This window comes from Cavia porcellus, unplaced genomic scaffold, assembly GCF_034190915.1.
Source record: "Cavia porcellus strain 051 isolate PalLab524CR breed Dunkin Hartley unplaced genomic scaffold, mCavPor4.1 scaffold_16, whole genome shotgun sequence".
Classification (NCBI taxonomy): Eukaryota; Metazoa; Chordata; class Mammalia; order Rodentia; family Caviidae; genus Cavia; species Cavia porcellus.
Genome location: NW_026947499.1, coordinates 18,966,775 through 19,225,353, shown reverse-complemented (window position 1 = coordinate 19,225,353; position 258,579 = coordinate 18,966,775). Strand labels below are relative to the sequence as shown.

General features: G+C 48.2%; 5 protein-coding genes and 1 pseudogene across 18 annotated transcripts; 2 read left to right on the top strand and 4 right to left on the bottom strand.

The window, feature by feature from the left end:
* Window positions 1-66,881: 66,881 nt before the first annotated feature.
* Mvk (mevalonate kinase) lies at window positions 66,882-86,331 on the bottom strand. 2 transcript variants are annotated; one of them, XM_023560813.2, is made up of 11 exons: window positions 86,189-86,331; window positions 85,204-85,294; window positions 84,221-84,368; window positions 81,141-81,285; window positions 79,342-79,497; window positions 76,010-76,113; window positions 75,330-75,375; window positions 72,117-72,207; window positions 71,548-71,664; window positions 68,398-68,551; window positions 66,882-67,663 (listed from the first exon to the last, which is right to left on the bottom strand). In XM_023560813.2, the coding sequence occupies exons 2-11, from the start codon at window positions 85,279-85,281 to the stop codon at window positions 67,512-67,514; spliced, it is 1,191 nt and encodes a 396-aa protein (XP_023416581.2). In that variant the 5' UTR covers window positions 85,282-85,294; window positions 86,189-86,331; the 3' UTR covers window positions 66,882-67,511. The 2 variants fall into 2 exon arrangements, with proteins under 2 accessions (XP_023416581.2, XP_063081889.1); XM_063225819.1 differs by lacking the exon at window positions 79,342-79,497.
* A 169-nt stretch (window positions 86,332-86,500) lies between these two features.
* Window positions 86,501-106,256, top strand: Mmab (metabolism of cobalamin associated B). 5 transcript variants are annotated; one of them, XM_013142185.3, is made up of 10 exons: window positions 86,569-86,702; window positions 87,021-87,078; window positions 87,869-87,930; window positions 89,848-89,941; window positions 92,526-92,583; window positions 93,475-93,547; window positions 93,787-93,884; window positions 94,190-94,254; window positions 95,734-95,793; window positions 97,384-97,789. In XM_013142185.3, exons 3-10 carry the CDS (start codon window positions 87,870-87,872, stop codon window positions 97,493-97,495), a joined length of 621 nt encoding a protein of 206 aa, XP_012997639.1. In that variant the 5' UTR covers window positions 86,569-86,702; window positions 87,021-87,078; window position 87,869; the 3' UTR covers window positions 97,496-97,789. The 5 variants fall into 5 exon arrangements, with proteins under 5 accessions (XP_063081890.1, XP_023416582.1, XP_003477995.1 ...); XM_063225820.1 differs by lacking the exons at window positions 87,021-87,078; window positions 97,384-97,789 and adding an exon at window positions 106,054-106,256 and having other exon boundaries at window positions 86,501-86,702; XM_023560814.2 differs by lacking the exon at window positions 87,021-87,078 and having other exon boundaries at window positions 86,506-86,702.
* Window positions 106,257-112,437: 6,181 nt separating this feature from the next.
* Ube3b (ubiquitin protein ligase E3B) lies at window positions 112,438-164,496 on the bottom strand. Of its 6 annotated transcripts, none has more exons than XM_063225814.1 (27): window positions 164,337-164,496; window positions 159,910-160,091; window positions 159,652-159,772; window positions 157,780-157,839; window positions 157,334-157,438; window positions 155,351-155,447; window positions 153,574-153,659; window positions 152,200-152,282; window positions 146,933-147,038; window positions 146,569-146,689; window positions 145,563-145,740; window positions 143,531-143,694; window positions 142,020-142,187; window positions 138,023-138,194; window positions 136,133-136,251; window positions 135,357-135,471; window positions 134,386-134,485; window positions 130,021-130,140; window positions 125,450-125,626; window positions 125,235-125,345; window positions 122,941-123,078; window positions 122,576-122,641; window positions 121,371-121,429; window positions 118,824-119,006; window positions 118,272-118,383; window positions 115,271-115,363; window positions 112,438-114,378 (listed from the first exon to the last, which is right to left on the bottom strand). In XM_063225814.1, the coding sequence occupies exons 2-27, from the start codon at window positions 160,068-160,070 to the stop codon at window positions 114,187-114,189; spliced, it is 3,207 nt and encodes a 1,068-aa protein (XP_063081884.1). In that variant the 5' UTR covers window positions 160,071-160,091; window positions 164,337-164,496; the 3' UTR covers window positions 112,438-114,186. The 6 variants fall into 6 exon arrangements, with proteins under 6 accessions (XP_063081884.1, XP_012997163.1, XP_063081883.1 ...); XM_013141709.3 differs by lacking the exon at window positions 164,337-164,496 and adding an exon at window positions 164,153-164,257; XM_063225813.1 differs by lacking the exon at window positions 164,337-164,496 and adding an exon at window positions 164,091-164,111.
* Kctd10 (potassium channel tetramerization domain containing 10) lies at window positions 164,263-191,937 on the top strand. Of its 2 annotated transcripts, none has more exons than XM_003477894.5 (7): window positions 164,263-164,383; window positions 171,922-172,135; window positions 179,914-180,083; window positions 182,542-182,631; window positions 182,869-182,921; window positions 184,167-184,362; window positions 189,072-191,937. In XM_003477894.5, the coding sequence occupies exons 1-7, from the start codon at window positions 164,381-164,383 to the stop codon at window positions 189,294-189,296; spliced, it is 951 nt and encodes a 316-aa protein (XP_003477942.2). In that variant the 5' UTR covers window positions 164,263-164,380; the 3' UTR covers window positions 189,297-191,937. The 2 variants fall into 2 exon arrangements, with proteins under 2 accessions (XP_003477942.2, XP_005007289.1); XM_005007232.4 differs by having other exon boundaries at window positions 164,265-164,383; window positions 182,545-182,631.
* LOC111753948 (platelet-activating factor acetylhydrolase IB subunit alpha-like) lies at window positions 169,470-170,549 on the bottom strand (annotated as a pseudogene).
* Window positions 191,938-192,234: 297 nt separating the features above from the next.
* Window positions 192,235-238,740, bottom strand: Myo1h (myosin IH). 3 transcript variants are annotated; one of them, XM_013141525.2, is made up of 31 exons: window positions 238,585-238,740; window positions 237,087-237,202; window positions 235,510-235,708; window positions 234,521-234,601; window positions 231,864-232,043; window positions 228,988-229,086; window positions 228,016-228,129; window positions 227,660-227,731; window positions 227,195-227,314; window positions 224,916-224,983; window positions 223,877-223,982; window positions 223,530-223,610; window positions 221,000-221,091; window positions 215,093-215,187; window positions 211,303-211,349; window positions 207,931-208,011; window positions 207,216-207,321; window positions 206,403-206,520; window positions 203,447-203,560; window positions 201,885-201,961; window positions 200,690-200,758; window positions 199,199-199,283; window positions 198,082-198,241; window positions 197,557-197,640; window positions 196,755-196,848; window positions 196,510-196,565; window positions 195,566-195,701; window positions 195,109-195,179; window positions 194,869-194,966; window positions 193,703-193,802; window positions 192,235-192,713 (listed from the first exon to the last, which is right to left on the bottom strand). In XM_013141525.2, the coding sequence occupies exons 1-31, from the start codon at window positions 238,708-238,710 to the stop codon at window positions 192,690-192,692; spliced, it is 3,069 nt and encodes a 1,022-aa protein (XP_012996979.1). In that variant the 5' UTR covers window positions 238,711-238,740; the 3' UTR covers window positions 192,235-192,689. The 3 variants fall into 3 exon arrangements, with proteins under 3 accessions (XP_012996979.1, XP_063081886.1, XP_063081887.1); XM_063225816.1 differs by lacking the exons at window positions 207,931-208,011; window positions 211,303-211,349; window positions 215,093-215,187; ... (11 more) ...; window positions 237,087-237,202; window positions 238,585-238,740 and adding an exon at window positions 208,077-208,231; XM_063225817.1 differs by lacking the exons at window positions 203,447-203,560; window positions 211,303-211,349; window positions 215,093-215,187; ... (11 more) ...; window positions 237,087-237,202; window positions 238,585-238,740 and having other exon boundaries at window positions 207,931-208,236.
* Window positions 238,741-258,579: the final 19,839 nt, after the last annotated feature.

Here is a 258,579-nt window from a genome sequence, read left to right as displayed (position 1 = left end):
GGACCTTGTGATTTCTCCTTAACAGTGGCCACAGCCAGCCCAGGAGGGATGCTCCTGGGAGATGCCAGTGGCAGGGAGGACACACCCTGGGCACTGAGAGGGTCTCTAGGCCTTTCCTTAGAAAGACTGCACCAGTGTGTAGATCGCAATGGCTCAGGAAAGGACTACGAGCCTGAGTCCCCACAGAGGGGCCACAGGGGTGGAAGATGGGGCCAGGTGGTGCAGAAGGGGACACCTTAGGGACAGCCAATCAGAGCAGACGGCATCCCAGCCCTGTCCCTGCTGGTGGCCTCGGAGCTGCCAGGGACAACCGTATCTTGCAGGCCAGTTCCTGTCTTCAGATCCCCAAAGAAGTGCCAGGTCTTGTGTGACACCATGCAAAGCATGGGCTGGAATCACCTGGCATCGTGTCCCCATCCCAGCATGGTCTCTGGCTTGAATGTGCCTTCCATGTACCTCTTGGCCTCAGTTTCCCTTCCTCCAGAATAAAGATGTGACAACTTTCCCCTCCCAGAGCTCAGGGACAGTGATAGAAGGTCATGGGCACACCCACAGGCAGCCCGCATGTATGTTCAGTACACGCTGGGTACTGAACTCCTGACACCAGCCTAGATCCTAAGGACCAGATCTGATCATTTTCTTCCCTGGGCAAAGCGGGGAACCCAGGTAGGGACCCAATGACTAGTAAATATGGCAGGTGACCTGAGGATGGGGCCTGGAGTCTGGGGTGGGGCAGCAGGGGGCAGGAGGTCAAAGCCAGCCTCCGAGCTGTGCCCTTGGGCCTTGAGTAGAACTGCAGATTCTGTCCAGCACCTGGGTCCTGCACCCCGAGTTCTGCATGTTACTTCCGGGTTCACAGACACAGTGACCTCAATGGACTCCAAAGAGCTCCTCCTCTAGAAGTGCTTGTGCTGTTCTTCAGGGCACTGGATCCTTCCACAAGGAGAAGGAAAGACCAAAGAAAGGAGGAAGGGAAAGAAGGAAGGAAGGAAGGAGGGAAGGAAGGAAGGAAGGAAGGAAGGAAGGAAGGAAGGAAGGAAGGAAGGAAGGACGGGGAAAAGGAAGCAGGTCCCAGGGCTGCTGGACTCTTATTCACCACTGTTGTCAGTGACATTCATCCTCTGTCCTCTGGACTGGTCAGGCCTGGTCCCTGGATCAGGTCAGATCAAATTCCTCTTTCCCCAGCCCTGCCACACACCCACGGTCCCCTTAGCGGGCACTAAGATTGATAGAAGAATTATAGATGCCCTGGGCTCCATCACACGCGGAATGCAACTCTGCAGTCAAGAAGCCGAGCCAAATGCTGTCCAAGGTCCTTCTGAGTCATATAGAATCTACAAAGGCCCAGGGTACACATCCCGCTGGGAATTCAGCACCTGAATCTTTCTTTCTTAAAAACAAAGCAAACCAAATCAAACCATAGTTTTCCTTCCCTTGAAGTTTATTATTAACAGCACAAAAACTAATCTCCTTGTCTTTTTGCTATGACTGTTAAGAAACTCAGTATTGGCCGGGGGTTTAGCTCAGTGGTGTAAGTGCCTGCTTGGCAAACCTGAGTTCGATCCCCAGCACCAAAAAACAAAAACAAAAACAAAAAAACAACTCAGTATCAAGTTTTGGGAAGGGGAGGGTACTGGGGGTTGGAGCCAGAGCCTTCTCACCAAGCTATGTCCCTAGTCCTTTGATTTATTTATTGTATTTTGCGACAAGGTTTTGCTAAGTTGCTCAGGACGGGCTCCAACTTGCCATCCTCCTGACTCAGCCTCCAGGGTGCTGGGATTACAGGTGTGCACTGCTGAGCTCGGCCAGAATCAAGTTATCATGTACCTTAACTTGAGCTTTCTGATATAATTTATCTTCTCACATACTGCCAGAAAGAAAGATACATTTTTCTTAAAAAGGTGCCTTTTAAGTAATTTTTTAAAAGGCAGTACATGACCTTGTAAGATTAGGAGAGGCAGAGAGAAATAGTCTGAGACCAGAAACTTTTTTGCAAGGGCTCGTATGCCTCACCCCTATCAAATAGCACGGGCCTTTCCCCCAGCTCACTCCTGATGTGAGCGCCCAATACCTCTCTGCTCCTCACCCCCGTTACACTTAGATCTGGTATTCTATTTCTAATTTTAATGGCATAATTTTAACTAAGCAGGGTTTTTTTTTTTAATGTCAACTACTTCAAATCATTTTTTGGAAGCAACCCAGGCAGCTATATAAAACCCTATCTATCTTTAAACGCACACACACTCTTACAAACACACACACACACACACACACACACACACACACGCACGCACGTTCATATGCACATCTGGTCTGAAGACTCTCTGACTTTTTGCTTCCTCGGATTCTAGCTCCTCCACATCCTGCCCTCACTCAGCTGGGAGCACGGGTCCCGTGCAAGATGAAAACATATTGTATAATGTAACCTCTCTCTTTCCCGAGTCCCTGAAGATCTGTCATTTTCCCACTGACTTGGAGGGAAGGGCGACAGAGAGAATTATAAATGGCCAGTAGCTGCAGGCCCAGGGCCGTTGTGGGAGGGCTAGGAAGTCCAGAGACTTAGATTTCAGTGCCAGTTCCAGAGCCATCACTGTTTCCTGCCAGGGTTCTAGACTTGTCTGAGCCTTAGTTTCCTTCTTCAAATAATAGAAAGAAATACAATCTGACCTAACTCACAGGCTGTGCGAACGGGAAGAGCGTGTAAGCGCCTGGACAGTCAGGGTATTAAGTGGTCTCCACCTTACTGCTTCCAGCCTACACTCTGAGAGGCCGTGAGTGACTAGAGGAGGGATGTCCTTAGTCCCAGCCAAAGGACTGTCAAAACAGGAAGCGGATGTGTACCCAGCCATTCAACTCCGACCTGTTCACCCACCTGCTTCTTGGTGCGCTCACCAGCAGCCCGTGCATTTCCTCCTCCCTCTGCAGATTCATCCATCCACCAACCCACCCACCCATTAGATCCATCTGCCCCGATGTCCACCTACCAACCCACCATCCATCCAGCCACTTACCAGCTCACCATCCATCTATCCATCTGTCATCCCACTCATTTATTCATCCATCTATAGATCACAGATTCTTCCCTCTGTTCATCTATCTATGTATGTGTCTGCTCACCTATTTAGCTATCTACTTATCCATCCATCCATCCATCCATCCATCCATCCACCCATCCATCCATCCATCCATCCATCCATCCATCAATGCATCCCTCACTCACCCTGCCATCCACCTTTGCACCTACCCAACTCCTTTTCACCTTCTTTAATTGGTAGAAAGAAAGGAAAAGCACAAAAACAATCTCTGCTTTTTTGTTTTTGATTTTTTGCAGTACCAGGGATTGAACCCAGGACCCAGGCTCACCATACTCAGTCTCCATCACTGAGCTGCGTTGCTGGCCCATAATCTTTGCTTTTAAGAACTCCTGATTCCTAGGGGAAGGGGAGATAAGCTTAGATGACTTTCTCGTGTGTGTCCACCATCCCCTCACCAAGCCAGGGTACCAAAGGAAATGTGGGAAATGCTGCCAGGAATGAATGACTCACTCCACACACGGTTAGCACATTAAAAGACCTGACAAGTCCTGCAGTCAGGCTCTCTTCACCACTGTGACCCCAAATGCTTCTCCTCGGAAACTCTTTTAAGAGGATTGCCTGTTAAAACCCCATGGAATGAGATTGCCTCCAAACAGATTTTTGGGAAGGGCTGATAAACCAAGGGAGAATCAAGCGTCATTTTAAAAAGCCCACAGAGTGGTGCTGGATTATGTCTCAAAGTCTAAAACAAAAATCCACGAGTCTATCCTAATACAAAGAAGTGAAGGAATCAGTGAACAAAGAAGAGAACCTTCTCCTGTGCAGAATAATTCTGTATAATTTATGTAGATCCTCGGTGCTCAGGGAGGGGGAGTGCATTCCCATCCTGTGAGCTGGAGGTGCGCAGGGACTTCCTCCTAAAGAGGAAGCGTGAGGGAGGGAGGCAGAGTCACCTTAGCGTGGAGGAGCCTGACAGACTCTGGCTGCTGCTCGGCAATGGTAAACAGAAGCAGGAGGTGACACAGACCTTGTGGACTTTGGTGTCATGTAATGAGGATGATGACAGTTCTTCACCTCTGGACTCCTCTCCCCAAACAGATCCGCTACCCCGTGCAATTCCAGAAATGCATCAGACCAACCCCAGGCATGTACGCGCTGCAGACTGCCTGACTGCTCCGCAGAACCAAGGGCATCCAAACAAGGCCAGTTAACACCACTCCTGGCAAAGGGGAGGTGAGGATGAAATCCGATGTGGTGCCTGGGTGGGACCTGGGAATAGAAACAGGACGTGAGGTCAGAACTAAGGCTATCTGAGTATGGTTTTGACTTTAGTCCATAAGAATGTATCGCCAGTTGTAGCACATCTGTAATCCTAGCACTTGGGAGGCTGAAGCAGGAGGGTCACAAGTGCAAGCCCAACCTGGACAGTTTGGTGACCTAGCAAGATCTTGTCTCAAAACAAGAAAGAAAGGGCTGGGAATATAGTTCAGGATGGAGACCCTGGGTTCCTACTACCCTGCACACACACAAAGTATTAATATGGGTTAATTCATTGTGATAGAATGTGTTAATAATAGGGGACTGACTACAGAGTTGTCGCTTGAGAGCTGTCTTACTATCTGGATAATTTTTCTGTCTGGGTGTGGTGGCGCACGCCTGCAATCCCAGCACTCAGGAGGCTGAGGGAGGAGGATCACTGTGAGTTCAAGCCTAGCCTGAGCTACACAGTGAGTTCAAAGCCAGCCTGAAGGATAAGGTGAGACCCTGACTCAAATAAATAAAATAAATTTTCTGTGAATTTGAAATTAAAAATTAGTTTGAAAATAAATCAAGTGGACAAACAAGCAAATAAAATTTTGCAAAAGCAGAGGATGTGGGTGGAGTAGAGCCAGAGGCAGGGGAAGCAGTGTGTGCTGCCTCGGAGGAAAGATGTGAAACCAGAGGCCTGGGGTCCACGGCTTACCTACCGCCTGACCTCGGGTGGGTAGCTGCACAATCCTGAGTACCAGTTCCCATGTATGTAAAATGGGGATTTTTTTTCCCCTTACCATACTTGAGATTGAACTCAGGGCCTTGCACATACTAGACAAGTACTCCACCTCTGAGCTATAGCCCTAAGCCTTTTGATTTTTCATTTTGAGACAGTCTCGCTAAGTAGCCCAAGTTTACTTTGAACTTGAGATCCTCCTGCCTCAGCCTCCCAAGTAGCTGGAATTACAGGCCCTGCCATCACCCCCTGCTAAAAGGAGAATTTTAAAATGTTGCTATTGGTTGGTTTGGATTAAATGAGGCAACATATATAAATTACTAGGCACTAGAATGCTCTGGGACTGTTTGATTTGCTATATCACCATTCTTGGCAGAGTACATTGAAGATCTCAGAAGCCTGAGTAGGGATCTTGGCATCGAACTTTGGAGAATGAATGAGAAGAATATAGATGGGGCTAGGGACAGGGGCTCAGTTCCCCCAAGGCAGGATGTCCCTCTTTCTCTCCTGGACTCTCACCCTCTGAGTAAGGAGCTTGGGAGGCGGTGCAGAGCTCAGAGACAGGCTCCTGGCTTCCCACCCAGGCTGTGGCTCTGGCTTGATCTGTCTGCCTAGGTCTCCGGGCTAAGTAATCGCTAATTTCTCCCTGATGAAGCACCTGTACTGTAAGCAAATAAGCTGGCAGGTGGTGGCCCCGGATAAAATATGACCTGCTCAGCAGGGGATTTGCTTAGCAGGAGGCAGCCCATCCTGTTGCCTGCAGCCGAGGTCTCTTGGATACAGCATAAATCACGATGCCCACAGGGTAGGTGGGAAGGCAGGAAGCACCAGAAGAGTGAATTCTCTCCCACTGTCTCAGGTTGCAAGCCTAAGGCCACCTTTCTCAGTAGCTTGAGGAAAATAACCAGGGGTGGGAATCATGAGACAGACGGAGATTTCATCCCGGGCTCTGCCAGATTTGCTGGGAAGCCCTGGGCTGGTTCTTTTCCCTCTCTGGGCCTTAGTTATCAACTGTCTCACAAAGGAGTGATTTATTACTTCCCTTTCCTCTTGTGGTTTATTACAATGAATCCTGAGAAAAACTGCATGGAAGCACACAATATTTGTTATAATTTCTATTATTACTATGTTGTTACCCTGTGGTTTCCTTGTAAGGCTCAATTAGCAGAGCTCAGGGCCTGATAAACTTCCAAGGGGTTGGGAGCTTTAGGGAAATACCTTCAAGTCTACTGTATCTATTGGCAGAAAATGGATCAAAAGAATTTTCCAACCAGACAATACTATGTATGGAAAAGGCCAGGTTCTGGAAAGCTCAGATCCTGAATCTCACAGCTGTCCCTCAATGGCTAAAGCGACTTGGCCAAGTCACCTTCTCCCTCTGAGCCCCAGAAAGTGGAAGAATGCCCTTTTGGAGGACTGCTTTGGAGGTTTAAGCAGGATGACATTCTTTTTTTTTTTTTTTTTTTTTTTTTTGTCTTTTTCCTTTTTATCGGTACCGGGGATTGAACTCACAACTGCCTGCTTGCAAGGCAGGTGCTTATGCCACTGAGCTAAACCTCCAGCCCCCAGGATGACATTCTGCTACACCTGCACATAAATCGCAGCCTGATAAAAGGTTCACTCTTCCCTGATGCAAAGTTTGGGCTGAAGCAGGCTTACAAACCAGATTTTCTAACTCTCTACTCAGCTTTTTGCAGGGACCTGAGTAAGCTTTAGGGGAATCTCCAGGCCTCTGTGAGTTGAATCACATCACGGTCCCTGCCCCACCCCTCCGAGAGATTTCTGCCACCTAGAACCTGGAAGAAGACCCCTTGGGAAGTGCTCCAGCCTGGGGGCTGTGGGAACCACATGATGAAGACAGAGCCGTTTGCTAATACCATGTGGCTGCTGTGACAGTCTGTTAATGCCATTTACAACGTGCTGTAATTATGTCTCACACATGCTGGCGGCCCAGCCAGCAGAAACATTCCCTGGGAGGGGCCTAGGAAAGATTCTTCTTAGCAGGGTGGGAGTTGGGTTTCCTTAGGAGCTGGGGACTGGGAGGCTGGATGGAGAGAAAGATGCCTCCCTTCATCTAGCAGGACCTGGGTTTGGGAGGCTATCATCTACATCATTGTCCTTAAGAATGTCCTCTGGAGTTAAGCATTGAGCAGCCTGTCCACCCTACTTGACTGTGCTGGGCACCCCTGGAAGAATTTGTCCGTGTTGAACCTGTGGTTCTCACTCTGAATTGCTATAGAACTTTGGGCAAATGATGGTGCTTCTCTAGGCCTCAGTTTCCCCTTCTGTAAAATAGGGATGTGGGAGAAGATGAGGAAAATGTACTAGAGCAGTTCACATCCAACCAAAATGCTTTCTCCATTTTCGAGGGACTCTCAAGCCACTGAGTCCACCAAGAAGCTTCGAGGACCCTAAGTTAAGAGTCTCCATCTAGATCATTAGGGACCTTCCTCCTGCAGATTCCAGCCTGTTACCCCATCTGGGCTTCAGAGTTGCTCTCTGCCAGATGTTGATGCCATGTCGTTTGGCACATAAGTGTTCAAACAGCTAGCTGCTCACATGGGTTGGGATTCTTATCATGCAGTGCCCAGGTTGGGCTTTTACTGCTTGCTGCCCTGGACCTAATGGGCCAGCTAATTCCTGTAACACTGCCCAAACACTGGCACCCAAAGTCGTTGCCATTTGGTGATGCTCAATGTTCTCCAGGTCTCATAGAAACAGACCAGCTCTGCAGCCAGACAGGTCAAATAAGCCTCTCCCTACTTCCTTACCGGTGAATCACATGGTTCCTCTGAGCCTCAATTTCCCTTTCCAGGAAGTGGGTTGTTGTCAGAGTCAAATAAATCTATGTCCTGCAGGTGCTCAGAACAGAGTAGATCTTCGATACACGGTGACTTTACTACCACCATAACCCCATCACAGAAAACAAGGGACAGAAAACAAGTCCTGGGGAAAAGCTCTCAGGACCAGGGAAGCGTATTTCCAAGTCATTAGCCCCCAGTGTTGGGCTGCAGGATGGGTTTTGATCAAGAGCAGGGTGACATTTGGCAAAAGTTGCTGATGAGGGATTGAATGATTAATCGTCATGACAACCAGGCTGGAGTAATGACAGGGATGCGATGGTGCCCGAGTTAAACACAAAGCGGCCCCGTGAGCCTGGGCAGTAAATTACTAGGCATGTCACTGCTGTGCTTTTGGAGAAAGCGGCCGTGCGTTCCTAATGAGAGGTTAACTGTGTCCCCAAAGTAATTACAGCCGATTGAAGAGGTGGCTGGTAATTAGAGGATTAGCAGCGATGAGGCTCACCTGCATGGTTGCCATAGTGATGGAGGTGGGTGGGGCAGGAAGGCAGGAGGGTCCCGGATTTTTCCCCAAAGAAGGTGGAGAGGCTGCCCTGATTCTATCAGCCTGGTGTCTACCACCGCTGGGACAGACCCCGGGGAATGGTGGGACGTTCCATGTCTCAGTCTTCCCATCTGTAAAACGGAAGACTTGAACCCATTCAAGAACATGGACTATCAAAGCTGAAATTCTGGAACTGGCTAGCAGAACCCACATAATCATTATTTTGCCATCCTCCCTCCAAGGCTGACACTGCTGGAGCTCAGGGAATCCCATACAAATTCTACTTCTTAAAAAAAAAAAAATTCTACTTCTTGGCTGAATGACATAGGGCAAATCATGAACCTGTTTCCTCATCTTTAAAATGGGAGGAATAATTATGATGCATTCTTCCAAGGATTTCTGGGAGAATAAAATGAAATCCTAACTGCTGAGAACCCAGGGTGGAGGCAGGCAAGAGGAGCTCTGTAGATGTCCACAGTGACACTCATCTCTACCGTGACTGCTCCTCTTCACTGACCCAGGGTAGTTGGGGCCAGAGTGGGTGCAGGGGCCTCAGCCTTCTTTTGGGGAATGAGCCAAGCTGTCTCCTAAGTAACAGAAGACAGGGAACTCTGAGGGACAGGAGGAGACAGCACTTCCTGTGCATCCTTGCTCGGGTCCCACAGTCTCTCCGAGTCCTCCAAGCTTGCCTGCCTGACTGTTCTGTCTGGGAGAAGCTGGATTTATGGAGCTCTTACCACGGACCACAACCTCACTAGATACTTTAGAGCTATTATTTAATTTGATCCCATGAAACATTGCCCATTTTTGAGAGAAGAAAAAAACCAGGACTCAGAAAAGTGAAAAGTGTAGTCCAGAAACACACATCTGGAGCATGGGAGAATTAAAACTCGAATCCAGGTTGGACCAAATCCCTCACACTGTCTTGTTTTGTCCCAAGAAGCCAGGCCCATCAACACCATCAAAGAAGTGGCCACGCCCTCCAGCTGGGCGGAGCTTCAGGAGGTGTCTCCTGGGATTGGCCAAGGCTTTTATGACATTATAAGGGCGGGGTAGTTTTATTGACCCGCATAGGCAGCTGCCCTGGCTGCTGGTGGAATCTCCCCACCCCAGGGGCAGGTGTGAGATGCTGGGGTTGGGAGGTGACAGTGAAGGTCCCAGATCTGTCCCCAGCCTAGCTGTTGGCAGCGCAGGCCTTTGTGAACCTGCCGAGAGCAGTGGTTTAATTATTCCATCCATAAATGATAAGCCCCGTTCATTTCCAGGGCTTCATGACAAATTTATGGTTTTATTTAATGTGCTCGCTGCCCGACCTTCCCAGGAATCGTGGGGAAACCCAGGCCTTTTCTTGAGGCCGGAAGTTCTTGCTCTGATACTCACTGGCCATGTGCCTCTTCCCAAAGGTCCCAAGAGCCATGGGGGTTTCTGATCCCAGGTGGCCTGGCCCTGTGCCCTTGCAAACCCATTTTTTTCTGCTTTGCTTTACTGTGGAGGCACTGGAGTTTAAATGCTAAGGACAGAAGATGTAGCCAGGCCCGGTGGCCCATGCCTGTAATCTCAGCATTCAGGAGGTTGAGACAGGAGGATCAGCAGGAGTTCAAGGTCAGCCTGAGCTGCATAGTGAGACACTTAACAACAAAACAAAAAGCTAGTATTAAGAGAGCTTGCGTCGGAAAGACCCAGGTTCAATCCTGACTTCTGCACATGCGACCTTCAGCCCAAATTTTGTCTCAGCTTCCTGCTTAGGGCGATGAAATAAGATAAAAACAGACAGGAAACGCTCACCATGTACTCAAGGCAGGCAAGTGCCTGCTCCTACCTGAGGTTTTCACATACAATTTCATTTGATTTAATTTTCCGGGAAGAGGGCACTGCTTAGGGGCCTAGTGTCCCTGGGATGGGTCACATCAAGAAGTAGAAGGACAGCTAACCTGGGCCACTGTGCTGTGCGTCTGCTCTGAGCAGAGAAGCCCATGGACAGTGCTGGCTGCAGGGGCTCAGCCTGGAGTCACCAGGGGTCTGGTTTCCACCCTCAGCCTGCTCCTGCTCGGGGCTGGTCAGAGTGATTCATGTCTTACCCTGGGCCTTGCTTTTCTCATCTGTCCTTGGGCCTGTATTCATAGTTGCCACAGGCCAGAAAGTCCAGGGATGACAGAATCATCACTTGGGGGCTGATTTCTGAAACCTAAAAAAGGTCCCCCAGTCCACGTGACTGTGTCTCTGAGGCCCTTGGAGGAAAATCATACAGCCGCAGGATGTTGGAGCAACAGGGATCACAGAGTGCTTCTTCCAGGCTTGATTTGCACCACTGAAGAAGCTCATGACACAGTTACCACGTCCTGAGTGCTTGTGTACACGAGGCACAAGGTCGGGGCTTGACATCCACCACCTGGTTCACTTCCACTTCAACCCAATGTGGGCCAGGCGTGGCTCACTGAATTTTGAAAAGGAAGAAAATAGGCTCAGAGAGGTAGAGACACAGGCCACACAACACTGTCCCTCCGAGTTCAGTTTTTCCCATGTGACTGCACTAGGAGAGTCTGCATATTCATGCATGCATTCCCATGTTTGCATGAGTGTGGGTGCCCATGAATGTGCTGGTGTGCATGCCATAGCTGAACACGTCATCCGAGTACCTGTCTGGTGCTGCTTTGCCTGGACACCTTTAAACAAATAGCTAATTGGAGGGGAAAACCTTTCAGCCTTGATAGTCTCTGATTTCCCAGATCTTAAGAAATTAACTTAATTTGCATATTCATTTGCATGACAGGGCAGTGCTTCCCTCTACAAGCAGCCTCCAGCCTGGTCATGAAACAGATATCCTGACCCTTCCACTGCCTACAGCTCTTTCAGCAGTTGCATCCTGCCTGAAGCCTCCAGGTGGACATAAGGCATGGACAGACAGGGTGGGGGTCAGGGGGGAGAACTGCAGAGCTTGCCTGCTGGCTCAGGAGGTGGCCAAAGCAGACCAGGAGGAAGGAGAGGCAGGAGGGTCTGTGTGTTTGTGTGTGCGTGTATTTTGTGTGTCGCAACTACATGAGTGTGGAAGAGTATGTTTAATGACCCTTTCAGCAATATGACTAAGAGCCCACTCTGCTTCAAGCACATAAACAATAATAATAACAAGTACATAACAATACATATCTTGCCGGGCGTGGTAGCTCACGCCTGTAATCCCAGCACTCAGGAGGCTGAGGTGGGAGGATCGTTGTGAATTTGAGACCAGCCTGGGCTACAAAGTGAGCTCAAGGCCAGCCTAAACTGCATAGCGAGAACTTATCTCAAAAAAGACAACAAACAAACAAACAAAAAACCCCAATACATATCTTATCCTTGCAGTGCACAGGCAAGTGGGTTCCATGAACCCTAATCCTCAAAACAATCCTGTGAGATGGGTTAGGTTACCATCCCCTCCTTACCTATGGGGAGATGGCACAGAAAGATACAGTAACCTGCAAGATGCCATCTGGTCCCATGGTTCATAGACCCAACCATCACCATTCAGGAGACCTTGGGAAGCTGCTGTGCTGCTCCCCAGCATGGCAGAAATATTTGATGGTATGCACACATGCTACACATGTGTATACACGTACATATATGAATGTCCGTGTATGTGTATTTGCCCACACATGCATAGGCATTTCAGTATGTGCATATTCATACAAAGATGCCTATGGGTACATAAGGAATGTGGCTGTGTATATATATATGTGTGAATGCGTGTGTGTGTGTGTGCAGTTGCTGTGCCTGAGTATATGTGTACAGGTGTACAAGAGCTGGAAAACCTCATCCCAGGTCAGCCTCCTTGCCCTGAGAACCTTGGGAGGGTCAGGGTCACACAAGGAGGGATCAGGGTGGGGCTTTGGGTGGTCAGGGCCTAAGAGCTCCTGTTGCCTGCTTGGGAAGAAGGGGTCTTTCCAGCTGCACAAACCCGACATCCTGGCCTCCAGGAGACGTTAATAATAGATCAACAAATTCGAAATGTAAATAGGGCAATCAGGCCCGAAAACACAGACATTCATCACCCAGATACAAATTATGCTGCAGGCCTTGATGTAATTACTGGAGTTTAGCTCGAAGCATTGAGCCACCCCTGCATATTGCTCTGTGCTGGTGTTCTCCCATGAGGAGGCCCTACCACCTGACCCTGCAGGGCCTCTCTGGCCATGGCCAAGGGTCTTAGCTTTTTTATGTAACCAGCAAATGCCAGCACTTCAAGAGTCATGGGTTTGCACCAGCCAATGCCTGGCAATGCCTGTTTTGGTTTCTTTGTACTGGGAATAGAATTCAGGATCTCACACTTGCCAGGCAGGCACTGTGCCACCTGATCCATATCCCCAGCCCAGATACCTGGTTCCTGTTTCAACTTAAAGTGACTTGCTGTGTGGTGCTGACTCATGCCAATTCTTAGTTTTCTCTTTCGTCCAGAGGAAATAACAATACAGTATAAGTATTGGAGTCTTTGGGCTTTGTGGTGAGAAGTGCTTGGATTTGAATCCCAGCCCTACCACTCTAGAGGTCATACATCTTGGGCATGTGTGTTCCCCATTCTAAGACTCAATTTCTCCAGCTTTAAAATGGGTAAAGTAATGCCTGTCTCATGGAGTTATTACAAGAAATGAATGAAAAAAAGTTTTTGGTGAATTTAACTCATTTACATTTATTGTGATTATGTTATTGTTATATATATATAATATCCTCAATATAGCAAATAAATATCTCCATCTGCGTCACTTTATATATATATATAATAAATTGTTACTATGTGGCTGGGTGCTTTCTTGCCACATTTGTTTGGGTTTCCTATTTATCTGATATTTCCTTCTTTCCTGTGGAGGTTTGTTTGTTATGTATTACCCTAACCTTAATGACTTGACACCATCTACATTTAGTAGGGCCAGGGGCCTGGGAATGGCTTACCTGGGTGGCTCTGGCTTGGTTGCTGCATGAGGATGCAGTCAAGAGGTTGGACAGGGCTGCCGCCATCTGCAAGCTCCTCTGGGAATGGAGGTTGTATCCCCAGGTGACTCTCCTCCATGTTTTTCCCCAAGAGGATTGCTCCTTTGCGTGCTATGAAAGCTGACATTTCCTGGAGAAAACAATCTTCAACAGCAAGACAGAGATTGCAACGTCTTCAGTGACTGAACCTTGGCAGTCACAGTATACCACTTCTGCACTGGGAGCCCCAGCGACCTGATCTCGCTTTTGTTAGATCAAGCCATCATGTGTGCACATCACTTAGCCTGGGCACCTGCAGAAATCCATTCATCTCTATGGCCTGCATGCCCAGCACTACGCCCGGCACAGAAAAGTGACAGCAATAATGTAATGGCAAGATGAAGCATGGGTCAGAGCAAAACCTGGTCTCCCTTCTCAAAGCCATTTCCTAGAAGCCAGAGGTCCACTAGAAGCCTCTGTAGTCTGTCCTTGTCACTGGCCTGGCGTTGGCTTCTGGTGGGCTGACATTGTAAGGCCAGTAGTCTTTGCTGTCTTGGATGCAGAGAGAAAAGTCTAGACCAGAGGCATTTTCTGGGCCTGTCTCGTCCTAACTTTACATTGATCAGTAATTAAACACAGCCTCCAATTACTATAACGTTTGGCGAGGCACCAAGCTCGTGTAAAACCTCGCAGTAAACATCTGCTTTATAAATTGCCTCTTGGAGCAATATACCAACAGGGTTCTTGGGGGTGGGGAGATGAGGAAGCAGAGAGCTGCAGGGAGAGGAAAGACTCAGGAGAGAGACACAAAAGGAGAAAGAGGAGAGGAGGAAGAGAGGTAGGGGAGAGTGTCCCTCCACGAGCAGTGGGACATGAAACGGGCCCGTTGATTCTTCCTTGGGACCTCACTGCCTTGCAACACGGAGGCCTGGAATTGAACTGGGGGATCCTCAGCTCTTCTGGGATTATTGTCAAGAGCTACACATAGATTAATGCAAATGACTTTTGTGTTGCTTTTTATTTTTCCAGAATGCATAACATCTCACTCACCTGCCATTTGCATTTAAAGGGAGAAACGCACAGATTTATTTGCTAGCCTTGCAGCCCTTTTGGGGAGCAGTGAGATATTCTTCAGGGCTTCTGGTGCCAGGGTCCTCCTAAGAGCTCAGTAAAGATTTGATGGATGAAAGAAAGAGTGGATGAACCCTCCTCTTTCCTTCCTCCGCCCTGTCTCCCCTCCCTCCCTTCCTGCCATCTGCTGGCATCCTGCGATGCCACTCAGGCCAGAAAGCAGCCTAGGCCAGCTCTGCAGACCCCCATAAGGAACTTACTCTGTTTTCTCCAAACCTCTCAAGGGCTGCTCTGCCTGTCTGAGGCCGCACCCACAGAAGCCCGTGTCACATACAAGCGGTTGCATTGCCCTATCATTTGTCGATGAGCTCACAAAGTGTATGAAGTTTCGTCCTGGCAAGGCTGTCAGCCTGAGGTGCAGGCAGGGGCTGGGGAGCAGGAAGGTGACGCAGTAACAAGAGCTCACCCGACCAGGTGTCAGGCACCACCTTGGATTTCACTGTGCTTCACCTGAGCTACGCCTCCCAGCCTGCCAACAAGGTGGTGTGAGGAAGCTGAGACTCAGAGGAGTCAAACAACCAGCCCCAGGTCCCACAGCTGCTCAGTATTTGAATCAGACTGTCTTGTGCTGGACTCTGAATGTTTAAGACCAACACTAAACACTTAACTATGAATCAGGATTTTTTTTCCCTTCTCTTTTCTTTTGCAACATTGAGGATTGAACCCAGAGTCTTTGCAATGAGCTACCTTCACAATCCTTTTCAATTTTTTATTTTTGAGACAGGGTCATGCCAAGTTGCTAAATTGCCCAGACTAAGCTTATGATCCTCCTGCCTCGGCCTCCCAGAGTGCTGGGATTATAGGTGTGCACCATCATACCCATCTCAGAATTTCCTTGATACTGGATAATCAAAACCAAACAGAATAAATTGGATGCAGAGCTGATACCAGACAATGGCTGTCAACCCTAACTTTTGATTTCAAATGTTTATATCTGTCAAAGCACCTTCCCTGTGCTTCCTAACTGGCTTTATGAATAAATATATCATTTAGCTTTCTTCTAGGTTTCCTTTGGTTGACAGAAAATCAAAACAACGGAAGCATAATGACTCCCACAACAAAGAACTCCAGAGTGGCACTGGCTTCAGGCATAGTGTGATTCAGGGGCTTCACCGAGGCTGGAGTTCTCTCGGGCTCTCGGGGCCATGTTTCAGGATTCGCCATCATTCTTGGGCACAAGGTGGCCTCTGGGAGCTCTAGTCTTTCCTACTCCCATGCCAGGCTCAGATCCAAGGCAAAAAGGGCCTGTTGTCTCTGCAGAGCTTGCATGGGAGTTAAAGAAGGTGGACTGGCCCCTACTGGTCACAGTGTGGCCTCTGAACCTCTCCGGGTGACCAGAAGACTCGTTAGGCATCAATCCACACCATCTCTGGTGGGGAGGAGGAGACTGAGTATTATACATACTGGGTTCATTTCTAACTGAAGTACGTTTCTAAAACCCGGACCACTGGTCTAAAAGATTTAAGTAGCGTCAGTAAGTCTGTCACTAGTGTGGGCGTTAACTCACCAACTGGAGTGACATAGGAGGGTTTGCCCTTTCCCTGGAGGTGATAACAATAATTATCAGGATAAAGCTACTGTTCCTTGCATGCTTACACAGTATACATCCTTAGTAGCCAGTTTTGCTGCAGAGGAAATTGGTACTCAGAAAAGTTTATGATTTGCTTAACGTCCACTAGCTAGTGAAGAGGAGACCAGGAAGGATCAGCTCTGCCTGACAGCAAAGTCAGTATTTTTCGGTTTAAAACAAGTCTCTGTTACATTTGTATTTATACTTACAGTTGTACTTTTATTTATAGGCGTAAGAGTTGTTGGCTGTAAAATCTTTAAGCAATTGTGAAGGAGCTAAAGGAAAACATTAAAATGTTCCTCTTTAAGTTGATGTTTAAAAATATTTAAACTTTAAAATTATAAAAGTAATAATGCAAACAGTGAGACATAAATTAAACTAGCACAAAATGAATGAAGTGAAGCCACCCTCCCCCCATTCCAAGCCCTGCTCCCCAGGTGCACCACCACTAACAGATCATCCTGTAACTTGAGCCACGTTGTCTTACTTAGTACACATCGGGCACAGGTACTGTCCCCTCCCCCATAATGGCAGCGCACTGTGTGCTCAGGGGGTCCATAATTTACCTCTTACAGTTGTGTCTCACCTATATTCTTCTCCATGGGTTCACACAGACTATTTTATTCTTTTCTTTTTTACTACTCCACTTAATAGGCATATTACAATTTACCTTTAATCAAGTCCTACTGTGGTCGGAAACCATGAGCCAAAACCCTTCCCTGGAAGTTGATTATGCCAGGAATCTGTTAGAGCAACAGAACACTGACAAGCACAAGTCCCTGACTGGTGTGTATTTAGTTTGTTTCTGGTCTTATACTCTGTGTGTGTGTGTGTGTGTGTGTGTGTGTGTGTGTGTGTGTACTGGTTACTGAACCCAGGGCCCTCTCACTGAAACTTTTTTATCTTTATTTTTATTTTGTATTTTTGAGACAGGGTCTCACTATGCAGTTCAGTGCATAGTGACCTTAGGCTCACTTTGTAGTACAGATTGGTCTCAAACTTGCAATGATCCTCCTGCCTCAGCCTCCTGAGTGCTGGGATTATAGGCATGTGCCACTGTGCCTGGCTTATTTTGATTTTTAAGACACAGTTTTGTTAAATCACTATATTGCTTAGACTCGCGATCTTTCTGCCTCAGCCTCCCAGAGTGCTGGGATTACTAGCATGTGCCACCACCCTGGTGCCTTACATGCTTTCCGAAGGTTGCCATAAGCACTCTGGTCTCTTTCTCTTTGCCAGTTTGGATGGACAGAACCAGCTTCTGGGCCGTGACCACCTGCTGCCCCACCCCACCAGACTGGGCTTTCCTACCCACCTTGTCTTTGGGAAGGGCTCCGGCCACCCTTGACCCCCGCAGGCCCAAATATCTCCTTCCTTATTGTCCAGCCGGCCTCTACTCTCTCTTCTGAAGGCTGGGCTCTGAGCTCTCAGCAGCTCACCGTGATGAGATAATTTACATTTTCTGTTATTTTTCTTCCTTTTTCAGCAGGAAGGGAGCACTTAAAGTGAAATATCTCTTGCCGCTCTGTTAACAAGGATTCATAAAAGTGAACTGTTCACCTTGTCTGTCGGCGGGCGCTTATGAAAAATCAATTGTACACGGAGGAGCCCAGCTCCTGGCATCTGACGCTGTCCGTGTGGTGGGCATGCAGGGCGGCAGCTGCAGGCTCCTTGGCCATGCCCCTGGAGCTGGGAGTCTGCAAACATGGGCTCTTAGCTCTGAGAGTAGCCACGGTCAAAGTCAGGGCAGACGATCTGTCATTTGGAGCAGACAAAGGTACTAACAGGAATAATCGTAGCGGTAGCAATAGTAACAATAGTGGCAGTTTTAATAGTAGCAATAGAAGCGGTCACAGCGGTCCTGCAGCAGTAATCATGGTGATAGTAACACGGTGGTAGCAATAGAAACAACCGCGGTGGTAGTAATCATAGTGCTAGCAGCGTTAAGGGTGGTGGTAACAGCATCCACAGTGTCAGTAATGGTGGCAGCCATAGAGACAGGATCAGCAGTAACAGTGGAGGTGGCCGCAGTGGTCAGAGGGGCTGGGAGAGAGCTCAGCAGCACAGTGCCTGCCCGGCAAGTGCAAGGTCCTGAGTTCAGTTCCCAGTACAAAACAGCGCAAAACAAGACAAAGATGACCAAATAGTGGTAATAACAGAGGTAGTAACAGTAATAATTTTGGTAGTAACGGTGACGGTGGTAACAGTGACAATCGTCGTAATAACAGTGGTAGGTATTTCTAGCCTTATTGGAGAAGTCGTGATAGTAATAACTGTAATCGTAATAACCGTGGCTGTGACGGGGATGTCAGAGCAGGCATAACAGTGTTAGTGATAGGGACGGCAGTAATAGCAGGGACAGTGATGGAGTGACAGTATTAGCAGCATTAATAGCAGTAAATATGGTGGAAATAGCAATAGCTGTAATAATGGTGGTGACAGTCATGGTGGTAACGGTGATAATGATATTGGTAGCAGTAATGACGATGGTGCTGGGCACTGTGGCGATGGTCCTGGTCGTGATAGTAAAAGCAATGAACGCGGTCATAGTGTGAACCCCACCTCGGGGGTGGAGGGCGTCATGAATGGCACGGAGAGTGAGAATCTAGGGAGAGTCAGGCATAGGGGAGCAGTGTGGAGGCCTGGGTAAGAGCAGCCTGTCTGAACCCGCTGGAGTGCTAGGCTCCAGTTCGGGACCCTCTTAAAGAACTCATCTGATGGAGATGATCGGTTTGCAGGATCCACCAGCATCCTCCTGGGAGCTGGTCAGCTTTGGCTGTGGCCGTTGCGCATTGGAGAGAAGGCCTAAGAAGGGTGGGCTCTTCCCAGTCTTTCAACATCCACAGAACTGTAATGACCCCTTCCCCTAACTTGGAGAATCTTTAACAGTCCAAGTTTTTCATCCATTTATCCACACATCTGTCCATCCATCCATCCGTCCATCCATCTGTCCATCCATCCATCCATCCATCTCTCCTACACTGACATTTTGTCATAGCTTTTTTTTTTTTTTTTCCGCAATGCTGGGGTTGGAACCTGTGGTGTCACGCATGCTAGGTAAATTCTTTACTACTGAGCTACACCCCTCCCCCAATATTCTTGATATTCTTGACTGAGGTTCATGCAATGTTAAGTTTTGGCTGGAATTTTGACTGATTAATTTTTTAACTCTTGTTTTTGTACTTCCCATATTGCTTGAATTTTTACATCACACACCGAACCATTTACGTTTGCATAAAAATAATGTGTGCTTAAAAACAAACAAACATACCAAAATAGAAAACACACCCAAGGTTTGGGAGTATTCACTCTGGCTGAACTCTGCCGCCATGGAAGAAGTCTGATGCCTTTGAGACCCATGTGAGGGAGCCAAGGCAAATGAAGGACGGAGCTGTGTGGGAGGAGGGACACGTCCAGCTCCAGCTGTCCGCCCCCGAGCCCAGGTGTCAGTGAAAGAGCCACCCTGGGCCGTTCAGCCCCAGCCCGGCAACTTGGGTAAGAACCAAGGTACGACCAGGCTTGGTGGTGCATGTCTGCATCCAGCACTCTGGGAGGCTGAGGCACGAGCATTGTAAGTCAAGCCCAGCATGGACAACTTAGTGCCTTGGCCCGACACACAATTTTTTAAAAAAGGCTGAGGACACTACCCCCGCGCCTGACACACACACACACACACACAACACCGAGGAGCTCATGGGATAGCCAGGCTGGTCCTCTGGTCGTGTTTCTACAAGCCACTCCCTAGTAGGACCAGTCATTGGGGAGCAATAATGCTACACTCCCTGCATACATTCTTAACCCACAAAATGATAAACGAAATAATAGAGTTTTTGTTTAAACACACGTGCACACACACACACACACACACACACACAGAGTTAAGACGCAGATGAGAATTCCAGCTCTTCATGGTTTTGTTCTGGAATGCAGGCGAGTCCCCTCCCTTCTGGTGCCTCAGTTTCTCTATCAGAGCACCAGGAGCTGGAGAGCAGAGCTCACTCAAACGGACTCTTTCTCCTGATTTCTTTCTCACTGTACTGGAAGGCAGTGGATGAGGAAGTCAGAGTCCCAAGTTCCAGTCTTGTCTCTGACATGAATCAGCGTACGGCTTTAGTTCTCAGTGTGCTGCTTGGCTTTATTTCTCCCCAATTCTGCTTTCCTATCATGGTGAAAAATGACGTTTGATGTCACCACAAACACAACTGCGGCAACACTGAGCCACGTGCACTGTTTTTCAATCTCTTTGATGGTCCCGACTTACTGTGACAATATTAAAAGCGCTCTCGCCTCTGCTACATTGTCGGCATAACAAACGCTCCCTTCCCCAACCTTGAGCCTGGATTCCCAAACTACCCTTTAAGGCACCTCCTGAGGAACCCCTCAAGACCCAGAGCCTCAGGTAGTCAGTCTGTGCCTTAACCGCTAGCCAGGACCAGGGGCAGGCGCACCCGCCTGCAGCCTGTGTACACACACAGGCATGCACACACCCACACCCACACACAGCCACGCACAGACCCTGCCTGATTAGAGTCAAAAGGGGAGTAAAAGCCGGATGAAATATGTGTTGATTATGCCAGCTTGTGCTCTTGTTTATTTCTCATAAATAAGACATGAGCCCTGGTTTCCCACCCCGCTCCTAACCCATGCACATGCAAACTTCCTGGGGGTGATATTTATTATACGCCAGTCAGAAACTGAGCTGGGAGGGGAGAGGTGGTCACCTGTTATCAGATGGCAGTTGGGTTGGGCAGAAGGTAATAACCTGGGGCTAATGGCACAGGCTGTATTTGGAGGGAGGTGATGGAGACTTGTATCTGGATCCCCAGTGTTCCTGATAGATCCAGTGCCCCGGTCCAGTGGGCTGGGGAAGCCTGGACTGGGACCCATTGCCCCTCTGCTCTGCCTGCTGGCCAGGGGAGGACTGACTGGGGCACACGATGGAGGCATTGATGAGGCTGCGTGGCCCAGCTCGGGCAGCCGTTCGTAGGGTAGACAGAGGCAGGCAGACCTGGTGCCAGGTCTGGACCCGCTGCTCCTCCTGTGTGGCCCCGAGCAGGCTGTGCATGGTCCTGGGCCTGCATTTCCTCATCTGTCAAGTGAAGACCACCCATAATTCCATTCCACAGAGTGTCAGGCATATGAGCGACTCGGGTGCTGCCTAAGTGGGGACTCGGTGCCCCGTAGGCCCTTGCTCCTCCTCATCCCCCACATCTGAATGTGAACACCACCCGGCATCCTATAAGTGCCACGTAGACGCCACATCCTTGCCAAGTCCTTGCTTGGATCTCAGCACCAGTGGCAGACTGATCTTCTCACAGCTAACCTGTTCCTCGCCCTGCACAGAGAGAGCTTTTCTTATTCTGAAAATCCTTTAGCACCTCACTTACCTGCTCAGAAGCCTGCTATGGCTCCTTAGTACCTTCCAGACAAGAAATCTACAAATCCTTCCCATGCCCGCATGACCCCTCGTCTTAGTCTTCCAGTTCCACCAGCCTCGTGGCTGCCTTTTGACACACTCCAGCCTCGCAGATCCATTTTCAGTTCCTTAAGCATGCCCAGCTCTTTCCTGCCCCAGGGCCTTTGCCCTTGCCATGCCCTCTGCCTGGAACCTTCTGCTACTGCCTCCTTTTTTATGACTTCACTTAAATGTCACTTCCCCAGGCAAACCGTTCCATCTAAATTAGGTTCCGCGCCCTCTATTCGCCCTCTGTTGGAACCTTGTCAGTTTCCTCCGTGACACAGATCCCAATTTGTCATATGCTGTTTATTTGGGTTTACTGGGTTGTGGCTGTCTCTCCAGCAGACTGCATGCTTCGGGGAGCAGGGTGGCCTTGGGGAACTGGGGCACGGGGAGTGCTTGCCTAGGTCTTCTTCGTGGGACCAAATGGCCACGCTGGATCCCTCCAGGGAGTCTCAGGGCACGGCTGGGGCTGAGGTGCTCTGGGCTGGGGGCTGTGTGCCCCAGAGGGCAGGGGGCTGGATGCCTAGCTTCTAACCCTCCTCCCCAGCTTCCTGCCAACTTCGGGGCCCCCCAAGGATACTTTCCTGCCTCTCCCTAATGGTCTGACATACAAGGTCCCAGGGACAAAGCTCCCTCTGATAAAAGATGTAAAAACTAACATCTGGTGGTTAATTAATAAAGAGCGGCTGTGTCTGGCTGGGGCACACAGTGTGCTGACGCCGCGTTTCCTGCGTCCGTCCCAAGAGACGCTGATGCCGGCTGCAAAAATGGGGAGAAAAGATCGATTTGGAGTGGGCCTTGCTGACAATGCTCCCGAGGGGCAGGACACCTCCTTGTTCCACTTTAGGGGGTCCGATGCTCTGTCTCCCACCACAGGGACATGGGTGGTGGAAGGCAGAATCTCATTTGTTGAATGCCTCTGTGTGCCCCGCTCCACAGCCCATCCATTCTGCCCAGACACCCCAAGAAATGATCATCCTGCTTTCACTTATTTCCTGAAGGCTCAGCTGCCACACCAAGACTGAGCTCTTCCCATTTCCCTGGAAGCAGGAACACTGGCGGTGACATCTTGGGGTGTCCCTAAGGTTCTATGTCACACACGCACACCCCAGCCCCCCTGAGATACCTGTGCTCCGCTGTGCCAGGGAGTGTGTGTTTATAACAAACAACCAGAGTCTCCGCAGTGGGTACTGCAGGAAACTCGCCTTGGAAAACACTCCCAAGCATTTATTCAGCACCTACTGTATGCCAGGCTCTGGGATGCTCCTGCTAATTACATGAGGCAGAAAGGACTGACGTCCCTCTTTCTATCAGGGACCAGAGAAAGGATGCCCCGATCAAGGGTGACATGGGCAGATTCCGGTCCAGATCCTGCAGTTGATGCCAGTTCCAGCGCTTCCCAGCTGTCTCCACGAGGCCCCTGGGGAGGCTGCGGGCCTGCTCACAGCTGTAGGAGCTGCCCCAGCGACAGGCCACTGAAATATTCATGGAGCTCATGTTTCAACGACTACATAGGGTGACTACTTAGGGTGTGCAGGCTGGGCCCCAACTTCAACTGACTGTGGGTCCCACAGTGACCTTCAGCAAGCACAGGGCCATGCAGGGTTCCATCTGCAAACAGGGCACCTGCAGGACCTCTCCAAGCCATTTTGAAGGGCAGCTGCTGGCTGTGCCGTGCAACCTTGAATCATCTGAGGGGCACCGGTGTCAGGCTACTGAGTTTGAACCTCAGTCCCACAGCTTGGGGGGCTCCAGGAGCTAATCATCTCACTTTGCTGAGCCTCAGTTTACCCTTGGACTCTGCTCATAGAGTTGTTAGGACAATTACATGATAGAAACTGCTTAGCTTAGGGCCTGGTACAGCCGATAGACATCAGCTGGATGCGGGTGGGTTTGTCCTCCTCCCCTGCTGTGATGGGCAGCACTGGGGACATACATCACATGTTGCTTCACATTTGAGGGTTTCCTGGCCTAGTTGGGCTCTGCTGGTGCTCTGGTTCCAAGGGGCCCTCACTGGCTTGTGTCTGAGGGAGGCCTGGTCACCCACTCTGGGAGCGACGCCAGCCAGCCCGAAGAACCCAGCATAATCTAGTTGTTACTGGCCAGCGCTGTGACTCCCTGCCAGAGGGACCTTCAGGAGCCCCACAGGGCAGCCGCATCCAGCTGGGATTAGGGCCTGTGGACATTCCTGCATAGGCCACCAACTTGCCACATCACCTTGTCAAAAGCCTGGAGCTCTTTGGGATCCCTATCTCCACCTCTGACCCCTGCGCCTGTGCTCTGAGGGGAGGAGGAGAGGAAAGGAGGGAGAAAGGGGGTCTCCTTGGGGGTTCACTGGCGACTTCTCCCCCTGCTTCTCAGAACTTCCAGCCTGGTCACCCCCTTCCTTGACCTGGGTCAGTCCTGGGTCACACAGTGGGGAGGCCACTGTGTTACTGAGCACAGATGGTCTTCAGCCTACGATGGTGCAATTTACAATTTGATGGCACCCAAGGGTGCCCACGTCACCGTTCTGTGCTTCACTTTGTGGACAATAGTCCATCACTACAGAGGAGACTCGATGCTGTGTGGTAAAATAGGGTTCCTGCAGCTGAGTCAGGCTGACTGGAGGCTGGGGTAACTGTTCCTAGTGTGGCTAAGGTAATGTGTTAATGTCAGAAGGTCAGGGGGATTTGTACTCTTCTGGTTTATGATATTTTCAGTTAATGATGACTTTATCTGGGGATGTGGCCCCATCACCAGCCCAGGAGTGTCTGTCCCAGCAGCTAACACTCACTGCTATGAAGATATCCTTGTATTATCCCATTTTTCAGCTGGGCTAACTGAGGCTTAAGGCGGGAATGTAACCTGAATACAGCCAGTAAGTACCAGATGCAGGCTCTACCTGATTTTGGAGCCCTGCTTTTTGCCTCCCTGCCCCACAGTTTGGGGAGACCCTCCCCCAATTTCTTCCATTCCCAGCTCCCTCTCTCCTCCCCGCCCCCGCCTCAGTCCTGCCCTGGGCAATCAGCTTCTTTGGATATGATTGGGGAGTCTAATGAACAGAATGATTTGGCATTTAAATAATTATCCACTCTAACTCTTAGCGCTGCTGAGTCGGGAGAAATTTCTGCATCTTATTTATGAATATGGTTTCCCCCCACTCCCCGGGTGGAGGTTTCCAGCCTGCCCCCCCGCCCCGAACCTCTATCTTAAATGCCTTTTCAGCTTCTGCTGCCAGCAGCGACCCCCCCAGCATGGCCCCTAAGTGCTTATTAACAACTTTTCCTTTCCGCTATCAGATTGGGGACCGCCCCTTTTTATCTTTACATTTAATATCATTACAAATCCTAGTGTTATTCAAATTGCATCAATTATTCAATTTCTCCTCCCCAGTGGAGGCAGTGGCTTCTCAGTGCAGGGAAAGCAAAGGGCTTTCACGGAGGGCCCGGAAATCACGGGGGATTCAGCTCTGTTCCATTAACCTGGGCTTTCTGGCTGCCACAAACTGTGGAATTGATTAAAACACTTGCACGGTTTCCATTTGGTTTAAGGAGAAAGCCTGGTGCTGAGCAACACTGAAGGGGTGGTGTGGAAGGACACACACTTTTGTTGTCCTGTGATACTCACTCACTGAGCATTTATTGAGCACCTGCTGTAAGAACAGCACCACTTATGAGCGCTTGGTGCATACCAGGAGTGACAGTTAACTCTTTCTAGAAAGTGGCTCAGGTTTTAAAGACAATCCTATAACGTGGTTATTTTTCTAACATGTTGCTCCTTATTGTACAGAGAGAGAAACTGAGGCTCAGAGAGAGGAGATCTCTAGTCCCAGGCTGCCCAGTCATGGAAACTGGTTTTATCTTCGGAGTACATGTTCTTAGCCATGATGCTATGAGCTATGGTTGTAGGCCTGGGGCAGCTTTATGGCGTGGACTGGAAAAGAGAATTGACACCTTCCCCCAGGGCTCATCTTTGAGGACTCACATGAGAAACTGCTCACATCTCACTCCAAGAAAAGGCCCTTCCCTTCCCAAGGCATCGACTGTTTCTCAGCTTCGGACTTTAGAAGTTGAGTCCTGGTCGTATTTCTCTCTTTGCTTTGGCTGCCAGGAGATTCGGAGCCCACAAGCAGTCCACTGTGGGAAAATGTAAAATACCACCCTGCCATCCTGGTTCCCTCGTCTACCCTGCTTTGGCATTATGGTATATATATTTTTAAGTCACTTTTAAATCTTTTTGAAATGAGAACAGACACATTTTATTTTAAAGACTCACTGGATATTTTATATGAGTTTCTACCCAACCTGGCAACACATTCATAGGTAACTCACGGATGAGGAACTGGAGATCGGAGGGGCTGAGTGACACCGAAGGAACCACAGTAAATGGCAGATCAGGACGGAACACAGTCACGTTCTGCAGAACCATCATTTCCATGTCCTGGGGACACAGAGGGCCAGGAAATGTCCTCCTGTCCAGGTCCCAGGTCCTGGCCACAGGTCTTGATCGGGCAGAAAATTATCATAAAAAGTATCCAATCACAAGTCAGCAAATATGGATCCTGCCACCTTGCTCTGGGGCCAGCTCTTCCCCAGGCCTCAGTTTCCCCTCTGTTGGGCTGACCTCAGATCACTCCTTTTCTGCCAGGCTCAAGGGTGCATCCACCGTCGTCTGCACCCATCCAGCCTCTGAGTCACAGCTGCCACCCCAAGGCAGGTGCAGTGCCCAGGGAGGTGTGTCACCTGCTCCCTCGGGTTCCTGATGCCACAGACTGGAGGAGGGTGACAAGCCTGTGACATGCACCGCCTGCGGCAGCCACCTGCAGGGCAGGCTTGTGGTCCTGGTGCCCAGGCTCAGGAGGGCTGAGGGCTGGGTGTGGCTCTTTCCCTTCCTGCCCCAGGGCTCTGGGGTTCCGTCTGGCCAGCCTCCTCCACGAGGACTGACTCTGTGTGGGGAGAGAGGAGGGGAGGCTTGTGGGGGCAGACGAGCTCGATTCTTTTCTAACACCTTACAATCAGGATTGGAACTTCTCTGGAGAAGCGGGACTGTCCCCACCTTTAATGCAAATGGCTCCGGGTCCTTTCTGGGCCCTCCCTGGGGTTGGAATAGGGAAACCAACCCACCATCCTACGAGATACTGCTAGTGGGTGCTCACCTTTGCTGGGAACTTTCCACACCACCTCGTTAACCCCACAGCCTCAAGGAAGGGAGATTCTGCGGTTATGCCCAATAAACAATTAAGAAACTGAAGTTCGGGGGAATTGCCTGAAGCCACAAGCCTTTAGCTCCCTGATATATCTTGCCTCTTCGTCCCTGCCCGGGGCCTTTGCTTATGCTCCAGTCATTCCTTGGAAGGTTTTATATACACTTCTCTTAGCAAGCTTTAATCAGCCTGCAGGTATTTCCTGGCTCTTACTGATGTTGATTCATAGGACCCCTATGCTCTACAGCCTCTGTGGTGACAGTGAATCTAGCAGAGACTTAGGGAGCACTTCCCATGCCAGGCACTGTTTGTCAGCTCCCTTCCCCTCCCACACCCCCAGCAGAATGGCTGTGATTATTGTCCTCATTTTACAGACAAGGCCTCTATGGCACAGAGAGGGTAAGTCACCAGCCCAAGTCACACAGCAAGGAGTAAAATTTTTACTTTGGGTTGTGTGACTGTTGGATCCACATCGCCAGGGACTAACTGTCTTTGGGCAATGATAAATAAAAATCCTTTAAATGCACGAAGACAGCAAGATGGCACCCACGTTCCAACTCCAGCCATACCGCATAGATTACGGCCTTTACCTCCTCCTGCTGCAGCGTCTCTGTGAAAGGTGTCCCCGACCCCATCTGAACCTTAGAGTAGCACTGAGTTCTCCTGTCTCTGTCACCTCCTCCTCCAGTATCCCCAGAGAATAAGTGGCCCGCATTGGCCTCGCCTTGGCTAACCACCTTCCCAGCCCACGTACACGCCCCACCCGCAGACCACGGCCTCTGGGAAATCCCGAGGAGCCCCCTGCCCCTCCTTGCTCACCCCCCTCCCTGGAGCCAGTTTACTGCCAATGACATTCAGATAAATGGCTGTTGTCAGCTGGGCTGGTCCCACGGAAAGGCGTGTCGGGTGATACATGGCGCCATCTCCTAGGAGCACAAGACTTGCTGCTTGGGGGCTCTGAGGGGCGCCTCCACCCCATCAGCCTCTCACCCTGGCCACAGAGGTCTTTGGGATCCTCTCCTGCCCAGCCCTGGAGACAAGGCCCCCGTCAGACAACATTACTGAAGCTTTTAATCACATCCTTAGGAGCCTGGCCTCTTCCCGTCCTCTGGTCTCCACCAACCCGCAGTCCAGTGTCCGTCTCCACTACCCTAGAACAGTTCTCCTGGAGTCAGGTGGCTGTGTGACTGTCTGCCTCTGGGTGCCGATGGAGGCCAGCCCAGCACGGCCACCAACAAGGACCAATGACGCCTGGTTCACCATCATGTCTTCCTTTCCCGTGGGGGATGGAAGCAGGTCAGGAAGCTGCTGCCCCCTGGACCTGGGCTGTTGTCCAGACTCACCCTGTCCTTTGGCTTCTCCTAACCTCGGGCTTCTGCCAGCTGCTGGCTCTGGCACTGGGCTTGTCATCTTTGAAAGGAGGTCAGCGGGCTGGGGATTTAGCTCAGCGGCATAAGCGCCTGCCTTGCAAGCAGGCAGTCATGAGTTCGATCCCCGGTACCGATAAAAATACAAAAAAAAAAAAAAAGAAAGGAGGTCAGCAGCCAGGTGTGGTGGTGCACATCTGTAATCCCAGCACTCTGGGAAGCCGAGGCAGGAGCATTGCAAATTTGAGACCAGCCTGGGCTACGTAGCAAGGCCCTGTGTCAAAATTAAAATCGTAAAAAGGGCTGAGGATGTAGCTTAACTCAAAGGCCCTGAGTTCAATCCCAACTAAATAAACGAATGAACAAACAGATTAGCAATAACAGTAGCCGCTTACCTAGCACTGCACAGGTGTTTTGCATAGAGTGAATTCCTGCCGCGTTGTTAAAGATGGTCCGGAAGCTTTCAGCTACACACGTGATGTTACCAAAGTGACTGGCCTGAGCACAAGGGGTGTGTGAGGCTCCTTCTACTACATTCAAACTCACGCCACCTGAGTTTAACGTCATCTCAGGAAGCAAGTTCTGTCTCATTTCACAGACAAAGCAGACGGACCCTGGAGAGCTGTGCACAACTGCCCAGAGACACACAGCTGGCGAGTTGCGGGGCTGGGATTTGAACCAGGAGACACACTTGAACCACCATCCCGGTGCCTTGCAGAGCTGAGGCAATGACACAAATACCTAATGTAGGCCTGGAACGGGTCGGCACTAAAGTCTCCCTTCTCCCCCTAACCCGGAACCCCAGGTACCCACTCCCTTTGGGGGACATCAGTAGACTCTCCCTGGTCTTCATGGGGGTCCTCAGTGACCCTGAAATAATCTGATTAATTATACCCCTTCCTCCGATTCAACAACCTTTCGTGTTTCCTGACCCCAAACCATGGGGTATCTGCTTTCCCCTTCTTCTTTAGCACCCCACAGGTCACTTCTTTCTGGCAGAAGTAGAGATGGAAAAAAATCCAGAAGTTTAAAGCATATCCATAGCTTTCAACTCCCCAGATGAAAATCAAAGGAGAACCCACCGATGCTGCAGATGAATACAGGCAAATGTCCGCAGATCTTACTGGTCCTAAAAGTGACTGAGCATTTGCTTTGTGTCTGTTCTGTGCCGCAGGGAAGGACGAGATGCAAACAGCTTTGAAGCACTCTCAAGAGCTGACCATGTGCCTGGGAGCAGGGCTTTCCCGTGGGGAATGCGGGAGTCACACTCTATTCCTGGACTCCTGCAGACTAACCCAAAATCTGCATCATTCTGGGCACAGAGACCACAGCAGCAAGCAAGACACGCAGGACCTGCTGTCACAAACTGTGTTAACAAATAAAGAAGAGGCCAGTGCAGAGCAGAGGACACAGCTTGTTGCGGAAGGGGATGGTGAAGGGTCAGGAAGGAGCCCTGCAGGGAGAGGACCAGGGAGCTGAGACAAGGGTCACACACAGCTGCCCCAAGATCGGAGGGTGACAGCGTTCCAGGCAGGGGAACAGCAGAGCAAAGGTCTTGAGATGAGAAGGAAGTGGGGGAGCTTGGGACATCAGAGATGGTCAGGGTGGCCAGCTCAGAGCAGTGGTGACTCGCGGCCAGGAGAGAAGGCAAATGGTCAGCAAGGGCACATCTGTTGGCGTGCATGTGACGCTTTCAGTTTGTCTCCTCGGCTTTGGTGGCTGTCCTCCGGGTCTCGCCTGGCCTTTCCCCTGTGTGTGTCTGTGTCCTAATCTCTCCTTATGAGAACACCAGTCACATCGCATTAGGGCCCACTCCAGCGACCTCATTTAACCCTTATTAGCAGTCTTAATCAGCTTTCCGTCCTTGTGAAAAGCTATGGGGACAATCTAAAAGGAGGAGAAATTTGTTCAGGCTCATGGTTCCAGAGGGTCCAGTCCACCACGGCTTGCCCCACTGCCTTGGCTTCCTCTGCAGAGCCCTGGCAACAGGGAAGCAAGGGAGAGAAAGGATCGGGGTCCCCAAAGCCTCTCAAGGGGGAGCCCCTGTGACCTAACTTCCTCCCACTAGACCCCACCTTCGAATGTTCCCTGATTGTACCATCCGCTGAGGACCTGAGTGGCGAGGGACGTTTAAGATCTAAACCATAACATTAGCCCTCCAAGGGTTCCGTCTCCAAATACGGGCACGTAGGAAGCTGGGAGCACATGGCTCAGTATACAGACGCAGGAATGTGTGCAGGTCCAGCCGTGGGGCCCCAGCACCTGTCCTCTGCCTTCCTTGGAAACCTGCTAAGCTACTGCCTACGCACTGGGCCCGAAATGCCAGGAATCAGCGCCCCTGGAGCAGCCCCAAGGCGACGGGCATTGAGAGCCGATTTCCTGGCCACCCCTCATGGTGTGCGCTCCGGCCGTGCCTCAGCTCTGCGCCACTCAGCCCTGCAGCCGTAATCCAGCTTCCCAACACCCCGTTTATTGGCAGCCTCCTCCCTGTCTCACATTCTCTGTCTCCTGTTTCTCCGAGTTTCCTTCAGAGCAAATCCTGTGCTCTCAAATATGCCTTCTACAATGTACTTCTGGGTACCCACAGCCCAGTGCGCCTGGGAATCATCCCTCCACGGGCGTAAATCTGGAGTGAAGGCAAACTGTTAAGAAGTCCCTGGAGTAAAAAAACAGTGGTTATGGCCACCATCTATAGGATGTGTCCCTTTCCCCACACGCTGTGCCAGGCACTTTACCAGCCTCTTCTTCTTAAGCACTGCACCCAGGGCCTGGGCAGGCAGCCCAGGGTAGCTGTGCCACTGAGCTACACCCCCAGGCCCTTCCATGTTTTGGAGATGGGGACTCACTAAGTGTCCTAGGCTGGCCTCGAACTTGTGATCTTCCTACTTCAGCCTCTCGAGTAGCTGGGATTACAGGTATGGCCCTGAGACCGACTAGTTACTCTTGTAAGAGGGAACAGTGAGGCTCAGAGAGGTTGAGTCACTTTCAAAAGGATGCCTTTGAGAGCAGGCTCTCAACCAACAGCTTACCTACTGTGTTATAAGATTGGCACCTCAGACATCCCCCATCCTGACTGTGTAATGTGGCAGCCGCCCAGCCCCTGTGGTGTTTTCGGGGCCCCTCACAACTCCCAGCCCCGTGTGCCCCTTCACAGCCCGACCTGTTATCTGTTTTGTGCACGGCCTGCGCCCGTCAGGGTAATGGACTGTGCATGTCCTAGCGGAGGTGGCCTCCGGCAGGAATGATATATGAGGCGCTATTGTTTGATATGAATGCATTAGGAGACATTCCCAATAAAGACTTCACCAGCAGCGCCGTGCTCACTGGCAGCAGCCCCCACGGAGGGAGGGGCAGAGGCGGGAGGCCGAGTTCTCATCCAGCAGGACCACTGTCAGGAAGCAGATTCTGGGTCAGGGCGGATTTCGGAACTTCTGGCCGAGCCCCACCTCCTGTATCTTCCCAGGCTGCAGGATGGGGATCCACCCATCTCATTCTTCAGAGAACCCCAGCACGAAGCCGCAGTTCCTCCCCCAACCTAGACCCACAGAGACGGTGTCCTGGGCCGGGCCCTTGGCTCTGCCATGCACCTGGTTCCCCTGATGATCACCTATCATTGGTCCAAGGCCCAAATGCAGTCCCCAGGGGTGAAGAATGAGAAGGGAGGGTTCGGAGCCAGACCCCGGTATGAGTCCTGGCTTCTCTAAGAAGTGCAGGGTGATCTTAGGAAAGTCCCTCAGGTCATAGCTTCCTCAATCAACTGGCCTCAGTTGCACAATCTGTAACATGGGCATAACAGCAAAGCTTACCACAGCTGCTTCCCTGGACTGAAGGGGACAAGAAATTCAACTCCCAGGACTGGGCAAGGAGGTTCCCTCTGTGTCTTCCCAGGGATCTTTTGGGGTCTCACATGTGCCTGTAGGAATCCTGGGGATTTTTTACGGGTAGAAGATCCTAAAATCACTCACTCCACAATTCCTGTTGTGGGGGCATCTCCCATTTGCAACCTGGCCCCTTAAAGATGCAAAGATGAGCAGAAGGTGGGTGCTGGCCCTCAGGTGGGGATGGCACTCCTGGGATAGCAGGGACACCCCACAGAAACAGTGACTGCGGCCCTGGGAGGGTCCCCTAGGAGATGGACTACAGCAAGGATGTTCCAGAAGGAGTCTCAGGCTATAGGTGGGTTTGAAGGAGGGGTGGAGGTCAGAGGTCCGAAGGGGGCTTTGTAGGGTTCAGACCAAGATGTGGGCTCATTCCTCTGGTGGCTCTTGGGAAGCCCCTTGCAGTTTCCAGCTCCTCGAGGACACCCGCATTCCTTGGCTCATGGCCCCAGTCACTCCACCCTCTGTTCCACCGCCATCCTCCCTGAGGCTGACCTTCCCACCCCTCCCTCTCCTAAGGACACTTGTAGTTACACTGAGTCCATCTGGATAATACAGGATAGGGCTGAGTTGCACTGGCAGTGCCCTTTCTGCCAGGTGCCGTGGCAGGGTTATAGGTCTGGGAGATTAGGGTGTGGACTTCCTCCTCGGGGGAACCGTGTTTCTAATGCACCACACCATCCTTCATACGCAGCCCTCCCATGGCACCCACTGCTCCAGGGAGACCGCAGAGCCTTTTGCATGGCCTCAAGGCCCTGAATGGTCCCCCTTGCCATCCTGGCCCCATTTCCTGTGTCTCCTGACCTTCATCCAATCCCCAAATCAGCACCACATTGGCTGATCTCTCTCCCCAGAGCATGCTCTCTGCATAACCACTACATTTCAGCACAAGTCACCTCTTCCAAGCCCCACCTCAGAGCCGTGTCTACACCTGAGGCTCACATGCCATCTTAGTAACCCTGCTAGGGGCTCTTCTCTGGTTGTGCTCTGATTGTGCAGAGAGGCTTAGAAAACAAACAGCCATGAAACCATGAAAACTAAGACAGGAGACAAGGGCCCCATGTTCCCCAAGAGATGCTTTTTACTTCTCCCCAGCTATCCCGAAGGCCTTGCAGCCAGCTCCGTTACATCAGGCACCCCATGGCTCCTCCAGGAGATATTTGCCTTGTCACAGCAGGCTCCAGTCCCAGTCTATCCCAGGTGACTCCCCTCGGCAGGCTCTCTGGATGATTCTACCCCAGTCGCCCTCCTCATTCAGCCTGTAAGGAGCTCCTCCTTTTTGCATGACCAAACAGAAAATGAGCCCGGCTTTCCCCCTTATAAGTGACTCCTGTGTACCCTTAGTGGGTTCAGTACTTGTGCTGTTACTCCTTACACTGCAGCATAAATACTAATAAAGCCTCTTTCCTGATGGCATATTCTCTATCTTGAGTACAGCGTGCTAATGGTCCACTAAGAGCTGGTGGCACCAGGTTGATGGGGTTGAAAGCTGCCAGCAGCCAGAGCTGGTAACATGGAATGGAACAGAGAATGATGAAGAATGATGGGGAATTATCAGACCTGCCAGGTGCTGCAAGGAGAGCCACTAACACTAAAGAGCTGCTGGCATCCGGCATTCCAAACCTGGACTGTTAACACTGAAAGGGCTGCACGTTGCGATTTCTATGTGACGTGAGCAAGAACCCTCAGCCAACTGGTAACATCTTGGTGGGCTCCTTCCGCTTAGAGGACTCTGCTGGAGAAGATGGACAGCGTAAAGGTGGCCAGCAGGCTCAAGAACCAACCCTCATCTGATTTCCCTCTTACGTGCAACTAAGGCTCCATGATGGCCGCTGACAAAGCCGGACGTTCACAAAACACAGAGCAAGGAAAATCTTGCCCATCTTCCCCTGAGGTGCTAAGTAAGGGGATGACAGGTCCACCTGTCATCAATTCACACTGTCACATCTCTGAGATGGGGCGGGGTAACAGAGGGCTCCGGGTCCTCCCAGCTGTCACAGGAGGTACCAAAGCCAGAGGCTGGCCAGGTGGAGGTGCCACTGGCCACGCATCCCACCGTGGTCAGGCCTGTCATCCTCGTCTTTACGCTTCATCCAGAGCTTGATGGTCACTTAGAATATCCTCAAATGACAATGAGAAAGTGCCGGTCATCGTTGCAGTTAGACAATGAACATTCTTTTCATTTTTAAAAGGCATTTAAACATTTCATAATAATGATAAATAAGAACCTCCAAAACTATGAAGCAAATATGGCTCAGTTGAAGCCACACTCAGAAGATGAGCCACCAGAGAACGGGAGGGGTTAGGAAACCTGCGAGGATTTGTTCAGCAAATGCTTCTGAGCTGGGGGCTGGGGATTTAGCTCAGCGGCATAAGCACGTGCCCTGCAAGCAGGCCGTCGTGAGTTCGATCCCGGTACCGATAAAAGGAAAAAGACAAAAAACCAAAATGGTTCTGTGTTGAGCCCAAGAGCCCTCAGGTCTTTCTGATTTTCAGGGATGTGTTCATTTTCCTAGCTAAGTTTTTCCCAAAGGCTGTTTCTCTGCACACCTCAGCCCTCCTGGGCCCTCAGTCTAGATGACTGTCCCCACCCTTACGTGTGACAGCGCCTGTCTTTTAACCACAGACACCAACCACCATGCAGGAGACAATTATTTTGTGTCTGGCAACTGTTGAGATTCAGCAAGAACCAAACAGATGCTGCTCATGCTCTGCCGGCAAAGTCCCAAATGCCACCTCCTCCAGGAAGTCTGCCACCTAGCGCTGCGACCTTAGTCTCCTAGACGTGCATCACAGTGTCCGTCTAGCTCGGCTGCTCCGTGCTTCCTCCCCGAGGAGACAGTGAGCACCTTAGGGTCGGGGGGTTATCTCCTGCCCTCAGTGCCTGTGTGCAGCATAGCGCACAGACGGTGCTTGAGAAGTGGTCTATTGAGTTGAACAAACGAAAGAGTGGATATAAGGATGACAGTGCTGGTCTGACCCGCAGTAGGCACCTAATGCTGGCTGTCTTCTGTGACCCTGCTGACTGTGTCAAGGGGGAAAGCCAAAGCCATGGTTTCTCCACTCTGACCCCAAGTCTTTTGATGGGTGCTGGGTGAGACGATAGGATGAGAAGTCGCAGCGTTTGGTTCAGGTTCTGGCTCTGAGATCTCTGCATAGTCCAGTCTTAGCTCCTCAGTTTCTCAGTCTGTAAAATGGGGACGACCCAAGCCAACTGGTGTAAAGGGCTGGCCCACCCCAGCTGGCTCTGAGACCCCCCAGCTTGCTGCTGGAAGCACTGAAATGAGTATGGAGGCCACTGAGTTCTTTGTACCCGTCCTCCATGCTCCCCAAACAACCACCAAGCCACTGGGGTCCTGTCCTCATGTTCCTCAATCCCAAGAAGTGGTTCCTCCTCCTCCTTCATTTCCCAGTCTGTCCATACCTGGAACTCACCTCCCAGCAGCCTGATTCCATGATCAAGGACAAGCACCCCTAAATCTATATCCTAGAGCCACATTTTTATGTCAGTAGCTTCCAGAGATACAGTGATATGGAACAGTGGGGTGCAGGGTGCGCAGGCCACTCCTGACCCAAGCCCACCCAGGGCTGGGCAGGAAGCAGTCTGCAGTATGGGGGCTCCACATGCAGTTGTTAGAGTTGTTAGAGCTAATTTATGCTCCGTTTACACAGGCTCCAGATGCCAGGGCTCCTCGGTGGATTTTTCTGAGTGCCACGGAAGGGGGCGGGGTGGGGCTGGGGCAGAGGGGCAACCCCTTCCCCCACCCTGCTCCCTTCCCCCAGCTCGGCTCTGAGGACAACACTCCACAGTGCGGCCCAGGCGCTCCCCTGCGAAGCCTAGCCCTGGCCCCGCTCCCCAGAACTTCTGCCCCCACAAGCACAGGAGCCCCATGCCTGGGCCAGCTGCGCCAGCCATCAGGTGCTTGTTGCTTCCAGTAAACGCGACAAGCCGAGGTGACAGGACCCGAAGCGGGTAGAACGGTGCCCCCAGAAGCTGCGCTGAAGCCTGAGCCCCAGTGAGTGCGGCCTCATTTGGAAACCGGGTCCGCTGTGGTTTGAATGCTGGTGTCCCCTCCAAAGTCGGGCTGAAACTCTGTCCCCCTGCCAGCATGTCAAGTGGCCTGGGGCGGTGACTGAGGTAGGAAGCTTTGCCCTCATGAATAGGATTAGCGACCTCATGTGAGAGATTTTCTTTTTCGCTTGGGTCTCTGTCTCTGTCTCTGTCTCTGTCTCTCTCTGTCCTTTTCTGTTGTACCTGGCATCTGAACCCAGAACTTGCACACACTGAGCTGCGCCTCGAGCTCCATTTTTATTTTTTATTTCAAGACAAGATCTTGCTAAGTTGCTAAGTTGTCCACGCTTCACTCAAATTGTGATCCTCCCGCCAGGCTGCTGGGGTCGCAGGAGCGAGCCACCTCGCTGGCGCGAGGGCTTTTGTGCCCTCCTGCCCGTGTGCAGACAGTGTGCCCCCGCCCCCAAGGAGGCAGCGGGCAGTAACGCAACATCCCGGACACAGCCTTCATCCGACACCAGTGCCAGCCTCTCAGCCTGGCACTTCCCACCCCCTGGAACGATAAGGGATAAATTTCTGTTTCTTATAAATTATTTAATCCGCAGTATTGTGTTATAGCAGCCCAAATGGACTGAGACAGGATCTTCGCTGACGTAATCAAGTTAGGATGCGGTTATACTAGTGTCCTTTAGAGAGGAAATGGAGCAGATGTGGTGACACTCATCTGTGATCATAATCACAGCACTCAGGGAGGCTGAGGCAGGAAAATTGTAAGTCTGAGTCCAGCATTAGTGAGACCCTATCTCCAAATTTAAAAAAGCCAAAAAACCTGGGGATATAGCTGACTGCAAAAGCTCTGGGTTCGATTCCCAGTACAACCTCCTTCCCCTCAAGAAGAAAGAAAAGTGAAAGTAGGCACAGAGGGGCAGTGCCCGTGGTGACAGAGGTAAAGACTGGAGGGTGCAGCCACCAGCTAAGAGAGGCCGAGCACCAGAAACTCATAGAGCCACATAGAGGCACCGAGCCACAAGCACCAGAAACTCATAGAAGGCCCGGTTCCAGGAAGCACTAATCCTGTGGACACCTTGTTTATGGATCTCGGGCCTCTGGGCTGTGAGAACTTACATCTCTGTTGTTTTAAACCACCTGGTTTGTGGCTCTTTGTCACCGCAGCCCTGGCAAACTCATATAGTGGCAACCAGGGTGAGCTGTGGCTGGTGGCACACCGCGGCTTCTGCCAGGCCCCCGAGTCCCCTCGCCTGTGGCCCTGCTCTAGGTAGAGCTGTCACTGTCCTGCCTGAGGGACCACACCAGCCCCTCCCTGGGGTCCTCCCTCTCTCCTGCCCCCAGCAATGAGGGAGCCTTTCCGGCCACCAAGCCAGCACCTTCCCTCCAGTTCCACCTCCCGTTCATTCCTCTACCCTACTATAAGCTGGCCCAGCTCCCTAAGACGCTCTGCCAAGCCCTGGACGTACCTCAGCCCCACCCCTCAGGCCTGCAAGCCTGAGATGCTTTCTCTTCCGCTCTCTTCCCCATGCGCCCCACGCAGCGTGCCTGGATGGTTTTTGACCTTCTCCTCTGCCTGCCTGGGCTGCGGCTCTCTCTCTCCCCTTCGCCCTCCCACAGGGGACCATGGTGGTGACGGTGGCCGGGATGGCGATGGTGGGGATGGCGGTGCTGCCTTCTGTGTGGTCCCTCAACTCAGAGAGTGTGCTTAACAGACTGCTGGAGATGAGACGCCACCCCCAGCACCCCTTGGCTGACAGCGGCTTCACTGCAGGCTCCGCCCGTCACCCACAGCCTTCCCCGTGCATCTGTGTCTCTTCTTCACATAAGGAAACCAGTCATATCAGATTAGGAGCCACTTTAACAACTTCACCCCAGTCTGATTTCATACACTAGGACTCTACTTCTGAATAAAGTCATGGTCACAGGCACTGGGAGCTAGGGTTTCATCATATCTTTTTTATTGGTACTGGGGATCAAACTCACAACCTTGTGCTTGCCAGGTAGGTGCTTAAGCCGCTGAGCTAAATCCCCAGCCCCTTCCGTGTCTTTTTGATAGACATAGTTCAAACCACAGAACACAGTTTTCCTCCCAGGCTTACATCAGCAGCCTCACGAGGGCTTTGGCTGTCCCCAGGGCTGCAGGGCTCATCTGAGGTAGCCGAGCCCACCTGTCTTTGGTCCTCCCTGTCCCTCTACCCTTCTATTCATCCCAGGCTCCCTTCTCTCCTCCATCTCCATGGCAGTGACCCTCAGGGATGCTCAGCCATCACTTGCCCTTTGGATGTGCGCATCCTCTGGGTCAGCAAAGGCTTCTGGGAGAAACGGCCCACTGAGTCCTGGCGGGAAGAGAAGGAGCCTGTGTGCAGGGCAAATCTCTCTGCCTCCTGCCCTGCCACTGTCTCTGTGCATCTTGCTGAAGAGGTGAAGATCACCGCCTGTCCTGTCTCCCGCTTTGCACTGAAAGGGTAAATGATATGCTGACACCTTAATTACGGCCCATTGTCACCCATTGTCACAGAGTGCTGTGGAAATTGTCTGAGTGATCCCCAGAGAATGGGCGCTAACAGGCCGTCAGAGTCTTTGATTCCCTGTGGCAGGCTGGAAAGTGACACAAATGGTGGCTGGCTCCCACTGCAGCCCCCAGGTGATACCCGAAGGCCACCTTTCCCACACATCTACCTGCCGGATGCCCAGGCAAAGCCAAGGGCTCCCACAGTGTGCACGTGGGGTCTGCTGGTAGAGGCACGAGGATGCTGGTGTGTCTCTCTTTCATGTATGTGCATACACACACACACACACCCCACTGAGTTTAACCCCCACCCCGACCAATGGCATAGCAGTGGCCCAAACACCCTCCACAGTCACCTGCCTGGCTTCCCAGTGCAGGCAGGACAGCCACTCACCTCCAGACATTCTCTGTGTCCTGCTAGGAGCCGAGTCTGGAGCATGTAACCACCCCACAGGTCTTCACCATAAATCGAGGTGAAGGACCATCACTCTCCCATCAGCCTGAGTCACTTACCCTGGGTCCCCTGCCAGTAAGGGACAGAGCAGGCAGGTGGCCCCCAGCCTGCCATGGCACTGCCACACAACAGAATCCATCCCCAGCAGACAAGTGGCCGCCCAAGGCCCAGTAAGGTGGGATCTGCCAAAGGTCACTTGGGGCCCTTGCAGCAGAGGGGACAGGACCCATGCCCCTCCCTTTCCCTCTATAATTTTTCCCACTAGGGCAGCACTTGGCAAATTGTCTCAGGGGGGCACATTGACAATAACACAGAGATAGCAAGGACTGGGGTTGAGGCTGACAATGTGTGGCCACCATGTACCAGGAACCCAGATAGCTGCGGTTCTGTGACCCACTGTGCCACATTTGCAAGATCTCTATGAGATGAAGAGGTGAAGGTCAGGTGCCCCAGGATGAGGAAGACCCTTCCAGGCTGCAGTCCATGGGTACTGATGCCTGTTCAGTGCCTGGGGATGAGGGGAGGGAGGCCAGCCCCCCAGAAGCCAGGCACATGGCTCCAGGACCTTACCCTGCTCTGCCTTGTGGACACCTCTCCTCCCTCTGCCCACATCTCTGGGGTGCAGCCTGGGGTGCCTGATCATGGAGCTTCATGATCACTCTGAGCAGTGTCCTCCCCTCTGGCTATTGTAATGAAATCTCCAGTGACAGCAACCTCTGACAATACTAATTGTCCCTGTCAGCTGGAAAATGAGCAAAGGCCTCTCTGAGCAGAGGAGGCAACCTCTGGGCACCTCAGGACAGATGGGAAACCTTGGGCCCGTGACACAAGGGAGGTGTGTGGGAAGTGACGAACAGCACTGGGCTGGGAGGAGGGACGGGGCAGTGCGAGAAGCCCCGGGGGACCTTGAAAGCATTGCTAGGGCCAGAGCACGGACCATGATTGCTGCCCCATCTCCTCCCTGGGGACACTGTCTCCTCAGATACCGCCCTGCAGGGATGAGGGAGGGGCAGAACCTGGGGCTGTGTGCTTTGACAAACCCAAGTGCCCAGGTTTCATGCCCGTGTCACAAATGAGAACCTGAGCCTGAAAGTCGAGCATCTTTTCAGAAAAATTATTGAATCCTTGTGACTGTGTGTGTGCAGGGCTTGGGGGTACCAAGAAACCAAACTCGGGATATTACTCTTGCCAGGCAGTTGCTGTGCTGCTGAGCTAAATCCTTGGTCCCCAAAGTCCCCACTTTGTGCCTGGGGCTGCTGTGGAACCTGGAGACACATCATGGAACAGGACCGACACAGTCTCTGCCCTCCAGGGACTCACTCTCACCAGTAATAGAACCTGGTTCCTGGTGGCATCTCACACACAACCAGGGGACGCAGGGCCAGGCTTTGGGCAGGATGAGGGAAGGGACTTCATCCTGCAGCTGCCCTCCTGGGGTAGGCACACAATCTGTGCCCAAATAGCACAGTGGACTGAACAGTGGCACTTAGCAGTTGACACGGCATCTCCAGGGTCCTAGCCACACACGGAGAAGGTGAGTGATTTATAGTGACCCTGCCTCCTCCAGACTTGTCATTTCCTGTGTCCCCCAGCAGCTGTGGGAGACAACTTGATCATCGGCTCAGCAGATGGGGAAGTCAAGGCTCACAGAGACAATGACTCGACCAGACGCCAAGGCCGGCAACCCCAGGACTCCACTGTCCTCTGCTCTGCTGCTCCTCCCCTTGAGCATTGCTGGGCGTGGTCCCCTCCTCACCACCGGGGAGGCTGCTGGGAAGCTCCTGATGGCACATGCTGCCACCAAACACAAGCCTGTGACCCAACCACTCCACTCCTTGGAATCTACCAAGCAGAAATAAAAGCTTGTCCACATCTGGACTTGAACATGGATGTCACAGTAGCCTTCACCACTCATGACATCTATGATGGGTCCATAGCCCAGTGTCCATCAACTGGTGGGTGGATAAACCAAACATGGCCTATCCATGCCACCATGGAATACTATTCAGCCAGGAAAGAGAGTATTGTCACATAATAGGGTCACATGCATGACTCTTGAAAATGTCATGCTCAATGCAAGATCTTGTCACAAATGATCACATATACCTTCTCCTTTATTTGAAATGCTTGGAATAGGCAAATCCATGCAGACAGAAAAATTAGTGGACACTATGGTCCGTGTGTGTGTGTGTGTGTGTGTGTGTGTGTGTGTGTGTATAGATTTGCTTTTGGAAGAAATGAGAAAAATACCCTAAAGTTAATGTGGCTCTGAGTATATATCCCATGAATCTATTGAAAACCACTAAATGATGCCCTTTACCTGGGTGCATGGATTGAGTGTAAATTATGTCTCACTAAATTTGCTATAGAAACCAAAACTGGGTGCACATTGTTGCACCGCACGCTGCCCAGAGTTCCCCTGATTCACCTGCTCCTCAGGTGTGGGGACGGTCCATCCGGGGCGACCCCCGCAAAGCTGAGCAGGGCCAAGTGACACAGCCAGGAAGTAATGGTGAAACTTATGCCAGAGACCTTCCGGGAAAACCCCTGCACCTCCTCGGTCACCCAGCCCTCACTCAGTGTCCCTTGCCGAGGCTCGCAATGCTCCAGGCCCTGCACAGGACTCAGGGGCCTGGTGGAGCGCACGAAACAACTTTCTGTCTCCAAGGAAACCAGCAGTTGGGAGTAGAGAACTGGTGGCAGTGGTGGCAGTAGTGGGGATACACAAGAGAGAGGTGGCCCCGTGTGACAGGGTGACAGTCAAGGCAGGACACAGGGGACAGACCTGTCTTAGTCCATTTTCTGTTGCTATAACTGGGTAATGGAGTTTCTGCCCAGGACTTGCACTTTGTGAGGACAGAGTAATACTTAAAAGATAGAGGTTTATTTAGCTCTGGGCCTTAGAGGTTGAAAGTCCAAAGCAAGCCACCAGCATCTAGTTAGAACCTCTCACTCCAGCACAGCGGGGCAGAGGGGATTCCATGGCGAGGCACAGCAAATGTGCTAGTTTGGTCTTTTGCCTGTGTATGCATTTGTGTGGTACTAGGAATTGGAACTAGGGGCCTTCATACTGAGCTACATCCCTAGCTGGGCTAGAACTTACAGTCCTCCTGCCTCCAGCCACAGGTGCTGATGTTATAGATGTATACCCCTACAGTCAGGTTCTCTTCCTCTCGTAAAACCCACCAGTACTTATCGGGGTCCCATCCTGGTGACCCCATCTAACCTAATCACCCCCAGAAGTTTCCACCTCCAAATAGCATCAATGTATGATTTTGGGGATTAAGTTGCCCACGCATGAGATTGTGGGGGACACATCCAAGCCATAGCAGACCCTGAACCCAGCCCAGGGCAGTGGAGCAGGGGCCAGGGGTGGGGCAGCCTTTAGGACTGGACCTGCAGGCTGGGCACTGGAGAAGCAAAGCAGGCACGGGGGCAGGAAGATAACCCGGTGTTTCAGGCAGGTAAAATGCCCCAAGGACTGAGTGCGGGGAAGAGAAGGAGCAAGCCAGGGAATCGGGAAGACCCGGGCAGGGAGGAGGGGTTGCAGGGGTGAGACAGAGCATCACCGCTGCCAAGGGGTCAGCAGCTCCTGGCCACTCCCACCTCCTGTTGGTCCTCCCCGGGCTGGCTTGGGTTCAGAGAATCCCAAGAGAGTCCCAGCCTGCACATCTGAGTCCCCCGGTGTAATTACCACCTCCCTACCCCTCCCAGCCACCTGTCTGCTCCCAGCCACCTGTCCTATGCCCCGTAAGTGTTAACCACAGTGGAGGAAAAGGCAGGACTACATTTTAAGGTGACATCTCCAGCATGTCTTAAACTGCGTTTAAAAGTCTCTGAGCTTCCCCCGACAGGGGAACTGGAGTGAGGGAGGGTAAATATTTATGGCTTCATCTGAAAAGCTGCACCCATTTTTCATGTAGGATTTTAACAATATAGATCAGGCTGAGAGTGAGGCATAAGGGGAGGGAAATGAGCAGCTGCAGTGCCAGCACCCTGAATTATGAACATGAACCTGTCCCCAGCTTCTTGTCTTTCATTAAAAAGCCCTTTTCCATAATTCCACTAAGAGGCAGTTGTGGTTGGAGAGTCCCTCCCTCGTTCACTTTCAATTATGAGTCGGGTGTATGTTTGTAATCTCAGTACTTGGGAGGCTGAGGCAGGAGGATCGCTGCAAGTTTGAGGCCAGCCTGAGCTACATGGTGTATTCAAGGCCAGCTTGTACTGCATTGCGAGATCCTGTCTCAATTAAAGGAGAGGAGAGAAGAAAAAAGACAAGAAAAGAAAGGGAAAGGTGCCATCAGCTCTTCAAGCTTCAGGTCAGAAGTTGGAGAGATAGGGGCTGGGGATTTAGCTCAGCGGCATAAACGCCTGCCTTGCAAGCAGGCAGTCCTGAGTACGATTCCCGGTACCGATAAAAAGGAAAAAGACAAAAAAAAAAAAAAAAAAAAAAGTTGGAGAGATACTAAGATTCTGAAGGGGTGAGCTGGCCCTGAGACCCTCTTTCTGCCAATACACTCCATACCCTGCCGGACCCCAACTGTGCCTGTCTCTGTGTACCCGCTGAACGCAGGAGCTCTTCCTCCACCCCCTGCTGCCATGCAAGACACCTGGGTGACGTTGGGCAGATGGTCTAGTTTACAAAGTTAAGGAATCTGAGTCTCGGACAGGGGTAGGGACTGCCCAGAGTCACACAGCCAGTAGGCGGTAATGGAGCTGAAACTTGGAACCAAGTCCCTCTGATTGCAAGCCTCCCGCCTTGGCCACCCTTCTCAAGGACAGAGACGACAGCAGTATTCATGCCATCCACGGGAAGGCTTGGGGGAGGATGGAAAGCCCAGGGCCTTGGCTGGCACAGCCCTGGATCCAGGTCTCTTCCTGCTGGGAGTGCATCACCTATGCATTCAAGAAAGGCTCCTGGGGGGCTGTGGATTTAGCTCAGAGGCATAAGCACCTGCCTTGCAAGCAGGCGGTCATGAGTTCGATCCCTGGTACCAGAAAAAAGCAAAAAAAAAGGCTCCTGGAGTACCTGGCTGCGTAGGAGCCCAGACCACAAGCTGGTCCTTCTGCTCATCTGCAGCTCCATCCTGGAGGGCTTCTCAGAACATCCCGCCTTTATTCCACCTGTTGCTACTGCTTCCACCTGGCACCTGGACATCCCTCGGGTCGTTCGTCCATCCTTCCTCTCATCCATCCACCCACCCACCCACTCACCCACCCATCCATCCGTAATGAAAAGGAACACATTCATTACTCACTCAATGTGTCTCTGTCATTGAAAGCTGATAGTGCCCTTGTCAAGTGAAGTCTAGTATTTCATTTCTCAGATGAATAAACTGAGGCTTAGATGTTTTAGTTTCTTGCCCAAAGGCCAGGTATGGAGAAGGAGTTGCATACTTTTAAGCATGATGACAGGCCACTGATGGTGGGTGTTTGGGCCAAGAAAGAAAGACCTTCCAAGTCATGTACATAGGTAGGCTGCCCATCACCTGTCCCCCGCTGTCCACTCCCCCAGGCCCCCACCAGCTCCTAGCCCAAGCCCTGGCTGCCATAGCCACCTCCTGCCCCCAACAAGGGTGCCATTGTGCCCCCCAGTAGCACAAGTCCCCATTGTGCAGAGGAAGCTGCAGGTGGGCTCCGAGCTGCTCCTGAAGCCCACTGCCCATCATCTGGCTCTGATTGTCACCATTGTGTGGCCACAGGGGCCCTTTGTCCCCAACAGGCTCTCTGTTTTCCTGTCCAAGTCTCCCCTCACCCCTCATGGCGATTTGCACTCAGAATGGTAGAAACTAGGGAAGGGTATGGAAGAGCACTGGACGAGGAGTTGTATCCTCCCTCTGAGCCTCAGTTTCTGTGCCTGTTGAAGGGGACGATAATCCAGCCATACCTTCCTCCTACTAGGGAGACCAGGATTGGCCCAAACTGTTAGTTCCTTGCTGTGTGACTTTAACACAAGCCACTCTGAACCTGATTCTCATCTGCAATGTGGAAATAAACAAGGCCCACGTCAAGGCAGACCTAGCCTGCAGAGCGCTCAACTCCAGGGCCGGGCTCAGAGCCAGGAGCTACCACTTTATTACCTGTGGCAGCGGTGGCAGCACTCTGGATGCCGAGCAGCAACGCAGGGCGCTCCGCCTTTCCCTGCTGCATTTCCAAGCCACGCAAGCCCTTGCCTAGGTCATCGCATGACTCAGCCCAGCAAAGTTAAGCAGTACTTCTAAGGTCACACAGCAAGGTGCCTTCAGCCAGGCTCACAGACTGTTGCCCTGGGTTCTCGGTCCTCTAGAACATGAGGTTTGGCTGTGGGGTGGGCACCTTGGGGATGGGGGTGGACGGGGCCCCCATGTGAGGGTGCTGAAGTGGAGCCCCTGCGCATCTGCTCGATGGTGAGGCAGGTGGAGGTGGGACTTGACTGGGGTCCTGGGCATGAATGGGGCTCAGTGAGTCGAGGCAGGAAGGTTGTAGGAGTCCCTAGATGCACCAGGTTTAGAAGTGGCAGGGAGGGCTCCGAGCTGGGACAGAGGTCCCAGATGCTGCCTTGAGGGCTAAAGGCATAAAGGGCACAGACGCTCCCTGCCTGGAGACAGGAGGATGAAGGAGATGACGGGGCCACCTGCCCTGCAGCAGGCACGCTGGTCAGTGGTCATCAAGGACTTCTCTGTGGTAGTGTCTCTTGTTCTGGGGACCCTGCCTTGGAGTCTGGGGCAAGGCCAGTGGATGGAGCTTCAGAGGGGTTAGTGGTCACCAGCCTCTGCCAGTGCCCAGTGGGGTTCACAGTCAGTCCATAGGACACAGCGCCACTGCACACAGGTCACTAGGACAGTGTCAGGGACACAGACACACAGCACCACACAGCCACACACTGGTCACTCAGATGATGTCACGGAGGCAGATGAATGGTGTCACACAGATGCATACACGGATCATCCACACGGTGTCATGAAGACAGATAAATGGTGTGGCACAGACACCCAGAGGTCACCCGGATGGTGCTGTGGAGAGCGATAAACGCTGTTACACTGACCACGGAGATCCATGGGTGAAGTGTTGCACAGTCTGACATACAGTGTCCTGGAGTATTTTCCCCATCCGCTGGCAGGGTCACCTGATAGTTCACTGCCAACAGAGATGACTCTTGTCACACAGAGCCATGTGGAGTCCCACATGGAACGAGCCAGGTTGTGTTTGGAGGAGAGAAGCCTTGACAGTGTCCCACAGCTAGATAATGTCCCATCCTCCTCCAGGGTTGGCAGGAGTGTCACACTGATACAGATAAATGGTGTCATGCAGACAATAGGGTCAGTCACCAGTGCCCTAAGGTGTGCATAAACAGCATAGCTGGACAGTGTCATCCTAGGGGACACAATATCCTTTGGCACCCACTGTCTGGGGTCCCCAGTGTCCTATACAACGTGTGACACATGCAAGGCCACAACCACACACGTATGGGCTCCTTTGCTCTGCAGGATCCCTGATGGGACATGGCCCATCCCTCAGTGTTCTCCCTCAGAAAGCCAGTGGGGACAGCTGTCCAGCAGACTCACAGAGGCTTCTTTGGGGTGATACCCTACAGGACTTGGCCAGGTTGACTCTGTGCATGCTCAGTACAGACCTCCAATTATGGTGTGATCGTGACAACCGTGACCATGGAAGGGATCCCGTATGGTGACATGTGGCTAGCCTCTGCTTCTTCACAGAGGTAGGTGCCATGTGGTCTCTATGGCTTGGAAGTGTCTTGGGGACTTGGGTGACCTTAGGCTTGGGGATAGTGCAGAAAGGAGGTTCGCTGACCATCTGCTTGGGCCCACGGGAGCAAGGCTATTCAGGGGAGCAGCATCCCTAGGGTCTGGGCCACCACATCTTAGAGGGCTGCAAGCCTCTTCCAATAGGTAAAGAATCCATGAGGCTCAAGGCTCATGTCTTCTTGCTATACTCCAGAAGCCAGGGTTCCCAGGTCCCATCTCTGTATACCCTAACCCACTTTCAAGGAGTGCAGGGTTCTTCCTGAGGCTCCCCAAAGTCTTCACCTGCCAGGGAAAGCCTGCTAGCAGTGGGAGTTCCACCTATTACCTGCAAGGTGACCATTCAGGGTGTGAGTACGGGCTAGGCTTGGTCTGGCAGGTTGGCATCCCCAGGTGGGTACACCAAGCCCTTCTGGCTCTAGCTGCAGCATATTGGGAAGAGAAGGTGGGTGGGCTGGGGCTGGGCATCCATTCTTATCTTGTCCAGACTCTGCAGGTGCCTGGGCAACCTTGTGGGAAGCTGGGCCCAGGCCTGGCCATGACAGTCCTTAAGCCACTCTGCCTGCTGAAGACATCAGGAAGCCTGCTTTACGAGAGCCTCACTAAAGTGAAAAGTGCCTCACTAAACAGAGAAATTCTGGGCTTGGGGCTCTATTTAGCTTAAATTCCTTTGTCATGGCACCCAGGCCTGCTGTGGGACCCTGAAATCTGCTTCCAGGATCAACCGCAGTCATGACTTTGAACTCTCTCTGTACACAAAGGCTGCACAGATGTCTTTGGCCAGTTCCAGAGAAGTGTTTGTTGAATGAATGATTTTTAAAAGCTGTTTGAATAGTGAGACCCCAAGAAAGCCATAGATCTCAGCCCAGGCCCCAGCTCTGGAATCTTCTCCTCCAAACAGTCCTCTTGGGTCTCTGCTCCTGGCAGCTGCAGCCCCTTCCCAGGCCGAGGACCCCTGCCCCCTCTCTGAGCCCCGCCCCGAACCGCAGAAGGCGCGGACACATGTTTGGAGGGGGCATTATCTGTGCTCAGTTGGCTGTAAACGTTTAAGCGGAATTGACTGTGTACTCAGCCACTTTCAAACACAACTAATCTTCATCGGGGCGACGGGAAGTGAAATATGTTATTGTCGGTGGCAGTAAATTACCCGTGCCAGACCTGGCGCGTGAGGCATTACAGGCCGAGGCCGGCATACTCCTTCACCCGGCCGCCACCTGCCCACAATCCATTACTGAGAACAGCCCTGGGCATCTCCTTGCCAGGCCAGGGGGCCTGGCCCCATCCACCCGGGCAGGGGGATAACAGAGCCACGGGCTCAGGTTCTGGCTTTGTGTCTGTCCCTTCTCCCTGATGCCTGGACAGGAGATAGAGAAGACCTTTGCCCTTCAGATCCCAGTTTGGGCCAAATGGGGTAAGTAGAGGCCCAGCAGAGAAAGAGACTTGATCCAAGGCTCAGCTCTGCTCCTTCTAAATCTTAGTCTTTGTGCCTGAAAGGTGGGATTTCCATCTTGCAAATCTCTCTAATATCTGGCTTAACAGAGCACAGCTGGATTCTCATTTCTGCCCCTGTATCCAAGTTTGTAGGATGTGTGGCTTGGGTTGAAGTGTGTGGGGTATCAGGCTCACACCAGCGTGTAGCTTGGAAGGGAGGAGGATTCTGGTGGCCTTCCGACATCATTGTAGATACCTTTGATTCTAAACCCAAACTCATACGTTATACCTTCCTAACGACATTTGAAAAGACACGAATTGATTCTCTACACCCTTCCACGAAAATCCACCCGCCCGTTTTGCACAATGAATGGATCTTTTCCTCCCCTTGTAACATTATGTGTTGGTCAATCTGAGTTTCCTGCGGTACTCAGCCTTTCCGAGTGTTGACACATTTCACCATATAATATTTTAAGGAGTCACAGTCACTAATATTACCAGTCTCTTCAGCAATGGATTTAAGTAGGAAGCTGTCAAACCCACAGTGGCAGATACAAGTTCTCCAAAATTCTGATTTTCACTTGAAAGTCAAATTTTATCATTGGCAACAAATGCTGTCAGTCGACAGACAACTTTTGTCAATTTTTTCAAAAAATATCTGCCAAATATCTAAGTCTGAAAGGCTAGAGTGTGTTAGTGCACCCCCGCAACTGCATGGGCCTTGTGCATGCTAGGCAAGGTTTCTACCACTGAGCTATACCCCAATTCCCCCTGTTTATTTTATTTTATTTTTTTTGGTACCGGACATTGAACTCACAACCTCATGCGTGCCAAGCAGGCACTTGTGCTGCTGAGCTAAATCCCCAGCCCTGTTTTGTTTTGTTTTTTAGCAGGATCTCACTAAGTTGCCCAGATGTCTTTGACCTTGAGATTCTCCTGCCTCAGCCTCCCAAGTATCTTGGGTTACGGTTGTTTGTCATTGTTCTTGGTGGTTAGCTGTCCTTTCAGGTAAAATGGTGTTACATAAAGGGTAGCTACTGCCACTCATGATGCAAACAACACATGACTTTTCTCCAGCTACTAGCAATAGCATGGAAGGGCTGTTGCCCGGAATTACCATTGCATCACACAGAATTCTTAAAAGCTGTTCACTCAGATGTTGAGATTTTTTTTTTTAATGAAATATAAATGACCTTTATTTTAAGAATGCGGGGAGAGACCCCCATCCCCTGGGCTCCGGCATCTCCCCCCCGGGTCGGCGATCTCTCCAACATTGAGATTTTTAAAACTTCATAACATTTTACTTCTCATCAAGGGCAAATATAACAACTTCACCTTATTACCAAAATGGCTTTGACCTCTCAGGCACTCTGAAGGGCTCTTGGAGACCTCCAGAGGTATTCGGAAGCACTTGGAGAAGCACTAATCCTGGTGAAATGTGAGCTGCTAAAAGGCTTTAATCAATTCTCTACACCATCAGCCCGCCCCACCCCTGGGCCTCCCTCACACAGGGCGGGGTCTCCATTCTGGGCCCAGCCTGTCCCAATCCTAGCTGAGGTGCAAATTAAAACTGACATTTCCTGCACAACACTGCTGTGAAGTTCTCCTCTTGCACGGGCTGCCCCCAATACAAGCCCTAAGTGTGGACGACGTGGCCCCCCTCTGAACCTCCAGTCCACCCCCTTATCTTCCCTACAGCCCCATCTCATTACCAGCAGCTGGCCTGGGGCTCACTGGGCCCTCAGCAGACCTTGGCCGATGTAAGCAGTTAGGCTACTGAGAGTGTGACTCAGTCAATGGGGAGGCTGGGGAGGCTGCAGTTAGCAGGCAGGAGGATTCTAGGGGCTCCTGCTATGCAAATTCCAGAACATGGTGTACCCTTAAGAACTAAGCATCAGGACCAGCATCATCCTACCATGTGGCCTGCAGGAGAGGAAGGATCCCAAGTTCTCTGAAGACTGACCAAAAACAACTGTGACCTTGACGAAGCTTAAGTTTAACTCCTTCTTGCTGTGTGACCTTGGGCAAACCGTTTAACCCATCTGAGTGGCAGTTTGTTCATGCATCAAAGAAACTTTGGGTCGATTGCTAAGACTCTTTCCAGCTCCCAAATTCCAAGCTAACAGTCCACGAAGTTGACATTCGGGCTTCCTAGGAATGGAACACTTAAGCTTTCCTGGCTACTGACATTTAACATATGATGATGTTGACATTCAAATGTTCTCTGACATCATCGGGATGATACTAACTTCACACATGTGATTCTGAAAGGGTCCTGCGTGCTGACATTCAGACGCGCTGGTCCTGACATTGAATGCTCTCAGACATTTGCCTGGCAAGCGCGTCCATGCACCAGTTACTTGCAGATCACACCGACAACCTGGAAAGCCCGTGAGTCCCTAAGCTGTCCTCTCTTAAAACTGAAGGACTCTAGATGCCCTGTCAGTGCCAAGGAGGAGTGGCCCCTCCTACAGACCCCAGAGACCAATCTCTCGTATGAAGAAGCAATGTTGTCTTAACATCATGGAAATGCAACCTAACACGAGTCCTCTTTCTAGCCCTGTACACACCCAGCTCTGTCCCCACTGAAACCCTTGTCCCCCAGGACTGCCCTGCCCTCCCTCAGGGCCTCACTAGCTGAAACAGAAGGAGGGGGCCTTGAGGAGAAATCAAGACACGGCTCGCAAAGGGCCTGGGGATGTCTCAGGCTGGCTCAGCTGCCCCTGCAGCCCCTCGGTTCCTCCAAGGGAGGCTGGGCAGGCGACGACATGGTCAGCACATCAGTGGCCACTAGTCACGCTGCAGGCCAGGGTTCCAAGCCCTGAGTTGCCCTCAGCTCTCTTGCCTTTCTGTTTTTAAAAAAGAAAAGAAAAGAAAATTCCTGCAACTTGAACAATCATTGTGTTGGATTTGGGAGATGTTATTCCTAGTGACAGACAAGGGCAATTATCTGCAATCCGCCAGCAGTGTTAGCCTAATTTCATTACTGCTGTGCAATTCTCCCTGAGCTGCTAGTCTATCAATGTCTTGCAGAACGGATTAGCGGGCACTTTCTTCATCTTCAGATGAATTTTAGCTGTCATGCCCTTGATGAATAGAGCTGGGACAGGCGGCTGACCTGGGCTGGGCAGTGGCCAGGGGGCGACAGGCAGACGCCCTTGGGTCCTGGTAAGGGGTGGCCCTGCCAGGAGCATGCAGGGGAAGGCACCTGAGCGGTCCAGCCTCTCCAGAAGCCTGCGTACCATCACCATGCCCAGGCCCGAGGCTGATTATACACTGAGATCTTTCACACGGAGCCCTCATTACAGACACCTACCGAGGTCTCAGGATGAGAAGCTGAGAGGGGGCTCTTTTCCTGATTGGTGCTGCTGGCTGACATCGGGCCACTCCTGTCTGTCCACCCCATCCAGAACTTGGCAATCTATTTCCAGTCTCATTGAGACTCCTCCTTCAGCATGGTGGGGGCCACCATTATTGTCATGTGGCTGTCAGGTCCCCCAAGCCTGGAGGTGCTCAGTCAGTTTTTCTTGGAGGACAAATGATTCTTGGATGCGCTGCAGCCTGGTGAGGGCTGGTGCATGGCCGGGGTCCAGTCACCACCAGATGAAGGGGTGAAGGCAGTGGAGGAGAGGAAAGAGGGTGGAGAGAGGAGGAAGCGGACGTGCTCCATTCAGACCTGCTCTCCTTGAGTGCCGTGCTGGGGACTCCAGCGAGGTAGCTTCCGGGAACCCAAGGCCAAGCAAGCGTCCTGGGCATCCATGCACCCAGGGCTGACCATCTTGTATGACTTCCTAGGAGCGCAGCCTCGGGAGCACCATTGGGGAAGTGAGATTCCACGGGCAGGCTGCAGTCCCATGGGGACTGAGGAGAAGCCCAGGGAGACACCAAGTGCTGACACCAAGTGTGGGGTCCACACTGCATGGACCTCCTCATGCCTGCTCCCACCCAGAGGCCTCCCCATAAAGCACTTCTCCAAACTCCTGTCCAAGGGGGCTGTGGTGGGTTTTACCCTCTTATCACCTGTCCAAGCTCCCTTTTCCTGTTCACCTCTGTACCCCTAGAAACTGATCTCCACAAGTAGCATCTGGGGAGTCCCTCTGGCTCCCGGGGGATGGTCCAGTGGAAAGTGGGGGCAGGAGGAGAGAGAGCTTGGGGCACTTGGGACTCTTCAGCTCCCAAAGGGCAGCTGGTGGGGAACACCCCCACCACACCCCCTCCCTGGCTCTGGTAACTCCATTTCAGCCCGGTGAGACCAAGGCAGAAGAAATCCTGACTGTCCCAGACCCTGGCTGGTTTGCATCCACATACACAGAACTTGTTTTTTCTTTCTTCCCTAGTACTGAAGGTTATATCCAGGGCCTTCACACATCCCCAGCCCAAGGGACTTCCGGGGGGGTGGGACTCCAGCAGTGCGTGTAACAGGGGCTTCCACTACCCACACCTGCTGCAGGCAGGGCTGGCCACAGGCGCTCACCCGCCCACTGGAGACTCCCAGCCATCGGCAGGTGGTGCCCTGCACAGAGGTAGATACAGAGGTGCAGAGAGCTGAGGACACCAGCTGGGGCTCTGCTGAAGAGATGGGGAGCTGGGGTTCCCCTCTCCTGCCCTCCTGCCACTGTGCTCTAACCTCTACCATGCCCGCACCCTACTTTTTGCACTGGCTGGAGCCTGAGGCCATTAAGGGTGTTTTTTTTTTGGGGGGGGGGGAGGAAATGTCTGCATGCTGCAGACTTTGGGAAGACTAGACATTCTCCTTCACCCTGAGGTGGCAGCTACAGGGATCCTTCATATTTATTTTCCCCATCAGCTGCCCTGTCCCAAAGGGAAGCCAAGCCCAAGAGAACTGGGACCCCTCCATAGTGACCATACCACTGATTCTTTAGGCCCCTAAGGAGCCTGCTCTGCTCCCAGAATTCTGGGGAGCAGGAAGAAAATTCTTAGATGGAAACTACCCTTAGATGGAAGGTCCCCTTCCATTTTACATGTGGGGAAACTGAGGTTCCTTCTGAGAGGCAAAGGGACTGCTAGCAGCCCACAAGGGATTAGACAGAGCTGCCGCCCCCCTCCTCGTCCAGCTCCCTTCTCCCAGGGGCTGTCCCAACTTATCGATCCCTGGGCAGCCTCCAGTCAATACAGTGCACTTTGCTAATTAATCTTTTCCAGATAATTGCAGGAAATTATTGGTTGGTGTGAACAGGCGGTGGAAAGGCAGCCTCTGTCCCCGACCTGCCCAGGGCACCTCTGGCAGAACCCAGGGGCCAGCCTCGGTCCTCTGACCAGCCTCCTGCCGCCTGCCTGCCCTTCACTCAGCGCTCTCCGGCTCCAGCTGGGGCTGGTGGAACCTGTCTCCTCCCAGAATTCTCTGCCCAGGACCCTCATCAACTCACTGGCATCACTTGGGATGCAGTGAAGGATATTGGGGACAAGGTAGTCTCGCAGTGACTTGTTATACAGCTGTAGGTGAGTTGTTTAACCTTTCTGAGCCTCGATTGAAAGACAGAGTTTGCAATTTCAGGACCACAGGCTGCTCATAAAGACCAAAGGGTACATTTTAACGTGAGTTTTGTGTGACCGCTGCAGGAGAAAATAGCAAATCCATCCAGCAGCCGGTGACACTCAACATCTTTGCCACATTCCAGGTATGTTCCAAGAGTCTGATAGATGCTATGATTAGCCCCATTAGACAGACAGAGAAACTGAGTCCCTGGTCTGAGATCACATGGACAGTGAGAGACACAGCCCCGATTCCTGCCTAGTGTCTGGGATGCTGACTGCCACCTCATGCTGTCACCAAGGCCAGCATAGTATCTGTCACACATGATGTCACCAGGAGTGAGCCCTCCACTGTACCCATCTCAGAAGCCAGAGACAGTAGTCCTGGGTGGGGAAGGGAGAGTGAATCCTAGGGGTGGTTCAGGGGTCAGAGACACCAGGACTTCCCCCTGACCTCACAACTCTGGCCCCGTTTCAAAAGGTTGAAGGAGTTATTGGGCCAGGTGGCCTCAGGGTCCCCGAAGTCCTCCCCAAGGCCGCCCAGTTATTAATCCTAACTGGACATCATTGGATGAAGTTTCTCGTCCCTTTGGGGTCCCTCCCTCCCATATTTAATACCTAACCTTGCCCAGCTCTCTATACCTGCTCCTAATAAACCTCTAAGACTTTAATGAACTAAATAGCAAATTACTTTTTTATTCAAGAATGAAATTTCATCATATTCATAATTCATATTTTATTTCAGACATCTGCTGCTGATTACATTACATTTAACTAAAATTAGATGATGCTCAGAATGCAATTAAGGCTCTGCCAAATTCTTCGGCCCACCAATGCCGGTGTAGCTCAGCGGGGGCCGCTAGGAACCTAATATGTAATTAGGAGCTATTTTCTAGCTGTTTTTAAAGTCTGAAAATTAGCTGCCTTTATTAATCACACAGACAAATATAAAGCAGAACCAACGTTCGCTGAAATTTCTAAAAGGGATTTTTTGTTTAATTATACACCACACAGCTCCGCGACGCGTTTTGCATGTTGATTTGTTGTGCAGTGACATTTTGACAACTGGTTCTCAATTTGTCTGTCGTAGTTAGGCAACAACAAAGCCGACGGTAATACTTTAACTTTCAAAACCTTCAGTGTGCCAGGAGAGGGAGAATGGCATTCCTTGCTGCGGCCCCGTGGCTCAGGCTCTGGAAGCCACAGGGGCCAAGACCCGGGCAGAAGGACGCTAGGAGGGAGCTCGGCTGACACCGGTGGGCAGGGAGGTGGCCGGAGCACTGGACTGGGAGTCCAGGGTCAGGGTCCCTGCTCTGAGCAGTCTGTGAGGAACCTCCTCATGTTTTCTGGGCCTCAGTTTCCTCCCTGATGCCATGAGAGGTTTGGAGTCAGACCTTCCGGAAGTGGAAATCCTGCCTCCTTTCTCTATGAACCAGTATCCTTCGGCCTCTTAATCGTACCCAGGGAATCTTTTGTTGTCGCGCTGTACAGAGGTGAAAGTGGGTCTCAGGGTTTGGCTAATTGCTGTCAGCTGGCTGAGGCCATAGCAGGACCCAAGCGTGCACATTTTCGTTCCAGAATCTGTCCTTAGCTGCTGTATCTGCCACCCTAGCTCCTAGGCCTGACAGGAGGGGGCTCTTGGAGCCTCAGTTTCCCAGCTGCATGGCTTGGGCATGGTGAACCAGCATGTATCCTGGCCAGTGTCGGAGTGGGGCACAAGCAGGGGGCAGCATGCAATGGCATTGAGGCCTGGGCTGGGGGTCTCTGACCTCACAACGTCCCTGGAGCTCATTCTATGTCCGACAATGTCCAGTGATGTCAGAGAATCCTGGGACTTATGGCCACCCACGAGCCTGAATTCTACCCATCCTGACAACAGCAAACGGCTTTTCCCTGTGTACCTAATGCTTTACGATCTATATTCTTCCCATTAATTCTATGAAGTGGCTTCACTGCTAGGAATGGAAGGTTGAGTTTAAATTTAGCCTGCTTCTCTGCTTCAGTCGCCTCGGCCAGGCCACCTCACTTCTCTGAGTCTTAGTATCCCCATCATGAAAATAATTCCTTTTTGGTTGTACTGGTGCTCAGATCCAGGTGGCTGAGTGTGCTAGACAACCACTCTACTGCTGAGCTACATCTGTAGTCCCTCTTTAAAACATTGTTGAGCTGGGGCTAGGGATTTAGCTCAGCGGCATAAAGCACCTGCCTTGCAAGGGCATGGTTGTGAGTTCGATCCCTGGTACTGGTTTAAAAAAAATTTTTTTTTGAGCTAAGGAACTCACTAAGTTGCTCAGACTGGGCTGGAACTTTTGAGTCTCCTGCCTCAGTCTCCAGAGTCGCTGGGATTATAAACATCCACTGCTACAATCAGTTGAAAATGGAGACCTTCACAGTCACCCTGTCTCCAGGTTCTTGAGGGACTGAACAGATACCTGGTGCTTCACCCCAGATTCTGGCCTTAGCTGGAGGGCACCCTGAGCCTCTGCAGGGATGGCCTGCCCTGAGGTGCCCACGGCTGGGCTGAGAACTTCACCTGTGGTGTCAAGGCCACGCTGCTGCCAGCGCCACGATACCTCTCCAGCGCCCCCAGGGAGGGCTGCGTGGTGTCAGGGACCCTCGGGCACCCTCCTGTCCTCTGCTCCTGTGCCTCATTCCCCTTTGCCTGTGGAGGGGATGCCAAGCAGCCAAACCTGAAGCGAAAGCCAGCACAAAGGTCCTCTGCCCCTGCTCACCCTGGGCAGCGGCACCAGCATGACCGCCTGCCACAGCCTGTTTCAGGAGCCAGCTCTGCCTCCTCCTCCTGCCCCCAGACTCGCCTGATACAAACGGCAACGGGAAAAAGAGGGGTATTTTTGGTGACAATGAAACTGCCAATAAAATCTCGAACGCGGAGATAGGCAACGACTATTTCACGTCTTCTGACAGTTGAGACTCTGCTGGGGAAGGAGGATGACAGGCATCTGCTGACATCAACACCGCTTCTTTTGGAGAACAGCCCTCGGGGGAGGTGTTCCCGGGGGAACTGCCTCCCCCAGATGCCAAGCGGGCCGTGGCTGCCGCTGTCGGTGGAAGGGGCCAGGGTCACTAGGGAGGTCAGGCCAGACATCTTTCGTCTCGTGGTTCCTCTCTGAGCACTGACAGGTGCCAGGTACAGATGCAAACAAACCTGCAAACCTCACCTGCGGGGGCTGCTGGGGGTTGAACTGTGTCCCCTCCAAAGAGACGCTGAAGTGCTGGCCCCGTTCTTGTGCATGTGACCTTATTTGGAAATTCAGGTTGTTGTAGATATAGGCAAGTGGAGAGGAGGCCTAGTGGTCCTCAGAGAAGAGGAAAGGCCAGGGGAAGATGCATAGAGGGTTGGAAGGACTTTGAGCCAGAGTGCCAGGACCAGTGGCCACCACCAGAGCTAGGTCCAGGCAAGGGTCCTCCAGCCCTGTGACATCTTGACTTCAGATTTCTGGCCCCCAAAAGTGTGTGAGAACCCACTTCTAGTGCGTCAAGACACCCACTTTGTGGTGCTTTATCACAGCAGCCAGGAAAGTATTAGAAAGGGCTGGATGCCACTGACGGCACTGGCAAAGAGGCCCCAACCCTGGCAGGACTATTAAAATGGACAGGTTAGGTGGTGGCACAAGCCTGTAAGCCCGGCACTTGGGAGACTGAGGCACAAAGATCACTATGAGTTCAAGGCCAGCCTGAACTTCGTGGTGAGACCCCATCTCCAAAAAAGAAATGAAATAACGGCTATAACCACAACAGAACAGGGGAGAGAAGACTGAAAGTTCCCTCCAGGGAACCACATAGCCTTCCAGGCTGCCCCTCCTCGGAAGGCCCCTCCACTGCCCACACCAACCACTGCTCACCTCGTTCTGACACCTGTCTCTCCCTAACCCCATCCACCCTGCAATAGCCACAGGACTTTCCAAAGCGTACCTGCGACCCTGCTCCCGCTCTAACACCCACCGTGGCTCCCCAGGCCCTGAGGGTGAACCTCGCCTGATATGGGTACAGGCCCTGCCATGTACTTACTCCGGGCTCCACCCTTTGTAGCTGTCCCCCACCCACCCCAGCATTGCCCACCTCAGGGCCTCTGCTGTCTGCACACCCTCCGTCACCTTCTAGCCCAGCACAAGTTCCACCCAAGGCTTATCTGCCAGGAAGCCTTCCTTGATCCCAATCCAGGCGAGGCTTCGCATCTTTTCTTCCCAGGGCTCTCAGGGTAACTCTGAGCCTGCTCCTTTACTGCGACTGTCTAGGTTGGCTTGGCTAGCTCTGATCGGACAGTCCGGGAGGGCAGCGGGGGGTGGGGTGGGGGGGGTGTCTTACCCACCCCGAGGCCATCCTGATCCCAGCACATTCTGAAGTCGGGCAGTTCACCCACTTGGAACCTCGACTTTGGCTGCCTTTGGCTGAGAATCTGACCCTAGAAATAAATGCTGGTTCAGCCATCAAGTCCCGGCCCGGCTGCCTGCTATTTGTGACACCCAGAGGGATTACCCAGAGCCGGAAGAGAGAGATCTGCTTTTCATCCACCGGGACTCCTGCAGCACCGTGAGCAGCTCTGTGTTTATTTCTTATCCACTGCACTGGCCGGGATCCTTCCTGACCATCACTTTCTCTGTGACTTAGAATAGTGCCACGCACACAGGTGGTCACTCATCACGCTAGGTGACGGAACAGGCCGGGGGAATCCTCAGCCGCGTACTCCACGCCCTACTTCCTTCTCCTCCCCCACTGCCATCTGAGGAATGGGTTAACTGGCTCCATTTTTCCGATAAAGAAACTGAGGCTCCGAGAGGTAATGTTGCTCGCCCAATGTCACGCAGCTAAGAAGCCGTAGAGCTGGGATTTGAACTCAGTGGTATCTGGACTCTCCCTATGATTCACTGCCCAGGGCCTCGGGCTGCAGGATCAGGAAGCGGGCAGCAGAGAACAGGACTCCTTGCCCCTCCCTCCACAGAAAACAGATCCCAGAGTGACAGGACTGTGGCTGGCTCCATAAATAACCCGGGTCCCTGGGCCCTGCCGGCAGTTTAGCGGCCCGAGAGTGTGCGTGTAATCCAAACAGCACTAATCCCCTGTCAGTTAAGCTGGATATCAGAGGAGACAAGCTTCCGAGCGGGGAGGCCTAATTGAATCGAATTGAAAAGGCGGAATGGGCGGCCAGGCGGCCAGGAGGCTCGGAGGAGCCCAGCAGCAGCAGGGCAGGAGGCCGGGCGGGCGCAGCTGTCCGGGCCTTCCAGGCCGGCCGGTGTATTCCAGCCCGCAGCCGGCAGCCCGGCTGGGGGTCCCCATCCCGGGCTCGGAGGTGGGGGAGGCCAGTCGGGGCGCCCCACCCCCTCCGCCTCCTTTCTATCTGCTGGCTCTGCCGTTTTCTCTCCATCGCTGACCCTTTTTCTGCTCCCTCTGTTATCTCGAATAATGTCACTGCCTCTTTAGAATCTATTCATCAGAGCAGAAGGAAGCCAGTGCTGACACTGATTAAAAAAAAATACCATCTGTGCCTTGCGGGGATGAGCTCTCCCTGTCCCCGCCATTTCAGCAGGGTGGAGGGGCGACTGGCCGGGGGGCACCTCTTCCCCCCGGGGTTAGCACCCCACTCGGAAGGAGATCTCGACCCCTGCAGTCTGGCTTCGCTAGGCTTCTTTCCCCCTTAATATTTTAAAACTATCTAAGAGACCTGCGGTGTGGTTCAGTGGTCAAGCACTTGCCCAGCAGGGACGAGGCCCTGGTTCCACCCTTGACACTGCAAAAAGGAAGCAAAACTAGACAGAAAGGCTAGGCCTGGGGGCAACACCCCACAGGGCAGCAGAGGGCTGCAGCTGGGGACAGCAGCCCGCCCCAGCCTTCCCCAGCCTGACCTGTTTGTGTCACTTCCTGGTCTCTGGAGATGGGAGGGTGGTGACACCTGAGCAGGTAAAGCTCCTGCTGGGACGTGGAAAACAACAGGGCTGGGCCAGGGCCCCAGGCTGGAAGTAACAGCCTCTGAACAGGAAGGAGCCCAGAGAGGGGAAGCCACTCTGCAGCGTCACACAGCATTGCAGAAACTTCCTGGCTCCCAGGAAGGTGCTCTCCTCAGCCCACAAGGTGGGGGACAGATGGGAACTCACGGTGCTGGCCTTGCAGCTCCTGGGCTCCCCACCAGCGGTATGGGACTCCTGCTCTGTGCCCTCAGCCCTCTGCGCTGGCTCTGTTCAGAGCTCACTGAGGCCTCCTGGTGGAAGGGCAAGTGTCTCCCCGGGCCTGTTCTCTTGGTCTCGGGAAGGTGCCAGCTCTACCCACTGCCCTCAGTCATCCAGAAGCCTGGGTGGAGGTCCCAGCTCTGCCACAAACACGCCGTGTGGCCATGGGGAGGTCACTTCCAACCACAGCTTCCCCGTTCACAGAGTGAGACCTCGCAACTGTCTCTGAGACTGGTCTGGATGGACAGACATCTCAAATGACTCATCGCTCTGAGGCAGATGGCAGGGGACAGTGATGAGTGACAGCTACTCCGGTGCCCACCATGGACGAGGCCAGGCCTGTGAGCAGCAGGCCCCCCATCCTGTGAAGGTCAGAGGCGGTGTGCAGCAGATGTGGCTGGCACCGTGACAGAAGACAGGCGCTTGGTTCGAGAGGCGCCTCTCCCTCCAAGGTCACCCTCGCCCTCCCAGACTCCTACCCCTGGCTGGCACGGAGGTCTCAGGGCCACAGCGCCAGGCTGCACAGCCGATTGCAGCGCTGCCAGAACCCCAGGGATGGAGTCTGCCACCCTGCCATTGTTCTGTCTCAGGGTGGGACACGTCAGCAAAACCCACCTCACCTCATTAGCAAAAAGGTAGGGAAGAATGGCTCTAGATTCAAATTCAGCTCCAGCCACCCGCAAGCTGCCCCCACTCTGAGCCTCTGTCTCCCTTCTCTGGTGAGGTCCAGGCTACATGCTGGAGGTGCATTATTTGCTACTATTCACATTACCGAGGTTCAGGGCGGGGGTGCAGTCCGCCCACAGTCTCACAGTAGTAAGTGGGCGGGGGGAGGCACAAGACAGCCAGATCTATTTAATCCAGGGCCACAAAGTACCAATCACTGGAAGGACTAAAGAAAACGTCATTCCTATAAATGCCAGAGGCTCAGAGTGGGCAAAAGGCCTGCCTCAGGGACACAGCAAGTCACTTGGCCCTTTCTTTTAGTTTTCTCCTCACCCTCCCTTGTCCATGTCCTGCTCACCCACATTCTCTGACAAATGCTCACCCACCTCTCAGGGGCAAAGGCAGGGCGTCAGTGAGAAGCACTGTGCTTGGAGTCCGGAGACCTGTCTCAGGACCTAATGTCTGCACATGATGACTACTATGAAGCAGAAACTTGCTTTCTGGGCCTCAGTTTCCCCATAGGTGAAATGGGTCCATGCCCTTTTCTCTTGAGCTTATTAAACATATGGGGTTGAGGGAAGTGAGCTAAAGAGCCCAAAGCCAGAAGCCAGCATGTCCATGAGGACAGCAGCAGCTCTGATAGGTCACCTCTCTTCCCTGGGGTCTCACCCAATTTCTGGCACACAGTAGGTGTGCAATTAGTGTTTGTGGACTGAACAGTGCCCATGGCGAAGGGGCCAGATCCTGCCTGCCTGCCACTCTTGGCAATAGTGGGGAGGGCAGCTCCTTTCTTCAGGAATGTACAATGCCCAGTGGAACAGCCTCAGTCAGGGGGCCACTTGGTCTTGGCCCATACATCCTACAAATGCTCCAGCATGCTGGTTCTCTTCCTCAGAGTGAAACGGTCCCACAGAGCCAGTTCACCCCGTAGGAGCTGGGCTGGGGTGATCAGGTGCACCCCAGCAACAGCCAGGCTCAGGTTTGTGCTCATACTCAGGCTCCCCGCAGCAGGAAGGTGGGGCGTGGTCTGGGAGGACAGAGAGCCCCTTCCTCTCCCTTCAGCTAAGACCCATTCCACTCACCCTGGGCTCCACTATTTGCAAAGCCCCAAGGGAACCCAGCCCTGGAAGAAGGGGTCCGTCCCGGGGCCATTCTCTGCGGCCTTGTTTATGCCCTCAGCAGGTCTAGGGCGGGAAAACACCGTGGAGCAGACGGACGGCTCTGGTTTGACTTCACAGGCAAGCGAGTGCCCAGGCCCAGGCGCCCGCCTGCAGCACAGAGCCTGCGGGACAGGACTCAGGCCACACCGGCCAGCGCAGTGCCTCATTCCAGGGCCCAGAGGTGGCGCTGCAGACCTGCAGCACTGGAGGTCACGTCCATCCGTCCATCCATCCGGCCAGGACAAGAGTTCAAAGCCAGGCCCTGTCCGAGGGACCCGGCCTGCCCTCCTCTCCAGGGTGGCAGATAACTCAGGCCTACGACCCAGGGTGCTCGACACCCAGAGGTCTTGCAACCAACTCATTTGTCAGCAAAGCCAATGTGTCTCCTGCTGTCATTTACAGTCTCCGCCCCCCACAGTGGGACTCTGAATACCTTCTGTGGGAACGGGCTGGCTGCTGTTTTCCAGATGCCACTGCGGGCACCGGGGCGGGGAGTAGGGGGTATCAGGGCCGCCAACCCCAACCTGCAGCATTCTCAATGCCAAGTGGTGCCCGGCCCCAGGATCCAGGCCAGGAACCCTGACCCTGCATCCTGCACCTCAGGAGCCCTGAGGGAATGAATGTGACCATCCTGAAGGGTCTGGCACACTGCCCACCATGGTGCATTTAAGGAAACAGACCTAGAGTGGAAGGACAGGGCAGGACTCCCTGCTCTAAGGTGTGCAGTCAGTTGGGACGGAAGGTAGGCCCCGAGGTGGGTCCTGGACTCCACATGCTTTTGCTATGACAGTCCAGCCAGGAAAAAACAAAAAGGCAAGAAAGAGGATGAGGTGGCTTGCTGTGTGACCACAGGCAGGTCTCTTGCCCTCTCTGGGCCTTGACTTCCCCATCAACAGCAAATGAGATACGTGATCTCCAAGAGTCCTCTTGTCTCTGGTGCATTTGGGGTCACAAGCAAGGAACACACCGTGAGGGATGCCGGGGAAGACGGGATTTGTCTGTTTCAGCTCTGAGAAGACACTTGGGGTGACGCTCTGGGAGGCCTGCACTAGCATGACCCTTGGAGCAGGGAGATGGTGATTCTGGGCACAGCTCCTGTGAGGGGCGCTAGGCACACCACTGGGTCAATCTGCCGTGTTGGGCAGAGCTGCAAGAGGCCACAGGCCCAAGAGGGCAGGCGCCTGTGCAGCAGATGTGGACAACTCAGTCATGTCTATTAGACCAGGCGTGGACAGGACTTTGGGAGATCCATGGTCTTCTCCCTGGGAAGCGGCCCAAAATAGCAGCTAAGGCTCGTCTGGAGTGACACAGACCTGTGTTCAAATCCAGCTCTGCCACTTGCTCGACTTCTAGCCCCAGATAGGTGCTTTCCTTTCCTAGGCCTCAGTTTACTCATCAACAGAATGGGGACAGGGTCACAGTAATCTCAGTGAACAGGGAGGACTCCCAGGGATGAGGCACGCCAAGGAGGTGGACCATGATGGGCATACAGCAGGGGTTGGCTGTGAGCTCGGCACCAGGGAGGGCCAAAGGAGGGCCACAGGGCCCCAGGGAGGAAGGGAACACAGGGTGAAAAAGTGTGGACGTTCTATAGGATGACAAGCCAGAGGGTTTGAGAAAGCAAGTGTCAGTTAATGGAGAAGCAGGTGTGTGTGTGCACATGCACACGTGTGGGGCTTTCATGCTACCTTAAAAAGGAACTTGGGGCCACAGCAGCCAGCTGTGTGGTGCTCGACAGGGTCCTGGCCATTCTAGGGTCAACTGGGGGAACGTGTGACCATGGACTGGGCGTTGCAGATGAAGATATAGTGACACAGAATGACCATGTGCACAGGAACAGCAGGGCACCCAATGCACTGTAACACCATCTCATTTCTATCTGTGGACGCACATGTGTGCACACACACACACACACAGGACGGCGGAAGCCACTAATGAGGGTACCACTAACCTGTGAGCGGTAAAAACTCAGAGCTTTGACTTTATTTTTGTTCCTCTGAAGTTTCTTTCTACAGGGTGTATATGCTGCTTTTGTGACAGTAAAGGAATTTCTGATTTTATGATTAAATCAAAAGTCCAGGTTCCAGAGCTGGAAAACCTGGCCTCAGACGCAGCTTTCTGCCTCTTCCCGGAAGATGGCAGCTGCTGAGAGACAGCCCCGGAGCATGTCCAAACTTAGCGGGGAGCCAGGCAGGCTGGGACAGGAGTGCGACCTTCTGGGTGCTGGACGTGCGGTGAGGTGCCTCATAAATGAATGACAGTGACAATTACAACCTTGACTTAGAACTGTGCCAAATGCACTGGGCTGCCATGGTCCACGGCCACGAGGAAAAAAGTCCTCACCCAACTTGACATGGTGGTGCACGCCTGTAATCTCAGCACTGGGGAGGCTGAGGCAGGAGGACTGCAGCGAGTTCAAGACCAGCCTGGGTTACACAGTGAGTTCAAGACCAGCCTGAACTGCACAGGGAGCCTCTGTCTCAAAAACAAAACAAAACAAGTTCTCACCAAGAGAAAGCTTACTGGCCCCATCCCAGCAGCTTCACATCCTCTAGTGGAATCCCCATTTTTGGAAGACCTGTCCCGGAACTGGAAAGCTCACCGTGAACTCAAGGCTGTGCAGGTGGCTGTGAAATCCGCCAGAGAAAGGCTGCCTGTGCAAAGGGGCCGTGGGGCTGAGTGCTGGTTCTTTGCAGAGGAAGGCAGGAGGTGGGCGACCCAGTTGGCACTGGCTGCGTTTCACCTGCTGTGTTTCTCCAACAATGAACCGAGGGGTCTCAACCTTGGGGCTCTGGACCAATGATGCTGACACTCAACCAGCTCTGTGTGCCACCCTGGGGCTTCTGGGCGGCTCTCGCACTGTGCTGGCTGACAGTGTCAGCTTCCTTGGTCCACAGCCCCAAGGCTGAGACTCCTTGATCACTGTGGGCAAAATGCAGCTAGTGCCAACTGGCCAGACAACATTATTTTTCAGCAAAAACAATGACCATGAGTATTTATTGAGCACTTACACATGTCAGGCAGAATACCAAGAGCTTTTTGTGCACCTTCTCATGCAATCCCCTTGAAGCTTCTAGAAAGGGGGTGTGATTACTCCTGTTCTCTAGGTGACAGTGTAGCCCGAGGTCATGTTGCCACCAGTCACAGAGCTGAAACAGAGCCTGGACAGAGCTACATGCTTGACCACCATGCTGGTCTCTGGAGACAATCTCAGGGTCCTCTAGCTCAGTGTCCTCAGCTCGGACGACACATCAGGACCACCTGGGGACTTTAAGAAGCTGCTGGCAGTTATCTGGCCAAGAAGGGTGACTGCAACATTGCAAATGTCGAATCAAAGCCAGGAGTGGGTGGCAGAAGGCCCGTGCAGTGGCAGGCAGCAGGGCGAGCTGAGTAAGGGGCGTGCAGGCCGAGACACACAGGGCAAGTGAGTAGGGCTGGCCCTGGGCTGCTGCTCAAGGACTGACACCCTGTCTGCCAGGGGAGAGAGGGGGCCTCAGGCAATGGCGGGCTATGGGGGTCTAGGATGCAAGCCCAGGAAGCTTCTCAGCTGCTGCAGGCTGGACAGCAGCTATCAGCCAGCATCACCACCAAGAACAGGGCCTCTCGGTATGGGCTGCTTCTCCAAATTGTGCAGGGATCAAAATACTGCCCAGGCCACAGATCTGCCCGCCTGAGTACCCCTGACTCCAGAGGAAACCTGAGGCTCGGCACGGCAGACAGCAGCCACCACAACACCTGTGTGCAGAGCCAGGCCAGGCTCCAGCAGGTAGAAGGTGGGCTCCAGAGTAGAGCTCTCTCTCTTAGTTATTTTTCGCACTACTGGGACAAAGTGTGTGACACCCAAAGTTAAAGGAGGAAAGGTTTATTTAGCTCACAGTTTTGTGGGGGCGGGGGAGGCACCAGGAATCGAACTCAGGACCCCATGCTTGCCGGGTAGGGCTGCCACACTGAGCTAAATCCCCAGCCCCAGCTCGCAGTTTGTAGAGGTTTCAGTCTACCATGGATTGGCTCCAAGGCAGGGTGGCACGTGGCCGGGGGGCACCACAGAGGAGAAACAGCTCACGGGAAGCAGAAGGCAGCAAAGCACGTGAGCGACAAGGTGAGCCTCTTTCTGTACCCCAGCTACGGGCCACGCCAGACCAATCATGAGTGATCACCCACCCTTCATCCCAGCATCACACGCTCCAGACTCAGGCACTTGTGAAAAGCCCCAACTAGGACAGCATGAGGCTTTGAGGGGCCAACTAGACCCAAACTGTCACCCGGTCTGAGCTTCAATCCCGACTCTGGCCGCCTTTCTCAGTCTTGCTGAGCTTCCCTTTCCCCTTCTGTAAACGAGGGGTGAGGCCAGCAGCCATCCCGCTCTTGAATTGAGTAGAGATTAAAGGAGAGGATGGAGGTGCTTAGAACAAATGGCCTGATCTGCATGAGTGCTCCGTGTCATTGCTTTAAAAACTATCTGGGGAGCAGGAGGCAGGGAACCCCGTCAGTGGCACTGGGGCCAAGCTGGGCCCGGCGTCCTTCCCATTGCTCTCCAGTTTCGGGAAGTGACCCAGGCAGGGCCACGGGCTGGGCAGAGCATGGGGCTGGAGCTTAGCTCTGCTCTTTGGCCATTTCCATCCTGGTCAGCTCCCAGTCACCCTCGGGGTGAGGACACTGGGGAAGGCACCAGATGCCCCCTAGTGGCCAAGGGCAAACACACACAGAGCTGCCGGAAGAAAATCCTGCGCCCCTTACCCCTTAGGGACCTGTGGCTCCCGGGGGTGCTGTAGGCAGCACAATAGCTGTAAGCATTTTCCAAGCATCACAAGTTTCTTTCTTTTTTTTTTTCCTTTTTATCGGTACCGGGGATCGAACTCACGACTGTCTGCTTGCAAGGCAGGCGCTTATGCCACTGAGCTAAACCTCCAGCCCCGCATCACGAGTTTCAAAAGCCATGTTAACCGGCAATAAAGTTCAAAGAGGACCGGGTGGGTGCCAGGGCCAGGGGCATGAACACTGGTTCCCTTCAGGAAGAAAGGGACGTTCCAGGCTCCCCTGGATCACAAAGCCGTGTGCTTGGTGAGTGCTTGGGCTGGGGGCTGACCAGCCCATTCTGGGAAAGCAACCTGGTGTGCCAGGCACCAAGTGCCATGGCCTGGCAGAGGGGCCTCCATGCCTGTCAGCAAGACCCATCTGAGAAAACCCACTTCATCCCCGAGATGCACAGTGACCCACAGCCCTCATTTCCATTCATTCCTCAAGAATTCCACCTGGGGAAAGGGCCAGAGAAAGGCACCCGGGGCCCGAGTCCTCCAACCCGCAGCTTTCTGGACACATGCGAGGCTTTGCTTATGCAAGTTCCTTTTATTCCCATCTGCCACCTTTTCTGCAAACTGCTCGGGCAGCAGTGGGGACCAGTCCACATCCCTGTTCCCTTCACTCTGCCTGCCTTGGCCTGAGGACAGAAGGCAAAGGCCACTGGCCTGGGAGGGAGAGCCAGGTGGGAGGTCAGGCCACACAGTGCTGAATGACTCCAACACACCGCTGGTGTGTCAAGGGACGGGGTGGACTGCTGGGTCAGGACGACTTCCTGGAGGAGGCAGGAGGGCCCGAGGCCCTGAGGCTGGTGGAAATGGGGAGGCAGAGGGAGAGAAGGCACACTGTGCTGGTCCCAGATCCACATCCCCACAGTCGGAGACTGGCACAGGTAGGGTGCAGATGGACTGATCTGTGATAGCTCAGGGGCTGTCAAGGAAGCCCCTCTCATCTTGGATCTGCAGTCTCAGGCCCTCCTGGGAGCTGTGCCACTGGGGCTCAAGAGGCACAGCTAGGAGGAAGGGCAGTGAGCAGGGGCTGGAGGCCTCTGCATCAGTGTCAGGAGCCGGATGGCGCTGGTCCACGTGGAGGCGAAGCCTGCATCCAGAAGAATCTGGAGAGGAGCTTCTCTGTAGGGCTGGAGCATCCTGCGGTCATCTCAGAGCCCACCCAGGGCCTGGCAGACGGGGCCGTGCAGGGAAGAGGCCGAGTGCACGGAGACGCCAGGGGCCCCGATGCTGGTCTCCCAGCAGTCGAACCCGCAGTCCATCAGTGCCTGCCTCGCAGCCTCCACTTTGGCCCGCTCCAGATCTGGGGGAAGGCAGGTCACAAGCCAGTTATGAGCTCCCCGGCCTAAAGGACGTTCACGCCACTCACCCTGGGAAAGGCCCAGGGTGCAGGCTGTCCTGGGAATCGGGACAGTGGTCCTGAGCCCTGTGGTCACCAGGAGGCCAAGATGGGCAGAGCAGTGCCATCTCTCACTGGCATCACCGGCCCTGAGCGGGAATCAGTGTCAGCCCCTGGGAACGTGGCTGCCTCCTGAAGGGTCACTGCTGGCAGCAAGAGGACATCGTGAAGCCCTCGGGGACTCAGTGTCAAGTGCAGGGAAACGGAAACAGGAAGAGGGAGAGGAGACCGAAGAGGAATGGGGGCACGGGAGAGACCGGACGCCTCCTCGGGACCTATCCCCAAGGGCAGATGCGATGCTGGGCGGTGAGACACCCGCAGTGCTCCCACACTCGGTCCTCTTTCTGGCCAGAGGCCACCGAGAGAGAAAGCCCTTCCTTCTGAGGCAGGATCACCCGCCTGGCTGTATCCTGAGGGAGCAGAAGGGAAGTGGGGGGCCTGATGAGGGCAGTGAATCGGGCCACAGCCTCACAAGCAGACGCTGTCAGTTTTGTTCCACCGCAGAGGAAACAAAGGCCCAGAGAGGTTCATTAACTTGCAGAGCTGAGACTTATTCCTGGGGCTCTGCTCCCTCCCCAGGAGAATCCTCCAGGCGAGCCTTCCTGAGAGCCCACTGGTGACCTGGCCTGCCCCAGTACCTGGCCTCAGCAGCGTGATGCCACAGCCACCGCCGCCTGCGCCAGTGAGCTTGCTGTGCAGTCCGTGGGCCGCTGTCACCTGGCAGAGCTGGTCCAGAGAGGCGTGGCCCACGCCGAGGGCATTCAGCTGGTGCTGGTTCATGTCAATGAGCTCCTGGGGGAGAAAGCGCCAGGCGTCCCCTGATGGGCTGCCTGGGCCGAGGTCCTCCCCCATCCACACGTCTGCCCAGCCTGCCATGACCATGGGTGGGGGATGGCTCGTGCTGTGGCTACCCGGCACATGTCCCTCTCCCCTGGTAAAAGGACATCTCCGTCTGCAGGACCTCCCACGGGCTTGGATGGCAGAGTTTATCCTCCGCCATGGTGGCGAATACTGATCCTGGCCCTGACCTAGAAGCCTCTGGACCTTGTGACTGATCAGGCATGGGCATGAAACCCTTGAGCTGTGCCAATCGGGGCCCTCCTGGGCCTTTTTTTTTTTTTGCCTTCTTCTTCAGCAGCTGCTGAAATTTCAGACATAGGCTGCCCAAATTACCTGCCCTGCCGCATGGCCACAGATTACATGAAAGAGCCATTCTCCACTACATGGTTTCAACCTCTGGACCAAGCTATGCCTGAAGCTGTTCCCTCTGCCAATATATTCCTTTTCTGCAGAAGCCCAGTTGAAACACATTTCTGCCATTTGAAAAAAAAAAAGCATCAAATAACATACCACCCTACAGCTGCCTCAGGGACGGATGCTCAGAGTAGGAACTGGGTTATATTTCCAGCAAGGTCACGAGTGGGACAAACAGCTAAATATTTGCCTAGGTTTCTTTAATTATGCATAATAAAATTCCTGCTCTTCAAGGATCAAACAAAATGCATGCGGATGGAATAATAAAACCACAGCTACACTGTCCAGCATCCGCTGTTTACATTTCATTCACCAAACACACACAGCATCTGAGGCTGAGCTTCTACCCCGGGCCTGCTGAGGTCACAGGTATGTGCTCTGCAGTCAGGTGGGCTGGGTTTGGGCCTCAGCTCTGCTCCTTCCCGGTCCTATTTCCCTGGCTCTGGTCCTTTGCTCCAAGTTTGAGCTGGAAATGGGGCCACAAGAGCACCTGTCCACCTCACTACCACGAGGAAGAAACGAGGTGACTCTTTTAGACGATGTCTGTTACGAGGTAAGTGTGCTGCAAACATCTCCTGCTAAGGAGGTATTCATGGCTATGGTATCATCAGCCCCATTTTACAAAGGGGGAAACTGAGTCTCACAAGCAAGCGCCTTGCTTGAGTGATGGAGCTAAGGAGGCTAAGGAAAACCAGGTGTGGGAAAGCACCCTGCCTGACACGGAGCTCCTGGCCACCTGCCTTTGAGAGCGTCCCTGACGTCCCTGCTGCCACCCACTTCCCTGGGAACAAGCGGGACTTACGGTGCGTGGCTCCAGGGCAGCGGAATGTCTGTGGGTGAGGTACCAATCACTGAGCCATCTCTGCCCACAGCTGGCTGACGGGGCTGGGCCCGGCCAGCCTGGCAGCCCCGCCCTCTCATTCTGGGCCCTCCTCACCCCCCAGCACTTCTGAAAAATGAGCAGACAGGCTTGATGGTCGGGTGGCAGCCCCGGGTGCCTCCTCCTAGCCTGGCGGGCTATGTGTGAGGCAGGATTTCTGGGGGCCTCTCTCTGCGCCTGAACGCCAGGTGTCACGCTACAGAGGCAGGTTCCAGACACCTGTCACATTCTGATCCAAAATCTGTCAAGGATCAGATGACAGGCTGTGACACAGGAGAATAGCTCTCTAGTTTGAGTGCAAAGCTGTCCGGGAGCTGAGCTGCACATTTCAATGGCTGCCATCGCCAAAAATATACACAATGTATAATCGACATGCTGGTGCACAGCCTTCTCGGGGGCTCAGCGGGGTACATTTTAGGCAGTGCTCTGTCACTATTAATTTCCTACTGAGGGGGACCTGTCCCCTCCTTTCTCTGTGGAAGGGGCCAAGAGCCAAGAAGGTGAAGGCTGGGGAAGGAGGGAGTTACATGAAAGCCCTTGCCCAGCACACAGTAGGTGCTCATTAAAGATCCAAGTGCCACAGAGCTCGCCCGTAATCCCAGTTACTCAGAAGGAGGAGGCAGGAGGATCACCCATTTAAGACCAGCTTTAGTGAGGCCTCATCACAAAAATAAAAAAATTTAAAAGGGGCTAAGGATGTAGCTTAGCCCTCCGCAGGTTCAATTCCCACAGCAGGGGGAAAAACAAACCTGGTGAATGAAGGAATATGTAAATTGATTGGTTTGACTCAACTCAGTCACTCACTTGTTAAACAATCTAGGAGAAGCCAGTCTGTTTAGGCCTCAGTTTTTACATCTGGAAAGTGGGGACAACAGGCCTGCATCACAGGCTGGTTGCTATGGGGAGCCACTGAGAAATTGCAGGTAAAAGGCTTGGTTTATCAGCAGCCTCTGTGTGTGATGGAGGCTGGAGACTCAAGGGCCCACGGGGGGAGGGGGACACAGGCAATGACTGGCAGCCAAACCCGGCACAGCGTAGGGACCCTTAGATGGAGACTGTAAGGTTCCTTTGGGGGGGACCCCACCTGCACCTCAGTTCACTGCTGCTGCCTGGTCATGCTATTCTTGAAGTGAGGGTTTGTGACGTCACTCACATTGTGGGGCCAGATGGACAGTGTCTGAGTGGGAGCCCTCTGGTCCGGAGCTGGTGGCACATCAGGCGCCTGTGCTGTGCGTCACCTGGGGGCTCCGAAGAGGCTTAAGACACTCATGAGGGCACCCCGCAAGCAGAGGGAGCTGGGCTTACCCGACCTGCTCAGATCCGAAGTCTTACACAAAGGGTGCTGGCTGGAGTTCCAACACAAAAGCCTTCGCAACAGTATCCAGGACATCTGCCCCGTGTGCACCCCAAACCCTGACCTGTGGTGCCTGCTGTGTACCAATCCTGCCCTGAGCATTTCTGAATGACTCAGGAACTGCTCGTGTGGGTACACGCCAATGCTGGCCCAGGCGACAGGATTCTGACCGCAAGGGCCAGAGGCACAGCCTGGCTGCTCTGTTTGCTGGGAGACGCTGAGCAATGAGGGGGCAGGGCGGAGCTTGCCCTGGGCAGCAGCAGGCAGCGGGCAGCCTGGTGCCTGCAGGTACACCCTTACCTCCAACACGAGATAATGCTCCAGGGCTGGGGCCGCTAACACCTCTGCCAGCACGTGCTCGCACTTCCGGGATACGGCGTCTATCGAGGTCAGGAGGGGGCCCACGATCTCTGGGAACTGCAGGGGAAGGAGGGTAGGCTATGAGCCCAGGGACAGGGGACAGGGTCCACCTGGACCCTGGACAGCAGCTCAGAAGTGGAGGGGAGGAGGGAAGAGTCCCTAACAGCTACGCCCGTCCTTGGGAACCCTCTGCTTCTGGCCTGGCCTTTGCCCTGCTGCAGTTTCTGGTATCAGGAGGAGACCTGGGACACCAAGCCAGCATGACAATTAAGCCTGATCACTGTTGTTTCAGGAATCCCATCCTGCCCTCTGGCCAGGGTATGGACACAGAAAATACCTTATTTTCTGTCCAAACTGCCTCCCCAAGTTTCCCTGTCCCTATCATGTCACAACAGGACCCATCCATAGCCCATCAGATGGTGGGGGACTTTGGGAATCCAAACATGACACTGTCTTGTCCTGACTGAAGCCCGTCCAGGAAGCCTGTCCAGGAAAGAAACAAGAAGCACCTTGATCAGCCTGTTCCTGACGCCAGCCACAAGAGCCTTGGTGCTTCGTGGGACCTTGGTGTTCGTCAGCAGGATCTGGAGAGTCGGAGGCCTGTGTGGGGGGAGAAGAGGCAGAATGCAGGAGCTGGATCAGGACAGGAAGCAACCTGGGACTCCACACCACCCCACACAGAAGGAAATGGAGCCCCAGAAAGAGGACATTGGGCTGGGGGAAACACGCAGATCACAGCAGTGGCCACAGCCATTCTCCACCTCAGTCCCTGGGCAGATGGACACGGTCCCCTGGCTCCTGCCTCGCTTGCTCGCTCATTCATTCAGCATTAGCTGGCACACATTAGGGGGCCAGCTCGGCCTGAGGACGGGCCAGGGGGGAGCAGGAGAGGGTCCTTGAAGGCCTCCGTGAGGATGGAGGACAGGCAGGAAGCACCAGGTAGAGGCAGGACACACAGGATCGCCAGCAGGGCAGTGGTGAGGGTGAAGCCCAAAGAGGTGGGCACGCCACATCCATCCAATGGCAAGGGGTGCCAGGGCCAGCCTGTGGGCGGTCCAGGGGGCTGCATGGAGGGCGATGAGAAAAAGGTGCAGCTGGACCTGGGATGGCCTGGCACGGGCCTGGGGGAGACGCCCGACCCGCCTGAGCCATGCTGGTTAGGGATTCCTGCCCCAAAGTGCTCGGGAAGAGCCATGTTTCGGGTTAGAAGGTTCTGGACTTCGGAGTATTTGCACACAGCTTCCTGGCTGAGTGTCGCTAGTCAGAAGATAGCGATGCCAGACCAGATGAGGAGGAGCAGGATGGCAGAGAATGGCTCCCTCCCTGCCCCTCCTCCACGGTGTCCAGGAGCCTGGGCACAAGACCAGATGTGGGCACAGGGAGTGCGAGCTGTGCACGCTTTCCTGAAACCACAGTCCCCACGTTCCCGTGCTGAGCTGACTCTGGGGACCCAAGTTCCCCCTCCCCTTTTTTTTGGGTCATCTAACCTGCCTTTCAGAGGGCTGCAGGCCGGGACCAGAGGATGGAGAGTTTGGACGCGCCCTGGCCCAGACAGCTGGGGGCGCAGACACCTGACACCTTTATTCCCGCGCTCTTCACAGCCCAAGATTGTAAAATCCAGCTGGGCTGCAAAGGGCTGCCAGGGACCTGCTTTATCTCGCCGCCCATAAGCCCATGAAATTAATATCGATTCGCAGCCTTGAGGCTGGCGCTCTTTTTCCTTTTTTTACTTTACAAAAGATGAACATTCTATTTGGCTTTTCTCTTCCCTTTAAAGACAAGCTTTGCTCAAAAGGGCAGCGGTCTGGGAGGCCTCATCTTGATCCACTCCACAAACAATGCGTTTTTTCATGGAGAAGCACCATGCGTGGTCTGGGGGGAAAGGGCCCCTCTTTAAGCCATCCGTGGGATTAATGTGGAGTCGGCCTCCCGGCTTTCCCGAGGACCTGCCATCTGCTCGCTGTGGGGCCTGCGGCAGCAGCAAAGGTCGCTTTGCTCTGCTCCCACCCAGGAGGTAGGGGGAGGGGCTGGTGGGGCGCATCTTCATTTCTCAGACAAGTTCTCTGTGAGTGAGCCTGCCACCAGCCTCACAAAACCCGCGGCTCTAGTGACATCCTGTGACGATCCCCCCGCCCCAGGGATCTGCCCCGAAACACTTGTGATCTGGGCCCAGCCACCTCCAATCTCAATTCTCCTCTCCTCCTCCCCCAGGGCACACCACACAGTCATCCTGGCCTCCTCACTGCTGCACTATACGCCTGCCTCTCCTACCCCAGGACCTTTGCACTTACATTTGCCTGATACTCCTTGCATAGCCATATGATCCATTTTTATTTCACCAGCTGCCCCTCCACTGCTCAGCTCCTGCTTCCCCAGTACACTACTTGCTTGAAGCTGGCTTCCCCTCCAGTGTTTACAGTACAACTGGCTCCAGGGGCACTGGACAGATGGCTTATGCCTCTACCTCCCTGTAGGACCCACACGTCTGGCCCCTTGCTGTCACCCATCGCGGCTTTGGGACCCTCCAGCTGCCTTCTTTATCACCCAGGCCTTCCCTGCCTTTGCCCACATGGACCCAGGCCAGCTGGCAAAGATGACTGCAGGCCCCGGGGCTCCCCTGCCATGACCCTTCACGCGGCAGGCCGAGGAAGTGGTCCCATGCTCCTAAGTGGCTCTGCTTCCCTGTGTGCAGAGCAGGGGCTGGTGCCCAAAGGATTTTGCCCTCCAGGGGACACTGAGCAAGGCTGGGAGGTATTTCTGACTGTCACAGCTGAGGAGAGGCCGGGGATCCTGCTGAACATCCTCTAACACACAGGACAGCCCTGCCATGACAGATAACCTGGCCCCAAATGTCATCAACAGTGCTGAAGCGGAGAAGCCTGATGGGAGCCAGGGAAGGGAAGGCTTAACTCTCGGAAGCCAGCAGGGCAGGACGGAAAGTTCCCACAGATGCAGGCAGGGGCTGGTGCTGCACGGTGACAATCCCCATGCTGAGCTGCTAGTGGTCGGGACCAGCTACCATTCACAGAAGATGCCCGAGGACAAACACTGCAACCCGGCGTGGACACACCAAAAAGTTACCGAGTCCTGCAGATTAATTCCCTGCACCTGGCATTTCCACCAGGGTGCAAACAGGACTGAGAATGCTGGTGGTTAATACACACGCTTGTCCTGTCTGCTCCAGAGGCTGGGCTGAAGAAACACACAAACCAGGCCACGCCTTGCCAGCCGCCCCTCTGTGCTGGGCTTCCCACAAGTGAACTCACCCCTTGGCTCTGTGTCTCCATGAAGGCAACGAGCACAACGTATTGTAGTGGCTTTTGTGTGCCCGCCTGTCCCCACCTCCCTCACCGAGCCGGGCTGCGGGCACTGGGAAACTGTCCGAGTCCATCTCTACCTCCCCAGGCCCCAGGATGCACCATGAGGAACACAGGGAGGTATCACTAAGCCAACAGGCAAATGAGTGCACAGCGGGGTCAGCAGCCAGGGCCTGGGCACAAGGACTTTCTGGAAGGTGTAGGGAGTCCATGCGTGACTCCTCTCTAATCTCCTGGCAATTTAAGAGCTGGTGTGGAGGAGAAAGAGCAGCTGCCAGGTCTTTGCTGAGTTGGTCCTCAGAGCCAGCACCCTGTGGGGGCCCCAGCAGGGCGGGAAGCCCAGGACACCTCCCTGGGTAGCGCTGTACCCCGGATCCGTGGATGGGACTGCTCTACCCCAGTTACCTGTTTAGGGATGAGATCTTCCCTTGCTGGTATCTGAGGGCTCCTCCTAGAGAGAACAGCAAGTCAGTCAGAGACCCAAAGCTCTGCATTTGCCCCTGGGGAGAGGGGATGGGCTGTGGGTTGGCCTCAGCTGTGACCCACAGGGAAAAGGAGAAACAATATCCCCGACCCGCTGCAGGGCAGAAGGGCCTCGAGCTTTGCCAGGAGGCTCTCACCAGGCCTGGGGCTCTTGGGTGCTCCTCTCCCTCAGGCTACCCAGTTTCCAGCACCAGACCTCAGGAGGTCAAGTCTCTTTATAAAGGGGGGCTTGCAAAGTGTGCAGCAGTGGCCAGGCAGCTTGAGCATCCCCTCCCCCTCCCCAGGGGGCTCACTGGGGCTTGTCCATGCGCACACCCAGAGGCAAATTTGGGGGTACAGGTAGAGCCCTGAGGTTTCCCTTAATGTCCTCCCAAGCAGGAAAACTCCCCTTTTCCTCAGAATCCACTGATGCCATTCAGCCCAGGCCAACAACACCAGGGCATCTACCAATGTAAAGATTTTTTTTTTTTTAAACCGGTATCAGGGATCGAACTCACGACCACACACTTGCAAGGCAGGTGCTTATGCCGCTGAGCTAAATCCCCAGCCCAGCAAGATTCTTAATAATACAAACAAGCACTGCGTGCCCACGGCACACCTACCCCAGGTGCTGATGGCATTGTCCACACCGGAGGGGTTCCCGTGGATCACCCGCTCTCCACGGAAGGCCCACTGGTTAATTACCTCCAAATCCTCCTCGGGCCACCTGGAGACACAGAAACACATCTTTACTGAGGTGCTAGAGACAGGGCAGTGGGATCACCTCAGACAGCAGAGGGCGATGGTTGCGGGCTAAACGTGAGGAACACAGGCAAAAGGGCTGGCTGGGCCCATGAGCGCAGAGGGAGAGCAAAGTGGTGCAGAGCCTTTCAGCCTGAGACCCCTCCACGGCTTCCCTCCAAAGCCAGCTGGTGCAGCAGAACAACACCTGGGCTTTCAGGAGCCACAGCCTTCCTTTGTCTCGTCCTAGCTCGGTGCCTTTACACCTGTCACTCCGCCTGAGTCTCACTCTCTTCAGCAGGGAATGGCTCACTCCGCCCTCCCCGTCTGTGTGTGTGGCTAAGGCAGGTGATGCGCACTCGAAGGTCCACATGTAGCAGGTTTGGAATGCGACTGTAAGGACCTCTCCACAGCAGCCTGCTCCCAAGCCAAGCCTGCCTTCTGGAAGGAAGAACTGAGCAGGGACGCTTCCCGAGCCCCTGGCGGCAGGTCTTAGCATGATCACTGCAGATTCGAGCTCCCAAGGAGTCAGGCTGCAGCGCCATCTCCAAAGCCCTCAGAAGCCCAAAGTGTCTTCCACACAGCAACCACCTGTTTGCTGTGCAGCTCTGAGGACACCAGTTACCCATTCTGAGTCTCCTTTTTCTTCTGTCGAGGGAGGACTTAATGCCCTGCAACTCACCCAGCAGCTGAGGCACTAGGGTTAGAGACAAGGTAAGCCTGGTTAATGTTGTTTAGCACCACGTACATAGCTTTGTGCTGAACACGTTCTCAAACGGACCAGCGCTGTCACTGTCCCTAGAAGTCCACATGGAATATGAGGTCATAAACACCCTTCACACAGAAGGGGAAACTGAGGCCCGGATGGGTAAAATAGCCACACTGGCACTCACAGCCACATCAGAACCACACAGGTCTGAACCACTGAACTTCACGGTACTTCTGAGATTTATTCCTCTCAGTATCAGCTGAGCAGCTACTACCGCCCGTGCTCGAGACTAAGCTCACAGCAGGAAGAAACAGGCACTGCCCCTGACTCCCGGGAGCCTGGAGTCCAGTGTCGAGAGCGGAAGTCGGTGAGCCATCGGGATCTGTGGCATTGAACTCCACAGCGGCGCTCAGGGCAGTGTGGGCAGCTGAGCAGAGCAGGGAGAAGGCCGGGGGCGAGGGAAGCCAGCCAGGCTGGATGACAGGGACGGTGCTGCAGCCAGGGCACCAGCTGGTACAGTGCCCGGGACTGGACACAGCTGGCCCTCCCCGGAAGCAAAAGGCAGCAGTGTGCCAGGGAAGAGGTGAGTGGGAGAGGAGGAGGAGGAGGAGAAAGAGGAAGAGGAGGAGGAGGAGGAGGAGGAGGAGGAGGAGAAAGAGGAGGAGGAAGAAGAGGAGGAGGGGGAGGAGGAGGGGGAGGAGGAGGGGGAGGAGGAGGGGGAGGAGGAGGAGGAAGAGGAGGAGGGAGAGGAAGAGGGGGAGGGGGAGGGGGAGGGGGAGGAGGAGGAGGAGGAGGAGGAGGAGGAGGAGGAAGGCCTGCAGACGCCCAGGCCCAGCCCTTCTCCAGAGCGAGGCTTTCTTATACTGTTCCTTCCTCAGGGGCTCAGACTCCAGCCTCCAGAGCACCCTGGGCTTGGGTTCCTTCGGGCTCAGAAATGCCAGGGAGTAGAGTAGGGCAGGGGCCTGCTCCTAACATAGGTCCTGCAGGGCAAGTGAGTGTTCAGGGCAGGCAGGCAGAATTGGAGAGCTGGCGGGAAGCAAAGACATGCCCACACCGCACACAGCCACCCCCTGCCTTTGAAAAGCGGCACCAGGTTGTTGCCCTTGTGAGGGGTCCATCAGGAGACCTGGGCAGCAGCCTTCACTGCTCTGGTTCATGGCCAGGGATCCGGCCACAGTAATGAGCAGACGTCTCCAAGCCGCTTCCTCGGGTCACCACCTCACCACAGCACCACCAAAGGGCAAGGCTGGAAGGGTCCCCCAAGGAGTCACGGGTCCGGCCCTGACTTCCTGATGAGGAAATGGAGCTCCCAGGCCATGGAGAAGGGAACAGGTAAAACTTCTGCACTCCTGGGCAGCAGCAGCCTGGCACCAACTGGGGCACAATCTCTCATCGCTTCCTGACTCCTCCCTCTGCCAACAGTGGCCTCTACCGCATGTGCCAACCGTCTCTTACACAGGCAGAGCCACCCAGAACCACTCCAGGGAGCCCGCAGGCCTGGCCTGTGAGGATTAAGGCAGTCCTGGGACTCAGGCTGCGATCAACCTACAGGTCTCAGAAACAAATTACCAGTGTGACAGGAACCCTAACAGAGACCAACGGAAACAGAACCACGGCCTTTTCATGCCTGAGAAAAAACACCCGGTCAAACCAAACTCAGATGAACAGAGCTTCTTCAGCCACAGGCCTGAGTGCTGCTGCTCATGGCATCGAGGCTCCCTCTGTGCCCATGAGCTGGTGACACAGCTATGTCTGTGCTGGTACCCACAGCCATCTGAGCGGCCTTTTCTGATGCTGGCTTAGCTGGGAGACAGAAGAGACCAGCAGCCCACTTAGGACAGCACAGCTGAGCTCCACACGGCTGGTACCACAAGCTCCCCAGTGGGGTGTCCCCCCCACGACACAGGGCCCTCAGAAATGCTTCGCAGTGAAGCCGCCAGCGGGCTTCTGGGCGTTTCCCCAACACACACCACAGACCCTCATGTTGGGAGGGTTCTCTTGGAGAATCCACAGGGGACAGGGAGGACTGTGACTCTCCCTCTACAGGCACAAGGCGAGGACCCCACAGACACACCTCCTGAAGCCGATTTTTCAGCATAGCCCCACAGAAACCCCTCAGGCACTCTCATTAGCATTTAGAGGAGGATGAGGATGCTCCTAGGGGTGCAGTGAACAGGCCAGGTCCTACAGCAAGTCAGTGCACGAGTGTGAAGATTCCTCCAGCCCACTGCCATCTACAGACAGACTCAAGTTTTTCCTGTCACACCACTGGCACTTGAACCCCAAAGAACAAAGATGGGGGTGAGAGACAGCGGGTTCAGAAGTCCTACTCTCCCATCACTAGTTGCGCTGCCCTGGGCCTCTCTAGGCCCTGTTCTCCTCACCTGGAAAGCGGCCACCAGGCAGATCTCACCTCGCCGTGGGACGGCGAGGTCCCAGTAGGGGACTCTGGCTTGGGTGCTGACACACAGAAAGGACAATGAACAGGGCGAGAACTGTGATCACCTGCTGACACTGTCCCCATCCTTGAGCGGATTAGAGATGCCTTCAGATGCTGTCAGGAGGGCGGCTGCCAGGCACACAGAGTAGGCGGCGCTGGAGCCCAAGCCCGCCCCAGGGGGCAGCTCCGACCACACGGTGATGTCCAGGCTCAGCAGGGCCCTGCAACACACCAGGGTGCAAAGTGTGACTCTTTCCAAGGGCAGAGGAGACAGGGTTGAAGTCGGGGCTGGGGACCAGAACTTGATGATGGCAGGGACTGCCTGGGAGACTTCCTGGGACTGCACGAGATCATAATGAATCAGAACTAGGAAACAGGTACTAGATTCATTTAAACCACAGTCCCTGCATGACCACCTGGGACCGCATGAGACAGCCAGGAGGTTTGAAGCCACGTCCATGGACACGTGCTTCCCCAAGCAAGATCCATCGAACTTCATGAGTAGTAATTTCTACTGAGTGCTGTTCTCATTTTCCAAACAGAAAAGCTGTAACACTGGCAAGGTGTGGTGGCGCATGCCCGTAAGCCCAGCACACCGGAAGGCCAAGGCAGGAGATCACACAAGGCCAAGCCCAGCCTGGGCAACTACCCAAACCCCACCTCCAGACAAAAAGGGGCAAGGAGAGACCAGTGCAAAGTCCTTGGGGTCAGTCCTTAGCACTGCAAACAAAAACAGAAACAAAACCCAACACCACAGAACGTGCATCTACCCATAATATGCAGGTTCTGAAGTACTCCCCTCACTGGAGGGACCACACCCCTCCTAGTGGGTCCCTGAGCCAGACAGCAAGAGTGAGCCATGCATGAATACATCCTTAGCACAGTGCCTGGCTCCTGAGCCCATGTCTGCTGCTCAAAGGAGGAGCTGTCCTTTGGGTTCTGCATGAAAAATAACACCTCACAAGTGGTGGCACAAATCTATAATCTAAGCACTTGGGAGGAGGTGGGAAGATCCCATGTTTGAGCCCAACCTGGGTAACTTGGTGAGATTTCTCAAAATGAAAAATGAAAAAAAGTCTGAGGATGTAGCTCGGAGAGAAGGCCCTGCGTCAATCCCCAGCATCAAGGAATAAAAAGAACAACAAGAAACCAAAACCACACACTCACTGTGTGTCAGGTGCGGTACTGGACCCATCTTCTATATATTTCTAATCCCTCTTATCCTTTTTGTTTTCTGAGAAAATTATCAATACTAGAAAGAGCTATGTGCCAGCCGCTGTGCCAAACACTAGCTAAATTAGCCTCATCACAACCCCATTAGGAAACTCAGGCAAGAAAGCAAGCCAAGTGCCTCCTGGAGCTCCTTAGTGAGGCTGAACCAGTGTGGCTTCCTCTCACACCCAGTGACACTGCCTTGATGGCGCTGTCACCCACTGGTGTGCAGTAGCATTCAGAGATCTTATTACAAAGCGAGAGGAACAACAGTTCCCTGGAGCAGCAGGATGTGGACAGAAGGGACCTCTACACCAAGCCCTAGAACTCAGATGTGGAAACGGCTTTGGCTCTATTGAAGACAGCGGAGGAGGGAGGGGTAGGTGGGTAGGTGTGTCGGTGTGGGTGTCAGAGCCAACGGATCACCAAGCAGCTCTCCTAACTAGCTGTACAGCCTTACACCCCAGGTCCAGAGGAAGTGGTGCCTCTGTCCCCCAGAGTGCTAGGACTCGTGCTGAGGACAGCCAGTGGCTGTGTCCCTACAGACAAAGGAGGAAGCACTCCCTAGAGACTTAGGAGGAGGCACACGCACTTTCCAGCTTCCCCCACCTCTCCGGGGAGCGGAGGCAGGGCCCCTTTGCAGACCACGTACCCCCGCTTCTGGCAGATGGTCAGGTATAAGTACAGGAAGGCCGTCAGGGCCAGGTGCTCGGGGCTGGCGCAGTTCTTGGGGATGCCTGCCACTTCCTTCAGCTTCTCCACTTGCTCTGTGGTGGGTGCTGGCACGTCACCTTGCTCTGTCATAACACAAGCAAACGGGGGTGGGTGAGAGGGCCTCAGGTGCTTTTATAAAAAAAACATAAAGGAACCACTGTGTAACCCAAGGTTACACCACTGTGTAACCCAAGGGTCACCTCTGTTGGGTGCAGGAAGGCTTGGTCTGGGGCTTGACTGCCATTCCATCTCTGGGTGGGACCTGCCTTCTCCAAACCTCAGTTTCCCTCGTTGGTAAAATGAGATAACTTACAGTGCTTCTTCACAGAGTTACCACGAAAACAGAGTTAAGTATGTAGAACTCTTAGCACACAACCTGGCATACAGTAAGCACTTAATTAACAGCAGTTTAAACACACACATGCAAGTGTACACACATGTGTCCACAGCATATGCTAGGTCAACTGCTCAAAGGCTGGGCTTTCACCGCTGCTGTACAAAACCAAAATCAAAAGTCACACTAAATGATTCCCCAGACACTTTGGCTCTCTCAAAAGATAATTAGAGAGCATGCAAACTCCAGTAAATACAGGGCATGTGAAATGCTGCTGGGCAGGAGGGGAAGGTGAGGTAGTGCGTTCTTCCCAGGGACATGCTGGGGCCTGGACTTCTCTCCTCCATGATGCTAAGGAGGTTAAGCAAGTCTGACCAGCTCCCCTTTAAGAGTCACCCACAAGCCTGGTTCTAGATACATGAGATGGAGCTGGGCATGCCTGTATTGGGAAACTTCAAAGCACCCAGTTGGCATTCAGCAAATATGAGCTGGATGTATTCAACATACAATCAGCCAAGCCAGTGATACCACAGAGCTCTGCCGCAGATGTGCAATTGGCTTTAGGGGCCAGAGACCCGGCCTTTCTGATACTGACATGCTGTGGGGCCCGAGCGTGAGTCTTAACTGGACCACTGAGTCTTAACTACCACATCTATAAACAGGGTAAAGAACATCATCTACTTGCAGGGAAGGCTGGAGAACTGTAAAGACACTAACACTTCGTGCAGATAGAAGCCAATGACGGCACACTGGTTACTACTATCGGGAAGGAAAAAAGGATGGCAGATCCTTGTAACCTAGCAGACAAAGGGTCTCAGAAGGCTTGAACACCTTTTGTCTCCTATGTGAAGTGCATGAACAAGCCGTTCTGCATGTACTGTGCTTAGCGTCTCAGCCCTGGCTCCCACGCCAGTCCTGCTGGATCCTGAAAGCAACACTCAGTCAGGCAACACAAGCCTGCTTGCTGAGGCCCCGCATGTGAAGCGACTTGCCCAGGCTCACCAGTGGCGTCAGAGGGGTCTGAGACTGGTGTCCGCACACATGGCTGCTTTGGGTTCATGCTAGCGATCTATAAAAGCAGCAGCCAGTTCTCAGGGAATATTGCTGGGTGGCCCTGGGCACCAAAGAAAGCAAGCCCCAGGTGCCCTGGCTGGCTGCTTTCTGAAACATGCTCTAAAACCTCTTAATTAATGGGTCAGCCCAGGTAACACACCCAGCCCTTACCAGATCTCTTTAGCAAGGGGGCAGGGCCATCTGCAGTAGTAACCCAACTGATACCTCCACAGGGGGTTCCCAGGCATGTGTGGCAGGGTGCAAAGAGTTTCTAGAATGACATTTGTTTTTGTTTGCTTATTTTTGGTGGCACTAGGACTGAATCCAGCATTCTACATTGAGCTACGTCCCCAGTCTGGAATTTGCAACTCTTTTTTTTGTCTTTTTCGTTTTCATCAGTACCAGGGATCGAACTCACGACTGTCTGCTTGCAAGGCAGGCGCTTATGCCGCTGAGCTAAATCCCAAGCCCCAAATTTGCAACTCTTGCTCTGACTCCAGTGGAAACAGCTACTGCTCCTCACGGACAGCTGGGTTCACAGGCGCTTTGGAAGACACGAGGATTCTTGCTGAGAAACACTCTTGCCAACAGCAAGATGTCAGTCCAGAGAGGAGACAGCAGACTGAGAACAGAAACCGACTCCAGCTCGGGACTGATAGAGACAAGCAACCAGCTGAAGAGTGGCTGCAGCCTTCTCCACGCCACCAATAACAGCACCGAGGCTAGTCCTGATATTCTGAGGGCAAAACATCTACCCTTTTCTAAATGGTTGAGGTGGTCTGACCCAATTTTGGTTACAATAAAAACAAGATATCTCGTTATCTAGATCAATCTAACCATCCATTTACATAGAACATTCCAGAAGGATTAATATAAATATGTTTAGGGTCATCCTGGAGGGTAAGGAAGCAGTGACAAATGCTTTTTGTCATAATGTTCTAGTACTGACTGGTTTTCCAGTAATCACCATAAGTTCCTTTGAAAAATAATAATAATTATTGTCCTGGGAGTGGAACTCAGGGCTTCACACATGCTAACCACATTAACTATACTAAGTTACATCTACAGCCCTATTTTTTTTTTCTTGGCACCAACGATCAAACTCAGGACCTCCTGCTTGCCACGTAGGTGCTCAGGCCACTGAGCTAAATCCCCAGCCCTCCAGCCCTATTTTTTAATAATTTTTAGTTATACAAGACACCAATGTATTTATTCTCTGTGTTAAAAATGACATTGTGGAAGGCAGGCTCTGTGTCCATTCCCTACCTCCAGGACTTCCCCAGAAGAACTGGTCATTACTGTCACTCTGATATCTGTCCCTCTAGACCTTCTTCTGCACTTTTACATGCTGAATTATATCTTGTGTGTTTTTTTTTTCGCTTAACAGTAGGACTTGATGATCTGTCCAAAACAGCCCACAGATATCTGGGACACAATTTTTACATTTTTAAAGTAAGCATCACACTCAGTGAATGAAGCCAGTTTTACGGGGTCATGATAGAAAACACCTCTGGAGTGACTGGCTGCTGGGGTCACTTGGGGACACCCTGGAGTAACTATTCAGCTGCCCTCTTTCCCTGCCTTCAGGACCCAAACTCTAACTACATTTGGTTTTTGCTCCTGGCACTTACCCAGAAAGCTTGTGTCCAGCAGCTGAAGGTTAGCCACATCCCAGGTCTGCTTGATACCAATGTTTGCTAAGTTCAGGGTCACTTTCCCATCGCTGAGGGGTTGAAGCTTGAGGAATGTTCTCAAGTTCAAAGCCGCTGCCAGTGCGACCTGTAAAACAGAGAGGAAAAGCAGTAAGCTGAGGGGTCGGGGTGGCAAGGGGGCCAGGGTCCGTGTGCTGAGAAGTGAAGACAAACTCCTACCCAACCACTCCTCCCCAAGACACTGCTAACTGACCTCAGCTCACTCTCCCACTGAGCCTGCGCACACCCACTACCACTCAACTGGGAGTTGTATCTACTTGTATCTGCCTTCCTGCAAGCTTCAGAGCTTCTCAACACCAAAGAATTGCCCCCCAAAATCACTACATTTTCAAAGAGAAATACAAGTTTAAAACATAAATCGAAGACACAAATAATAGCAATTGGAGTGAAGGAATATAAAAAGCATGAGCTTTGGATTCACTCTCAGCTCTACTAAGGTATTGCGAACGTGGTCAAGTTGACCGATTCTTTCCTATGCTTCCACATCTGTAAAATAGAACGCAAGAATGTACTTCTGGGAAAGCTGTAAGGAAGGATTAAATGAGATAATGCATGTTTCTGACACTTGCAGATCATTTTGCCAACTTCTAAACACAGGAGTACCCCAAAACTCAACCCTCAAACCTCTTTTTCTTGCCACCAAAGTTCATTCCCCTCTGGGTGACTTCATTCCCCTTGCAGGGCTTTATGTGTCGTCTTTTTGTCACCTCACTGAGTGAAGCCAGAAAAATTCTTCAGTGGACATAAGACTGTCATTTCCTCACCTGGCAGGGGAAAAACAGAGATCTTCTCTGACCTGCATTCAGGCTATGCTCAGCCTCAAGACTTCCTTTTTATCTTCTTGCAAGATCGGTGCTGGGGAGAAATGGTACACAGTGCTTCAAAGCACTGGGGGTTTTTACCTTGCCATGGACCACGGCGTGTTCCCCATGGAGGATGATTTTCCCTGGAGCTGACACCACCAGCACTCCTGGCCTCATGGCTCCAGGGATCCTAAAGGGAGAAAAGAACAAAGGTTTCTAGATGTTCCAACCAAAAGGAAGAGAGATTTGAGGAATCCCAGTTCAGGCTTGTCAAGACCACCCTGGACTACACAGTGAAAGCCCATCTCAAAGTCATCAATGGCAACAAATGGCAGCTTCCACTCAACACTTATTGTGTACCAGAAAAGAAGTACAGTGTGCCAATCAACTGGACAAACAAGAAAGATCTGGGTTCGGATCCATGGTCTTCCACTTTCCAGTGATGTCATCTTAGCCAGCTCACTTACATGGCTATGAACCTAGGTTTTTTCACACATTATGTAGGGACAATAATGAAACCTACTCCAACGGCTCATTAGGAAGGTTAAATTAACGCAAGACGAACCCTTAGCAGTGTCGGGTCCTCTAATTACCTGATTAGTAATAGTTATTATTAGCTCTGCTCTTCGCTTCAGCTCTTATTACTACTACTAGTGAAGGTTAAAATTTACATGCGAGCTGGGCTTGTAGCTCAATGATGCAGCACTTGCTTAGCATGAGAAGGACCCTCTTTGATTCCCAGCAGCGCTGACAGAGACAGAGAGGTAAAGGGAGACGGGGTGGGGAAGAGAAGGAAAGGGAGAGAAGAGAGAGATTTACAAGGAGCAGACAGAACTCTTTCCTAGACATGGAGACTGCTTCCTACGTATCACAATTATAAACAAGGCTGCAGAAAACACCTGTTCCGTCCCATTCTGCACACTTAAGCGAGGATTACTGCACAACAGAATCCTAGATACAGTATTATAACAGTTTCCCACCTAGATACTGGGTGGGAAACAGTTAGAGAAGCTGGGAGTCCGGCTTGGGGTCCTTCAGGATCTCGGATCTCGCTCCACCCAGTTGCACAACTCCAGTCTCTCACCTGCAGCTACTACAGCCTTTCCCGCACCAGACCCGGAGCAGAGCCTATATTCCTCCATTCCAGAGTGCGAGCTCGCTGAAGGTGGTCCGTCTTTCCTCCTAGCCAATCAGAGCGCGCGAGCTCAATTCCTTAACCAATTGGCTCGAGCATTGGTCAATAGGTATTGTAGCCAAACCGTAGGGTTTCCCTGCCCCTCTCCTCTCTTAAGCCAATGGAAAGCAAGTTCCTGGGAGTGTCCCGCCCTGGTGAGAGAGTCACAGACCAATGGGAAATAGCGGCTCAGCGGTGGTGCGGCCAGCTCTGGGTGGAGTCACCCGGGCCCTGGATGGTGGCCTGGAGAAGTCATCCCGGGAAGAGACCCCCGGGAAGAGACCCCCCCCCCCCCCCCCGCTCAGCTCATGGCTCTGTGGGTTGGGAGAGGCCGTGTTGGCCTCCGCGGATGCTTTGGCACCTACAAGCTGCTTTGTTCTCGTTTCCAGAGCCGCGACTCTCAGGATGTGGAAGACAAGGACAGGTGAGTAGCTGGGAGAGGAACTCCAACGCCTGCCGCGAATCACGTGCTGTTGTCGCCAGTGTACGTCATCCTAGTGATGTTCCCTCTGTCTTCACGTCACTGTGGGCGTCGTGGAAGCCAGAGACTAGTATTTCTTTGCACAAGGCTCCACGAATCCAAACTATCATCAGTCAGGATGGAGCATCCATAACCCTGCGTAGGCCAGGAGGATCAACATTTAGATTTTAACATGAGTAGTTTGTTCTCAAAAGACATTGAGACACAAATATGATCTAAACACAGCTTTCCTCAAAGTAACTTTGAAACTTGCACCCTCAGACCCCCAGACCTCATGAACCTGCAGAGTACCACGAATTAGCAATGATGAATGTAATTGGTAAGTCCGATGATTTAACCTTTGAATAATCTTGGAAAGTCACATTTTAAATCTGACCTATATATATGTTACATTGCTATTTAATAATGTCAGGGAATTTTTGGCCTGGGGGTGTAACTTAATGGTAAAACTTACCCAACATGTGGAAGGGCCTGGGTTCGATCCCAGCATCACAAAAATTTAAAATTAGGGGGGAAAAAAAGCCAGTTTTCAAACCTTGTTTTGGCAGTTCTTCATTTTAAGTGTACTGGAAGCCTTAAAGAATGGAAGTGGCCCAGAAGCCTTAATTTAGTGGTTAAAAGGAGAAGTTTTGAGAGAGTAGAAGTAACATTTGGGGTGCTGGTATAGGATAGTCTTGGACATGAACCCCAGTTCTGCGTCTTCCTCCCTGGGTGCCAGGAACATAAATCTTAGTGAGCTACTTTCCTCAATAGTAAAAGGAAGATAAGAGATGTTTGGGGTTGAAGGATAGTTTAGGAGATGATGCTTGTAATCCACAATGGTCAGGAGCTAGTGGAAGTGATCTGTCAGTTCAGCAAATGTTTACTGAATGTCTACATTGAGCAGTGCACTACATCAGCTACTGAAGGTGGACATGTGGACAAGATACAGAGCTTACCCACAAAAGACTTGCAGCTAGAGATCGAAGGCAAAGATGCCAGTTAAGAAAGCGCCATCCTAGTAACTCAGGTGCCACTGAGTTACTAACTAAGCTGGGACCCAGGGACAAAAGTGCCCCTCTGTATGAGTTGTCCCCACTTAACAGCTTTTCATGTTTGTGTCTCATTAGGATGCAGCCTTCCTTGAAGACACCCAAGATTCCCAAGATTTACACAAGAACAGGAGACAAAGGTAGGGTTGGGACACAGATGAAAAAGACATATGACAGACGTTGCTTTAAAGTTCTTCCAACTTCTCTATAGCCAATAAAAAGTATGTGACAGATCTGAAAATATATTACAAATAATATGATGTGAAATGAAAAATGCCCTAGATACAAGAAATGATAAAAGCAAATGCAGAGCCTGGCTTGATGGCACACACCTATCTGTAATCCTGGCTGAGAGGCTGAGGAAGGAGGATTGCAAATTCAAGCCTAGCCTGAGCAACATAGAGAATACTGAGATACTGTCTCTAAAAAATAAAAAAGGATCCAGGAGTGATGATACACACCTGTAATCCTAGCTCTCTAGGAAGGTGAGGCAGGAGGTTTGCAAGTTCAAGTCTCTCCTGGCCAACATAATGACTTAGTATGATCCAGCCTCAATATGAAAAATAGAATAAAAAATGTTAAAGATGCTAGAGATTCAGCTCAGTGCAAAGACCATTGGTTTAACTCCAGTACTATAAGACAAAGGAGGGGGGGTGCTAAGGATATAGCTCAGTGTTTGGGGGTTTTAGCACCAGAAATCAAACTGGGGGCTGAGCTATATTGATGGTCCATAGCTCAGTGTTAAGATCTTAGGTTCAATTCCCAATATCATGCACACACACACACACACACACACACACACACACAAATGTGGGATGAGAGTCAGTGGTAGAATACTGACCATAATAAAAAACAAGTTTCAGGATAATCCAAATACTCCAAATCTGCCTAGCTAAAAGAGCATATATATATTATCCAATAGAAACTGAGTTGTGGGAGAGAAGCATGAACGGTTTACACACTTTCATTTCTTTTTTACAATAAGCACATATTACTTTGATAATTTAAAAAATACCAGAATATATTAATCCCAGCACTTGGGAGCACTTGGCAGGGGGATTTCCATGAGTTTTAGCCTGGGCCAATAAGTTCAAGGCCTGGCCTCAATTACATATTGAGACCCTGTCTCCAAAAACAAAACAAATAGGCAGATGCGGCATGTATCGGGTGACACTATTGTCTTTCCTTTGTGGTCATAGGAATTGAACCCAGGACCTTAAGTGTAATAGGCAAGCACTCCACCACTGAGCTACACCCCCAGCCCCTTTTATTTTATTTTGAGATTGAATCTGACTAAGTCACCCAGGCTGACCTTGAACTTCAGTCCTATCCTGGTAGCTGGGATTACTGGGTACTATCAGAAAGCAGAGCTAATTCTGTAAATGGGTGTCTTAGTATTTCTTTAAAGCTGCTAAAGCCGTGGTGGATAGAAATGCTGCCTGCAATCCCTCACATCAGCCGGGGAAAGGAGCGCCTGGTCGTTGTTGTCATTTAGACAGTGTTCTGTGCTCAGATATGATTACGCGGTGGCCTTCTTTTGTTTTGGTCCTGATCTGTCACCGTTGCAGAGTGGCCTGTGTGACAGTACTCTGTGAAATCATTTATCAGAGCACTGTGGCTTACGTGTGAGTGGCAGCGTGGCAGCCCCCAAGGTGACAGTGCCAGGCAGCAACTGTCACCTAGGCAGAGGTGAGAGGACTCTGATCGCATGCGAGGCATAGTAATACTGTGTGTGCAGTGTGACATGTTTCATTCCTTTAGCAGGGTGGTTAGTGTATGATTTTTCAGTTTGAACTAAGAGCGTATCAGGGAAGAAGTGAGGGTTAGGGTTATCTTAGGAGTGGTGCCTGAAAGGGGGGCCCTGGGGGTTTCTGGGGTGCTGATCTGGAGCTGGGTGCCGTCACAGAGGTCTGTTCAGTTAGTGGCAGTTCACGAGCTGTACCCCAGGGTATCAGCACCTGTCTCTATCTCTGTTGTACTTGACATTGAAAGTTTTCTTAAAGAAAGAACAGCATATAGGGGTGTCTAATTTCAGGGGGCTAAATGTTTTTCCACAGGATTTTCTAGCACCTTCACGGGAGAAAGGAGACCCAAAGATGACCAGGTGTTCGAAGCTTTGGGAACTACGGATGAATTAAGTTCAGCCATTGGGTAAGGGAGCCAGGATCGGCCTGAAGGTCAGCTGTGAAGTGGGCATCAGTGTGTCGTGACTGTGACGTTCTCAGTAGCTCTGGGCCATCTTGGACCTGGTCCACCCCTGAACAGCCAGGAAGCAGGTCTGGTGAGCTCTGGGAGGCTGCCAGGCTGCAGGCACCTCAGCGTCCGTCCCGTTCCCTACCCTGCCCCCGCCAATGCAGCCCGTCCCTCCTCCATCCATGGTTCCCTAAATTTTCAGCTGAGTTGGTGGTGTCTCTGCTTCACCTGGCCACTACTTTGAGGCCTGGGTTGGCAAGGCAGCCTCCATCTAGAATGGTCTTGTCATTGAGGAGGATGGAAGGAGGTCCCGGGGAAGCTTACACTGGCTCCTAAAAGCTCCCCAGGGTGTGGTACATCCCAGTCACCTCACTGGCCGGAGCCAGTCTTGTGGCCATGCCTGATATCAGTGGGGAAGAAGGGACGCACAGACTGAGAACCATAGCACATTGCAGAAATTGTGTCTATATCTATATTCTAGGGAGAATTAAGTGAGAATTGTCATCTTAATTTACCTATTTATGCGGACCATTTCTCAGTGGTGAACAGACCGGGTGAGATTTTGCAGGACAGAGGATGGCAGGAGTAGATAGTCTACTAGGCAGGTTAGAGAGGGCCTGGCTGTTGGGGTTAGGGGAGGCCACAGGATGAAGTGAGCAGAGAGAAGATCAGTTCCAGCATCAGTCATACAGAATTAGCAGATCAGCAAGCCAGCATCTCCCAGCTGATGTGGGGCAGGAGGTGGGTCTGGAGCTTCAGTTATAGATCCTCCCTCTGCCAGGCATTGACCGAGCACCTCTGTGCCAGGCTCTGCTAAGCCCAGCCTTACCCCTGCCTTCAAGGGGCCGCAGACAGACATGACCCAGAGCATCTGTCAGTGAGCAGGTGTTTCTCGATGCCTGCTGGGTACGAGGCATTAGGCACGCTGCTGTGACAAAGCCAGTGTCCCAGCACACACAGTCCTTCCTCACAGTGTAGAAAGGGACGAGCACTAGATAACCAGTCCTGTGTTTGATTGTCCTTCTGATTGGAAGATGGGCCAGAAAGACGCACACATTACTCTTCACATGCGCCTTGTCAGTTTTCTCCTTGCTGAGACAAAATACCTGATACTCAAAGTTAAAGGAGGAAAGGTTTATTTAGCTCACAGTTTTCAGGGGTTTCAGCCCACAGTTGGCTGGCTTCAAGGCAGGATGGCATGGCAGAGGGGCATCGCAGCGGGAAAACAGTTCATGGAAAGCCAGGCAGAAGGCAGAAAGCAGCAAGCCTCCTCCTGTCTTTTTCTTTTTTGTTGATACCAGGGATGGAACTCATGACCACACACTTGCAAGGCAGGTGGTTATGCGGCTGAGCTAAATTCCCAGCCCCTCGCCTCCTGTCTTTTATCCCATTCAGGCCACAAGCCTTTCGGGCGGTTCTGCACACACCAGATGATCTTCCCGTTATCCATGCCCAGAACTATGCCAAACCAATCAGTGGACTAATTCAATACCACACACCCTCAATCCTGGCGTCACACACCCTAGATCCAGCCAACTCCAAGAAGCCCCACCTACGAGTGCATGGGGATTGGAGGGGGTGGATGTCTAGATACAAACCATAACACGCTGCCTGTCTGTTTCCCCTCCACTCTGCCCTGTGCCTGGGCAGCTGACCTGGCCACTGGTCACCTATTCCTGCTCTGCTGGCTTTCAGGGGCTCCAGCCTATGGGAGGCAGGGCAGGGGTTGGAGAGCACAGAGAGAGGTGTGAAAACTCACGACCCTGTCCCCAGCTGTGTGGCCCTGGAGCTCTGGATCCTGTCTAACTCCCTGCTCTGTGGCTCCTGTTGTGGCCCCAGATCCCACACAATTCAGGGCCAGTACACCATCCCCTTCCCTTGCCCCTTTGGTCCCCACTCTTGCCAGTCTCTGCCATTCATCGTCCGATTTCCTAACTCTGCTCACCCCTCTGGAAATTGTCCCTTTTCAAAGCCCTCCTCTGGGAATCCATCCTACACCAGTGTTTTCTGCCAGGACCCCAACTGGCACGGGAAGTAAGTGCAAAGTTGTACGCAGTTTGATCCTGCCTCAGTCTGCCAGAGAACTCCTACTTAGTCTTCAAAGCCTCACCTTCAACGTACTTCCACAAGGAGGCCCTCCTCCCTGTTCCCTAGCTTAGCTGAGGCCAGGTTAAGTTACCCTCACTCTGCTCTGCAGAGAGCACTTAACTCAGTTTTCAATTTCCTGTTCAGCAATGTGGTACTCAACTTGAATGTCCCCCTCCAGCTGGATAGAGCCTGGGTCACCTTTTGTTCCCCCTGAGTCACCAGGACACACACGGGAGGCACCCAAAGGAATTGTTGACTGGGCATAGTGAGTATAAGAAAAGATATTTTGAGAAATAATACCGCAACAACTGGAAACTTGTGATGTTCCTATTGTCAACAAGAAAAATAGCACCGTGCTGTTGTAATTAAGTTAGCTAAATGGTTACCACCTGAGAGTGCACTCTTACAGGCCGCGGTATACTAGAGGCAAATTCTTTTTCCTTTTTCTTCTTAGGTTTGCTATGGAATTGATCACAGAAAAGGGCCACACATTTGCTGAGGAGCTTCAGAAAGTAAGTAATGTCCTCTCCCCCCAAGATGGGAGTTACTATCTCTGTGACCTGGAGGCCATAACTCGATTTATCACCTGATCATCACTTCTTTGTATCACCCAGGGTTAGACACTCTGCCTCCACGGGCCTCAGTCTCTTCATCTGTAGAATGGGGGTGTGCAGCATTCATCCTCCCTCACAGGCAAGGGGTGAGGATCATGCTGAGAGAGGGGAGCACACAGTGCAGCCATTCTCAGCCTCAGGCGGGGCCATGTGGGAAGGCCATTTGGAATGACGTTTTGGGCTGGCACATTCCAGGAATGAGATACATGTCTGCAGTGCACAGGACACACTGCTCACACACACACACACACACACACACACACACACACAAAATGACCAGAGGACCATGTGCCCAGGCTGAGAAGCCAGGTGCAGTGAGCCTCAGCCTGCAGGACTCACGCTCCTTAGTATCACTGTTGTGTTCCTTACTTATAAAGGAGCTGGGCCCCTGAACCCCAGAGAGCAGGGACATCACCCCAGAGTGCTTTAGGGTGTACCCACGGTTTCCCTCTACGCAGGTTTCCATAGTGTAGTTTGCCTCTCACGGCAGTCTGGCCCAGGGTGGAGCCTCTGCTCCCAGCCCTTCCTCAAGCCACGGCCCTTGCAGTAAGGTAGGACTGTCCCATCCAGTCCCTGGCCCAGCACCTGAAAAGTGAGAGCTGTCAGTACAGAGAAAAGAAGGAAATCTCACAAGGGCCTGGTGCATGGCAGCATGGTCAGGGCCGGGAAGTCTCCTCCTGACCCCTGCTGGGGTGCCTGGCACTCACGGGGCACCTCCTTCCAGGGATCCATGGCATTCTGCCCAGCCGGTCACAGGTCAGCTTTTCTTCCCGCCTCTTCCCTCCCCAGATCCAGTGCACACTGCAGGACGTCGGCTCAGCCCTGGCCACTCCGCGCTCCTCTGCCAGGGAGGCCCACTTAAGTAATTCTCTGTGCTGTGTGGGTGGTCAGAGGGCCCCCTTGCTCCTGGGGTTCCCTCCTGGGAGTCCAGGCCTTGAGAGGCCCACCAGCAGGCCGCCTTGCCCATCATCCCTGGGGTGGGTTGGGGAGTCACTCTCTGGACTGGAGGAAGCCATCTGTGGGACCCTGGGTGGAAGGGACCTGGGACGCGTCCTTGATGCCGTGGTGAGCTGCCCTTGGTTCTGCTCTGTGACTCCTCAGAACGCACGGCCTTTGAGGCGGGGTCCATCCTGGAGCTGGAGCAGTGGATCGACAAATACTCCAGGCAGCTCCCGCCACTCACAGCCTTCATTCTGCCCGTAGGTATCACTGCCTCCGCCCTGTGACTGTGTCTGAGCACATGGACAGAAACGCATGGGCTGGCAATGAGGCCCTGGCTTACAGCTTTTACCAGTGACGAGCTGTGTGCCAGCCCCCAGCCCCTCTGGGTCCTCGCTGCTCTCTCTCTGCCCGCTTTGGATGCAGATACCCAGTGGGCATGTCGGGCGGGGCCCCTGCAAGCAGAATGTGGCCGAGGGAGGGGGCAGACCTGGTGTCCGAGGAATCCTGCCGCGGCAGGCACACTGCCCAGCCCGCCCAGCCAACACCTGCTCTCCCCTTTCAGTCGGGAGGCAAGAGCAGCGCCGCGCTACACTTCTGTCGTGCCGTGTGCCGCCGAGCTGAGAGACGGTAAGGGGACGGGGGGCTCGGCTTAGGCACACGTGGTGGATCAGCGCTGCACCACCCAGCCCTTTCCCAGGGGCCTCACGGTGCCAGAGCAGCCAGCACGACCAGTCCCTGTCCTCAGAGCCCCACGCCTCAGAGGGAGCAGCAGTAGAGCGGCAGGAAGCCAGTGATTGGTTCTGGGCCATTTAGCCTCAGGGGAGGAGGGTCTGGAGGGGCTGCACGGCTTTGGGGGTCCTGAATGGAAGCTTTCAACAGCCCGGCCTCCTGCTACCCCAACCCTTGCCTAGCTGAGCATCAGGAAGGGACGAGATGGAAGGCCCCCACCTCATGCTCTTGCTCCATGCCATCTACCTGCGTGTGGCCTTTTCAAGGACAGTTTAACAAGAGGCACTTGAAAAAGCTCATTCATTCTACCCTTCAGCCCGCTGCCACCCAGCTTAGAGTGGAAATAGACCCTCCTTGGTACAGAAGCCAGGCTGAGCCAGGCACTCACCGAGTTCACATAGGAATTCTAGGGCTGGTGGTGGCAGCCCCACTTCAGGAGTTGTGAAATGGACTCAGAGAGGTGACATTGTGGCCAGGCTCAGTGGCAAAGCGCAGATCTGGGCTCAGGTTTATCTAGGTCAAATGAGCTCTTTCCTGTGTCACAAAGGTTTTGTGTAACATGCAGGGCTGTCAGACAGACCCTGAGGATACGTGGGTAACAGACAACACTTTGGCTTCAAAAGCAAAGAATGTCATTTGTTTAAAGTTATCCACGTCAGCAGTGTTCATAATAGCAAAAAGTTGGAAACAACCCAGAGGCCCAAAAAGAAGGTGGCCAGGCTGACAGTGGGCCTCACTACGGCCACCAGGCCATAGCTAAGTGACGACCAGGGTCCCCACTGGGTAACAAAGCTCCCTGCAAGTTGGAGGTGCCACAGGGTAGGCCTGACCAGTTCCTGCCTGGGCTGCTAGGTGTCGTGTGCAAGGCCAGGTGTGGGGACCGTGCCTCCCAGCACAGGTGATGCAGCAGCAGTGATGTACACCAAGGGCCCAGCAGGCCGCTCCCCGCACTGTCTGAAATGTCCGCACAGACTGCCCGGGACCCCTGGGAACACCGAACCATGGGGAAGGGAGGTGGGAGTTTGCTTGGGCACTAAGGGCCAGATTCCTTCATCTTTGAAAGCTGGAGCTTGATCATTCCAGCCAACTCGGGGAGGACCCCAGGCCCAGTGGCACAAAAGCCAGCAGGCTGGGGTGTGGGGCAGTGTTCCCCTCGCTCTCCCCTACCCTCCGTCCCTCCTGGGGCAGGCTGCATGTCCAGGAGCGAGTGGATGTCTTGTGAAACCCTTCAGTCGTGGATTTTTCCATTGCTGGTACTGGCTGGGTTTGTCCAGACAAAGGTCGAATGATGGCCAGTTGGGAAATGCCCCTTGTGACCCCAGGTGCCCACGTGTATTATCCCTTGCCAGATGGTGTGACTGTGTTTCCTCTTTCCAGCGTGGTCCCTCTGGTCCAGATGGGAGAGACGGATGCAAATGTGGCCAAATTCTTAAACAGGTACTTAACACGGAGTGTGAGGGTTCCTCTCTGAAAGGCCAGGTGCGTCTGTGGGCAGAACATCAGGCAGCAGGACTGGGGTACGGTGCTGGACTGTGCCCACGTTCTCCTGCCTGTAGGTCAGTGTGTGTGTGCCGTGCTGTGTGGCAGACACTGTCACTGTCTCTGATGAAGTTAAGCTCTAGTTGGGAGAGACCTCTATAAAAGCCAGCAGAAACAAACATAACCATGAAGGAACAGGACAGTAAGAGGTGCCCTCAGAGGCACCTTGAAGTCTGGTGGGGGGTCCAGGAGTAGCTCTTCCCAGCCAGTCTTCCCCTTCTAGGAGACCCCAGACAGCACCTGTGAGCCGGGCCAGCCCGGGTGGACACCACGCACCCCTGCCTCGCTGTCAGCCTCTTCATGCTGAAGCTTGCCCCGATAGCATCCAGTCAGCCTGGCTTGTGCAGTACCAGTGGGTGTAGATGGAGCCCTGGGGCAGGCAGAGAGTTAAGGGACAACGGTGGGGGCTGTACCCCAGGAACTGTCCCTGTGGTGCAGAAAGTGACTGTGGGTCAAATCCACGGGGATGCAACCTGGACTTGGACAGTCTCGAGCAGCTCCCTTCCTCCTGGGAAGGGAATCCCTGAAGCAGCAGCTCACAAGCCGTGAGGAGCCTGGTGGTCTGCAATAGGGTGTGGTCCGAGGCCATTTGCCTCCTGGCTGGTTTCTGGAGTCAGCAAGAAACTAATGCACTGCTGCCCTCCAGGACCACATGGTCCCTGGGTCCATACCCAGAGCAGCCAGGACTGCGGGTCAGGGAAGGCCCTGTAGAGCCAGCCTGGGAGGGTAGGAGCTGGCAGGAAGGGCCAGAGGAGGTGGTGATGCTTGGTGTGAAAGCCATGAGGGGTGGGGTGACCGGCTGAGTCCCTGAAGGGCAAGCACTTCTGTGTTCTCCCCACTGCTTTCCCTGCAGACAGTCTCCTGGCCTGACGCCCACCACCACGGGCTCCAAGGAAGCAGGGACCAGGTTGTGGGCACTAGAACCTTCCAGGCCAGTGCTTCTCAACCAGGACACTGGCGGGGTCTGGAGACACCTGGTAGTCTAAAGCTGCTGGCATCCAGTGGGTGGAGGCCAGGGACGCTGCTCGGCACCCTGCGATGCACAGAGCGTCCCCACCACAGGGGTGAACCAGAGCGTGTTTAGTGTCACGGTCAAGAGCACTGCCTAGGGCCTGTCTGCCCCAAGTGTGGCCTTGGGCGCAGCAGGGCCAGTTCAGCCCCAGGATCTGTACATTCCTGAGATCCCTGGTGACTGTGCTCTCTCCAGTTTGAGAAAACCCTGTCCTGGTCACTCCAAGCTGAGAAATAAGCTCACGGAGCGGTCCCAAGTTCCTTCTCTGAGGGTTAGGGCTGGCTCAGCCCTCGTGTCTCATGAAGGCTGGCCTCATGGCATCCATCAGTCCTCAGTGGCCGGGCACCTCGTATGTCCCTGCGTGATGCTCCTGGTTCAAAGCCAATAGATAGGACCTGGCCCGCAGCGATCTGTCATCTTACACCCTTCCTCTGCTGCTCTCTGCCCCTGCAGACTCAGTGACTATCTCTTCACAGTAGCCAGATATGCCGCCATGAAAGAAGGAAATCAAGAAAAAATATACAAGAAAACCGAGCCATCGGATCGAGCCTGAGGAGCTTGGAGATAACAGAAGGGGGCGCTCCCTAGGCCCCTCTGCGGGGCAGTGACCGCGATGGCGGCGACAGGGAAGAGTTTGCCTTTGGGACCCTGATTCCTGAGGAGCTGGCAGAGGGTCACAGCAGACTCACTGCTTTGTGTCACAGCCCTTGCTGCTTCCCTGGAGGGCCCAGGGCCCCCAAGACTTTGTCCTTGCCTCCCCAGGCTGGCCTTGGTCTTAGAGGATGTGGGAATGAATTCAGTATCACAGAAAAGGAAGGTACAGTGATGGCTCCGAAGTGGAGGAGCCAGGCGGAGAAAAGAATAAACGTGGGAAAAGCTGGAGCCGTGTGTGCGTGGGGGCGGCAGTGATTCCTGAATGAGCCCTCCTGCTGCCAGCTAAGGCTGCTCAAGGGTTTGGAATGGTACCAGAGGCCCGTGGAAGTGTAATTGTGATTTACCTGTGCCAAAGGGGCTGTAGATGTCACATTTATAAAGGGGAAGGGAGGCAGGATTTGGAAATTTAGTCACCTCGGAGCTACCCATCACCGCTGCAGTACGGGGACGGGTGGCTGCTGAATGACAGAGGAGGCCTCAGGAACACTCAGCGTGTCGGGGGGCTGTGGCTTGGAGACCCCTCTGATACAGATGGGGCCCAGAGCAGAGCAACACCATCACTTAGGGCCGGCCCTTCCTGCCCGGTCTGAGGGAGTGGTGGGCGAGGGCGAGCGGGTCCAGCTTAAGGAAACGAGACGTCTCGCTTCCAGCAAGGTGACAGCAGAGACTTCTGTGACGTTGCACTGGCAGCTCTCTGCCTCTGAGACCTGCGCCACGGCTGTGTTTTATGCCGCTAGTCACCACTGCTCCCTCCTGCTATGTAATGACACTGCCAGTGCCAGCTGTGTCCTTGGAAGAGGAATATTTATGAAGGGCAGAGAGGCAGCCCGGAGAATCTAAGGACTCCATGCTGCTAATTGCAGGAAGTAGCTTCAGAAGAGGAGGCTCATTTCGACCGCCAGGGCCCTGGATGCCTGGTGGCCTCCACTCAGCCGTCATTTATTTAGCAAGCACCTGCCTAGCAGGGGGCCCTGCGCCAGGCATGGGCAGGCTGGTCATTCCCATCATCTTCCTCGCTGGCAACTTGGCGGATGTTGAATTCTCAACCATGTGCATCTTTCTGCAGGCCAGGCAGGTACATTTGTGTCTTCCGGGCTCTTTGGGAGCAGGCAGGCCACTCTGTTGAGCCCTGGGCAGGGTGAGCAAGTCCCCAATGCCCAGCAGTGAGGAACACCCTCCAGGAGAGGGCCGTGGTCAGTGCCATCCAGATCTCCTAGTTAGACCCAAGCACAGGGTAGGAGGCTCTGTGTGTACAGGCAGGATGAGAGACAGGAAAAGCATGTGTGTGGGGTCCTGCCCTGTGATCTCTTCAGGCCCAGCTGGGACGTACACGTCCCAGAAGCTCACAGGAGTCACTCAGTTGTGCCCACACCTCCAAATCTTCCTAGAAAGGCCAGAAACTGTGCAGTAAACCAACACTCTTACACTCCTAGCCACAGCAAAAACAGAAACACCCAGAGTGCACACAGTACGCTAAAACAATCTTTGAAATGAGGCAGCTTGCCGGTTGGCCAAGCCTGCACCTCCTGGAGCAGGTGGATGTTGGCATGCGGGTTCCCAGGCCCACTCCCTGGCTCCATGTTCCCTCCACCAGCGAACATCTCCCAACATCCCACTCGGGGGCAGGGCAGATGTCTCTGAGCCCCCAGCCCGGGGAGAACAGAAGGCTGCGTGGACACAGGCTGGGCTGTGTGAAGTGCTTGCCATTCTGCAGTAGCCGTAGTAGAGCCCCAGGCAAAAGGGGGAATGTGTCAATCCCGATCCCCTGATCCAAGTGGGAAGAGCTGATGAAAGGCCACAGTGGAAAAACGACTCTGTAAAGCCACGTTGCCTAGTATTTGCGCATTCAACCAATGGCCCACTCCGTGCAGTGACAGAATTGTGAAGCCAACATGTATTTAAGATCCTGGCACTTGGTTTATTGTGGGCTTTCTTTTTTTTCCCCTGGAAATAATGTGACTTTTGAAAATACTGTGTACAAGCCCCTGATCTTGATTACTGGAGTTTTGGGGCACTCCCTTGTTTGTTTGATGAGATGGGAACTCCCTGTGTTGCCCAGGCTGGCTTTTCAATCCTCCTGCCTCAGCTGCCCAAGTAGCTGGGCCCCGGGCTTGCACCATTTCACTGGTCACTCTCAGGTACGCACGTTGCCCTAGTCCAGGTCGGCTCCCTGCGGCACTGCCTTGGCATCATTACTGAGGAAGCTCCCCAGTAGCAGCAGTGCCAGCCAGCGCTGCGGAAGGGCCTTCCCTGAGCCACACGGTCCGCACACATGGTCTCACCTGAACCTCCCAGCAGTCCTGGAGGACAGCACTGAACAGTTTTACAGGTGGGGAAACTGAGGCCCAAAGAGCTGGCCCAAGACACGGCATTCCTCTCTCCCTCCCTACTGCTGTCTGACAGTCGCTTTAATCACAACCTGGGCTGCAGCAAACAGTGCCAGGCACTAATAGATCCTGCTGTCTCATTTCTCAACCTAGTTTCCCTTAACTGATATTTCATGGCTATTGTTAATGTGCATTCTTCACTGAGTAATTTCCACAGCCCGAACTTGTAACACATCCCAATGACAAACGTCCCCAGCTCCGTATCCCCCATCAGCTGCAATGTCACCCTCGCCTCCTCCCCAACACCTTCCGACAGCCCATCCAGTTTTATGATCGCTCTGTCCCAGTGATCACTACTGAACCTTTAAGAATCCAGGCGCATTTCAAGTTTAATTGAATAAAATTCGTTGTATAATAAATTCTGCATGAATGCTACATAAATCAGTGCCTGGAAGGATTTGTGGCTCATCCTTCCTCCCAGACTGGGCTGGAGAACCTCACCAGCAGTACTGAGCCCAAGCTGCTCCTGGCTTGATTGCCGAGAGGGGTAAATTCACCTTCACAGCCCGGTTGGGGTCTGGTTGTCACTGGCCCTGGCCCGTTGCCTGCTCTGAGACTCCATCATGGAAAATGGTACTTAAATCCAAGCAGAGGAAGGGCTTGTGACCCGGGAACTTTGGGGTTGTCCCTTGTACCCACCCATTGCACATAACTGAAACTTTCAAAGCCGTCATTTGTCACCTGTGGAATTGTGATGACAGATGTGCACACACTTGTTCACACCCTTGGAAGTCTGTGGGACACCCAGTTGAGAAACCCTGGACTCAAATAACTCCAGGAAATCAGACTTGGTGGTGTGTGCCTGTAATCCCAGCTACTTGCAAGGCTGAGGCAGGAGAATCATTTGAACCCTGGAGTTTTGAGATCATCCTGAGCACATAGGGAGACCCTGTTTCAACAAACAATGAGAAAGCTATCCATGGGCCCCCCTCTTTAGGAGCCAAGTGGGGATTCACAGGGCTGCCCTCTGCAGGAGCCTCTCAGCAGGGGATAGGGGATGGTGGGGGTATTCACAAAGCTACAGCCTTGGAAGGAGGGAATACTTGGGGCTGGATGGTGTCGATGCCCACCGACTCTAGAAGGGCAATGAGTGGTCATCAAACACATGGCTTGTCACACTGGGAGGCTGAGGCAGGAGGATCCCAAGTTTCATCTCACCCTAAGCAACTTAGCAATATCCTATCCCCCCCCCCCAAGAAAATAAAAGGGCTGGGGATATAACTCAGTGCAAAGGCCCTGGTTCAATCCCCATTGCCAGGAAAAGAACAGAATATGGCTCAGGCATGATTCAGGCAGACAAGAGGCCAGTGGCAGCTGAGACCAGCCAGCTCTGCCACTTCTGGCTCAGACTTGCTCTTACTTGCAAAAGGAGAAGGAGGCATCTACCCCGCAGGGTCACTGAGAGAGTTTAATGAGGTAAAGGTAGTGTTTATTCACCCTCCTGGCAAGTGTGACCTATATCCTAGCCATTTGTTATTTATTATTGGGATTCAAAAGCCCTTTTGGTCACTTTTTAGCCGAGCCCCCTTGAGCAGTTTATTTAATCACTCTGAGCCTTGCTCTTCATCTTCTGTAACTGGGAATAATAACACGGATTTCAAAGGCTCAGGGGCTCGGTCCTCAGGACTGGCTCATGGCAGCCGCTCAGAAGACACAGAAAAGCCGCTGTTGTGGTTCGGTCACGTTGTGCCCTTTGCAGGGCACTTTCTAATCACTCCGGCCAGGTGAGGCAGCCTCTGGATCGTTAGATTTACAGAGTGGCTGGAGGAGACAGACGGCCTCCTGAGGGATCGGTCACACTCAGGCCAGGGGGATGTAGCTCCAGGAACACTGTGCCAAAATAAAAGGCGGAGGGCATGGTCCCAGAGCAATGAGATCCTCACCCCCGTTTTATGGATAAGAAAACTTGAGGCCCAGAGAGAACGTAATGAGCCTAAATCGAGCACTGATTATGTCCAGGTGTCTTGTTAAGGACTTCAGTGCCATAGCTCATTTGATTCTCTCAACGAACAGCCCCAAGAAGGTGGGGCTGTTAATATTACTATCGCTCCTAGAAAGGGGAACTGGCTTTCTCAAGGAACACAGCTCTCGGAGGTGGGGCCAGCTTTGAATCAGGTGCTCCTCTCTGAATGCTGTAACTAGTGCTTCTTTAACACTGAGCTATGTGCTCGGCTGTACCACAAGGACAGGCTTTCTTCTGCTTTTTTTTTTTTTTTTTAAGACAAGGTCTTGCCGTGTTACCCAGCTGATCTTGAATTCCTGAGCTCAAGCGGTGCCTCTACTCAGGCTCTCGAATAGCTGGGACTACACACACCACCATGATGGTCCAGCAGCAGAACCAGGTTTTTTCTGTGTCCGTTTATTTCTCAGAACCGTAGGAGGTATGTACAGTTATCCCCCAACTTGGGTGGGGGGGTGTGGGAAATGGGCTCAGAGTTGTGATCTCTCTTGCCCACAGCTAGAGCTGTCCCCTGGCTTGATGATAGTTATCATGATGTCATCAGTTATCATGATGTCATCATGATGGCTGCTTGGAGCACTCTTTCTGGCAGAGCTTTTAAAATGTTCTCCCCTGAGCTGGATTACAGGATGTGCATACCAGTAATCCCAACACTTGGAAGGCTGAGTCAGGAGACTCCCCAAGAGTCAGGACTACATAGTAAGTTCAAGACCAGTCTAAACTACATAGTGAGAACCTGTCTTGAAAAATATATAAAAATATATACAAAATAAATGAATAAAACCTTTTCCCCATAGCTGAGCCCGCGATAGCATGCATTCCCTGACAGCCTTTCACATAGACATTAGCATTGCTGAATCTGAGGCACAGGAAGTGGCCGCTTGGCTAGTGCCGTGCAGCAAGTAAGGGGCTCTGCTGGGCTTTGCCCTTGGATCTGCGTGCTTTGGCCTTCAGATTCCCCTGCTGTGGCCACTCAGGACCGCCAGCAATGAGGGCTGACTGATGACCAAGCAATCCAGGCTGCTTCTGCAGGGCAGAGGGGAGTAAGTTCTAAACTGTGGAGGCTCCTGCTTGCCCCAGCTAGAAGTGGTCACTCTGAGGTAACACAAGAAGCAGGTGCCACTTCCGGTGGCACAGAGGGCAAAGGTACCCAGGAAACTGCCTAAATCCATGCACAAGGGCATTCAGCCATCTCAGGATCCAGAGATACAAGGTGACCTCCCCCTCAACCAGTCTCACAGAAACAGCTCTCGGGGCTGCTCCCAAGGCACAGGTCCTCTGGCCCTCACCACTGGCCATCTGCGATGCCCATGTCCCTCCCCAGCCAGCAGGTGGCTTTATTTACGATCACCTTGGAAGGGTCGAGCAGACATATGTTGCTAAGGGTCGTTTATTCTTGTTTATAAAATTTATGGCTTCACCTCGATTACACACTGTCAAAACGCGAAGGATTGGCCCCAAAGCCTCTTGCCGCCTGACTGCCTCAGACGTGTGTACATCTGTTAACTCCGTAGGAGCTGTAGAGGGAAATAAGGTTCACTATAACTCAGAAGCTCGCCGTCCCACCATGAGGCGTGAGCGGCAGGCCTTGAGAAAAGACAGCCAGCGAGCGCGTGGGAAGGGGAGGCCTTGGGACTGTGGGTGGCCTTGCCAGGTGGCCTCGGGACCCTGCTGGAGCTTGGCCGTGGACCCCTTCCAGGTACTTGGAGCTGGGCAGGAGAGGGAAGGAGCTCTTATTTTCCTGGCCCACAGGGCTCCAGCTGTAGGGCCCCGGCAGCTGGAGAGGGCTCCAAGCCTGTGGCTTTCCAGCTGTTGACTTCAGCGGAGAGAGAGGGCATGGTGACAGCGCCACCACAGAGGGCAGTGGAGACGGCCCGGACTTCAGAAGGGCAATTTGGCAACGTGACTGAAAGGCCAAGGGAGGGCCTGGTAGGTCCATGTCTGGGGCTCCCTCAAAAGACAATGCATCTATCAGCAGAGCTGTGAGAGGTTTTTCTGGATGGGGTTGTCATTAGTGAAAGTTAGAAATCAGTGTCCAAAAATAAGGAACTGGACAGTTAAATAAATAAAATATCCTACAACAAGGAACTTTAAGAAGTATCACAATCCACAGAAAAGCATGGCACCCACCTACCTACAACCTTGGGAAAGTGGTCATTAGCTTCTAAATGGGGGGGGGGAGAACAAAGCCAAATGGCAAAATGTGACAGAATAATCCAAATCCTGTAAAGAAAGGTACACGTGTATATACCATAGGAAAACCACGAGGATTCATTCCATATGTTACTAATACCTCTTAGTGGTATAATTACAGGCTGTTTTAGTCTCATTTCCGTATATCTGGATTTTTCTACATTTTCTGCAATGAATTGGATTTGAGAAGGGGCTTATGGGTGTAACAGACACAGGTTAAAATTAGAGGGAAGCCATCTTCCTCCCTTGGGATGGCTGAAGACATGGGGAACCCCCCTTGGACGAGGTCCCTCACTCCCCCACCACACCCATAGGGTTTGCCCTCAGTAGCCAAAGCCAGGGGCCCCTCTGGAGTCAGGATGCTGGGGAACATGGGATGCACTCACTGAGGGAGAGAGACGGCCGGCCAGCTGGACTCCAGCCTCACACCCACACTTGAACACCACTCTAGGGCAACAGAGAAGGGAAGAAAAATGGTCCCCACCCACTAAGATGCCCCGGGGACAACCCCCTCAGCTTCTCACCAAACTGCTGGCCACTTTGGTGTCCCTTTCTGTCCTCTGTTGGTGACTGCATCTTTTGAGTGCTACAGGGTTTGAAAGCAAAGAACCCTCCAATTTATTTTCTTATATGAATTTTATCTTGGATTATCCTATGTTTCTCTGGGCAAAGTGGCACCTGACAGGTGGAGCAGTGAGCTCAATGTACTACACTGAGCAAAACCAGCATTCACTCGCCAGCCTTCTATATCAAACTCCAGCTTCCTTTCCCTTCTGCTGAGTGCAAGGAAGGGTTTATTCCAGGAGGGCAAAGAGATGCCAGTTCCAACTGGAAGCAGCAAGGCTGGGTCCAGATTCAACAGAAAGGAGTCTGGTAATCCATTAATAATGTCTGTCATGGCTGCAGAGGGAGGCACAGTAATGAGCAATGTGTTTTGGACATCTCTGTATTCCTATGGCAAAGCACTCACTGGTCTCAACAGTGTAGAGACTTTAGAGGGAGATCAGGTCTCTAGATGGCTCCTCCAAACTAGATCCTAAAGATGGTTCTTCCAGCCCAGAGCTCCCCAAGAGAGCCTAACTAGTGGATGAGAAATTCCTCTGGGTTTTAAAGTGACATATCAGGGCCATAGATCTCTGGAAGCCAAATACTTATAAATCTGACTAATTAATGAGTCAACCTTGATGAGCTCACCACCATAATTCAGTATCTGAAATTACATTTTGCATTAAAGTGCACCAATTTAAGAGTAAGCCAGGGAGCAATGGTGTGATAAACCCCCAACCCGTCCACCACCTCCGGCCTTTGCCATCTAGAGATCTACTTTGGATCGCAGTTCTAGAAGCCACTTCCCTCTGGCTGCTTATCTCTCAGCCCCCTCCCACCCCCTCCAGTCCAGGTGGCAGCATTGAGTTGGGGGTATCTTGTTTGCAGAGGGTCACATTTTAAGACTTAGAGTTTACAATGCCCTCAAACCAGAGACTGCTATGAAAACCCCTGGAATTGAACAAGGTCAGCAGTAATCTTGTCGCTAGAGCAGACACACTCCATGGGGTATCGTTGGGGCTTGGGAAGAGGCTGTAAGAAAGGACTGATTAGAGGAATTTGGCTGGTGTTGGGTGGCTTGGGAGAGGGCTCAAGGAGGTAGGGCTGTGCTGTGGGTTGGATGGTGGCAGGAGCAGGGCCTATTCTATGACTGGATATTTTAATAACTCTTAACCTAGAAGGAAAGAGGAATGAACGAGGCTACGGGTAACAGCCACACTCTGCATAGTGACAGTGTGGTCTGTCGGGTCACATACATAAGATGATTGATAGTCAGCTTTGTGTAAGTGCATTCTGTGACCCCACACAGTGACAAAGTAGCCTAAGGACACATCAGTCATCTATCATCTATCTTATACTCTCTCCTTCTCTCCTCTCCTCTCCTCTCTTCTCCTTTTTTCTTGCAGACTGGGGATGGAACCAGAGCCCACATCCAGCCCTTCTGAGGACCAGTTTCTCAGAACATATCCCATCCTTAAGTGATGCATGACGGGAAGTGAATACACTGGAGGGTCAGGAGGGCATAACTGGTGATTGGCTTGGGTGAACGCCTTGCACACACATGTATGAAGGGGGAATCGAAAAATATGGGGAATGTTTCAATGTGTTAAAGACACATTTCCATGGATTGCTCTCAAATAATTGCCCATTGCTCTTACTACTTCCTGAATATTTCTGTAAGTCCTCTTTCCTGGGTGTCTTTGTGGGGCTGTCATGACTGCCTTGATGTCCCAAATCGATTCAAAACATGTTTTGTGGCCATGCTGACTCTGGGCAAGAGCCAGATGTCACATGGCACCATGTCCAGTGAATAAGGTGGATGACGATGCATCATACATAATGTTGTCACAAGCTTGCCTTTCTGTCGGGTGATACTTGGCAGCAGCATTCACAAGGTGTGTGTGTGTGTTTTGTATGGGGCATCAAACTCAGGACCTTGCACTTGCCAAGCAGGCAATTATGCTGCTGAGCTAAACCCCCAACTCAAATAATGATTTTTGGTGGGGGGTACTTGGGATCGAACTTGAGACCTCATACTTGCCAGGCAGGTGCTTATGCCGCTGGGCTAAATCCCTGGCCTCACAATGTTTTTGATCATACCTCTTTTTTTCCCCCTACCCCTGTATCTCTTAATTCACATTCACAAAAGGGAGCTTGCAGAAGTGCTTCGGAAAGTGGCAGGAACGGTGGGTAAGTGTATGTGAAGCAAGGGGGAGGTTTCTGAGGGAGATTAGTCGCAATGTGTCTTACTGTAATAATTTTTAAAATTTAAACATCTGCTATATACTTTGATCACCCCTTGTACACACACACACACACACACACACACACACACACACACACACAGACGATGTGAACAAACACACGGTTGGGGAACTAACTGGTTGCCTGCTATGTACCAGGCATGGTTTTAGCAACCCTTAGATCATGGGAAGAATGATCTCCCCCATTTTGCAGTGGGGAGCAGGTAAGTGACACATTCCAAGTGGTAAGGAGGAAGGAACTCAGGCCAGATTCGAATTCTGGTCTACTTCCAGAGCTTGAATCCTTACCACCATCCTGGTGGCCAGAAAAGGCTTCGGAAACCCTGAAAGTGGCAGGGACCACATATTTTGCTATGTGGGGGGACCCCCTAAACCATTTCCTCTGTCTTGATACCCATGCCTCAGTTTCTAACTTCTGCTGATTATAGATCCATAATAGTGGTCTGGAGGTGGGCAGTGTTTAACTGTCTAGCTTCAAAATTTGAATACCTGTTGGGACAAACTTAGCAACTTTGAGACATGAAGAGAGAGAGAGAGAGAGAGAGAGAGAGAGAGAGAGAGAGAGAGAGAGACGGAGTGAGGGGGAGGGAGAGAGGGAGAGATATCATGAAATACGTTCCCAGATGCAGCAAAAGAACCAGGCCTGCGGACGACACTGATCTTGTCTCACCTGGTCTCCGCCTTACCTGGTGAGGAGAGCGGCTGCAACCGTGAGACTGTGATGAGCTCAGGGAGAGACCCATTCCTCCTTCCTCCCTCAACTGGGTGATCTCTGAAAGGGTAGGTGGGAGGGGCGCTACAAGATCAGACCAGCACTTTGCTCAGGCACATCCCCAAATCCAGCTGTCTTTTAGCTTAGTGGCTAGGGACCTGCTGCTGTTCTGTGGCCTGCCTACCACTCCTGAAGTTTAGAGACCACAGTTCTGGTTCTCAGAAAGGCTTCTAAAATCCCACGGGAACAATTAGCAACAAGTGGAATTGCATAGGTCTGAAATGAACTGCAGGTGCAACAGGCTCCTGCTAGAGCAGCTCCGGGATGTTGCTCCACTGGGGTCTTTTGTCTCCAAGGTGCTCCCATCTCTCAGTGCACACTCAGTCCAAGGCAGGGCCCTGGAGTGTGGCCAGTTAGGCTCACAATTCCAGCTCTGCGCCTTACTGACCCTGGGTTCTGGGCAATGGATGACTATCTCTGAACTTTGGTTTTTTCACTGCAAAGGGGGCATCATGATGGGCTGGCATTAGACACTGGGTGTAGCGATCAGGATATGTGATCATATGTTTTCCCCCTTGGGTTAATTATGGCTCCCTCTCCACCAGGGAGTGAGTTCTGGGAGACAGGAATGGTGTCACACTGTTTATGGCCTAGCCCCAACCCCAGGCCACCCTGAAACAGAAGAGGCCCTGTGCGACTGTTTGCTGGGTGAATGAATGCAAGCACATACTCCCTGCAGTGCTGCTTCGTGGGCCAGCTCCTGGCTGGGACACCTGCCAGCTGCCCAGCCCATCTGGCACCATCTGCGCTGATGACAAAGCCACATAGCAGTCTGCACACCAAGCCTCTGACTGCCCCACACGGAGTGATGCTCCCTTCCCAGTGTCCTGTGTGGCACCGGTACAGGTCAGGGAGGGCCATTGGGCAGTCCCGAGGGAAATGATCGTGGAGCCTGCAGCCTGGCGGGGGCACCCAAGCTGTGAGACAGCCCAGTGGGAATAGTGTCACTGTGTCTCCCCAGTTTATCTTTACCCCAACCTTTGACTCCCCTGCCTCCCTCAAGGGACCTTTCTCCTGAGCCCAGTTCTGCCTGTTCGTGCCCACTGATGACCTCTCCCCTATTACTTCTTTAGTACTGGGCTTGATTTACATCCCCAACCCTATTCATTTATTTGGGGACAGCATGTCTCATTAAGTTGCCCGGGCTGCTTCAGCCTCCCCTGCCTAGGGACTTCTCACTGACTTTAAAGCCTAGCTTGGGAACTGGCCCTCCCAGCTCCTGGCTCCCCACCTTCAGTGCAGATCCTTCCCCAGGGCAGCGAAGTCATGTAGGCCAAGAGTTGAATCTCAGCCGTGGTGGCCTCCTGCTCTGTGATCCCATGCCAGAAAGCTCACTGCCTGCCCGGAACCTGTGTCATCTTCTGTAGAATGAGGTCAGCTCTGCTCCCAGCCCCAGGACCCCTGGCTGGATTAAATGCAAACATGTGGAGGGCAGAGCACAGAGCCTGGTCTGGGACAGGCACAGTTGGGGTGGGGCTGGCAGCCTTGACCATCAGCATTTGGAAGGTGACACACTGTGTTTTGGGGGATGATGTGCTCCAGTTCCCGCTGTTCACCATCTTCCCACCCTGGGTCTCTCCTGCCATCTTCAGAAAGGAAGTCTCTTCCAGGCCAGCAGGAAAGAACACATCTTTTCTCACCTTCTCTCCATGGATGTGAGCTGCTTCTTTGAAATTCCTGTATTACTCGTCCTGACTATAGAGACACATTTTAAGGAATGGATTGTTACACTTTCCTTCAGAAAGTGAGCTCAGAAAGGTGGTCAGGGTCCCTGAAAGCAGTGTGTGGCAGGGCTGGGCGTGGCTCCCATGTCTGACCCCACTGGCATCCTGCAGTCTGCATGGTAACGGGGCAGGTGTTACACTGCAGCATTAAGTGCAGAGAGGTCTCAGGCCCGGGGCCAAGCAAGCTTTTGATACCAAGGTAAGGTTTTACCCAGCTGAAGGCTGGGTATCACTCCTGCTTCTCAAGTATGGTTCGCCATGTGCAGCACTTGACTGTCAGGAGCAGAGGCCCGGGTTGGGACCTCCCTGTGACTCAAGTGCACACGGTATCTGGGCATGGAGGGGCTTGGCCCTGTTGAGAATGGGAGAACTGTCATGGGCCCTCTACAAGACAGGTTCTCATCCCAGAGTGACACATCCTTCAGCACGACAATCCCCAGTGGGACAGGCCTCGAGAAGACAAGGCAGCCCCAGCCCAACAAATTCTTCTGCCAGAGCCTCTGGTGACCAGGAAGTTGAGTGAGTGAGGTGGCTACTCTGGCCTGCTCCCCGGCGCTGGGGGTCCTGCAAATACAGCGCTGTGTTCTTTCAGGCCTTTCAGGCCATTTCTGTGCTGTCCACAGAAACACTGCCTAGTGGGGCCTGCTCAACCTGTCCCATGGAAGAGAACTGCAAAGATGGTGGCCATGGGCCCTCCATGCCCCTGCCCCTGCCCCTCCCACATGGGCCCCAAAACCACCTAGGCATCTTCTCACTGCTTGCTGGCTCCCTGCAGCCACACCAGCTCAGGCTATGCAACCTCCTTGGGACACAACCAGTCCCCCCAGCATAGTGCAGGCTGGTTCAGGGACAGTCCCGGTAGGGCTTTTATGACGTCTTGTAACAGCTTGTCTTTCACACATCTGTGTCTCAATGGCCAAGGACACCATTTCCGGTCTGTGGAGATTTATAAATCATCTACCATGGCTTCCTTTCCTCAGTGGCCACTCCATGGCTGTAAGAGCTAGCCTTGCTAAGAGGCCCCCAGAGAAGGTAGCCTGTTGGTGATGCTGCACATGGATCCAGGGCAGGGACATCTGCAGACCTGAAACCTGGCCCAGCCAAGGAGCAGCCTTGGCATGGGGTTCTGCCTTCTGCTTCCTCTGCAGTCTTCTCGGGGGTCAGAGGCATGTGGCACAACTTCTGATAGTTTCTTTGGCATACTCTCTTAAGTCTGGCTGTGCTGGTAGGTCTAGAAACTGACCCAGACCCCATCCCATTCTGCCCTGCCAACACCCCTGAGACCACCTGCACGGAAAAGCACAGAGGAAATGTAGCTTGTAGATGCAGAAGGATCACAAGTTCAAGCCCAGGCTGGAAAAGTCAGCGATTCAGCAAGACGCTATCTCAAAATATAAAACAGAAAAAGGGCTGGGGATGTAGTTGCATGGGTTCAGTCTCCTGTACCCGATAAATAAAAAGCAGCTGCTCATCCCTGGGTAAGGGAGATGCTGCCCTGGCACGTGTGGAAGCTCGGGGTGCAGCATGGGGGGCGGGCCATAGGCCTAAGAAGCTCCTGAGGATGTCCTGCTGATGTCAGTGGAGTTTTAAAAACGCAACTCCAGAGAATTTGTTCATTTGGTCCCTGGGGTAAAATAATGAGTTTTGACAGCTGATCATCAGCTGCCCCCAGATGGCACACACTGGGGCCTGTCAGGCCATTTCTGTGCCGTCCACAGAAACACTGCCTCGTGGGGCCTGCTCAACCTGTCCCATGGAAGAGAAGCTTGCAGGTCTAAGAAGCAGGGGCCTTGCTAGTGGGCGGCAGAGGTGGGCCATGAGACAGTGGCAGGATGGCCCAAGTTCTTACTCTCACTAGTGTCCCCCTAAGATCTCTACGTCCTTGGCTTGGGCTTTGCATCAGACTCAACCTGCCAAGCACAAGCTCTCACATGCTGGCCGTTTGATGACTGCAATGAGGAAATGGTTTCATTCCCACCACAGGTCCCAAAGACTGGGGACAATCGTGAGTCCGGCCTGAGCTCACTGCAGCCTCTTCAACATCCATCTAGCATTGTGGGTGTGGTGTGGGCACAGCGGAGTGGCCCAGGGCCATATCAGCCTGGAAAGACATTGGTCCAGACTCTTCTGGCCAGAGTGCCCTTATGTGGCTGTTCCACTTGGATGGCTCCCTGTCTCTGGCAGAGGGATTGTGCCTTTCTCTTCCAGCCCAACTGAATTCCAAAGGAATTATATCTAGGAATGACAATCCTGTCAGCAGATCAAAACCCAAACCGTTTTTCCATTATAAACTTTCTCTTTGCAGTGATAATTTGTAAGGAAAAGCCCAAGCGTCACAGAGTGAGGCCTCAGTGTTTTGGGTGGGTGTGCTACTCTGGAGGCTCCCCAGTGTTCTGGGGCTTCACAGGATTTGTTCATTAGCGATCAGAAAGCTCCAGGGCTGCAGGAGCCGGGATGGTGCCTGACTCTCACGGCTTGGGTGTGCTCCAGTCCTCAGGTGCACCAGGCCGGTGAGGCGGTGAGAACGCACTAGGTTGGTAGAGCTGCCCAGGCGAGAAAAAAGCCACCCACGGTGGGCTGGGAAAACAGGCTCCCCATCCACAGGAGAGGGAGTGGGGTGTTCTAGCAAAGGCAGGGAAGGCATGATGCTTGATGGTCGGCAGGCAGAACAGCTGGCCACAGCTGGGGTACATGTAAAATTTTACTTCATGTATGTGTCTGAATCATCTGAGTTTTTCCCACCAAACATTCATACTTGGTAAATTACTGTGTAAATCAGGAGGCGCAAAGACACACATCTGACCTACAGGCATGGTGACCTCTAGGGAGGGGGCACGGATGGGCTGGGGGATGGACTATTTCTGAAATGGACTATTTCTGCAAGCAAGTTGTGACTCGGGGGAAGACTCCACACTGGCTGGATGGCCGAGGTGTGGGTCAGGCACCTCCCACGTCTTCACCCCATTGTGGGATGGCTGGCTCTGAGCCGTCCAGACACATGGCTGCACAAAAAGCACAACACAGCCATCCTGTGCTTCAGTACAAATTTAATAAAGCCTCTGACATGTCTTTATTCATAAGTTATCTACAAAGACAAAAAACCCCACAACTTTTTAGAGCCATCAAGAGCCATCATGGTGTCAGTGAACACCAGCTATAAAAGTATACTCAGTGTTTTAGATAGTGCAATATCACAGCTGCTGTGATAAACTACCTCTCCTGGGCAAGAAAAGGAATCGGTAAAGTTGATATTGGTGCTTATAAACCACTCCTCCCCCAGATCCCCACTGGCTGCCCTTCTCAGGTAAGAAAAATCAAGATGGGACTCATCTTTGTGCAGGCCCTGAGCTAACAGGGCTCAGAAGCGATGTGCAGACTGTGCACACCATGGTCAGCACGCATCTTTAAAGGAGTCGAGTGTTTAAAGTATGTGGCAAGGCCACAGAAGCAGGCGCTACTAGTGTATCTTAACATTATCCTGTCTTCAGGGCCCGGGCCTCGGCCCTCACTGGGACTCAGCTGAGGCCTCCGATGTGGGTGGCAGGCCGTCCTTGCGTGCTCTGCTTCCTGCCGACAGGAAGGCTCTAAGGCGGGGCTTCCGAGAGCGCTGTAAGTCCAGAGCCTGTGGCACAGAGTAGAGGAAGGAGCAGACACTCCTGGCTTTTTCTCTGGCTTCAGGTAGGCAGAGATAACTGAGGTGCACGAGGAGGGGAGGGTGGCAGTCATCAAAGACACCAACGCGCCCTGCCTCAATTCCCTGGATCTGGACGAGGTTTTCAGGAAAGGGGAAAATACATGGCAGAGAAAAGCACAAGAGTCTGGAAGGGGAAACGGGGTAAAAACTGAAATGAGAACCAGCCAGTGCCGAGGCAGCGAGGGTACACGTGGGTCTCCTTGGCCGCCTGAGCTTGTCAGTGCAAGGGCTCCCAGGTGCTTTGTGCTGAGGGCGGGGAGCCCCAAGATTCATGGAATAAAGCCACTGACCAGTTCTGATAGATGAGTGGGGCAAACAAGCCAAGAAAAGGAGTCGCTGCTCCGGGTAGCGGTCAGAGTGCAGCTGGAGCTGGAGCTGCTCCTTGGGGCCAGCAAGTGAGCTCTTCTCCCACACCAGGGTGCAACGTGGATGCATGGGATAGGGTCCCTGCAGCTCGGCCTGCTGAGGACTCAGAAAGGAGGCTGCCAGCGTGGAACCCGCGGCTTCGCAGTGAGAACAGCGTCCTGAGCTTCTGGTGCTCCGCGGCCTCCCTGGCTATCAGTTGGGCCTGGCTGCCTGGGAAGAGGCCACTGTCGATGGGACGGAGGCAGAGACTGTCGGGTGCAGAGAGGCTTGGCGAGGCCTTACCTGAGTGAAGTTTTCAGAAAGGAAGGAGAGGATCCATGTGGAGCGGGCTTTGTGCGCTCAGAGCCACACCATGGAACCACTCCAGGCTCCTGTGGTTCCAGGGACCAGCTCACTCTGGTCAAAGGAAGACACTCACAAAGCCCCAACTATCCAAAAGTGGCCTCTTTACATTTGCCAGGCCTAGGCTTTAGGCCACTGGAAAGTGGGAAAAAAGGACGAATGTGGGTGGAACCCGGAGGTTTATTATCAACACCTCCTTCCAACTGCTATCACCTGGGGAAGGTTGTGTGGCGCTGTCATGCGCATCTACGGCCCTCGAGGCCACAGGGGAGTTTCATGGCTATAGAGAGGTCTGGGGGCTGATGTTTCCGGCACGTTGGCCATGCTCCTAGCTGTCTCGAGGAGCCTGGAGGGCACGTAGACGGGTCAGGCCAGAGCTAAGACAACTCAAAGCCTGTGTTCATGCTGATGGCATAGCGCAGTTTCTCCCGGAGAATGCTTTTCTTGCTGTAGTTGGGCAGCTTGAGCAGATTGAAGCAGGTGGAGGAGGTGGGCAGACGGCCGCCTGGCTCTCGCTTGCGAATGGTAAAGAAGCCCCGGAGGACACTGCCCAGGGTATCCCCAGTGTCCTGCAAGCAACATCACAGCCGTGCATCAGGAGGTGCCTAGCATGGAGGCCTGCTAGGTGCCAAAGCGGAGGGGAGCTGAGCAGCCCCTGGGCACCTGGCGGAAAGGGGGTGCTGCCTTCAGGGTATGTGCAATGCCTGAGGTCAACCCCAAATTTGATGGTGACCGAGAGGCTGAGTAGAGAGAAGCAGGCCCTATTCCATGAGGCCACAAGGGGGACTCCTGTGCTGCCAGCTGTCACAAATGGGCCTTCTGGGTCAGAGCCATTATCGGTTATCCAACTGGCAAAGAACTGAACAGTGAGAAACTATTTTGGCTACCACAACTTTTGTAAATCTAAGTTAACACTTCCTCCCTGCCTTGCTGGTTCATGGTTGACTTTCCTTTAAGCACAGAGGCTGAGGATTGTCTGGAGTCTTACATGAAGGAGGCACACCCAGAAGCCATGGGTGGGACACATCCGAGCATGTGCAATGGCCAGGTGCACGGTGCACGGGGCACGTTAATCCAAAGATATTGCCTTTAACAGACTAGGGCGAGGCAGAGTCTGGATGGCATGGGCAGCAGGTGGAAGAGCGTGGTGCAGGCTTGTACAGACAAATCCCGAGATTCTCCCATGTTGCCTCCCAGACTTTGGAACCTGGCTGGACCAGCTGCCACTGAAATAGCATGCACCACCCCACTAATGTCCCCATCCTCAAGGGAGCACACAGAAGGGAAGAGCAGTCAGTGCAGGGCCAGCTGCTCTCATGCTGCAGGAACTGTGGCTCCAAGGGGCCAAGCTGCCAGTCTTGCTGAGACACAGACCGGGTGAGGGCCCAACACAGTGAGCACAGCAGAAGACACCCAAGCAGGAACAAGAACCACCCCACTGCTGCCCGTGGCCCTGTGTACCTGATCGTCAGATACTTCCACACAGCGGATGGAGAACGGCGGCTTGAGGTAGGCGAATCCCAGGAGTGGAGGCCTGGAGCAGCTGGTCACAAACTGCAACACAATGCAGGGTCAGAGGGGACAGGAGGGGCTCCTGCAGTTATACTGGGCACTTTCCCTTCCTTAGCCACTGGACTGTTCACTGTGCTAAACCAGCAGTGGCGGGTGACAGGGCAGTGAAGCTGGCTCAGACATGTGGACAACACATGTCCTTCCAGGGTGCAGCTCTCTGGTGCTGACACACATAGAACCCTTGCCCATCAGAGAAGATTGGTGGCTTGTGGGAGACCACTGACTGAGGAATTTAGGAAAAAGGCAGAGCTCATCTAGGGCACCAGGGTGACCCTCTCAGGAGGCAGTCTCCTGTGGCAGTGTCACAGTCATGGCAGCAGGGCTGAACACTGACAGCCAGCCTTCTTTAGAGATACACAATGGCAGCACTGGCAAGCCTGAGCCCACACAGGTGGTGCCCCGGTGAGCTGTGGCAGAGGACTCCCTGCAGCCTGGCAGGGACTGCTTCAGCAAGCTCACGGCAGTGCCCTGGCCTGCTGGCTGGCAGAGCGGTCTCTGTGAGTGGGCTCCTGCTTTCAGCATGTGGAGGAAAACCAGGTCTCTGCAGCCAGAGAGGCTGAGAGTGGACCAAAGAACTGGGTACCAGAGGTGGGCCCTGAGCCCCATTTCCCTGCTGCAGGCCAGAATCACTGCCTTCTTCGAATGGCAGCGCCTGTGTTGCTCAACTATGCTAGCTCATGTCTAGGCACATGCGGGGCCAACCCAGAAATCTAAGGGTCAATCTGATAGGAATGTTCTAGGAAGCCTTCCCTTTCTGTAATTCCACAGTAACCTGAAATGCTCTTTCTCTAGGGGACCCTGGGCCCTGCTACTTATGATACCAAGCCTGGCTCTAGAATTCAGTGGCCAATTTAATTTGTGTCATGTTTTGAAAAAAATTTTTTATAAAAATGTACTAAATAGCAGCAGGCAGAGGCACACACCTATAATTTCAGCACTCTGGGAGGCTGAGGCAGGAAGACTGGAAGTTCGGTCCTCTTGGGCAACTCAAGGAGGTTCTGTCTCAGTATAAAAAAATAAAAGGGCCAGATGTGGTGATGCACACCTGTAACCTCAGTACTTGGGAGGCTGAGACAGGAGGAGCACCTAAGAGTTTGAGGCCAGCCTGGCTACACAGTGAGTCAAAGGCAGTTCTAAACTATATAGTGAGGCTCTGTCTCAAAAAAAAAAAAAGGAAGACAGACAGAGACAGAGACAGACTGTGGATGTAGCTCAGTGTGAAGGCCCTGGGTTCAATAAAACAAAACAGTACTGAATATATTCCTCTTCTAAAATGGTTTTTAAATAAAAACCATAGTAACAACAGTAGAGCCTTCTATGAACACAAGACTCTCAGACACTGCACAGATGCTGTGTATCTAGGCTGAGTTTGTTCTGTTTTAAGGAGACAGACAAACCATCTGGACACTCAGCTCAGGCTGGCTCAGAACTAACTGCTTCGTGCTGCGGCCTGGGGCAGCCAGAGGAGGGAGGTGCTTCCACCCTCTGGGGACAGGAGGAGGAGTGGAGGGCAGGGAAGTCTCCAGAGACTATACTGCACAGTAGCACCGGTGCGTCCACTCCCAGGCAAGAGCCACACGTTAACTCCCCTGGCTTTGGGGCCAGTCTGTAGCCACGCAGAAGACAGACACATGAGACACTGTGGGTTTGGTGACAGGTCAACTGCAGGCACAGACACGCCTGACTGTGGGCTGTGACTGCACCACTGTCTGTCCTCTTCCCAGGACAAGCAGAGTGACTGTGCTGCGGACTAGACTCACTGATGGGAAGCCTGGGCAGCAACCCCCAGAACCAGCTTTTCAGATCACAGCGCCTCTTGTGCTGAGGCCCTGGTGACCTAAGATGGGAGCTCGGGTCTGCTGGACTGCTGTGAAGGCCTCCTCAGTGGGAATGCACTTTCTACCCGGGGATCAACTGCGGAAAAGACTAGTGGCTACTTTACTTGGTGAGACACTGCCACATTGCCTTGACACTGGAGGTCACATAGTTCTGTTCAAGAAACCCGCAGGCCTAACAATAGGTCAAGGAACTAAATTTACTCCCAGAACACAGCAAAATGTTCTATTGTCAAAGTGATCTAAATGACAGTCCATTTTTATAAACACACACACACACACACACACACACACACACAGATGTGTAGGTGTGTCACCCAGTGTCCTACACAATACTAACATTTTACCCACATCAACTGTTAAGGAAAGAGTGCAGTAAGCACCGGGAAGAATATCTGGGATATTCAGAACTTGATACAAACCAGAATAAGGAACTGGTTCATGTCAACAACTGCTTGCAAAAATATACAGTAACATCAGCCTTAGCAACTATGTGCTTTACTGGGATTCCACATGTGTGTTATACGTATTTCCCACTACTGAGTAAAGAGGGTACGTGGATATACTAAGTTTAAAATTCTACATTTATAGAAGTATTTAGGATCACAGGATTGTTTAGTTTGTATCTGTTTTTTGTTTTTTTGGACACAGTGTCTTGTTATGTGGCAGGCTGGCCTCAAACTTGCCATGTAGCCCAGGTATGTGCCCCCATGCCCAGCTATACCTCCTTAAGCTAAGGTGAGAAATATGGTTTATTTCTATAATAAAAGTAAGAAAAAAAAATATCAGCAAGGCCAGCACAGGCCAGGAGATGACAGCATGCCAAGTCGAGCAGGGACACATGCCTAGCGGGACAGGGGCTGTCTTGCAGCAAGCGGTAGAGAGCAGGCTCAGTTGCATTCCCTGAGCCTGCCCTGCTTACTCTTTGGCTTTTAGGAGAGAACACACCGATGATGAGTTTTCTTGACAATTCTGTTTTTCCCATTTATCAATAGGTCTTCTAGGTGTATTAGACTACCATGCACCCCAAAAAACACATAAAGGTCACAAAATACCTTCAGAAACATGGCTCTCTCATCAGGCGTAAAGTCGGAGGCCAGAATATCCCAGAGCCAGATGATGACTCTGTGACTCCCGTGAAAGCCACCATAGTACACCGTGTGCTTCCTGAAAACAACCCAGACAGCATGCTGAAGGGCACTTGTGAACACAGGCAGGCGGGGTGACTTAGACAAGGGCAGAGGCACCTAAGACAGCACTGGTTAATCATCAGGTTCATGTCTTGATATCCTCACCTTCCTGGAAGCTAAATGGGCTGGGTTTGAAAGCTAGTCCTGCTGTTCCCAAGCAGATGCAACCTGAACCACCATGCCACCCTTTGCTAGAGCTTTAGTGAAACTCCACTGCTCAAAGGTGGCTTAAACTTGTCAGCTGTCTGGCGGACAAGGGCTGAGTGTTTACCCCGCAGCACCCCAGCCAGATCACGAAGGAGGAGGAGATTTGGTGAGAGGCTCTGGGAATAACTCTGCAAAAGGAACCCAACAAAGGAGCAGCTCGCTTTTTAGGATGCCTAAGAATTTCACCCTTCCCTCCTCACCACCTCTCACTTTAAATCGTCCAGATCAATCTCGGCGTTGTCACCAGAGATGAGACGCTGCAGCTCAGGGGCTGAGAACATTCGGATCCACTCGGGTTTGATGATGGAACGGAATCCACTAATGAGGGCAGCTGTCTGATTTTTTATTTGAGTGTGCATTCGAAAATGCGCCATCAGATGGATGTAGCTAATTCTGTTAACAAGGGAGAGAAAATACTGGAAATTAAGAGGATGAGTCAGGCTGTTGTTACCATTGGGCTGAAAGATGAGTCTATTCATTTCTGAACCATTTTATAAAACATACACAGTACCAGAGCATGTCACTAGAACAATGACGATAATGGCTATGATGACAGTGCTCTTGTCATTGCCTGCCACTAGGAAAGACTCAAGTACTCATGGGTAACAATGTGTCCTGTTTACTTATTCCCCAAATGCTACACATTAGACCGAGAATGATTCCCCATTATGTTGGGAACTGAAGTGAGTCATCTCAGAGGTGACTCTGAGGGCCCTTAGGACAAAGGCTGTTTTCAAAATTCTTTTTAATCTCAAAGTTTTGGACACAACTGATATCCTTTAGTATACCAATAAGCTTTAAAGTAGAGGAAAATAATTTCATATTGAAACTTGAGTCCAAATCTTGCTAAAGTAGACCAGAAGTCTAAAGGTGCAAAGAGGCAGCTGACTTATGTCCAGGCCCACTGAGGAAGTCAGAGGAATGAACCCTGCTTTCAAGCACAACGGGCTCTGGGTCTGTCTGTATGAACACACTGATCTTGTCTACAAATGCCGGATAGGATGCAATCCCTCTGAACAGGTTAAACATACTTAAATATGCTAGTTACACTGCTGATTTCTCAGCAAGCCATTTGCTCAGGGAGCTCAGGCCAAGTATAACTCTCATAAATTCCAAATAAGCATAGTCTAAGTAAATTTCTCCGCAAAATGCTCAAGTCTTATGTAACTTGAAAATATTCCTCTTTTATCCCAGTGGCAAACCTGTATCTTCAAACGCATAACTACGAGTTTTTCTATGACTGCTGGTTTTCCCAAGTACTCTGTGCAGCAGTTATTCACCTTCACTTTACCGAAAGAGACAGAACGAGGGAGAGTGGAAAGCGTTAATACCCTAGCAATGGAGAGCAGCTATCACCCAGAGGAAGAGGAACAGGCACTGTACTGCCAAGCCTTTCAGTGTGTGGTGCAGACTACCCTCGCCTGTGGCTCTGTGCTTAGAACATAGGAGTCTGTGAGATGAGTTTTCATGTCTGGTTTCAAGGCAGGACAGGGATTTCACTTCAACACAGCACTGACTCAGCTTCTCCGGCTGCTATTTACACACCTCACAGGCATAAAGTTCTTACCATCACCTCTGTGCTATAGCTCTAGGGAAAGGTGGCTTCCCTGGGGGTAGCAGGATCTACAGGACACATCCCGTATTGACGACTCATTTCTAAGCCCCTTTTCAGCCACCTCATCCTGGAAGCTGTTTTACAGCTTCTCTTGCACACAGATCTGTGAAGAAACAGATCTATGGGTCAAGGGTGGGCAGGGCCAGAATATAATCCTATCTCTCCATGCCCAAGCCTGGATCGTCTACCTGCCCTAGCGACCCTGTAACCTGTACTCTTTGTTGTAGGTCAAACTAATGCCCCATGGCCAAGAGGCAAAGCAGGAATATTTCAATCATGATGAAAACGACTGTTCGGACAGTGGAAATAGAACTCCTAAAGCATACAGACTGATCAAACCACCTGATCCAAGAGGAGCAGGATGTTCCACTGGACTGTAACATGCATCTGATCCAGACGGCTCGCCAGGTGGGATGAGCCCTCACCTGTCACTGAAGAGACTGATGCTCAGATTACCAGTTCAAATGCCCAGCTATACCTGGCGCCAGTACAGTGACAGATTGACAAGGGGGCCAAGGTCTACTCCTCATGCCAGATTCTACTGTTTTAGTCAGGCAAGACCAGGGCTGTCTGGAGACAGAGCATTGAGGGGTTTTGTTTCTTCAGACCCAAAGGGTTGACTTTTATGACAGATTCCTAGAAGCACATTATCAGTGACAATAGCTGCCAGGTTTCAGCATCTCCTCTGATTTCCTATGTCTAAGTCTGTGTCTACTGAACTGAATTCATCACCGAGTCTCTTGAGAACAGTGTTTTCTACAATTGCCGCATGCTATCATTTTAAAGTGAGCTGCTCCTCAAACGTGTCTTTGCTTTGGTGTCCTCTGGATTTAGGATGGTGCCCGATCATCTCAGAATCCATCTGTCTGCATACACAGCTGTCATTTCATTCCTAAGAACACTGCAGCCTGTGTGCCTCTGACCTTACAAGTGCTACTGCAAAAAAATAAATCACCAATTCTTATTTTGCAAATCGAATTTAATACAATTCTGGCCTATGAACTATACCCAGTAAATTTCATTATGATATTTATGGCCTCTTTCTACTTCAATCTATCTTAATAAATTCTCAACATAAGCCTGGAGAGCCAGAATGAAGTCTTTTCAAGTGGTGACCTTAAAAATCTAATCGCTGTACTCACTTATTTTCATTTGTAACAGGAATGGTCTTCCCTCCAGGAATCAGTTCATGGCAAACAAGCTGGGGGAGAAGATGGGAAGTAATTACTAGAGAGAATTCTAATGGGGAAATAAAGCTTCCTGAAGAATAGGGCCTAATGCAAACAGCCATGATAATGATGCAGTTAAGATGGATGTTCTTAGGAATGATCACTCTTCATAAAATCTCAGGGTTAAAACTGTCAATGAGCAGATCCTGTGTGATCAATATCAAAGGCTTCTTCTTATATGATCCTTGTTCAAACATTTGTGCCAAACCTCCAGAATGTCACAGAAGGAACTGTGTTGGCATTTAGGACCAGAGCAGGAGGCTGAATAAATATTGGTACATCCACACATGAGAATATTGTGCAGCTAGTAAAAAACACGAGGACAGTGTACACTTATTGAACAGGTGAAAAAAAGACAACTATATAGTAGCATGTACGGTCTGGCAGTAGTTCTGCAAAATAAGATTACACACACATTCCTGGGAAAGAGCCTGAAGGACAGAGACAACAGACAACAGGCTCCCTCTGGGTGCTGGCATTATGGGGTTTTCATTTTCATTTTTTTGTTTATGCTGAACTGTGCTGTCAGATATTTCATCCGGGCTGGTGCTTCCCACAGATGTCTCCACAGAACACCTGAATGCTGCTGACCGGAGAAAGAGCACTCTTTCTTTCTTTGAAAGAGTTTGTGGGCAGTCAAGTTGGGGAAGCTTGAAGCTACCACACTTGCGCTACAGTCCCTCTCACAGGCTTCTCAGGCCCTCAGGTTCTCAGGGCTGGGTGACTTTCAGGAGGATGGGACACACAGGGTTCCCATCGGTGCCTTCAGATACTGGCTCATCTCATCGAACACTCCAGCCTTTGTCTGAGGCATTCTTTCCAGATGGGCAGTCCCCACTCAGTCATGATTCTCTATCTGTAATGGCTAATGCTTACTATGAAAATGCAAAGTGTTACAAACAGGGGATCAGCTTCCACCAGAAGATTCCAAGTTGCAGTATGACTAAGCCAGCCTTAAGGGGGCTCTCCAAGGGGAAGGCACACAAAGGCCAGGCTGACAGGAAGAGGTGGGGTGCGGGGAGCGTGAGACAGACTGACAGGCAGATCCTCAGCTTGTGGTCTCTTGAGGCAGGTCTTGGAAGCCCAGGAGAAGAGCTCAGCCAGGAAGGCCAACCTACCTGACCCATGACATCCTCATCGTAGGACAGTGTCAGGCCCAGGTCAGCAATGTCCCCGTCATAGCGCTAAGGTAACAGAGAGGGAGCAATGTTGGAGTCAAGGAATGCGACAACCTTGAAGAGTTAACTCTTCCTTCTCTGAGGTGCTGCTGTGGCAGTGTTCACAGCCATGCCTCCCACAGTTGAAGCTGAGAAGGCTGCTCATCACCCTGAGGCAGGAGGCTATGGTCTCTCCCCCAGAGGAAGTGCTCAGAAGGGACATGGGCTCTGCCTCAATTATAGTGGATCTTGTTCTAGGACATGAAGATAGGGTAAAGCTGAGTCCAACTAAGCCCTGGCTTAGTCAGCCACTATTCCACACTAACCTTGATGGAGGTAAGGTTTTTATAGAACTCTGAGTCCAGAGAAGGAAGCTCATCCACGGAGCTGTAGAAGATGCTGTGGTGGTGCCCAAGCAGCTGGCTCAGGAAGAAGGAGGCAAAGGGCACATCCACCACAATTCCCTGAGGGAAAAGACAAGAAGTTTTCAATTCCATGGTGCAGGATTTTGGCTCAGTGATCCACTCTGGGTCGCTTAAGCTGCAGGGGTGGCCCTGAATATGCACTGGCACCTCTAGGTACCTCTGGAGGTACTTTCTGGTCTGGAGAACCTACTGCTCATTGTTTAACAAACCCAGCTGATCTCTACCTGCAGAGCACAGGCTTTGGAGCCACAGAGTCCAGGAATGAAGAGCACAAGGCCTTTAGTGAGGACCACATCTGGTCCCTGCTATGTGTGGGGGGAAGGGTGGGTGAGTCTTGAGATAAGAGCCCATAAGCTGGCTCCAAAAGGGCCCCACAAGCTGGCTGCAGTGTGCGTTCCATCCTAAGGGCTCTAGGTAGGGAAGTGTCAGCTTTGCATTCTATGTGGCGAGTGCAGTGGGGGAGACAGAGGCAGGGACAAGGCAGACAGCTGAGTGCCATGGCTGCAAGAAATGCAGAGACTGAACTGTGGCGGCAGCTGAAAGGGTAAGGAAAGGTATCTCTGCAGATTTAAAAGAGAAGGCTATTCAAACTCCGTGGTCATGGTGCCAAAGACGGCCATGAGGTTAAAGCCTGAACACAGAGCCAGTGTGTCCTCACTGTTCTCATGACTGGTCAAGGGAAGGAAGGAAGGCAGACAGAGGCAAGGCCTGGAAGACGGGAGGACACGCAGCAAAGTATGAGGCCACATTTCTCAGCTGGCCTATCATAGCTACATGCTTAAAGGGAGGTTGCTGATTTTTGGTACTAAAGTCAAACCCAGGGCCTCATACATGCTAGGCAAGTGCTCTACCACTGATCTACATCCCCAGCCCTGGTTTTTCTTTTTCTAAAAATGGGAATCAGAGGAAAAGAATAAACTGAGGCTGCCCAAGTAACATAGGGCAAAAGGACTGAATGATATTTGCAAAATCAAGATCGGGCACTTGATTTCATCGCGGCGGGGCCTGAGGCTATGCAGAGGCTTCCAAGAAGAGGACAATGACCTATCCAAAGCAGCTGAGCCCAAGGCTGGACACCTTCCCTCAGCTGCTGGCTCCTTCCCTTTGGAAGGCACCCCGCTACACTGGGGCTTGTAGGGTCACAAGAGAAGCAGTTTAGGAGTTTAGGCAGTTTACTTCTACCATACTGTACCAGGACTTCTGCAAAGACTGGGCCCCAGAAGGCCCCCAGCTCAGCACCTGGGCTAAGTGAAAATCACCTGCACCTTGGGGTAGGATTCTTAAGGTAGGTTCATCTGCCATCTGGAAAGTTCTGCCTGTCCTGACCTGGCTGCCAATGACAGGGATCCGGAGCTGTGTGGCGTCACTATACACTGTTTACTCCATGAGCATAAACTGAGCCCCTGTCAGTGACAGGGAGGATAGTGTCTTCTGACCTGGGATGACCATGTACCAGGCACTGAGGGAGGCGTTTACACCTATCACTGCATTTGCCCCTGATGCCAGTCTCCTCACTTTACTGAGGTGAAGCCGCTTGAATGTACGTGGTCACATGGCCAGCTGGGTACGGGATACGCTGTGCTGGACCAGCGCTGTGAGGTATCCCCCACCTTTTTGTTCCAATTACAGGCAACTCCCAGGAGCACCAGCTGTCTCTGAGGTACTCATTTAAATAATGAAAGATTTAAAAACAGTGATAGACTCATACTTAGCATATGTGAGGCGCTGGATTCCATCCCCAGAACTGCAAAAATCAACCAACCAAACCAAACCAAACCAAACCAAAACCCCTACTACTAAAGCCTACACAACTGCCCTTCTAAAGTGAGGAGCGAGCTTCCCCATTGTGCTGTGGCTCTGCTGCGTCGTCCTCCCTCCTCGGTGAGGGCTGAGAGGGCCAGGCTGCACGGGGCTGGAATTCTGCTTCTGTCACTTGACTAGAAGGCGGCCCTGGAACAGGGAGTTCTCACAGCTTTAATCCCCCCACTCCTAAAGAACAGTCACCCATCACAGAACTGTCCAGAAGATTAAGGGAGACGACGTAAGCCAAGCACTAGCAATCACATCAACGAATGTTGGTTCCTGCCCCATGCCTCGACTTACCGTAATGTCAGGCTACTTACACAGGAGCATACCCAAAGTGGCTGCTCACATTTCATCTCACGTTTTCGTTCCCTGGTCCCTAGTGTGCCTACCTCGTACACAGCCTTTCCCAGCATCTTCCCCACAAACTCAAAGAGCTGCAGGTAATTCTCGTGAATGTAGGACGTGGGAGACGGGTACAGCCTCTCGTCCCCGCTGGTTGTCTGCCAGGTGGAAGGACAGGGAGAGACGGAGGTTACGTCTTGTCCTCACTTCTCTGACACCTTCCGTCTGCTGCGGCCAAGCCCACTCACACCCCCGTGGCCACCTTGAACAAATTGAGTGCTGGGTCGAACACCCTCTTGATGATCTCTTCCAGGAACTCCTTGAACACGCCGTCCTGATCGATGCCAGCCTCGTCTACCCCGAGGTCATTGACGAACTTCACCCGGATCACGCCCTTCATGGCGTGCTGGGAGAGCTGCCGCAGCTGCTCGTAGCCGTCCTGCCGAGGGCAGAATTACAGCCTATTAGGAATCATGGCCTCGTGTGTAATTCCAGGCTCCCTCACCAAGGATTCCTTCTATCCCCGTGGGAAGCTTTCCCAGTGCAATGACCAAATGTGCAAGCCAGGACATGTGGGCATACAGAAGAAAAAGCGGTTCTCACTTGCTTTTAAATGAGAGTCCATTAAAAGGAAAGCTTCATCTCAGGGATGTGATGGCCTTGCTCTCTGGCTGGAGGAGACTGGCCTCAAGAGGATACAGAGTTGTCAGACAGGGAATCAGACAAAATGAGCTATGACAAGCTCTCAGCCATCACACAAAAGATGGGAAAAAAAAAAAAAACCCAAGACAAGACACATCTCCTTTTTTAATGCTAAGAATGTGTTTTAGCTCATGGGGAAAAAGTTAAACTTATGAAACACTATGAAATGAAAAATGCAAGTATTCCCCACCCCTTAGCTTCTTGAGAGCTACAGGATACGGAGAGTTGTGCTGAGGAATCAAAGTTATAATCCAAGGACAAGTGGCAGAAGGTTTGTAAGAATTCAGGCAGGGAGCGACATGGCTCTACTGGAGGTAGAAATGGACAGATAGCAGAGGACAAGGGGTAAAGTGCAGAGCCCAAGGTAAGGGGCCACACCGGGCAGGCGAGAGCAAGAGCAGAGGGAGAAGCCTCAGCACACCTCCAGCTTACGGCCACTTGCTCAGATTTAGCATGCTGGGGGCATGCGTAGCAGGCACAAGGCTCTGGTTTTGATCAGTGTAGCTTCCCTCTGTAAAACTCAGCACACATAGTCCCCAGGATACAAGCTTAAAGTTCTCCTACTAAACTTTAGAGTGTGTCTCTTGATTCTAATCTGTTGAGGGCTTCTTAGCTTCTGACTCTGTCACCCAATGTATTACTAGTATGTGGGGTGTTGGAGGTTTTTATTTCCGAGCAGTGATTACAAAAATCAGAGAAGAGGACAGACAGAGTCCAGGGAGGAGCCCTTTGACAACATGAGAAGCCCTGTCACCAGGGTGAAACTGTTATCTTTAAATAATATCACACATAAAGAGTTACAAGTCAACCTTAATGTGCTACTGAGATCACATTTTTTCCTTTTAGTCACAACTGCAGCACGGTCATATGTTTTGCTAACTTTACATAAACTGTCTTCTGGCGTCCACCCATCTGCCAGTCTGGTCACCTTGTTACAAGGCAAATGAACAATCTACAAGTCTGGGCTATATTTTGAGGGACCTTTGCTCTTTTCCTGCCATGCTTGCTCCATGATTCAAAGTGATCTTTTAATCTTATCAGGGATTAAGCTCCCAAGTTGGTGAGCTAAAGAGAAATAACCTCTAAAGTCCTTACATCGTCAGGAGGAAGAGGAACATGGTTTTGCGCATGAGGACATGGGAAGTACTTTTTACACACAAGTCTGAGAACCATTAAGATGGAAAAATGGAGAAACAGGATGCTATCAAGCAGCTGTAGGCTAACTGAAGATCATTTCGCTGGCATCGTGCTGAAGGGAGGTGTCCTGAGTGTGCACAGATTTCAATATTCTGTCGTGATGTCACACCTCCCAGCCATGATCTCCTCAGCAGAGATGTGTGGGGCTAGGGAGAGGAAAGGGCTGCCGTGTGGGAAGCACTTAGCGTGAGGCCAGCAAGGAATGTTTGTGGAATCGAGATCTCTAGTCTTGCTTGATCAGACTCATACCAGCCTCTTCAGAAAGTTGTAGAGGAATTTGCCTCTGTCTCCTGATATATCTCCTGCCTTCGGGAGCAGGAGCAGCTATGTGAGGATTATACACGTGCCTCTTGGACAGCAGGCGTGAGCCCAGCGTTTCTCTCTCTACTGTATCTTGATATGCATCACAGAGGACACTGCGTCAGGAAAGGGAGGCCTGGCTCTGTCAATGGTACCTGAGGGACCCTAACTGAGACTCTTAAATTTCTCTGTCCTCAGCTCTGCCTTTGACAGAGTAAGGAGCAACGGATAAGAGAGTGCAGGTTCCTTCCAGTTCTGAAGGGCCACAGTTCCAGCCTCTGTTCACTGTTCAAGAGAAAGCTTTCCTGCCAGACTTAGCCCAACACCTGTGAGCCTCCAGAAGCACAGTTCTTATGCTGCCATGAACCAGATGGCAGAATAAAAGCTCAGGACAGGCTGCGGATGTGGGCTCATGCATTACAGTCCCAGCCATTGGGAGGCTGAGGAAAGAGGATCATAAATTTGAACTCGGCCTGCGAGAGCTTGTCTCAAAAAATGAAAAAGCCTGAGGGTGTAGCTCAGTGAGAAGGCCCTGGCTTCATTTCTCAATACTGAAGGGAAACAAAACAAAACAAAACAAAACAAAAACAAAAAACCAAAAAGCCCAGGACAACGGATATTAAGTTTTTGATGCCCCCTTGTGTTCAGATCAAACAAAGGCCACTGGGCTGTGGTTCTAATAGCCAAACTAAATAAATCACTAAATAAGTGCCGCTCTTCCCTTCTTGATTCAATCTCACGACAAAATGTGTGCCATGCTCTCACAGTAAGGCAAAAGGGAAAGGACTTTGCCTAACACCCAAGAGAGACTACCTTCCCTTACATCTCTGAGGAGTCAGCCCAGCAGAACTGGGATGCCGAGTGATTTCCTATTAGCAAGGGCACTTGAGGAGGGAGCTAAGCGATCCACTGTTCCCATCAGACATTACAGGTGACACTATACTCTTCTGCAGTGGGTACTGTCTACATCTGAGGGTGTGGGACACAGGGGAGCTGTATCCGGGTTTGAGGAATTGGTGGAAAAAGGAGTTTTACAACATAATGAAGCTGCTTCTTCCTCTGAATAAAAGCAGAGGCTACAAACCAGTGGCTCGCAGGTTGAATTCAGTGGGAGTGATCTGACCTTCTAGGTGTCTTACAAAATTAGTTAATTCTCAGTATTTGAGTGCCCTTATCCCTACTTTAATTAATTAACTAATTTTTGTCTTGTTACATAATCCAGGCTGGCCTCAAATTAAGTATGTAGCTCAGGCTAGCCTCATGATGTGCTGCCTCAGCCTTCCAAGTGCTGGAACTACAGGCCTGTGCCACCACGCCTGACTTATCTCTACCTTTAAGAATGTCAAAGATGCCAACTGTTTAAATCATACAGTCTTTTCTAACAGCTCCTGGTGTCAATCACCAGGATCAGGGGAACTAAAACAAGCTCTCAGGTAAGAAGTAACGCAAGCATGGTGTGGCTGCACTGTGGGAGATGAAGGCTGCCATATGCGGCTGGCTGGCTATGTGGCCCTGTACTGCCACGGGGCCCCTTGTTTATCTTATATTGACAGAATATGCAAATGAGGAACTGTGGTCAGAGTGGGATATCGGGTCTAAGAGCAAACATGGCAAATAAATCAAGCCAAGCATCTCCTGGGATTGCAGACTTGCAGCTCAAACATCAGCGGCATTGCTGGCAGGATCAGCACAAATGGGTAGGGTGGCACTGTCCAACCCAAGGAAGGCCTGGGACAGCTGTTGTAAGGGACATCCATTTTACCATGGCTGTTCCAGCAGATTGCTGTCAGGGTATAAAAAATCTTACCTTGGCAGAGCACATTTTGTGATAGGCTCCCACAGGCCTCGCCACTCACCTCTAAAAAACAGCACAACAGCTTTCTGCCCACAGAAGTGGGCATCTGAAGACAGGGCAATTACAATGGCACCTCGTTTCACAACTTAATTTGTACCATGATTCTGGGGAAAACAGCCATACTCATGTTTGTGCAAAAAAGATGGCTGTGGTCATTTGTCACCTGAGGCAAAGTTCCCAAACAAAAACATTTTGCTAAATGCTTCTGTTTGCAAGCTAAATTGTTTGCAAAAGCATCTGTGAACCAAGGTACCAATGTATTTCTACTTTACATGAAATTGCCACATACTCGTGACTCGAGACACGGGGTTTGACTTCAATGGGCAACTTTAATGGTATCTCTTAGGTTTACATGTACACAGACCCTCTAGCTGTGATAAATGTATCTCTGTGTGGCTCAGTCAGCAAAACACCCCAGTCCACCTGTACCACCTTCTCAGGCAGGAGTCTGGATAAAGTGCCTGCTGGGACAAGGAGTTTGTACAGACCTGAAACAGCAGTGCTGCCACTGCAGCTGACTTCCTGTCTCATTTCACAGGGTGAGAGGAGTCTGATGCTCTAGTCCAGAGATTATCAGGAGCAAAGGAAGACAGGGTGGTTCCCCAGCACTAAGGGCACGTTAACCAAGCAGACTATTCAGAGCAGTCTACAGAACAAGTGGCCTGTGGCTGCTCCATGTGTGATGAAAAGTTCAGAGGCTATAGATCACTCGCTACAGAACAGACATGACGGAGAACAGTTCTTTGCAATCAGCTTCTGCTGGCTTCTTCGAAACTCACCTCCAACATCCGGGACCGACGAATAGTAATGTGAGTGACATGAGGGGAGGCGGAGCTGGTTTCCACAAGCCCCAGCTTTTCCTTTTCCTTGGTAACCATGTTTCGGAATAGGAGAACTCTCTGAAAGGAGCAAGGGTGGGGGGAGACAGAAACACAGTCAACAAATGATACTGCCACAAAAACCACTCTGTGGAATTACCGAAATTTATGCTGCCATGAGATGCAACCAGAATGGGATGCCTTAATGTGTGCTGTTGGTCACAGAGCCCTGTGAGAATGTTAAACATTCTTAAGAGCACTTTTGGAAATTAGAAATACAGTTGAACTCATGCCAAGGGAGAAGTGCTTCAGAAAAAGTGGTCAAGATACAGCCAGCACCCAACTAGGGCTCCAGGAAAAAATCCTCCTCCTCATGCAGTAAGTTGCCCACCACAGAAACGAGGCGGCAGGGCAAGCTGCACCTCTTTGGAGGACATCAGTACTATGAATTTAAAACACGGAAACCACGGATAATTTTTCCTGCTTTCAGAAATGAAAAGATCATCCAAGTACAAAAGTTCCTGGCCTTCCTGCCTGCCTCCTCTGTGCCCCAATCATTGCTATTCCACTAGCAATGATTCTCAATTAAGACTTGGATAGTATAGTCTGCCTTCAGCCTTATGATTCTGATAAGGCCTTTACTTTCTGCTTTTTTAAGAAATGGGGTCTTGCTGTGTTGACCCAGCTGGCCTCCAACTCCAGGGCTACAGCAATCCTCCTGCCCAGCCTCTTGAGCTGTAAAACTACAGGCCTACTCCATGGTGCCCAACAAGGCACCCCTTCAGGAAAATACGGCCCTTTGTATCACCCCAGGCTTGAGACAAAGTCAGCTGAGTGAATGTATATGCTAGCCACGGATGCTTGTCTTTTTTTTTTTTTCTTTTTAAATGGGAATCTTCCCTGAAAGTCAAGAGCCTTAGTAAACACAGGAATGGTAAAATGGCAATAAAAACAATAGTAATAGCATTCACCTTGGAGGAGGAAGAGTTGTGTGTGCTTACTTGGTCCTTATATTAACTCTATAAAGAAATACAATTGAAGCAGAAGTAATTGTCAATAGCCTCTAAGAAGGGAGGGCAAAGGTATTTGGGGGAGGGACTATTGTTCAGTGAGGCACCATGAAGTTAGAAACAAGGACTGAAGAGCCCTGAATAGTATCACAAGCTCTGAGGGTGCCGGGGCCACCCAGAAGGAAGAGGGACTGAGGAGCCAATGAGGGGGACTGATGATGCAGCTGAAGAATGCTCCCACCTCTCTCACAGGGGAGCTGCACAGGTACTTAAGTATGTGGTATGTGTCCCAACTACTTCCTGTGACCCCAGATCTTCAGCATGATCACTAAAATGACAGGAGCTATTCTGTGGAGCCTGCGGTGGAAGGCATGGCAGAACAGCTTCTCAGGAATCACAGAAAGCCTGAGTCAGGCTCTAGATTTCCACAGGATGTGGAGGAAGCTTCAAAGGAAGTTCATTCAGCCTTGAATGGCCAGGAAACCTCAGCAACCCAGAGACATCAGGCTAAGGATCATTATCCTCACTCTTCAGATGAGAACACCCGACTCATCCAAAGCCACACAGCCAGTGAGAGGGGGACCAGATCCATGTCCACGGACAGGCCACCACACCACACAGCCTGCCCACCCCATACCAGATAGGTCTTCTGGGCTGAAATAAGAGACAAAGACCTGAAGTCACAATTGGGACACAAACAGGTAGTGAGCTCAGAGAACAAAATGCTGTGCGTATGAGCGATTTAGAGCTGAGGCTTTAAAAAATGTTGAGAATAGGAAAAGCATTATAAGCCACCCACTGGAGTAACGTCAAGGACAGGGGAAGGGCTCAGCACTTAGGGCAGATGGTACGATGGTAACGGATGAGAGCGAGGTCTTGGTACCATCCTGTGCCCTCCAGCAAGCCAGGTTAATCCTGTGGAGGCCGTGGGTCAGGGGTTACCTCTTAACACTATGTGAGGAGACTCTGTAGGATCTCTCAGGTCAGCTGCACTCTCCCAACCTGGAGGGAAGAGGGACAGCAGAAGCTCCCGTGGACTGCTGTGCAATCACTGGTAGCAGGACAGGGCCAGGAGATGAGGAAGGACCTTGTCTCCTCAAGTGAGGGGATTTGAAAAGCCAATGGCAAATGGCCTTGATGGTAATCTTAAGCAAAATTCCCAAAAGGAAGGAAGGAAGGAAGGAAGGAAGGAAGGAAGGAAGGAAGGAAGGAAGGAAGAACAGTATATGACCTGGACTCATAGACAGTGCAAATAAATATTAAAACCACAAACTAACTTGAACTGGTAGTGCATACTATTTCTGTCAAAGATGTATATATCTGCTGGCAACTCCCAAAATCACTGTCTGTGAACTGCACATGCATACAGGTGGGAATCAGGTTTTAAATCAGACACCATCAAACCAGAAGCAGCCTGGGAGATGAGCAGCTGGAGACTACTACAAACGAGCAATATCTGACAAACGAAAACTGCTACACTTGGAAAACAGCAGACTCAGAAGGGAAATGGGAGTTGTTTGTGAACCTCAAGAGACAGTGAAGGGCTGGCTGTTCAGGGACCAGGGGTGGAAGTTACAGGGAATGAGCAGCTCAGGATGAGGAAGCACATTCTGTCTTTGGAAGGGTACAGCAGTAGACGGCCTGCTTTGCAAAGCTGTGTTTCTTAACCAGAGGCTGAGTCAAGGGCGTTATGTGTGTGGGGCTCCCCTGAGGAGGCATGTTTCACTAAGCAGTTACCTGTAGGACTCCTCGTTCTGGAATGTGTCCAGTGCAATAAAACTTAGAGCTGCATCATTTGTATATGACTGTTTGTGGGGAATGATTAGCAACTTTAAATACCAAAATCAAAGTCAAAAGTCAGGAAGTAGTGAGGATTAGGTACCTATGAAAAGTGTGATTTAATTTATAAAAATGGGATTTATGCTCTTTTCAAAAACTACATCTATTTTTTTTTTTTTTTTGGTGGGGGGAAGAAAGAGGACACGTGAGAAAAGGTACCCTAGGCGCTCAGGAGGCACAATACGATCTTGGCGGCCAGCAGGCAGTGCTAGAGTGTCCACTGCTCCCCTGGGATGGGAACAATGCTTTCCTGCACCTTCTGGACGCTCTTGTCAGTGCAGCTGACTCGTCCCGAGTCTCTCTCATCCCCTGGAGATTGGCACAACACTTTCTTGGTCTCCTTCCTTCCCTGGATTCCTCCTCCTGTCTCTCATCAGCCTTTCAAGTGATAAATCCCACGGGGCCCGATCTTCTAAGGGCCGATTCCCTCCCCCATGTCGGTGAATGCAGACAGGAGTGTCGGAAGCTGCCCGCATGCAGTCCCTCTCTAGCTTTTCTCTTAGGTTCTAGAGCACCAGGAACCACAGTCATTTCACACCCTGCCCTCTCAAAGCTGAACTCACCACATGCCCGGGACCAGCCTCTTCGTTTCTGCCTCAGGGACAGCGCTCCCAATTACAGGCAGTAACTAACTCAGGAACTGCCTCCATTTCCCTTCCTTGCTCTCTGAAGGTCACTTTCTGAGGCCTGAAGTGCTAGCCCCTTAAATGTCTTTTGACTTAATCACTGTTCTACTCCATGGTCCTACCCTACGCAGGCCAGCTGGTTTTAGCAGCTTCTGTCTCTAGCCAGTCTTCTGTACTGTGGCTAGGATGATCTTTCTAAAGTAGAGCTCTGAGTTGGATGTGATGGTTCATACCTACCTGAGAGATTAAGGCAGGAAGAGCCCAAGTTCAAGGTCAGCCTGGGCTGAGATACAGCATTTGTGTAGCATGTGTGAGGCCCTGGATTCAACTCTTAGTACTGAGGAGAAAAAAAAGTACAGCTCTGACCCGGAGCCTCCTATGTTTAACATGTGGCAATGGCTTTGGCTAACATCTAAGCTGCTAGTCTTGGTTTCTAAGGCACTTCTTGTCTAGTTCCTAAAAACTTCCTCCGTCCATTACACTCTCTTTTAATATCCTCTCCAGCCACATGGTACGCCTCCCTTCTCTCTCAGCCCTGGCCTTTAAGGCCTGTGTACCTTCGAAGGCTTGTGGTGCTCTCTCTGGACCTGTTTCCCCTGCCAGCTGGGCTCCCGCAGCACATGCCCGGCTGCACCTGAATCACACTGCCTCCTCCATCTCTCCGGCCCCAGCACCCAATGCGACCTCGCAGCAAAAGCAAAAGATACCTCACCACTGTGCTTGCAGAGTAAGTGATGCCACATGTTCACTTCTAACTACAAGCACAAGGATGAGAGGTCAAGAACCACATGGAAGAACACACAAGAACCACAGAAGAACACGCTAGGAGCCCAGCTCTGAGCACTACTCACGTTTTTGTGAGGAATGACATGAGGGATGTATTGCAGGATCAACTGGGCGCGTTTTCGGTCCTTTTCGAGTTCTTGGAAGAGCACATTAGGTTTGAGATCCCTTAAAAAGAAAGATACGGGTTACTAACTATTAAAACAGAAAAATCACTTTAGAGGGGCAAATCCTGTCTTTGCAAAATTCTATGGGAACCCAGTTCACTACACCTCTTTACTCACACATGCACTGTCCATAGCTGCTGTCACCCCTGCAGCAGGAGCAGAGGGAGCAGCTGCGACACAGACTGGTCTGCAGCACCTAAGACCCACTGGCCACTTACGCATCACTGACAGCAATGCTGACCCCCCCCCCCCTTTTTTTTTGGCAAGGGGAGGTACATACAATTGAATCCTGGGCCTTTGCCCTGAGTTACTTCCCTGTTGTTTTTTTTTTTTATTGGTACCGGGGAATCGCACCCACGACCGCCTGCTTGCAAGGCAGGTGCTTATGCCACTCAGCTAAATCCTCAGCCCTTTAACTTTTTGGAGACAGGGTCTCATGAAGCTGTCATGTTGCTTAAACATTGATGGATTATAGGCATGTGCCACTGCGGCTAGCATGCTGCGTTTTTAAGTTTGCTTAGACACTGTCAGAGGATCTCCAATGACAACAAAACAAAACGAAATAAAACAAAAACCCTCAGAATAATTTTGACTCTGGCCATTCTGTGGATAAAAACTGCCAGATAATTATTATACTCCATGGCTCAGGTCAACTCAAAGACCTTCTCTTCTCCGTATGGCTAAGAAACAGCCCCTGAGAGTAGTCCTACTTTGTGGCTCTACATTAACTCTGATCAAACTGGTGTATCAGAAGGGTGCCAGACGCTGCATTCTTACAGGTGTCACAGCAAATGGATGCACAGGGTGGAGGGGGAGAAGGCCTTGCGCCAGGGCCATGACAGGGTCCCCACTCTCCCCAGCCTGATACACACTTTCGCAGCCAGTGGTCCTCAGGGGCGAAGCGTCTCCGGCAGTCCCGCTCATACAGCACCATCAGCCACCCGTGGACGGACTGGAACAGCTCCAAGGTCTCACCCTTGGCGTTCTCTAGGAAGCAAACAGGAGTCACATTTGTGAAAACGGTGAGAGGTGGAGGGGTAGGAGGACAGTCCTTTTCTCTTGAGGCCCTTAGCAAGTCTTAACTCTCTGGCTTTGAGATTTCTGTGGAACCGAAGGGATTAAAAGGCCCCCTGGGAATGTACTAAAGGTCTGAAGGCCTGGTGCCTCCTAGACAATCACTCATGCTGCTTACTGTATGTAGTATGATAGCCAAAGGTATTTTACTCCAAGGGGCTCAGTACTGAACAACTAGAAACACTTCACAAGGTGGACTGTCATCTGAATTGGCACACATTCTATTCTGTGAAGGTCAATATCAGTATTCAAAAGGAGAGTCAGGGTAAAGGGAATCATCATGAATAAGGTTTTTATTTTTGGTACCCAGGATCATACTCATGAGCTTGCAGGCAGCTGCTGTGCCACTATCATGAATAAGCTTTGACACCTACATTTAAGTCCGGAAGGATGCCTGGGAGAGTGAGACAAGAGACTTCTGTAGTAACACACTGTCTTAAGAGATCTGAGAAGAACAAATGCACATTTTCTATTAACTGGGAGACAATCAGGCTAAGAACCAGTTAATGTTACAGACTCTTTAGGCTCCCTGGGTTTAGCATCAATAAAATGACGGTAGACACCTTTACCTTACCTACGATTCCATCCCAGATCATCTTAAACACGAAAGAATTCAGAAAAGAGGATATGGTGACCAACTCTTCCAGTTTGAATGAAATTTGTTCTTCATAAACTTCAATGTCATCAAGGATCCTAAATCAGAAAATTATTTACAATTTTTTACTGAGAGATGGAAAATAACGACATTTTATTGTTTCTCAGACAACATAAATAATGATTAGAAGTAAGTGCTATTTTTAAACACTTCAGGTAAAATATCATATATAATATATATTAATTATATATAATATATAATTGATTAATTATAATATATATTAAAATATGCAAGATTTGCTTCAGAGAAATGTGGGACAGGAGAGCAAGTGGGGCTTTGATGAAGCAAAACTGCTGAGCTGGTGGCAGCTTGTGAAGGTTCATTATTTTATTTTCTATTTATCTGAAGTTGTGTGCAGTAAAAAGATTTTACAGAAATTAAGGAAAAAACCTCCTGCAATTGATTTTCTCACTCATAAGGATCTATGACAGTTTCTTGCTCTACACTTGGATTCTTGACTGCTGTGTTTACTAACACAGCTGTGGCGCCTGAGCCCCCATCAGGGACAGACACTGCAGTACCTGCTAAGTATTTGTGAGTGGAGAGATGTCTGGAAGAAGACAGGCATGAAGAACAGGCGAGACACAGCTCTAACTGAAAATTTAGAATGTGACTCACTTGGACTCGGCAGCTAATGGTTGTACTGGAGGGGCTGCGGACTCTGCCCACTTCCTTCTCGGTGCTCACCCCACCTGCCACTTACGCGACCCCAACCCCTTCCTGCTAAGGTCTTACAGCCTGTGTGTACTTCCCTGAGGTGCACTCTGTCTTATTATTCTTCCCCAATACTTTGGGAAAAGGTGGACTTAACACCAAATATGTAAGTGAACATGGAAGTTTAAGGAATAATTTGTTAACATCCCACCTTTTGCCCGACACTTTACTAAGCAGCTGACATTGCTTTCCTCACTTACTCTTTGTCACATCGGTAATATTACCTTCATCCTGCTAGCAAGCAAACTGAGGCTCAGAGAGGTTAAGTGACTTGCCTAGGGTTGGCCGATAATACCACGGCCAACACGTAACAGACTCTTCCTGTGTGCCAGGGTTGTGCTAAGCTCTTGGCGTTAATGGTCTCTTTTCATCTTTACCACATGCGTAAAAGCAGGTACTGTTGTTACTCCCATTTGTAGATGAGGAAACAGTCTCAGAACAGGGTGGAATTCCTTACCCCCTTGCCCAGGGCATCACAGCAGATGGCTGAGCCAGGCTTTGGATTCCAACTCTCTGACCCTGATATTTTCCAGTGATTTACCCTGCATAGTGAATCAATGCTTGAGCTATGATGTGGACCCATTTCCAGAAGACCCTAAACACCACACTCAGTGGTACTGACCCAGCTATCCTGAGTAACTGGGGACAATTCCTGAACACCTAGTACATGCCACCATGTAAATGTTTTTTTTTTTTTTTGTTATCTATCTATCACTTTCTTTCTTTCTTTCTTTTTTTTTTAATCGGTACCAGGGATCGAACTCATGACTGCCTGCTTGCAAGGTAGGCGCTTATGCCACTGAGCTAAATCCCCAGCCCCACTTTCTTTCTTTTTTGAGACCCTTGAGAAAAGGGTTTCACCATTTTGCCCAGGCTGGTCTGGAACTCATGAGCACAAGTGATTCCATCTCATTCTCCCAACCAGCTAGAGTATAGGTAGGTGCCACCCTGCCTGGCTCTCGTCTAGTCCTTCTAATGATCCTGTCACAAAGGTCTAACATATATAGTAATTGTCAGCTATTACTTTGCTTCCTGACACTAGGTTGATTTCTCTGATTCTAAGAAAGCTATTTAGCCCCACAGCAGTCAACCTACGTGATGAGGTGTCGGGAACAGTCACAGAACAGCATCAGCATGGCCAAGAGCTGCTTGGACTCTTCAGTGTCATTGTTCAGGCATTCCAAGAAGAGCTTTAGCCCCCCATGGGGCCCCAGCTCACAGATAAATGCCCATAGTTTGGGCAGCAGGTCATCAAGGTAAGTGAGACCTGGAAAAGGACAGAGAAACTCAAGCTTCAAATGGGAACTCCATCTCATCTGTTATTTCTCCTTTTCATTGGGAAAATAAAACACTTAAATCCATTATTGATCATTTAATGCGTGTGAGAAGAAGGTACAATTAGGAAAAGCATTATTACCCTGAGAATCACAACGATAATAACAGTTAACGTTCAGTAGGTGCTGTGTGTCAGATACCCGCTTAGACATTTGGCGTGCACTGCCTGCTTTCTGCTTGTGAAATCCAATGTCATCCCACTGTTTTCCTTCAACCCTGAGAACTGAACTGAAGGGAAAGATTTAAATTTTTATTTTGAAGTGGGGGCTCACTGAGTTGGCCAGGCTGGCCTTGAACTTTTGATCCTCCTGTACCGGCCTCCTGAGTAGTTGGGGTTACAGGTGTGCAGAACACTGCCCAGCACAGTGTCATCTCCATCTTTTAAGGGAGGAAAGTGAAGGACAGAGCAACTAAACAATTTGCCCAAGACACACAGCCCGATCAGTGTGAGACAGTAATTATGTTTTAACAGGGATCAGCAAGTTTTTCTGGAGAGGGGTAGGCTCTGTGGACCAGATGGGACACTGTTGTCAAAATAAAAACTTGAGACAAATTGAATTTAGCAGAGATTAACTGAACAAAGGATAGCTGATACATCGTGCAGCCTCAGAGCCAGAGGAGGTTCAGAAAGTTCTGTTTTAAAAGTGGGCAGACAGCACTTATTGTAACTTAGCATTTTCTTTATTTGAACATGCTCTGGTAAACTAGCTGCCTGTGGTTGATCAAAAACTGCTGCTATGATTGGCTTAGACTCAGCTATTTGTTATAAAAGTATTCTCTGAAGTCAGGCTTCCAGTTAATTTACATACTTAGGGTTTTTCGGGTTTGGGTGGGATAAGGTGACCCGTCGTTTATGGCCATAGACTGCTAAGTCAGGGTTTGGTTCAGGTCCTTCAGGGAAGGACTGGAGCATGGAGGCATCTTCCAACCAAGTTTAGTTTAACAGTCACAACTGTTAGTGCTGTCACTGCAGCACTAAAGCAGCTTACACATCAGGTAAATGAATGGATTTGTTTGTTTTCTAATAAAAGTTTATTTATGAAGACAAGAAGACAGCTAGTTTTGACTCATGAGCTGACATCCTGCAGGCTCACCCTCACTTAGAAACATTTTCCTCTCAACTACTTCTATTATTTTGTATTAAAAGTGACAAAGAAATGAATGATTGTAGCAGACAAGTCTGACAATTACATAAGATTAACCCTGGGGAAGCAAAAAGGTGAAGCAGCGGACATTCCACGGAGCTTTCTGATGGCTACAAGGCCTCCGACCCACAAGGTACGTCACCGGCATATTTTAGGTCTAATAATGCAGACACATAGTGACTTAGAAAGTCTGTTACCGAACATATGGCAGGGCATGCTTCTCAGAAGAGAGATCACTTCTATTTGAGCCCTTAAAATATTTGTAAATATATGCTTCAAATACAAGTGGTTACCTCTATTTAAGCCTTCTCATTTTACAGAGTACACTGAATTACTTAGCTATGAAAGAAGAACTGTTTGGGGAAGATACAATAACCTGGAGAAGGCACGTGGAGACCTCAAAGCTACCTAAGGGTGCTTAGAGTTGAACTACAGGAATTGTAAAAGAGACCAAGAAATGTAGCATCCACTGAATTATTACTTCTAAAAGTTTGACCTCACACTTTCAAGGGAAGAAGATGTGGTTATAAAGAAGCCTTCAAAATGTAAGTTTCTTTACCAGGTTGGTGGGTATTAGGCGCTCAGCTCATAGTTTTTAGGTCACCTATGTTGTACTACATACATCAAAGACTACAGAAACCTCCTAATTTAATACAGGTTAAAAAAAGAAACAGTAGTTACGTTGTGGGGACCACCAAGAAGAAAAACAACTGTTCTCACAGTACATGCTACCCATGGTGTAGATGGAAGTAGGCACAGCCATAAACACTGGCTCAACAGAGACAACAGTGGGGATGCGGGGCCCTGGAGGAAGAGGCCAGAGGACCAGAGGAGCTCCAGTGCCACCAGGGAATATAAGGAGAATGAGCAAATGTCAGAGTAAAGACATACTGTTTTTTAAATAAGCGCACTAGCTAAACTAATAGACTGAATATCACTTACACATTTTAGACTAGCCTTTTATTTGTGAAAGTATGTACTTTTATGTTGTCCAAAAACCTTATATTTGGATTCTCTTACTTGGGAAAATGAACTTAGATGTGAGCTCATCTTACAAACCAGACACAGGTGGTAACCTCGAACTCCTCTTAGCCAAGACGCTGCCGAACCTTCAGGTGCTGAGAAGCACCTGGCACGGGGTCCTCCTTTCCCTCCTGTCTCTTTTAGGAACCTGTCCCAGGTACTCCATCTCTCTGCTGCTACTCCACCACTACACCCAAAGGTTTCTGGATACCTCTGCCTGTACCTGTCACAGCCTAACCAGTCAAGTCCCTGCAAGTCATGTCCCCAAATGCGCTTCCTCAGCTTAGCAAATGGCACCACCATCCACTCAGGAATCTGGGCCAAACACTAAGCATCATTTTTGAAACCTTTAGTCATTATGCTCCCAAATCTACCCCACCAGTAAGGCCAGAGATGCACCTCTAAAACACATTTGGAACCTCCCCATTTGCATCTTCGTCACTGGCACTAGGCCAATGAGTCTCAGCCAGGATGATTTTGCCAAATCTCTCTCAGGGGACATTTGGCCATGTTCGAAAACATGTTTGGCTATCACAACGCGGTGGAAGGTACTACTGGGTCAGGGGCCGGTAAATATCCTACACTGCACAGACAGCCCCCTAAATAAAGAATTACTGGCCCAAAAGGCCACTACTGCTGAAGCTGAGAAACCCTGCCCGAGTCTATGCCAACACTGTCTCTCCTCATTTTCAGTTTCGCAAGGTGTTCGTCGTTTTAGGTGACCTACTTTTTACTTACACATTGGTGTCTCCCCACTACTAGAACAGAATCCTCTTGGGGGCAGAGCCTTGACTTAGCTTGTTCACCTCTGAATCCTCTGCTTTGCAAACACAGGTACTTTATAAGTATTTGAAGAATGAATAAGTGTGAAAGGTGGAGGAAGCAGTATTTTAAGATTTTTAAAAATGTACAATGCAGAAGTTCTTAACTTTTTATGTAGTGACCGGCTTTCAATTTTCAGGGACCTTTGTACTCATAATATCAATTCCTACCAATGACGCCTGCACTGCAATTCCAAAGCCCTCAGTGTTTAATTCTGTGCTCACAGAAGGGACTTTCTTCCTTGCTCAGCTAAAAAGGAAAATGTTTAGCATATCCATGAGATGAGATACTGTGGAGCCAATAAAAATGAGGTTTCTGAAGGATTGCTGACATGATAAAATAATTATAAAGTGATCGATGGAAAAGGAGGATAAAATGGTGTATGTTAGTCTAAATATATTTATATTATGTGTGTAATGTGCTCAGGAACAGGTTGGGTTGTGGGATGAAGTGTGTGGTTTGTTTTGTTTTTGCCTCCCTATCTTTCCTAGTTTTCTACTCAGAAAAATATAACTTTAAAAAATTGTACTTATGATTAATACAGGAGTCAGGTAAAGAATAAAGTAGAAGTGCTCTGAATGAGGCTGGCTTGAGTTACTTAAAGGAAGTCTACCAATCTCTTAAAAAGAAGAATTAAAAACTGTCCTCCTTTCAAATCAACTTTCTAAGTAAGTCAAGTAGGTCATAGGAAAATAAAAGGTCGAGTTTTGCTAAGAAAATGTCTGCCAAATTTGAAACATAGGCACTGCAGCTTCGGGATGCCAAACCTGTAAGTATCTGCAGGCGGATCTGGCTCAGAGTCGCCAGCGAGGTCTGGTAGAGGACACAGATGTTGCAAACCTTCTGGACCTCTGCAGAGTCGACGCGCTTGCCCCCGACAGGCCTGAGAATATTCCGAACTGATGCAGACTTTTGAAATGCACGCTTGAGTAGACCTGGCAGAGAGGAAAGAAGAAATGCAGGCGGAAGTTCACCATCTGCCAGGTCCCACCAGGTCAAGGGAAGAACATTTCAACAGAAGTCCACATTCACAGACAGGGCCAGCCAGTGGGACTGCTGCTTGGCTCAAGACATTTCTTTAGGGGCTGGGCATGGTGGCACATGCCTGTAATCCCAGCACTCCAGAGGACGAGACAGGAGGGTCACCATGAGTTCCAGGCCAACTATGATGGGGTTTTCTGGTATAACCTAACACCCTTTTCAGAATATCAGAAAATCTCTCAGAACAAACCAGTATACTCATCTTCAACATGTGATTCTTCTACTATACCAGCTAATTTCAGAAGTCACAAAAGTGAAAATTCAGGGGACCACGTTAGAGGAAGAGTAAAAGGCACAGTCTCAGTTTTCTCTGCTTTTGGAGGGAAGTGAATGAAATGTAACACCTTCAAGGTCTAACATTTGTTTATGAGCACACTACATTTGTCTGAAGCCTTCTCACTTACAGCCTGCTGAAGCTTTATCTGGTGAGCCCATACTCACTGCTAGCTAGAAGACAGTTATGCAATGTGTGAGTTGCAAAAGAAAACCCACCCTGCACCTGAAAACCTGCCGCAGGTGGAGTACTCCACTGATTACATATCCCTGGCTTTTCCCTGTCTGCCCTTTCTGCCCCCCTCTCTCTCTTTCTGTACTAGGGATTGAATCCAGGGCCTTCACACTGAGCTATATTCTCAGCCCTTTCTCACTTTGTATTTTTGACACAGTGTCTTGCTAAGTCACCCAGGCTGGGGCTGAACTTGTGATCCTCCTGCCTCAGCCTCCCAGAATGTGTGGGTTACATGTGTGCTATCATGCCACGTTCCTTAACTTTGTTCAGAGTGGGCAACAAGGAAATTTTTCATGATATTCACTTCTGACCCTGCAGGAGAGGCGCTGCTGAAGTGCTGGATTGCTCTGTGACTTATGAGAAGCCCCAAATGGGGTTCATTTTATGATGAAAACTTATCAAAGTACCGTATCCCCTAAGAAACAGGTCTGTTTCTCTAGTAATGAGAAAATGTCCACACAACCTTTTCATTTTGGCTACTACCAAGCTCATGGTCAAACTGAGCTCAGACGCAGTCACATGGCCCTTAAGGAACAGGCATCTGTGGCAGTCTGTGTACATGATCACTATTTTGCATCTCCCTGGCCTCACTGTCTGGTTAAACAGAGACTTGACTGCAGAAGCCTCGAAGTCTCTGTTGGAAAAGTGAGCACATGGCCGACAATGGAACATCCACAGGGAAGATCAGGAGCTGCCTTGAGCCCACTTGAGGCCGGCTCGGCCACTTACTTTTCACCGGAAGCACATTCTGTGGGGATGCTGGTTGCGCGGGCGCTGGCTCCTGGTGCTCCAGCAGCTTCTTGCTCAGGATGTCACTGAAGAAGATGCGGATGAGAGGCACTCCCCACAGGAACTGCAGCTGTTTGGTGATCAAGTGCATCGACTCGTTGAGGCTAGGAGAGCAGAGATGGGCATGTCAGCTCCACCACCGCCTGACCAGGGACGGTTTATTCCACTTCCCAGTGGGCCGTCTGCTTGGAGGTGCAGCTCAGGACTTGCACTCAGTCAGCAGAGAACATAATAAGGACAATAAGAAACAGAAAAAAGAAATTGTTGCTGAGGGCTGGGGACACTGAAGGCATTGAATCTCTATCCGGCCATCACTGCACCCAAACTTCCTGAGCTGCCAGGAGTGTTACTGGCTCTCTCCAAGGGTCAGACATCTTGTGGACAGCTCCCTATTGCTAGATGGACAAAAGCCTTCTTATGCTGGCGGGTGTCCGCCTTCCGGTTGCCCTGCAGCTGTGGGCCCAGATCTGGCTGACTCAATCCTCCTCAGCATTTCTTTGCCTCTGGGGTATTGTCCTCCCACCACTCTAGGCTGTACCCCAACAGTATAACCATCATTCTGGGAACCTGCCGACATCCCTCCATTGCTCAGACCCTAAACTGCTCTTGGTACACTGTCAGGATGGTAACGGCCCCATCTATGGAACACACACGAGGCCTAGCAGCAGGCCTTTCCTGGTCTCATCTGAGCCTTCTGGAGGCGCTCTGACGACTGTCTCACTTCAGATGAGAAAGCTGGGGTAAGGCAAGTTGTCCAAAGGCATCCAGGGAACAGGCGGGGAGCCGAGACCCACCTTCTATGAAGGGGCTGGGTTGCCCCACCCAGTCTCCCAATACTCCTCCAGACTCCAAGCACTCATCATGGGTGGGGACATGCGGGGTGGGCTGTCCTCGCCAGTGTTTTAAAATAGACAGGACTCAACGATGCCATGTAGGGACAAGGAAAGGGAACAAACCTAGGGATTTCCTTCTTGGACCTCCAGCAGCTGCTAGGGACCCCCCCCCAGCAGACACCTGACTGAAGAGCCAGACGCCAGCGACCTCAGCTCCACCTCAGCCCAGCACACTCATCTCACGTTCAGGTGCTGCCTTACTTGACCCAGAGCTGTCCGGCTAGGGGCCCTAAGACTTTCGAGTTCTGAATTAAAATGCTTAAAGTTTACATTTTACTTCTTGAAAAGGATCTGGGGTAACTGTGAATCCTTTTGAATTATTTGCCTTGTTTCAACATCTCCAAAATAGAGTGCAAAATCAATAAAGGGATACTGAAGAAAGAAGTATCCCTAGATGAGGTATGTAACCTGATAACGAAAAGAATAAAACGTAAAATCTTTTTTTGGATTGTGAACTCTTTTCCATTTATTTCAAGAGAAAAAGAAAAGAAAGAAACAATAACAACAAAAACTAAAACAAAATTTCAAAACATCATACAGGAGCACCTGTACATGGTACATGCACTGTACACTGTCATCCCTAAAGCACTCATCCAGAGCACAAGACAATCTGCATTCAGTTGTCTGAATAACACTGGCACAATCTTCTCCTTCAGTGAACTCAGAGAAATCAACAGTATAACTATCTTAACTATTTTTTTAATATACCTCTACACACAAATGTACATATGTTGTTTCTTTCAGCTTCTCACACTAACGGGATAATCTGATGTTTACACATGTGTGTCTTATTTACTTTATTAGTGAGTATGGTCTCAAGATGCATCTCTTTACCTATAAAAGTCTTCAGTTTATCCTTCTTTATGGCTGAGTACTACTCCACAAAGTGCAAAATCTTATGCTCATTTTTGTAAGAGTATCAACATTCAAAAGGATGGAAGAATGGTTTGTATTTTCTTTTGGTCTTATTTCTGTTTTGTCCAATGAATATACACCATTTTTATTCTAAGAAACAAAATAACAAAAGCTGGATGGAAGAAGGGGAGGTGGGAGGGAGTGAGACAGGCAGCGGTGCTTACCCATAATCCACAGATTGGGAGAACCAGCCGAGGACAGGGTGCCAGTGGGTCAGGTTGGATTTCTTCTGGGACACGTATTTCTGACAGTAGCACAGCATCAGGGTGAGCAAGCTCACAAACCCGTCTGTCTCCTCCTCTAACACCTGGGGGCTGAGGGAGCCCAGCTGTAGGATGTTGCCTATAAAGAGAGAAGGTGGAGCCCTGCCCTCTGTGGTTTAGGCTGCCACAGTGCGTACGCAGGAGGAGAGTCCAAGTGAGGGCGCCTGCCCGTGCTGACGACCACAGCGCGGTGCAGGGGTAGGAAGGAGGCCAACCCAACTGCAAGTCCTGGCACCGCGGAGATGAGGTGCATGGCCCTCAACCTACCTCTTAACTCTGTTTCCTTATCTCCAAGACTGGAATAGTGATTCCACCCTCCATGAGTATTATACATTAAAAACACAAAAAATGTCAGCCTCACAAAGGTATGGTAGTATTTACTTAGCATAACACTTTGCTCGTACCCTTTGGGTGAAGACTCTCGTCAGATACTCCCTTTACAATTTAGCCACAAAACCTTTTTCCATCTGAATTTCTTTTCATTAGGCAACGGGAATTATGCATTTCGCTGTTTCTAAATAATTCTACCCATAAACCCTTCCATCGAAAATGAAACATCGTGAAACAGGTAAAGCAGGTGCTGCTCTGCTCTAAGCCCACAGAAGGGTCCCCTTTCTTCGCCTCTGGAAATATAAATTATCCAGGCAACTCACATTTGCATTTTTCCCCTGGCTGCCAGAAGGCAGAAGTTGAAACTGCACGTTGATCTAGAGCCGCTTACCTAGCTTTCCAGGATCATTTCCATACAGTTTTTGATTTCACATGTTTAACTGTCTTGATACATGTTATTTATGGTAAGCACTTCAAACTGTTACTAAAAAAAATGCATAATCTCTAAGCAGGTGGAAAGCAAAAGATCAGGGCTTCCTCTGCTGTCCAGAATCAAATTCCAGACACTGACACTCACCCATTACACACAGTGTGTGGCATCCTTCTAAATTTTCACATATGTCAAGACATCGATCTTCATCTCTTAAAAATATGATGAATTTACGAAGCATGTCATGAGATTCTAAAACAGTGAGACGCTGCAGTGAGACAATGGGACACTGTTAAGGTGGCAACTGACAAGAACAGTTTCCCACTGTCGCATGAACTTGACTGTTTACAGATCGCCCCCTAGTTATGTGGGATCAAGCACCCAGGACACAAATGAGAACCTGCTTCTTTGGGCTGCTAACATTAAGTGTGCCCACAGTGGCTAATAGCTTAGAAGAAAAAACCACAAAAACTGCCTTGGAGTTTTGGGGAAACTCACAAAGTCCACTTACCTCGGGGGTCACTGCACTGAGGTGAGTCACGAGGGCAGGCACAGACATGATGTGGATGAGGAATGGCCGAATCAGATTGTCTGAAAACTGTGCAGCAATCACAGGGCTGGACAAAGACAGATCGCTTATTCAGACAGGTTCACTACAGAGCCTGCTAGTTCCTAGAAATTATGCTACACAGGACTTCTAGTAAAATGACAGGTTGAAATGGGGACATGCACCAGGGGAACGGTTAAGTCTGTGACACTGAAGTATATGATGCGAGACTACAGAGCCATGAGAAATCAGTTTTGGCTGGATGTGTTGGTATATGCCTGTAATCTCAGTATTCTGGGAGGCTGAGGCAGCAGGATCACAACATGGAGCCACAACTGGGCAATCCAGCAACTTAGTAAGACCCTGTCTCAAAATAAATAAACAAGGGCTAGGGATGTACACAGAGCAGAGGTCCTAGGTTCAGTCCCAAGCATCACACACACACACACCCAAAGACATAAAGAACAGGAACAGGACTTCTGGAGGACCTTAATTATAGCTGAATTTCATTTGAGTGGGGCTTACCAAAATGTCCACTTGATAATTCATCAATAATATATACTTGAATTAAGCAATTTATTTCAAAATATAGTCTAGTTGATACTAACATTTACAAATATGTAAACACAAAAAAGATTAGAAAGGTAGATAAAAACTGTATCTCTGCCTGTAAAAAAAAAAATCAAGATTTTTTTCTTCTTTATACTACTGTCCTTTACATGGGCTTTCTGCAATAAGCATGTATTATTTCCATAATCAGAAAAAGGTAAATATATCAAAATAATTACCTCTACCTCACAGTATATACCGAAATTAACTCAAAACAAATCACAGATCTAAATGCCACTTTTGTGAACTATAAAATTCATTTCCCCCCCAGGACCGGCGATTAAACCCAGGTAAGTCTACCACTAAACTACATCTTCATTTTTATTTTGAGATAGGCTATCGCTAAGTTATTCAGGCAGGACCTGAACTTGGGATCTTGCCTCAGCCTCTGGCAGTGCTGGGATTACAGGTGTACGCCACTGTGTGCAGCCTAAAACTGTAAAATTCTTAGAAGAAAACAAAGATAAATTATACTTTATAAAAAAAGTTTTGTGATTCAGAAGATACTACCAAAAAAAAATGCAAAGGCAACCTGCAGAGTGAGAGGAAATATTTTCACATTATGTATCTTAGGGAACTTATACCCACAATGTAAAAAGAACTCATACAACTCAGTAATAAAATAAAATCCCACTGTAAAACAGCAATAGGATCTAAATCAACATTTCTCTAAAGATACACAAATGGTTAATCTGCACATTACAGATGGCCAACATCTCTAACCGCCAAGGAATCTGAAATGAAATGACAGTGAGATACCAGATTACACCTACCAGGAAAAAAAAAAAGACAACAGGTGTTGGTGAAGACGTGGAAAACTGGAACTTGCATACACTCCTGAAGGGATTACAAAATAGCACAGCCACTTTGGAAAAGAGTTTGACAGTTCTTCAAAAAGTTAAGCAACCATGACTCAGCCATTCTACTCCTAGAGATACACCCAGGAGAAATGAAAGCATATGTCTACACAGAAACTTGTATATAAATGTTCATAGCAACAAAATCCCTAACAGCCAAAGAATGGAAACAACTCAGACATGGAATAACTATACAATGGGTTATTTGGCCGTAAAAAGCAATGAATTTCTAGTAATACAGTTGAGCTTGAACATGTTATGCAAAATGAGAAAAGGCAGTAACAAAAATCATGAATGTATGGTTGTTTATGTGAAATGATGAGAAACAGGCAAGTCCAAAGGGACAGAAAGTAATTAGTTGTGTCAGAGATTGAGGGACAAAGCAATCTGATGACTGATGGAGATGCAGGTTCTTCTTGGAGTAATAAAAATATTTCGCAGCTCTGTGAATATACTATGTATTACTGAGCCATACATTTAGTGTGAAATATGTGATAATGTGAGTTATATTTTAATAAAGATGTTATTTAAAGAAATACTCAGAGACCATGCAAGGAAAAAAGATAACAAGAACTTACAGGGGGAAAATGGTTTCCAGCTAATGTGCGCACAGTATTAATGATACTCACACTACTGGAATTCCAACCATACACTTTTGCTTACAAGAAGACTATATTTGAGACGAGGAAACTTTATAAGGATGAAATGCTCAAACTCTCAGTGTTAAGCACTTGTCTACCTTCATAAGGCTGAGCAACAAAGCTAATCTGAGCTGGCCAAGCTAAAAGAGAATCCAGTGGTTTTCTGCACATGAGAAAGAAGTTTAAAACAGGACTAAGCAATCCCCAGATAGAGGAAAGCATACCATAAGAGAATGGCACTGAAATCAACGGGTTACTTCACATTTGCTTCAGGAGAGGGGCCTAAAAGGGCGGTGCGTTCTCTGTGGACTCTCACAGGAACCTAAGGATTCCACGCTGGGCTCGCCCAAAAGTAACGTAGCCTGACTGAGATAAGAGCGACCAGGACTGAGGAGTGGGGAGTGAGATGCCTTGTGAACTGCAGGGGCGCCTCACAGGAGACCTGTCGCAGGTCACACACACCCCAAACACTCCTGTCCCCTGTTACCTATTTTCCCGGCAATGGATCAACAGACTCTTTCTTTAGCTTAGTTGTAGTTGTTGCTCTTTAGCCTCTTTGATGAAAAATGGTGATGAATCAAACGTATCATAAGTGCACTGCTAATGGTTATGTATGGCATAGCGCCCACAGTGCAACCAGGAAGCAGGAAGGTATGCAAGGAAAAACAGAAGCCAGGGCCAGGAGTATGTGGCAGTGTCCCTGGGCCAGGGAGGGGCTCAGATAATAAATGCCTGGTGGTCTGAGCAACAGCATGGGTTTGGAAAGGTTCCTATATGTCATTTATTCAAGATATATGTACTGTTCATAGGCTACAAAAACTGTGTCTGATATGTAATGGGCTCGAGTCGGATGGCGCGGGCTTAATTCCTATCCTAGCCACTCCTGGGTGTGTAACCAAAAGCAAGCGGTTTACATGCTCCGAGCTTAGTTTCCTCATCTATAAAATAAGACATGAAGAATGTGGCTCAGAGTCAGTTCACAGCCTGGTATGGAGGTGCATGCCTATTTCCTGGCACTTGGGAGGTTGAGGCAGGAGGATAGCTGCAAGTTCGAGGCCAGCCTGGGCTACACGGTGAGCTCAGAGTGAGATCCTGTCTCAAAAAAGTCAGTTTATGCTTATAGTCTTAGAATATGACTGAATTGCCAATCACATTTCAGAATTTAGTGCTTATACCTGAACAGATCATTTTTGATTTTATAGTTTTTCACTATATTCCAGTAAAATGATACCACTGAACTGAACATCTTGTTTTATTTATTTATTTTATTTTTTTCCAGGAATTGAATTTAGGACCTTATGCTTTCCAGGCAGGACTTATGCTTTTGAGCTATATCCCTAGCCCTGAATTTTTTTGCACTCCTGAGCCATAAACTCGGCCCCTTTAAAGGATTTTGGTTGTGTTCAACTATGTTTGTTTAAGAAAAAAAGCTTTAGAAGAGCCTGGCCTTAGCTAATGACTGATGGGATCCAGTACTTAGAAGAATGATGGATGCTGTTATAGTCTTTTTTTTTTGGTACCGGGATGGAACTCACGACCTCACACTTGTCAGGCAGGCACTTACGTCCTGAGCCAAATCCCTGGCCCTTTTGTGATAGTTTTAAAAGGAGCAGAAATGTGGTAAAATTATTAGATATGACCATGTCTACAGTGAATCATGAAAAATTCTATGTCTGAGACTGTTTGTATCCACTACGGCTGTTTTCTCACTACAGTGGCAGAAGAGTAGTTGCCACAGAGGCCATGTGGCCACTAGCTGAGTGTCCACGACCTGGGTCTTCACAGAAAGTACTTGCTAACTCGTGCTCTAATCCAGTGATGGACAGCCTCTTGGAGACCAGTGCCCAAACTGCAACCTAAAAGCCACTTATCACAAAGTACTAACACTGCCATTAAACCTGAACACTGAAGTTTTAGTTTAGGAGAAAAAAATAAAACAAAACAAACCCCAACAACTCATACACTAATATCTTTTGTCTGAAAAGAAACACAACATGTGTGTCGTAGGTTTGCCACCACTATTCTAACCACTGCTTTCCAAGTGCTTCCTCAGAAAATGACTTCACAGGATATTACAGACACGTTCCACCTCCAGGAACGAGGCTGGGGTGGTCTGTGTTTGGATCTGTTGGGCCAACATCACATGAAACAAGTGTAAAGGCTCTTGTAATAACCACGGAAGTTGGTCTCACTGCTTCCAACAGTAAGGTGTGCTGCGGATTTGCAGGCGCGGCAGGACAGGTGGCTCTTCGCATGTGGCCTTGACCATGGCACCTTTTCCTCCAGTTCTTACTCATCTCCTCCCAAGTCAGCCACCCCCTCGACAGTTTATGAATATTCTGGACCCACTGATGAACACATTTTGCCATTTGACAGTTATTAGCACTGTGTAAGGAACTCTTTCGTTTCTTAGGTACCGTCCCTCCACAAACTGCTTAAGTGAAGGCAAGTATCAGTCTTGTTGCTCTTCCCTACTCTAACATGATGCCCTTTATGTTTTTTATTTAAAGAAAGACAAAACAAAACAGAAAACGGGCAGAAATAGCACATACTTTCAAATAGAAGAAATAAACAGTAATAAATCACTAGGTAATGTGTACATATTGTCCCCCCACAAACAGTTGTTCAAGATACAAAAGTGGAACATATAAATGGGAATTCAACCAGGGAGACTGCAAACAGTTCTGTTCAACTATACAACAAAACTAAGTCATATGGCTATCAATCCTATACTCTTAGACATGTACACATTCATCCATATCTTCATTTACGTTGAGAACTAACAAAACTTATTAGATTAAAATCCTTCTGAACAAAGATTAATAATATTGCTGGATTTCACATCATGACACTCCAGAATCAGCACTGGGTACTGCAGTGCCCCTTTCTTTCCTTCAAAGTATTTGTTCCTTTCATCATAACATGATGACCTTAATCTCTCCCTCGCCCTTGGCCGAGCCTCTGCCAGCTCTTAGGTTTCCTTTATTTGGTCAGTGAAGAACTCACGGGAAAAAGTGATTGCAACTGGCCACTGGCAGCATGAGTATCATTCATTTTGAGTATCTTTCTTAGGATCATGCTGCAAAAGTACTCCGGGGTACAGACAGAAGACTGAGTTTCTTACCGCAATGCTAGAGAAAAGGCTGCTGTTAACGTGCCTTTGGATAGACAAGGCCGGGATCTGGCCAGGCCTCGGGTCAACAATACCTGAAAAGAACATTCAGTTGGTCAGAGGACAAAACCTAGTTTGGAGCAGTTTGTACATTAAGAAATAGAAGCACGTACTGTGAGAACTAGAAGGAAAAATTGGATATCGAGTCTTAGTCTACTACTGTCTCCTTACTTTAAATAGTATATTGCTTTTTTGTTTGTTTTTTGAGACAGAGCCTTGCTATGTAGGCTGAATTCACTATGGAGTCCAGGCTTGCCTTGAATTCATGGTGATCCTCCTGCCTCAGCTCCCAAGTGCTGGAATTACAGGAATGTGTTACTATGACCAGTCTTAAATATTGTATTAATAAAAAGTTAAAAAAAAAAAAAAACACCTAACAATTGAGAGCTGGGCTTGTAGGCAAGTGCCTGTGGTGCCAGGTACCAGGAGACTGAGGTAGGAGGATTATTTGAGCCCACAAGTTCTAGGAGAGTTTGGGCAATATAGTGAAAACTTGTCTCAAAGAAAGAAAAAGAACCCAGGCACCATAGTGCACACTCAGGAGGCTCAGACTGAAGGATCACAAGTTCAGGCAACTTACCTAGACCCTGTCTCAAAACAAAAATAAAAACATCTGGGACTGTAGCTCAGGAAAAAAATCATCAGCTAATAACAAGAATACCTGATTTAAATTTCAAGACGATGTTATTGAGAAGCAGTTCATAGTTGCAGTATGAGGCAGGGGCTTCCTCTACTGAGATAAACTGCAGACAGATCACTTTTGGCCATCACACTACCTCATAGGGTTGTTGGGTGCAGAACAAGAAACCAAATCAGGAAACAGCCCATTGCAGGGCCAGGAAAAAGGACATCAAGACTACTTCTCAAACCCAAGAAGTCCACAGTGCTTTTAAACAGCAACCAGGCATCTAGCAATTCCCGGGGCTGGGTGGGGGGGGGGTCCAATCCAGCACAATCAGGTGTGGAGTAGACAGAAGGCTGCTGGAGGATAGAGAGCCAGAAATGTAATTCCAAACACCCATGAAGAAGAAACCTGAAGGAACAAGATACGAGACCTCCTTTCTAAGTTTAAATTTCAAAAGCATGGCTCACACTTGCAGCTGAAACTGTATCACTCTTGTTACAGGGATCCCAATGCTACGGTCTCCCCTTCCCTGAGCCACTGGGGACCTAAGGCGGGGAAAGGAGGAGAGGACACTAGGCATCAAACGCTTCCTATAGGAACTGTTTCTATCTGAGGGCACCAGATGTGTTCAAACCCGTGTAAAAAATCTAACCAGGCACTGGAGAATGGGAGGTCTCGTCTCATGGGGTGGCGCCACATACCTGCAACACAGAATAAAATCCGTGCTGATTGAGATGTCCCATTATATTTGCACAAATGTGGTTCATGGCAGGTCGAAGGTTCTCTCCTAAATGAAAAAAAAGAGTTTGAAAAAAAAATCTTGCCATAATGTCACCTGTTTAACTTGGACAGAAAATTAGCCCCAGGCCCAGGACTGTAAGGAAATGTGACACGGCCTGGCTTGGCTTCCTGCGCCCCTCCGTCACATCTGAACACACGGGGAGGCTCTGCTTATCCTGGTTCTATCTGTTCTGGAGAGCATGGCTCAAGTGTCACCTCTTGGGTGCTGGGTTCTTTCTTTCCCCCAGTGAGAAGGAATGTGGCTGGTCTCCTGGCTCCTGGCCATTTCTTTCAACTCCCTCCCAGGGCATGGTACTTCCTACTCTCCCTAGATGCCTCCTTTGTCCACTCAGATGTGAATTCCCTGCAGGGCTCACAATTCAACAATTTTTTAATTTAATTTAATTAACTATTTTTTTTTTAGCAGTGTCTCACTAAGTAGTTCAGATTGGCCATGAACTCACTATGTAGCCCAGCTGGCCTCGAACTCCTGATATCTTGCCTCAGCCTAAGGAATGCTGGGAATTCAGGTACGCACCACCACACCCGGCTCAACAATTTTTCAGATCCCTGCTAGAGTCTAGGATAGTGTCTAGAATAACCCTCTTTGCTCTGGAGCTTTGCATACACAGCCTCTCCTTCTTTCAGTCTCTACGTGCTTTACTGTGAACACTACCTCTCCCTCTGGCTTTGAGCCCAGACATCACTTCTGCAGGGGAGACTGAGCCCCAGGCCAAGGAAGCTTCTCCAATCCTAGTGAATACGCTAATTCCTTAAAGCTCTTCCTTCCAAGCACTTTCCATACTTATTATCATCTCAGGGATGCATCTTAAGATACAGCACTTGTCTGGGTTGGTTCCAGAATTTGTATCAAAATTCATGGGAGCTCAAGTCCCTTATATAAAATGTAGTATTTGTACAGAACCTACATACTTCCTCCTACATACTTTAAATCATTTGTAGATTACTTATAATAACTAATACAATATAAGTGGTACATATTTATTAAAATATATTGTTAAGGAATGATTAGAAAAGTCTCTACATGTTCAGTACAGGCACATTTTTCAAATTTCAAATATTTTGATCCATGATTGGCTGGCTGAACCCATGGATAAGGAACCTCAAAAATGGAGGGATAACTCTATATGAGGAACTTCTATTTAATATCTCTAGATTCTAAATTCTGCATGGATGAGAGCACCCAAAATCCCTAGAGGGCATGGCCTTTTCTGTTTTTCTCATCACCATATCCCCCATACCTGTGGGGAGGCAGAGCCTGGCATACAGCAGGCTATCAACTGAATGGATGAATAGAAAAGAATATATGAAACGTGTAATCGGAAGGTAGCTTTACAATACACATTTTATGGGCAAAATAGAATTATCTGCTTTAAAGGTTTTCAAATGAACGTTATCATTGACAGGCTGAGGTGCTGTGGGAATTATAAAAAAATGGGATCAGAAGAATTGCACCTTTAAATATAAGTTTGAATGGGGGCAAGTGTAATACACAATACTGCCACATTCTGGATCCTGCCATGTCGTCTACCGGGAAGTTCCAAGAGCACCTTGTAGCCTCAGAGCCTTCCTTGAGGTTTGTGGTTGGAATACTGCTTAAGAACAAGAGGAGGTGCGCCATCCTCTATGCAAAGGCAAGTTAGGAAGGATTTGGATTGTGAAGCAAGTCCCACCGACCTTTCCCTCGGAGAATTTTCCATGTGGAAGTGTCTGTGAAGGTGACAAGCATGGTAAGGTACAGTGTGATGAGTTTGGAGTCCTGTAAGATTTCAGGCTGGAAACAGTAAAAAGAGGAAGATTAAGACTCTACTGTCCCGTCCCAGACAGTAAACACCCATTTTACAACTTTCTGGAGCACTCCGACTAGAGTAACTGAGTGAGGACTGTATTCTTTTCCTCTCTTGGGGAATGACCATCGTGGAGTCAGATGATGAGGATTTCACCATGCTAGTGCATAACCATGTAACCACTCTTGGGAAGTAGGATGTCAGAGCTGGACTACCACATGTGCATACTTTTTTCTGTGTCTGAACACTGCAGCAACTGTAGAAAGGCAACTGAGCCCAAATGGACTCTGAGTTCTTGCTTCACTGCTTACTAGCTGTGCAATCTTGGGCAAGTTTCTTAACCTGTCTGTGCTAGATTTCTTTATCTGCTGATTAGGAATAGTAACATGGTTTCCTCGTGGGGTTGTTGTGAAGAAAAAATGGATTAATGCACCCAAGCACTAACCTTAAGCCAGCACATGGATAGCTTCATATGTTGTTGGTTACTATTATGATTGTTCACTGTTTCACAAGAGTAAGTCAGGCAAAATGCTTGCCTGCTTTCCAAGCTCACAGACCTATACCACCACGCACCAGGAACGGAGCCTGGAGCCCATCAGCTCAAACCCCTAAGCTCACGGGGAACAAGAGAGGGGAAGTGACTTGACCAGGGAGGAGTGGGCAATCAGCACACCAGCACTGAGCTCCAGGCGTGGTGCTCTTTCCTCCTAATATCTACTTCTACACACAAACTATTCTTACGTTTTCAGAGTAGCAGAACCTGTTCTCAGAGAGAAACTCTGAGGGAGTGTAAGTACATAAAGCAGGAAAAAGGGTCTGTCTGGCCTAAGTGGAGGAAGGGAGTAACCTGCTCGCCTGCCCTCGGCTTACGGCAGAACCTCGGGGCTCCAAGGGCCAGGTGTGAAGACCACACCTCCCTGCCCTGATGCCTTCCCCGACAGGGTGCCTGTGGCTTGGCACTGACTGTGTTGGGTGGTTGTGACTAAGAGCCGTTCACGAGCACCCGAATAGCTGGGGATTGGGTGGAGTTTGGGGACATTTGCTCCAGCACTCAGGTACAACCTGGGTCCTTGAACAGCCTTTGTCCCTGAAGCTTCTCTCTCCCTGTGTGCAAAGTAGAAAGGCCACCCTTTGTCTCTGCTCACATTCCTTCTACCATGGCATCACACAGGGGCAGGCACAGGACCCAGGACCAGCCTGGACCAGCAACACTGGCACCTTGCTCTTCCCATTCTGACTGGTTCAGGTCTGAGCCCCGTGTCCCACTGGGCTTGTGAGAGGTCTCCCGAATTTTTGAGCGAGTAGGGGAGGTCTCCTTCTTTCTCCTCGGTCAAGCCAGCATGGATGTGAGGCTGGAACAGCTGATTGCCATGATGACAGCAGAAGAGGATGCAGGGCCTCCAAAAGGGAGCAGAGATAACAGAAAAGAACAAGGAGAATCTGCAAGTCCTAAGCTCTAGGACTTTCCAGCGGTCCAGCTTTAGAATACATTCTGTAACAAAGTGTTCTTTCCTATTTAGCATGTTTCTGTATGTTAGCTCTAGTAAAAGGTCTGACGAATATTATAATACAATTAATAGAGTATTTATTACATTGAAAGATCAAGAAGGAAGACAGGATTCCCTGGTATTGAGACAATGGCAAGTGCAGTCAGTGCTCAACAATACTAAAGTGTTAAACAACAGTACTAAAGAAGGGTTCACACTGATAAGAGCGTCTATCTTGCTCTCTCCCAGAACAGTGAGCCAATAATAATTCTTTACTGGACCCTGAATGATAGCTCTCCAAAGCTAAAATCAATGAGGGAATGATGTAGATTAAAAATATACACTGACGGTTCCAGCGCATCACAGATTGACAGGTTTGTTTTTACCTTCAGCTGCTGAAGAAACTCACAGCAATACCACAGAAGAGACTTGATCTGTTTAATCCACAGGAGAGTAAGATCCTTGGAAAGAGCCAGGGACACATACCACACCTGTAAGAGAGGAGGGGGGATGTGAGGGCAGTTTCAGGCGCCCTACTACACATGTTCCCACTACTGGAACAGGATCTCTTAGCTGGTGTCAGTGCCAGGTAAGGTGCTGAGGGTGAGTGGGTGAATAAACAGTAATTAGGACTTATTTTAATACAAAATCTAGGGATAAAATATCTTGTAAGGGAATGTACTGTCTTGAGTGAGAGGAAGAGCAGAACACAGCTTCTTGGGACAATGAAGACCAAGGCTTCATTTAAATTCTCAATGTTTTCCATCCACCCAGGACTTGTGTGTGTGGCCCTCAAGAGCCCAGGGGAGACTCCAGCTCCTGAACCACATACCTTAGGCTCATTCTCAGCGTCCATGCTGCTCAGGATGCAACGACACAACTTCTCAAACCTCTGCAGGGGCATAAAAGAGATCATAAAGTCTCACGAGTAACCAAAAATCAAGCAGGAGATAAACATATAAATAAATTCAGTGGGCATCTGACATGAGCAATCTGCCAGGGAACTCACGTAAGTGAACAAATTTGGTTCCTCCTTATTGATGTGGAAATTGAGGATCACAAGAGCTAAAGACAGATTCTCAAATAGCTGGCCCCTCCAGAGGTGAAGGCTGAACCCCTCCAGGGGTGTTTTGAAATGTGTGTTTCACATTAAAAATCCAGGGTAGGGTTTTTGGTTTTTTGGGGTTGTCACTGTTTATTTTTGCAGTGAAAGCAGGGCCTCAACCATAGTAGGCAAGCACTCTTACCACTACGCTGCATCCCCAGGACTGCGGTGTTTTTTGAAAAGTGAAATTACATCTGAAAAAGTGAGCCTGGACTAGCAGCAGACTGGCAGCTGTTCCCTAACTTGTGCCCTGCAGTCTGCCATTCTGTATGCCTCACGAATGCTGACATTTGCCTCACAGCCATCAGCTGAAGCTTGTTATCTCAGCACTTTTATCCTGCTGTGCATAAAGGAAGAAATCAGAAACTGGAAAACAGGTTGTACGTGGCTGTACGACTTTCAGATCCACCCCTAGAAATGAGACGGCCCTGCTGTTTCCTCCTAAGACAGGGATCACCTGCCTGAGCTTGTCTGTGCTCATCTACCTGACAGGGTGTTCAATGCCCACGCAATCCTCTCTGCCACGCCAGGAGCTCCATAAGGCTAGAAACCTTGTGCCTTTTGTTCTTGTGGAGCCTCAGTGGTATCCTCAGTATTATTACAGATAATTATCTGCCTTTCTGGGGCTGTATTACAATTACAATTGGATTCCAGGCCAATCATTCTCATCCTGAAGGTGGAAACTAGTGTTTTTGGTTTGGCTTGCAATGTGTAAATCCAAAACCAAACCAAACCAAACCAAACCAAACCAAACCAAATCAAAAAGTTCAAATTAGGTACCAACTTATACAAACTGGAACATTAAGCACGAAGACCCAGGTCTCCAATGTTCGTTCTTGTTTTGGCAGTACTGAGGACTGAACCCAGGACCTTCACAATGAACTACACCCCCAGCCCTTTTCTCATTTTTCACTTTTAGTTTTGAGACAAGGTCTAAGTCATTAAGTTGTCCAGGCTGTGTTCATAACTTGAGATCCTCCTGCCTCAGTCTCTCATAATACTAGGACTACAGGCATGCACCATTACACACAGGCTGTCTCTTTAAAAAAGTACAGTATAAGTCCACCACTGGAAGGAACCTAGCATGTGCTTCCTTTTGGATGACAGGAAACAAACACTTTGATTGTACTTTACCATCACTGTCAGTTACTGTTTTCTTTCATATATGGCGTCTCTGTTTTGTTTGGCAGCCCAGGGGATTGGATCGTGAGCCTCTGCACTGAGCTACATTCCCAACCTTTTAGAGACAGGGTCTGAGTTGCACAGGCTGGGCTTGAACTACCAATCCTCCTGCCTCAGCCTCCCAAGTGCTGGGGTTATAAGCATATGTCACCATGCCTGGCTTCACATACGGTGACTTTTACTTGTATACCTAGGTTGCCTGGCTCCTGTATGCATCTAAGTCCTACTTGTGTTTGTAATAGTATGAGAAGGTCTCCAAAGGCCATGGCCGGTCCCAAGAAAACAAAAGGAACAGGAAGTAGGGGTAAAATACCCACTTCGGAGAGTTGCTTCATGGACAAAATGAGTGAATATTTATGAAATGCTTATAAAAAGTCCTGGCACTTGGATTTATATATGTTTGATATCATTACTTACCTCCTTATCCTCTTTAATTCTGAATAAGAACAGCAGTTTCCTGGCAATCTTAAAAATATAAAGCGCACTTCTTTTACTGGACTCAGAGTCACCGCCTTGTAAAAACTCATCAATCTCCTTCCTAGGGAGGGAGAAGAGGAAAAACAAGACATTCCAAATTAGGAGCTCACAGCATCTGGAGGCACTGCCAGGGGAAACTCACTTTTTGTTTTCTTAATTGGGAGCAAGAGAAAAATGTGCCGAGCTCCTGGAACCCACCTGATGTCTCTATGCAGTTGACGCCGACACAGGAAACTCCGCACGTGGGCCTGGATCTCCACAGCTGCGCGCTCCCGTTCCTTCTGAACCAGCCTTTCTTCTCGTGCCTGCCGGGTTCTGTCGATAAACCATGCTCTCGAGGTCTGAGATACAGTGAACATGTTGGCAAACTCACACAAACCCTGCAAGGAAAATGGTGAGGAGCTGCTGTGGATGGTTGCGTGAAGCACACACAGAAAAGGGCACAAGTGCAAAGGGTGGGCAAGGACTGGGGCAGTGGCACAGATATTCAGGACCTTCTAGCACCTTCCAAGAGGCTCTTGGCAACCCTGGCACAGCACAACTTTTTTTTTTTACAGCACAACTTCTTACCGCTTCCTTTCAGCAATTTAAATCAGGGATGCTATAGCCTGTACTAAATGATTATATTTTCTTAATAGATGGAGCATACACACTGCCTGGCATAAAGTACTGGAAGACTCTGTACAAGTTTAATAAAGGAGCAAAGCACAAATCAATCCTTCCATAGAGCTCTGGTTCAAAGCAGGTATCCTTTAAGTCAAAGATTCCCAGATATAGTATTTGAATTTTCTGGAAAAGTCCACCATATTTGGGAAGCTAACAATAAGCAGTAAAGTATTTTGTCAAGAAAAAGACTTGAGGAAAAAAAAATCAAACATGGTTATTTATTGTCAGTATTATTTTAGCTATCCGTTCACTCAACAAATGTTTACTGGTGCTTATGCTGTGCCCAGCACAAAAAGTCTTTTCCTTTGAAGGGGTCACTTTAACATTATAAAGGGACAATGTATCCAGGTACAGTGGACCATGCCTATAATCCCATTACTTGAGAGAGGAGGCAGAAAAGACAAGTATGAGGCCATCCTGGGCAACGTGAGATCCAGGTGGCAAGATTCTATCTCAGAATAAAATTTTAAAAAAGGGCTGGGTGTGTCCTCAGAGGGGAATGGTTACCTCACATGCACCAGGCCCTGAATGTAATGCCTAGTATGGGGAGGGAGGTTTTAGGGGCAGGACTGAAACAAACTTCAGAAATCCATTTCTGGAAAACTTTCTTTACCAGGTTAAGTTATGCAAAGCAGCACTTATGCTGAGACATCATCCAGAATAAAGTTTGTGCTCCTGCCACACGAATACATTTGGGGATTTTTTGGGGAGGGGTACTGAGAATCGAACTCACAAGCTTGTGTTTACCAGACCACATTTAGGGATTGTATGGCCCTTTCTCAACACTGATTCACACCTGTCAAGCAACACCAGTACTGCCAACATGTGAGTCTGTAATCAGCAATTTCTGAAACAATAAGAGCCTGTCTAACCACGAGAGAGAAGGTTGGAGAAAGAAAGGCAGCTGTCCTCTGAGTTCTTTACTCTTCTGTCCAACGATCTAGAGACCTCACCTGACAATCTGCCCATGCAGCAGATGTGACAGGGTAACCATTCGTGATTTTGCATAGGCCACACAATTGAGGACAGCTTCTCACATCAAAGGAAATTTTTATATTTCTGACAGAATCAGAATCCAGATTTAAAGTTTTATGTCCTGTTTTAGTTTTAGTTCACATCTCATCTAAATGTTAAGACTATCTCTCCACTGCTTGAAATGTAAAGGGAAGAGGTTGAAAACAGTTCTAAAGAAGTTGCTAAATTAAAAGTTTTACAGGCTCTAGGATGGCAAACAAAAACAACAGGTGATAAAATATTAAAAAGCCGCTGAAAATTTTGACATCTTTTAATGTGGTGGAAAAATGTTTATACTCTTGAGTAGAAAAAATAGCTGCCTGTCAACCATACAATCCCAGTTACCTGATGGAAAAAAACAATATGCAGGCAGCTGTCAGACTGGATTGAAATATGCCAACATGTCATGATTGGTTAAACATGAAGGCCCTGGGTCAATCCACTGCACTATGCATACAAAAAGTGGCTGTTTTCAGGCAGTATAAGATTTTGGCAAATCTTTCTTGTTTCTATTTTCTAAATTTTCTAGACAGCATATGGTAATTGGCATGACACAGAAGGACATGGGATTTGGAATCACAAAGAACTGAAGCCAGTATTGTAGAGACTAAGTCTTTGTCTTTACTTGTTAATTGGTTTGAAGGCCCATTATGAGTACAGAAATGTGTTATCAGGCACTGAGATGCTGACAGACCACAGTCAAGAAGTCTAATCTATGCATTATTTTCATGGATATGTATTTTTTTTTTTTGGAACTCTTCTGCAGGAACTCCCATCTGTAGTCACTAAGGTTCTTTGGATAGAAGTAATGCCAGCTCCCTAAAGTCCTTCACTCATCAAATTTTTTCCTATCAAGTATCTTAAACCAGTCCTGGCACTTGGGTTACAAAGTCCTTGCTCTGGTCATAACAGCTTCAAGCTCCTGAGAGGTACAAAGGAGCAGGGCCCAAGCCAGGAGCACAACGTATGATCTCTCTATAACATGCACCTTATGGGCAGGGGAGGAGGAAGGGGGATCAGCAAAGGGAGCTACTTCTTAATGGAAAGACAGGAGACTGCATGCAAACTGTGCCTGATTACCTGTAAGCCTATCTCAAAACTTTTACTTCTCTCAGGGGACTTGGGAGCCTAAGATCTCTTTCTTGAGATTACCATCCTCTCCACATTACATGTTGGTCTCTGTTTATACTGTGGTTTATCTCATTTTTTCTTATACACCTCCTCCACTTGTATAATGTGTACTACAACCCATCAAAGGAAATACATAGTCAAATACCAACTACCTATTTTCCTAAATGCTACAGAGAATGAAAGAAAATGACTTGGATTAGAGTACCTGGTCCCTGTTTCTCTTTAGTCCTCATTCTACCCCTCATTTTACCAATTTATTCATACATGTTTACACATATTTTAATTATATATATAAAATACACCCCAAGGTTAGATCACTAACAAGTGGCAGAATTATGATTTTAATATTGTCAGGATTTAAACGCTATACTACCTCTATATTCCCATGATACCTGCTCAAAATCAGCCTTTTCTGGTTGAGGTCAACTTCACGGAGAATTACAAAAGCTCTTAACAGTCCACAGAGTATTGTCCCAGGGTTAAGTACCATGATTAACTATATAATGACTTTATTTTTCCTTAATGGCCATAAAACTTTGTTACAAACTAACCAGGCACTGTACAAATAACCAATTTTGTTTTCTCCACAGCTCCATTTGTTAGATCTTAACAACTTTTTTCTTTTAAACTCAGGAATACACAACAGGACTCAGAAAAACCATTAATATTAGTTATCATTTATTGAAAGCTACAGTCTATCTAGGTGGGTGCTAGTATCAATTCCATCTTCAGTGGGGAAAATGAGACGCAGAGACATGACTTGCCAGAGTTCTATGGGCTTCTAAATTTGAACCCAAAGCAGTAACTTATTGGTAAGTACAGCACACAAGATCCAGAGCTCCTCCTTCACAGAAAGGCAAAGCAAAGAGAAGCTAAGAACGCAAGGCTGTCCATGCAGCTAAGTTCAACTCGAATTACGACTGAGCTTTTTAAGCAGCCGAGTTTTAGGTATGGTAGGAACTAAAACGTACGATATAACATTCTCCAGGCAACAAGCCAGTTATTCCATTTACAGAGGTGGAAACTGACAGTAAGAGAGGTGAGTGGACTCAGGGTCACAAAGCAAGCGAATAGAAATCGGTCTCGTTTGAGTGACACCGGAGGCCCAGTGTCTTTCCTCTGCATCAACAATCACAACAAATCCCTTTCGTCCAGTATTAGTTCTCTCATAAAGGGCAAAGAAAAAAAGAGGTGGAAAGACCCCTGGGGATCGAAAGCCAGCCCACACAACTGCCCCTCCGACTGACCGAGCAAAGACTAAGGCTCCAGAACCACCTCCCTCAAAGGTCCGGCCCCACCCAGATAACCGAAGACCCTTGTTCCCACTTGCTACCCGCAGACCGTAGATCTTTATCCACTCGAGGCCCCGCGCTCGGGGTCCGGGCTGCAACTCCCACCGCCTCAGCCCAGTATCCCCGAGTTCTGCCAGACCCGGGGCATCAGCCACAGACCCACCGCCATCTTGCCCCGGGGTGTTCGCTCCCCACACTCGCCGGGAAGCAAGTATCTGATTCCTGGACACAACAGTTCCGCAGAGCTTATTTGCCCGGAAAGAAAAACCTCCTTACGCCTCTCCTCTCCTCTGACAGGTGACAAACCTAAACATTCAGGAATGGGGTAAATTCCTAACCCAGTCTAGAGGAAACGGAATCCATCCCGACTGGGGAGGATACAAAGAAAACGGTAATATCTGCGATCACATCGGACGCTTTAGGCAGGTGTCCTCTGAGAGGCGGAAGTGGGATGAGAGCAGCGGAAGTTTCCGCCCCAGCCCCGCCTCCGCCCCCGGCTCAAGTAAACTGGGTGTTTCCTGCCTCTCTCAGTCCGGATTTGGAGACTCCGCGTCCTCCGACTTTTCATGGTAAGGAGGGCGGTGTCCCCGACTTGGGGGCTTTCAGCAGCCGAGGGAGCTGGGCAGCAACAGAGTAGAGACAGAAAGGATCGAAGGGAGGGAGTGGTATGAGAATCGGTCGCAGTAGTTGGAGAGGCGGTTTGGGGGATTGGATGGGGGCGAGGCTAGAGTGGGGGAGGGGCAAGGGGTGGAGAATAGGATATTGAGGATCTGGACAAGTGCATTGGGCTTGGGGGCCAAATGTCTATGGGAGAGTGTCTTGAATCGTGAATGCTTGTAGGAAATGGGAGTTGAAGAGTGAGAACAAAGAGATATCATTGAAAACACATTTGAGGGGGAAAATGAAGATTTGTGGGATTGAATAGTAGGTTATGAAAGGGTAAAGCAGGAATTCTTGCGCAAGGGCGTTTGGTATCTTGGAGGGTGAAGCAAGGGTCCCTGGCTCTGGGGAAAGGACTGTCAGGTTGTTCTTAACTCACGGGTAAGAGGGATGTGGCAGGCCAGCATATGTTCAGTGCTTGGAAGGAATGCCAGGGGTCTGAGGTCAGGGTACCTTTGCCACGCAACCCACCCCTGGCTGGTGTCTGGGTACATACTAATCACTTCCGTTGAGGCCTCAGGTGGCCACACCTCAGGAACTGAGGTTGTCTGGCATTGCTGCCTCAGCAGTGACGAGGTTTCTGTTTACTCGGGATACTCAAGGGTCTGTTCCTTGAATAGCGCTTTGTCCCTGGATGAGGATAACCAAAGATTAGCCCAGATCATTTTTCCTTGTTTATGTGTTTGTCACTTCCCTAGAAAGAGCAGTCTTTAAGAAAGATTTGTCCCAATCTGAAGAAGAATGAATCTACTCATATTTGACTGGCTGATCTGCTCATTTTGTGCAAAATAAATGCCACTCGAGGAGAATGACTACCTAAACCAGTGGTTCTCAAACTGTGGTTCCCGGGCCAGCAGCAACATAGCCTGGGAACTTGTTAAAACTTGGCCAAAATTTCAAGCCCTACCACAGCTTGAGGTTGGGATCGTGTAGGCATTTAAGAGGGATTTCTTGATTTGGGCTGTGACATGAAAAGGGCATACAGACTGGAGTCGGTGTTAATTACAGTTCTTACAGTTCTGACTCTTAGTTTTCTTTCCCTGAAAGTGATATTGATGATATTATCTCCCGCATTAGACCATCGAGAGAAATAGGCCAATGTTTGTAGGCTAAAGAGGGCCAGAATGCTAATGGTGGTGGGGGAGCATTGGAATTACCACTAGCTGGTTTATAAGAAAATCTTGGATCCAAAGTAATGTTACAGTTGTGTGACTGATTCCGTTTTTTGATTGAAACAGAACAGTAGACTTTCGAATTGTAGTCATGCCCACAATTTGGGGAAGTGTTTTGACTAGTTTCAGTGCAGCGGTTTTTAAACTTCCCTGCTGTAAGTCTTGAACCTCATGTTATTTGCTACATATCCCTATGATTCTTAGATCAAGTTAGACACTTTTCTGCCCAGTGGTACTGAACCCTGGAAGCACATCTGAGTCACCTGAAGTGACGTTAAACACTAGTTACTGAGCTGCCAACCATCCTCCTACAGGATTCTGATTAATTGGTCTGAGGTATAACCCAGGTGATTCTAGTGGTTAGGGTTGGGAACAACAGGTTTCAAAACTTGAAGGGTGGAAGGGAAACCAATGACGAGGTGCCAAGTGCTTTAACATTGGTTCCTTGAGGATTTTTTGAAAAATATAGCTTTAGCACTCCATTTTACAAATTAGGAAACTGAATTTTGAGGGAAGTCACTCTTGTGAACATTAAGACGTAGTAGAATTGGGATTGCTGTCTGGGTTTTCAGGCTCAGACTGGTTTCCCTCCACCTGCATACACATGTAAAACATGAGGCAGTTCTGTGGGAACTGGTGTCTTTTCTCTACTGTGCTTAATCTGGATCTCTGTTCAACTCAAGAATTTTTCCTTTCAGCTATTTTTATTTTTCAAGCATATGTACAGTTGCCTCCAACTTTATGACTCTGAGGCTATGAAGAGAAGGGTTGCTTTTATTTATGGTTTGTTTTTATGAGTGGGTCAGGAATTCACTGGGCCAACAGAGCAAGAGGTAGGAGAGCTTCTCTAAGACCATGGAGTTAATTACAGCATAACTGAGAAGTGTGAGACTTTTAAGGATGGTGGTTTGCAGTCTTGGTTATGTATTAGAGTTTCCTGGAAGAACTGGATGTTTTTTGTTTTGTTTTGAGACAGTCTCGCTGTGTAGCACAGGCTGCCCTCCAAATCACAGTCCTCTGGGTTTAGCCTCCTAAACGCTGAGATTACAGGTATGGGGGGAGTTTTACATTCTTTTGCCTGAGCTACACCTCTAGACCAGTGACATCAGAGTTTCTGTGAATGCGACCCAGACATCAGTATTTTTTAAGTTCCCTCAGTGAGTTTAATGTACAGCCATGTAGAGTTACTTAGAACAGCAACTGAATATTCAGGGCAAATGGGAAGGAATGGGCACATGGGCTTGTCTTACTAATTGAAATATATTTCTGATTGAATAGAATCCAACACCAATATCTCAGGTATTCTCTGATTCTTGTAAACAGTTTTTCTCTTTCTTGCTCTACCTTGCCAGGCTAATTAAAAAGGTAATCAAACCTCTGAAAGGAAGAAAGTGGCAGAATCCTTGTAGGGATGGCAAAGAGAGGTCTCAGTAGAGAAGTTTATTACCCTCTGCTTTGTGTCTTCAGTTCACTGTAACTGGGGCCTGAGAACAGGAACACAGCCAGAAAGTTCTGTCCAATGGCCTGTCTGGGTATTGGGTTGACTGACCTGGAAAGGACAGGCTGTGGAAAGGTTTAGGGCTTTCATTGCTTAACCTGGAGTCTCAGGCTTCTGTCTCTAGCTCAAGTTGTCATTAGAGCTGGAAACAATCTCCAAAGAGGAGGTAATTTGAGACTATGAGAACTTTCCCAAATGATCATAATTTGAGTGTGTCATGTTTGAGCCAGGGTTGATGCTGGGTGTCTGTGGCCTCTGTCTTAGTTGGGGGTTGGGGCTGGCTGTTGCCCTCATTTGAATGATAGGACGGGCAGGAGTTGGGCCTTAAACACCCATTTGGCTGTCAATTCCAAGTCTTTAAACATGCATTTCTTCCCAACTTTTCTTTTTTTTAAACTGGGAATCAAACTCAGGACTTCCTGCTTGACAGGCACCATGCCACTGAGCTGTATCACCAGCCCCTGCGTCCCATCTTTAAAAAAAAAATATTTTTTTAAATGGGAAGCAGGGGGCTCTCGTGTCTCTATCTACATGTGTCTATCTCTAAGTACACCAGGCCCAAGGGGCTCCAGGCCAGCTAGGACTCACCCATGTTTTTTTACTTGCTTGTCACTGATTCATCTTTGAGAAGTGACTGATCCTCTAAGACCTGATATCCAAATCCATGAAATGAGAATAATAATAGCTGTCTTCCAGCACTGTTTGGATTTCTGAAAGTCGTTTGTGGCGGTGGAGGTTAACAGTGAAGGGGCATAGAGGGGCCTTCTAGAGCCATGGAAGTATTCTGTATCTTGGTTGGAGTAGGACATACAGGTACATGAATAGTCCAAAGTTAATCTATTGTACACTTAAAATATACCTCATTATATGCAAATTATCTTTACAGAGGCATTGGAAATCCGAAAAAAGTACATGTACTTTGTGTCCTTTTTTGTGTCTAGAAGATGGCAAGACATTCTCACAGACATGTTACTGTGTACGTTTACATCTGAAAAGGATGCTGGAAAAGCATTTCCATTTTGGGGCAAATTTCTTGGAACCCTCGATTCCTCACCTTTCTTTTTTCCTTCAGGTCTTCAGAGTTTGAGAAACTTCTGTAAGCGATCCTTACCATCCTGTGAACAGTTTTTCTGCAGCATATGGTTGGCTATGTCTGTTACTGTGAGGGTCTCTCGAGACTGGTTTTAAAGGAAAGATGGAAAGGAGGGAGTCACCACTTCCTTTTTGCCTCTTTTCTTTTATAATTGGCATCAGGCCACAGAAACCCCTGGTGAGCTCAGCCTGAGCTTTTGAGAACTCTCTTCTCCTGATGTTTTCATTTGACTGGCTGTCAGGACTGTTTTTCTTTTTCTCTGTGTTGTGCACCAGGTTCCAGAAAAATTTAGTCCATTTTTGGACATCTTCAGCTGTAGAATTTAAAGGTTCATGTATTGAAAAAACAATTTCTTGTCAGGCATGGGGGCACACCTGAATTCCAGTACCCTGGGAGGCTGAGGCAGGAGGATCACAGGTTTTAGTCCAGCTGGACAGCTTAGCAAGACCTTGTTTTAAGTTGTAAAAAAAGACTTGGGGTATAGCTTAGCGTGAAGGCCCTGGTTTTAATTCCTAGTTTTACACACATACACAAACACACATTTACACACACACATGCACGTGATTTCTTGGAGTACGTGTATGCCAGGTACTAGTCTCTTTTCCCAGAAGAAAAGAGACCTCAGAAATGAGGTCTGAGACCTCATTCTGAGACCTCTTACCTCAGAAATTCACGTGCCCAGTTTATTCAGCTAGCACTTTTATCTGTTTAGTGGTGTCTGCCATAGGATATGTAGAAAGAGCCGGGCAGTGCTTTGGGCTGCTTTAGGATGCAGCCATACTAACTATTTATATAGGTACTAGGCAAAAAGGAAGTCCTTGTAACCCAGAAGTTAGTGGCAGCCAAGTGTGGTGATGTACACCTGTAATCCCAGCACTGTTAGGCTGAGGCAGGAGGATTGTCACAAAGTTCGAGGCCACCCTTGGCTATATAACTAGTTCAAGGCCAGCCTGGACTACATGTTGAGATCCTATTTTTTTTTTTAAAAAAGTGGCAAACTTCAAAGTATTGGTTTAGCAAGTGAGGTCAGAATATGAGACTCTCTGGCTGTGGTCTGGAGTGAACTGGGAACATACTGCTTTCTAGGGTGCAGCTGATTTTTTTTTTAAACATGAAAGGACAATATTTATTTAAACAGAGCTCAGTGGGGCAACCATGGTATCCTCAGTGTGCATCCAGAGGGAAGGGAAGGAGGGACCAAGTAATACTGGCTCAGTGGCACTCCCACCCCTTCACTTCACTGTTGGGTCTACACTGCCGGTGACCACCGAGGGAGCTGTGTTGTAAAAATCCAGGGAGGTAACAAAGTGTTCATGGGCACTGAGTGCCCAAGGCATTGCTTGTTCTTCTAATCCCATACAAGTATGGTCTTGGCATCAGCACAACTCAAAATAAATTCCCCCCCAGAATGCAACTCCATATACCCAGTTATCATGGCCCGTAAGAGTCATGAGGCACATGCCAGTACTGACATCCACATCTTAGTAGTTTTGTCCCTAGATCCCAACAGCAAGAATGGCCCAGGCTTCCGACTTTTTGTTTTTTTGTTTGTTTTTTGTCTCAGATTCTATTGCTTCAGAGATGGAACACCTGGCTATCAGAGTGTTTGGGCCATATGTGTTTGAGTACCATAGGTACCTGTTCTTTGTGTCCTGTAAGTGTCTTTACACAGTAGCCAGTTTGTACTTCCCACATTTTCGTAGTTTTATCCCTTGAGGCAGACACTATTTGATCTCCACTGGGCATGATGGCTACTGAAGAGACATTGTGATGATGGCTATGGTTCTGATGCACTCAAAACAGTGGAAATCCCACAGTTTAGTAGAAGCTTGTCACCATGGTCAATACAAATGTCTTATACAGTTCTGTATGCCCTTAAGAGTTCGTTCAAAATCTCCAGTCTCATGATCCCACACCTTAACTATAGCATCCTTTGAAGCAGAGATCATAACAATGAACACAGGATGGAAAGTAACTTGAATGACTGGACTCCTATGACCACTCAGTGCATATATTTCTGGTGGACGGGTAATCCATTCTTTTGGGTTTATTTCAGACCTAGAAGGTCACCTGACATAAGTTCTTCTTTTACTTCGTTTAGCTTTGATTCTAATTCCATAAATTTCATTTGTAATCTGATAATTGATGTCCGTTTTTTTTTCCCAAGAGTCCTGCATATTTCTTACCTAATTCTTCATATCTAATTCAGCTTCCTTTTTAAAAACTGAATATACCTCTTCATAGCCATTGGAACAAAGATAATCTGCTATAGCTTAATTTATTTCATCATGTTGTCTCTGGGACAGCACCATTTTGGCTGTAATGTTGAGTTTATTTAATGGAGTGGTATGTCCCTCCTTCAGGAACGCAAAAGGCTTTCCAACCCTGGACTTATAATTAAATATACCACGAAGTGCTTTCTACACAGGAGCAAAACTATTCTTTTAGAAATGAACCCAACCAGTAAAAAGGAAATATTCCACACATAAGGCTCATTTCACTTCCTTAGATTTAATCTGTGCTGAAAGCCAGTATGAGTCCTGAACCATCATAGGAACAGTTTTCTCCTGAAGTATAGTAATTAATTTGCAGCAGCAAAAAATAGGGTCGGTTTGTATTCCCTTTTAAAATCTTTTTTATAATGACTTTACTGTTTCTGGAAACTCTGGGAGAAGTTACTCTGTCCACCTTCAAACTTCATGAAGTTAGGAAACTAAATCAAATAGTCTTTGGAAGATCTGTTTCTAGGGTTACAGTTCTGAGGTTGCCATTCAGTGATTTCGGGACAGCCAACTGTCCCTCAGACAAAGGACTTCTATCTGGGACTCTAGATATCCTGCCCAGAAGCAGGATAGCTGGGTCAAATGGAATCTCTAATCCTAGCTTTTTGAGGAATCTCCACACTGATTTCCACAGTGGTTGCACCAGTCTAGACTCCTGCTGACAGTGGAGAAGGGTTCCTTTTTTCCCACATCCCCTCCAACATTTGGTGTTGGTTGATTTCTTGATCTTGGCCTTTCTTTCTGGGGTGAGATGGAATCTCAGTGTGGTTTTAATTTGCATTTTCCAAATATCCAGTGATGATGAACATTTTTTCATACATTTGCCATTTGTATTTCTTCACCTGAGAACTGTGTATTCATCTCAGATGCCCATTTTTGGATTGGGTCCTTGAATTTTGGGGCCTGATTTTTTTCTTAATTCTTTATAAGTTCTAGATCAAAGTCCTTTGTCTAAGAGACAGTTGGCTAAAATATTTTCCCAATTTGTGGGTTTTCTTTTCACTGTTGGAGATTTCCTTTGACATGTAAAAACTTTTGATTTCTGATTTTAAGAGAAGCCAGAAATCCAGATTTTTTCTATAATCTTTTACAACTTTTTTTTCCCCCTGGTACTTGGAGGCCTACTCAGTGCTTTTATATTGAACTGTATCCCCGGACCCCTTTGCTCTTTTTTTTTTTTTTTTTTTTTAATCTTAAGATGATCTCACAAGTTTGCCCAGGCTGAGCTTGAATTTGTGATCCTCTTGCCTTAGCCACCCAGAGTGCTGAGATTACAGGTGAATGCCACCATGACAACAGCTAAAGTTGCTATATGTACATAGACCAAGCCTAACATTTAGCCCGTGGGCTCAGCGGGGTAAACCAACCTGATGTGGTGACGCTGTGTCTTCTGCATTGGCAGGAAGAGATGTCAGGAGAAAGTGTGGTGAGCTCAGCGGTGCCAGCAGCTGCTACCCGCACGACTTCCTTCAAGGGTGCCAGTCCCAGCTCTAAGTACGTGAAGCTGAATGTCGGGGGAGCCCTCTACTACACCACCATGCAGACGCTAACCAAGCAGGACACCATGCTGAAAGCCATGTTCAGTGGGCGCATGGAAGTGCTCACGGATAGTGAAGGTGAGCCCTTGTGTCAGCCTCTGCTTCCTGTAGTGCACTTGACACCGTGTGAGGTGCTGAGAATGTGCTTGTGGCTGGGTGTTTCAGTCTGCTTCAGGAGACCAACATCAAGTGGGCAGCTGTACACCCAGATGTGACTTTTGGTTGAGCTGAGAGTTCTCCAAGTGTGCAGGGAACCTTGAGAGTCAGAGACTGGATCTGGTTTGGGTGTGGTGGACGAGGGCTTCAAGGGATTCAAGACCAAGTGGTGGCAAATAGGAGTCACTTGGACAAGTGACTTGAGTCTTGACATAGTTGTTGATTTGCTCTGTGCCTTTGAGAACCCTTCCCCTGCTGGCCTCAGCTTGCTTCTCTGTAAAGTGGGATCTAAGCCAGCTGTCCTAGTTGGTTCCCTTCAGTTTTGTGATTTCAGAATGATACTTGAGCCTGAAAGAGGCAGTGTTTCTTTGGCTCTCATTCTGCTAGGCTTGGGTCTTGACAGACTGACAGACCTAGACTTGAGTCCCAGTTCTCCATTTAGTATCCAGTGACCCTACCCAAGTGCCTTTATTTTTTGATATCTCATTTTCCTTAGCTGCTAAATTGTGCCAGCGGGGCACACCTTGTTGGGCTGTTGGTGCGTAGTAAGTATTCTATACATGTGTGTTCAAAATTGTGTTAATACAAGGCAAAGAATTGCTACTTCCTACTCTCTTGGAGTAAGTACAGGGTACTTGCCCCAGGGTACATTTACCTGATTGGTGTTAGGGCAGGTTATATGAGATTTAAAAATAGCCTTGCCCTTCATCCCTCTGCCTGAGACTGCTTAAGGCCAGGCCGTGTCACAGCATGGCTTGACCCTACCTTTGAGTCTACCCCTCGGTACCGGTGCCCCCACCTTCCAGGGACGTGGACTTGGGAGAGTGGGTGAATTTTGACACACACAGATGAGATTGGGGCCCTAAAGCCTGGTGTGTTGTGTTTTACTTGGTTTTAGCATGGGCTGCTATCTGGTTATCGTGTTTTCCTTAGTGTCTTGAGAAAGCCAGAGAGGGTCAGCCTCTGCCTCTCTGGGCTTCCCATGAACTTGTGTTTCTGGTCAAGTGAGTTGGATCCTCAGAACTGCCAACTGTGTCTCACCTAGAAAACAGCCTTTTATGAGTGGGTGGCTCCCCTTTGCTGTGCCACACCCCGTGCGAGAGTATTTATGGAAATCAAGACAATAGCACTCCAGCTATAGAAGGAAACATGTTATCTGAAAATCCAAGATTGTTGTGGTTTTTCTTCTGCCCTACCCAGATTTTTTGTTGGTGGGGACACGCAGGAAGAGCAGCCAAGTCACTTTGAAGGCTGAGTGAAAGTCTCTTCTAGGCAGCTTTGTGTGTTGGCCTAGGGGACAGTCTTAGGGGACAACTGCTGGTTTTGTGCCAAAGCCCTGAGTTCTTGTGGCTTGGGCAGTCAGGCTGAGTATCTGATCTCCCAGCCATTGTCTGCCTAGCAAAACTGTCCTGTTGCCCTCGGATAATACGGCACAACCTGACTATGCCCCACATGTTGCCTCAAGGGCAGCTTGGGTGCAGATTGGGATAGATGTCCTGCATATCACAGCTCTCCCCTGGCCTGGATGCTCAAGGTCTTCAGCTGCAGACAGAAATGTCAAGTGCAGTTCAGCCAGGCAAGTGAGTCCAGCTCACTAGGAGAAGAACAGGGGCTTTGATGGCGTAGAGGAGCGTGGGCAGTATGTTGCCAGGACTCGCTAAAGAGTCTCTAAAGCAGTTGTTTCAGGAGGGGCCTGGGGTCAAGGTGGTGGAAGAACATCCTTTTTTGTTCCCTGTCTGCCTGAGTTCTGCACCACATCCTTGTAATACCTAAACTGATAGGAATGTGTCGTGGGAGGGGGGTCAGGCAGCCAGAGAGTTGAGTCCCAGCTCTGCCACATGTTAACAGTCACAGATCATACTATGGAACTGTTTCCAAGTGTCAGGCATTGTACTAATTTTGACACATTTGCCATTTACTAGACTTGTGGCATTGGGCAAGTGACTTTCTCTGAGCTTGTTTATTGTCAATTATGAAGGACAACATTTATCAGTTATGGGGCATGAATGGGGCATTAGAAAGAACATGATACAGTGCCTGATCCCTTGGGAGAGCCTTCATCATGCCTGGGGCAGGGTGTCACTATGAGAGACAGCCTCTCTGATCGGTTGAAGCCTCGAGGGTGGGATGGGGAGGGGATGCCCCGCCTTGGCCCTTAGGAGTGAGGTGCATTAATTCTGTATTATGCCCTACAAAGGTGGTTTCTCTGAGAGGACACCAGCAGTGAGAAGGCCTTTCCCTGTCTCCTCTCAGAAAAGCTCAGTTCTTGCAGTGCTAGAAGTTCTACACGACTCCTCTTCACCATCACTGCTGTCCCATGGATTGTGTAGTTCCTTCTCTAATATCCTTGAGCTCTGGCCTGTGCTTACTGGTTTGGTCTCTATAAGATGGTGCCGTCCTTCTTACCCTTACGTGGTTTCCCATTTGTGGCAGATGTTTAGGGATGAGGGAGTGTATAACCATTGAAGAGAACCCTTCATTTTATTATCAGCATACTCCCCTAGAAAACTACTCAGACCAGGCATAAAGCCTGGCCTGAACTGACAGGGTGTCTCAATACATGTCTGTTTACCTTTCTTCCTTCCTGAGGTGACCACTGTTTTTGACTTTGGGGTCACTAGGTGGATCTCAGGTCACCTGAGGACTTCAATACTGGTGTCTGTGTCCTAGACCAGAGTCGGCTGTGATAGAGCATTGTGTAGCAGCTGATGCACTTGGGCTTTGAGGAGCTCTCGGGGATTCTAGTGTGCAGTCAGGGCTGAGAACCACGAATGTGGATTTTCCCAGGTATTTGGCCTAGCCGTTGTGTACCTAAATAATGTCCTCCTGATTGGTATGTTTTCAAACCTTCCATAAGTAGTGATGTATCATTTGTGGTCTGTTTTGCTTTAGCTGATGTAGCATTATGCTTGTGACTTTGAACTTTGAATAAATAGCTGTAGTTTAGACACTTCTTGCAGTTGAAGAAGCCGTATGCTACAGTTACCACGTATATTGTTTTCAGCCTCCATTGTAAGAATCTTAACCTCTTGAACCTTCTCCATGTGCACATGTGATTTGTTTTCCTATAGCATCATTTCTCAGCTTTTGTCATATCATGGCACACACTGATCCTATTTTTACTTCAGTAAATGAGGCTCCAGACTCCCAGGTCATAGCTGTCCACCCCAGGGACTGTAGCAGAAAGATCGTATGCACTCTGGGAACTTGGTCCTAGATTTCAGTCCCAAAAGTCAACTTTAGGCTAGCGTCTTCTGCTTCATTGGATACTGCCAGAGCCCTCTCACATGTGGTTGGGTCAGTTTATACTCCTAGCAAGTGGTCTGGATTTTTGCCAACATTTGGCACTGTCAACCTTTTAACTGCTGCCAAACTGGTGATTATGATATCATACCCTGTTGTTTTATTTTACACTTCCTAATCTTTAGTGCATGAAGCATTTTTTATGGTTATTAGTTGGGGTATTTGGATTTTGTCTTTTATGTCCTAGATGACATCTCATTTACCCATTTTTTTCATAATGCTTTGTAGAAGTACTGACTCTGTAGACTTATTTCTTTGTAGTTTTATGTTGCAGATTCCTTGTCTTTAATATTTTCTAGTGTTGCTTTTGATACCTCAACATTTTGCACTGTTTTGTTTTAGGTCTTTTTTGTTTGTTTGTTTTTTGTTTTTGGTGGTGCTGAGGATAGAACATAGGGTCTTGCACATACTATGCAGGTGCTTACCACAGAGCTGTACTCTCCAGCCCACATGTAGGTCTTTGATCTACCTCAGTGATACTCAGACAAGAATGATGTTTTTTTTTTTCTTTCTTTCTTTCCTTTTTTTTTTTTTTTTTTTGACTCAGAACATTTGGCAGTGTCCAGAGATTTACTTTTGGTTGTTAAAACTTGGGGATGGGGTTGCTGCTGGCGTTGACTGTGTAAAGGTCAATAATGCAACCAAATACAGAATACAGGACTACCTTGATATAATATAATTATCCAGTCTGAAATGTCAATAGAGCCAAGGTTGCAAATCCTGCCTAGAGATTTGGATTTAGTAATGAGGTAGGGTCCTAGAATCTGAATTTGTAGCAAGTATTTCAGGTGATTAGGCAAGTGTGGCAACCATAAAACCATAGAGTATAAATAGTATGGTAAAGAGAGGTTGGTGAAGGCTCCTGGAGAAGAGGAATAGGAGAAGCCAGATATCCCCAAAGGTAAGGAATACAGATATGTTTCAGGAATACATGGAAAGCCTAGAAAGAAACCCAATGCTCCTGGCTTCCAGAGCAGCCTTCTCCTTCAGTATGTGAAAGCTACATGAATCTCTTCTGGATTTTGGAACTTGCTGCCATTACTGCTCTGTTCTCTAGCTGTAATGATGTGATAGGCTTAGTGTCAAAGACATAATAAGTAATTTGAGTGCCATCCATCAACTTGCATCATGCTATGTGCCTTCTATCCATCCTGTCATCCTATACTTACAACAACGCTTTGAGGAGAATGAGCTTCTGCGCAAGAGAACTCAAATAAGACACTAATGCCATCTGTTAACGAGGTAGTAGAGTGGGGTTTCCAATATAGACTCATGCCCTTAAACACTGTGCCATGCTGCCAGACATCCTGGAGTCCAGTCCTAGGCCTGCTGGCCTCTGCCTGCCTGCCTTGCTCTCCAGTTGCTGCACGTGTCATATTCCCAGGCTGCCTGGACTTCAACAGCCTTACTAAATAGCTAGTATAGCTCATGGCAGCAGGACAGGTGTCACCATCAGCAGGAAACTGTGTGACGGTTATTATAGTGTGTGTGTAGATGTCCCCCCAAAGCCTTTTGCAGTCATAGATGGGGCTTTTTCAGAAGTGGCTGGGTTTAAAGTGTGTGAAGCTGGAATTGATTCATGGTGCAGTGACAGGCTTCAGGGCACTAGGATTAAGGATGTGAGTGCTGTCCACCCTGAAAAGCCTGGATAATATAAAAAGTACAGAGAGAGCTGTGGTTACTCTTATTTCTCTGCTACCTTTTGCCCGCCATGAACTGTTTCCTCTGTGACGCCTCCCTGCTTTGGAGCCAGCCAATTATGGAGTGAAACCTCTACAAACTGGGAGCTAAATAAACCTTTCCTCCTTTAACTTGTGGGTGTTGCGTAGTTTGTCTCAGCGGTGAGAAAAGTTACCAAGATAATGTCCATTAGCTTGTCTTCACACAGGCAATAGAGCTGTATGATTCTTGCTTTGAAAGCAACCAAAATATTTTAAAGTCAGAATGCTAATTGAAAACTCACGGAGAATGTGCCTGGCTCCTTTGCCCTTATTTGTACAAAGTATGATTCCTTCACCACAGGCATTTCCTGACAGCATTCTTGAGCTGAACCCCAGTGTCATGGTCCGCCTATTCGCCTGCTGGTTTATGGAAACTCTGGGCTGTCACTTGGATGATTGATTTTGGGAGCTTTCGCTGGTTTCCTAACAGCTGAGTTGTCCGCGCATCAGAAGCAGAACGTGGATAGATTTTTCCCTGAGCAGCTGAACTGTATTTCTTTTTTAAGCCTGAAGTTCTACGAGTTTCTTACTCTTTCTTTGTTGGATAGTCCTGCCCTTCCCTCTTGGGTGTACCACTGAATCTCTCAAGGCCTGTTATCTGTGTAAATGCAAGGAATGAGCCATAAAAAGAACATTTGGGAAAGTAACGTTGCTTTTCCGCATCTCATCAGGCTTTGTGGAGGAAATAGGTCTAGGGAAACAGTATAGGGTGATAGCCTTCAGGCCCTGTTCTGCCTGCACATGTATTTTATTTACCCTGTAGTGGGTTGATGACTTTTTCTTTCTGAGTTAGTTTATCATCCCTTAAAAAATCAGGAAATTCTCAGAAAAATGTGGATTTCTGGCATTGTTTGGAACATCAAGCCCAGCGGCCCTGGACCCTCATTCCTGCTGGGCCACTCGTGGCTAGAGCTGTGGAAGCTGTCCGGAGGCAGAGCATGCTCTCCAGCCAGCTGTCCAGCTGCACTCATTTGTGCTGCTGCAGGCCTCTGGGCAGCCAGTTGTGTAAGACATTATGTCCTTATTTTATTGTCTCAGATGCAGAAACAGGGTGGGAGAACATCTGCAGGTCAATGTGAGGGCAGTGTGATTTACCATGCCTGTGAGGGCCTCTTCCTTCCTCAAAACGAGGCTTGGGCTCCAGGCAACATGTTTGTATTGTGCTCACCCAGTTTGGCATTCTTCCTGCTCTGCCCAGAAAACTGTCGTGGTGTGGCCGTACTGAGTGGAAGGCTCTGGAGGGAGGAGACCACCCTTAAACAAAAGGCCCAGCATCAGAAGGCTGAGTAGTTTCAGGAGCTGACAATGGAGAGAACCGTGTTAACTGATGAATAGCTCTCTTGCTGTGGAATACTGCGTAGTGCACTAAGACCTTGCAAGGACACATGGCAGGGGCTGTGCACAGGAGGCTGGGGGCAGAGGGAAGTGGTAGGCATGTGACCTGGTGTAGGAGGAAGGTATCCTTGGTGTTGTTGACTCTTGCTGCCCTGTGCCTCTGATCCAGAATACTGAGGGGGAGTCAGGGCAGAGCACATGGGGTTGGGGTTGAAAATGCTGGCCCCTTCTCCCAAACGGAACAGAGGGAGAAGGACAGGGGAGGGGCATAAAGGGCCTGTTTCTGTTTAAATTTCTTACCAGCCCTGTGCACTAATATGGTCTCTCCCAAGATGCAGGACTGGAGACTTGGGGGGAGTCGTGCCTGAGGTTTTCCTGCTGATAGAGAAGGCTGTCTGACTTTTTACAGTGCTTTGCATTGCCTGTTGAGTCATCACTGATTTTGCTTAATTTTTGTCTTACTTTTCAATATCTCCTTCTCTTCCAGGATCCAATCCCGATTCCTCCAAATACTACTGTGGGGATGTTGCATTTCACGAGAGGAATTTTGAAAACCCTCAAGCTCCCTAGTGGAGGAATAGCAAGCCAGTTCCAAAATTGGGTTGAACACTGGGGAGCAGGGGTGTGGTCTTCCTGGCTCCACCTCCACGAATTTTTCTGTGCCTGATTCTGGTCAGTTGTGAGGATGTTCTTTCATATAGTTTAAAACAGGGTTTTTCCACGCCAACTGAGCTGCTTGACATCAGAGTCTATTGAGAGCATCGTTTCATGTCCCATTGCTATCAATAGCCAGTACATGCTTGTTGCAAGATAGGACTTCTTGTCTATGGAAGTGATGGTGGTCGGGAGCCAGAGGTTGCAGTCTGGAGATGGAGTTGTGCTCCTTTAGGAATGGCAATGGCTTGTCTTAGGAATGGCTTGTGCTTGAGAGTCTGAACATAGTATTAAAGAAGAGTAGGTGTTTTTACCTCTGAAGCCTTTCTCCTGTCATTGGGATTGGTCATTTGGGTCCATTTTATTCAGGGATGGGGCACTAGGCCGTTTGGGATGTCTTCTGAAGAGGATTTATGAGGGTACTTCAGAAATACATTTTTAGGCTGCAGGGCCCCTGGTGTCCCACAGAGCTGACTCCTCAGGAGTCTAGGGTTGTATATAGCCACCAGGCCTGCAGGTGGTGATACAGTCATTTGGAGATTGGCTGGTGGGACTACAGCTCTCTCTGCACTCCTGCTCTCCCTGGAGGCCAAGGGAACCAGGAGATGCTCAGTTCTGCTCTACGTCTCCCATGGGAAGTGAGAAGTAAGGCCACGTAACTGGTCCCTCCTGTCCTCCCCACTGCAGGCTGGATCCTCATTGACCGGTGTGGGAAGCACTTTGGTACGATTCTCAACTACCTTCGAGATGGGGCTGTCCCCTTGCCTGAGAGCCGCCGGGAGATCGAGGAGCTGCTAGCAGAAGCCAAGTACTACCTGGTCCAGGGCCTGGTGGAAGAGTGCCAGGCAGCCCTACAAGTAGGCACCACCCTTCCTGTATGAGTGGAGAGGCACCAAACATACCTGCCTTCCTCGTTTTCCCTTTCTGCAAAATGGAAACAGTTCCTACCTCATTGATATGTGTGAGAGTGAACTCCAGAGCTTCTCTCTTTGGTCTACAAGACCCTTAAGATGCTTCCCTGTATGCACAGATCACCTAACTGCTCTCTGTTAGACCCCGTGGTATTGGATCTTCTCAGGCACACAGTGGAATCTTTCAGTAGCGAATCACAGGGTGTTAAACTAAATCCATTTTCTGGGTCTATTTCAGGATTTAACTGTGGCCCTGTTAGTCAATGTTGGGAGCCCAGAATCTTCTCTACAGACAGATGCTTCTCCTAGGCTGGTCTGGGCCAGGAAAGTTGGGGTCAGGTCTAGTGATAGTCAGATCCCACAAAGTATATGCTTCTAGATACAGCCAGCAGCCTTACAGTTTGAAGCAGTTTTCTGACATGGTAGAGAATCAGAAGAGTCCCTTTGGACTCCATAGGACCATGATTCATACACATGAGATGGTTTGTTTGTACCTTTCCTGAGCTTCATGGCAGGTCTGACCCTCCCCCTTGGAGCAATACCTATAATGCTGAGCTCCTTAGAAACTATTCTTGCCACCCACCACCTCTATCTTGACAGTTGTGAACTATTATCAGTCTAACTTAATGTTGCAGCATTTGCATTATTTCATTTTTATAGTTATTGAAGTAATGCATGTATGTCATTAGGAATTCAAACAGTACTGCCTTATAAGGTAAAAACACTACAATACGCCCTTACTAGCAACCTTCGCCTGCAAGGCAGCCTCTCTGTTAGCAGTTTTTCTATTGACTTTCATACTTCCATATAACTTCCTTATACTGTTTTTTATTGATTTTTTTACTTTTCAGTATTATCTACTGGCATTACTGTGGAAAATTAGAATTCAGCACACACCCACAAACCTCAAGCTTACCCTTACATATTCATTCTCTCAGTATTGGTTATTACAATGTTAGTTAACCTGTTCTTCACGGTTTACTTTAGGAGTATAAGTAGTGTTAATAGTTGAACCACAGGGTATTTTGTTTGCTTACTTTGTAAGTATGCAGCCCACATTCTCAGGAGAAAGGTCAGCCTCACACTGGACTGTCAAGACATGTCAGGGAGCATCTGTCTTGTCCTTGTTGTGGAGTCCTGCCCTGTGTGCTCCGTGTCTGTATATCTGAGGTTCAGCCTCCAGCACTGATCTCTTTTCTTTGCTCCCAGTATCTTGCTTGAAATTTCTGTTTTGCTCTCAGGAGTAGAGTTTTTTTCCCCCCTGTTTTACCTTTTTAATCCATTTGATGAGTTTTCATTTCTGCTTTTAAATTTTTACTTTCCAGGAGCTTCCTCTTGTTCTCTGAAAGCTGTTGTTTGTAATGTGTGATCTTGTTTTCATAGAATGCTGCATCTGTTCTCATCTATCTGATACTATTTGAAGTTTTCTTTCTTGTTCCTTAATTGTCTGGCTGGTTCTTTTTTTTTTGCCATTTGTGTTGGTTTTGATTTCGTGATTGAGAAGGTTCTCATACATAATCTGCTGATCTTTAGCTTCCATTAAAGCTTAAGAGTAAGGCTCAAAATTTGTATGTGTGACAGTCCTTGTTGTGCAGTGGCCTTCATGGTTGGGTAGTGGGCTGACTTTTATGATATCAGGATCTGTAAGCCCTTTCTTGGGCAGGTTATTATTTACGTGTAGAGCAGTTTTCCCCTTGCTTCCTGTTTGGTGGGGCATAAGCCTGGCGGGGCTGCCTGCCTTATGAATTTGAGTAGAATGTTAACTCAGCCCTGTCCTCTGCTGTGCAAACCACTCTAGGAAAGTGGCCCTTTCTGCTGGGCAGGACGTGAATGTGAGGCTCTCCTTGGTGCTTCTGCTGCCTAGCGTTGCTTTGCCCTTGTCCTCCGCCTGCCAGCCTCAGAGCTGTCTCTGTGGGCCTTTCCCCATCTACCAGCTGGGCTTTTGACGCTTTCATCTCCTTTTCCATCACTCTTCTGTGGTCTGCTTTTCACCCTTGAAATTTGACATCTTATGCCTGCTGAGCTTACCTTTGCCATTCTTTTTCATGTTTTTTGTTCTGTGTAGTCTTTATAATGAGGTTGCAGAAACTTTATTTTTAGGAACTTTTGATTAAATACCATGTACCATGTTAAAGGTTTTGTTTCCAGGGCTGTGGAGAGTATGTTACTATTGTTAGTATTTCCTGGGCATCCTGGCATGCAACAGCCCTGGTCAAAGAGAACCCCTATTGGAAAACTCCGCTCCTAGGCTTCCCCTTTTCTGATTCATCAGTGGTAAGAACCCTTCTCTCTTACCTCTGACTGCCCTGTCTCTCCTCGTGAGAACCTGTCTTTGCCCAGCAGGCCAGCCTTAAAATTCTAATGCTAGGCAAACCTCCTAGGCTGAAAGCATGTTTTGTTCCAGCAGAACAAAGATACTTACGAGCCTTTCTGCAAGGTTCCTGTCATCACCTCATCCAAGGAAGAACAGAAACTTATAGCGACTTCAAATAAGGTATGTGGCACTTCAAATAAGGCACCCTGTGGGACTTCCAGTGCCACCTGAGCAGGGAGTGGGAAGGGGAAGCCGCAGCTCCACTGCTGCCGCCCCTGGCATCAAGTCATGGAGATTCCCTCTCCAGCCAGCAAGCAGTGGTATCTGCCCTCTGTGTCTGGCAGCCCCCAGCTGTTTGGTAGCTCACTCGACTTGCATGAATATAACTCTTCTTTCTCTTTTTAAAATAATCCACAGCCAGCTGTGAAGTTGCTCTACAACAGAAGTAACAACAAATACTCATATACCAGGTAAGATGCCAGCCAGAAAAGACATCTGCACTTTACTAGGAAGCGTCCACTTGCATCGGCTGGGTCTAGCTCCTTGTGTCGCCTTCATATGAAGATGACTCTTCTGCAGCTCTAGAGAGGGTAGAGAGGTAGATTTACCCGAGGTTTAATACACACAAGCTGTAAATTCACTTTTTAAAAATATACAGCTCTGTGGTTTTTACTATATTCACAAAGTTATATAACTAACCACTTTCTAACTTTACAGCATTTTCATTCTCCTAAAAAAGAGACCTTCTACTTATTAGCAGCTTCTGCCCAGTCTCTTCCCCTCAAACCTTAGGCAGTCATGAATCTATTTTTTATCTCTATAGATTGGCCTGATCTGAACATTTCATATGAATGCAATCATACAACGTGTTTCCTTTTGTGACTGGTTTCCTTCACTTACAGAATGTTTTCAAGGTTTATCCATGCTGAACATGCGTCTGTACTTTATTCCTTTTTATGGTGTAATGGTATCCCATTTTATGATTAGGCCACATTTTGTTTATTCATCCTTTAGCTGATGGACATTTAGGTTATGTCTGCTTTTTGGCTGTAGTGTATAGTGCTGCTTTGAACATTTGTCAGTATTTTATGGGCATGTGTTTTCATTTCTCTTGGATAGATACTTAGGAGTGGCATTGCTGGGTCATGTAGTAATGAGTTTAGTCACAGGGATTGCACCATTTTGCAGTGTCACCAACAGCCTGTGTGGGTTTTTAAAAAGCCTTTTGGCTCTCTTGGGAACATGTGCCTTTAAGGCAGAAACTTGAAGGATGAGGGGAAATGCAATGATGTCATTCAAGACCTTTAAACTGACCTAGATCAAAAGTCTCAGAACCGCCATTCTGCCCCACGGTGCCCGGTGGGGTACTGTCCCTCCTCGGTGCCTGTGCCCGGCGGCTCTGCATCTTCACATTCTGTGTGTGGTGGTACAGGGAAGGCACTTGAGCATGCTGGCCAGGAGCATGAGCTTAGGGCCAGAGCTGTCCTCAGGCCCAGCCCTGCTGTTCATTGGTTTTGGCTTTGAAAAGTTACCTAAGTTCCCTGACCTCCGTTTTCCTCCTTTGAGCAGTGGGGAGTGTAGCTTCTTCTTGTGAAACTGTTGTGAGTGAAATGAGAGAAGCAAATGAATCTGGTAGGGTCCTGTGTGTAGAAATAGTTCAGTTTTTACCAGTCTGTGCTCACCTTGTTAATGCACCCCCCACCCCTTTTTTGCAGCAATTCTGACGACAATATGTTGAAAAACATTGAACTGTTTGATAAGCTGTCTCTGCGTTTTAATGGAAGGGTCCTCTTCATAAAGGATGTCATTGGGGATGAAATCTGCTGCTGGTCCTTCTATGGTCAGGGCCGCAAGATTGCTGAGGTGTGTTGTACCTCCATCGTCTATGCCACCGAGAAGAAGCAGACCAAGGTAAGAGCCTTGAGAAGACAGTTTTGAGTGGCTGCTCTGAAATTAAGTGTTTATGAAACTTTTCCCACTTGAGCAAAATGAACAGAAAGAGGGAAAGGTTTTCAAATGCTTTTACTGCCTTGTGGTTCCTCATTGTGACACTATTATTTTGGAGGCTTTGGAAAGATCTAAATGTAGGTGAAACATCCCTCCCTCCTATCATTCAGCAAGCAGAGACCATCACGCTATACCCTAGTCCCCTTATGTGCATGGCTTCAGATTTGTCCGTGTGCCCAGGTATATCTGGCTGCCAGCCTTTTCCCCATCTGACGCCATCTGATACTGCCTACATTACTCCTCGGGCTCCTCCACTGCAGTCGTTTCTCACCAGCAAGACCTGGCTCCATCTCACTCATCAGAGCAACAGTGCTGCCGTCAAATCTTGACCTGGCTTTCTGGTCACGTCCATTTATTTGCTGTCGATGTGTCCTTCTCTTGCTCACTGACCTGGAGCTGTGCACCACCTTCATAGGACCCAAATGTGCAATTCCTGAGCTCCCACCGTGGTTGGCTTCCTTCTGAACACACTTGACTGTGATTGAACTGACTGCATCCATCTTTATATCATCCTCTGCAAACTAATAGGCTTGACTCTTCCCTTGACTCCTACTGCCAAGGCATCCTGCAGGCTAAACCACGTGGCAAAATACGGCTAGAGATGTGGCCCGCCATCCTTCACTCTCCCTAGATGCTGTGCTTATCTGTCTTCCTTGGGCTGTGTGAATGAGCTGGCTGTCTTGGTTCTGCCTTTTCTTCCTCTGTTCCTTCCCTTCCTTTCCCCCTTCCTCCCTTCCCCTTCCTCCTCCCTCTGCTCTGCACATCTTCTTTCCCTCCTTCCCTCCCTCCTTCCTCCTCCTCCTTCACCCCTGCTTTTAATCACACTCTTCAGTGTCATTTCTTTCTCAGCCTGTCTAAGGGAAATCTGACTATAGGATATGGTAGGTTGGCCATAGGCTAATTGTCCTGCTACTAGTCACCTGTATGTCACTCATTTGTTCATGTTACTGTTGACCCTTTAGGAGGCACATAGGTCTGTGGGCTTTTGGAGTGGACCTAAAGCAGAATGCAAAAGAGAGAAAATCATACCATGAAGTGGAAAGCAGAGCCTTTTTTTTTCTTTTTAAACATTATAGGAAATTTAAATTATATACTGAAGTAGACATGTACAGTGATCTCGTATGTACCATTCACCCGGCTTTAGTGGCCAGTAGCTCATGGTGGCTCTGTGCCCCATCTGTACCTATTCTCTCCCAAACACAGGATTAATTTGACCACCTATTTTATTTGCAATTACTGTATTCCGAGTATATCCTAAAAGATAGCCAAAAAGAGAAAAATATAGTTGTACGTCGGTTCATGAACTTAATTTGTTCCATGATTCTAGAAAAGATGACCATGTTTGTGTTCATGTGGGAAAGATGACCACAGTCTTGTTCGTCACCTGAGGCAGTTTGTGAACCAAAACTAAATTTTGCCAAATGTTTCTGTTTGTGGGCCATGTTGTCTGCAAGCAAAAGCGTTCTTGAACTGAGGCCCCACCGTCCTGAGGTTCAGTCTCTTTTGAAGATGTTAGGAGATGAGAAGTGCCTGTTCTCTCCACACTGGCAAGCTCTCATTTCTTTTGTGAATATTTTTAAAGTGTGAGTTTTGTAACTAGACCTCCATTTTCTTATGGTTTGATTTTAAAAAATACACAATTTAAAAGGATAGACATCATGTAGGTTAAATTTTAAAATATAAAGATTTCTCATGTTTAGAGCTTAATAGGGAATAAAAGAATTTAGAGGCCACATGATTGTCTCTCCGCTGCTCATAGATGAGCGCCTGGCTTCTGGAGCGCCTGTGCTTGTGTTTGTCAAGCTGGCTGGTGGCAGGCTGAGGATTGGAGGCCTGGGCCCGTTTGGGCTCCTTTTACCGTGCAATGCATCTGCGAGCACTTCTTTCTTTCTCCAGGGAAAGCCTGTGACTCCAGCTTCCTGGAGAAATGGTGTTAGGGACAGCTGCCCCTGTAAGCAGCTTCTCTCTCCAGCTGGCCCAAACCTCTGGGAGCTGGGCCTTGGGGCTGACACTCTGGGTTTGTTATCTTCAGCTGACTTTACCAATATTACATTGTTTGCTTGCTTGCTTTTCTTTCTTTCTGTCTTTCTGTCTTTCTTTCCTCTTCCTCCTCTTCCTTTTTAAAAATAATTATATCTTCCTTGGTATAGCATTCCAAGTGTATTACTAATTTTTTTATCATCATTTTTCTGTTACAATACATTTGCAAAGGGCATGACATGCTGAAATTAAAGTTTCAGTAGATATCTAAACACACATTGTCCATCTGGTTCTAAAGTCTGTTTCACTGAGGACTAGATAATAATAAAGTCCAGTATTCTGCCCTTTATTGGTCTTTTTATTGTTCAGATTGTTTTACTTCTCTTGACTCGTTTCTCTGTTGTCTTTACTTTGTTATTGAACTCTTCTAATAAATCAAGCATTTTATTTTTGTTTTTGTGTTTGTTTTTGTATTTTTTTAGTTCTAAAATTTCCCTTTGGATCCTTCACCCTCTATTAGTTGAGACCACCTGTGTTTCAACTTGCTTTAAGAGCATAGCTCTTGTTGGGACATTTTTTAATAGCTGTTTTCAGGTCCATGTCGGATTCCAGCCCCTTCTGTTTTCTTGGGACTGGCATTTGTTGACTTTTTCCACAGGAACTGAGATTTTCCTGGTTCTTCACATACCAAGTAATTTTGAATTGTGTCCTGAACATTTTAAATGTCACATAGGATTCCAGGTCCTGTTTAGTTCTAGGAACAATGTTGGTGTCTTTGTTTTGGAAAGTAATTGACTGAGTTGGATTCAGGCTGCAAGTTCCACGGACAGCTCAGTTTTCAAAGCCTTCAGAGCTGCCCACCTGTGCACCACACCGGCCAGTTGCATTGGTCAGTTCTCCCAGTCAGCGTGTGCTGATTAGGGGTGGGCTCTGCAGCTGCGTGAGTTCTGCTCTCCCTGCACAACTTTAGAGTCTACTTTCTTGATTTTGTTTCCCTTTAAAATCTCTCCTGCGCTTTCAGCTTCTCTGGCCCTCCCTTGTTCAGGGTCAGGAATGAGCCAGGCAGAGTGGTGCATGCCTGGGGCTTCTGGTACCCATTTCTTATGATTGAACTAAGGCTTTTGATGATCCGTTCATCATGATTGAGCTTATTATATCTGAGGGCAACCAGCATGAAGATTGTGAAAAAAGCAGCTAGGAATCCTTTTTTCTTTTCTTTATTTCTTGGTACCAATAATGGAATTTAGGACCTTGTGTTTGCTAGGTGGGCGCTGTGCCACTTGAGCTGTATCCACTGCCTGGGATTCCTTATAACTTTGTTTTTAAAATTTTTTTATTTTTACTTTTTAGAGACAGGGTCTCATATGTAGTTTAAGCTGGTCTTTGACTCACTGTGTAACTCCGGCTGTCCTTGAACTTGAGGCAATCCTCTTGTCTCAGCCTCCCAAATACTGGGATGATACGCATGCAGTACTCTGCCTGGCTCCCTCCTGACCCTGAGACCAGAAACCTCATCAGAAAGAAAGTCCCTTGACTGGCAGTGTGGCTCAATAGCAGGGAGCTCGCCTTATGTGAGTGTGGCCTGGGGTTTATGCCTAGCACCAAAAAGTTCTGACTCCTGCAGTCTCTGGTTTCTGCCATTAGACTGCTTAGAGGCGAGAGCAGAGGGCAGAAAAATAGGAAACTTCGTCCATTTCCTCCCACTCTGTGTATTGGACCCTATTGGCTCATCTGGTCACCAAAGACCAGTGGTGCTCTGTTGTGGAGCCCGTGCTAGGTTCAGCCTGCATTGATGGGGAAGCAGGGGAAAGCTGGAGGATGCACGGCTGGTTGGGATCATCTCCAGTGCTGCTCTTTCCCCAGTCCCTCTGGGCTGCTGTGTGCATCCTCACCTGCCTTGGTGGCATTGATGAAGACAAAAAGGTGGGATGTGTTTACTCCATTGCTTTCGAAACGTTGGCACCTTCTCCTTGAGACCAAATCTCGTCTGAGTCAGGTGCCTGCCTTGTGTGACCCTCCTCCTTCCAGAACCCCACCCCATTGGTGGTGGTAGAGGGACGAGCAAGCAGCAGTTCGCTAGGCAGGAGGGAGGTGTTTGTGCAGACAGAAAGCTGTTTTCAAGGTGTTTGTAAGACATGGAGGACCTTTGTCTGATGTCACAGCCCTGTTGGTGGCAACATACTGGGGGTAACCTGAATGTTCATCTGAGTGAACTACTTGATTGCATCGCGTTCTTCATAGTTCCCTGACGTGTAATTAGAAGTTAGGGACAGGAGGAAGGGGCGTGAGACTCTGGCAGCTTGTCTGTCTGTTAAAGTGCATGACATGGGTATATGTACATGGGATCTCTGAGAGCAGGTGAAAAGATAGCAGCGCGGCCCTTGTGAAGGGACGGCCAGGGGAGGGAGGGTGAAGAAACTGTGTTCCCTTGGGCTCAGGTGAATTGAACACTATGTGTAAACGTTATCTATTGAAAACAACAGTAGCTTTAAAAATAACAGTGACTGTCTTCATTAGCATCCTCGGCCCTCCTTAGCCTGATGGTCCAGCTCAGAAGTTCAGGTTGTGGCTAAGGTGGTGGGCTGTGTGTGTCCCATACTAACATGTTTCCCCTGTGTTTTGTGGGGACACAGGTTGAGTTCCCTGAAGCCCGTATTTATGAGGAGACCCTGAATATTCTGCTGTATGAGGCCCAGGATGGCCGGGGACCTGACAATGCGCTCCTGGAGGCCACAGGTGGAGCAGCCGGGCGCTCCCATCACCTGGATGAGGACGAGGAGCGGGAGCGAGAGAGGATCGAGCGTGTGCGGCGAATCCACATCAAGCGTCCTGACGACCGGACCCACCTCCACCAGTGAGCAGGCCAGTGGACCCAGCCGCCCTCCTCTTTCCTCCGCCTTCCTCCCCACCCTGCCACACTCAGATTCCTGCAGGCTTCTGGGCACCTTCATCTTCCCCTGGAGTCTGAAGATACTTTTGTAACTAGCCAGATGATTATTTTGATACTTTTCGACAAGGTGAATTGCTCCTGCCTTGACCCAGGTGTATGCACCCCATAGTTGAACAAGCTATGTCCAAGGTCTCTGCTTTTCGTGAGAATCTGGAGCCAGGCTTTCTTGGTTCTCAGAGGAAAAGTATGAATGAGCGTGAAACGTACGTGAGAACTTCGTTTGCAGTATTTATTTTTGTGGGTGCTGAGTCCCTATTAGGGCTTCTTGAGTGACACTCCCTTAAGGTTTCAGTTTGACAATTCTGAGAGGGGCTCTCCAGGTGGTGGCCACTAGAGGTGTCTGAGCTTTGTATTTCCTAAACTTTTAGCCTCAGCTGACTGGTTCCTGGTTCCTGTACCTTCTGCCTGGGCACAATCTCCATGACTTTCCTGGGAATCCATTCTGCAACATGGTTCTGTCCCTAGGGCTTATTGATAAATAGTTTCAGCTTGTGGCTGTGAAAATGAGGCCCAATGAGGGCCACTGCTTCTAACGAGTTTATTTTAATACATCTTTGGGTGTAAAATATTTGCTGCCTTGGCTGACTTTTGGTCTGGTGCTTGCTGGGACGACAGCACGCCTGGCAAGGAGTAGAGCTTTCTTTGGCAGTGAGTGCCCAGCTCTCTTCCCATCTCCTGCCCCTTCCACTTGCTGTCCTTGTCGACCCACTCCAATCCTCCAAGGCCGCCTGACCAGCTGCAGGTGAAACCTGCACACTGCCGCTCCACAGCGCCTACTCCTTTCTCCTGGGCCGCCTTCCCGTTACTGTAGACTTGCTTCAGCAGGTGGGTGCCTTGCCCTTTGCTCAGGAACTCGGTGCGGCCCCAGACTTAGTTCTACCAGCCAGACACCCCTCACCCACCAGCCCGAGGGAGCTTGCCTGTGCACACAGCAGTCACCTGGAGATCCCTTCTCGTTTTGTCTCTGATTTCTATGCAGAATAGAGTGGCCATCAGTGAACAGGTTGAGAGGATGTACGGATACCTTTGGGTCTGGTTTGTGTCCATGTTCATATTTGTTTAGGGAATGTGTGTGACTGTTAGTGAGGATGTGTGTTTGTGGGGCACAGGTGGCCCGAGCTGGAGCCTGCCGTGCATGGTGCTCATTAGGACAGATGTTCTCAGTTACCTACCTCCCAGCCTCCTCTGCACCTGCACAGGAGCAGAAGTGAATTATGACTGACGTGGGTGGTTGAGACTAGACTAGGTAGAATAGTTATAAGAAGGTATGAGTATGTGTCAGGTAAGGGATGGTTTGCTTGCAAGGAATCATTACTGTTTTATACCAAAGGTATTAACATGGGCAGCCTTTCACACCTGTATCCAAAAAACGAGTTTCTCTTTTGCAACGGTTTTTACAGCTTAGACTTTGTACCTGTGACAGTCGTCTGCCTTTCTTTTGTATCCAGCAGCAAAGCCTACATTATTTAAAACTTTAAAACAATCAAGACCGAACCTGAAAACGAGGTATTGGGTAGATGCTTTTTAAACTGTCGTGTGGGAAACTTTTATATGAGGCTATTTGGGTTTTATTAAGGCTAAGGAAAGGGAGCTTACAAAATAATGTTTCGTAAGTATTTTATACTGTTTAGGTTTTAAACGTCAACCCTGCCGTCTGGGTTAAACTTTTTAAAGTTAAAGTGAATGTCAGTTCTGATGTTTTCTGTTGGAATGGAAAAGCCATTGTGTAAATTGTGCTTTTTAAGTGTCTGTGTGACTAAGTTTGTGAAACAATCGACTTGTTCCGGCTTTCATGTACGTATGCCTTATGTATGACTTGCCGTTGCTGGCAGCTCTTGGTACCTTTACTTTCCTTCAACTTTGCACCTGTAAGTTTGCATCTCTGCCTCCCAGGGATTCAAACAGGTTTGTAAACATTCCGTGGTGAATGATTTCGTCAGCTGCATCTAGCCAGGAGCTGACAGACAAGTGTTGGCTGGTCCAAGCTCTGCCATCAAATAGACTGTACAAGGAAAGGAACTGACTTTTCACATGTTAGCACTAAGAGCAAAAGTCAAGATTTTTATTTATGAACCATCTAAATAAACACTGGCGTAAGCTTTGCTGCAGAGCAAGGTTTTATTTTGCTATAAGAGCTTACAGTTAAAAATTGGAACAGCTTTTGCTCCATGGTAATCAAGCACAGTCTTTGTTTTGAGTAAGTCTTCTGAGGGTGGTGACAGGGGTCCGAGCAGCGCCTGCGCACCCTTCCTGCTGCCTTCTTATGGTGGACGTGCAGGTTGACCTCTGCAGGTCCCCAGTCCCCGCGTAGGTGTTCGCCTGGACCTTACAGTTGCTGTTCAGGACCTACGCGTGCCACCCCCTCTCCCGGGTTACCTTTAGGGCTTCACTCTAAGACACTGTAACACTTTCAAGTGCATCGTTAACCTTTCCGTCTCCCTGTGCTATGAAGACAATGCTGTCAGTTTTAAGAGTAGTCACTGTTTTTCTCTTGTATAAGCGTTCGTAAACATTTGTAAAATAAAAATTATGCCATGCTTCTGGTCAAATCTGTTTTCTGGGTCTTTTCTGAAACGCCCTCCACAGTAGAGCCACTGATAACACAGAGCAAGAAGGAGCTCCTACGTAATACTTTGCCACCTTAAAGTCGCTTGTGGTGGAAGGAAAAGATGAGTCATTTTGCCGTAGTGTTTGAATTTAACTCTCAAAGGAAGTCTTGGGTGAAGATGCTGCCTGCCTTTCTAAAGAGGAGTGAGTCAGCTGGTGTTGTCACTGATGTAATGTGAAGGGCCTGGGGGAATCCACTCACCACCTGGCGCCTAATGAGCCCACAGAAACACCACCAGTTCCTTAAAGCTTGTAAGTTCCATTTATTTAAAGAAGCATTCAAATTTTGCAGCTTTATGAGAGGGTTCATTTACTTCCTGTCAGATCATATGTAACATTTCACTGTGTCCTAGGGGCAGCTTGACAGAGGTAGACTGTCTGCTGCATACCCAACAGTGCCATGTTGAAGTGCCCGTCCAGTGTAGATCCTTTTTGGGATGTTTAAGAGGACCCCATTAGACGACTTCGAGTTCAGCTCCCAGAAGACATTTTAATACAGTGCCAGCTGCACTGAGAAGCTGGGGTCAGGCTTTGGCAGAACATGATACTCAGTGTCTTCAGATGTGATGCCTTCCCAGGAGTCACCGGCATTTTGTCTTGCAGACATAGCTAACTGGGTCAGATTCCTGCTTCCCCAGTGCTTTCTTCAGTTGTAGCAAAAACAGTGTTGGTAGAAATCAGGTGTTGTCTGCCATCAGGACTTCCGCCGCACCGACACCTGGGAGAGAGCCACACTTCAGAACCTCGCAGCTCCCTCCCTGGGAAGGAAGCAGGCGCCACCTGAGATCAGCTTGGCCTAGGAGGGCAGATGAGCTGAGAAACTGGCTGCATCTCCTACAAGACAGGCTGGATTGAGAAGCGGCTTGTTAGCATCTTGTTAGCTGGCTGTGAGCCAGCCAAGGAGGAAAATAGCCTGAAAGAGAACTTCAGTTCTCCAGGTGTGAGCTTTAAGGCAGCATAGCACGTAAACTGAAAACCCACAGCATGCCTTACATCCCAGAGGTCCTGCCTTTCACTCCCTGAAGTGGATCCATTAGATTATGAAAGACACGTGTTCATATTTACATCCATAAAAATTTACAAGTAAATATGTAAACATTTAAATAATGCAGGAGATACTTCATTTTTAATTTGTATCAAATCTTGGTATAAGTAGAATGTACATTTTAAAGATGCCACCCCTCTGCTTTGAACTTGTCACTTCCTGGGCACCCTGGATCAAAGCATGCTCTGTGTACTGTTTGTCATTGAGGACTGTGGGATCCCTCAGCCCAGTTTGGGGGCACAGTCAAGGAGGACCAGGTCACCTGTGTGCTCAGGTTCTTCATGACATGGCAGGGATTGCCAAACGTCTGTGTCCTTTAGATTTGCAATCTCAATTCTAAATACTAGGCTACACTAGCAACCAGGAAGATTACAGTATCTTAGGTGAACTCAAGCACATGGATGAGTTTGAGAATCATTTGTCACCCAGTGAAAAGTTGGGCTTGTAAGACTGGTAAGTGTTTAGTGTCAACTTCTGCTTCCCTGACAATTAAATATGCTAACAGTTTCCCCTTATTTGGTGTTTAAATTCATGTCTCCTAAATCAGTCTCTTCCTGTCATTCAGACATGGAATCAGGAATAGAAGGAAGAATGAACTTGCTTTTTAAGCCTGTATCTTCATCTTAAACTGCTTATCTGTCCCCCCCAAGCCAGCCACTTACCACTGTTAACTGTCCATTTTTATCTTTATAGATTTGTTCTTCTGGTCCAGTATCAAAAACTATTGTTCCTTCTTTCCCAGGACTAATATAAAACTGTAAACTTAAAATACACAGTGACAAATTATTGACATACTCTTGTTTTCTTCCTGCCAACCTTTGGTCTGCAAAAGAAATGCACTCACAAAACATTATTAGTTTCAAGATTGAATTCCTATTTTATTGCATATTTGTGCGATCCAAAGAAGGAAACCATTTTCACAAGGGGGTGACTTACACACTTCTGCAGTTATTCTCAGATCGACTAAGCACATTAAAATTTCCGAAGGGCCAGTCTAATATCTGAGGAGTGAGGCACATATCCTCATGCTGGAACTCTTACAGTGGCCTCGGTGTTCCCTCCAGGTACAGCAAAATGGAGACCTCTTTTTCAAAGTTCTTAGCTCTTTTGTATTCCGCCTGTGAATTTGCTCATCAGGCTGTACGCTCTTGGAGCAGAGGAAAAAAACAGTCCTTGCCAAGAGCAACCTGCTTTTACAGGCACTGTGCCACAGACACCGAACAAGCATGGTGCTGAAGTTGCTAATGGCCCTTCAGAGTCTGCACGCCCTCACTGGCCATCCGCATGCCTCCCTGAATGCTGGTTAACACGGGGTCCATGTGCATCGCCCAAAAGAGAAGAGGTGGCAGCTGCTCCAGAGGTATTGAGGAAAGTAAGGATACTCTGTGTGCAGGGAACTGTTCTTTTACGCACGAAAGCAACAGAGCACTTTCCCTGATAGTCCTGCACAGCCTGGAAGCTGCAGCCCAGTGATCTAACAGCTGTGCCGTCGGGCATCACAGCAAAGGTGTGACTGTCCCGCTCCAGGTCAGAGGTCTGCCCTTCACTTAGTGACTGTGTCTCAGGAGCATAAGCACCTGCTTTGGAAACTGCATGGGAAGACCGCTGCTTGCTGAGGTCAGTGAGTGGTCACTGACCTGTTCCTGTGTAGGCCAAGGTGGAAGGGGTGAGGGCAGGGCCAGGGGACATAGGGGAGTCTTCCTGTCAGCACCCAGCTTTGAGTACAGAAGGCAGGCATGTGTGGAAACATTGACATTTGCATCCCTTCTGTCTGTTGGTTGCTGTCTTTTACCAAAGAATTCCTTCCCCAGCAGGTGATGCTACCTACCTTCCTTGAACGACATTTACAAAGTTCTCTTTGTTAACCAGCATGGTGAGCTTAGTAACGACCTCAAATACATGTTCACACAAGAGGATGGCATCCCCCTAGGTAGGAAGAGGACACAGTGGTTTCAGTATTAATGGTTAGAAAGAAAAACACGAATAGCTGTAATCTGCAGGTTTTGAGGTACTCAATTGAAGATTTGGCACTTTCCTCTTTTAGCAAAGATCGTTGGCCATCAGTTACCTTTTGCTTGTTGTTCTCTGGTGAAACATGAATGACTAAGATCCCGTCACTCAGATTGCTAGTGGAGACACCTTAAGACAGATGCAGGGTTAGGGGCCCAGAAGTGGGCAGCTTGACATTAAAGCAGAAAAGAGGAGAGAGAGAGCACCCAGGTTCTCCCCAAACCCATGTCTACTTCCTTCTAGCTGGGCCCAAAGGCTAGAAGGCATATTCCAGAAATCCTCCTGCTCCTGGGCTGGGAGCTGAGTCAAAACCAGTCATTGTGGAAGGTGACTTTGTCCAAACTGTATATTTGAGTAGGCTGGGTGCAGTGGACATTTATACCAGAATAAGGGGCACAGACCAGGCCTGAGCCTGGCCATCCTTCCCTGTGTATCCCACTGGCAAGCCTCATCATCACTAGTGTGCCCAGGAGTTGAGCCAACCTGGAAATGGCTCATGGTTGCCTGGCACTTACCTTTGAGGGCTGAGTACTCTATCTTCTGCTTGATTTTGGCAAGTTCCACCACGTAAGCTGCTTTCTGAGTGAGGATGAGCTGCCGCTGTCGTGCCTTGAAGCCTTTCCTGTCATACTTGATGACCGGAGCACCATACTGCAAGGAGGTGAGCATTCCCATGGGGGATACTTACCTCATATTGTGAGGGACAGAGTACAGAGTACCTTGTGACTCAGAGTCTGGTGAAGTTATTTCAGGTGCTCAGACCAGACAGATTTTGCATGAAGAGGTTTTTTGCTCCCCCGTGTCCTGTTCCCTGCATGGAGGATGGTGATTCCCAGCCCTGCCTGACTGTTACACCCTCTGAGGGAGCCACGGTTGGAGCCACCCAGCCCCACAGGGGTGGTCTGAGGCCAGTAGAGAGGAAGATACCCTGGGCTCCAGAACCTTCACAGCCAGGGTAGGATTTCTTGCAGTCACACAGGCTTCTATCCTCCAGGGAACGAAGGGTGCGAGCACACCCAGCACATGACAAAGACCAGCTCACGGCTGCTTGCAGGTTGGGCCACGGCCTGAGTACTTCACCCCTTCTTGCCTTGCTTATCCGCTCAGCACTCCCATTATCCGCACCACAGAAGAACAGAGGTGCCAGGGGTGTAAGCAACCTGCCCAGCCATTCTGCAGAGAAGGCAGCATCAGCACCCGGAAGTGCACCTACCTCTCACTTAACGATTAAGTTACTGTCTACATGTCTCATGTCATAGGAAAGTGAACCGAGACAACAGGCATCTGGTGATCATGTGTCACCCCACAGCCTCTGCTAACACCCAGAGCAGCACAGTTGAGCACCCCGTCCGCCCAGCCACACTGTGTCTGAGTGGTGCTCCCAGCATTGTGCCAAAAAGACCCTGCTCTCAGCTGTGACAGGGAATCTTGCTCAGGCCAAGGCCACACATTTCCTTACCTGGATTTTCTCATTGCTCATTAGTTGAAGCACTTTGGGATTAATGTCTCCTTCGTCTGGGAAAGGAACCAGAACACCGTGAATCATCGCTAAATACTGATGCCGGAGAAGGCACAGTTGTCTACCGGCTTTATATGTTCTCCGTGCTGAGGGCTCAGCTCGGGAAATAGCTGTCAGGAAGTGCTACAGAGTTGAGCAGCTTGCCTTACTGGGAAACGGTATCCATAGATGGAAAATGTACTTACCTATCCGAGTGTTCACAAAGGGTTCATTTAAACTTTCTGCATAGCCTTCTTTCTTTCCCCTGAATATGTCACTTGTAACCACCTTCTGCTGCATCTGGTAATACATAATTTAAAGTACCAAAGTGGTAGCCCCAGGGCTTGCTCTTGCATAGAACAGCTTTACACTCACAGTATCAATTACTTTGCTGGAAAAGCCACAGGAGCCGTGTTATACTTTGGTGTGGGTCGGAACACATTCCTGGCTTTGGCCATTATGTCCTAAAAATCACACTGGTAGAGACTGAGATTGATGTTTTGGGGGCCCCCCTTGCTTGTAGTGGCTTAAAAATGGAGTTTTCTGAACTTCAGAGAATAGTTTCTTCTAGATCAAAGTTTTGCAAAGTACAGCCCATGGGCCAAATGCAGCCTGCTGTCTGCTCTATGTAAGTAAAGTTTTATTGGGATACAACTGTGGCTTTTGTTTATACATCTACAGCTGCTTTCCTGCCACAGCCATAGAGCTGGATATTAACACACTGTATGGCCCATAAAGCCTAAAACATTTATTCTCTGGGTCTTTAGAGAAAACACCTGCAGGTAATCATTAACAAAACCAGACCTCCCACAGAACTCCTCCACCTTCTTTCTAGTGCGGGCCCATCTGGCTTCAGTTCCCATGGTAACCATACACGGACGCTGACTAACGTCAGCTGACAGTCACTGAGGATTCTGTGTGTTTATCCTCAGTTCATCTACAAGTCATGAGACACAGCCTTTGGCTTGTGCATGGAGTGGCGGGTGAGGACAGGCCCCATGTCCCTACCATGGCTTTCCGCTCGGCTGTGACCCCGCAGCAGTACTTCCGAACCAGGTTCCTTGTGCACATTCTCCTGAGCAGGTCTGAAGCCTGTGTAGAGAACACATTTCTTTCCCAGCTACCTCACTCATACCATCCTGGCCTGTGGTGACCAAAATAGACAATTTTAAAACCCAGCACTAGTATTTTACAGTCAAAGCAGTGAGGCTTCCCATCTGCGAGTAACTTCTCCATTGCCTAATGAGTGATTCTCAAACTTGAACATGGTCACGAGTCCCCTGAGGACTTGCCTATAAATAGATTCCTAGAGGTTGTGACTCAGTGGGTCTGGGGTGGAGCTCAAGGATCTCCAGGCCATCATTCTAGAAACCTTGCAACAGTGATTGGGAAAGCTGTCACGCAGAGAGGACCACTCAAATGTGCTCTAATCAGTTTATAGTTCTAGGAAGAATATAATGAGTTCTGACAGAAGCTAAACTTCGATTAGTGCCCACATCCCTTGTAACATCCAAGTCCCGGTCTAGTCCTCACAGTTTCCAAGATGCCAGGTGGCTTCAGCCAGCTCTTGTCCAGTACATTCTTCGGGACATGATACCGAAGATTCAAGATGTAATTTTTGCGCACGAACACTAGAAACTCCTCATTGTCAGGAGAAAGGGGTTTGTTGCGATTGATGAATCCGTTGATGAACCTCAAAAGGAAAATATTTTGTTAGGTTTCTGGCCCATTTCCTCAGAACTTTGTGACCTCTCCCTGTTTGATTCATAGCAGGCTGAAATAGTAGAGGTCATTTAAATGCTAGCTAGGATAGAAGCCAGTAATGTAGCCCAAAGGTCAAATCTGCAGAGATACACAGTCTTTTACCCACACTGTTTGCTGGTTTTTTTTTTTTTTTTTTTTTTTTTTTCTTCTGGCAAGGTCTTGGTACACAGTTCAGGCCCTGAACTCACTGTGTACCCCACCTAGCCTCTAACTTGCAGCAATTCTCCTGCCTCAGCCTCCTGAGTGCTAGGGACAGTTGTGCACCCCCATTCCTGGTTTTACCTGAACTGCTCTCCATTTCAACAGAAATCCTAACTTCATCAGTAATCAGTTCCTTAAAAAGCAGTGTTAGGCAGTATTACATAAGAGCTGCATTTTAGCTTAACTTAAAGTATCCAGCAGACAGCTGTGGCCTAGCCTTCTCTGCAGCAGCTGTCGGCCAGGACAGAACAGTTCCTGCCCGTGGAGAACTGAGCTTACCAGTCTGCCACAGTCCCTGCCACCCACTGTTGTTTTCTCCCAGTTCTTGAGACTTGCTCACCATTCATTCATTCATACATTCATGTATTCATCTTGAGACAGGGTCTCGTTCTGTACCCCATGCTGGCCTTGAACTCATAGGGATCCTCCTGCCTCAGCCTGCTTAGTGCTCTAAGTGTATACTTAGATGTGAGCCACCAGGCCTGGCTGAGACTCACTTTTACTAGCCTGGGTTCAGGAAGCATTTGACTTTAATGTGCTGAACTGTGATCACCATCAATCAGGTGGTGAAACTAAATTCCCAGGAGCATCTGGAAGGGAAGATCTCATTTCTGCACAAATCCCAGCATCACAAAATTCAAATGGTGCCTGCTGACCTCTCCTGCTTGCCGTACCAAGAGCTTACCTTCTTATTATCTGTACAGCCCACTTTCTCCTTTTGACTTGCTTTCGAGCTAGGGCTCCACGCCAGTGAGCTTCCAGTTTGGTGGCTGAAAGAGTCCACTGCTAGCATTAGAAGGTGAGCACAAACACAGCAGCCTTGTCCAGAAAGGTTCATCTGCTGGCACACAGCTGGGTACCCCCAGGGTGCCTGCTGGCTCAGAAATGGAAAGCTGGATGTCTGTCGTTTGTTCTTACTGGGGGCACTCAGACAACCAGGGAGACCGGGAAGAGGCTGCTGTGGAAACTTCCCACAGCCTATTCAGGGCTAAAATAGTGCTTGCAAGCATATGGTTTCCTCACTTGCTTTTGGGCTTCACCCAGCACTCACTTGGATTTAGCTGCCCACATTTGAAAATTTGGAATCATGCATATTAGATCCTGGCTGTTTCCCAAGTTTTAAATACTTTTTCAGAATTTTCTCTTTTGGTGACACTGGGGATTAAACCCAGGAAGTTGGCACTGAAGGGCCCCAGCACCTTTTATTTTGTATTTTAAGACAGAATCTTGCTAAATTGCTAAGATAGCCAGACCAGACTCAAACTTGCAGTCCCCCTGCTCTGGCCTCCCAGACTGCTGGGTTTACAGGCCTGTGCTCCACACTTGCTGTTTTTCACTTTTTGTTGTCAAATTTTTTAAGTGTCTTTCTTTCCTTCTCCAGAGCAGCACTGTTTCTGTTACAGAAACAAACAAGCAACTGAAAGTGACCCAAATGTTCATCAGCAGAGCAAGATTGTGGATTTTCCATATAGCTCAGGGGCTAGCAAACTATTCCCGAAGACCAGCCACCTATTTATGTAAATAAAGTTTTACTGCAACACAGCGATGTCCTTTTACATATCGTCTAAAGCTACTTTCAGGCCACGGGGCAGAGTTGAGTAGTTGTGACAGAGCCCAGATGACTCACAAATCTAAAATATTCACTATCTGATGGACCTCTGACAGGGTGAAGTACCAGGTAGTTATAAATGAGTAAATCTACACATCTCCTGGTTGAGTTAGAAGAAAATGACTTGGTGCAAGAAATATGGCCCAAAATATCAATGATACAATTTCGTTAAGTTTGGCACATGCCAAACTACAAATGTATCAAGTGCTCAAGCCATAGATGGTAAAACTGTATAGAACAGGGATTGAGAACTGCATACTTTTAACAGGTCACTTCTAAGACATGGAAATGGGGCATGGCTTGAGCATGTGATTGGGAGAGGTGTCCAGGGTACCTCTGGTGTTTGACAGCTTTTAAAAAAACTATCCTTCCAGAGTAGACAAAGAAAACTTGCCCGTGGAATCAACAGACCACGAGGCTATGACCTCCAGGCAGGGAGTTAGAAGGAAAAGAGGCCTTAGGCCTGGGCCCACACCAAGGGTTCAAGGAAGGGCAGGGGAGGGACTGGGCAGGGATGGTGCCGGCCAGCGAGAGGGCGAGAGTGTCGGTCTGGCTCTGTGTACCTACCTGCTTCTCTTCTCTTCACGTATTCTCTCCTTCCTAGGCAGCCTTTGTATGTGGCTTGGATTCTTGCAACTTGAAATAAAACAAGTTTTGGTGAAATGGCTTACATTTGCGTGTCTTAGTGGTTGTGGCTCTCTAATGCGTGCGGGGTAGCAGTGACACAGGTTGCTGATATGGCATCACAGAGGTGTGAACAGGTGGCTCGTATTAGACCTGGCTTCTAGATGCCATGCAGTTAGTCTCTTCTCTGCCTTTCCTTTTGCTTCCCTCAGGATGGGTACGAGCCCCTGGTTCTGCATTAGGCCTTAGAGGTCATCTTCAGGCTATAGGCACCCCAAGAGGCAGGCATTGTTACATGCTTTACAGTGGGCACAGAACAGAGCTGCTTCCCAGCTACCGAGGAGTGCGAGCCTAGGAGTGGGTACCCATGAGGTGCCCGCAGCGCCTCCGTCCTCCACCCCCTCCACACAGTGACTGATGTCCCACCAGAGAGAAGCCAGGTTCATTGAGGGGTCAATGCTGAGATCAGCAAATGGGCAGCTACCAGCCCAGGCTTTGAAGCAAGACAGACAGGCCCATGTTGAAATCAAAGCTCTGCTGCTTACTAACTGTGGTCTTCAATTTACCAGCATCCCTGCCTCAGTTTCCCTGAGTGTACATTGGGGGTGATAATGCCTACTGTGAGGCTTGTTGTGAGACTGCAGTTGTGGGTGTTTAGGTACTCAAATGTGGTCCTCCTTAGACCAGTGTAGGTTTCTAAGAAGAAGTACCCCCCAGAGGAGTTTGACTGTTTAGCATTTCAGCTGCATCTGTGTTTTCTCATTTCCCATTCATAACAATACCTTGGATGCAAGCTTTGAACCTGTATCTGCCAACATCAGATACTGGTGCCAATAGAGTTTTTAAAACCGTATAGGGGATAGATGCGCATGGTTTCAGGTCGTAACTGCACAGCAGGGTGTACCCCATTCAACCAAGAGGGCGCCATGGCATTTCAATATCTGCCTGCCTCCAGGACTGTCACCCCAGTAACTTGTTCCAAGCATAAGTTCACATGTATCGTCGTGATCTCATAGCTGGCTTATGGTCCAAAGTGAATGTTTCTAACAATTACAGCAGTGGCCAAGTGTTTACCCCTCCAAGCTAAACTGGTTCATTTCACATTCTGTTGAAATCAGGGCAAAAAAAAAAATCATACCTAATTGATGTTTACTAAATTCGAAGGCATCTTCAGTAGCAAACAGAGTTCTGGGGAAGCGAATGAATATTTTGGTTCTAGAAGCGAAAAGAAATGTTTTAATTATGATTGGTCACTTACTTCCTGTAATAATGGAATAGTCCCCTACCCGCAAATGCTGAGTTTGACCCGTAGGAAGTCTTTATAAGTGTGATTATGGGTGGAGATGGGAGCGTCTGGATTTGTGGGGCCCTAAAGTGGATGAAACTGTCCTGGCTAGGAAACACCAGGAACCCCAGAAGGCCAAAGAGAGGGAGAGGGACTCTCACAGAAGCTCCAGGAGGCCTTGCCAACACTCTGATTTTGGACTTCTGGCTTCCAGAAGTGTGAGACAATAAATTGCTTCAGAGGTGCTGTGAGCAGCACTGGAAAATGAGTTCACCACCCGCACAGGAAGTTACTTCAAGTTATGTTCTGGGGCTTTAAAGAGTGACCACAAAGAAGAGCGGTCTGGAGCCACACATGGTGGTACATCCCTGTAATCCCAGCTACTTGGGCTGAGGCAGGAGTGGGCGGTTTAGTGAGACTGACTCAGAAGAAAAGGCTGGGATGGTGGATCTGTTCTTGGCTCAAGGTTTAATCCCAAATACTGGAAAGAAATAGAAGCTTAAATTTGAAGAAAGGTTCTTGTAAGCAGAAGGTAAGTTTCGAGCGCTCATTTTAGGGGACTGCTGCCCACACACCCACCTTGAGGGAAGCTTCCCAGCGTGGCCTCTGCGGGGCAGCAGAGCACCATGTCCACAAGGTCCTACTCCCTCTTCCAGGTTATGGAATGGGAAGGACACATTCAAACTCTGACCTGCATGGTCCGCGTGATTCAGGACATGCTGGACTGATGCCCCTCAGGTATTTGGATTGAATAGGTAAGTGATTCTTGGAACAGGGCCCAGGATAAGAGACGTTAAGAGAGTGACCACATGCAAGTGAGAGGCAGGAGCTGGCAGAGCCCACTGAGAGATTGGAGGCAGGCAGCAGGGCCTTGTGATCTGGGAACAGGTCCTCCTCATGCTTAGGTGCTGTTCCATGCAGCCAAGTAAGCTCTGACCCAAACGAGTAACAAAGCAGGTGCAAATACTCCTGGTTCGTCTGAGTTATGCTGAGAGCTTACAGCATGTGTCAAAGTTTTACAGCTGTGGACAAGTGCAACTCTGCCCATAGTAATGACGATCAGCATGGAACACCACTTTCTGGGACACTAGAGATGACTTACTGCACCTGGTACAGGTGCTGATGTTGCCTCTGGGAGGTCACACATATATTGGAACAATGAAAAAATCCAGGCTCACAGAGGTAGGGGTCCACCCCTCTTTATTTTGCAAGAAGAGGCTCATCCCAGCTTTTAAGCCAAGGCCTCATCTCCTCCTTCTAACCATTGAGGGCTGCACTTAATTTGAGTGGGTGGAAACATCTGCTTGTAAACTCATGCAAATGTCTTTAAAAAAATGAGGCTCTAGATGAATGCAGATCAATGCACAAAATATTTCAACTGCAGGGAATTATCTAGCAGCTTCCTGGCCACTTACTTCCCTAATTTGTACTCCTCGGGCTTGTAGCCGATGTACTTGATCAGCCGTTCCACACCCTCTCCTGGAGGCCCGTGCCAGTGTGGCCAAGTGTCTGGGCACAAGGACTTGTACCTGCCCAGAGAGAAGGTCATGCAGCAGATGTCATGGTGCCCCATTCTCCCCTCTCCCAGGTGTGCTTAACCCACCGCAGTATCTCAGCTGCTTGGTGTAATGGAGCTGTCTCATCACACAGAATTCCTTGAATTCAGGCACATACACTTGGCGAGACAGAAATAAGAGAGTGGCTCATTCAAGTGGGCAGTTTTCCCTGTCCACATATACCAATGACATCATTGGGCACTCAACCTTACTAACTCAGTTCTGTTCCTCAGTATGAAGCAAAAGCTGTGTCCACACAAAAACTTGTGTGCAAATATTCATAGCAGCAATATTCATAGTAGCCACGAGGTGGACAACTCTCATGCCCATCAGCAGATCACTGCAAATGAATGTGGAACTGCACCAGAAGAAAAGGTAATGGACACCTGGACTTGGTGGCATGTGCTTGTCATCCTTCGGGGAAGCTGAGGCAGGAAGATTACAAGTTTGAACCCAACCTGGGCAACTTAGTGACATAGTAAGACTTTATCTTAAAACAAAAAGTAAAGGACCAGAAATGTAGCTCAGTGTGAAGGCTTTGGGTTTAATCCCCAGTAACACACACACACACACACACACACACACACACACACACACACACAGTAACGCAACTCCTTGCTAATCTGCAGCCCCAGTGAAGACTACTGTGCCCCTTTACCTCCCGAGGGCCCTCCACTCTCCCCCGCTTACCCACCTGGCCCCACCTGGCCTCACACAACTCTTGTTACTGCCGGTCCCCTCCACTAGAAAGTAAACTCCATCTGCTGTCTGCTGTCCCCTGATAGCGGGCTCTCGTGGGCTCAGTGGAGGCGCTCACCAGTGTTTATGGAGGCCGAGCAGAGCTGCAGGAGCTGGAAATGCCCAGTGCCTGCGTGTTCTGTGTGGGGCGGGCAGTGGCTGTTGCCTCCTGCCTGTGTCCCCAGAGGCCAGATTGAGAAAAATAGATGGGATGTGGATAAACGAATGGCACCTGGATGATGAGCAAAAATGGTGGACTATGGAGAGACATCCAAAAAGGGAAAAGCACAAAGGCAGATCACCCGGCACTACTCAAATAAGTCCAGCTGTAGGGCGAGCAACGTGAAACCGCCCGTGAGGGAGCCTGAGGATCTGCAGAGATGGCCATCAGTCATCTTGAGGACGTTGCTTTTTGAGTAGCACAAAATCACCTGGGCCTGTCGCCAAAGACATGCTGGAGAACAAGCTATCAGAGAGAAGGCTATAACTTTAGATCCTTTCATTAAATTCTTATGAACTCCTTGAGGACAGTGTAACTCTCACATTACAGGTGGGAAATGGGCCCCAGCTCAGGAAAACAGAACGAAGATTCTGACAGAGGTCGTGTGGTTACAACACTGTCACAAATGGAGAGTCCTCCCCAGGGGAAGCAGGCTGAGCAGGGCACTGCCCACGGGCTCCCCGGTGGCAGGTCTGTGTACCTTACCTCTAACTCAACTGCAGGAAATTAGGGCTTTGAGGGATAAAGCAGCCAGCCAGGGCTGTCATTCTCAGGAGGCTGAGGCGGGAGAACTGTAAGTTTGAGCCCAGCTTGGGCAACCTAGCAATGTAGTGAGGCCTCAAAATAAAAATTTACTTAATCAAAATAAAATAAAGAAGGCTAAGGATGTAGCTTGTACTGACTTCAATCCCTAAAGAATGAAAGAAAGAAAAAGGGAAGAAAAGGAAAGACTGCTTTAGGGTTTAAAAAAATTTTTTGGCACCAGGAATCGAACTCAGGACCTTGCAGTTACCAGGCAGGCACTTACGCCACTGAGCTAAAAACCCCAGTTTGGGTTTTGAAAAAAATGGTTAATCATTTGATTATTCTTTAACAATTGTATTAACACATGTTTGCAGTATAGTGTGTATATTCCTTGTGGGGAGCTGCTACATGTGCGTAACACATCTTCTTTTTTGATTCCTCTTTCCTCCCTCTTCTTCCTCTGTTGATCTCCTTCCTATCTGAGAAACATCTGTCTCTCTGCTTCCTATTGCCTATCATTTCTTTTGCTCTTTATTTACAGTTTGGGTCTCATAAGAGAATCTGTGTGATATGTAAGCTTGTGTGCCTGATTTATTTCACATAACATTATGATCTCAAGGTCCCCCCACTTGCCTGCAGATTACTCAAGCTTATCTTTATGGCAGAGTAGTACTCCACTGTGTGTAAATACCACATTTCCTTTGTCCATTCATCTGCTGATGGACGTACAGGCTGCTTCCAAGGTTTAGATATTATAAACTATGCTGCTGGAAGCATGGGTGTGTGTGCATCACTGTAACACGATGTCTTTAACTCTTTTAGAAAGGTACTTAGGAGAATAGCCATGTCCAGTGGGACTTCTGGCTTAGTTTTTAAGGAGTCTCCACACTGACTTGTATAGTGGTTGTCCTAGTTTACATTCCCACAGCAGGCAAGGGTTCTTTTCCTTCCTCACCAGCACTTGTTATTATTTGATTTCTTGACAATGGCCATCCTCTCCAGGGTAAGATAGAGTCCAATGTAATTCACATTGTTTTAATTCACATTTCTCTAATGGCCAGTAATGCTGAGCATTTTGGCATGTATTTATATGGCCATTTTTGCTTCATCTGTGAAGTATCTATTCATTTCCCTGGCTCACATTTTGACTGGGTTCTTTATTCTTGGGTTTTCATTGTCTCCCAAATGTTATTATTTTTTGAGGTCAAAACTACTAAACTAAGAACCGAGATGGTTCCTGAAAGGATACTCTGGCATTTGTTACCATACCTCAAGGACTGGCGTGTAGTAGGCACCCAATTTTAAGGGCCGGACACACAAAGCAGACTTTACCTTTGCAGGAAGTGCTCGTATTTCCGCCGGTACGCAAAGCCGGCCCGCCTCACCCGCAGGTGCTCCATCAGCCCCAGGTACTTGATCTGATGCCTTACCACGAAGTCATCGAACTTGCCTTTGGAGAAACAGGAGGGACAGTACAGTATGGATCCCTTGGCTCTGTTTTTATCAGGCCAGACCACAGGTTGCAAGCTGAGGCTCTGTGGGCTGAGTCTGGCCACAGAAATATCTTACTAGTCTTCAGTTCGTTCTTCAGAGGGGACTGAATAGAGGAAAATCTAGATTTCCAGTTTCTCCTGAGCAATCATGAGATGTGGTGACCCTGGGCCCATGGTCCTGTGTAGCCACAACTGGCCGGAAGGGAACAGTGCTGCCGGGGTCCTCTACAGTTTGCTGGAGTCTCTGCCACTCCCTGTTGCCTTGCTCCTGGTCTGCCCCGCCATTTGTCCTGCCTGCCTGGCCGCTGTGAATGTCTGACTATGCGACTTCCTTAGAGAACATGGCAAGGGCATGGGAATCGCCAGGGTGGGGTGAGGGCTTTGGCTGCTCACTGGCTGGGGAGAAGCCATGCTGCACCCCCATCTCTGACACCTGGTGGACTCAGCTGAGTTGCTCCTGAAACTGGCCAAGCTCTGGGCCACCAAAGGGCCTCCTCTTGAAGTTCATTTACATTCTGTTGTTTAAAAAGGAACATGGTTTTGTGCCCAAGGACAATGAGCTTGGGGTGGTTTTAAGGCGCCTAAGCCACTGCCCCCGTGCCGTGCCTCCAGCCTCTGCCCCGAGCTCCAGTTCAGGGCAGTCTGCACTCACTGGGTTCTTTCCTCTCGTTGGGCTTGATGCAGCGGATGTAGGAAGGCTCCTTGGAGATGAGAATTTCCAGGAGGCTGCTCAGACTGTTCTTAAACTGAGTCCCCACCTGTGGAGTGAACAGCTCTGTGTAGACGTCACCGCTTCCGGGTGATGAGACAAGACCGAGCGGTGCGCCAGCTCCTGACGGCTCACCCTACCAGCTGCTGTCTGCTCCCGAAGAGGGGGCCAAGGGGGTGCTGACCCTGCTCAAACGGCAGCTGGACAGCACCTGGCCAGGATGCTGTCCTCACTGAGCTGATACCCAGGAGTGACTCAGGAGAACCAGGGTCCTCACGGGCCCAGCACCCTCCAGCTCCTCCCCTTGCTTCTTGGTCGCCAACCTCCTTCAGGACACCACACTATTAGGAGCTCTTGATTAGTGGGTGGCCTTTTCCTGTACCTCTCCCACTATTGTGATAAGCCCTCAAGGGCAGGGATCTTGGCCAGCTTGTTACTGCTGATCCCAGAGCCCAGTACCGTGCCTTTTTGGTGCTCAGTGTACGTCTGCAGTGAATGAACTGGTTGGTGTGCAGTGTGGAAAGCACACATGACTACGACCTGTTCATGTCGCTTCCAGAAAAGGCAGAGAGTGGCTTGAAAAGCATTGGTAGCCGATAGGCAATACCCCTGGGTGACTTTCGTCCCCTCCCCAGTCTGCACAGTACTTCCCGCTCACCGTGGGCGGCCGCCTCCGGCTCTCCAGCTCAGCCACCAGGAAGCACTCCCGCAGGATGCTGTTCTCGCAGCGGCACAGAACCTGCAGCGGGAGAAGGGAGAAGCGAGCCCCTCCGTGGCCGCCACGGGAACCAGCAGGACACTCACCGTGGTGTGCGGAGGTCACAGCCAAATGCTGCCTGGGCACCAGAAGACATTCCTAACTGAAGAGTCGGGCGGGGACCCAGCTCAGAGGCTGGGGATTTAGCTCAGCGGCATAAGCACCTGCCTGGCAGGCACAAGGGCGTGAGTTTGATCCCTGGTTAACCCCGCCCCCCCCAAAGTGGCAGCAGGTGTGATGGTGCACACCTGTAATCTCCACACCGGGGAAGCTGACTACCTTGGTGTTTTTAGCCTCTCTCTCATTGTGGGATCAAAACGTAAGTGCAGGTGTAGGGTATTCTCTTTGAAAGTTCAAACTGGTAAATTCAGATGGCTGGGGTTCTTTGCCAATATTATGCCACATTCAAAGAGTGTTTATGTTAAATTTTTGGGAAAAGGTAAAAGACACTAATAGTGGTGGATCCAAAAAGTCAACGGGAAAGCAAAGTGGCTTTTAAAAGTGGGTGGCCTTTTCCTGTACCTCTTACTTTTAAACTTTTAAATAGTAAAGGAATATCATCCTTTACTATTTAAAAGTTACCGTTTCAAAGGAAGAAGTTTCTCTGCAGTTGGTATTTATGAAGTTTTTGGTGGGGGGAGAGCTTCTTCAGCATTTAAACTTGTAATGAAGTTTTTAAAAAAATTTTTTTTAAAAAAATAAAGATTTGCAAGTTTTAAAAAATAAGCCAAACCAAATCAAATCAAAGAAACATCAAGTTGCTTGAAAGTAGTGTTAAATGAAAAATGCAAGATGCAGAACTTCAAGGACTGCAGGTACAAAGAGAAGGAAAATGGGGAGATACAGACCCACACATCTAGGCCTGTGTGATCCCTTGGAGGGATACACAGTAACCTAAGAAGAACAGTGGGTCCTTAGGAGACAAACTGGGTAACACGGAGCCAAGGACAATGATTCACCTCATTTATATACTTTCAAAATAATTTCTAGTATCCAAATTCCTTCATTTGAAAAAATTACTTCTAAACCAAAGTTTTTGTGGAATATTACACAGTCTTAAAAAGGAAATTCTGGTGACTGCTTCATCAGGAATGAGACTGGTGGACATTATGTTAAGTGAAGCAAATAGTCACAAAAGGCAAGTCACGGGTGGCACCTGCGTTACTCACACTCCTAGAGACAGAAAGTAAATGACTGCTGGGAATGGGAAGTGGTTGTTCAGTGGATGCGAGGTTTTATAAGATGAAGAGTTAAAAAGATTAATTGCACAGCAATGTTGAACACTACTGAACTGCACACTTTAAAACAAGGTAGCAAACTATGATATATCTTATAAATATATATACATGTATACATAAATATATATGTTTTGTCCCAATTACATTTTTTATTGGTATACGTTAGTAACATAATAAGATTCACAGTAGTATATTGCTACATGTATATAACATTGAATTTTTAAAAATTGAAACTTGTTTTTGGTGTTGGGCTTGAACTCAGGGCCTTGGGCATGCTAAGCACACACTGCCTCACTGAGCTGTAATCCCAGCCTCACGCCACTTTTTAAAAACCCATCCTACTTCTAACTGATAGAGGCATACAAGAGTAACCTGCAGGTAGGAGAGAATAAGATGGGAAGGCGGTCAGGGAAGCTCAGCCCTGGCCTGGGTGGGCGGTGAGAGATTCTGAGGCGCTCTGGGAGCAGGACCAGACACACGTGGCCACCACCCACAGGGGGCCAGGAGAGGAGCCAGTCCCCTTCATCACCAGGCTCCTCGCTCCACAGAGACCCCAAGGAGACGTGGATGGGGAATCTGTCAGAGAGTCCTCAGCTGGGACTCAGACTGGAGACCGACTGCCTGGTGCAGAGATTCAAAGTTTGGCACCAAGGGAGGCGGGACAAGCAGTCCAGGAAGGGGCAGAGAAAGCCCGAGAAGGACCCAAACCACTCGTGATGCAGACCGCTTGCCTGCTCACTCTCAAAATGCTGTTTTGGTTTTCAGATTCCTTTTTCATACAGGGTCTCACTACGTAGTTCAGGCTGGCCTTGAACTCACTGTGATCCTCCTGCCTCAGCCTCCCCACTACCATGCCTGGTATTCATTTCAGATTTTTATAAACCAAACTAACTAAAATCTGTTTTTGTACAAACCAGCTATTTCAGTGGCAAATAAAGCCTTTATAGCACAAGGTAAAGCTGACCTCAATAGTATGTACCTGTTACCCCACCACTCTGGAGGCTGAGGCAAGAGGATCACAGGTTTGAGGCCAGCCTGGGTAACTTAGTGAGATGCTCTCACAAAACACAACCAACAGTAATAACCAAAAACTGTGGGGTACCAGGCATGATGGCACATCTAATCCCAGCAGTCTGGGAGGCTGAGGCAGGCCTGCAAGCTTGAACTCAGCCTAGGCAATTTAACAACTCAGTAAGGCCTAGTCTCAAAATAGAATAGAGTAGAATAAAATAGGCTGGGGCTATAGCTTGGTGCAAAGCTCTGAGTTCAATTCCTAGTCTTACATCCACAAACAAACAATTCTGAGGTTTCAGTGTTTCTCTTGATAGGTGAGGTTTTATGTAAACAGGTTTTTATAAACAGACTGACAGTTTCATTGGTGGCTCTCTGTACCTCAGTTTCCCTTTCCTCAGGTCATGTCACCCAGCATACTCTCACTGCACCAAAGAACTCTCTTCTACCCATGAATCTCACACTGCTGAGCTGTCAGCCCCTTCACACTACCCCTCACTGATCACACTCTGAACATATCCATGCCACAGGGCCTTTGCACACACTTGTCCCTCTACAGGAATAATGCCAGATCTTTCTAGGGTCCAAATTATTGTCACTCAGGTTTCAGTTCAATGTTATTTCCATAGGGATATTTTTTTCTGATCATCTAAATTACAGTGTCCCTTTAAGTCACATTTCTTTGTTTAATTTTTTCATAGCACTTTGATGAATAACTTGTGGGTATATTTATTCCCCACTCCCACCCCTAACTATAAACCCCACCAGAACATGGAGCCTGTCTTGCTCACTTCTGCAGTGCCAGTTCTGGTGCCAGGTGGACACCTCACATACACTGAGCCAGTTTGCTGGGGACAGGGTTTGCACAGCTGTTTTTGAATGCCTGTTCTGGTCGCGACACGCCAGAGCCCTAACAGAATGCAGGGACACAAAACATGCAGGAGGCCACATCTATCCCAAATGCCATGTCACAGGGCAGATTTCACAGCCGTCAGAAACACACTGGGTTAGGTTTTGGACTTACTTCTTTCAGATGTCTGTAAAGAAGGTCATTGTTTTTTTCCAAGAATCCTGTAAAAAAATTTTTGAATCAATGCTTTTGCCTAACTATTGAAATTCTATTCCCCACTGATTGCAAAGAGAAACCCTACCAGATAATTTTTAGGATTAGATCAAATTTTGTTCTGCCAGGCGCCGCAGACACTTCGGTTGGGTCACTCGCCATGGTGGGATTATCCCGTGCCCTGCAGGATGCTGAGCAGCAGCCCGGCCCCTGCTCTCATTGGACACCAGTGGTGTTCTCCCCAGTTGTGACAACCAAACCTGTCTCTGGACACTGCCAGGCATCACCAGGGAGACACCAGCCCTGCTGAGAACCAGGCTTTCTGAACCATAATCATGGCACACACTGACAGGCTGGCCCGTAAACACAGCCTTTACATGGAGTTCTGACACATGCCGTCATCCAGCAGCAAAGAAATATACACATGACAAACCCATGGCAACAGGGACAGGGCACAGAGTCTTAAGCATGGCTCCCGAGACCTTGGGACAGATGGGAAACCACCCACCCACCACCGAGAAAGGGCAGACTCACGCACCATGACCACTGATACCCAGCAGCACCTTGGTGCAGGTCCTTTGCAACTGGAGAACCGGGTGTGCACTCCACCCTAATCAGGTAGTAGTTCAACCCAGAAATAATTCAGATGGCCTTATGAATCAAAGCCAGCTAAAAATGACGAGCATCAAGGACAGAGACATCAAAAACCTCTAATACATAGTTTTTTAGGTGACAATTTTGAGATAGTAAAACTGACTCTTCCTCCTCCTCCTCCTCCTCCTCTTCCTCCCCCTCCTCCTCCCCTCCCCCCTCCTCCCCTTCCTCCTCCCCTCCCCTCTCCTCCCCCTCTCCCTGCCCCTCCCCCCTCCTCCTTCTCTTTTTGATACTGATTGAACTCAGAGTGTTTATACTGAACTACACCCCTAACCTTTTCTTATTTTTTATTTTGAGGCAAGGTCTTGATAAGTTGCTGAATTGCCCAGGCTGGGCTCAAACTTGTGACCCTCCTGCCTGAGCCTCCTAGTATGCTAGGATCATAGGCATGAGCCACCACACCCAGGTCAAAACTGATTTTTTTTATCCCAGTGAAAATACGTATAAAATGCAGCATTTTAGTCATTTGGAATTGCACAGGCCAGTGGTGTTGACTGCATCTGCGTTTTGTGCAACCATCAGTGCTGTCCATCTCCAGAACTTTCTGAACATCTCAAGGTGAGACTCTGAGCCCGTAAAGCAACCACTCCAGCTCCTCCTCCCTCGGCGCCTTCTGCTTCCTTCCCCATGATTTGACCTCTCTAGTACCTCACGTAGGTGCAGTTGTGCTGTAATTGTCATTTTGTCACTGGCCTAGTTCCTTTAGCATAACACCCTCAAGGTTCACCCATGGTGCCAGAACTGCCTTCTTTATTTTAAGGCTAAAAAATATTCCATTGTTTGTACAGGCCAATGTTGTCTCTCCATCCATCACCTGTTGGCTATTGTGAATGATATGGCTTTAGACATTGGGTGTGCAAGCCTTGTCTGAGACCCTGTTTTCAGTTCTATTGGGGGAATACCAAGAAATGGTCAAAACTAACTTTTAATAGAAGCTTTTACTCAGCAACGCCACTTACTGAAATTTAACCTATGGTCGTGATGTGCAAATATCACCCAAGTGGAATATACGAGATACCAAACACACTAGAGTTTATACTGAGAAATGTGTCCATCAAACAGGTCAGAGGACACAGCCCTTCAGGGGAGGGGCTGGAGCCCTTTAGAAGCAATGCAGCAGACCCTGTGCTGCGTGGAGAGTACATGCAAGCAGGCACAAAAGCCCGGGTCTCAACCTCGGCTCTGTCACTTCTTGGCTGTGTGACTGGGACAGTTACTAACATGCTCTGAGTTGAATGTCCTCATAAAGTAAAAGGGTATAAAGCTTTTCACAGGGTTCTGTAAGGTTTTGAATAACAGAGGTAAACAGCTTGGGCCTAATGCATGGCACATAGTAAGTGCTTAGTGAACATCAGCTGGAATTCAAATGATCTTTAACATTCATTAAATAAAATCTGTGAAGTGGACAACACAAAAGGCCTCTTGGATTATTCCAGCGTGTGGGTGTGTGCGTGTGCGCACATGTGTTAATGTGTAGGTCTGTGCATAAAACATCTTTCTATTTTCCTGGAAACAATTAAAAGACACTTGATTCTCATGGTTACCAGGGTGAAAAGCTAGGAGTAACAAAGAGACCATTTCTATTCCTTCTGTACTTCCTGTGCGGTTGACAATTTCTAGACTTACACATATTACCTTCTGTCTTCCATCAAATATCAAGAGATTATCAGCAGAGAGAGAGAGATCCGTTCTATTTTTAAAACATTGTACTTCATACAATTTTATATTTAAAGAAAAAAAACCCCAAATATTTTACACAGTGGTGCCTCAGTTCACAAACTCAATTCTCTTCACAACTCTGGGCCTAACTCGCATCAAATTTTCCCATCAGGTCAACACTGACCCTAAACATTGAGTTTGATCCAAGTCTTTTCCAATACTGTTTGTGACCAGAATCATGGAAAGAATTGAGTTTGTGAACCAAAGTACCACTATACTTTGTTTTAAAGATTCTTAGTGATAAATTTAGGAATAAAATACTTTTAAGCCAAAAGCTCTTTGAAGAAAGCACAAAAAAGATCAATATTTCAATGAACTCTTACCCTCAAGAAAGCAAAAAGCCAACCCAGAGAACTGGGGAAAACATCTGCAAATTATATACCCGATAAGGGCCTAGTATCCAGCATATATAAAGAACTCTCACAACTCAATGAGTTTTTCAAGTGGGCAAAGGATCTGAACAAACATTTTTCCAGGGAAGATATACACATGACCAGTAAGTGCATGAAAACATGTTTAACATCATTAGCCATCAGAAAATACAAATAAAAACTACAGCGAGATGCCCATCATACCCATGAGAGTGCCTATAACCAAAAAATTAGATAATTACAAATGCTGGTAGGAATGTAAAATGGTGCAGCTACTTTAGAAAAAAAATCTGTCAAATTAAGATCAGAGTTAACGTATAAGCCAGGAATTTCACTGTTAGTTATATGCCCGAAATAAAGGAAAATATATATGCATGGTAAAACTTACACAGGCAGCCTAAATGCTCATCAGTTTTTATTTATGAAAGAATAAGTAAAAGTGGTCTATTTGCACCTTGGTAATATATTTTAGACTATGAAAAGGTACAACAGCATGGATGGACCTTGAAGCATTATGCTGAGTGAAAGAAGCCAGACCTGAAAGTCTGTATACTGTAGATTCCACTTACGGAACATTCTCAGCAGAGGCAAGTCTATGGAGACAGAAGGCTGGTCTGTTGCCTGGAGCTGGAGGGGATGGGTTGAGGGTGTGGAAAGTGGGCAGTGATGGTGAGGAGTACAGGGCCTCTGTGTGGGGTTCTGAAATGTTCCAAAGTGGACTGAGGACGTTCCATACACTGTGCATATAGTAAAACCCCTGAACTATACACACAGGTGGATGAAATTTTGGCATGTGAATTTTTGACATTTAAAATTCTGGTGGAATATGAGCCATCTCAATAAAGTGGTTACAGATAGAAATAGCCCAGTAAATAAAACGAGAAAGACTTCTTAGAAGGCGTGCTTGATCAAAGCTAGGGATCATTTAGTGTGGCCATATGCAGTAGACTGGGCTGGGCACACACACGGTTCCCACAAGGCTGTGGCCTGCACCCCCAGCCACTCACCCTTGGTGCAGTAGGTGACCTCCCCGGCATAGTGGAAGAGTCGGAACTCCATCCAGCCAATCCTCTTTCGGCCCTTTGGACCAGCCAGCTTGCGCCTATAAGACATGGGCAGGCACGCAGTGAGCCTTGCAACCCCCTGCAACAGAGGAGCCCCAGCGCATCAAGCAGGGCGTAAGGGATGGAAGATAGAGCCAACTGCCTGCAGAGGGCGCAGGAAGCCCTGCTACCTGTTCTCTGAGTACAGATCCAGGTCTCCCTACAGTGAGATCCTTTTTTCTCCTGAGAAGCAGAGAACAACAATCCTGCATTTTAAAAATGAAATAACTTCGATTTTCCCAGATGATAAGAAATGATTTTGCTATATTTTTATAATGTAGAGAAAGTAAAATATGAAATATCTTGTTTCAGATTCTAAAGACACATAATGTGCATATGTATACTGTGTGTGTGTGTGTGAACGCGTGTGTGATACTGGGGATTGACTCCGGGCCTCTGTGCTAAGCTCCCTCCCCAGCCTTTTATTTTTTCAGGTCGAGTCTCGCCAAGTCCCTAAAGTTGTTCAGGCTGGGCTTCAATCTGTGATCATTCTGCCTCAGCCTCCTGGAGTGTTGGAATTACAGGTATGTACCATACCTGGTTTCATGACGTTTAAGTAACATGTTCTTGATTATAGCATATGTTGATAGCACACATACCCTAAATTTACAGCTCAATGAGTTTTTGCAAACCAAACACAACCGTGTAACCTGCATCCAAATCAAGAGACAGAATAGTACTGGTTCCTGAGCACTGTCTCACCTGAGTCCTTCCTGTCATAGCTTGACCACTAATCACATAGATCAATTTTACTTTGTTTTATACTTTAGAGACATGGTATTAGAAGTATATCCTTAGACATAGGAGCAATTAGTTCCTGTGAGTGGTAAGATACTACCACTGAGCTACATTTCCAGTCCTCAAATCAGTACTTTATGACACCAGAGCTGTGGAGTTTTTGTTTTGTTTTGTTTTTGTGCTGGGGACTAAATCAGGCTTTCACACTAAGCACACGCTCTACAACTGATCCACACTCCCACACCAGAGCATATGTTTTTAAATTCTCTCTTTTTGGTTTCAAAGACTAAGTTAAAATTCTAATTTCTTGTGTGGGATGCTATAAATACTCTATATCTTGATCTGCATGATGATTACACTGGCACCTACAAAGATAACATTGCACTGGGTTGTACACTTTAGATCTACAGTCATTACATGAAAAACACATACTTAAGAGAGACTGTTTCCTACCCAAATGTAATGATAATTGGCTAAATCAAGATACAAAATCTGAAAACAATCTTACTCGGAATCCATTTGAGTTTGATTTTTACTAACAAAGGTATGCATACACGCATTCACATTGCAGTGGCAAGCAGAAACGCTGTAATGACATTCAGGACTTGGAGGCAGGTTTATTATATCAATGGGCACTGATTGGGATCATTCCCAGACACCAGGCCCTGATCTCTGGTGGTCTAGGGCTTATATGGGATAAGCAAGCAGGAGGTACAGAGGCAGAGTGGCTGGTCAGTTGGAGACTGTTTATACAGTGTGCATCACCATGACCAGCTGTTCTAAGAGATAGGAGCAACTGGAACAGGCAGTATTACCTGGGCAATTAACAAACTGAACTATACTGGCTGGGGTAGGGGCATTTTCTGCTACATTTACCTCCTTTTTCAGTTTCCTTAGAGAATCTTTTCTGTGCATATTAGATGCGCACAAGGCCCAACTAGAAGCAGTAACATTAGGGTTTTCAGTGGTCCTAGCAAAGGTCCCCAATATTGTTTTACCACAAAGTTTTCCCCTAAGTTGTTTTTTAGGAGGAGATATAATTTAGGCCTGTGTCTTGGACACTCATCAAATCTCGTTCAAGTGTTTGATTGTTCTATTCTCTTGGAGCAACCATTCATAGAACTTAAGGCAAAAAACACAGCTAATGGGATGGAATCAGGGACTGGGGTAATCAGAATCCAGGTCAATTAATAAAAACCACAGCTAGCAGGGGGTCAGGGAAGCAAAGACTGGGGCAAGCAGCCTGAAAAGACACAAAAATCAAGGGGAATAGGTGTGGAGCAGTCCTGTGAACAGCTTCAGGTGTGCTCAGGCTTCAGGGTTTGAGTGCACTGTCTCTTTAAAGTGAGCCCTAGAGGAGCTGTCCAGGTAAATTTCCCAGCAGATCTAAGGCTGAATTTCTGAAACTTGTAGAGGTAGTTAATATGTACCTGGGTTATCTGTATGCAGGAAGGTCTATAGATAGAGCTGGTCTTTTAACTGGTTATAAAATGTTTCTGTAGGGTTGTGTTTTATTTTTGCATAATCTACCTATATATCTTTAAATGGGGAGAGTCTGCTATAATGCATAGGTCAGAGCTGGTGACACAGATGCTAAAGCCTGAGCTGGCTGTAGGGGTACGGTACCAGCACTGTGGCTTGAGCTTGTAGAACAAATGGTGGGGGCAGGTCTGGCTCTAATCTTTTTTTTTTTCTTGTATGAGGGATTGAACTCAGGACTGGCTCTAATCTTCAGGGAATACCAGGTAAAGTTTTTCTGGCTGGGGTTGGTGTTTCAGGAGGATACTTAGGCCTCTGGACCAGGTAATTTTGCATCAGTGGCAGGTTTCCAAATAGTAACCAGAAGCAGTTTTTTGTGCAGAGCATCCCTGCAGGAGATTTTGGCCAAAATAGTTTTGTCCAAGGTGACCACAGCATATATAGCCTGTTGGACTACATTCCTATCAGAGATACTTCCATCCATAAACAGGGTGTACTCAGCATCTGTTGGGGGGTCCATTTTTTAGAATAGTTCATCCCAGCATAGCATGTAGCATGTGGAGAGTTAGCTCTCAGTCTAAGGTAAGCTTGGGAGCTGTCTTGATCAGAGGGACAGTGGCTGTTAGAGCATGGGCACAAAGGGAAGAGGCAGTCTGTAGTGGCCAAATTCAAGTATTTTCTCAGGTAGCCTACTGGGCTTTCCCAGGAGCTGATGGTCTGAGTAAACATCATTGTTTCTATGAACTGAAGGGTCCAGATTTTATAGGAGCCAGCAGCTCTAAGAAATTTGTGGAGTTTCCTTTTTATAACCAGTTCCTTCCAGCTATTGTCGTAGAGCTTTCGTGCCTTTTCAGCTGGCAGCTTGGGTGTCAGAAGTGTGGTGAAGAGGAAACAAGCTTTTGAATCTATGGGAGATTGAGTCTAGGTCAGCTGGCTTTTGAGGTCAGAACTGGGGTCTTTGTGAAGAAGGGCTGGCTGACAGGAGCCAACCACAGGCAGAGTAAGGCATTCATTAGGTACAGGGAGGTGTGTGACCAGCAGGCTGTGAGTGACAGGAGACTGCAGCGGTGTATATGGAGGGCAATCAAGGTGGCACTGGGAGCTTAGAGATCTTGGATTGGCTTCATAGGCAGGAGAGGTGTATTCCAGCAGTTTAACCATCCATAAACATTTTGTGGTTTGGAAACCTCTGGATGTGTGGTTGAATTACTAGTTGAGTCTCCTGTGGCATGTTTGATGTAGGAGTGGGTTGTCCCAGGATGGAGTTTACAGTAATAGAATTGTTGATTTGGAAGGGGCAGAGAAACAGTCTCCCTCAGAGTGGTCAGATATGATGTCAGAGCGTCCCTGAAAGTAGTTGGGAGAGTTTCCAAATCCTTGTGGCAATTGAGTAACAGTCCACAAAGGGTGCATGGGCTGGGAACTGCAGAATTCAAGGTAATGGCTCATTGTTGGTGGCATGGACATCTCGCCAAGGCGAGTAACAATTTATCAGGCTGTCATGTGTCTGGATCCCTCTTTGTGTTTCCATTTGATGGCAACCAGAGTCATGGTGAGTTAGCATGATGGATGACCAGCCCAGAGGTGAGTCTTTAGTTTATATCTCTGGGAGGGGAGTTTTTAGAACCTCAGGATTGTGGCTATCTGTCTCAGACTGATGCAGGCATCATCCTTCTCTCAGGGAACAAAGTTAAAAGTTCAGGGTCAATTGAGAGGGAGGCTGCCTGGCTTGGTGTGAAGGAGATGCCCTCCAAGGCTGTAAGTTTGTGCCTGGCAGAAGGGGTGAGAGGCAAGAGTCCCAGTTGCCCTGGTGATGGTAACTTTTTGACAGAGGGAACTTTTGGAGGCAGAGAGTTCTGTTCCATCATCTATCAGGAAAGTCAGTCACAGGTTTGCCTCTGACTTTTGCAATGACCATGGGCTCTCAGGATCCAATTTGATAGGGTTCAATCTGTCCTATCTATTCATACCTGACAGGGTGTAACTCATTTGTCAGGGCTGACAGTTCAAATTTTCCTCAGTCAAAATGTAGAATTCAGAAGGAGTTGACAGTCATCTCAGGGGAGCATCAGATGATGCAGTCTGATCAGGGTACACATGTAAGCAGAAGGCTATGGAGGGCCTTGTGGCCAAATGTAAGCAATGGCTAGTTGGAATAAGTTCATTTGTCAGGCAGTAGATGAGTCAGGAGTGAAGCATAGATGTTGGCAGCAACTGCAGCAGCTAACAAGGGTGCCAAGGTGGAATTCTCGGGAAGAATGGGCCTTTTCTTTTCTTTGAGATGCAGGGAGTGATTTGGTTTCATTTTTCAACTCCATAAGAGCCCCTCTTTCTGGAGTCAGAGAGTGTGAGTTTTAACTAATTAGTGTCTATTCCATTTCCCTATGCTGTGTGTTGTGTACCCTTGAGTGGTGGTGCAACAGACAAAGAGTGGGTGCCCCTCAGACAGAGACCATTCAGATACCTGCCTGAGATGCCCTTCAGGGGGATTTAGGCAAGACTTAGCAACCTCCATTATGCCATACATTGCTTACCACAGAACCACTGGTGAGGGCCCAATCAGCCACTGTGACCGGTGCTTCCCAGTCTTGGTGCACAGATGGAGCAGCCTATTTCTTATGCTGTCCAGTCCATTCACTCACAGAGTCATTCAGCAGGCATTCAGTGGTTGAACATTCCAACCCCTTTCCTTTTTTTTTCTTGATACTGGGGATCAAAGTCATTACTTTACTCTTGCCAGGAAGGTGCTTATGCCATTGAGCTACATCCCCAGCCCTTTAGCCCCTTTTCTTTGAGGGCCTTAACTAACAATAGTTAATCAAACTCTTCTGCTCAAACATGGAAATAGTGACAGACTAACTGGGATGCCCTAGGGGATCTTAATTGAATCATGTAGGTAGGCAGATAGACAGAGATTGCATCCTCCTCCTTTTGTAGTCCATATTAGCTGCTTGAGTGGGAAAGCAGGAATCCTCCTACAGACCTCCAAGGGGATTCAAGAAATCTCGAGGGCACACCTTCCTTTGGGCTCTGGAGAGGTCTTTGCTTTGTCCATGAGGGCCACAACTGGTGACCAAGAGGTTAGCACCAGATGCAACAGCAAGCAGAAACACCAAAATAATACCCAGGATTTGGAGGTGGATTTATTTACATCAATGGGCCCTGATCTCTGGTGGTCTAGGGCTTGTATGAGATAAGCAAGTAGGAAGCACAGAGGCAGAGTGGCTGTATAGTGTGCATCACTGTGACATGCTATGTATCACAGTGACCAGCTGTTTCTTTTTTTTTTTTTGGTACTGGGGATCGAACTCACAGCCTTGTGCTTTCCAGGCAGGTGCTTATGCTGCTGAGCTAAATCCCCTGCCCCTCAGTTGTTTCTAAGAGATGTGAGCTACTGGAACTGGAACAGAACTATTACCTGGGCAACTAACAAACTGAAGTATATTGGCTGAGAAGGGGGGGTGTTTTCTGCTACAATATGGGTTGATGTATCATCATGATATTTTTATGTGTGAAGAAACAGTTGTACGCTTGAGGCACAAATCAAAGAGCACAGAAACCCTCCCTCAGCAGCCTGTCAATTGAAGCACTTACGTCTGGAAGTGTGCGTGCTGGCCCACTTTCTCTTCTAGTTTCTCCAGGAAACTCAAGTCTGTAGCAGGGCCAGGGCGGATACATTCTTCATCCTTCAAAAGAAAAAGAGACACCTTGCTCCACAGTATCACTCTCCATCAAATCCAAATTTAAATGCTTCTGCCAGCAATGGCAGAAGGTGCTAGGCTAAAATGCTGGCATCTCCCATGAGATCAGGAGAGCCATTGGGGAGCTTCCGAGATCTGTGCAGGACACTGTAGGGAAACTCCATGAACAGTCAACTCTCCCTGACTTCTGACTGATATGTATTTTCGAAGCTTTCCCAAGGTCCCCCCCAGTTGCCATAGTTACTGTACTTAATAATTCAACCTCTCTTTCTCTTAACCAGTTATTACTAACCAACAAGAGCCACATGCAAGTAGAGCTTTTGCATTAGGACCAAAGTCCTGTTTCTTACATCTGGTTCTCAGTGATACCATTTAGTTGACCACCTTGAAAAATTACAAATGAATCTAGCTTTTATTAAAATAACAACAAAAATCTGGGCTACAGGTTGATGAGACAACTTATATGAAGTGCGTTTCCATATGGAAACCAAAAGCAGCAGGCATTTATTATTAACGTGTTTTGAAAGCCAGGGGTAGTAATTCATGTGGGCCAGCTATGTCACCTGGCGCTTACTGGAACGTGTCCTTCCCCAGATGTGCACACGCTGCCCTCGTCACTTCCAGGTCTTGGCTCAAATGCCACCTTCTCAGCGAGCCCCTCCAATCTTTTCTAAAATGGAGCCCCACCCCACTGCCTGCGGGAAGGATCTTCCTTTGCTACCTTTTCTCCATAGCACAATCGATATATTTTCCCCAGTAGGATGTTTGCTGTTTGACTCTCAAAGTAAGAAATTAAAAGATTCCTGAGAGCAGGAGTTTGTGGCTGTCTTTCTCACTGCTGAGCCCCAAAGCACAAGGCACAATCCAGGTACAAAATAAGCCCAACATAAGCATTTGTAGGATGAGTAGAGGTGAACATGTGTCACAGGCCAGGCATAGCTCCAAGCACTCTTGAGTGTTTGATTGCTCCTTAGCCCTACAGCTCCTCTGCCTGTACCCATACAAAGTTGAACCTGGAGCACAAAGAGGTTAAGGCCCGTGGCTAATGTTACACAGGTGCCGTTCACATTTGCAGCAACAACAGTTGCCACCTATTCAGGTCCCTGCTGTGCTTTAGTGTGCTGGATTCTCAGGGTAATTGGTGGCTGTGCTAGGGACAGGAGGACAGGAGGGAAAAGGGACCAATTATTTTCACTAATAGGGAGGCAAACAGTGGTACCAATGACCCTAAAGGACAAGCAAGGTAATGATTTCTTGTTTGCTGTTAGAATATATTTTAAAAATTGACATCGAATTTGATGAATTATGGATTCAAGAATACTGATATTCCATAAATTGCAATAGCTCAAAACACAATCACAAGCCCATTCCAAGGTGCCTCAACTCTAATTCAACAGACATTTTTGCAAAGCCTCCTTTTATGTGTGCTGGCTTCTTGGTTGTACTAAGCATGGAGCAAGCCCCTCTTCAATGGCCACTGTATTCCTTCACTCTCTGTTACTGTAACAAAATGCCTGAGGCTGGGAACTTCATAAAGAGGAGGTTTAGTTAGCTCCCAGTTCTGCAGGCCCAAGGGCGTGCTGCTGGACACTGCTCAGCTCTGGGGAGACCCCACAGTAGATGGCGTCCCACTAGCACAGGAAGCCAGAGAAAGGCTCAAAAGGGGCCTCACACCATTATTCTTATTCTTATTCTTATTCTTATTCTTATTCTTATTCTTATTCTTATTCTTATTGTTCTGGGGATTGAACTCAGGGTCTTCACACTGAGTTACACCTCTGACCCAATTTTATTTTTTATTTGAGACAGGTTCTCCAACTAAGTCACTAAGTTGCTGAGGCTGGGCTGGAATTTGCCACCCTCATGCCTCAGCCTCCCACAGTGCTGGGATTACTGGCACACACCACCACACCCAGCCAGCCTTTCTCTTTTGCAACAACCCTCTCAGGAGAATGGAACTAACCAGGATCCTGCAAGAACTACATCCATTCCTTTTGAAGACAGCACCACAATGATCTAGTCATTTCCCACCAAGTCCTACCACCTAAAGGTTTTTCCACTTGCCAGCAGCACCACACTGACCCCCAAATTCCTTACATGAGAACCCTTGGGGCGCAAACTATATCTAAACAGAGCAGCCACTAAACAGCTGCCTAACTTGGTCTATGTAATGGAAGGGAGACATGCACAGTTTTCCTCCCGAGATCTATCCTTGTTGCCCTGTGTGTTATAATTTAGGCTTAAGAATCTTCTGGAGAGGACAAAGCTCCGCCTAGAGTTCCAAGCAAGAGTTCAAGACAGCTCAATTTGTGCCTTTCAACACCCTCCTGGGTCCAGCCAGCCCTTCTGAAGCCTGGAAAAATTCTTCCCCATGTTGCAAACACCTGCCGGATGACGGTTCTCGGTCAACATTTGTTTCTCACCAGAATGGATATAATTCCCTTGTGTCTCTCTTCTACCAAGTCACAGATGATCTTGTTGTTGAAGTACTGAATTGGCTCCCACTGAAATGACAAAGGGGAAGAGTTCTCCATGCAAATGAGCGTGGAGGACACTGCTTTCAAAATGATTTTCTAAATACATTTTCAAAATCTGATCATTATATCCAACTTTAAAAAAGAAAAAAGAGCCGTTCTATCAAAACGAGCAGAAAGACTAAAAAATAGTCCGCATGCTGATTGGGCACACTGCCAATGAAACAAGATTTCTCAAGCGAACGTCTTCAGCCAGATGAAGGAATCAAACAAGGAGCAACTGTCAGAACGCTTACCTCGATGCCTTCCGATTCGTACTCCGCCTGCTCTGCTTTCAGAGTCCTCTCTATTAGCAGCTGCTGGAGTTTCTCATTGCAGTAATTTATGCAGAACTGCTCAAAGCTGCGGATGCAAGGGAATGAAATAATAAAAGCACGCAAATAGGCCAGCTCTTCAAAACTGTGCTACTTTTTAAAAGCGTACTTTTTAATAAAGAAAAAGTTATTAGTAAAATAATTTCCTAAATAAATTGAGAGAGTGAAGTTGAAATACATTCAATTTTTTTTTAAAGTACTAGAGACAGTTCGGGATTCTTGCACTGAGCTGGTACATCTTCAGTCCTTTTTTATTTTGTATTTTGAGACAAGGTCTTGCTAAGTCACTAAGTTGCCCAGGTCAGGCTAGAAACTTGAGACCCAGGGGCTGGAGATTTAGCTCAGCGGCATAAGTGCCTGCCTTGCAAGCAGGAGGTTGTGAGTTTGATCCCCGGTACTGATAAAAAGGAAAAAGACAAAAAAAAAAAAACAAAAAAACAAAAAAAAAAACCTTGAGATCCTCCCACCTCAGCCTCCCAGTAAACTGGGATTATAGGCATGTGCCACTGCACTGGGCTTATTATTCACTTTTTAAGTGGATTATTCCACTTCTAGAGAATTTCCAGGGATAGGAAAATCAATTTTAGTAACATTAACCTGTTTCCCTTTTGCCTTGAGAATACACACAAGTAACAAAGTTGGGGCCGCAAAGTTTCCCATGAACCCCCCCAAAGTTTCCCATGAAATAGCCCACTTTTATTATTCTTTTCACATTGCTCTAGTATATGGATAGTCTTTAGAAATGAAGACTTCATTCTATTTACAGGATTCAGTTTTAGTAGTGGTATTTCTCTTTATAAAACACAGTAATTTTTAATTGCTGACAGTTAGATGAATGCTGGCAGCAAGCTGCACTATTTTTTTCCTAAACAGGAAATGGGATTTTTGAAGATGAATTAAACTTTGACTGAAACCACAAAGTGGGGCTAGCGACAGCTAGGCAGAGCACGGCAAAACTCACCCATTCTTGTCGAAGACTTCAAACCCATAGATATCCAGCAATCCAATCACAGTTTTTTGGGTGAAATCCTAGTCAAATAACACACAGCAAGAATAGTGAGTGCTGAGGCTTTCGATGGCGTGCGTGCATCCCAGCCATGAGGGCTGGCGGGGTGGTATTTAGTCCCCACGTGAGGTATTAAGTGGAGCGAAACCTAATTCAGCTAGGGAGTTGGGAGGTGATTAGGGGATTGGATAAGACCATCAGAAATCGGCCCTACGATCTAATCCTGGCACTTTACAAGAAGAGAGAGAGAGACAAGAAGACGCGAGGACATGTGCTCCCTGTCCCTTGTCATGCGGTGTCCTGTGCCAGCAAGAAGGGCATCGTCACTGGGGACTCTCCAGTCTCCAGAACTGTGAGCTAAATAAGTCTCTTTTTCTTCAAAAGTCACCCAGCCTCTGATATGTCATTATGGTAACAGAAAATAGACTCATTCGGGAGCATTATTTTTAAACTTTGTGATACTTAAAACCCTGTGGCTGCCTCCAAAGCCGGGCTTGGCGTTTTCTTCCAGGGGGTTCACAGGATAACCCTGGGGGGCTGCAGCCTGCCTCAGTCCCCCTGCAGCTTTCCTGTTCATCACCTGGGTGGTGACACCTTCCCCTCCTGATTCACATCTTTTGTGTCCGATCCTTTCAGCCTGCAGAGCCCATATTCAATGCAAAGATAAAAGAAAAGATAGATTGGTAGGAAGGGGCCTCTCACCCCAGAGGACAGGACAGGCAGTGTGGGTGCCATTTCACAGGGACCACGTGCCGCCAGGCAAGGATGAGCACCGAGCGATAATGCTATGCTCGGGCTGTGTCTCCCAGAAAGCCACGTGTTGGAAACTTCACCCCAAATCTGTGTCCTTTGTGTTTGCAGGCAGGGCTGTGGGAGGCAGTAAGGGTCAGATGAGGTGATGAGGGTGGTGGTGTCCCTGTCATGGCATTGGTGGCTTTATAAAAAAAAGAAGGAAGGTCTGAGCTAACACAGTGGCTGTGTCCCCCATCCTCCAGAGCTCTAAGCTAAACAAACCTTTTCTTTTTGTAGTGCTAGGGATGGAACCCAGGACCTTACACATCCTAGGTAAATGCTCAGCCACTAAGCCTTATCCACAGCCAATTTTATTTTTTTATTTTGAGACAAGGTCTTGCTAAGTTGCCTAGACTGGGCTGGAACTTGGGATTCTCTTGCCTCAGCCTCCTGAGTAGCTAGGATTATAACTGTGCTACTGCAACCCAATAATACCTACTTTTTATAAATTTTGTTTATGGCATTCAGTTATAGCAATAAAAAATGAAATGAGACAAATAATGTGCTTATTTATTTTTAAAGGGTCACGGCAGAATCTTTTGTGTGAGTAGACTGAGCAGCTGCCCCCCTGGGTCTGTCCTTTGCTCCTCTCTCTGTGAGTTCTGCCACCTCCTCACGCATTTCCTCAATGTCTGGCTTCAAAGAAACTCTTTTATTCAAAGAATTCTATTTAAAAAGGAAACACAATCCAAGCATGAGTCTAAGAGGCTAGTCATAGTTTTAAAGACACATTAAAATATACACTGTTAGCCAGCTATGGTGGTGTACACCTGTAATCCCAGATCCTTGGGAGGCTGAGGCAGGAGGATATCAAGTTTGAGGCCAATCTGGGCAATTTAGAGAGACTCTATCTCAAAATAAAAAGTAAGAAGGGGAGGGGATCTCTAAATACAAAATAAAAAGGGCTAAAGATATAAGTCAGTGCCCCTGGCTTTATTCTCAAATGCTACAAATGCCACAAAAAATAAAACATACTACTGCTAAAAGTTTCTGTGTATGCCAAAAGCCGCCACAAATACTGTGTACGCTATGCACTGGGACATGCTGCAGGAGTCATCAGTGTGCCTTCCTGGGGGCTCACTGCATGGGAGATACTGGAAATGTGGACGTGAAAAGACGTCACCTCCCACATGCCTGTAACCATAGCACTCTTGGAGGCTGAGGCAGGAGGATTGCAAGTTTGAGCATAGCTTAAGCAATTTAGCAACACAGCAAGACCCTGTCTAAAAAAGGTGGGGGGTACATGGAGGGTTGTGGCTCAGTGCAAAAGTTCAATACTCAGCATGACCAAATCAACCAAGCAACCAACCAACAAGCCCAAGACACCGCCCCTGCCCATGAGGAGCACACAGTCCAGTGTCACAAATTCTATAAATCCACCAGGATGATGATAAAGTGTTACCACATCAGCAAGAGCATGTCATGCAAAATGCCTTACTGACCTTGTTCACTAGGGAGGAGTTGATTTTGTTGACAAGCCACGTGAACGTCCTTCCGTAGACAGCCTTAGCCATCGCATCTCTGGCATACACAGAGAGCTCGAGTGTCAGCGGGCATATGACCTGAGGAGAATGACAGGCATGTGGGCACAGAAGGAAGAGGAGTCCCCGAGTTCTCAAGCTCATCTTTAATGAAGTTAAGTTATCCGGATGAAGCATGGGGGAACAGTTTTCCAGCAGAGGGAACAGCCAGTGCAAAGACTCCACGGAGGGAGGAGCCAGTGAGTCTGAACAGGGAGCCCTAGCAGTGTGTGGTGGTGAGAGAAGATGAGGCAGGAGACCCTGCAGAGCTGGGCCCAAAGGGCACGGTGGGCTGGGTTCGAGGGCTTGGCTTCCCCGAAGGCTACCGCCCTGCTGTTAGCTGAGGGAGGCAGCCGTGGCCACCTTTCTACCCCAAGCCATTTTTACCTCCTCTGTTTTTGCCTCAATCTTCCTGTGGGTGAGAGCTTCCAGGAGAACCGACGGGTAGACCCCTAGGAGCTGAACAAAAGGAATCTGAGGTATCATTCAGTGACTCGGTTTTACTTACTCGGTGATAATGCAGCTGTGGAGTCCCCAGGCCTCGGTTAGGAGTCCTGACTCTGACCACTGGGCTTTAGGGCACAATGGACCTGGCTAGACTGGCCAGTGCTTGCTAAGCCTCCTGGCCAGCATCACTGAACGATGCAGAGTTGGCCGTGCACACTTAACTGTGGGCGTCCAGGCGCCTTGGTGTCCTCCCCTGGCCCCTGGCCTCCCTCTGACCCTTCAGAAGGGAACATCACCTTGGCGATCCATTTGATCTCGTGGGTGTCAGGGACGGCGGCACAGCCTTGGTCATCTTCTTGGAAACAAATGTTCCCCAGGTGGAGGACACTGGCAATAATCCCGAAGAGGTTCTAGGAGCATGGGACAGTTATGCTGAGGCCAGGAGGACGGGGAGGGGAGACAGCAGCCACCTCCCTGATCAGCGGGATCAGCAGAGACACCGGAAGGGAAACACCGCCTCTCCCGAACTGCAGCCCCAGGCCTGCCTCCCCCAAAGTGGCTCCCTATTCACTTCTGGGAGGGCCTTGGCAGAGGCCCCATTCAAGTCTCCAGCATGAAATACTTTTATTTTCACACCTCCAAAATATAAATGCATATATTTATTTTTCAGATGATAAACCACTTTTATAAACTATGTAATGAAAACATTTTATAAAATAAACCCCACCAGGAAACTGTTCAGTTTCAAAGCTATAATCTCAGGTACAGGATACATTTTAAACTATATTCTGGTTCCTGAAATATTAATAGTTTAACAATTGAAATGAAAAGAAAAAAACAGAGACAGAAAGATGTAAGAACAAAGTGTTCATCAATCCTACAGTTTGTGCCCATTTATTCTGAAACCGAAGTATAAATAAACATTAACGCCATAATTGTATGAAATCTAAATTGTTGCGACTGGACTGAATTTGTGGGAATAATCACATTAGCTCTTCCTTGCACACACACGGGAAAAAATTAAGGTTGTCACAAACATGTGAACTCTACAGTTATTATTTGAATTTAAATAAGCAATGATAAATTTTTAAGTCCTTTTTTGTCCATAGGCAATGTTTAGTTTTACTAAAAAGTTACTTGCAGCTTATCTGAAGTGAAGGTGTAACTGGGTGTCCTCTAATTTTATTTTCTGAGTCTGGCAGCCCTACAGTACAACCCCGAGCTGCCAGGATCGTTGCTCAGTCCCATAGAGAACCTGGGAGCCTTACCTCAAGGTCAGCTTCTGTGAAATCAATGACAGAGAAGGCACTGGAGACAGTTTTCCAGTCGTTTTTGTCATTAATGGACGAATCTTTGGCACAATGACCCTGAAACAAAGTTGGCTCACTTACTTTAAGGACAGTTAAGCGCGCACACATGTATTCCAAATCAAAATGTTTTTCTCTACAAGCTTGAGAAAGCTGTTTCTGTAATGCACTGAATTGTACACAGGTTGGTTGATTGTAAACAAATAGGTTTATTCTGTCTAGCACATGATGTTTTGCCAACTTGTGGTTTCTTCAAATTTACTTGGAGCTTTATTTTTAATCTTTGTTCTAAGAAAACTTATAAAGTTACTTAGTAGAAGAATATCATGTTGTCTACGTTGTTAGACATAATTTTTCCTTTTTATTTTTGCTAAGTAAATTGAAGCCTTGTGCCAATAATTATCTGCTGAAACATGGAGGGAAATTTTGATGCTTAAGTTTAGAAAACAGTCTCCACCTACTTCAGGAATCTCTGCAGGACCAGATGGAAGGAGCCTTCATCCAGTAAGAACAGACTGGCTTTTAGAGAAACACAGATTATGTGGAAATGCCCACCAGAAGAGATGTGCTAAGACTTTTAAGTAAGTTGAAAGTTATTTTGTAAATAAGTAACAAACTGATCGACTTCACAATTTAAAGAGAAACAACATTTTAGACAAAAAATTTTTTAAATCATCTTTTGATACAGGGAGTTCCCAACTTCTGATTACCTAAAGATTATTACCTTAGAAGGTCTTTGTTGAATGGAGCCTTCAAAGGCTTCATACTGTGAAAATATTCACCAGTGAGTCAGCCCCCCTAAAATTTAGTCTCACACATCAGCCCTCTATGGGATCCTCCATCAGCCCTTAATTTGAATTCCACATAGTTAAATTCAACCATGGATTGAAAATGTTTGAAAAAATGTCTGCACTAAACACATGCTGGCTTTTTTTGTTATTACTATTCCCCAAACAATACAGTGTAATGACTATCTATATAGCTGATACATTGCATTATGTACTATAAGTAACCTAGAAATGATTCAAAATAGAAGGGAAGTGTGTAGTTATATATAAATACTTGGCCATCTTGTTTGTGTATCGTGGTACTGGGGCTTGAATCCAAGGACTTTGCACTGAGCTACGTCCCTAACCATTTTTATTTTTTTTTTTGAGACAGGGTCTCACTAAGTAATTAAAATGTTCAGGTTCAGGTTGGGCCCGAACTTGCAATTTTCCTGCCTCAGGTTCTCAGAGTGATGGAATTACAAGCCCGCTCTACTATGCCTGGCTATTTGCCATTTTGTATCAGAGTCTGGCGCATCCTCAGACTTCAGTATCCTGGAGTCAAGCCCCTGTGGATGCTGAGGGGTGACACTTGCTGCTGTCCCCTCCAGGGAAGGTCCATGCAGGTCAGCCCGCTCTGATACCAGCAGGACTGGCAACAATGCAGAATACTACAAACACGGTAAAGCCATACATTTTGCCAAAGTCACAGGGCACTGTGAAATTGCTTTTAAAAAATCCAATACTGGAAAATTGCTAGAACTATTTCTAAAATCAATAAGGTATCAAGTTGGGCTGGACTAATGTTGCTAGAAACACTAGTGAAGAATCACGGTGTGGCATATTCCCAAAGAGAATGATTGAACTGTCCAGGAACTAGAAAAACCTTTGAGAAAATGATGCCCTCAGATATTTTTATAAACTGGTCCTCGGTGATCATGCTTTGAAAATTCAAACAGATTTGTTGGAAAAATAAATCAGCCTATAAAAAATAAATCAGCTGGGCGTGGAGGAGCAGACCTGTAATGCCAGCTACTGGAGGGATGGGCCAGGAGGATCACAAGTTGGAACCCAGCTTGGGCAACTTAGTGAGCCCCTGTATCAAGATGAGAGAAAAATGGATTGGAGACCCATGGGATGTAGCTCAGTGTAAAGTTTAATACCTAGCAACACACACACACACACACACACAAACACACACACACACACATGCGTGTACACACACGCGTACACACACATGTATACACACACATCCCACCAAAAATGAAAACAAAAGTTATTTGTTGCTTATTCCAGGAATTAGTTTAAGGTTTGTTAAATATAAAATGAGATTATGAAATTCTTTTTTCTTATTATTTAGCTTTGCTTTTAAAGGTAAACTTTTGATGTCTTCTTTCCCAAGATTTCTATGAAATATGGGTCCTTCTTTTATGACGTTGACTCATTTAGCCACCACATGATTTAAGGACCTCGTCGCCAGGACTGGGTTGTTAACAAGGACAGTCTGCATAGACGGTGAGCTTTTCCCAGCTTGTCACCAGCAGTTCTTGCCTTAGCTGTACACTAAATCATCAGGGAGTCTGTTTAGTGGTTCTGGGGCTCTAACTCAGGGCCTAGGAAAGTGCCGTACCACTGAGCTACACTCCTGGGCTAGGCAGACATTTCAAACAACTCTGATGGCCAAGTCTCAGATCCACTAAAACCGAATCTCCAGAGCCATCTGTGTTAGCTGTGCTTATAATACTGGGGACTGAGCCCCAGGCTTTGTGCATGCTAGACAGATGCTCTACCCCAAACTATCCCTCCAGCCTGGGCATCTGAGTTTTTAGAAGACTTCTCAAGTGATTCTTATTTCAACCAGGCCTGAGAACCATTTTGCCTTAGACACGGGGTTGCTTAACTAGATGACATAGCTGTCAGGAATAAAAGGAGACAGGTTTGCATGCTTGTGATAAGGAGGATACATCCAGGGTGGAGACCAAAAGCTCTCGAACATCTTATAGGCACTGCCACGAACACCCCTGGTCCCCACCTCCCAGGGGCTAAAAGCCGGGTGCTGGCCCTTCCAACCTGTGAGAGGTATTTATACAGCTGGGGGTCTCGCTCAAGTCCCAGATAAGCAAGGCGCTCCGCTTCACCACCCGCGAGCAGCTGGTAGAAGATGTGGAAATTCCGCTCACCCTGGTTTTGATAGACGACGCGGGACTTTTCTATCAAGTAACTGATGATATGCCCACCTACGGGAATGCCCTTCAAAACAGAACAGAAACGGGGCAGTGACAATAACAATCAAGCCAGAAACTTTTAATTTGAAATAAATCCAATTTATCGCCTATGATTCACATTTCCTGGGTTCTGTTTTTAAAAGATTTGTGCCCACAAAAACAAATCTCTGGAGATCATGAAGGTATTTTCTGTGTTTCAGTATTCATTGTTTAAGTTTAGGGCTATGATCCATTACTGTTTAGTTTTTATGTGTGGAGTGAGGTAAGGGCTAATGACCTTTTTATCCACATTGACACACAGCTGACTGGCGACATTTATGGGGAAGATGATCCATTTATTGGAAACGATGGTGGTACTTTTGTCACAAGTAGATGTGGGTTTTTTTCTGGTTTAATGGCTTCATTGTCTTTCCGCATGTCATCCATACTGTCTTGATCATTATTTTAAATAACATATCCCATAAGCTTTTTTTAGAACATATATTGAACATATATTTCTAGAGCATATATCAATAAAAACAAACAGCCAAATTAAAAACGAGCAAAACACTTGAGCAAAAAAGACTTTTAAGTGTCCAATAAGTGAAACTTCATTTTAAAGAAGATACTTAAATTATATTGAGAAAGTGTTCTACCCTACCAGGATTTCTGAAACTAAAAACAAAATATACATGTTGGCAACTGGAGTAGTCATTAATAGTCACAGCATAGCTGGTAAGAAGTTCCATTTGTGGGTGTATACCCAGCATAAATGAGTGGTTGTACCCACTAAAGACATACCCCGGGCTGTTAGGAGCAGTATTTGTAATAGCCCCCAGTTGCAAGCAATCCAAATTCACCAACTGGAGAATAGATAAGTGGCCATGTAGTTGCCCAGTTAAACAACAAACAAGTCTTACATGCCACAACGTAGCTGAATCTCTTTTTCATTTATTTATCCTGCAGTACTGGGAACTGAACTAAGGACCTTCACACTGAGCTATTTCCTCATTTTCTCTTTTACAGTTTACTTTGAAACAGTGTCCTGTTAAATTGCCCAGACTGGGCTTAAACTTAGATTCCACCTGCCTCAGCTTCCCAGAGTGTTGGGATTGCAATTGTGTGCCGCCATACCCAGCTGACATGCATATATCTTGCAGATAAAATTTTGATTGAAAAAGCCAGAAATAAAGTAGCACAGCATATAATTCCACTTATATGAAGTTAAGGAACCAGTAAGACAATTTTGTGGTGATAGTGGTAACCCTTGGAAAGTCGGGTATTGTTGGAAGACCTGCTAGATGCTAGACATTTATTTTTAATCTTGATCTGCACAGTGACTACATGGGTAGATAGATACATTTGTGGCTGTTCTTACGATCTGTGTCTTTTTTGGGATATATGTTTAACTCTCAAAGTTTTATAATATGCATAGCTATTAACTGTGTAATTTCAAAGTCCACAGATGTTCCATGGAAGACCACAGACCAGCCTTCGGGAGGCCTGAGCCATTGTTGTATTGTTGTGCTTTAATCCTCAGACAGCTGCTGCTCTCTAAGCTGAGGGGTCATGTTGCCACTTAGAAAATATGTCCCCAGGAATTTTGCCTTTCCATGTGCAATAAACCCATTTACACACTGGGTAACACTCATCCCTTCATGTGCTAACAGCTACTTTCGTGTTATAACTGAGATGGACGTCTCAGTAGAAGCTTTACAGCTCAAACAGCCTAAAACATCTCTACCCAGCCCTATCTAAAAATGTGTGCTGGTCTTTGTCACATAGGTCAGCATACCTGTGCAATGAGTTGCTTTTACTTTCAAGCTTTATAAAAAAATGGCATCACACAGCCGCATATTGTATGTCTTGTTTATGCACGATACGCAGGGCTGTGGTTCACTGCCCTCGCTGCTTTATAATCCTCATTGTGTGAACATCCTGCAGCGTGGCCGTTCTCCTGCTCTCCCTTCCGCAGACACTGAGTCTTCTCCAATTGTGTCGGGGGTTTCTGGTCTTCCCACCACCATAGGCAGGTCAGCTGTGGATATGCTTACACCCTGTGGGGCTATCTCTGGGAGTGGAATGGCTGCTTAGATTATGTGATGCCAAGTTTACAAGGTACCCATCATATTGTTGGTTCAATCCATCATTGTCCAAATGGGTCGCACCAATATGCACCTTTTTTTTGGTACTGGGAATTGATCTCGGGACTTTGTGCTTGCCAGGCAGGCACCAGGCTGCTGAGCTCAGCCCTCCAATATACATCTTGTCCTTGAAATGTGCAAATTCCAGTGTCCCCATTTCACCAATAGCCAGTATTTTCTTAATTCTTGTCCATACAGAAGGTATAAAATAGTATCTCACTGTGGTTTTTATTTGCATTTCATAAAATTAGCACTAACCTTGGATTTTCAGCTGTTTGAGCCAAGAAGTGCCCTTCTCACCTTAAGATGCCTTGGGGTGGTTTCTGGCATTGGCCAAACAAGGGATCCTCAAGAACCAGCATTAGGAATTTCAGATTACCTGAAAGTCAAACTGTATGTCCATGTATTTTCCAAATCTGCTGGAGTTGTCATTCCGGAGCGTTTTGGCATTTCCGAAAGCCTTGGAACACAAAGCGTCATTCACTGTCATTTAAGCTCACCATACTTGTGAAATTTCTGACCCCAAATAATATGCTTTCTATGATAATGGAAGAGGGAAGGAGGCACAAGGGAGGAAAGCCATAATTTACCTTGTAGCAAAGATTTGCTAACTATAATGCTAGAGCTGGACCCAGGGAAAGATCATCTTCCTAGAATCCAGTATAGGAATGTATGAGAAATAGCCTGAGAATAGCCTAGAAATCTCTCTAGGCTCTGCTTGTCCTACAAGATATAGCTGACAGATCCAACCCAGACTTCTCTTCATATTGAATTGTTTAGCTTAAGGAGCCTCCTGGGAAATTCCTGTAACCAGAAGCATCTACAGACAGGGCGTCCAGCTACAGGAGAAAAGAAATTGCTCAAAACAGAGAAATGCAGAAAGTTGGTGAGTTGTAATGGCAGAAACAATAATAACCACAATGATGTTAATTAAATAAGAGCTATATTAATAAATAATCAGTGTTATTTTAGCGCTTACTATTCCTCCTGTGTGATTTTTGGACACTGATTTTGGTGGGGGGTACTGGGGATCAAACTCATGACCTTATACTTGCCAGGCAGGCGCTTACAGCCCTGAGCTAAACCCCCAGTTCTGACCATTCATTTTCTTAAATCTCCAAAATATCTAAAGGGGCAAGCCCAAGAAGCAGACCCATTCTGCAGATGAGGATACAGAGTTGGGATTCGGAGAGACTTGCTGGTGTTTGGTGTGCTGAATTAGAATCCAGCTCTGCCATTTTACTAACAACACTGCCTGTGAGACCCCCTTTCTCAGCTGTGATCTGTTCATTCTGACTGCCCTGCCCAGGCAGACAATTCTTTTAGTGACCCCTGATGCTTTCCGCATGGACCTCAGAGGGCGCGTACCTCCAGTACTGGATTGGAGAGCAGCAGTCTGTCACGGGCTATTTGTAGTGACTCGGTCATTGGGCAGGTCACTGCAAAATACTGGAGGATCTTCTTAGAGGCCTCTGTTTTCCCTGCCCCGCTCTCTCCAGAAATGAGGATAAAGTGGTTATTTAGCTCTGAGCACATCATACGGTAAGCATTGTCAGCTATGGCATAACTAGAGAGACAGAGACAAATTGGTTTCGATGCCGCTTCCCTTGGCTCTGATATTCACCAGAGCAGAAAAACCAGAGTACTCTGCCCCCCTGTGAAACCACGTCCAGGCTGTGAATCAAGGACACTGGGTTCAAGCAGATATCAAATCCTGACATGGTCCAAAGCGCACTGCATTAGACACCAAAGCTCAGCTAACAGAAGGCCGAAGTGATGAGTCTGAGCAGTGAGGGAAATATTTTTTGAACTTCATCAAATTAATTTGTATGTTGCCAGGGACAGAACCAGGCTGTTGGGCATGCTAGGCAAGCGCTCTACCAGTGAACTACATTCCCAGCCCCAACAACTTATTTTTTAAAAATCAACTGCATTCCTTGTAGGAATGTCAGTCATACATTACACCCCCAAGACACATTCTGTTAACTCTAGGTGGGAACAGCATCTTGTCTAACTTTTAAATAATTCAATAAATAAAAATATCTCATTTTTTCTCTTTCCCTCGAACCTAGAATATTCAAAATGCAGAGAGGAAGCCGAGGATACAGCTTAGTGGCAAGCACTTGCCAAGCCTGAGGTCCTGAGTTTGAGGTCCTGGCACACACACACACACACACACACACACACACACAATACAAAACAAAAAACACTAACAAACCAACCAACCAAAAGACCAGAATGCTGAGAGAACAGAGAGATTTCAAAAACTTCTGTGATACCCTTAGGACAGAGGTACAAGTATTGTAAAGGCCTTAATGCTACGGTGAGAAGCCAAAGCATGAAAGTTGTCCTGATCCTGGTTATTTCAGGACTCAGTGGTGGTGACGCAGAAAGACTTATAAACGCCTTAGGAAGTGGAATAGCTGAGTCATCGGGACACTGAGGGCAGAAACTAAATATTAGCTTAGAAGTCAACCAAGGAGGAAAAGGGGAAATCCAGCAAAGCCTGCATTATACAGATTAGCCAGGAAATTGCTCATAACTGGTAAATTTCTGCCAGAGGCCATTCACTTTAGCTGCCATGACACGAGGCACCAATAGATGGCACTACAGCAACCCATTTTCCAGAGAAGGTTCCTCTCTAGCCTCTGCTTTAGATTTCTTGGCAGATGCACAAAGATTCCACTCTTATTTACGCTGAGATTCCAGGATGACCTACTAATGTTTTCTACTGCTTTGTCTTACTTCACAAGGAGGCAGTAGCTTAAGCAGCATGCAAAAAGATGTTAATAAACAGGCATCAGGTATTTGGATGAATAGATAGATGATAGATGGGTAGAAGGACAGAGAGATTATGAATGGGTAGGAAAAAGGGGGGAAGGCATGAAAAAAAAGAAAGAATAGGAAAAAAATTAGCAAATACTCCTAGTGATGGTCTTACTTACACATGTGGTGGCAGTTCAAAGAAATTGACCCCTTGATAAAGTTCCATCTGGCTCATAGTGTAGATTCCGAGCTCTTGGTATGGATTCACAGACACAAGGAGCGTCCCAATATATGTCTAGGGGAACGAACCACAGTGTGAGCGAGGCATTCTGGGTATAAATGACTGTCACACACTGACCTCTGGGTGTTCATTCAGCCTGGGGATATAATACAACAAATCCAAAAGGTGAGGTCTCTGCTGTCACGGAGCTCGTGGAGGTGGAGAACCCAACAGGAACAAGACAGCTTCAAGGAACAGTAAGTATTAAAAAAAGGCGTACACAGGACCATGAAGGTGTGAATGAGTGAGGGAGGCCATGTTGATTATTGGCTTCGGAAGGCTTTGTGAAGGAGGTGACATCTGAGTGTAAACTTGAAGGCTGAAGAACTAATCATGAGGAAAGCAGGCAGGAAGGGCTTCGTAAAGGAACATGGCTGCCTGCACTATGGCCAGTATGGCCGATGCCACGAGTGGGGAGGAGGGTGAATGGGAAGGGAGGATGTCAGGAGGGAGCAGGTTCTTATCACACAGGCCCGGGAGGCTGCCCGGAGGACCTGGGTTTATTCCCAAGGCAATGCATGGCAAAGACAGAGTCCTTACTGGTGAAACCAAATGCCTACTCTGAACTGCTACATCCGGCCATGGCTTTAAGGGAGAAGAGATGGATGTGATTTATGCTTCACGCCGGTGTCTTTGGCCATGGAATGAGTGTGCAGGACAAATGTATCCACCAGTCTTCTAACGCTGGAGAAAATCCTCTCATGATTGGTACTTATGTCTCTAGAGCTCAATGTCAAATTCTATTCATAAAGGTTTCAAGTACTTACAGCTGCAATATAAACACTAATATAAGACTTCTTGAAATACACTTATAAATAAAGAGCTCTAGGGCTTCTTTGAAATGTAGTCTGATATTTTTAGATTCTGAGTTTGTTATGTTCTTAGATATTGGAGGAATTTAAAGCCTATGTAAAGATAATGTTAAAATTACCCTAATTGATGTCTCCAATTTTCAGGACAATCTCAAACAGAACTGTTTCCCAGAAGTTGCTTCTTCTCCATAGCAACACTAGCTGTTAAAACATCAGCCTGGAACTGCTGGCTACTGTCTCACTACAAAGGAAAGAGAGGCTGCCCAAGAAGGAACCCAATGCAAAAGTAAGCGAACCAGAGAGATGGAGAGGGTCCTCAGAGCATTGTCAGAAACCCTCGATCTGTTCCTGCACCCCAAAGTTATAGTTTCCTTTTATGGCTTAGGCTAGTTTAAATTGAGTCTCTCTCACCTGCTACTGTAAAAACCTTACCATGAATGGCCAAAGCACCTTTGATTGTACCTCTAGACACCTCCACTTCATGGCTAACCCAAGAGAGTAACATCTTTCACAGTCGCCAAGGCTGATAAAGGCAGGAAGGAACAAACAATATAAGGAAACGAGCTGAGAAATGTGTTACGTTACATATATGAGGTTCTCGCTGAAACGCTTGCGAAGATTGTCCACAAAGGCAGACTCGCTGGTGTACGCATCCAGCAGCACAAAGTCCTGCACGCCGACCCTGTCCCGGGCAGTCAGCGTCCCTTCCATGTGCAGACGAATGTGCCTCCTCCTCACCTCTTCTTTCTACAGGACACAGAACATTCAGAAGCAGCTCATTTATCCCCAAGTTTCTAGTACATGTCTAGTGAGTGGGAATAACCAGACACCACGCCCCACGATAGTAGAAAACCGAGCTTATAGTGCAACTAAAAGATTTCCTGTTGTATATTTTTATTAGCATTTTTACTGGACCTTTTCCATGTTTAGATATGTTTAGGCACATAAATACTTGTGTTACTATTGAGTAGCATGTTTGTTATTGTTGTAGTCAGGGGTTTGCAAGGAGAATGAGACAACACAGGACACATAATTTATAGTATATTTATAATGGTTACCCAAGGAATCAAATACAGAGAAAGTGCAGGAGATCAGTCCACACACGAAAGACCTAGAGAATCCAGCCGAGGACCTGAATCCCATGGTAATAACCTGTGTGAATTCAGCTGAACCCTTAGAGCCCATGACAGTGCTTCCCATCGCTCCAACTGGCGGATTAGAGCCCACAACAATGACTCATGCAAGTCTACTTCATGGATCTGTGCTGGGAAGGCCCAAAGGTCAGTGGTGGAAGCCAGAAAGTCGGTGCCAGTGAAGGAACTGTGCCAGTAGGCTGAGGTTCTGCACTGGAGCCAGGAAGCGGTGCTCAAAGTAATGATCAGAGCTCCCCTAAAGTGAACTGTGGCCATCCTCAGCAACGAGGTCCTGAGCGCCTTTGATGATGAGAACAGCCAAGTTCATATCAGAGAGGAGCTCAGCAAGCTCCTGCAGGAGAGCCCACGGCAACGGAGAAGCAACAGCGCCAAACAGTAGCAACCACAGCAATCTCTCCCTCTCCAGGTCTCCGTGGATATTTGCAACAACCTTCAGGTGGGCCACCCACGTTCAGCACCACACTGATTCAGTTCAGCTGGTCTTACAAGCCGACCACCAGTTATCAGTTCACCACAGTTACAGTAACATGCCACTCAAATATGTAGCTTGGGAGCGATCGGCTGTACCGTATATAATCCAGGGGTATTGTAAGCTCTACCATCTAGGTTTATGATGTTTACACAAAGCTAAAATTGACTAGTGATGCATTTCTTAGACCATATCCCCAAGTGCCAAGTGATACATAACCATGTGCATGTGTGTATAAGACAACAGTAATAGCAGTTAATAGAAAGCCAGAAATTACCTGGGCAGGCATTACATATTCCAAAGACTTGGCTTATATTATTTTATTTAATCCCATCTGGCTATGAAGTAAGTACTGTAATTATACCCATTCTACAGTCTAGGAAACTGAGGCATGGGGATATTATAAATCATGTCCAAGACCTGCCAAAAGACGGAGTTGGAATGTGAACCCAGACAGCTTGAAAGAAATTGCTTTCTAGATTTTTGAATATTCCACAAAGGTCAAAGGGAACCCAGAATATAAACTTCCTGCCTTTGCAATGTCTCTCCAATGTTACGAAAGTGACATCCTTCTGTCTTTGAGAAGAAATGCTGGACTTTCATTCATGATCACAGAACAAGTATGAAGGGCGAATTTGGGGATCTGAAGCAATAAATTGACAATGACATCAATGAACAGGTAAAGATCCTAGAATAGTTAAAATGACCTTGAAAAACTAAGCTAAAGGACTCACTAACTAAAAAATGAAACAGGGCTGGAGATGTTTTCAACCAGCAGTGCAGACAGATAACCATAAGCAAATATTTCAGTCCCTACCTTACACTATATGCGTGCATACATATATATGACATACATAAAATACATATGGGAGGTATACAGGGAAAAAACATAAATTTAAGATTTATCTTAGACCTAAGTGTAAAGGTAAAATCTGTAAAGCTGCTAGAAGAAAACCAGGGGAGCTTAGCAACCAGAGGAAGGCACAAGCTTATTGGCCAGCACACACAAAGGAATAATGATTAAAGAAAAAAGAAATTACACCTCATCAAACTTTTCATCCAGATACACTGTTAAGCAAACGAATAGGCAGCCCTAAGGCAAACCACAGCCGGGCAAAAAATACTCACAGATATAAAGCCGCAAAAGATTGGAGTCTGGAATAAAAGATATTTACAGGTCAATAATAAAAAGACAAACCCAATAAACCTGGACAAAAGACTTTCATGGGTACTTCACAAAGGAAGACAGATAAATGATCAATAAACACCTAGAAAAGTGTTCAACTGTTTTACATGATATTAATCATTGGGGACATGCAAATTGAAACCATAGTGATGTATCACCAGAAGAGTTAAAATTGAAAAGCCTGACAATACAAAATATTGGTAAGGATGTGGAGCAGAATGAACTCCATGTTTATTGCTGTCAGGAATGTAAAGGGAACCAACCATTGTAGGAGAAGTTCTGATGCTTCCTAGTGAAATTAACCATGGCTCTATCCTTTGATCCAGCAACTCTACTCTTGAGTATTTACACAAGAGAAATGTAAACATCTGTTCACAAAAAGATTGCTTGTGATGTTCCACTCAAGCTTGACTTTGTTCATAGTGGCTCCAAACTGGAAACAATCCAAATATCCATCAATTGGAGGATGGATGTGGCACATCTGTACAATAGAAGGAGACCAGCAATGAAAGAGGACTAACGGATACATGTAATAGCATGGATGACTCCACAGACATTGTGCCAAGTGAAAGAACCCAGACACAAAAGGGTGCAAACTGTGCGATTCCATTTATTTAACATTTGAGGACAAGCAAAGCTAATCTACAGTGAAAAATCAGAACCATTGTGGCCTGGCTGGGGGTTTTCAGGAAAAGGGTATTTTTGAAGTGATGGAAATGCTCTATATGTTGATAGGCCTGTGAGTTAACATGAATGTATCCATTCATCAAGACGCATTGTTAAAATTTTGTGCATTAAGTGATGTGTAAATCAGAGGGGATGGAGAGGCAGTGGGGGTATAAATGAAATAGAATCACAAAATGTTAGTAACTGGGAAGGTAAATTATGAGGATGGGAGAGTTACACTATTCTGTTTACTTTCTGTAAATACGAAATTTTCATAATAAAAAGTTTAAAAAACCAGAATGGCCACCAGATGTCTCCCTATACTAGCCAAATGGAGCTAGAATAACTGAAATCTCTTGTATATTTTTTTACAGTTACTCAAATCAGGACCCAAAGTCTCCACATTGTATTTATTCCACAAGTCTCTCAGTTCTCTTTCATTCTATAGTTTTCTGCTCTTTTTCTTTCTTACAATTTATTTGTGGAACAAACCGGGCAATTTACTCTGTAGAATTTCCCACATTCTGGATTTTGTTCATTGCTTACTTGTGGGATCATTAAGCACAATCCCCTTTCTTTTGAATTTCCTGAAAATGGGTAGTTTGATTTAGAGTTAAGAGCAAATGGAGAACTGAGTTGTTTTGCAAATCATAGGCAATATTGTATACTTGATAGGAGACATGCAAGGGCTGGCCATCCCTACAAGATGTCAGGGCTGGCTCTCTGCCGCATGCTGCCTGAACTCACATTGTTTTGGTGGTGGTGGTGGGGTGCTGAGGATCGAACTCACGACCTTGCGTTTGCCAAGCAGGCACTTATGCCCTGGCTCCCTAACCTCACATTTTTGTAGGAGTTTGCAAAAGGGAAACACTTCAGCTTTATCATTTATCCTCCATTTATTAGCTGCATATAAAGAGAAGCTTTCCTTATCAAAAATTTGGCTGACTTGTAGCACAGTTTGTAAAGGAAGGACAGGAAAAATATTTTATTTGCAGTTTTCTGAGCAGTGAATGAGCACTGATACTTTCTTCAGAGGTCACAATAATTTTTAACATCGTTACAAATTTGTGGGTTTGAATGTATTTGATGCACTTCCTTTTAGATCAATAGTTATGCTTATTGATGCTTGATTGCTCAATTTTTGGAAATTGGGGACTTATTAAGCAGATTCTTTAGTCCTTTTGACATAGTTTAATAGTCATTAATAGTTTTCTTATCAGGTCGTCAAGCCCAAATCATTTCAGGTTTATCTGACATATTCTCAGTGCAGATCTTAGCTCTGCTGTTTCTCTGATGGAGTCTGGTTTCTTTCTGTGAGCAGATGATAGATCCACAGTTAGACACTAGGGTGCTCCTTGCTCCTGAGTGGGTCACTGTACACATTTTTGATGTACAGGCAAGAAGTGTTAAAAACACTATAACATGACTCTTCTGATTCCATCAAGTCAATGCATAACAGAGGGGTTTGTAGTTAATTTCTTCCCTTTTCACCTGTCTAAAAATTTCTAGCTCAATGACAAGAGTAAATTTTCAGACTTTACTCCACACTGTATTCATAATAGCCTCAAATTAACAACATCAACCATGTAGCTGACAAGCTTAGTAAAAAGTGGTCTGAAATTTTTAAGTCTTTGTCTGCAGGATATACCTCACTGGGTATGGACGCATCTCTGTGATTTTAGATTTCTTTGAAATTGTCACTATGTGACTATGCTCGCAGCTTGCTATGTGTTGAGGTTCATTTCTTTGATTTTATTGTTTGTTTTTGGGAATTGGTTTTTAAATTTAATTTTGTTTCACAATTACATAAAATATTTAATGGCTCCAAAAAGATAAACGTAGCATATTTAAAGACCTGATTCTTACCCTGTCCTTTTCACCTTACTCTCTTATTCCTCCTATAAGCAACTATTTGAAAAATGTTAACGTTGCTAAAGTTATTTCTTTTAAAAATATAAGCAGGGATACACCTCCCTGCCCCGTGAGGACCTGTGCTTTAAGAAATGAAACAGTAAAATGCAAACAAAAACCAAAATGAGATTCCACTTCCTGTTCACCAAGAGGGCCACAATGAAAAAACTCAGATAACAGTAAGTCCTAGCAAGACAGAAAAACCAGAACCATCAACTTATCAATGGTGGTAATATAAAATCATATAGCAACTGGGAAAAACAGCCTAACAGTCCTTCCAACTGGTTAGAGTTACTATGTGACCCGGTGATTGTACTCTTAGATATGCCCAAGAGACACAAAAATATTTCCTTGGTGTGATGACTGCACAATTCTGTGAAAGTACTATTGAACACTTTAAATCGATGAATTATGTGGCATGTGATTAGATCAGTAAGCTTTAATTTTAAATATCAGAATAAAGTAGTCAATAATCACAAAATATGTGTGTGTGTGTGTGTGTGTGTGCAACTAAGGATCAAACCTTAAGCATGAGTTCTATCACTGAGCCACACATCCAGCCTCAGACATTATTTTTAAAAGGAGATGAAGAGAGTTATCAGTAATCACAATGTGAACCATATATCAATCCTGATTCAAATGAAGTGTGTTTTTAAAAATTTTTATATAATCTGAAAGTTTTGAACAGAGAGTAAATATTGAATTGCACTAAAAATTTATTAACTTGTGTGATAATGGCATCACAGTTATGTTTTTTATTTACTTAAAAAAAGGTTAAGATAAAAGAGGACATAACAAAACAGGTCAGAACAGAACAATTTAAGCAACATAGTGTTTCACCACAAGACAACCTGACATAACAGTAGCTACCATAGTGTCTTTTTCCTGAAATATTTTAGTATATTTTCATACCTATAGTGTTGAACATAACAAGACAGTATAAAACCATTCCAGAGAATGAAAGTATTACAGGGTATTCAAAACCAACTAACAGAAAATGAACAATAGTTACTATATTATCTCATTGTCCATAAAAATTTTGTTTATAGTATCACATATAATAAAATCCAATAAGATACAACATGATAAAACTGATGGAAACAGAAGAACAAAAGCTTGGTAGGACTTCAAAACAAAATGATATTAAATCGGCACTAGCTATTATAAGTCTTGTTTTCTTCAAAATAGCTGTTCATACCATCACAGACAATAAAATCAAACAACCCAGAATAAAACTATTCCAACTAATGAATAAGAACATTATAGGTCTTCAAAGCAATATAATGGGGAATCATGATTACCACATACTTTTATGTATTCTTATGATTTCTTACACTAGGGAGACTATTCGGTATTTATACATGTGAGTTTGATTTATTTCACTTATGAGTATGGACTCAAGCTATGTCCATTTATTTATAAATATCTCAATGTAATCATTCTTTATAGCTGAGTAGTACTCCATTGTATAAAAATACCACAACTTTTTATCCATTCCTCATGGACAACAGTTATGTTTTAAAAAGATTTTTTTTTGTCATTTGAAGATAAATACTGAAATACAGAGAGAACGCAACTTAACTTTTCAAAAGATACAAAAAGTTAAAAAACCCTATGGTGTGGAAATACTATTCTAACACATAAAGAGATTCTAGGAATGAAGAAAAAGAAAAAGAAAAAGAAAACCCAAATAGCTGAATCTAAAAATGGGCAAAAGAAAAAGACATTTCATAGAAGAATCCAATGGACAATACAAACAGGAAATATGTAAATTAATACCTCAGTGGACTAGAGTTTCACACTCACCAAATCTGCAAAACTTAAAACACCTGTCGAGAGAGCCTGGCAAAGACAAGGAGCAACAGAAGCTCCCACGGTGTGGATGAGGGGGGACTGCTACAGCTACTCCGGAAAGCAACTTAGTATGCATAGCCTAGGAAGGGTGAGGACACGTTCCTGTGGCCAGCCAGTGCCACTCCTCTCCTTTATATGCAGTGGAGAAGAAACAGCAGCATCGCTAGGCAGCATTATTCATGACAACTCAAAACAGGAAAAAAATCTCAGCTTCTATCAGTAACGGGAGACATCGAGACATCGCTATTGCGAGCTTAGAACGTTACTCTCTGTCTGCTACAGTTGTAGAGACGTGGCCCCGGGTGCTTCTCATATACGAAATTACTGGAAACGTTTTAGTAACTCTATGTGATAACAGATACTCCCATTTTACAGGTGAAAAAAAAAAGCAGAGACTCATAGAAGTTAAATAACTTGCCGTATAGTTCATGTTGCTTGAGATTAAAACAGAATTTGATTCCAGAATCCAAGTGCTTTATAACATACAAGGAAAGGGCGTAAAACAAACTCTTCTGTAGTGGGTAAAACATGACAAATTTTGGTTAGGAAGATTCAACAAAGGTGTCCATTTCAGTCATTATGCTGTACACATCTGGAAAAGGTCAACCTCAAAGGCCAGAATTGTTCAGAGAAAGCAAGTAATGAGAATATATATAACTTGATTCTAATTTAGTAAAGATTCCAAACAAGCAAAATTAAATAGTTTACTGTTTCAGGATGCATTCATAGGTGATAATACTATAAAAACCCTCAAAGATCTAATTTAATGTCTTTCACTGGCCATTTGTAATTAACTTTCATATACTGTACTCTTCTTTGTGGAATTTCATAATAACATAAAACCACTAGACTAACATATTTAGGAATATCAACACCAAATTCATCAATAAGGGATTAGAATTGATTAGAATTCAACAGAACAGTAAATGAATAAAACATGACTAAATAGAATTTATTCCAGGAGTTTCATTTCAGAAAATACATTAAAATAATAGATTTACCATATCACTAGATCAAGAGTGAAAATTACACATTTTCATGAATCCTAAAAAAGGTATTTGATAAATACCTTTCATTTTTGATAATTACATTATTCAAAAAATAGAATAATCATTTAACATCTAAAAATATAACTGTCACAAAAGCTAGCACCTTTTTTAATGACAAACATAGAAGCTTAGTTTTTAAAGCCAGGAAAAAGGTATGAGCATCTTTTTCTTCCTCAGTCTTATTTTGGGGATATTAGACAATGTAATTACCAAAGAAGAAATAAGATATAGCAAGCTGGGCACAATAGCACACTCCTGTAATGCCAGCACTCTGGGAGGCTGAGGCAGGAAGCCTGCATTTCCAACCCAGCCTGGCCAACCTAGCAACTTTGCAAGACCTATCTCAGAATTAAAAATTGAAAAGAGTTCGGGATGTAGGTCAGTGTAAAGGCTCTGGGTCCAATCTTTAATTGAAGGAAGAAAAGAGAGAGTAAAACCATTTTCAGATTACTATTTATATGGAAAATCCAAGAAAATTGACCAAAAACTGTATGTGACCTGTAAATTCAGGCAAATACAAAATTAATAAAGAGAAATCAATAGCACTAATACAACCAAATAATTACTAGACTGTATAATAAGAGAATGAATTCTACTTAATACATCTACAAGGGCTAAAATACAGAATAAACTTATTAACAAAGGTGTGAGATATCTATAAAAAACATTTTAAGATACTCCTGAGAAAAGCAAAAGAAGATCTGAACCAATAGAAAGATATACCATGTTCTTGACTAGGGAGACTCAATGTTACAAAATCAATTCACCTAAATTCAACTAACTATACAATAAATAAAATCCCATTAAAATATGCCACAATTTCTTGCATGCTTGGCAAACTGATTCTAAAGTTTGTGTGGAAAGATAAGTCCAGGTATCCAATAAGTTTCTGAAAGAAACAGATTACTGAAGTGTTACCAGCCTTTATGATGCTAAGACATAAATGGAATAGTGTACGTTATTTCTGTGGTATCTGCTTACAATCCAACATAACTGACAGGAAGGATAGAGCTTGCTGCAGAAGAGAATGTATTGAATGATTAAACTTATTTTAAACTTATGGCAAGGCAAAGAACTGTTCAATAAACAGCATATAATTGCAAATAGAGATGGCGTGGAAGAAGGATAAATTTTGCTATATATATTATATAAATTATTCCTTTGTCAACCTCACTTTCATAATTAGTGCTAGGATACTAGATAGTTCTATACAAAAAATATCAGACCAAACATATTCCAGATGGATTACAGAATCAAACATTAAAAAAATTATAGGGGAAATGTATTGGAAGGAAATGAGGATGGGGGGAACAAAAGAGCCTTTCTAAGCATACAACAAAACTCAAAAAAAGCCACAAAAACAGAGTGGTCAGTTTAGCCACACTGGAAATATTTCTCCCAGAAGGAGCATCATAAGCAGGTCAAAAGACAAAACAATTGTGGAAAAATATATTTGCAACTCACACCCTATGTATATGACCAGTTTCTTAACATGTAAAAGCTCCCATGAATTTGAAATGGGGCAGGGATTCAGTGGTGTAAGTTACTGCCTGGCAAGCGCGGGGTCTTGAGTTCGATCTTGGGTACCAAAAACAAAAACAAACATAAACACAAACAAAAACATAAAAAGCTCCCATGAGTGAATAGAAAAAGGTCTGATATGCCAAACACATACACCAAAAATGAACAGAGGGTATAAACAATTTAGAAAAAAAACCCAATGTGTAACATAAGAAGAAATGTTTACTCAACTTTACCTAGAAAGGCTACTAACATACACTCAGGAACAACTTTCTTTTGGAGAAGTTTATTTATTTTTTTATTTTTAAAATTTAAAATGAAAAAAGTATACAGAACTTCAAAACAAAACAATAGGAGATTAATAATCGTTAATATATTGCATATTGTTATTTTCGAAGTAGTTGCTCAGATGCCAAGATATAGGCATGCAAAATTGATCAAAGAATGAAAGCACAAACTGTTCTTTTTGATGAACTAATAGAGGCTGGTAATAGTATCATTATACACACACACACACACACACACACACACACACACACAATCTTTATCCCTCTTTTTTTCTCCTTTCCACTGTTCCAGTTGTTCTTTCTTTTTGAGCAGTTTCTTCCCCTCTGACTTTCTCAGTATCTATTCTGTACTTTGGGTTTCATTTACTCTTTCATCTTTTTACACTAGGGAGACAATATAATGTTTATACATGTGAGTCTGATCTATTTCACTTATGAGTATGGTCTCAAGTGGCATCCACTTACCTATAAAAGATTCAAGCTTATCCTTCTTTAGAGCTGAGTAGCACTCCATTGTATAAAATACCACAATTTTTTTTATCATATAGGTAAAATTTGGAAACACAGTCTCAGAAAGAGCATGGAAGGGAAGTACTGACATTTATTACAAGTGACAAGGTATGTCTGTTATAGAATCTCTAGTAACTTGAGAAAACATTTCAAAAGTTAGATATATATCCTCTGTTAGATATTTATCTTCTAGATAAAGCAGCTCAAATATCAATCAATTGGGAACAAATTAAATTATGCTACATGCTTACAGTAAAATATGATAGAGGTACAGAATCTCCTACGAAGGTTCATTTTCAAGAAAAACATTTACATACATACATGCTTATACATTTTTTGTCCTTTTTTTTGGTGCCAGTAATCAAACCCAGGACCTCGCACTTGCCAGGCAGGTCTTTCTCTCTCTGTGTGTCTGTCTCTCTGTCTGTCTGTCTGTCTCTCTGTCTGTCTGTCTGTCTGTCTGTCTCTGTCTCTCTCTGTCTCTTTGTCTCTCTCTGTCTGTCTGTCTCTCTCTCTCTTTCACTATGTAGTTCAGCCTGGCCTCGGATTCACTTTGTAGCCCAAGCTGGCCTTAATCTCACAGCAACCCTCCTTCCTCAGCCCCCCAAGTGCCGAGATTACAGGGGTGCATCACCACGCCTGGCCAATGCTTACAAATTTATGACATCTCCTTAAAAGGATGCCTACAAAAGTAGCAATAGTGGCCACTCCTGGAAAGGGGCTTGAGTTTCACTGTACAACTGTTTGTACTTTTAAAAGTTGTGGACCTTGTATTTGAACTGCCTAGTCAAAAGAAATTTGTAAAACAAGAATGCTGCCTATTATTTTATAACTCTGCACCTTACTTTTAATTTCTTCATAGCATTTTTCACAACCTGCAGTTATTCTTATTACTTAATTCCTTGATCTTAGATGAACCTCTTTTAAAAGCCTGCTGAAGGTAAATCCTGCCCATCACTGCGTCTTCTAGATCAAATTTTGCTACATAACAGGCACTCAGTGAACTTTTCACATGAACATTTTAGCCTCCCTCCAGTTCTGTGCCTTCTGTAGATTTGAAACAACCAAGAGAATTCAAAAAGGGAGTATTTTAGTTGGAGTCTCTGGTCTGAGAGACAACACAGGTTAGAGAAAGATAACCAACAGAGGTTAACCATGATGTACTTTTCCTAGCAATAAAATGTAATTAATGCAATATTAAAATGGCTAATGGTCCTGTTTATTTGTGTGGCATACGGCACAGTGCATGGCAACTGAGAAGTCTGCAAATATTCCTGGATTCTGTGATGCACGTTTAGTTGTGTCTGTTTGCTTGGGATTTGTAAATGAACAAGTTATAAAAAAAGATCCCTGTTCTCAGTGAGCTGACTGTCCTATAAACAGAGAATTTATTTTTCAGTTGGGTGTGTGTGTGCATGTGTATGTGTACACATGTGTATGTGTGTGCTACTGTGGACTGAACGCTGGACTTTTGCACTAAGCTGCACTAAAAAATGTCCCAAACATTTTTAAATTTTAGTTTTAGTTTTTGAGACAGGCTCTCACTAAGTTGCTGTGCTGCCCAGGTTGGGCTGGAACTTGCAGTTCTCCTGCCTCAGCCTCTCAGAGTCCTGGGATTACAGGTATGTCTCTCCACACCCAATATTTTTAGATTTTAGTGTCACAAACCACTTAGCAATGGATACCCTCCCACTTGTCATGTGGTCTCTGTTGTGAAGGATCCAGTAGGCAGCATTTTCCAAGGAGATTTCTAGGCCCAGGGACATTTGGAGAGCCTGTGTGTCTAATGCACTGAGCAGAGGGTGTTATGGCTCGTATCTAGATGTGCCCCCAAAGCCTCATGCGGTCATAGGTGGCACTTTCTGGAGGGGGCTGGATCTGGAGAGCGTGCTGCTGGGGTTGAGGATATGATGCTGGGATTGCATCATGGTGTGATGCTAGAATTAAAGCTGTCCCACTCTGGGTGTGAGTGCCTCTAATAAGATATAAAGGACAGAAAGAGGGTCATGGTTTGTCACTTGTCACTTGAAGCCTGCTGCCCTGCCGTCTTCTGTCTGCCATGAATTATTTTTCCTCTGTGACAACCCTCTGCCATGCTTTGGACCCAGACAGTGATGAACTGAAACCACTATAAACTGTGAGTCAAATAAACCTTTCCTCCTTTAACTGTGGGTGTTGGGTATTTTGTCACAGCAACAAAGAAAGTAACTAAGGATGAACAGGAGTGAGGTGGAAACTAAAAATAAGTCAGGAGCGAGGTTTTGCAAAGACCAACGTGACTGTACACTGTGACCTGGAGACCCTCCATCCTTGCTCCTTGCATCTGCAGTCCAAAGAGACAATGAAGTCTTTTTTGGTCCTAAGTTGGGTTGTTTCTGTTGCTTGTAGCCAGCGAAACTGACAGGGTTCGGGATACACTGTGCCATCTGGCATATTGCCGTTTGAGAAAACTGCAAAAGTGGTCATAGAAACTAAAAAAAATCCCCTATAAAATCCACGTTGGTTTCTCCTCGGAGCAGGTGGTGAGACTCTCGCACCAGAGGAGGCTTCCTCTGTATCCACGGCACACAGGGAAGACCCTGAACAACAGGCCTTGCTAGGGGTCCCAAGTCTGTTACGGTGGTGCCGTCTGATCTGCGGCTCCAACTACCTGCAGTCCTCAGGGGGAATAATAAGAGATGTGCGAGAAGATATTTTGAGAAAAAGAGCGCAGGAGAGCGAGAACTCACATTCACATATTTTTGTTACAGTACGCTGCGGAGTGAGGAGACAGTGCAGCAGCCCTGCGTTCAGCCAGACAGCCACGTCACTGCTCGGGGATAAAAACCCAACACAGCATAGGGAAGTAGAACTTAACTCAACCTTGACCAGGTGATGCTATTTCAGGAAGACAGCACTTAGCTCCACCTGGCAATCTGCTGTGCCCCTTTCTTTCCAGTCAGTCTTACCCACACCTCCGATACCAGGGCAGAGCTGTCTACATAGCCCCAAACACCGCTGGCTGGGGAATGCTCCTGGGCTCCTGACCCATGTGTACAGTCACCAGGGACAATGAAACTCCTGCTTTAAATCTTTCCGAGCCTGGTTTTGCTATAGTTTGACCTAACAGTTACAATGATTTTATTTTACTATTGTTTTATCAATATCTTACTGTGCTCAATTTATAAATTAAACTTTATCACAGCTGTGTATATAGGAAAAACCATTATCATTTACAGTTTCAGGCATCCATGGGAGTCCTGGAAAGCATCACCAATGGAGAAGGGGTCAGCTAGACTATTAAATCTCTTTTGTCCTATCAGACGACTGTACAACTGTACAGCTACCCACTTTTCCTACAATTAGCAGAAAAATACAGTGTTCCCTGTTAGGAGGGGGTCTTCATTTCTGAACATAAATTTGCATGCTTTTCTTTTATTAATCCATTGTTATAGGAGTTATAGGCATTGTTACAGGCTCTGCCGGGAACTTGCAATGAGTGAGGAAAAGAGATTTCTTTTTCTTCCCCTACAAAACAACACTGAGTCGAACTGTTGTTGTTGTTGCTGTTTATAAGGCTGGGGATCAAATCCAGGGCTTGGTGCCTGCTAGGTGAGGGGTGTCTCGTTAAGCTACGCCTCCAGTCCAGGGATAGCATCTTTTAATCATAAAATTCTAATTCAACAGCAGCAAATGATTACCTATCTTTTGGTTCAGACCAGAGTCCAAATTATAAGACTATATAGTTGAATACAAGGATATGTTCTTTGGAGAAATCTCACGGTCCATGGAACCCCATCTTCCTTTAAGCAAAATAGAATTTAGAAAACAAAGCTCGTGTTGATGCTCCCCAATGATCATCTAGGGATTCGTGGCTTGTGAGAAAATCTCATTTTAGCTGAGAATTATGGAGCCTTTAAGGGTGGAGCAAGAGCAAGATTCGCCTCCCAAATTTAAGCAGAAAGCAATGTGCCGCCATCCAAAAGGCAGTTATTAATGAGTCCCACAGTTCCATGTTCCACTACAAGTTGTGCTCTGTTGAGATCTCGTCTTTTCTATCCTGACTCAGGCTTTTCTGTTGTTTTGCACTGATGCCGGGTTACACAGAGGGCCTCCTTTCATGTGCACAGCGAGGCACTGGGTTTTCCACTTCTTTTTCTTGATACGTATAAGATAGAACTTTGCATCTCCGTGCCAGTTACAGTCATAGCTGCCGCCACTCTGTGAGACTCGTCTGATTTTTTAGATGATTTGTGTGTGTTTTACAAGTTGCAAAAATTCAAACATGGCTGTTTTTGGTGAGTATAAAGGGAATTTAACAATGAGGTGCAGGAGAGTTTTCTCAAGAGCGGCAAGACTCTATCTCTTGACCTAGATTGTGCTTACACGAATGTATGCTTTATAACAATCCATTAAACTGCCTTTTATTTCATGTGCTTTACAATATGTGAGTTATATCCCCCAACAAAAAGCTTTTTTCAAAAACCACATCATAATTGTGTTGTGCTTCCTCTTGAAGAAAAGCATGAGACTTGTGAGGAAATCCACACTTTCATCTTTTACGCTTTCTTTATAAAATTGCAGTAGGGAAGCCAAATGGGTAAGAAGCCTTATTTTATCTAGAAAATCACTTATACTTTATTTTATCTAGAAAATCACTTATACTTGTGGAAGCAGCAGGCAAATCATCAAAACAAATAAACAAAAAACAGAAAGAATGACTTGATAGAAGCTGTGTTCATGGGTTAAAAGGGGGATAGATTTGTTATATCTTCAAAAAGATTAAAGTTTTTTGGGGATCAGTTCGTTCATCCTATAGGAAAACTAAGTATATCTACTCTGTGCCTCCATAAAGGCAGATGACCAAGGAATTAGGGAACTATACGTTTCACAGAAGTTTAGTTTGTGAACCTCAGAAAACCTGTCTGGCCTGCAGCTCCCCAACATTATGAGTGAAGTCTGAGAAACAGACAGGCAGAGACAGGGAAAGAGAGGGAGGCAGGCCAAACCCTGGGTTTGTAGGTTGTCTAGCTAGCAAAAAAAATGGCATTGTGACTCTGAAGCTCACATTTCTACACCAACCTAAAAAGCACCAGGAATTCCCGTTAATTTGTCATAAATCAGTTAGAGATGGTATAGATCCAATGTCTCAGTACTTGGACAGACATTCAGTAGTCACACTGATCCCAATAGCTTCCCCTCTAAAACCCACTGGGAAATTCTTACTAAGTTCACACCACGGTAACGTTTGAAATTCCCTGTAGTCTCATATTTATCCACATATATCCAGTAAAAAATATGAAGGGGAGCCAAGAGAAAGTGCCAGCTAGCCATGCTTGGGATCGCTTGCTCATTTCTAAGAAATAGGCTTCAAGAGTCTTGTAAAGGCTGACTGTCCGGCTGCTGGTACAGGACAGAGGTCGGGGGGAGCCGCTTCACTCTCTCAAATCAAAAGAGGGAAAAGTAAATGAGAAAATCTCCCGAGTTCAAACATTCCTTTAAAACCCGCAACTTTAAATACTAAATGTGTTTCATGGCTGCCATCTTGAAAAACATTAGTTTGCCAAAGGCGCCCTTTGATTCCCATTTGGGATAGAAACGCTTGCAGATAATCCATTGAAACAGGTCCTGGCACAAAAGCCTTTTTGCAACAATCATGGTGCTTGTGAAGGACAACATTTTTGTGTGCAAAATAAAACATTTTAATGCGCTACAATCCATTACACATATAGACCTCCATTTCCTTTCAGTAATTATTCATTAGAAAACATTTAACGTCACTGTGGATTTCACACTGGGCAGTCTGGACACAAAGAACAAGAGATGGCCCATTTATAAGGGGCTGGGGCCTTCTCTTCTAATCTGAGAAACTCCACGGAGGTGGGGCCCGCAGGACACAACAGGCCGGCTAAATTGTGCAGTTAACGGTCAAAGCCCCCCTGCCTACTTTGACACTCATTTAAAGATGACAGGGAACAATGGAGATTTGTTCTGTGTAAGCCTTTCTTGTTATGCCGTCTACATCAGCCCCGCACATGAAACCGCCCGATATTTTATTCCACCTGCCATCTCCCTCCTGCCTTGGTCGACTCCCTCGTCCGCTATTTTGCTTGTTCCCTCTTTAACACAAAGAGACAGGTAAAGAATATCGTTAAAAGGGGTCCATTCAGCATGTCAGATTTCATAATACAATTGCCTGTCAGGTTCCCTATGAGCTATGGGGCGCTCAAACGTCTGGGTTTTGGCCAGAAATCCAGCCCACAGTTAGGTTAGTTAGCAGCGGGACAGCTACCCAGCCACCTCCTGCCCTCCCAGAGCGGGAGGCCATCTCCCGGGCACGGACACCGCAAATCATCTTTAATAATAACAGTATGAAGCATTTGCTGCACCAGCAAGGAAACCCTGATAGATTCTAAGTATATTTCTTAAACGCTTGTGTGTTAGACTTTTAAATAAAACTCATATGCAGAGACCCAAAAGCCTATTCATAGGAAAGGCTGGAAAATGCTTATCTTAGAACTAGTTTGAGTTTTTTTGTTTGTTCAGTAACTGGGGATTAAAGATAAAACCCAAAGGTGCTATCCCACCAAGGTGCATTCTCAGCTATTCTTAAATTTTATTTTGAGGCAGGATCTCACCAAGTTGCTTAGACTGGCCTTGAACTTGTAATGCTCCTGCTGGAGCCTCCTGAGTAGCTGGGGTTATAGGCATGCAGCACTGTACCCAACTTGGAGTTAGTTTTTAGTGGGGGGGGTCATCAGAATTTTTCCCAAAAGTGATAGGGGAAAAAAATCTTGAAAACCTTGCCAGATTTTCTGATAGGAAACAAATCATACAAGAATGCACAGAGATCTAAAAACCCTCTAGTATCATATGTGCTCTGTCTACTGAGGACTACACAGCACTCAGGGAAGGTTCCAGAATGCACCGATAATAAACAAGTGAGCAAAAATAGATGCTGGCTTTTCCAAACTCTCAGCAGTGACTCATGTTACTGTATTTTCTATTACAGCAATCCTGATGTTTGTGCAGAACTTTTGCTTCTGATTATTATTGTGATGTATTATCAAAACTTCCATTTGGTCTGAGTCGAATGGCAAGGAGATGGTAGATAAGATCAGTGGGTTCTTAAGAAGAAAGCATAACTTACAGTGAAACCCAATTGTACAAATCTAACCATCTTAAGGTCAATGAAATTCTACAAGCAAAGCATTGTTGATGCTCTATATTAAGAATAGCAAACGATGGTCCACAGGCATAACCCAGCCCACTGCTTCTTTCTGGAGGGCCTTTGAGCCAAGAATGGTTTTTACATTTAAAAAGGATTGGGGGAAAAATCAGGGGAATAATAATGTTTAATGAAATGAGCTAGCTGGGTGTTGTGATGGGTACCTGTAATCCCAGCATTTGGGAGGCTGAAGCAGGAGGATCAACTCCAGTTCGAGGCTAGCCTGGGCTACATAGTCAGGCCAGCCTGAATTACACAGTGAGACCCTTTTTTAAAAAAGAGAGAAGGAAGGGAGAAAAGAAAAAGAAAAAAGAACAAGTGAGACAATTATACGAAATCTAAATTTTAGTGTCCATGAAGTTTGTACGGGCAGAACCACAAATAATTATGTGCGGATAGCTGCTTTTTGTGCTGTAACGGAGGGCACTACCACACAGGCTGCATGGCCCACAGATGCCTAAAATGTTTTCTATGTAGCCCTTTGCAGAAAAAAATATGCCAATCCCTGCTTTGTGCATGTATATCCCTTTTGCTTAGGAACCCGATTTCTCAATCAGGGCCACTTTAAAATTTCACACACCAAGACAGCAGAGTGGCATTTCAAATATAACCTGGTCAAGTACATGTCTAAGGGCTTAGAATACAGCCTTCCAGCTGCTGCTGTGGTTCTTCTAAATTAAGATCTTTCTTCTCAGCTGCTCTGCTTTCCCTGTACCTAACTGCGCTGCAAAGCGAAGTCACATCATTGTCATTTCGAGTTCCAGTTGAGATGTCACCTTTCCAGTCCCATTGTTGCTTCTTGGCTTGTGAAACACAAACCAAAAACTGAACTCCGCAGAGAGCAGGCGGCGGTTTCTGGCACTGAACGTCACCAGGGTTTGCTCAGTGAGCAGACAGACGGGTCCGGCTCTTAGAGAAGCCCTTTGGAAGCTACTGACCCCAATTCTGAGCGGTAATAACTCAGGGGCAGATAAATTTTAAATCAACTGTATATCAAGAAAGACAGCATGGTCAGATACTTGGATTGTAGGAGTTTTAACTATGAAACAGCCAGGGAGCAAACTTGCTGATGGAAGAATAATACTGCGTGTTTTTCAGTGTCTGATGGATTCCACATTGACAACTCCACAGTTGAAATGAAGGATTATCTTTTCATCTAACGACCAGAAGACTGTTGGTGTTTTATTATCCAGCTGCAGCCTCTTAATCACCACTGAATGAGTATAATTATGAACATCAGCAAACAGAATAATGCTTCTAAATTACCTTAGGGATTAGACCGTCTCCCAGTAAAACTGAGTCTTAATTGGCCCAAGGGAGTTGCAGGTGGAGGGGGAAACGCTGTAGTCACACAGCCGTATTTCTCAGCATAAGCAGAGGGCTAAAGAAATATTGAACATAATATTTTTAAATAAAAATGTTAGGGATAAAATGTCTTTGGAACTTGATAGCATTTTTCATGGAGCACATCAATTTCAATCACATTTAGGTTTCCCAAAGTTCATGGAAGCACCTTGAAGTTGTTTACCTAACAGCTTAGAGATGAACCTGTAAGAGAGAAATGTTCTTGCCTGAGGGGCATCTTCAGTGAGCTCTCCCTGGAACAAAAGACACTTCATGGCGGGGGAGCCTTAAACTCAACAGAAATCAGATGTTGACAATGAATTATATTCAAATCTATCTGGGGAAGCTAATAATGCAAGAGGCTTTTTTTTTTTTTTTTAAATCTCATTCCAAGTCCCTTTTGGTTAATGATTTCACAAAATAGACAACGTTTAATATAGCTCTTAAAATATTCCTCTCCCAAAATGGGTTTTTAATACCTGGGTAAAAAATGCCTCTGACTCGTGGAACTTTGAGTTAGAAATTACTTAAGCCTAGGTGGTATAGCTTGAGCACCTCTTAGCTGAAATGCTTGGGAGCAGGAGGGTTTGGGGTTTTCTTTTAGATGCTGTAATACTTGCATACATTATATGAGATATTTTGGTGATGGGTCCCAAGTCTAAACATGAAATTCATTTGTTTCATCTATACCGTTTCTCACATAGCCTGAAGGTAATTTTGTACAATATTTTTAGTGTACTTGTGTTTTTGTTCACTTGTTACTTTTTGAAGTATTATCCCTTTTTAAAATTTTTAGACGGTGTTTCCTTAAGCTGCCCAGATTGACCGTCTTGCCTCAGCCTCCTAGACTGCTGGCATTGCAGGCGAGCCCCACCATGCTCAGGTTGTACTGGTGTTTTGACCGCAACCCATAGCATCAGGTCGAGGGTGGGATTTCCATTTGTGGCATCACGCTGGCCCTCACATTTCAGATTTCTGGATTAGGGCTGCACATTCTAGGCTCAAACTAACATGTAACAAAATTACCTGGAGAATCCTGTGAAAAATGGAGGTGGTGGGCCCGGGAATGTGCATGTTTTACAGTAAATTACACCAGGTCATTTCTATCAGAGTAGCCCAGGAACAATCTTGTAACTCCATTACTCAAACTGTGGTCCAAGACCTGGCAGCTCCTGCATCCCCAAAGAGCTTCTAGAAATGCAAAATCTCAGTCCCTGTCCCTAAATCAGAGTCTACGTTTTAACAAGGTCTCCAAGTGACTTCCGAATACTTTACTGTGCTTCTGACTGACAAAAGCAAGATCCAGTTCAGTATTCCAGGAAACATTTAAAAGTTGAACTAAGGAAAAGTGAATGTAAGGGTAATCAACGTTCCCCAAGGTGGTATAAAGGCAAAAAACAGAGACAGAGAACTACTAACCAC

What these genes read in the sequence shown, in the direction of transcription:
- Mvk (XM_023560813.2), bottom strand. Translation starts at nt 85,281, where the DNA reads ATGAGGCCAGGAGTGCTGGTGGTGTCAGCTCCAGGGAAAATCATCCTC. An exon ending in GCTGGACACAAGCTTTCTGG is followed by an intron (nt 81,286 to 84,220) that starts GTAAGTGCCAGG and finishes GTGTTATGACAG; the next exon opens with AGCAAGGTGACGTGCCAGCA. An exon ending in CATCACGCTGCTGAGGCCAG is followed by an intron (nt 67,664 to 68,397) that starts GTACTGGGGCAG and finishes GCCTTCCCCCAG; the next exon opens with ATCTGGAGCGGGCCAAAGTG.
- Mmab (XM_023560814.2), top strand. Translation starts at nt 86,587, where the DNA reads ATGGCTCTGTGGGTTGGGAGAGGCCGTGTTGGCCTCCGCGGATGCTTT. An exon ending in CACAAGAACAGGAGACAAAG is followed by an intron (nt 87,931 to 89,847) that starts GTAGGGTTGGGA and finishes GTTTTTCCACAG; the next exon opens with GATTTTCTAGCACCTTCACG. An exon ending in GTGGCCAAATTCTTAAACAG is followed by an intron (nt 95,794 to 97,383) that starts GTACTTAACACG and finishes ATCTCTTCACAG; the next exon opens with TAGCCAGATATGCCGCCATG.
- Ube3b (XM_063225814.1), bottom strand. Translation starts at nt 160,070, where the DNA reads ATGTTCACTGTATCTCAGACCTCGAGAGCATGGTTTATCGACAGAACC. An exon ending in GAATTAAAGAGGATAAGGAG is followed by an intron (nt 157,840 to 159,651) that starts GTAAGTAATGAT and finishes ATGCCCCTGCAG; the next exon opens with AGGTTTGAGAAGTTGTGTCG. An exon ending in CCTGTTACAAATGAAAATAA is followed by an intron (nt 119,007 to 121,370) that starts GTGAGTACAGCG and finishes CCTTGTTAACAG; the next exon opens with AATTAGCTACATCCATCTGA.
- Kctd10 (XM_003477894.5), top strand. An exon ending in AGTGCTCACGGATAGTGAAG is followed by an intron (nt 172,136 to 179,913) that starts GTGAGCCCTTGT and finishes TCCCCACTGCAG; the next exon opens with GCTGGATCCTCATTGACCGG. An exon ending in CCGAGAAGAAGCAGACCAAG is followed by an intron (nt 184,363 to 189,071) that starts GTAAGAGCCTTG and finishes GTGGGGACACAG; the next exon opens with GTTGAGTTCCCTGAAGCCCG.
- Myo1h (XM_013141525.2), bottom strand. Translation starts at nt 238,710, where the DNA reads ATGGAAGGGACGCTGACTGCCCGGGACAGGGTCGGCGTGCAGGACTTT. An exon ending in TTTACAGACATCTGAAAGAA is followed by an intron (nt 208,012 to 211,302) that starts GTAAGTCCAAAA and finishes CTCCCGCTGCAG; the next exon opens with GTTCTGTGCCGCTGCGAGAA. An exon ending in CAGCCGAGCGGAAAGCCATG is followed by an intron (nt 196,849 to 197,556) that starts GTAGGGACATGG and finishes ATGTATTACCAG; the next exon opens with ATGCAGCAGAAGGTGGTTAC.